This window comes from Podarcis melisellensis (assembly GCF_964234715.1).
Source record: "Podarcis melisellensis genome assembly, chromosome: 5".
Taxonomy (NCBI): domain Eukaryota; kingdom Metazoa; phylum Chordata; class Lepidosauria; order Squamata; family Lacertidae; genus Podarcis; species Podarcis melisellensis.
In genome coordinates, this window is record NC_138537.1 from 90,746,052 (window position 1) to 91,034,409 (window position 288,358).

At 44.6% G+C, this 288,358-nt stretch overlaps 5 protein-coding genes across 14 annotated transcripts; 2 read left to right on the forward strand and 3 right to left on the reverse strand.

Moving 5' to 3' along the window:
* Window positions 1-10,997: 10,997 nt before the first annotated feature.
* On the reverse strand, window positions 10,998-27,031 carry NICOL1 (NELL2 interacting cell ontogeny regulator 1). 2 transcript variants are annotated; one of them, XM_081911913.1, is made up of 4 exons: window positions 26,925-27,031; window positions 24,637-24,783; window positions 18,577-18,665; window positions 10,998-12,074 (listed from the first exon to the last, which is right to left on the reverse strand). In XM_081911913.1, the coding sequence occupies exons 1-4, from the start codon at window positions 26,986-26,988 to the stop codon at window positions 12,003-12,005; spliced, it is 372 nt and encodes a 123-aa protein (XP_081768039.1). In that variant the 5' UTR covers window positions 26,989-27,031; the 3' UTR covers window positions 10,998-12,002. The 2 variants fall into 2 exon arrangements, with proteins under 2 accessions (XP_081768039.1, XP_081768040.1); XM_081911914.1 differs by having other exon boundaries at window positions 24,637-24,778; window positions 26,941-26,990.
* Window positions 27,032-30,826: 3,795 nt separating this feature from the next.
* On the forward strand, window positions 30,827-56,690 carry NELFA (negative elongation factor complex member A). Its single transcript, XM_081911925.1, has 11 exons — window positions 30,827-31,054; window positions 35,680-35,851; window positions 39,999-40,160; window positions 40,884-40,973; window positions 44,536-44,666; window positions 45,040-45,109; window positions 46,689-46,777; window positions 46,927-47,041; window positions 50,392-50,621; window positions 52,505-52,604; window positions 53,012-56,690. The coding sequence occupies exons 1-11, from the start codon at window positions 30,845-30,847 to the stop codon at window positions 53,194-53,196; spliced, it is 1,554 nt and encodes a 517-aa protein (XP_081768051.1). The 5' UTR covers window positions 30,827-30,844; the 3' UTR covers window positions 53,197-56,690.
* Window positions 56,691-59,896: 3,206 nt separating this feature from the next.
* Window positions 59,897-133,025, reverse strand: NSD2 (nuclear receptor binding SET domain protein 2). 4 transcript variants are annotated; one of them, XM_081911697.1, is made up of 24 exons: window positions 133,003-133,022; window positions 115,259-115,336; window positions 113,873-114,496; window positions 111,483-111,648; window positions 109,634-109,800; window positions 108,206-108,688; window positions 103,220-103,364; window positions 102,197-102,274; window positions 100,835-100,953; window positions 97,173-97,254; window positions 95,594-95,709; window positions 80,675-80,806; window positions 80,007-80,130; window positions 78,142-78,342; window positions 76,491-76,670; window positions 73,351-73,507; window positions 72,933-73,138; window positions 71,157-71,260; window positions 69,378-69,647; window positions 68,154-68,270; window positions 66,343-66,484; window positions 65,601-65,707; window positions 62,205-62,409; window positions 59,897-60,913 (listed from the first exon to the last, which is right to left on the reverse strand). In XM_081911697.1, exons 3-24 carry the CDS (start codon window positions 114,464-114,466, stop codon window positions 60,657-60,659), a joined length of 4,152 nt encoding a protein of 1,383 aa, XP_081767823.1. In that variant the 5' UTR covers window positions 114,467-114,496; window positions 115,259-115,336; window positions 133,003-133,022; the 3' UTR covers window positions 59,897-60,656. The 4 variants fall into 4 exon arrangements, 3 of the variants coding, with proteins under 3 accessions (XP_081767823.1, XP_081767822.1, XP_081767824.1); XM_081911696.1 differs by lacking the exon at window positions 133,003-133,022 and adding an exon at window positions 132,646-132,686; XM_081911698.1 differs by lacking the exon at window positions 115,259-115,336 and having other exon boundaries at window positions 133,003-133,025.
* Window positions 133,026-140,419: 7,394 nt separating this feature from the next.
* LETM1 (leucine zipper and EF-hand containing transmembrane protein 1) lies at window positions 140,420-169,779 on the forward strand. Of its 4 annotated transcripts, none has more exons than XM_081911734.1 (14): window positions 140,421-140,613; window positions 144,143-144,200; window positions 146,326-146,782; window positions 149,243-149,386; window positions 149,510-149,647; window positions 151,636-151,839; window positions 152,177-152,296; window positions 153,309-153,440; window positions 156,043-156,222; window positions 157,166-157,318; window positions 160,729-160,863; window positions 161,892-162,082; window positions 165,304-165,460; window positions 166,020-169,779. In XM_081911734.1, the coding sequence occupies exons 1-14, from the start codon at window positions 140,535-140,537 to the stop codon at window positions 166,167-166,169; spliced, it is 2,298 nt and encodes a 765-aa protein (XP_081767860.1). In that variant the 5' UTR covers window positions 140,421-140,534; the 3' UTR covers window positions 166,170-169,779. The 4 variants fall into 4 exon arrangements, with proteins under 4 accessions (XP_081767863.1, XP_081767860.1, XP_081767862.1 ...); XM_081911736.1 differs by having other exon boundaries at window positions 165,322-165,460; XM_081911735.1 differs by having other exon boundaries at window positions 157,169-157,318.
* A 20,408-nt stretch (window positions 169,780-190,187) lies between these two features.
* Window positions 190,188-251,341, reverse strand: FGFR3 (fibroblast growth factor receptor 3). Of its 3 annotated transcripts, none has more exons than XM_081911725.1 (18): window positions 251,223-251,341; window positions 250,636-250,900; window positions 224,159-224,422; window positions 220,107-220,169; window positions 218,565-218,734; window positions 216,818-216,941; window positions 214,283-214,473; window positions 209,250-209,394; window positions 206,349-206,536; window positions 204,886-205,034; window positions 204,651-204,772; window positions 201,395-201,505; window positions 200,374-200,564; window positions 198,385-198,507; window positions 196,645-196,715; window positions 196,104-196,241; window positions 194,959-195,064; window positions 190,188-192,961 (listed from the first exon to the last, which is right to left on the reverse strand). In XM_081911725.1, exons 2-18 carry the CDS (start codon window positions 250,823-250,825, stop codon window positions 192,800-192,802), a joined length of 2,508 nt encoding a protein of 835 aa, XP_081767851.1. In that variant the 5' UTR covers window positions 250,826-250,900; window positions 251,223-251,341; the 3' UTR covers window positions 190,188-192,799. The 3 variants fall into 3 exon arrangements, with proteins under 3 accessions (XP_081767851.1, XP_081767850.1, XP_081767849.1); XM_081911724.1 differs by lacking the exon at window positions 209,250-209,394 and adding an exon at window positions 210,401-210,551 and having other exon boundaries at window positions 204,886-205,031; XM_081911723.1 differs by lacking the exon at window positions 209,250-209,394 and adding an exon at window positions 210,401-210,551.
* Window positions 251,342-288,358: the final 37,017 nt, after the last annotated feature.

Genomic DNA, 288,358 nt, shown 5'->3' on the forward strand with positions numbered 1-288,358 from the left:
CTGTGCGAATCCGATCCAAGCCGCCAGGTCGCTGCCAACTGTGGAGGGGGTGGGTGCCAGGCATGCGGTGCGGAGAGAGAGCGAGGGACTATCTGGGGGAGGGACTGTGCAGCGGCCGCTGAGCGCGGGAGAGAACCACACCAGACCAGACCAGGCAGCAGCAAGAAGAAGCTGGCAGCGACGGCAGGTTAGGGGTTAGGGGGCGCAAATTACTTGCCTTGCCCCGGGTGCTGACAACCCACGCTACGCCACTGCTTTAGGGAGCCCATAGCAGACCCAGAGGAGTGTTAAGAGAGCAGTGCCTACAGAGAACACAAGCCTTGCAGACCTTGTTCTTCTGATTTGAGGCAAGAGTTTCTTTTGGAAGCAGGATAGAAGGAGGAGGAGGAGGAGTTTGGACTTGATATCCTGCCTTTCACTCTCCTTAGGGCAGGGGTCAGCAAACTTTTTCAGCAGGGGGCCGGTCTACTATTCCTCAGACCTTGTGGGGGGGCCCAGACTATTTTTTGGGGGGAGAGGGAATGAGCGAATTCCTATGCCCCACAAATAACCCAGAGATGCATTTTAAATAAAAGCACATGTTCTTCTCATGTAAAAACACCAGGCAGGCCCCACATGTAACCCAGAGATGCATTTTAAATAAAAGGACACATTCAACTCATGTAAAAACACGCTGATTCCCGGACCTTCTGCAGGCCAGATTTAGAAGGCGATTGGGCCAGATCCGGCCCCTGGGCCTTAGTTTGCCTACCCATGCCTTAGGGAGTTTCAAAGCGGCTAACAATCTCCTTTCCCTTCCTCCCCCACAACAAACACTCTGTGAGGTGAGTGAGGCTGAGAGACTTCAGAGAAGTGTGACTAGCCCAAGGAGGAGCTGGGAAGTGAACCCGGTTCACCAGATTACGAGTCCACAGCTCTTAACCACTACACCATGCTGGCTTCTGTTTTTGTTGGCTCTGGTTTTTGTTAATAAGGGATAGGAGTAAAGGCAATCCTTATATGTTAACAGGAGCTTTGTTTATTCCCACACTGTCCCCTACCCCACACTGTCATTTTCCCCAGAACTGTCATCTCCTGGAGACTCTCCAGCCTTCTCAAGTCACGTCCACTTTGACCTGAGTGTCCTATTCCCTACCCTTGTCCTTGTGTGTACTTTGAGTAATTCTGCACCATATTGGTGGCGCTGTGGGTTAAACCACAGAGCCTAGGACTTGCCAATCAGAAGGTTGGCGGTTTGAATCCCCACAATGGGGTGAGCTCCTGTTGCTTGGTCCCTGCTCCTGCCAACCTAGCAGTTTGAAAGCACATTAAAGTGCAAGTAGATAAATAGGTACCACTCCGGCGGGAAGGTAAACGGCGTTTCCGTGCACTGCTCCAGTTCGCCAGAAGCGGCTTAGTCATGCTGGCCACATGACCCGGAAGCTGTACGCCGGCTCCCTCGGCCAATAAAGCGAGATGAGCGCCGCAACCCCAGAGTCAGTCACGACTGGACCTAATGGTCAGGGGTCCCTTTACCTTTACCTTTAGGCAACCTAAGGCCTGGGGGCTGGATGTGGCCCAATCACCTTCTCAATCTGGCCCGCAAAGGGTCCAGGAATCAATGGGCTGGGGTGAGGGGAACCTGGGCTTCCCTCGCCAGCCTCGACAAGCTCACAGAGCAGCGGGAAGGCTGTGTGCAGCCTTTCTGCTGCTCCCCGGCCTGCTCTTTGGGGCTGGTGGTGGCTTTCCCCAAAGAGCAGGTCAGCATGCAGCCTTCCTGCTGCTCCCCGGGGCTGGCGGTGAGGGAAGTCCGGCTCCCCACCGCCAGCCCCACAAGCACAGGGAGCAACGAAAAGGGAAGCTCGGCTTTCCCCACCGCCAGCCCCACAAGCGAAAGGAACCCGAGGCTATCTGGAGAGCGAGAGGGGTCAGTGCGCACCGACCCCTCTCGCTCTCCAGATAGCCGCCTGAAGCCTCCGGAGTGCGGCAGGAGCTCCCGCCGCACTCCGGAGGCTTCAGGATGCCTTCTGCTGAAGCCTGGAGAGCGAGAGGGGTCTGTGCGCACCGACCTCTCTCGCTCTCCAGGCTTCAAAGATAGCCTCCTGAAGCTGTGCAGCGGGAGCTCCCACTGTGCTCCAGAGGCTTCGAATTCCTTTCGCTGAAGGGTAGGTGCCCCTTCAGCTAAGGCGCAGCGCCCCTTCAGCTAAGCGGGAGGAGAAATGGAAGGGGCTCCATTTCTCCTGCTGCTTCGCTGAAGGGGCGCTGTGCAGAGAGGGGGGGTTCTTGTTCTCCCCCTCTAAAACAAGGTGAGTCCTATGGTCAGGTGCGTCCTATAGAGCGAAAAATACAGTACATTTTGCCCTTCCCACACCCCATAAATATATTCTTCTTGCTTTCTGACACCATGTCTGCCTGACTTCCTCTGGTCTTTAGCTGTTTCATGGGCAAAAAGCTGAGGGTGGGTTTTTTTGGGGGGGGGTCAGCAGGGGAGGTGTCCATCCTTGGTTCAACTCTTACATATGCATTTACAGTATTTATCCCCTCTTTCCCTCAATTATTTTCTTTTCTCATTCTTTGGTCATTGCACTTCATCAAAATCTGTTCTTTGCACCCCGACCATCTATTCTCTCTCCTTAATCTGCTTCAAAGTTCTCTGACTTATACAATTCTTTGGTTTGTCTCATAAGATCTGTGCTGAACATTTATCTTTCTCTTCCCTCTGTTTCACAATTGCACTCTAGTCTCTAATTTTCTCTCTACTATCTCTTCTCTTATGTCACATCCTCTAACTGAATCTCAACAAAACATAATTCCGGCCTCTCAGTGATCTTACTCTTCACTCTCCTACGTATGCACGCAACTGGTGGTGTGATTTCGATATTTCCCTTCCCTAAAAGAGCCAAACTATGTTTTGTGGCAAAAGTGCAAAAGGCACAGGGCCATCTCAAGACATTTTGCTGCCTGAGGTGAACCAGAAAACGGTGTCCCCCCCCCCCCCGGGAATTGTAGTTTGTTAAGGGGGCTGGATAGGGAATATCAGGCTCAGGGACCAAATGCAGCCCTCCAGACCTCTCTGTTGTGGTTTAGACCATCCTGCTTCGCGCCCTCCTTGAGGTGGGTTGTTTTTTGGGTTTTTTATAATAATAATAATATTATAATAATTTATTATTTGTACCCCGCCCATCTGGCTGGGTTTCCCCAGCCACTCTGGGCGGCTTCCACAAAGACCAAAAATACACTAAGATGTCACACATTAAAAACTTCCCTGAACAGGGCTGCCTTAAGATGTCTTCTGAATGTCAGGTAGCTGTTTATCTCTTTGACATCTGATGGGAGGGTGTTCCACAGGGCGGGCGCCACTCCCGAGAAGGTTCCCTGTAGCTTTGCTTCTCACAGTGAGGGAACCGCCAGAAGGACCTCAGCGTCCGGGCAGAACAATGGGGGTGGAGACGCTCCTTCAGGTATACTGGGCCGAGGCCATTTAGGGCTTTAAAGGTCAGCACCAACACTTAGAATTGTGCTCGGAAACGTACTGGGAGCCAATGTAGGTCTTTCAAGACCGGTGTTATGTGGTCTCGGCGGCTGCCTCCAGTCACCAGTCTAACTGCCGCATTTTTACTGACTGTAATGTGTCTGTGGGTGGAGAGAGGGAACTGTGGTGGTGATAGGGTGCTCACCTCACCTCCCTTCCTTGCCCCCCCTTTCCATTCCACCAACTGACCTCTTTCTCGCCTTTGCACCATGGCGTCCCTGCTGGAGACGGGCGCTGCTCTCTTGCAAAGCTGTGAGCTTACCTGTCAGGGACAACTGCACATGCAGCACCACTCTTTAGCGGGACTCTGTGGGTTGGTGGTTTCATAGGGCTATGGAAAGGAAGATGCTGCGAAATGGGGAGGATAAATGCTGTGGGCAAACAAAGGGATGAACTTGGAAAGAAAATGGGGAGGGGGAAGAAAGGGAAAGCAGCAGAGGGACAGCGAGTGGTGGCGATGGGGGGGTACAATGGAGGAGAAGGAGGAGGCAACAGCCATCAAGCAGGGTGCCATAGCTGTCAACAGTCCCTTATTTGGCGGGAAAGTCCCTTATCCCAGCACTGTGTCCTGCTGCTGTCCCTTATTGATGATGTCCCTTAAATTTCCTGGGTTTCAAAGGAAGCAGCTCCTCTCCCTCCCTCCCTGCCGGCCAGGGAGGAGGAAGGCTCCAGCTGTGTTGCTTGGCTGCTTTGCTCACCCAATAAGGAGTCTAAGAACGACTGGGGGGTGCAGCTTGCATGCTTTGTGCCAATCAAATCGGCCGCGTTGCCTGGGGGCTCACCTTTGCTCAGCACTTCCCAGCGGAGAGGCGACGGTGGTTTTCCTTGCTGCATCCCCTTTGCCGGGTTGCTGCGCTGTGGGAACCACCGCTTGAGGCTTCGTTTGGCCGCTGGTTGACTACAGTCCCTTATTTTGTCTGCTGATCCCTTATTTTTGAGGCTGCTGGTCCCTTATTTTCAAATCTGTAAGTTGACAGCTATGCAGTGTGCCCTCCACACAGGTTGAATGTGCTGCCCCTCCCAGCTTTCTGAAGCAGACCACCTTGAGGCAACTGCCTCACCTTGCCTCACAGCCTGTAAGGGATCTTTGGGGTAGGAAACCAGCACATTCCCCAACTTCAGTCCCATTCTGTGCCCCACAATTTAAGAAGGATATTGACAAACTGGAATGTGTGCAGAGGAGGGCAACCAAGATTATCAAGGGTCTGGAAACGAAGCCTTATGAGGAATGGCTGAAGGAGCTGGGTATGTTTAGCCTTGAAAAGAGGAGATATGATAGCCATCTTCAAATATCTGAACGGCTGCCACATGGAAGATGGGTATGACTCCAACCAATGGCTTCAAGTTACAAGAAAGGAGATTCTGGCTAAATATCAGGAAGCGTTTTCTGACAGAGCTGTTTGACAGTGGAACGGACTCCCTTGGGGGGTTGTGGACTCCCCTTCCTTGGAGCTTTTTAAGCAGAGGTCATGGATGCTTGCATTCTAGGGGGTTGGACTAGCTTCCAACTCTACAACTCTGATTTTATGAAGCTGCTTTCCAGAGTTGCTTATCACCCAACTCTGTGCCTGGATAGCTCAGTTAGTTAGAGCATGGTGCTGATAATGCCAAGGTTGGAGGTTCGATCCCCTTATATATTCCTGCCTTGCAGGGGGTTGGACTAGATGATCCTCAGGGTCCCTTCTAACTCTATGATTCAGCCTTTCTTGCTTACAAATATTCACATTTTCCGTCACCATTCGTGATTACAGATGTTGTTTTTAGGGGGTGGGGTGGGAGGCGACAAAATGTCAATCACACCCCAGCCAGGGGCAAATTGTTCTTCACTCATTAACCCACTTCAGTTAAATGGACAACAGATCGCATAATTATAGGGACTTCGGACTCTCGCAGAAGCCAGGCTTATATTCCACTAGAATGTGGGTGTAGAACAGCGAGTGCATTGTTAGAAGTGTTGAAAAGCTTTGACGGGCCGCAAAGTTGTGGTGCTGGGCGATGCCGCGCTTTTCACCACGCCTTGGAATGCAAGAGCTACTTGATACCTTGTCGGGAAAGGGATATGCCTGCATTGGCTTTTTATTTAAGACAGAGATAGCTAGAAGAATGTCAACTGGCTTGAATGAAAAATGACATCTGCCATTCCATTTCTTTCCATTCAGCATTTGGGAGAAGGGTAACCTTTCACGGGCTGCCTGTGTCAGCATATGCAACGCTTTGGAGCATTGTCGTTGTTTTTTAACTCTCTGCCCGACTTCTTTTGAACTTTTGCTGAGCTATCTCATTCCCCAGACCCCAGGCTTTCGGACTGCGAGAGGATACTCCTAAGAGGCATATGGAATACCAACAGGGGGGCATTCATTTCCTAGGAGAAATAAGATCCAGAGACATGGAGGAGTCTTCCTTTCCAAAACCATGGTTTGGCGTTGCAGTCACTGCTGCCTTCCAAGGGAGAGAATGATAGCCTTGGATTAAGAAATGCCATGTGAGTGTTTGGAATGAAGTCTCAAGAAGGAAAAGCAGAAACTCCTGTGGCTCTGTGGTTTAGGGAGACGGGAAAAGGTGATTTTCAGACCCCACTGCATGAGCAAAACGGAGTCATCAGTTTATGCAACGATGACGCAAAGTAAAAACCGAAACAATACCAGTAAAAAGAAGAAATAGCAGACCATCACGCATCAATCACAGTGTTGCCGTCTGGCAATGTCACGTTTTCTAATGTTAATAATGTTTCAACTTATACATGTTATACGCCGCTCTCTGAGCAGTGAAATGTTTAAGGCAGGGGTAGGCAACCTATGGGATGCGGGTGGCACTGTGGGTTAAACCACAGAGCCTAGGACTTGCCGATCAGAAGGTTGGTGGTTCGAATCCCCACGACGGGGTGAGCTCCCGTTGCTCAGTCCCTGCTCCTGCCAACATAGCAGTTCGAAAGCATGTCAAAGTGCAAGTAGATAAATAGGTACCGCTCTGGCAAGAAGGTAAACGGCGTTTCCGTGCGCTGCTCTGGTTCACCAGAAGCGGCTTAGTCATGCTGGCCACATGACCTGGAAGCTGTACGTCGGCTTCCTCGGCCAATAAAGCAAGATGAGCGCCGCAACCCCAGAGTCAGTCACGACTGGACCTAATGGTCAGGGGTCCCTTTACCTTTAGGCAACCTAAGGCCTGGGGGCTGAATGTGGCACAATCACCTTCTCAATCTGGCCCACAGACGGTCCAGGAATCAACATGTTTTTACATGAGTAGAATGTTTCCTTTTATTTAAAATGCATCTCTGGGTTATTTGTGGGGCATAGGAATTCATACTTTCTTTTTAAAAAAATATAGTCCAGCCCACCACATGGTCTGAGTCATGGTGGACCATTGGTTTAAGGGATTCCTGCACATACCTTGAGTTTGGTTTCCTTTGAAGGTCACCAGAGAAAGCTCAGTATACCTGAAGGAGCGTCTCTCCACTTCCATCGATCAGCCTGGACACTGAGGTCCAGCTCCGAGCGCCTTCTGGCGATTCCCTCACTGCAAGAGGCCAAGTTACAGGGAACCAGGCAGAGGGCCTTTTCGGTGGTGGCACCTGCCCTGTGGAACACCCTCCTGCCAGATGTCAAGGAAATAAACATCTATCTGACTTTTAGAAGACATTTGAAGGCAGCCCTGTTTAGGGAAGTTTTTAATGTTTGACGTTTTATTGTGCTTTTAATATTCTGCTGAGAGCCACCCAGAGTGGCTGGGGAAACCTAGCCAAATGGGTGGGGTATTAATAAGAAATCATTATTATGATTATGATTTGCACGTACAGTGGTTTGAGCATAAGATGAAAACTTCACCGCATTAACCTCCAATAGATAAGGTAAATGTAAAGGGACCCCTGACCATTAGGTCCAGTCGTGGCCGACTCTGGGGTTGTGGCGCTCATCTCACTCTATTGGCCAAGGGAGCCGGCGTACAGCTTCTGGGTCATGTGGCCAGCATGACTAAGCCGCTTCTTGCGAACCAGAGCAGCACACGGAAACGCCGTTTACCTTCCCGCCAGAGTGGTACCTATTTATCTACTTGCACTTTGATGTGCTTTCGAACTGCTAGGTTGGCAGGAGCAGGGACCAAGCAACGGGAGCTCACCCCGTTGCAGGGATTCGAACCGCCAACCTTCTGATCGGCAAGCCCTAGGGTCTGTGGTTTAACCCACAGTGATAGGGCTGCCCTATTAGGTTTCCAGGGGCTACTAATGCCATGGTATTGGATTTTCACTGACCGCAAATCAGACCTCTCTACCTCTCAGACCCAGTTCCAAGACTGCTGGTCTACTGCACACGCGGCATTTTAATGACATCACCTCGAGCTTGGCAGGCGCTGGGAGAGAAGGAAAGCATTCAGCCTTCCAGAAGCATCTCCAGGTTTTTTTTTAGTTTCCGTGGCAGAACATCACCTGTACTTGACCCTCTCTTTAGTTATGCAACCAAAGAGAATCTGCCAGGCTATGGTTACCCTCCAATTCGACCTCATTAGATTGAACGGGGAGGAGGCAAGAGAAGGCTCAGATGCGGGAGGGAATAATAATGGGGGAAAGAAGAGAAGAACCTTTGTTTTACAAACGGGTTTGCAGGGCTGGAGGACCCCTAAACCCCCTGAAGTTCAACTCCAATCTCATTACAATTAATTGGTGAGCGACACTTCAGCACAAACAACAGAGGCTGCGATCGTTTGGGGTAGTTTTGTTCTGTTCTTGGTTACTTAGAGGAGCGTGGGCAAAAGGGGGGCGCGACCGTGCTGGCACCCATTAACGTGCAAGAAAAAAAGTAAGCATGTGGTCGTGGTTTTGTTCAATCTAGGGTTATCAATGCCTCTATCATTCACACAGTAGGAATGATCAAAAGGATGAACTTAAAATCATAACAGAGAAAGGTGAATAAGATTTAACAGGCATTACCGAAACCTAATGAAATAAGACTCATTATGTGAATGTAGCATTTGGAAGTTACAATTTATTGAAAGGGAACAGACCAAACAAGAAGGGAGTTGCATTATATACAACAGATGTGTTCACATGCAAGGAAATACATGAAATCGATGGACAGGCCAGTTGTCCCAAGTGCCCAACAGCCAAGCCTGGGGCTGGCAAAGCTGATTTTTGCAGGAGTCATGGAGAACTTTTGTCATGCAGCAGATCTGCCCTACCTGCCCCACTCCTGACGTCACGTATGACATCAGGTGTGGGGCAGGTGGTTCAGGAATACAGCCTCATGACTTAGGCAGCTGCATCAAAAGAACTTTCTGATGGAATTTAGATTTGAAAGGTCATACGTAGCAAAACCAAAGGAGGGGAAAACCATCAGAATAAGTACAAAACTTGTGGGGGAAGTGTCTGGAGTGTATTGACTATCCTAGTCTGACCATATGGGATAGGATAGGCAATAGAAGGCAAGACTCGGAAGAGAGCGCTGTATAACACTAACTCGCTGACCTGAAGGTTGAAGTTGAGCCCAGACCAGAATTTACAATTGCAGTATCTGCTGTATGACAGCGGCATGTCGGAGCGGATTGACATAAAGCAAGGCGATTTAAACGAACAAATTACCGTATTTTTCGCTCCATAAGACGCACCTGACCATAAGACGCACCTAGTTTTTAGAGGAGGAAAACAAGAAAAAAAATATTCTGAATGAAACAGTGGGTGTATGATTTTTGTGGTTCATGCTGTGGCCACACACATGTGATCTGATGGTGAATTTGGGGTGACCCAATGCAAAAATCCTGAGGATCCATGTGGACCCATGCTTTGTAACCACGTCTTTGCATCATTGCGGCCCCATGCAACAGTGGGTGCATGGTTTTTTTGGTGCAGGCTGTAGCCATGGACATGCTATGCGATCTGATGGTGAATTTGGGGTGACCCAATGTAAAAATACTGAGGATCCATGGGCTTTTACCTCCCCCCTCCCAGGCAGCCTCCACTAGTGTCCCTTATCTCTCTCCCGATCCCACGAATCAGCTGTTTCCTTTCAACACTCCCTTCCCTCTTGTTTGCCTTGGTGTCTTTTCCTTAGCTGGAGAAGTTTTTTGCTCCTCTTCTTCTAATTTCTCTCCTTATTACTTTAGTCTTCTTGTTTCCCCCCTTTGCAAGTTTGCTGTCTTTACCTCCCCCTTCCCAGGCAGCCTCCTTTATCTCTAGCGTCCCTTATCTCTCCCCCCGATTGGCAAACGATCAGCGGCTTTGTTTCAACACCCACTTCCCTCTTTCAAAAAAAAAGAGAGCATGATCTGCTTTTTGCCCCTGGGCAATTCGGCTACAGGGACCACACATTTGCGCCATAAGACGCACAGACATTTCCCCTTACTTTTTAGGAAGAAAAAAGTGCAACTTATGGAGCGAAAAATACGGTAATAATTTAAATCAGCTATAACACTCCAGGAGGTGCTCTCAGGGGCTAGTCTCTCATCCTAGGAGGTACCTGCCAACACATCCAGAGTTGAAGAGGTGGCACAGTCCCAACAAGCCAAGGTCAAGTACAGTGTATTGATCTAGGTCTAAACATAATCCAGAAACAGGATCAGGCAATGGCAAGGTCATTATCACGGGGAATGCAGGCATTTATACGTCACAGCAAGGTGCTGAGGACAGGGGGAACTATGAGCTAGAGACCTGGGTTGCTTCTAGCAAGACTCGAGAGGAAGACATTATATACTCCAGAAATTGTGTGAGTTTCTTGCAGAAACAAAAAATAATAACCAATGAACTGGATTTTAAGAAGTATTAGCTCTCCATTTCTGGAGGGCTGATGTTCTTTCATTTTGGAAACTCAAACTGGGAAGTAATGTTTGAAAATAAGCAATATGCAACTAGTGGTAGAATATGAGGTCAGTCAAACTCTTTAAGTCCACCTGTGTAAATCTGTGGAAGTTAGCCAACAAAGTGATTAGGAGACTATACGACACTAGGACGACAGAGTACACCATATATCCAGGTACACAGATATTAGCAACAACGTGGTTACAAGGAGACTTCCATACATCTGTGATGAGACGGTGGAGATGGTCTTCCCAAATTTGGGTCTCCACCTGTTGTTGGACTACAACTCCCATCATCCCTAGCTAGCAGGACCAGTGGTCAGGGATGATGGTAACTGTAGTCCAAAAACAGCTGGAGACCCAAGTTTGGGAAACTGCCTAGAAGACCATCCTCAATAACTTCTGAAAGGCTGTAGGCTGCTCAGTTCCTGAAGACCCACCAGTTGTTTTAACATTCACTTTCTTGTGATTCTTGAGGATGCTCAAAATACCCTCAAGCCAAGAACTACTGTCTTAGGATTTTAAAAATAGTTTCTACAGCTGTTCTTGCTAGCAAGTAGGGCCCTAAAGACTTTCAACAGAATATCAATGGTTACTGAAGTGGCAAATATTATTTTTTCATTGAGAAATCTGACTCCTCACTGTTGGGTTACATTTATTTATATTAGTGCAGTCGTAAAGGATCTGGGGTTTTGGGGTTTTCTCTCTCTTCTACGCCACTATGACAGTAACACCTTCCTTGGGAGGAGCAGCAGATGTTTGGTGCAATGTATTGACTAAGAGCGTCAATTCCTTATTTTATTATCATGATTATTATTTATTGAACTGATAAACCACCCTATACCCGGAGGTCCCAGGGTGGTTCACAGAACAAAAAAAGTTCAAACTTATTGGAATCAATTACCATATTTTTTGCTGTATAAGACTCACTTTTTCCCTCCTAAAAAGTAAGGGGAAATGTGTGTGCATCTTATGGAGCGAATGCAGGCTGCACAGCTATCCCAGAAGCCAGAACAGCAAGAGGGATTGCTGCTTTCGCTGCGCAGCAATCCCTCTTGCTGTTCTGGTTTCTGGGATTCAGAATATTTTTTTTTCTTGTTTTCCTCCTCCAAAAACTAGGTGCGTCTTGTGGTCTGGTGCGTCTTATAGAGCGAAAAATACAGTAATCATATGAGTTTTACTATTTTGATCAATTAATCTATCTAGAATTTGCTCATGGGTATAAACAATATTTTTGAAGCCACCATGTTAGACGACATAGACCCCATCTTGCATGTGAGGGGGGGGAAGACTTTCCTAAAACATTAGAGGGAAATGTGTGTTAGGGGAAGAAATCCCAGGAATAATGATGTGCTCTGTGTTTTGCTTTTCGTGTGTGGGGGAAATGTAAAGTTAAAAAACCCCAGGGCTTCCCCAAATAAGATTTTAATATTTTTGCAATAAATTAGAACCGCGCCCCTTCCAGCTTTTCCCTTTCTTTGGAAAATATCTTAGAGCTCATGATGACATCAACACAGGTGAAGACAAAGAATTACACAAGCATTCAGACAGGAGAGACACATCAATATCACACCCAAATCCCCCACCTAGTTGCGTAAGTGCCCTGAAGCTTACATGTTCGCAGTATTTTATTTCCTAAATCTGTCTGCATTAACAGCAGCATCTTAAAAGCTGTTGACGAACCAGCTGCTGCTAGGTGAGTCTCCAGTATTCAATTCAGTGCATTTGCAGTTAAACAGTCACACAGAGTCCTCTTCTCCACTTTAAAAAGCAAGGTCTCCGTCTGTAGGAATAGAAAGGGGGGGGGAAGAGAGGAATAAACGTTGGGGGGCAAACTTAGCATAAACCAGTTGCATCACAATCTCCTGCATTTTGTCACAAACAAGGAAGCTGGAGAAAAGGAACCAAACTTGTCATTCATGGATCCGAGTGGAAAGGTAAGGGTAAAGGGACCCATGACCATTTGGTCCTGTCGTGACCGACTCTGGGGTTGCGGCGCTCATCTCGCTTTATTGGCCGAGGGAGCCGGCGTACAGCTTCCAGGTCATGTGGCCAGCATGACTAAGCCGCTTCTGGCGAACCAGAGCAGCGCACGGAAACGCCGTTTACCTTCCCGCCGGAGTGGTACCTATTTATCTACTTGCACTTTGAGGTGCTTTCGAACTGCTAGGTTGGCAGGAGCAGGGACCGAGCAACGGGAGCTCACCCCGTCGCAGGGATTCGAACCGCCGACCTTCTGATCGGCAAGTCCTAGGCTCTGTGGTTTAATGAAATTGGGTGCACAGGAATGAGCTGCCCCATGCAATGCCTGAATCGGCAGTGCAAGCTTTGGCAGCTGCCAGTTTCCAACTGGGACAGGTGAAGAGTTGAATAATGGGTTAACTTTCTCCGATGGCTTCAGTTTCCTATCCAGTGAAAGCTCATCACCAAGGGGGTATGGGTGGTGATGTCCAGTGCCGGATTGACATATAAGCTAAACAAGCTATAGTGTGATGGCCTGGGAATCCGATTCAGAGGCTGAACTGAAGGAATCCCAGCCTGCACAGGAGTCCCCACCTCCAGGGCCGGCTGAACCGGGGTCAGGGCCTTGATTCTGAAGCGCCTGCACCTGTGCCGGATCCTCAGGAGCAGGCACCAGGTGAATCCACTCTGGCTCCGGAGGTGGTTGAGGACTCAGTGCCTACAGGTGAGTCTCCCCCTGGGCCCAGTAACCCTTCAGCCTCTCCTGAACTGCAGAGGCTCAGGGCAGAGAGGCGAAGGGAACTGGTTTCTCCCAGGAGGAGTGCTCGCCTTAAGGCCAGGAGAGGCGGGTCTCCTGGGGGCCAGGACCGCCCCTGGCCTCAGAGAAGATAAAGGCCAGTCAGCCCGGTCCCAGGTTGCGGGAGCAACATTGTTGATGAGCTGTTTTGGCCAGCATCCAGTCCTATTTCCCCCAGAGTTCCTGTCCTTGCCCGGCTTCCCGCTGTGGACCCCGCTTCGCCCGAGGAGGACTGTCTGCCGACCCTCAACTAAGGTCCTGGACCTCACTCCACAGTAACCTCCCCCCTGGACCAGCACATATAGCTTAGGGCCCCACTCTCTTGAGGGCTCCCCAAAAAATTAAAGGAAAAAAACCTGGATGTACATTTCCAAAATATAAGATAAAAAACCAACAAAATAAAACCTACATACAGCAACAGTGTTTTGTGCTGTGTAGGCTCCTATGATGTAAGTAATGGTTGTAATCCCGAAACAGCTGCAGACCCAAGTTTGGGAAGCAGTGCTTTAGTTGAAAAATATCCTGAGGCAGGGTGACCAGGAGAAACACTCATGAATTCCTACGGTAATTCACCCCAGTTGACGTTCCTGAAGAAACCAGGACACAAATATGAGGTACTTCGTGGGCTGCTTAGGACCAGTCTCCCAACCAGTTATGACTGCTGTTGAAGCTCAAACTTCTACTGGCACCTCCTCAGTGCACTCTTAATTCTTGACTCCTTCATTTCTGAAGTTGCATGGAGCTCAATGTGCACTGTGTACAACGCAACTGAGTTTATCAACACAACAGCAAGCAGAAGAGCTGAGCAGACAATGAGAGAAGTCAGCATTCAGCCTTACGAGCTTTGGCCAGCCACTCGCTTTGTGTGTGAGTAAATTGAGAAGATGAGGGAGATGCCTGCTACAGTTGTGGCAAATAGAAGGGGAAGAAATGGAGGCAATGAGAGATTTTACTTTCTTGGGCTCCATGATCACTGCAGATGGTGACAGCAACCACAAAATTAAAAGATGCCTGCTTCTTGGGAGAAAAGCAATGACAAACTTAGACAGCATCTTAAAAAGAAGAGACATCACCTTGCCAACAAAGGTCCGTATAGTAAAAGCTATGGTTTTCCCAGTAGTGATGTATGGAAGTGAGAGCTGGACCATAAAGAAGGCTGATTGCCGAAGAATTTATGCTTTTGAATTATGGTGCTGGAGTAGACTCTTGAGAGTCCCATGGACTGCAAGAAGATCAAACATCTCAATTCTGAAGGAAATCAGCCCTGAGTGCTCACTGGAAGGACAGATCCTGAAGCTGAGACTCCAATACTTTGGCCACCTCATGAGAAGAGAAGACTCCCTGGAAAAGACCCTGATGTTGGGAAAGATGCAGGGCACAAGGAGAAGGGGACGACAGAGGAAGAGATGGTTGGATACTGTTCTTGAAGCTACCAGCATGAGTCTGACCAAACTGCAGGAGGCAGTGGAAGACAGGAGTGCCTGGTGTACTCTGGTCCATGGGGTCACGAAGAGTCGGACACGACTAAACAACTAAACAACAACAACAACAGGGAGTTGCACACCGAATCACCCAATCTAGTCCAGACAGACTCTAACGAGAAGGAATCAGCTAGCAGCAAGTACCAAACCAGACAGGAGGACGGTCCTTGTGGATTTAGCGACCAAAATAATTCTGAACACAATTGTGGCATTTTCCCTACAGTCCAATCCTTTCGTTTCTGTAAACTCAAAAGATGACATTTTCGTTGAGCTTCCATCTTGGTTTCCTGGCCCTGTTTCAGTTTTCTGAATGAGAAATCTGCCCCTGCCCACAAACCCTGTTCAGCTTCAGTTGTGGGGAGGGGGTTATTTCAGGGTTTTTATACAGGGGAAGAAGATCAAGTTGATGGGTCTCCTGCTGGCCCCAGGTGCGGTTGCAGAGATTTCAGCCCTGAAAGCAACTGCATTGCAGCACAAACCTATTCAAATCTACTCAGAAATAATCCCCAAAATCTGTATAGGAATGCAGCTCTCCTCAAATGCGCTGTGATGCTAACAGTATGTGCCTGCTTCTAGTTCTCTCCCTGTCTTCTGAGCACTTGCCCAATTATTTAATCAAGATGAAGCTGAATTGAAGGGCACAGTAAGGTTACTGCAACGATGGAGCCTTGGCCTGACCAAGGGATAAGGCAGATCTCTCTCTTTCCCACTAAATGGGCTCCTTTGAAATGCAGGCAAGGTGAAGTCCTTAAGTTACCATCTCAGTGGCATAACAGAAGCAGCGAATCCTGACTCAGCATCCCTTCAGCTATCATGTAAATGAGCTCCAAGAATGTGTCAGCAATTTTGTTGCAGGAGTTAAAATTGAGTCAAACGCGCTTGTCTTGTTTGCCCATCTCTCAGACAGCCAACACAAAGCACATCTAGGGTGGTGCTCAGTGAAGTTTCACACAGAGTGGACTGGCTGAAACGAAGGGATGTGACTGCTAGGTCCACTAATATCAATCGCCTGAGTAAAACTTACTGGATTTTTCACTCTATAGGACGCACCGGACCATAGGACGCACTGGACCATAGGAGGGGGAGAACAGGGGGGAAAAAATATCCCCCTCTCTGCTCAGCACCCCTTCAGCAAAGTGGCAGGAGAAACGGAGCCCCTTCCATTTCTCCTCCCGCTTCGCTGAAGGGGTGTTGCGCAGAGAGGGAAAACTGTGCAGCATCTCTCCAGCGAAGCAAAGTGTGGAGAGCAAGAGGGACCGCTGCACTCCAGGGTCTTCAGGCGGCTTCAACGAAAGCAACGCAAAGCCTCCGGAGCGCAGGGGGAGTTCTCCCTCTGCGCTTCGGAGGCTTCACGTTACTATCGCTGAAGCCAAGGAGCCTGCATTCGCTCCATAAGATGCACACACATTTCCCCTTAATTTTTGAAGGGGGAAAAGTGCGTCTTATAGAGTGAAAAATACGGTAGTTGGATGCAACCAATAAAATAAATTAAAATGTCACCTTTGCTACCTTAAATAAGGTTCTGCTGTGAACTGAACTGAATTATGACAAGGGCACAAAGTTCATCTGTTAAGCTGTGCGTACAGTTTCTTTCTTTAAACATTTGTGTAATTTAAGGGGCAGATCTTTATTTTAGATGACTGCACTTTTATCCTCCTAATATTCAACGTATTGATAGAGATTGTGAAAAAGGAACCGTTTAAGAAGGCCCAGGAACATAGGAGCCAACTCCTAGGGGCTGAGATCCCTTTGGCCCTCTTAAATTTTTTTTTGAGAGGGCCAGACCGCTCCCAAAGTTGATGAGCATTGCCATTCAAATTGCGATCAGTTATGTGGGGGCAGGGCTTACGTGATACTTCCCCAATATTTTATTAAAGTTGGCACCCTTGACCAGGAAACAATGTCCATTTCCTTCATCTTTCCAGTAACCTGTTGTTATTTTCCAGGGAGAGCCACAACTCTGGTTAAAATTCAAATTCTACAAAATACTGCATATGCAAATGCTATGCAATTTTATGTCCCTGGGCTATGCAATTTTATGTCCCTTGTAGTGTCCCTGCAAGGAACAGCATTTACGCAGAAAGATCACTAGATTTAAGTGAAAGGAGAGGCCAGGAAAGGCGTTGGTTTTGAACTCTCGATAGCATCCCATGTTGCAGATGGGAACCTTCTCGGTTAGTGTGCAAAGGAAATGGGAATAGCTCTCTAGGAGAGAAAAAGGGAGGTGGTGAGTTGACTGAAGCTTCTTTCACTTACTGCAGGCATAGGCAAACTCGGCCCTCCGGATGTTTTGGGACTACAACTCCCATCATCCCTAGCTAACAGGACGAGTGGTCAGGGATGATGGGAATTGTAGTCCCAAACATCTGGAGGGCTGGAGTTTGCCTATGCCTGACTTCCTGGCTCTACACTAATGGCCAGGTTTTTCATGGCTAATTTTTTAAAAATGAAAATCCTCTCTTAGGACACTTTAGTTGGGACTGGGAAAAAGCACCAAAGTGGCTTGGAGCAGTGGTTGAAATGAGGAACTGATTTCCTCTTCCCTCACAAAATAAAGTTTATATCTGCCCTGGAATTCCTGTTCTTTAACTCTGGTGACCAAAAAGGTACTTTGCACATGCCTTGGCAATATTCTAAATGATTAGTGCACGTACTCCAGATCTCAGCTTAGCAGCACATTCTGGGTCTCATCCAGTCAACAAATTAAATTCCCAGGGCCCTTAGGGACGGAAAAGAGTGAAAATCCAGCTGAAAAGCTCTAATCAGCAGCATTTGTGGGAGCTGAAATGTGGGATCTGTGGTAATCCACTCAGCCAATGGAGGGTGTGTTTGCAGCCTCTGCTGTTGCCAGGCAAACTTTGAATCCAGTTAACAACTATAGTAACCATTGCTGTTCTGCTTAATTGAGTATATACTTGAAAGCAGCTTGGGAACCAATACTGAAATCAGAGAGTTAAAAGAAACCCCATTCTGTGAGAACTACTGTACTTATTGTTTTCAGAGCAATGTGTTGGTGCTATATGGACATTTTATACCCCAATTTTATATCTGTTTAATTCTTACGGCGTCTGGTTGTAGAAAGTTTGGGATTCTATTTTTGTTCAGAAGCCAAAGCTATCCAATAATAATTATCAGCATCCTCACCAAGCCATGCCCCCTAGGTTCTTTCAGGAAAGTCACGTCAGGTTAAATTATTTGGAAACTGGCTTCAAAACAGTCTGCATGCAGATTCTCGATGAGTTCATACTTTCTCCCTGCTCAGGTTTCACAAAGGGCTTCCTCAGCTTCTGCCTTCTCTGAATATTAAACAGTTGAACCGAAGCACATAGTTTAAGAAAAAGTCATGCTTGCCTGAAGGTGCAGAACATGAACACGCATAATAAATAAATAAACCAATAATCCCCCCAGCGCAGGTTTTCTTTTTGGCTGGGTAAGTAAGTGGTTCTTGAGGAACACACTGGAACTCACTAAGAATTTTTGCTTTTCTGATATTGTGAGCCTCTGCACTTCCACGTTAGATGACCCAATCTTTGGTCCACATTCAATTCCAAACACTTTAAATTCCAAACCAGTCTTTAAAACATTCTGTTTTTTTCTGGCGCTGGCGTTGTGTGCCCGTTTGCAAACTATTAAAACCTTTTGGATGGTTCACTGATTTCTGGGCATGGACAAGAGTTCACACACAATGGGGCAAGAGAGCAAGAAATGGGCACCAACAAGCAGTGGCGTAGCGTGGGGGGTGCAGGGGGGGGCCGGCCGCACCGGGCGCAACATCTGGGGGGGGGCGCTCACACTCGCAGCTCTATGCCCCCTGCTAAAATCCACAGGTTAGGGGGCGCAAATTACTTACCTTGCCCCGGGTGCTGACAACCCATGCTACGCCACTGCCAACAAGGGTAGAGGCAAACGATTAACGTGGGAACAGAGAGAGAAAGATAATGAGGACAGGGGAAAAGATCACACACACCCCACACAATTGCTCTCTTTTGGAAGAGTGTTAAAAGAAACAAAAATACGTTGTGCCCATATTAAGAAACAAGCCTTACCCGTGAGTCTAAGTTGTATGCCGTTTTCTTTAAATCTTGCAAAGCCCTCTGCATGAACTCAAACGCATGGCAGTCAACACATGGGCGACCTAAGGGTGGAGAAATGTTGGCAGACAAGCATGAAATATTAATGGAAATGAAAACAACGGGAGAAGAACCTGCTGGGCCAAACCAAATCTCCAGCATAATCCATCCTGTTCTTCTCCCAGGGACCAATGAGAAGTCCACATGCAGAACCACAGCACAACATCACTTGCCCTACTTGTGTTGCCTGGCAAACGGCTCTCTGAGACGCATCACTTCTGACAGCACAGGTAAAGGGACCCCTGACCATTAGGTCCAGTCGTGACCGACTCTGGGGTTGCGGCGCTCATCTCGCTTTATTGGCCAAGGGAGCTGGCGTACAGCTTCCGGGTCATGTGGCCAGCATGACTAAGCCGCTTCTGAAGAAGAAGAAGAGTTTGGATTTGATATCCCGCCTTTCACTCCCTTTAAGGAGTCTCAAAGCGGCTAACATTCTCCTTTCCCTTCCTCCCCCACAACAAACACTCTGTGAGGTGAGTGGGGCTGAGAGACTTCAAAGAAGTGTGACTGGCTCAAGGTCACCCAGCAGCTGCATGTGGAGGAGCGGAGACACGAACCCGGTTCCCCAGATTACGAGACTACCGCTCTTAACCACTACACCACACTGGCGAACCAGAGCAGCTCACGGAAACGCTGTTTACCTTCCCGCTGGAGCGGTACCTATTTATCTACTTGTACTTTGATGTACTTTCGAACTGCTAGGTTGGCAGGAGCTGGGACAGAGCAACGGGGGCTCACCCCATTGCTGGGATTCGAACTGCCAACCTTCTGATCAGCAAGTCCTAGGCTCTGTGGTTTAACCAACAGCGCCACCCGCGTCCCCAGTGCAGATAGAATATAGTAATTCTGGCTACCATACCCTCCAACATTTTTATGATAAAAATAGGGATGTCCTAGTCAACAGCAACAATAATAATAATACCCCTCATCTGATTGGGTTGCCCCAGCCGCTCTAGGTAGCTTCCAACAATAAAAACATAATAAAGCATTAAACGTTTTTAAAACTTCCCTATACAGGGCTGCCTTCAGATGTCTGGGGGATTGGCTAACTCCAAACCCTCCAACGAAAATAGGGACGTACTAAGGAAAAGAGGAGGACGCGAGTGGAACTGTGGTCTAAACCACTGAGCCGCTTGGGCTTGCCGATCAGAAGGTCGGCGGTTCAAATCCCAGCAACGGGGTGAGCTCCCATTGCTCGGTCCCTGCTCCTGCCAACCTAGCAGTTTGAAAGCACTTCAAAGTGCAAGTAGATAAATAGGTACCACTCCAGCGGGAAGGTAAATGGCGTTTCCGTGCGCTGCTCTGGTTTTGCCATAAGCGGCTTAGTCATGCTTGCCAGATGACATGGAAAAACAGTCTGCGGACAAATGCCGGCTCCCTTGGCCTGTAAAGCGAGATGAGCGCCGCAACTCCAGAGTTGCCTGCAACTGGACTTAACTGTCAGGGCTCCTTTACCTTTACCTTTTTAAGGAAAAGCGGGGCATTCTGAGATCAGATCAGAAACTGGGATGACTTCTGTAAAACCGGGACTGTCCCTGTAAAATAGGGTCTGGGCTAGTAGGCTTGGTAGCATTATTCTCAGTGAATTTGTCTAAACCTCCTTTTAAGCCATCCAAGTTTGTGTCTAATTTAAAGCCATCTAAAATTGGCAGCAGATTCCGTTGTTTTAATTATGCACTGAAGAAGTACCTCCTGAGTCTTCCAACATTCACAGGATGACTTCACAGAATGACTTCCTAGTATTTGGACAGATGGAGAAAAGCACTCTATATACCCAGTTTCTCTCTATTCATGACTTTACCGGTTTGACAAAAACAGCTTTCCCCAATTTGCTGCCTTACAGATGTTGTGAACTCCCTCTCCCATTTGCCCCAACCAGCAGAGCTGGCAGGGTCCAGGCTGGGGAACATCTGTTTTAGTCAAATAACCAAAGCGCACACAGAAATATGTAGTATATCAATATAGGGCAATCTGCCTAAGAACAGCATGAGTCCGATAGCTTTTCCATACTCACTACAATTTCAGCTTTTGTTTTTGAGTCCCTGTGACACAGCAGAAAATTGCACAATGCCCAAGAATGTCTGCAAAGAGCTCAGCATGAACTATCCTGACATAGCAATTTTGCCACTGGGTCATGACTTCGCACAAAATAACATCCAGGTTCCGCTCAGATTTGGGAAGGAGTCCCTGGCTCACAATCTGAGAAACAGCACGTGCCTCAAACGCCCGATTAAATTGCTACCTCTAGCTGAATTGAAAAATATATATAGTCTACCCAAATATCAAAACCAAACTTGAGCATGCAAACTAAATGAGTACCATGCAAAAATTAGATAAGTGGGAGTTTTTAGCAACTGAATTTGAGCGCTGCGGTCTGGAGAACGGCACCAGCACAGAGATGGGAAGAGAGAAATATGATCAAAGCCAGAAGCTGCAAAATTCTTATGTGCAGAGCAACAGGGCAAGTGTATACCTCTTTACAAAAAAACCTTTAATATTTAAATCAAATATTAACCGTAAAATATATTCAGAGCTATGCTTCACGGTTTTAAGATAAACTTCCAATAACAGTGCAAATGAAGTGTTTGGGGCAGTACTTTCACTCCATTTCCTTCCACAGTGATGATTTCCAACACCTCCCACACAGACTCCACCCTCATTTTTGCTACCACTAGGACGTTCTTTGTGATTTGCCGATGGGATACATGCACATCCAAAGAATGTTCTTGGGAATCTGTCCTGTGCCTGGGAGTTAAGTATGCATGCATGCAAAAATCTCGCCTTGAAACGAAAATTAGCTATATAAAAGTCACCGGGAAATACAAAAGCTGGTCAAACAGGCAAACAGTACCACATTCCCTTTCACCACCCTGAGTTCAGATAAGCTCCCCAAAGTAGTGCATGCAAGTTTCTGCCTTTGGGCAGCCCACGTGCAGGATTCAAGCACAGGCATATTATTCCCTCCTCTGGTCTCCAGCAACTCGTATTCTCCAGCTATGGAGGTATAGCTTAGCCATCATGGCTAAGTAGCCTTCAATAGCCCTCTCCTCCATGAATTTGTCTAATCCTTTTTAAAAGACATCTAGATTAGTGGTCATTGCTTCTGTGGGAGCAAGTTCCATCATTTAATTGCACTCTGCATGGAAAAAAACTTTGTTTTATCTGCCCTGAACCTTACAACGTAAAGCTTCGTTGATATCCCACTTTATCACTACCCGAAGGAGTCTCAAAGCGGCTAACATTCTCCTTTCCCTTCTTCCTCCCCCACAACAAACACTCTGTGAGGTGAGTGGGGCTGAGAGATTTCAGAGAAGTGGGACTAGCCCAAGGTCACCCAGCAGCTGCATGTGGAGGAGCCGGGAATCGAACCCGGTTCACCAGATTACGAGTCCACCGCTCTTAACCACTACACCATGCAGGCACGCTGGATGTCTAAGAGTTCTAGCGTTATGAGAGAGGAGGCGTTAAAAAGTTAAAAAGCAGAGGTCCAAACACCAGTCCTTGTGAGGGACTTCCCTTTATTCGTTATTCCATTTGGATAACTGTCCCTTTATTGCTACCCTTTGATTCCTGCAACTTAGCCAGTTCCTCATCTTCTCTTATTAGCTGGAACTAGGGGTCTGCCTATCTGAAATTCAGCAGTTTTCTTGGTATCAGTCCTCCCCTCCCTGTAGAAACTGCACAGATAAGAATTAACGAGCAGTTGATAGATTTATAGTCCTTTTATTACAGCACCATGTTGCAAGCACAAGCACACAGCTCTCTGCAAGGGAAGGAGGGCAGTTGGCTAGTTTAATCCTCCTTCCGGCTTCTGCAGCATTTTGGGTGCCAAACGGAAGTTCCTTGCTCCCTCTGACCCCTTTGCCCTTTGATACTGTAATGGTTATATGGGGTTGCTCGTGCGTAAGTTGCCGCCACTCCTGGCTAGGTTGCCTGGTTAAACCTTTTCCTGGCTGGACAGCCCTTCACTTCGTGGCTGTTTCAGTCGCTAGCAGAATCCATCAGTGGGCATTTCTTGAACTTCTTCCAGCAAAGAAGTTATTTGACGCCAAGTATACGCCTACTTTCCCTGCACGGAAGTCTTCTGCGCAGTGTGGGTGTGGGTAGCGGAGGACCCGTGCTCTCCCCGCTGGTCTCCGGCGAGGAGTCCTGGAGCCCCCTCTCCGATTCCCCCATCCGCCTCCCTTTATCCCTGGTGTTACGCTGATTTCCTTCCCCAGCCAATGAGTTCCCTCTCTCCCTGCTTGGCCCTTCTCCGGCATCGCTTGGGAGCATTGCCTCCACTTCTGGCTCCAATGTCAGTTCCCTGACAGATACATTCAGACTTCCAAATCCCTGGTGAGTGGGGGGGGGGGTTCCCCCACACTCTCAAGGGACGTTTCAACTAGCTGCCCCCTCCCTCCTGGTTCTGTTGTCATTATCTCATAACTGGATAACTCCCTCCTAAGCTGTTCATCTCCTCTCTCTCTCTCTCTCTGCTTCTGAACATGCTGTGGACAAGGGGGACAACTCTTCCTCCTCCAGCTCTCCACCGGACAGAAGCTGGTCTGCCATAGAATGCATTCCCCAGTCCTCATCTTCAGACCATTCCAACACTTGGGAAGGATAGCAGAAGGCCTCAACATTTCATGCCAATAGATGGGAAACAAAGAGAAGCAGGAGAACAGTGGGGTCTTGAACTGAAACACATGGAAAGCCTATAAGAATGTGTGGTGGGTTTGTAGCTTATGCAAATCGCTTTTCTGACAACACTCAGACTATGGATGATGTTATCACATCACATGGGAGTGTGGCACCATAGATATCCTTCTACTACAGAAGAATACGAATCAATTGAAATAGTTTGTATATAACTTGAGATATGCCTGCAGTGCTTTCTTTCCCTAAAAAATGTTTAAGGGGTACTCTCATTTTCCTACTCATATTGAAATACTGCCCCTCAATGAGGCCAAACTTAGAGTCACAAAATGTTTAGGGGTATGCGTACCCCTGCGTTCCCCCCAGAAAAAAGTGTAATATAATTTGCACTGACAGAAACAACCTCCAGTTCTGAGGACCTTCTGGCGGTTCCCAGAGGTTGCAGGGAACCAGGCAGAGGGTCTTCTCGGTAGTGGCGCCAGCCCTGTGGAACACCCACCCATCAGATGTCAAGGAAATAAACAACAATCTGACTTTTAGAAGACATCTGAAGGCAGCCCTGTTTAGGGAAACTTTTTAATGTGTAATGTTTTATTATGTTTTTATATGTTGGAAGCTGCCCAGAGTGGCTGCGGCAACCCAGTCAGATGGGCAGGGTAGAAACAAACAAACAAACAAACAATTATTATTATTATTGCTATTATTATAGCTTATTGGCTTATCCAGAGTTCACAAATTTGTTTGCATACTGATGCTTCTTCTGAAGGATTTGGGCAGTGTTGTATTGGCAGCAACAGAATAAATTAGGAGCTGCATGCAAACATGTGTACCATAGGTAAAGGTAAAGGGACCCCTGACCATTAGGTCCAGTCGTGGCCGACTCTGGGGTTGCGGCGCTCATCTCGCTTTATTGGCCGAGGGAGCCGGCGTACAGCTTCCGGGTCATGTGGCCAGCATGACGAAGCCACTTCTGGCGAACCAGAGCAGCACACGGAAATGCCATTACCTTCCCGCCGGAGTGGTACCTATTTATCTACTTGCGCTTTGACGTTCTTTTGAACTGCTAGGTTGGCAGGAGCAGGGACCGAGCAACGGGACCTCACCCCATCGCGGGGATTCGAACCACCGACCTTCTGATCAGCAAGTCCAAGGCTCTGTGGTTTAACCCACAGCGCCACCCGCGTCCCTTCTCATGTGTACCATAGACACACACATAAGGAACATACATATAGGAATCATAATTGAGTGGATATTCAAGCAGCCAGTGGCAAACTGTGATTTGTGTGACATGACCCTTGGGGTATTGGCATGAGAGACTAGATAGAACGCAGTACGTACTTTCAGCAGGGATTGTTGTTCCTGATTCTTCTTCGGCTGTAGCTGGCTTGGTAGGAAAAAGCCCAACTACAAGCATTAAAGGCACTAAAGCGATCACTTTGCTTATGCAGGGCTTCACCATTTCGCTAGTGGCGTCTTCCTCCTTCACTAGGGAAAACAGGAATTCAGAGACAAAGTAGCATTTTGAAGTAGTACATTATATGGAAGAACGATGGGAGAAGCATATATCCTGGTAAGCAAACCCAAGTTTTTATCTACCGAATAGCCAGAGCAGCACCAAGAACACATCAAAATCCCCAGCTAATTCCAAACATCGTAATTAGACCCCTCTCTAGTCACATCCATGAAACTGCAAACAAATTAATAACTGACACAGGGCCAAGCAAATATCATATGGTTTCTTAGCCGAAATACAATACTACAATTTTGTCTAGCCCTATACCATCTGCTACTTTGTCTACAGTTGCATGGATGTGCCTGAAGATGTGGGTCGATATAAATCTCTTAAGGGTTTGTTAGTAAAGGTAAAGGGACCCCTGACCATTAGGTCCAGTCGTGGACCACTCTGGGGTTGCGGCGCTTATCTCGCTTTATTGGCCGAGGGAGCCGGCGTACAGCTTCCGGGTCATGTGGACAGCATGACTAAGCCGCTTCTGGCGAACCAGAGCAGTGCACGGAAACGCCGTTTACCTTCCCGCCAGAGTGGTACCTATTTATCTACTTGCACTTTGACGTGCTTTCGAACTGCTAGGTTGGCAGGAGCAGGGACCGAGCAAAGGGAGCTCACCCCGTCGCGGGGATTCGAACCGCCGACCTTCTGATCAACAAGTCCTAGGGTCTGTGGTTTAACCCACAGCGCCACCCGTGTTCTGTAAGGGTTTGTTACAGGTGGCCAAATTATTACCTGAGAAGCTGTGAAACTTCAAGTCTTACGAACTTCACTGTGCAATTTTATTTATTTTTAATTGAACTGTTAGATTTCACAGGTACAAGTATCACACAGCTGAAAATGTGTTTCCGCATTGCACAAATGTTTCGTGACACCAAAACATCAGGTGGGCTTGAGGATAATAATCTCTGCTGCAAACTATCCTAACTTTTTTAAAAACATCCATGGAAATCTGCATGTTCAATATTTGCTTTTAACATTTTAGAAAGGAATTGTGACAGACACATGACGTAGCAGAATACCACTGTGGCAACTCACACAAACTCTAAACGTCTTGACACCTGAGATACTTGAGCAATTATTCATTTACAAACCCAGAATATCAACAGTGTGCTACTATTTAGTTATTTCTTAACACCCTATTAACCCCCCTTCCTCATAAAAAACTCAAGGTGACAAATGACAAAATCAAACCACAGTTTTAAAGTTACCAAAACATTATACATGAAGTTCTTGCGGTATGTGAAGTGACATTGTTTACTACAACAGCTAGTCATTTTAAAATGTCACAAACTTTCAAAGGTTATTAGAATGTTCTTCAGGCACAAATGTTCAAAGCAAAACAATGGAACGTGTTGCCATGGGAGGTGGGTCTCACAGTCAAAAGCCATGAAGAAGTGCTGTGAGGGAAAACAGCATCTATACATGATGATGTTATATAAGAATGCTCATTTGACATGCACAGAGGGCAACGCTGGAATTTCCCCCATTTTATATCGAGAGCCAGTTACAAAGATGCAGTTAAACAACAGCAAAGGCAGTTCTTCCAGTATGTGGCTTCTGAACCACAGCTGCTGCATGAAAACACACGACCGTCAGGGGTACCGCTACCTGCAAAAGCCCTAAGAATACCAATTTTGCAATTCCGAATAAAATTGCTTAACACAAACGTATTACTCCGCATAGTTTTCATTCTTTAAATAATATTGACTGAAAACCTGAGTGCATTTTAAAACCAGCCGTTTGCCAATATATTACATTTTAATCCTCACTATAATTCTCTGCTATAATTCTCCTACCCGTATATGTTAGGAATGATGAAGTGACTTGAGCTTCATGGAAGTCTTTGTTGTCTGGAATGATGAAAAAGCCTTCTCATTGCACCCGAAAAACAAACATTGTCTCAGCAGGCCGGCTTATCACAATAGCTCCGGCAAGGAAAGATGGCAAGAAGAAATCACCTGTTCCCTGCCAGTTACCTTGCCGTTTATTTTTTGCACAGCCAGCGATAGCTATTCAGGGACAAATTATAGCATGCGATGAGCCAGTGCACGACATCTTTTCAGTTTTATAAAACCGGGGGGAAACCCCTCTGCAGCAAATCATAAAATAGAAGTACCTGGTGTCTCACTTGCCTTTGTGATGGTCTCTTTGAATGGCTGCAGCAAACTGCTAGTGAGCATCTCTGAGCATGTGCGCTGGCTCTCTTTATCCTTCCCTGAAAGGGGAGAGAATCTACCATGGCAACGCGGCTGCACAGCGCTCTGCTCAAGGAGAGGCTTCAAGAACAATGGGCTGGGTATTGCTGCTTTATTATGAATGGTATCACTTTAAAGAGGGAAGCAACACCCCCGTGAAAAAGTCAACCAAGTCTTGCCTTCGTTTTAATCCCAAAGCCGCAGTACTGTAATATCTCTACCAGGACTCTCTAAAATATGGCAGAATCATGAACATTTTTTCCCCCAAGTTCTCCAGAACTCTTTACCAGACAAGATGCTGAACCTCCTCAGCCCTACCCAAGGATGGGAGAGAAAATAGGGGGAGGGATTTTATCCCTAAGTTTGCTGCTTTTGAGATGGAGCGTCCAAGAGGTAATGAATCACAACAGGAATGGAGGAATAAATTCAGTTTAGCTATCTTTTCTTGCCACCAGTCTCTTAACCAATCAAATCCAATATTCAGAATGCTTTTTTTATACACAATTACACCCCCAACCTCTGGATGTGATTGATGAAAGAATCAGCAATTCTTAAAAAAAGCATTACAAATTGTAAGAGAACCCTCTGGATTTCATGAAGTCTCCACATTGGCCATCTGATCAGGGCCCCAAAGCGTATATGTTGCTTCCCATACATGTACAGAGTCAGAACTATACTGTATTTTTCCATCTATAAGACACACCCATGTATAAGACGCCCCCTATTTTGGGGAACTCAGATTTAAGAAAACAGGGGGAGTTACAAGGGTAGAAAGTTTTATGCTAAGAAAGATAAAGGTAAAGGGACCCCTGACCATTAGGTCCAGTCGTGACCGACTCTGGGGTTGCGGCGCTCATCTCGCTTTATTGGCCGAGGGAGGCAGCATGCAGCCTCTGGGTCATGTGGCCAGCATGACTAAGCCGTTTCTGGTGAGCCAAAGCAGTGCACGGAAACGCCGTTTACCTTCCCGCCGGAGTGGTACCTATTTATCTACTTGCATTTTGACGTGCCTTAAGGAGTCTCAAAGCGGCTAACATTCTCCTTTCCCTTCCTCCCCCCCAACAAGCACTCTGTGAGGTGAGTGGGGCTGAGAGACTTCAAAGAAGTGTGACTGGCCCAAGGTCACCCAGCAGCTGCATGTGGAGGAGCGGAGACGCGAACCCGGTTCACCAGATTATGCGTCCACTGCTCTTAACCACTACACCACACTGGCTCCCAAGAGTGGCTTAGAGAGTGGAAAGCTCTCTTGAGGTAGGTAAATGGTGTATGTAGTGTGTGAAATTCATTAATCACCTGTTATTTGACTGAGGCATTGGAGAACCAGATAAGGTAGGCCAGAAGCATTTATGCCAGTCTCCTCTTTTCCAGGATAAACATACCCAGCTACCTCAACTGCTCTTAGAAGACTTGGTTTCCGGACCCTTGATCATCTTACTCATCCTCCTCTGAACATTTTCCAGCTTGTCAACATCCTTCTTAAATTGTGGCACCCAGATCTGGCCACAATATGGTCTGACCAAGGCAGAATAGAGCGGTACTATTACTTTCCTTGATCTGGACACTATGCTTGATGCAACCTAGAATAGCATTCACCTTTTTTGCTGCATCCCCCTGTTGACTCATAATAAGCTTGTGGTCCACCAAGACCCCTAGATCCTTTTCACATGCACAACTAGTACAGCCAGGTGTCCCCCATCCTATATTTGTGCATCTGGTTCTTCCTGCCTAAGTGCAAAACCTTACATTTGTCCCCGTTGAAATTCGTTTTGTTAGCTTGCGCCCAGTTCTCCAGTCTGTTAAGGTCATTCCATGCTCCAGGTCATGGATTTCTTCACAAGTGTACACATCTTTTGTGTATAATGCTCCTCCTTGCCAATTCCTGTTTAGTCTGTTCCTTTTGAACAGGTTATACCCCCCAATTCCTACATTCCAGTCATTAGTCATTCCACCAAATTTCAGTAATGCCTACAGGTCATATTTGCCATCCTGTACTAAAAGCTCCAGTTAATCTTGCTTGTTTCCCATACTTGACAATATGTTTTAGACTGTTATTATTTTCCAGAACTGACCTTTCCAGAAATGTTTTGACCTTGAATAAGTGTCAACCAAGAGACTGGCTACTGCAGATAGAATCCAGAAGGGACCTCAACTAATTAGAAATGCTAATTTCCCCCTTGGAATCCACTTTTGAGAACAGAGCATTTTAGAGCTAGTTATCAGACCAAACACTTAGCAGCTTCCTTAAGAAATGCCTTTATTAAGCTGTGTTTCCCAGTGACGCCCACTGAAGGCTTAGATGGCTGCTACAAGGTCCCATACACAGACAGACTTTGTATTTGTGGTCAACCTCAGGTGGAAGATACAACTAATTATCTGTTAGTCTGCTGCTTATATAGAGACCCAAGAGATTGTTGTTGTTTTTTACATTTCCCTGGCACAAAAGGTTCAGTTTCTTTTGAGTGACATTAATAGCTTTGTAACACACAGAGCAGCACTCTGTGAACTGCCTGGGAGGGAAAAGGAACAAAAAGGAGTTATATAAAATCCCTGTAAATTCTTGTGGCGATTCAGAGGTTTAATAACAAATCAAGCTGGATTTGAGTTTGTAGGTGTCTCTGCTTTCTCTCTCTGGATTTTAAAAGGGCAAAATATTACAATCGGAGCTGTCCGAGATGCACAAGGGAAACTGTGTTTTAATGCCCAGGAACTTGGCAAAGTCTTTTCTATATTATGAAATTTTATATTACGGATGAATTACGTTCTGTATTATTTTATTAATACTGCTGCTTAGTAAATAAATTTACTTCTTTTTTATTTTTACTAATACTGCTTTAAAAACAAGTTTGCCATGGCCTCTTAGGACATGAACTTTGCAACCTGGCTACCAACTTGGATGGCTTTAAAAAAGAATTAGCCCTCTCCTCCATGAAGTTCTCGTGGACGAATGAGCAAGGTCCCAACTAAACAAGAATGGCAACTTAAGTTGACAAAAGATGCACAACTCGCAAACTTAACATATACTCGGAGAACAAGAACACATGTTTAGAGAAGACTGGTTTACTGAATATATGGGAAATAATTAGGTACAGCCGAAAACACAGGCAGCATTAAGATAAATGCAAGTGTAAATACGTTTTGATGGATGCAATATGCCTGAATGGTATAGTTTCTGTAAAATATGCAGGGGTTTATGATATGTAAAATGAACCATGGAAATAGAAGAAAGTCATTGATATTTTAAGGATGTAAAATGAGTACTTTAAATTGTAAAACAGAACAATATTATACATATATATATATATATATATATATATATATATATATATAATTTTTATAAATTTGTTTTACAATTTAAAGTACTCATTTTTACATCCTTAAAATATCAATGACTTCCTTTCTTCTATTTTCATGCTTCATTTTACATATCATAAATATGTGTGTGTGTGATTATATACGGTATATAAAAAGAAACAGCCGCTCTTCGACTTCCGCACAAGCCCATCCTGGCTGGGAGGCGCCATCTTCCCGTACGGAAAAAGCTCCATTTTGCTGCCCGGAAGGAAGCTCTCTCTCTCTCTCTCTCTTTTGCCCTGACGCGGGCGCCGCCATTTTGCACGGCGACCTTGCGCCGCCCGGCTCTTAAGACCTCGTCAGCTCCCGGCGCGTGGGCGGCGCCATTTTGCGTTACGGACGGAGAGAGAGGCGGGAAAAGCTGGCCGAGGGGCCTTGCGGCCGTACTCCTTCCTTCCTTCCTTCCCTCCCGCCATTTTTATTTTTTTTTTAGGTGTCTTCATAAAATGCCCGCCGAGAGCCTCGTCTGCCCTCCCCTCCCCGCTCCAAGATGGCGTCGATGCGGGAGAGCGACACCGGCCTGTGGCTGCACAACAAGCTGGGCTCGGCGGACGAGCTGTGGGCGCCGCCCAGCATCGCCTCGCTGCTGACGGCCTCGGTGGTGGACAACATCCGCCTCTGCTTCCACGGCCTCTCGTCGCCCGTCAAGCTCAAGCTGCTGCTGGGCATGCTGCACCTGCCTCGCCGCGCGGTGGACGAGGTGAGGCGAAGGGAGAGAGACCCCCGAGGAGGCCGCCCACCCCCCAAACAGCCATGAGGGAAGCCTGGACCCCCCCCCAGTCGTCGCTTCGGGCCCCCCGGGGTGGGCGCCGCTTCCTCCTCCCCCCCCAGGCCCATTGGAGAGGGGGGGTCCCCTCCTCCGCCCCAGGGGAGGGGGACACAGGGGGCTCGGGGGGGGGGGAGGCACATCCCATCGCCGCGTAGGCAAAAGAGGACACTCCTGCATCGTCTCCCGCCGAGGCAGACGACAACACACACACATATAGATCTAGGCGCCAAGAAAGGGCTCGAAGCTATTCCTGAGGTCCGTTGCAGCCAGACCTGCAAGGTGGGCTTTCCTCCTTCACCCGGGTGGGCTGCACTTCCTAATTCAGTGATCTTCTATTTACACACAGAGAGAGACTTTTCCCGAGGTCCTTTGCGTACCCTAAGGTGCACTTTCGAAGGGGTGGGCTGCACTTCCTAATTCAGTGATCTTTTATTTATTTACGCGCGCACACACACAACCAAACACACAAATACTCGAAACTTTTCCCCCCCCGAGGTCCTTTGCGTACCCTAAGCCTAAGGTGCACTTTCAAAGGGGTGGGCTGCACTTCCTAACTCAGTGATCTTTTATTTATTTACACACACACATATTTATATATAGACACCCAAACACAAAAATTCTCAAACTTTTCCCAAGGTCCTTTGCATGGCAACACAGGCACCTTTAAAATTTCAAAGGCCCACTAGAAAACTCTTACTACTGTTTATAGGCATGGGCTCTGGCATTACATTTATTTAATACTGGCTTGGGAGTGTAATATCTATTAAAGTCTTTATGAGTGCTTTAGAGAGGAATTCCCATTTTTAGCTAGTATTGATTTGCTGGTCATAATTGGGAAGGAAGGTCTAGTGCTACAGGGTGTGACTTCCAAATGGCTTATGAGCCACATCCCAGGATTATGTTATCTTCCAAACCTAATGGTTTATTTCAGTGGGTTCCAGCATTCTAACTCTACATAGTATTATACTTTTAGGTTTATGCAAGATCATTTTGAAACATTGCTCTACTGGTATGGGCATGCATTACCGTTTGTGCTGTTAGGGCATTGGTGATTGTTTCCATGGGAAAAACAAACTATCAGATATATTGATAGGTCCAGAAAATAGATAGCTAACCATTCAGAGGAAAGCTGGAAGTAAATACTAATGGTGATGTGTCTCAGTCAACTGCAGTTACTGGTAGCCGTAGTAACTGATTTGAGCATCCCAGTTTTTGTGAGCTAGAGATCTTGCTAGCATCCTTTCCAGGTGCATGCTAAATGGTACTAAATAGTTGCTAGAGCAGTGAAAGCATACTGATTTGCAACTAAATACAGTGGTACCTTGGGTTACACACGCTTCAGGTTACATACGCTTCAGGTTACAGACTCCGCTAACCCAGAAATAGTGCTTCAGGTTAAGACCTTTGCTTCAGGATAAGAACAGAAATTGGGCTCCGGCGGCGGAGCAGCAAGAGGCCCCATTAGCTAAAGTGGTGCTTCAGGTTAAGAACAGTTTCAGGTTAAGAACGGACCTCCGGAACGAATTAAGTACTTAACCTGAGGTACCACTGTAGAGCTTTTCCACAATCTAGAAGCAGAATCCAAAACTTTTGGTTTTGCAGTTGCATTTGTTTTGCACTGCATTTACGTCTTAGAAGCAAAAAGGCAGATTTCTGTCTAAGCAGCATCACTTTTAAGGCTGCAGTTTCATGCACACTTACTTTCAAATACGTGTGCATGAACCACTGAAACAACTGGGCTTCTCTTTGGAGTAAATGCACATAGGAAACGGTATGTGAATCTGGTCTGGGACCATAATAAATTTCATTTCATTTCAATGCACTCAGGAACTTTCTGGATTCAGTAAAACTGGTCTCTGTCCTACAGCTTGACATGTGACAACTTGGCACCTGCACTTTGACATCTCCAGTAATGCTCCCAACATATGCCACATGTGTAATACCAAAATATGCAAGAAAGGTCCTAATTCTAATTCCCAACATTTTTTATTTCTGAATCTCAAAACAATCCCTCAAGCTGAAACTGTATTGCCACCTGCTGAGCTTTTCTGAGCAGGAACTTGAACCTAAGGATTCCCCATTCTTAGAAAATGTGTGCGTAGGAATCCAGTGGATCATCAGATCCAGTGCCTTAGTCTGGAACAGGTTGCCTGCTGCATAGTCTGTTAAGGTTAGTTGAGCAGGCATCTATCTGCAAGGAAGGTTCACAGGTATCCCTAGTCACCTTATAGTGATCTGACTAATTTATGCACTGTTCCTTGCCCTATCCTCAGAAGATAGGGAGTTTTGTGTTTTTTTCTGTAATGTTTTCATTATATATAGATCACCTAACTTCCTTAGCACTCCATTTTGCTTCAAAGTCTATTTTTCATTTTTGTAATGCTTCTGAACTTTTCCAATACTGGCCATACCTCTTTATGTCAAAAGCTGAATATAGTAATCTTAAGTATGGCATCACAGATCTTCTCTACAGCCATGTGACTCTCCTTGGACTTGGATAACAACACATTTGTTAATATTATCCACAGTTTAACAATATTTATGTAACTTTTCATTAACACACCTCCCAATTTTTCAGCTTACATTGTATGATTGCTTTAAATTGTTTGTCCTTAACAGGATTTTATCATATATTTCCTTTTTCTAATCAAGCCTCTTTTTGTTCTAAATTGGAGCTATGTTGTAATAATTGTGATTCTTCCTGCTCTGAGTTTTTAAAAGCATATCTGTAGCTTTAATTTTTTTTTTAATGTGTCTCTCAAATATCTGTCATTGCAGTACCCTATACAGTGGTACCTCAGGTTACATACGCTTCAGGTTACAGACTCCGCTAACCCAGAAATAGTACCTCGGGTTAAGAACTTTGCTTCAGGATGAGAACAGAAATCGTGCTGCAGCGGGAGGCCCCATTAGCTAAAGTGGTGCTTCAGGTTAAGAACAGTTTCAGGTTAAGAATGGACCTCCGGAATGAATTAAGTACTTAACCCGAGGTATCACTGTACAGTGGTACCTCTGGATGCGAACGGGATCCGTTCTGGAGCCCCGTTCACATCCTGAGCAGAATGCAACCCGTGCCTGCGCATGCGCGGGTCACGATTCACCGCTTCTGCGCATGCGCGTGATGTCATTTTGAGTGTCTGCACGTGCGCGAGCGGCAGAACCGGGAAGTAACCTGTTCCGTTACTTCTGAGTTGACCTGAAAACGGTCAACCTGAAGCTACTTTAACCCGAGGTATGACTGTATAATGGACCATTTTATAAAATGGACCGTGTTGGAGTAACGTTTCGTTAAAATGGTTTGTATTCTGTTTAAGTAGAGGAAAATAGTTCCTCGCTGTGCAATAAAGTATTGTTTAACCTCTGTTGTTCAGAAAAAAATAGAAGACGTCATTGCTATTTAAGTGATATCAGGGTGTGGTTGGTGCTGGCTCAAAACGTTTTGCTATCTGAGACCTCCCCCTGTGCACTCACGCCTGCTTCTGAGACCTGCTATAGAAAAAATTTGCCGCTGCATTTGGGGCAGCGGCGTGGGCATTCCTAGACCCTTTGAGACACTCTTACTTGTGAGGAAGGGTCCTTCTTCACCGGGAGAGAAATTGTGGGTGAGTTGACCTGAGAGCACCTGCGCCTTTGCCATTGGTGACAAATACCGTATTTTTCGCTCTATAACACGCACCCAACCGTAACACACACATAGTTTTTAGAGGAGGAAAACAAGAAAAAAATATTCTAACGGAAACAGCGGATGTGTGATTGTTGTGGTTCATGCTGTGGCCACACACATGTGATCTGACGGTGAGTTTGGGGTAGCCCAGTGCAAAAATCCTGAGGATCCATGTGGATCTGTGCTTTGTAACCACGTTTTAAGTGGGGAGGGAAGGAAAAGCACTCAAGGGACAAGGAACACGCGTTGGGTGGGTGGAGAAGGATGCTGTTAATAATGCAGAAGAGGGGTATATGAGGAGAAGGCTCCTCTCCTCTCCTGCTTTGCTCCTTTAAAGCAAGCAGGCTCTCTGTCCCTCTCGCCTCCCCACTCAGCGGTTCTTCTCCTGCTTTGCTGTTTCAAAGCGAGCCACGGAGGAGGGAAGGAAGGGGAACCATGGATCCTCTGCTCACGACTGCAGCAGATCCCCCTGCCATCCGTAGGCATTTGCTCCATAACACGCACAGACATTTCCCCTTACTTTCTAGGAGGAAAAAAGTGAGTGTTATGGTGCAAAAAATACGGTACCGTTTAAAGTTTCACAGTTGACTTGTACTAGACTTTAAACAGGCACATTTGGGGGGCAACCTTGCTCCCATTGCCTCACTGTAAGGAAGGGCATCTACCTTGGAGAGAGGGCTGTAGAAGTGCTGCTGCCCATTTTCCTTCAGTGGTCAGTGTACAGATGTAGGGATGGGCAAATTTGCCTCTCTATTCCCTACTCCTTATTCTACATCTTTTACCCCAGCGAATGTGAGCTACAGGTTTGGTCTATTCAGCAAAATTTTGAGAAAGCAGCTCTTAACATGCTTTGAACATTCCACTCTTGATTTGCCTTCTCCTATTTTGTTAGATGAAAAATGCACTGACAGAAATCATCCAGCTTGCGACCTTGGATCCAGACCCCTGGGTCTTAATGGTGGCCGATATCTTGAAATCATTTCCCGATATAGGTTCCCTGAACCTTGATCTGGAAGAGCAGAATCCCAACGTTCAGGATATTTTAGGAGAACTGCGAGAAAAAGGTAGGTCTCCTTTCATGTAACTTCCTGTGAAATCGTTGTATTGCGCTTGCTTTGTAAAACGTGGATTGGGCGGTGTTTAGATTAATAGATTAATCTTGTGTTTCTCAGGATGTAGGAGTAGAATTGCCAGGTGTTCTGGGTCTGAGGCTCAGAGGAAAGATTTTTGGAGGTGGAATCTAGGGGAGTTCAAAGGGAGCATTTGACAGAAAATGTCACCCACCCGAGGGGCAGAGCATGATTGTAGAGTAGGAAGGGACCATGAGTATCATCTAGTCCAGGAGTAGGCAACCTAAGGCCCATGGGCCAGAGGCAGCCCACGAGGGTTGTTTAACCGGCCCACAAGCCGCCCCTGAACTGAGTCACCTGCCTGGTGAGTCGCTGCGTGCTGCGCTAAACCGGCACGGTGCGGCATGGGGACTTTCTTCTGTGGCGCTGGAAATCGCGTCTGCGCAGACGCTGTAAATTGCATCTGCGCAGATGCAGACATTGGAAATTGTGGACGCGTATGCACACGCACGCGCAATCCGGCCACAGAAGGATCTCCGCTGGAGTGAACTGGCCCAGGCGAGGTAAACCTTGCCGACCCCTGATCTAGTCCAACCCCCTGCAATGCAGGAATATTTCACCCAACGTGGGGTTCGAACCCACAACCCTGAGATTAAGCGTCTCATGTTCTGCTGGCTCAGTTATGCCTCAGGATACGTCTGACGACTTGGTGGTAAAGCCCAAGCGACGTGAGATGGTCCTAATATTTAAGAGTCAGATTTAAGGTGCTGCTTTTGACCTTTAAAGCCCTTCACGGCCTAGGACCCTCGTACCTACGTACCTCTCCCAGTATGTCCCACGGAGAGCCTCAAGGTCCATAAATAGCAACACCCTGGTGGTCCCGGGCCCTAAGGAAGTTAGATTAGCTTCAACCAGAGCCAGGGCCTTTTCAACACTGGCTCACCCTGGTGGAACGCTCTGCCTCATGAGACCAGGGCCCTGCAGGATCTGATTTCTTTCCGAAGGGCCTGTAAGACAGAGTTGTTCCGCCTGGCCTTTGGCTTGGAGCCAATTTGATTCCCTTCCCCTCTTTCTTTTTTCTTTTTTCTTTTTCCTTTCTCCTCCTGTGATGAGGCTGCATTTTAACATTTTAATGTTGTATTTTAATCTTGTTTTTAAGTTGTATTCATTCAACTTGTTTTTATTATTGCTTGTTAGCTGCCCTGAGCCCAGCCTTGGCTGGGGAGGGCGGGGTATAAATAAAAATTATTATTATTATTTATTAATACAGTGGTGCCTCGCAGGACGAAAAGAATCCGTTCCGCGAGTCTCTTCGTCTTGCGGTTTTTTCGTCTTGCAAAGCAAGCCCATTAGCAGATTAGCGCTATTAGCGGCTTAGCGGGCTTAGCGGATCAGCTGATAAGCAGCTTAGTGGATCAGCTGATAAGCGGCTTAGCGGATCAGCTGATTAGTGGCTTGGGAAAAAGGGGGGGGAACCCGCAGGAACTCGCAAGACATTTTCGTCTTGCAAAGCAAGCCCATAGGAAATTCGTTTTGCGAAGCACCTCCAAAATGGAAAACCGTTTCGTCTAGCGGGTTTTCCGTCTTGTGAGGCATTCGTCTTGCGGGGCACCACTGTATAGCCTTGTGCTCTTGCCACTTTTCCTTGAGACTGAAAAGGAGGCTAAAACCCCATACCCTGTCAGCTTATCAGACCTGGCCCACTTATGAGGCCAGGTCTGCCGGTGGAAAAGGGGCGTTGGCAGCAGCACTGAAATCTCACGAGATTTCAGTGAGATCTCACTGGAAGCCAGTGCTTTGTTGGCGTTGCCACAACACAGGTGAGAGAAGCCCGTTGTCGGCAGGGGGGGAGCACATTTCTGTTTCACTCCTTGATAATAATAATAATAACAATAATAATAATAATAATAATAACAATAATAATAATAATAATAATAATAATTTTATTTATATCCCGCCCTCCCCAGCCGAAGCCGGGCTCAGGGCGGCTAACAACACTAAAACAGTACAACATTATAAAACATTATAAAAATGAATTAAAATCAAAATTGATGGCAACCATAAACTAAAGTTTTGTAAAGATTGCCAAAGGAGGGAGTCAGGCTGCACCCTGACCAAAGGCCAGGTGGAACAGCTCTGTCTTGCAGGCCCTGCGGAAAGATGTCAAGTCCTGGAGGGCCCTTGTCTCTTGTGACAGAGCGTTCCACCAGGTTGGAGCCGCAGCCAAAAAAGCCCTGGCTCTAGTTGAGGCCAGCCTAACCTCTCTGTGGCTTGGGACCTTCAAGGTGTTTTTATTTGAAGACCGTAAGTTCCTCTGTGGGGCATACCAGGAGAGGCAGTCCCGTAGGTACGATGTGCCTCTCCTGCAGCTTACACATTGGGAGAGGGCTGTTCCAAAATATAAATCTCTTTGCACAACAAGTTGCTTGAATTGATGGGTGTAAATCATAGCTGTCAACTTAGAGATTTGAAAATAAGGGATCAGCAGCCAAAATAAGGGATTTTAGTCAGCCAGCTGAAATACGAAGTTAAAAGGGACCAGATAATTTGGGAGAGCAGCGCCGGTTTTTAGCCCTTCATTTCCAGAGGTTGCTGCTCAAGACACCAGCCGATGAAACGCTGCAATTAAATAACTACAAGCAGCAACCACTTTTCACGCAAAACGAAGTCCAAGCTACGAAGATGCTGTTGCAGTTCTGTATCTTTTCTCTCGTGCTCCATCTGCAGCTCTCAGTTCCATCAAGCGGGGCGGGAGGAAGGGGGCAGGGAAATAGCGCCCGAAGTAAACCCGCAGATCAGACCATCTATGCTAGTCTACCACTACAAACCTATGGGAGAAGCGCTTGTGGTCTTTCCTCCGCTTTCCCCTTCTATGGTTAGCCCTTGGAACATCTGCCAGCGCCTCCTCCTCCTCTCTCTGAACTGCTTTCTCTATGGTTGCCCCTACTCTCCTCTCAAGGCTCCTCAGCAATTCATAGGCCGCGCCAGGCTGCCCATCTCATCTGGGTCCTTCGGCGGCACAGCCACAGTACGGCCTAGCGGGAGCGGCGGCGATGGGCAGTGGCCCCAGGCAGAGATGCTCAATTTGGCGGCCGCGAGGAGGATGGCAGCGGAAGGGCCTGAGGCTCCCGCCAGTCCCGGCGGGGAGGGGCTCCCGGGGGCCGAGGCTGGTGAGAGGAGGGCCGGGCTGGGCAGCCAAGCAACACAGTGGGAGCCTCCCTCCTCCTTGGCCGGCAGGGAGGGAGGGAGAGGAGCTGCTTCCTTTGAAACCCGGGAAATTTAAGGGACATCATCAATAAGGGACAGCAGCAGGACACGGCGCTGGGATAAGGGACTTGTCCGCCAAATAAGGGACGGTTGACGGCTATGGTGTAAATCAGGGTAGGGAGCCTCTGTCCCCTGGTCCAAAGTTCACCCAGCGCAAGTATCACAGGAAGCCGTTTTCCCCAAGCCATGCCCTCCTGTCCCCATATGTGGTGCAATACATGTAGAGACAAAGCCGGCTCAGCTGCACAGCTGAGTTACACGTGGGGAACTCAGCCGATCTCTGGAGAAAGCTGGGATGAAGTCATGGGCCATCAGTAGTCCAAGCCTGCTGGATTAGCTGTGCAAGTGAGCTCCCCATGGGGAACGTGCTGGACAAGATGAAGATAACTTGAGGAAATGGAGAAAACGTTTGGTCTTCCAAGTTGGAGGAAGGTGTAGTTGTCTGCCCAGAGGACAAACGCTTTTCTTAACGTTGGTTGTTACAAGAACTAATTTCCTATGTGTTTTCTGATTACATAAAACCATTAAAACCATGGAGAAACCTGGTCTGAACAAAGACATTGGATTCTTATCTCATTATACATGACAAAGCCATTTTTCACCTTCTCACCCCTTGCTTTTTCCTGTAAGACCTACTGCAGTCGTTAAGAGTCGTCAACAGGCTCATCACAGCTATCTGCCCATCACCCATTCCCACCACCCTTCTGAGTATACCCCTCCCCACCTTCTCACTATATAGAAGGGTCTGGTAACTTCTGTTTCAGTGTATCTGAAGAAGTGTGCATGCACACGAAAGCTCATACCAAGAACTAACTTAGTTGGTCTTTAAGGTGCTACTGGAAGGAATTTTTTTGTTTTTGTTTTGATTTCATAGTGAGTGAATGTGAATCGTCATCTATGCTGCCGCTGGAGTGCCAGTACTTAAATAAGAACGCCTTGACCACATTGGCTGGACCACTTACTCCTCCGGTGAAGCACTTCCAGCTGAAACGTAAACCAAAAAGCGCTACTCTCCGAGCAGAGCTGCTGCAGAAGTGTAAGTATCAAGACACCTGTTAAGAAAAACACCAGGGGAATAGCCTCAGTATTGTACAGCATTTGAAAAAGATGCAACATGCACAGTAGAATCTGAGATGCTGAAACCAGCCTTGGAGGAAGTCTTGATGCTTTGTAGTCTAGAACTTTGATCTTCAACTGGTGGGATGGGGCTCTATTTAATATATTTAAATATATTTAAATATATTTAAATAGAGCTAATATATTTAAATAGAGCCCCACCATTCTCCCCTTACCCAATCTCTCTCTCTTTAAAAAAGATAAATGTAGAACAGCGAATTTTGACAGCTTTACGTTTTTCTTCTTCCGCTTCTGATTTTCAGGCTGCACACCATAAAATTTCCCTTTGTTCTGCAGAGTTGTTTAAAGGGGCAAGAATCATATCATGTGTGTGAAGGGGAAAGGCAGGCAGGAGCAATACAAAAGGTCCTTTGGAATGGGTGGGTTGAGAACTGGTGGCATTGATTAATAGCAACATATTTTAGAATGAAAATTGTGCAGGTGCCCTAGGGCCAGGGGTTCTTCCTGTTCCAGGTATAGCACTAAGAAGGGGGAAGCTCTGTATGTAAATTCAGTCTGTGCATCGTTGAGCCGTATGATTTCTTTCCGTAGAGGGTCAGGTTTTAATTGTTCCATGAAGAATGTTTAAGAATGACTTGATATGCTTTCCTGGTGGAGTATTAATTAGAATTATTTTTTGTAGCTACTGAAACTGCACAGCAGCTCAAGAAGACAGCTGGAGTGCCATTCCATGCCAAAGGAAGAGGACTAGTCAAAAAGATCGATACAACAAGTAGGATTTTTATTTTCTCTTAGATCTAAGAGACACATATATATGCAAAGCATGAAACAGCTATTTTGAAGGACATATATATAGAGAGAGAGAGAGAGAATGAGTATTTAATCTTGCAGTCGCATCCCCCCCTTTCTTGAATAATACCTTTGTGTTATCTTAGAACATTGAAAATCCCACATTTTTATTTAATCAACGCTAGGTATTTCTTGTTCTTCTAAAATATTTTATTGACTTGTTTTTAAAAAGTGCAAAGATAACAAAAAGAAAGAAGATCAAGAATAAAAAAATGTGAAAACATAAAACATTGCAGCCTAGAAGGACAAAAGTGCAAAGATACAGCACAGGGATAATAAAGTATTAAGTCATTCAAAGATTCCCTTATAAAATAATAAAGATAGATAAAAAAATAAAAGTATTCTCCACATGTGAGTTAAATCATTATTGAGCATTAAGTTCTATAAAGTCTTAGATGAGCCAGAAGTTTGCATATATTGGTGGCACCAAGTGACCTTGTGCCTCAATGTTCATAGAAGAATTCTGATAGCAAAGAGATGCTTTTGGTGTATGAGATACCTTTTTCAAGAAGGGTAATTTGCCAGGCACTGTTTCTAGGGCTTGCAGGTAAGGCTGAAAATGGTGAACAAATTTCTCTCTGGCCCCCTGTGAAAAATGTTGCTGCCTCAGGTTTTTGATAGTGTCACCAAGTTGGGTTTTTCAGTAGCATTTTGTCATTCAGTGGTATATTATTAAAAGATAAATAGCCATGCGAGGTTTTGGAATACTGGAAAACCAAGTTCTGCGTTAGCGTACTACAAGTGTTCCACAGAATATTGAAATAAATCACATATGCTTCTTCTCAAGAATCATATCCTGTCTCCTAGAAGGTACTGTAGGCAAACATGCAGTTGGAGTTTTTAGAGTTTTTATCTCCAAAGGTATAAGAGCAATTAACTGTCCAGCTACTCAAATTAAATGCTGTCCTAAATGTAGATTTAAAATAAAAATTGGGTTGTCTAAAAGGATGGGAGGGGAGGATGAGGAATGTAGCTTGCTGAAAGCTTTTCATGCAAGTTAATGTTCAGGAATCCTACTTGTGCCTTTGTGGTTCTGGCAATAGTATTAAGTGTAATTGGCTATTGCCAGAAAAGGAATTCCTCTTTTCACATTTCCTTGCCTTCTGTTACCTTTTCTTTCTGAATTTTTCTGTTCTATATTTCATGGCAACATCTTTTCATGCAATCCAGGCATCAACTGTATTTACCTAGACAGGTGCTCTGTATCTCTGTAGCTTATTCCTTTCTCCCCATACTCAGTCCATGTATTTTCATTGCTGCGGTTCCTCTGTGATTCTTGCCCCCCCCAACTCTTCTTTTACAGCAGCAGAAATTACTATTGCTGCCGCTTCTCTCAGAGGAGAACAATTCCAGCCGTAAGCTGCAGTGTTACAACCTGGGAAGAATTTTTCCCCATAGACAAGATTAGCCAGCAACTCCAGTGGAGGTGAAATGGCATCTTTCCTTTATGGACCATTTCACTTGCTTAATTAAGCCAGCCATAATCGCTCAGCCTGTCTCTGGTTGCCTGGGATTTTGCTCACAGCTGCATGTTGTGGTTTCAGTAATAACAGTCTGAATACTGACTGTCTTGTCTCTACACTGGGGAGTGAACTTCCTGAGACCTTGGTATCTAGGGCACAGTCATACCCCCACCCCTTCACTGATGAACATATTTCACTCTTACGTATACAGAATAATGAGCAAGCATTGCCATTACAATGGTACCTTGGTTCTCAAACTGAATCCATTCCGCAAGTCCGTTCCAAAACCAAAGCGTTCCAAAACCAAGGGGCGCTTTTCCATAGAAAGTAATGCAAAATGGAGTCATCCGTTCCAGACTTCTAAAAACAACCCCTAAAGCAGCAATTTCACATGAATTTTCCTATCTAACAAGACCATTGGTCCATAAAATGAAAGCAAGAAACAATGTACTGCTGTCACACAATCAGTCCGTTGCTGAACTGGATTCCACACAGTCACACACCAAAAAAGAGCCACAAAAACACAAAATAAATAGTAAAAACAGACAGACCTCAGTGTAACACTCCAAATGAAAGTGTGGCACTCAAATCAGAGCTAGTTTGCCTTCCGAAAAAGTTTGCACACTTCCGGGTTTGCAGTGTTTGGGTTCCAAGCTGTTTGAGAACCAAGGTGTTTGAGAACCAAGGTACCACTGTACAACTGCAGGTAATCTGCTTCCAAGCATCCTGCCCTCCCCTTTGCCCAGCTACCCTGATCTCTGGGCACTGTTGATGCTTATAGGTGCCCTGCAGGGCGTTCAGGTGTACTGAAGGCTGCATCACAGAGAATCCTGCCACATCCTTTTTGAACGAAGTAGCCTATCCACATGCTGGAATATATTGTTGTATTGCCTCAGGGGTTGTAGGGTGCATTCTTCTCAGATCTCTTTATATTTGGGTTCTCCAAATGGAATAGGCACTGGCTGTGTTGATTCCAGGAAAAGCAAAGTTGCTTAGCCTTTGTCCATTCATTCATTCGTTCGTTCATTCATTCATTCATTCAGTCCATTTATACCCCAGCTTTCCTCCATGGAGCTCAAAGTAGTGTACATGGTTCTGCCTCTCCTCATTTAATCTCCACAACAGGGGTCAGCAAACTTTTTCAGCAGGGGGCCGGTCCACTGTCCCTCAGGCCTCGTGGGGGGCCGGACTATATTTTGAAAAAGAAATAAATGAACGAATTCCTATGCCCCACAAATAACCCAGAGATGCATTTTAAATAAAAGGACACATTCTACTCAACACGCTGATTCCCGGACCGTCCGCAGGCCGGATTGAGAAGGCGATTGGGCCGGATCTGGCCCCCGGGCCTTAGCTTGCCTACCCATGCTCTACAACAACCCTCTGAGGTAGGTTAGGTTGAGATGCAGTAACTGGCCCAAGGTCACCCAGTAAAATTCATGGTTGGGGATCTGAACCCTTGTCCCCTTAGGTCTGACACTCTAACCACTATAGCACCCCACCTGCTGCCTCCCATAAGAGATGGTAAAATTTGGTAATGTTGTGTACTCTGATACCTTCTGAGAGCTACTTCGTTTAGATGTTAACTTCTAATAGTGAGGAATCGCCCATTTCCAAACTTGGTGTCTTAAAACTGCCTTCCTTCCCCTGAGCATTCATGGGTTGCCAAAGTAATAGCCATATTTTCCCAATTTTTACAGAAGTGTGTTAACAGTATTTGAGAGTTTATGGAGTAGAATGAGTACTGTGTTGAGGAAGTCAGCTTATGGAAGTAAGCAAAGGGGAAAAGGACATTTAAAAAAGCAAAGGGGAAAAGGACATTTAAAAAAGCAAAGGGGAAAAGGACATTTAAAAAAGCACGCATCTTGTATGTGTTGCTTCACAACACTAATGTCCTCTGGATTACATTTGTGAATTCATCTATATGTATAATCAGTATTGCTTTGAAATGTTTTGGTCTTCAGTAGGAGTCTTACTGCTGTGTTCAGTTCGGTGATTTTTTCCCCTTTTGTTTTTGCATAGCTCCACTCAAAGGGATACCTAAACAAGCACCTTTCAGGAATCCCACTACCCCAAGTGTATTTAGCCCCGCTGGAAACAGAACTCCGATTCCACCCTCGAGAACTCCTCTGCGCAAAGAGAGAGGAGTAAAGGTATTTATGCAGCTTCAAGTGTGCTTTCCTTGACACTCTCCCTTGGCTTCTGAATATTCAGTCTTTTCAAAGTTAAAAAACAACAGCCCTGTGTATTTATCCAACTAGCTTGGGTGTTATTTCATTATTTCATTCCTGTTGTTTTAACACAGTTTTGTTTTTTAATTTAAAAAATCACACAGTACTCTTTGGTATGGTGAGGTACAGTACGGATACATATACTAAATTCGCTTCCCCCCTGTTAATATTGTATAAGGCAAGTAGCTCTAACACGATGCATGTATGTAAAGGGTAGACAGGGCAATCCATGCATCAGAAGCTAGTAAACTCTACAATAAATGTGAAAGTAAGTGTTCGTTTGGTGTATTTGTAGTTACTCGACATCTCGGAGCTGGATACGGTTGGTGCTGGCCGGGAAGCCAAAAGGAGAAGAAAGACCTTAGGTTAGTATATAGGGTTACAAACTGGTATATAGGGTTAAGTACTTAATCTGTCAAATTAAATTTAGAGCTAAAGGCTAATTGTTTGCTTTTCTGTTCATTTGCCACTTATTAAAGCTGCTGTTAAATTATAGGGAGTTGAGATTTGATAACATGGAATAATTGTCTGTGTTAACTTGTGATAGGCTTGAGAGAGTGAACAATTCACAATAGGGCACTGCTCTCCAGCGGAGAGGTTTGGAAAATAGTAACACACATAATTTGAAAAATATATGCAGGGAATCAAGAGGGAATATATAAATGATTATTGATTCATCTATCTAAATTTGTTTTCATTAATAAAGAAAAACTACTATATGAAGACTGCCGTGCGCTTCGACTTGCCTAGTGAGGCAAATTGAATTGTTCTGTTGTATTTGGCTGGATCTGAGAGTTAGCAAAACGAATAGAATAGAATAGCCATAGGCCACAGCGGAATGAAACAACATACAAAACATTAAAACTTCCATAAAGGTGCACAGATCATAGTTAAGATTAGTACACGAGAATGTTTTGAAAATGCTAATAAATATTCATTTAAAAAAAAGAGAGAATGAATACAGTACATGAAATAGGAAAGGCTAACCCTACACAAATCCAGAGTGAAGTCCCTAAGACAGTTGGATGGTGCCTAGTAGGTCTCCTTCCGGCCACTCCTGCAGCTGAGCTGGTGCCCAGCATTATTTATCTGCTTTCCTTTGGACCACGTCTATGAGGAGGGCTGCCGAGACCACATAACACCAGTCCTGAAAGACCTACATTGGCTCCCAGTACGTTTCCAGGCACAATTCAAAGTGTTGGTGCTGACCTTTAAAGCCCTAAATGGCCTTGGTCCAGTATACCTGAAGTAGCGTCTCCACCCCCATTATTCAGCCCGGACACTGAGGTCCAGTGCCAAGGGCCTTCTGCCGGTTCCCTCGCTGCAAGAAGCCAAGTTACAGGGAACCAGGCAGAGGGCCTTCTCGGTAGTGGCACTTGCCCTGTGGAACACCCTCCCACCAGAGAAAAACAACTACCAGACTTTTGGAAGACATCTGAAGGCAGCCCTGTTTAGGGAAGCTTTTAATGTTTCATGGTCTATTGTATTTTAATATTTTGTTGGAAGCCGCCTAGAGTGGCTGAGGAAACCCAGCCAGATGGGCGGGGTATAAATAATTTTATTATTGTTGTTGTTGTTGTCTGGGCAGCCCAGGACCTCCATACACACTCCCAAGCCTTGCACCCCAAGGAAGTTACTTTGCTTTCTTAATTTCTATTGTCACGAGACATAATGGATATTATTTCATACTGATGCTGTCATTTTGCACACGTTAATCATTTTGTTGGTTCTTGAGGATGTGAGAGCATTTATGTTTGTTCTGAGTTCCTGCAGCCCAAACTTTACTTCCAGCTGTTTCTTGTACCATTCCCCTGTGGAATCAGTGCTTGTATAGAGAATTCAAAATTCGGAAGTAGTTTTGGATTTTTAAAAATTCTTTATTTGGGTAACCAAAACAAGGCAGCAGTTATGGCTAACTAGCTTCTATGTTTGTTAACTGTGTAGATACAGAAGTGGTGGAAAAGCAAGCGAAAGAAGAGACAGTCGTCGAAAATGCTACTCCAGACTATGCTGCTGGACTCGTATCTACTCAGGTAGGATTTAGAACAGTATTGTATATTGGGCTGCTTTCTAAGCCTCATCCATGTAGGGCTCTGCTCTGCAATCACAGGCATAAACAATGTACCCTGAATTGTCAAAATTATTTTTGAAATAGTTTAAGGATGCATGTGCTGTTTTACAGAAAATTGCCTCTTTGAACAATGACCCTGCCCTAGCTTCTACAAGCTATCTGCCTGCAGCACCAAGTGTCGTTCCATCTTCCTCTTATGTTCCAAGTTCCGACACCACGCAGCCCGGTAAGTGACACAATTTTCCATTATTGCACTTCTGAATATGTTCGTTACTGATATGTCCCACATTGTAAAAATGACGACACTCAAAAAGGCTATGGCAAGTACAGTGGTGCCCCGCAAGACGAAAAACCCGATAGACGAAAGGGTTTTTCCGTTTTGGAGGCGCTTCGCTAGACGATTTTCCCTATGGGCTTGCTTCGCAAGACGAAAGCCCATAGGGAAATCTCCGGGGACCTCTTTTAAATGCTGGCGGTGGGGAGCAAAGCCTTTCCCCCCGTTCCGGCCTTCAGAAGAGGTCCAGGAAGGCCGGCGGGGGCCGAAAGGCTTTCCTCCCCACCGCCAGCATTTTAAAAGCAGTCCGGGATAGCAGGGAAGCGCTTCCCACTATCCCGGATGGCTTTTGAAGGCAGGCGGGGGGGAGCAAAGACTTTAAAAGCCCCCGGGAAGGCAGGCAGGCTGCCGCCCGCCAGCATTTTAAAAAACCTCGGGACAGCGGAGAAGTCCTCTGCTGTCCCGGGGTTTTTTTAAAATGCTGGCGGTGGGAAGAAAAGCCCTTGTCTGCCCCCCCAGCCTTCAGAAGAGGTCGGGGGACAGACTGTCCCCGGACCTGGTCTGAAGGCGGTTTCCATAGGAACGCATTGATTGATTTTCAATGCATTCCTATGGGAAACCGTGCTTCGCAAGACGAAAAACTCGCAAGACGAAAGAACTTGCGGAACGAATTAATTTCGTCTTGCGAGGCACCACTGTACTTTTATCAGAATAGGTTTATTTAATGTTTTAAAACAGTGCGCAGAGTGCAAGTCAAACGAGGACACATCACCTGCTGCAAGCTTTGAATCTGTTCTGTATTCAAACAGCCAAAAATACCTGAATTCAAGAAGGATGCACAAGGCTTCGGTTTCTATAATAAGCCCAAAGATAATAACAATATTGCCTAGAGCTGAGGTGGGAAACATTTTTGGCTCAGTAAGCTCAATCCTTATCTACACACACACACACACACACACACACACACACACACCCCGGCAGGTGGAAGGATCAACTCACCTGCCAATCATCCAACATCAGTTGATTGGCACCTGTCAGAGTCAGTTTGTTAGTGTTTCCCAACCAGCTGGTTGTCTGGTGCTTCAGAAGTCATTGCAAGCCGCTGGGAAGCCCTGTGCATAGGGTTGTAGGTGGTTCTCAGCCGTGCCTGCTAAACCACTTCGAGGGAGGCCCCACCACCCGACCCACATGTATGACATCAGGTGTAGGGCAGATGGGCATGGCTTGCCAGAAGCATCCTCCCCGGGCCAAATGGGGAGGCCTGGTGTGCCGGATTAGGCCTGCAAACTGGAGATTCCCTAGTAAAAGGTAAAGGGACCCCTGATCAATAGGTTCAGTCGTGGCCGACTCTGGGGTTGCGGCGCTCATCTCGCTTTACTGGCTGAGGGAGCCGGCGTACAGCTTCCGGGTCATGTGGCCAGCATGACTAAGCCGCTTCTGACGAACCAGAGCAGCACAAGGAAACGCCGTTTACCTTCCCGCCAGAGCAGTACCTATTTATCTACTTGCACTTTGACGTGCTTTCGAACTGCTAGGTTGGCAGGAACAGGGACCGAGCAACAGGAGCTCACCCTGTTGCAGGGATTCAAACCACCAACCTTCTGATTGGCAAGCCCTAGGCTCTGTGGTTTAACCCACAGCGCCACCTGTGTCCCCAAGAGATTCCCTAGTCTGTACTAAAGTTACAGTGTAAATGTATGAAGCAGTATCAAACTTGTGAATAATACTTACTGAGACCTTGAATCCTTTCTGGGCATGGCCTGTGTGCTATCATGTAGAGACCTTGCTTGGCCAGTGATGGATGGAGGAAGTTTCATCTTCCTTTAGGTTAGTTATGTCAGCTTCTGCCCGAATTGCCACATCCACTCATTTCTGTAAAAAGACAGGATCCTCTCAGCTAACATCCCAGGATGCAAAAATGAGGCTCCTCAAAGGTTCTTGAAAAAGCACTGAGGAAATTAGTGCAGCAACAAAGGACACTTGGTCACTTTGTGCTTCTTTCTTTATTACATTTCACAGCATTTATTAGGCTGCTTGATTGTAATAAAACCTCAAAGCAGGTTCATAAATTTTATAGGATCTTGCCTTTGTGTGGTGCTATTTTATATATCAGGGACGCGGGTGGCACTATGGGTTAAACCACAGAGCCTAGGACTTGCCGATCAGAAGGTCGGCGGTTCGAATCCCCGCAACGGGGTGAGCTCCCATTGCTCGGTCCCTCCTCCTGCCAACCTAGCAGTTCGAAAGCACGTCAAAGTGCAAGTAGATAAATAGGTACCACTCCGGTGGGAAGGTAAACGGGGTTTCCGTGCGCTGCTCTGGTTCGCCAGAAGTGGCTTTGTCATGCTGGCCACATGACCTGGAAGCTGTACGCCGGCTCCCTCGGCCAATAAAGTGAGATGAGTGCCGCAACTCGAGAGTCGGTCATCATTTTTGAAATTAGAGTCGTCAGCGTGTGTAGGGAGGGATGTGAGGAAAGGTTTCAGATCTGACAAACGAACATAAGCTTCAAGCAGCAATTGGCGATTTCAGATCTGACAGGAAGCAGATGTGCTGTTTCTCTTTCTGGGGAAAGGCTTCAGCTGAATAATCTCAGTTTGTACCCAAATGGTGTCTTTCAAGCCCCCGCAGCACTCAGGATTTTAATTTCACGTATGGCCTGAGGAATTCTGGGTTTCTGCACGCCCCTGTGTTCCCTGTGCTGTGGAGGCAAGCAAGGAAGACAGAAAAGCAGACAAGCAAAAGCAAGGCTTTAGGTAATGAAGGCAGGGCATCAGGAAGAAGGTGGAGAGACTGTCACTGCCTGTTGGAGGGAGACCTTTTTGCTAAGTTACATGTTATCCTTTAGTGACCCTTGGAAAAGAAAGTAAGGTAAAGGTAAAGGGACCCCTGACCATTAGGTCCAGTCATGACCGACTCTGGGATTGCGGCGCTCATCTCACTTTATTGGCCGAGGGAGCCAGCGTACAGCTTCCAGGTCATGTGGCCAGCATGACTAAGCCGCTTCTGGCAAACCAGAGCAGCGCACAGAAACGCCGTTTACCTTCCCGCCGGAGCGGTACCTATTTATCTACTTGCACTTCATGCTTTCGAACTGCAGGAGCAGGGACTGAGCAACGGGAGCTCTCCCTGTCGCGGGGATTCGACCTTCTGATCGGCAAGTCCTAGGCTCTGTGGTTTATCCCACAGCCCCACCCGCATCCCTTGGGAAAGAAAGTAGGGAAGCGTTAAAATTTGTAATGAGAGTAAACCGTACGAACACCATTTTGTTGTTGCTGATGACAATCTTTTGCTGCAAACAGCTGGCTCCGTCCGGGAGCCCTTGCAAGCGAAAGAGGAGCCTGCGACACCCCCTGGCACTGCTGTCCCGACTCAGTTTAAGCAAAGGACACCCATGTATAACAGCAACGCAAACACAGCTGCAGCGACGCCTACCTCTCCTGTGACTCCTCCCGCCGCCCCTCCGGCAGTGCAGGCGCCACCGGCAGCTCCTCCTCAGCAAGCGCCGCCCAAGAAGAACCTCTCTCTAACAGTAAGCCAAGAGAACTCTCTCACAGTGTATAGAGACGATTCGCTTGGATCCTTACCGTTGCTTCTACAGAAATAGCCAGGCGCTTGCAATCTTGTTTATGAATAGGAGGGTCCAGGTGGTACTAAACCATAAGACCGCTAACATTCCAGGGTATGGATGCTAATAACCTTGTTGCCACATTTCAAAAAGTAAAAACCAGGATGCCCCGAAAGTTGTTGATTTTTCAAGATCCAGAGCAAAGCACTGCCTTTCGGAAATCCACCCCCCCATGTCAATTCTGCCTTTGAAATCCTGGTAATGTCCGAATGTATGGCATCCCTACCTTGTAGCTCTTTAAGAACGCTTTCAGGATTTGCTTTGATTACAAATAGACCTCAATACTGATGAGAACTGATGGATGCCCTGCCTGTACAACTTCTGACCCACTAAGGAGGTTCAGGTGGCACCTTCATTATACACCTTTAGACGCCAGGCAACAACATTCTTCTTTAACAAGGTCTTTGAAATGTGTTGGTGGGGTTATTGGGTTGTTCCAGTTTTTATTTTTATTACGTACTTTGTGTTTTTATGTTGTGAAAAACCCATCTTCCACCCGTGCCCATGAGCCAATTTTGAGCAGTGGGTAAGACCACTCACTTGTCAGTTAAGGTAAAGGTAAAGGTACCCCTGCCCGTACGGGCCAGTCGTGTCCGACTCTAGGGTTGTGTGCCCATCTCGCTTAAGAGGCCCGGGGGCCAGCGCTGTCTGAAGACACTTCTGGGTCATGTGGCCAGCATGACGAAGCTGCTCTGGCGAGCCGGCACCAGCGCAACACACGGAAACGCCATTTACCTTCCCGCTATAAAGCGGTACCTATTTATCTACTTGCACTTAAGGGTGCTTTCGAACTGCTAGGTGGGCAGGAGCTGGGACCGAAAGACGGGAGCTCACTCCGCCGCGGGGATTCAAACCGCCGACCATGCGATCGGCAAGCCCTAGGTGCTGAGGTTTTACCCACAGCGCCACCCGCGTCCCTTCACCTGTCAGTTACCAGATGTCATAATGGCTTCAGGTGATTGATACCTGCCAAGGGCTTGAAGGAGAGGTTGCTGCAACAGCGCTTTAGCTGAATGGTGGTTGCAGCAAGCTCCTTTGAAGATGCGCCATCAAAGATGGTGCAACCCTGATCATGGAACTCCTTTGAAGTCTCTTTAGAGCGGGGGGCGGGGGGGCATGCTCTTAAAAAGCAGAGATTTTCCCTTCCACAGAAAGAGCTGTTTGGATTCAAGAGTCTTCCCCCAGAAAAATAATAACTACATTTTCAAGTGGGGCACTTTGTACTCTCCAGAGGAAGCAGCTTGGATTCATAGAGCACTGGGGGGAGAAGCTAGAATCCCGGTTGGCTCTTCCAGGCCCCCTTGGTTACACCAGGGAGTTCAGCTGATTTTCGGTGCTCTCGGTGAGCCCTGTTCTGCTCTTTAAACCCCAACAATTGGCTGATGGTTGGGGCTTCCGTGTATCTCCCAGAGGGCTTTGCATTCATTTACCTTTCTATTTGGGTACTTGGGTCAAAGACCCTCAGAAAGATACCCAAGTGATGGCCTACTCTGTACCTCTATCTTGGAATATAATGGTAGATTTAAGACACACACACAGAGAGAGAGAGAATATCAGCTGCAAGAATATGAAGAGCTCTGGCCAATGTACCGCTCTTGACTATATGAAAATTAGATTAGAATGAAAGCTCTGAGGTTCTGTCGAGGGGCACTGATGCTTTTTCTATTCCAGCACAAGATAAAGGATTTGTCAACTGAGAAACAACGAGGCTGGGTGCTTGAAGTTATTTTCTGTTCTCCCGATCATTTCCTCTCCTGAAATAAAATCTTTCTGACTCTTCTTTGCAGAAGGAACAAATGTATGCAGCGCAAGAAATGTTCAAGACCGCAAACAAAGTCACAAGGCCAGAGAAGGCTCTCATCCTTGGCTTCATGGCAGGATCCAGAGGCATGTATTCCGAACCGTATTTCTTTGCCTTGAATATCAAAGCCAGGTGCCTGGATCTTGTGGCTGGCAGGATCAGGGATAACTGGCAAGGTCCGATGAAGGCATCTTATGCAGAGACCCGGGAGGCAAAAGGCTGCTTAATGATCCCAGAGGCATTGCAGTGACCTTCCTCTTGGGGGCGGAGTGGGGGATCTGTGTGCACTGAGATACAAAGCTATCCTTGAATGCCGTAGGTGCAATTTTTTCAGAATAGCAGCACACACTTTTCACGGGAGGGAAAATAAGTATATGAGGGTGCTGGTGGTGTGTACCAGAGCAGATCTCGTTTTCTGCATTGCTCCTGGCCTGAACCGTTTTCCATTTGCTAAGCCCCCACCCGTGACGTGTGTCTCTTGTTGCCTCCACAGAAAACCCTTGTCAAGAACAGGGCGACATAATTCAGATCAAACTGAGCGAACACACGGAACTGCTGCCCAAGGCTGACGGCACAGGAAGCACCACGATGCTGGTGGACACGGTTTTTGAAATGAACTATGCCACTGGCCAGTGGACCAGACTGAAGAAATACAAACCAATAACTAACGTTTCTTAAAACAATTCAGTAATAAAGTGTAGACCAAACAGACCATAGAATAAGCCAGCATTGTACATAGTGTGTTGACTAGGCAGAACAACATTCCCGTTTAGGCCTCGTTGTAAACCACCCAGAATACTCGCGGCGATCAGTTCCGGAAGCAGGAAGAAAAAGAGCAAAACGGCAGTGCTTGTCTTTATTATTCTTGTCTAAGAGTGTGCGTGCGTGTGCAGCGATTGCAGCAGATTGAAGAAGAGCTGAAATGCTTCTACCTTTTGCAGAAAGATTTATGCTCAGATGTCTTGAGAGGAATCGCCTTCCAGTTGAGACCATTTTTTGCAGCAGCAATGCCTAGTTTGACTCCAGGTTCTGCGTTTAAAATGGGCAATGCTGCATTTCTTTTCTTTGGCTTAGGGCAAGTTGGGTGACACCCCCCCAATAGTGATTGTGAAAACATGAAGGGTAACGCTGTTTGTTTGTTGTGTAAAGCCCAACAACACAGTCGATTCATAGGACTGCATAATGGCAGATAACTTAACACGCATCTGTCCTGTAAACGGGCTACCTTTTTTTACATGTATACATTTTTAAAAATGTAAAGTAGAACTAAAGACCAAAAGGTTAAGGGGTTTGTTTTGGTCTGGATGGCACCTAATTTCTTCTGTGTGGAAATGCAGGACTCTTGATTTGTCCTCTTTAAAGGTTCAACTGTGTTTCAGGGTCACTTAACTAAGTTCTGAGAAATTGAAGCATGTTGCTTTTATGTTGGAACCAGTCCTTCTTCCCTCCTGCTTTTTTTTTTTTTTGCCCAGCTGGTACCTTTTGAATCTACCAAAGACTGGCCTTTGAAACAGTGTCTGTGAATGTCATGGCATGAAGTTACTTTGGAACAGCACCCCTGTGTCCATGTTGGAATGTGTTAAATACGAGTCATATTGGCAATTGGCTGGCTCGCCCCTGATTTTTCCAGGGTTAATTTAGCTACCGTTGCTGAAGATGGATTTATCAAGGAATGGCATCCTTCGGAATTTTTTCCCCCATCCACATGGACGTTACCTGCAGCTTCGCGAGATCGGAGAGCACCTTTTAGCAGCGGTCCTGTTGCAAAAAACTCTTCTCAGAGGGAGAAACGGAGGAGACTGCCTTCGGAGCAGCGTCCTAACTGCTGTGCTTTCGGAACTTGATCATTTCAACTGTTTATGCTTGGACGATAATAGAGAAGGAATCTTACAACTGGCATTTCCACAAGAAATGGTGGGTACAGTTTTTTTAAGAATTAATAAAGCCGATGTCGAAGAGAGGCACAGATCAGTCCCAATGTAAGATACAAGAGAGCTTTGTGTCGGCCCGGGCTTTAAATTGGAGCAAACTAGATGCTAACTTTTAAGCCAGGCTTATATTGGCATTTATCAAACTGCACCTGATCGGAGAATCCACTTAAGAGAATCTAAAGCTAGGGAAAGAGACAAGGTCTTATTTTACATTATATTCTGATGTAGCCAAGCTGTGTCTCAGTGGTCTTTGGTTTGATGTTACTTGCCGCGAACTTGGAGGTGGGAATGAGTATTGACAACAGAATAACCTTTGTTCTGGAAGAAAAAAAATTGCTCCTCAGCCAAACGATTATTAGGGATCAGTAGCAAATGTAAGCTTTCAGAAAGGTCAGATATTTATTTAATTTTGTAAACAGCTAAAGCTAGACTATGAAGTAATACGGATTAAAAACAGGATGGTGGGGTTTTATTTGGCCATTTGTTTTGGTTTCACAGAAAAAAACCCAAAACATAACTATCAGTTTGGATAGCCTTTAATTCAGAATCTTTTATAGATTTTATATTTTTGAAATTAGAAGCTACGAAAAGGTTAGTATGTTGAGCGTTTTAAAATGGCAGCTGGCAAGATGTAAGAGACCTGAGCTCTTTGCTAGATCCCTCACATCTGAATTTCAGCTATGATAGGAAGGCCAAGTGTTTAGGACATAAGATTTTTTAAAAAGGTTTAGCAGCTATCACAAAAACGATGTGATTGTTTTTAAAATGTTAATTATTTTGACATGTTTATCTTGTTCCTTTTTTTTGGTCAGTTTTGAGTATGGCATGAATGTTAATGGCAAATTATTCAGATGGAAATGTTTAAAACATAAGCTACAAGTTGCAGGTTTAATCTTGTAAAGATTAAAATGATATAAACCAATGGATCAAAAGTTCTGCATGCCACAATAATTAAACATTGAGAACGTGATCAGACAGTTCTAGAAGTGAGGATAAAGAAAGCATTTGAATGTCTGTGAATATTTTGGAAATAACAGTACAGATATTTGAAATACAGATGTGCTTGCCAGGGCAGACAATGAATAACAGCACACACTAGTTTCAACACAACAGCATATTGTATTAGCCACAATATGCCACACATCTTGGCAAATGGAAGTTTGCATTCCCTTTTCTGATGTTTAGTTCATTTAGTGGGTACAAAAGTGCTTACTGGGGGGGGGGGGTCTGGTGATATTTAAATTTGCTGGAAGGAAGCTAGAAGTGAAACTACATTAGCTAAACCACCACCAGTTGAGGTGCTTAAGAGGCAATATGCTCTGTAAAGAGATTTTTTTTCGTGAAACCTCCCATCTTTTGTAACCTGTTGACATACATAGCCAAAGCTGAACAGCTTGTTTCGTGGTAGGAGGAAGCCAATTCATGTTACAATTTGAAGGTAGGGGTGTCTCCAGAAGGTCTTGAGAACATGCTTTTTACATGTGATAACCATTCCCAATTCTTTTTTGTCACCCATCATTGACGTGGGAGGACTTCTTGCCGGTTTCAAAATAATATATGAACCCTCTCATTAGGGAGAGAAATTCCTAAGTCTCTTCAAAGGGGGAGATCTACAACAGGCGAATACAATCTAAAATGTGCGACCCAGTTGTGATGCAATGAAGATCACCGCTGCCAGACATAGCAAGACAAAGAGGCTACTCCTTTCATCGCTGGCAAGTTCCTTCCGCTCATCCATCCTGGATCTTCAGTCTGAGTGATGAAAGAAGCCAGATGCGAACGGCTGTCACAAAATTTCAGTTTCTTTTTGAACAGTTATCAAGAGCAATTGAAGCCCACTGGTTGACAAAGCTTTAATGCAGACCTTAACCCTAAAGGGCTAACTGCACTTTGAAAAATTCAGCTTTGGCTCTTGACTTTGGTAACCACACAACTCTTTTCCCCATGGATCATGTTGAAGTGACACTTGCCAAACTCATCGAAGGTACTTTGAAGGTACTTGGAATTGCATTTTCACAGCAAAATCTGAAATCGGCGAAATGTTTTAAGACCAGGCAAAAGTTTTAAGTCGGAGCCCTCTGGGAAACTGGTACCTTTATAACAAGCAATGTTTTGTAAAATGTTGCATGTTTTCTAATCTATTTTGTGTTTGTACAGATGTAAATTCAAAACCTCATGTCCTTGGGTACATATTTTCAGCATAATATAGTATGTATAATAAAGTTCAGATTTTTCTAATAATCTTTCCTTCTTGTAGCATGATAATGTCCAGCTATTCTCTCTAATTTGTTTCTATTGGGTTCTTTGTGTTGCACTGCTCCCTGTACCTGTTTGCTTTGCTGTCTCCACTTTCAATTCGTAGTCTTTTCCACGGTTTGTTTACCTTTGTTGAGACATTTTTGTCATAGACATCTTAGAATTGGGGGAAGGGGAGGGGGGAAATGGGGGTATTGTTCTTTTGTTCCATTGCCTATTCGTAGAGGTGGGTTGTCAGCATCACGGGGTGGGTCCTTTGTGTATTTTTTATTGATATTGTGAGAAGTTGGGGTTCCCGAGCTTGGTTGGTTGTGTTTAGTCGATTGCGCTGTGTCCTATTTGTGTGAAGGTTGTTGGGTCAGGTTAGCCATATTGATTTGTATGCTGTTGGGGGGGGGGTAGGTCACTGTCCTGCATATGTAATAAAGGGGAACTTCACTGGGGTGAGGGACGCGGATGGCGCTGTGGGTTAAACCACAGAGCCTAGGACTTGCCGATCAGAAGGTCGGCAGTTCGAATCCCGCGACGGGGTGAGCTCCCGTTGCTCAGTCCCTGCTCCTGCCAACCTAGCAGTTCGAAAGCACACCAGTGCAAGTAGATAAATAGGTGGGAAGGTAAACAGCATTTTCGTACGCTGCTCTGGTTCGCCAGAAGCGGCTTAGTCATGCTGGCCACATGACCCCGAAGCTGTATGCCGGCTCCCTCGGCCAATAAAGCGAGATGAGCGCTGCCACCCCAGAGTCTGCCACGACTGGAGGACCTAATGGTCAGGGGTCCCTTTACCTTTTACACTGGGGTGAAGGCATCCTCCGTAGCTTGTCCCCATGCTAGTTTGAGTTGGTTGGTTAACCTTTCTAGTACAGTGGTACCTTGGGTTACAGACGCTTCAGGTTACAGACTCCGCTAACCTCGGGTTAAGAACTTTGCTTCAGGATAAGAACAGAAATCGCGTGGTGGCGGCAGCAGGAGGCCCCATTAGCTAAAGTGGTGCTTCAGGTTAAGAACAGTTTCAGGTTAAGAACGGACCTCCAGAATGAAGTTCTTAACTCGAGGTACCACAGCAGTTTCTCATACGTTTTGGTACCAGTGGTCTATGGTTCACTCCCAAAAGGTCCTTCCAGTGTCTAGTTATGATATTTCTAGCTGCCAAGAGTGACTTATGAGTTCCTGGTACTGTACATGTGTGTTGTTGTTCTGCAAGATATTTAATAGGGCAAGTTCTGGAGGGGCTTCTATTGCCTGTTTTGTTATTTTGGAAATTTCCTGCAGCACCAATATCCAGGAGGATTGGATTTGGGGCCATTCCCACATGTGGAGGTATGTTATGTGCCTATTGCGGTTCAATCTCTCCAGTTATGAAGTTCCTGGGTTTATCTGTGCCAGCTTCCATGGTGTTAGGTATCATCTATATATAAGTTTTAGGGTGAGTTCTTTTGGCCAAGATGGATTTGAATGGTGATTTAGACCCTAGTCTCTTGACCATTGGGTATGATTTAAACCATGCCCTATGTCCTGCTCCCATTGGTTTTTAATTGTGGCCTGTAGTGTATTGGAGTAGTATTTTCTTAACATTCTTAACAGCAGTTATTCTTAACATTTAATTAGGTTTAACAGATGACATGTGCAAAGTATCTAATGGTTCTTTTTTCCAACTTGGTCTGTTTTGAGTGAATGGTACACAATATTGCTACTGCTTATATTCATGTTAGCGGCGGTTCCATCTTGTTTAATTGGCACTTATTTTACTCAGGCCTCTCTGTGCTTGTGTTGGTAGCTGCTGCTTAACTGGTTTTCTTTTCAGCTGGTGTAACTGCATCGGAAGGAAAGCCAGCCTTTTACATGAAGTAGTGACATCCACTTTGCATATTAGCCAGGCAAGCGGGACAAACCATTCCAGGTTCTCCTCCATTCCCTGCAGAAAATGGACCTTCACGGTAGGTCCAGTGTAACATTCTGTATTTCTCAAGATCTCGGTAAAAGAATACCAAGAGATTTATTGGTTCATGACAAGACAGCTGTGGTAGCCCCAAATTCCGATTCTGCCAATTTAGGGTTATGTCAAATTGTGGCAGCTTGAAACTGTGGAATACAGTGCTCTGAGACAGTCAAACTTCTTGTGTTAAAGTTGCCAGTAGATTCATATGGCTGACTGCTAGAAGAATCACAGAGTTTCATTAAAGAAATGGTTCCCAACGATGCTGATTTGGGAAAACTATGGCACTGTTTACAAATGGCATGAACCAAGATGGGCTGTCAACTTCGTTCCTTCCAAGGCTGCTCATTCCATGAACATGAAATGGCTGCACTTTTTATTTGATGTTTTAAACTTTAAAATGTCCAGTTTTTTAAAGATGGCAGACTAGATCTTTTTCTCACTTTAGAATTCAACATTCAAACTGGCAAAAAGTTAACAGGAAAGGAACCCAATTGTCTGCAATAACTGTTTGCATCTGCCGAAGGACTGTTGATAACAAAATTTAGAAACACTAATTGAGAAACAGAAAATAAATTCACTCATGTCACAGGGCAACTATATAACTGCAATGCCACACTCAAAAGAACCCAAAGAATAAAATCTAGGGTGGTATGTAAAGTTTTACGGGACACGGGTGGCGCTGTGGGTTAAAGCCTCAGCACCTAGGACTTGCCGATCGAAAGGTCACGGTTCGAATCCCTGCGGCGGGGTGCGCTACCATTGCTCGGTCCCAGCGCCTGCCAACCTAGCAGTTCAAAAGCACCCCCGGGTGCAAGTAGATAAATAGGGACCGCTTACTAGCGGGAAGGTAAACGGTGTTCCGTGTGCTGTGCTGGCTCGCCAGATGCAGCTTGTCACGCTGGCCACGTGACCTGGAAGTGTCTCCGGACAGTGCTGGCCCCTGGCCTCTTAAGTGAGATGGGCGCACAACCCTAGAGTCTGTCAAGACTGGCCCGTACGGGCAGGGGTATCTTTACCTTATGTAAGTTTTACTCAGCCATGTTCATTAATTTCAGTGAGTCTATTCTAAGTTAGGTCCATTAATTTCAATCGGCCTACTTGAGTAAAAAATTTTTGAATACCACCTGTATTATTTTAGAAGCTGCTGGTTAACGACTTCTTTTTCATTATCACTTCGATAAAAAAAAACACAACACCACTATTTAGCTGTTGAAGCCATTCATGGCTTTTAAAAAGAAGAGAAAATGAGCATTAGTTTGGTTTTTTTAAAGGCTTTTATTATGCAAATACAATCTAAAAAAAATGGGCATAGATTTTAATATCAATTTAAATGTGGACTTAGGTCACGGTATCATTTTCCTTCTTTGAAACTCAACAGGAGATAGTTCTTTCTTTCAAAGCTTCTGTTGTGGTATGCTGCCTGTTTCTATCATGTTCTTGTTCCTTGGCAGAATATTACAATAAAACAAAAATAAAATCCAAAGCAGACATCCTTCTGGACAAAGCTCAATGCATATGGTTATACTGAGCTCTGTGCCTCTAAACTGTACGACGTCCATATGCCTCACTTAATGCAGGTAATATAGGCAGCTCTACGCACAACGTTTTGCTTTAAAGGCTAATCATGTCTTTCTTAAGCACTATTTAAACACTTGCTGGGTGGTGACTACTATTTCAAAAAGCTATGCATATATGCCTTAATTGGTTGGAAATTAACACACCTCCAACTAGGAAATTCTGGAATGAATTGGTTTTTCACTCCTAACAGTTCAAGTGTTGTCATTATTGCTGAAGAGTAAACCTGGTTTGTCTTGAAAGTGGCTGAACTTTGCATGCCACAGTTCATGATCAGTGCAGAAGCAACAGAACACACTGCTGCAGTTGGCTCAGTGGATTAAAAATGATCTGCCCCAAACCCAATTCCTGCAGAATATATGTAAAAGACGTGTCCTTCCCTGACCCTATTCACAACTTATCTACAAGACAGCGTTCGCAGCAGGAACTGCAGTTCGTCATTATTTACATTCCTTCCTCTTCCATTTGTTTCTTTGTTTGCACTTCAGCGCGGCCAGTTTTCTAGGGGGTCTCTTCGCCTTCTTTTCAGCAAAATTCTCCCCAATGTGATCCGAGCAGAACAACTGTCCAGTTAAGTTAGAATCAAGCACTGTCTCGTCTTGATGGTTCTTGCAAAAAGAGTTTGGGCAGAAGTGGCAGAAGGAGACAGAAGGCTTGCCACAAACATCACAGTGGTGCCAAGGGCACTCCCATTTTCCTGCCAGCAGAAAAGGGTACAGAGTCAGTTCAGAAATGGCTGCATTAAGGGAACATTCTTGTTTCAAATCATCTCAGCAGTGCCTATTACAGTGGTACCTCGGGTTACGAACTTAATTCGTTCCGGAGGTCCGTTCTTAACCTGATGCTAATGGGGCCTCCCGCTGGCATGTGATTTCCATTCTCATCCTGGGGCAAAGTTCTCAACCCAAGGTACTACTTCTGGGTTAGCAGAGTTTGCAAACCAAAGTGTGTGTAACCCGAGGTACCACTGCAGATTTAAAAGTTATGGAACCAGGTTCTGAGTTTGTAAGGCAGTCGCTAAAGAACCCTCCCCCCTCTCATTCATATACGTGTGTTTCACCAAAGCATGGGCAGATAATATCTACTCAGACTTCCTAAAAGGCAATGGCAAAAGATGGTTGGGCTATGAGTTCTAGGAATTCACTTGATCCTGGACAAACCATTTCAGTGCCATGGTGGAACACTCCCTTGGGGGGGGGGGGGTAGGTATGCCAGGGGCCACAGCTCCATTTTCTCCCTCTTTCTGCCACCCCTTTTCTGTTTTTAATCTCCCTTACCACCCACATGAAAGACACATGTGGCGCTGTGGGTTAAACCACAGAGCCTGGGACTTGCTGATCACAAGGTCGGCGGTTCAAATCCCCGCGACGGGGTGAGCTCCCGTTGCTCGGTCCCTGCTCCTGCCAACCTAGCAGTTCGAAAGCGCATCAAAGCTCAAGTAGATAAATAGGTACCGCTCCGGCGGGAAGGTAAACGCCGTTTCCGTGCACTGCTCTGGTTCGCCAGAAGCGGCTTCGTCATGCTGGCCACATGACCTGGAAGCTGTACACCGGCTCCCTCGGCCAATAAAGCGAGATGAGCGCCGCAACCCCAGAGTGGTCCACGACTGGACCTAATGGTCAGGGGTCCCTTTACCCTATGCAAGCCATGTATGAGCAGGGCATGAGCCCTGGACTCCCCTGCTCCACCCCCCCCCCCCCATCTTCAGCACCACCCTGTCCCCCTTGAAGTCAGCTTGTCAGAGATCATGGCTGGCTTACAAACTCTGGCCAGCTTCCATACAAGCAACTCTAAACGACGTGTTATGAAGGTGTCTTGTTCAAACCAACCAGAGTTTGCGATAAAGTCCAGACTAGGGTGGGTAGTGGTTGAAGAAGCCAGTTTTTTCAAAAAGTGAAAGTAAAGGCTGCTTAAGCTTTCCCCTTGTCCTTTTGAAAAGGAAGACAAGGGGGAGCAGACCATAAAGTCATGCCTTCCCTTTTACTCACCAAAAGGGCGTTTCACCAAATCAAGGCACGAGAGATGATAAGCCTTGGTACAAGATTTTCGGTCGCATAATACAAGCTGGCCTCCATCACCGCAACGGAAGCAGTAATCCTCCGATTTTTTCCTTGCTTCGTTCTTCGTTTTGCGTCTCCTTGCTCTTCTTTTGGTTTTCTTTCCTTTCTCCTCCGAAGCATTAGAGGATGAATTCTTTTAAAAGAAGCAGCAGCAAACATTGCATTGTAGAGTTACAACTTCCCAAGAGAAATTGCAGAAATCAATACTCGCAAGCCTTGAACACCTGCCTGCAAAGATCTGGAGCAAAAAGGAAACCCCAGAAGGAGTAGGTTGCTGGACTCAAACCACAGCCGCTAAACACTGGGCTGCTGTAGCAGTTCAGCTGCTTTTCTCAAATATTTTATATTTCTGAGCAGCGTTTGACAAACTAGATGAGGAAGAAGTGACTTGGCTGGCAAAAGTTTATAAAATAATGCATGGAGGAAGTGGCCACAGTGAAGTTTTTCTCTTGTAACACTTGAACTCATGGACCTCTGGCAAAACTAAATATTGGAAGACTGGAATGTGCTCTTGTGGGAGCCAGTGACGGCCACCAACTTGGATGGCTTCAAAAGAGGATTAGACAAATTCATGGAGGCTACCAGCAGCTACCAGCCATGATGCTTCTGTTCCAGATCCACGTTGGTGGTAGTATGCTTTTTAATGGCAGCTGTTGGGCATCTCAGGTGGGCAGGGGGCTCCTGCCCAGCTTGCAGGTTTTCCAATAAGCATTTAGGTGGGCTACTGGTCCAGTCCAGCGGGCTCATATTATTTTCTTGAACTGGAGGCTAAATAACAATAGGGTCCTGCGAATGAGGTGGGCAAATGTGGCAATGTGATCAGCGCAGGGCATTCTGAAGTTTGCGGGAAATGTGGCAGCTTGCCTTTGGCCGCAGGTAGGCTGGAATGAATTTACAAGACCAGACCTTCAAGGTAACTGCTAAATCTGATGGCATATAAAATGCTCAGCCAAGGATGGGGACTCTCAGGCCCAGGGACCCAAATGCAGGTCACTCTGTGCTGAGTTTCATGCTCTCTTCAGCCCAGTCCCCCCTGAGCCCTGCTCTGCGACCTCAAGTGTCTTTGCCCAGACAGGCTACGTTCTTGAACTGTGGTAATACATTTTGCTTGCCTGCCCCCTTTTAATAATAATAATAATAATAATAATAATAATAATAATAATTTATTATTTATACCCCGCCCATCTGGCTGGGTTTCCCCTGCCACCCTGGGCAGCTTCCAACAAAGTATTAAAATTCAGTGGTCTGTTAAACATTAAAAACTTCCCTAAACAGGGCTGCCTTCAGATGTCTTCTAAAAGTCTGGTGGTAGTTCTTCTCTTTGACATCTGGTGGGAGGGTGTTCCACAGGGCGGGTGCCACTACCAAAAAGGCCCTGTGCCTGGTTCCCTGTAACTTGGCTTCTCGCAGCGAGGAAACCGCTGGAAGATACCTCGGCACTGGACCTTTGTGTCCAGGCAGAACGATGCGGGTGGAGACGCTCCTTTTGCCCTGCCCACCACTGACATGTGACAGGGTGTCCATGAGGGGGGCTGAAGATTTCCCACCTTCTCTAAGCAGCTTGGACTTAGAAAATGCTGGTTTCCATACTAGCCCTCCCAAGGACTGGTAGGGATCAGCCAGGCCAAATTGGCATCTAAGAACCACCAGGTAAGGTCACAGAAAGCAGAAACGGACTACCAGGGGAAAGACAGAAAAAGCACCCGGTGAACAACTGCCACCTATCATAAGCTCACTCATGGAAGGAGAGCAGAGTGGATAAAAATCAATGATTTTTTTTTTTAATGGAGTTTAATCGGGTTTTTAAAATGCTTTTGGAGGAAAAGTATTTCTAAAGATAAGTTTTCTATTTAAGTTACATTATAGTCCAGAGGCTATTCATCAGGAAATAAGGTTTTGTTTTAAGTTTTGCATGTGTGCTAAAACTCAGTCTTAAGTTTTTTGTTAAAAAAAAACCCCACAAAAAAAGTTTAACCACATCAGTTAACAAACATGGATACATATGCTACAACATTATTGCTTTAGTTAAATAAATTGTTTAAATTGCTATGAAGGAAATGATTATTTTTCTCCTTCCAATAAAGTACCGCAAAAAGTTGTCCAAATATAAACAGTTAACTTATTAAGCCTCACAATAGTTTCATAATTATCTGTCTATGTATTTCTAATAGTATAAACAAATCAGCAATTTTTGATATAAGTGTAAAAACTACTCTGAAAATTTATTCTTCCAAAAATGAAACCTTCCTCTGGTTGTAAATATTAAGATTATTCCAGCAAGAATGAGTCTTTCTGTAAAAAAATTAAAAATTTAAACCAAGTCTTATTAACTAGTGATTTAAATCAAATCCTCCCTGAGGGAGAGGCATGCAGGCTGCAGCTTCCAGGAGAAGCATTTGGGCGGAGTTCCTTCGACGGTGTATGGCTATGTTTGCCCAAACTATCTGCTGTCTAGTACGTACCGATCATGTCGACTGCTCTAAATGTCGCCTGTATGTAATGTCACCAGATGTAAATTCTGTCTGAAAAGGTCCAAGACTTGCCAATTCCAGATGCTTTGATTGACACATTATATAATTGGACCTCCCTGACCCACAGTAAACCGTCCTAATTTGGTGGCGTATCTTCAATTCCCCATTTTCGTGGGTGGGACTTCTTGCTGTTTCACACCAAGTGTAAACCTTTAACAGACAGAACAGCCTGTCTTGGGTTTCTCGTTGCCTTTAGAGAGGTTGAAGCTTTGTTGCGACAAATAAAAACGATAAAAGGCTTAACAGCCTGCTTTGCTTTGGGTTTTGCCCGGTTGGTCTCTCTTTTATTTTCACTGACCGAGGAACCTAGATTCTTAAGAAGAACTCGGGTAGGGAGTGTTGGCCGTAGCTGAGCACCAATTTCCACATATCATATATGTCACCCTAAGAACTTGGGCTGGGTGAAATAGAAACTAAGTGAAAACATGAATGCATTGTATTCTTTATTCACTCTGCATGTTGTAAACTGCCCTGTCATCTTCGTATGAAGGGCAGCGTATATACCGTATTTTTTGCTCTATAAGACTCACTTTTCCCCTCCTAAAAAGTAAGGGGAAATGTGTGTGCGTCTTATGGAGCGAATGCAGGCTGCGCAGCTATCCCAGAAGCCAGAACAGCAAGAGGGATTGCTGCTTTCACTGTGCAGCGATCCCTCTTGCTGTTCTGGCTTCCGAGATTCAGAATATTTTTTTTTCTTGTTTTCCTCCTCCAAAAACTAGGTGCGTCTTATGGTCTGGTGCATCTTATAGAGCGAAAAATACGGTATTTAACAACAACAACAAATAATACATACCTTTGGTCTGTCTCCAAGAAAGCCACTACAGTTTGGAGCACCGCATTTACACACTGTTTTTTCATTGCCCAGACAGTCAAGATTGTAATTAAAAGTCAATTCTGTCCCTGAGTAAGAAAAAAGAAAATAGATTTTTCACTGCAACTTCACACCTTTTCCACTGGAAACCCCCCTCCCATGACAATATAGAAGCCACTACAGTATAAGAGACGGAAAGGGGAACTAAAGATAAACAAAAGGCAAGAACAACCATGCAATGGTTATTAGGATTTTAACATTGTATTTCAACCTATTCTTTCTTCTCTTGCCTGTTTCTCCTGTTTGTGACCCAGTGCCATATCATATTGATGTTTACATTTTCAAGTTTCACATCCTTACATTTTAGGAAAGTTGTGAACGTACAGCTAAAAAGACCTTAGTTTTTTATCTCGGTTTCTGGGAAACAGTGACTGATTTCATAGGAAATATTATTTTGTATACTGTAAAAGTTCTATTCAGAGAGAGAGAGGTGAGATCAAAAGGCATGCAAGTGATTTACGTCGGTTCCAAAGCAAAGCTTGATCTGCTGTGGGAAACAGGATCCCCTGTGCACTTCTGGTGACCGAGGCAGGTCCACCACACATGCGGAACTGGTCCCGGCACTGGAGTAAATTAAGAAGCCTGTGAACACTACAGAGGACAGTTTTTACACAAGGCTCTGAGCTGCGGAAAACGATTCTGCCGTCCTAACGTTCGTATGTACCTGCCGGGATACTACACACAGCAAACAGTCCTACACGAGTGTCGCCGTGTACTGTCCATTTCAGAGTCTCACAATTTGGTTGGCAGCTGTGGTTCATAAACCGGGAATAATTTCCTTTGGGTCCGGCGTCAATTATGCGGTCCTAAAAGTCGGGAATAGAACCAGATGGGATTTGGTTTAACGGCAAAGCAAGTGTTGCTCCGGCAGAGCTAATCATACATGTCGAGTTGAACTTGTAACTCTTCACGCCAACACAGTTCTAAAATAGGCAGGCAAACTCCCAACGTATCCCTAGTTGTAACTGTACTACATTTACCGAATCTTCCCAGATTATAGAAAGAGACAGGAACAGCACCACTGGAAGCATCTTTCAAAAGAAGTCTTGATTTGTGTATCTTTCACGTAACTAAAATCAGCATAGCTTAACTGAATATTAAATTCTTAAAAGATAAATGTAAGAATGGTATACTAATAGTTTTTGAATCCTGTAAACTACAACGTTCAAAATTATACAGAGCAGGAGATGAAAATGCAGTCAATCTATTGCTTTGTTTGGGGGGTGGAGGGTCTGAGAATTTGGCAGGAAGAATTATAATGATGGCGTGTGTTAGTTCACATGTATTAAAGGAAACACTAGAATATCGGGGATATTAGGAGATCTACTCTGTAGACATTTAAAGTCTCTTTGCTAGGTGGCTCAGATCCTGCATTGCTGTAGTCCATGGGTAGGCAAACTAAGGCCCAGGGGCCGGATCTGGCCCAATCACCTTCTCAATACGGCCCACGGACGGTCCAGGAATCAGCGTGTTTTTACATGAGTAGAATGTGTGCTTTTATTTAAAATGCATCTCTGGGTTATTTGTGGGGCATAGGAATTCGTTCATCCCCCCCTCAATATAGTCCGGCCCCCCACAAGGTCTGAGGGACAGTGGACCAGCCCCCTTCCTGACCCCTGGTGTAGCTTAAGAGGCAGGCACCCCTGCAAAACAGCTTGACACCCTCAGGTAAGCTGCTACGTCAGCGGTCTCTGGACAAGGGTGCATGAAGCAACTGGCTGCAATAGATACACTCACTCATATCATTTGGGCTAGATGTCACATAATAGGAGGTTCTGCTCAGGTGAGGACCAAAGAGAAGTATTAGTAGTATTAGTACAGTGGTACCTCGGGTTACAAACACTTCAGGTTACTGACTCCGCTAACCTGGAAGTAGTACCTCAGGTTAAGAACTTGACCTCAGGATGAGAACAGATATTGTGTGGCAGCGGGAGACCCCATTAGTGGTACGTCAGGTTAAGAACAGTTTCAGGTTAAGAACGGACCTCCAGAACGAATTAAGTTCGTAACCAGAGGCACCACTGTAGTATACTGCATTACACCCATAGATCTCAGGGCAGTTAACAACATGAGTTCCCCAAACTTCAGAGCCTGGGAAAACACCCAAAAGACATGATTTGGCATTGATACTTGGCTTTTTAAAATTGTGTTATAATTTGGAATGTTTTAATGTGGTTTTTATTGGAGTGTTAAAATGGAAATTCAGTATTATTTTTTAAAAAACAACATAAAATTGCAATACTAAAAAAACACAAAATACATAAGAAAAATAAGGGGGGGGGGGAACCCTTGAGAATAGCTTGTGTACAAGAGCAGCACCAATTCCACAACAAACTCCTGTTTTAGAAGCACCCTGAGGCAGCTTTTGACAAATGGCCTTGCTGACACTGATCACAATGGTTTAGGGTAGTTGTGTTATTTCTTTTATCTAGGTCAACCATGAGATTCAAACCAAGACAGTTTAAAATACTGTACCTTATCGATAGTAAGCATATAAAAGTGGGTGATATCGTTTTCCTGAGCAAACTTGATTCTTGCCATGCATTCCTCTTCATCAATTAACTCACCAACGTACTCATTCACAAACTCACCCTGAGGATTAGATAATTTTATTTATTATTTATTAACAGCATGCCAGGGACGCAGGTGGCGCTGTGGGTTAAAGCCTCAGTGCCTAGGACTTGCCGATCGAAAGGTCGGCGGTTCGAATCCCTGCGACGGGGTGCGCTCCCGCTGCTCGGTCCCAGCGCCTGCCAACCTAGCACTTCGAAAGCACCTCCGGGTGCAAGTAGATAAATAGGGACCGCTTACCAGCGGGAAGGTAAACGGCGTTTCCGTGTGCGGCTCTGGCTCGCCAGAGCAGCGATGTCACACTGGCCACGTGACCCGGAAGTGTCTCCGGACAGCGCTGGCCCCTGGCCTCTTAAGTGAGATGGGCGCACAACCCCAGAGTCTGTCAAGACTGGCCCGTACGGGCAGGGGTACCTTTACCTTTTAACAGCATGCCATCCAATAATAATATATAATAACGTATCAAAATAAGAATCGTACAAAACCAAAATGTAAAGTGCAGCATAAAACTTAACAGAAAAGAACAAAATCATGTATGGTCTTTTTGAAAATAAATTAATCAAATGAGTCTTATCCATACCTCGTCTATTCCATCTCCTCATCTCCCTTTTTATGCCCCATTCTCTTTCCTTACCCCATCTTTGCTCCCATACATTTCATTGATTTGTAAAATAAAAATGCAAGATACAAACACAATACGTAAGAAAAAAACAAGAACAAACCAAACCAATTAACTCCCCTGCCCCAAACACATTAAAAACCAGTCAAAGGCTGGGTTGAAGAGGCATGTTTTCACCTGGCTCCTAAAGGTGTTTAATGGCACCAGATGAACATTCCATAAACAGGGAGTTACCACAGAAAAAGCCCATTTTGGGGCCTATGGCCAACCACTGATGCTCTTAGATAATCCTTTCTAGACCTCGTGTCCCCTAGATGTTCTGTATCACAACTCAGGTCAACCCATGGATGGAGTCCAAGATATCTGAGGGGCACTAGTTTGGGAAGGTGGCCCTAGAGGAAGCAAAATAGAGAACCCAATGCTACCTGTACTGGGAAGAATTCTTCTTGTTCCAAAGTGAAGCATCACAAGATGCTCCCATGAATGGACCCAACTCATTTAACGCATACCTTTTTAATGTCTCTCTTTGCAACCAAGCCCCATCCTTTGCCATCAGTCTTGATGATCTTCGTTTCAGGATACTGGCGCTTGGTAAAACACTGGTTTTGGCAGCGCTCTCCGGCCGGACAAACTTGGGGGTGGCATTCATACATTAGCATCCGATTTAGACACTCTGAATCTAAACCACAGGGGTTCTCATCAGAGGGTTTGCAATTGCATTTGGGAATCTCAGAAATGTCAGCAGTGTAAATCTGAACTTTTCCAAAAGGCTTATTTACCTGAATAAAATATTAAAAAACAACAACAATGAGGCAGTTATTGGCTATTATTTCTCAAAAAGGCAATCTATATTCCAACTCATTTAATCTCTAAAATTCACCCCCACCCCCCGCAACTAATCTTAGAAGCAGCAGTCAAATCCATTTCAGGCAATCGTCAATCAACATGGCGCTCTGAAATATGACTTTGCCTGATTTTTGGTGTGACAGGACTAAAGTGTTTAAATTTCAAACTTGGCATGAATGTTCCTCAGGTGGGAGAAGAACTTTTCATTTGTGTTGGGGTGCTGGCTACCAGTTCAAATTAGCCTGTAGGTCTGAAATGTGACTTTGCCCGATTCAAACGGTGCCAGTCTGGATGCCTCTGAAGATATCATAGCCCCCTTTTGGCATAATGAACCCAACCTGCACCAATTTGGCCAGCTATGAAGATACCGTCTCTCAGTTTGGCTTGATAGTTCCAACACACACCAATTCAGATGCCACTGAAAATATTGTCCCTTGGCTCAGCACAAGGATCCTGGAGGGAGAACCAGCAGTCTTTATGTTTGGTGCCATTTTGAATCAAGATGGCCGACTGAAACATGACTTTGGCGTGGCTTCGCTTTAAGTGTCCAAACTGTGCTGATTTATATGCCGCTGAAGATATTTCCACCCAGTTTGACATGACTTTGTCCAATTTGGTGTGACAGTTACAACCAGAACCAGCGTGGATGCTTTTGAAGTTAATGTCACCCAACTCAGGACAATGGTTCCTGAGGGACAGGCAGCAATCTTTGCCTACATTTAGATGCCAGATAGCATGTGGAATCAAGATGGACCAAATAAACCATAATTAAGAATTAGCATCCCTCTGACACAAACTCATTCAGGTCAAGGTGAGGCCCTGCCCCAGGTGAGGGACAGATTAGAGCCCTCAGTTGGGTGTGTGAACAACCCTAAAACTCACAGATTAACTAATCATATAAAAATCACATCTATTCCCCACCCCCAATTCCCAGGCAGTGCGGTAATAATTTTTTTATTTCACTATCCTAGACATATCTACTACTGACAACATCACTTTATTTATTCTTTTCCTTTTTAAATAGCAGGAGAGAAACCATTCCTCAAGAACAATATTGTTTTGGGTAAGGATTTGGTTTGTTCCACCTCCGTCCAAATGTGGATTTTAACTACCAACAGGTTTATATATTCTTCTCTAATATTCCAATGAGATTAAAACCCTCAATTTATCTATGAACTTGTTGTCTTCCCAGACTAGACAGATAAGGGAACCGAAGAACTGCCTTTTATTTATTCAACCTTATGACTGATGCAAGGCTCTTCAAAGTGCCGTATTCAGGTCAACTGTGAACAACAAGGGCTTGAAAAACGTTGCCCAGGGGAACATCCATTGGACCCAGTTCAAAAGGTCTTGGGACACAGCAATGGGCTGCATGTTAGGATCCTGTCCTAAAGAACAGGTGAACTAAGCTTCCAGGGTGGATCAAATGAACAGCACCTTACCTTGATGTGTTTGTAAGGGGGAGGTTTGCGCTCATTTTCCTGCGTTTCTTTGGCTTCCCGTTGGAACTTTATCTCTCGGAAGCGGGCTTCAGCTTCTTGCAAAGCTTTAAAAATAAACTATTTGCATGAATTGTAGGAACAAATATTTTATCCACATGAACATACCCTACCCTCCAACGTATAATGCGCAGGCAGATTATGAACATGCCCACTCACAGGATTTGAGGGAAGTGCTTGGATATTTGTACCTCAATTGTTTGATCCAGCAGCACTTCATATTATCTTTGGGGTTGACATCAATGTCACATCAAGGTTTCAAATTAAAGAAACTCCACTATGAGGACTTTTAGGAAGTGGAAAACCAATGCCCAAGACTCTTTTATGTAATATATTTATGTATTTGCCCATTATCGCACCACACCTTCTAGAGTTCCTACAGCAGTTAACAACGCAGCCTAAAAACATACAACGTAATAGTAAAATCTAATACTTGAAATGAGTAAACAGAACATACAAATGAACCACAGTGAGAGACTTCTCCGTACAGTGACCGTAAACACATCATTTAACTGCTTGAAAGACAAGATATTAGTCTGGCAGTAGGGACCTGCACCTTCAGACAATTTCTGGCATCCTTAGTGTTTACAGTGCTTTCAATTATTCAAATTGCATTACATACATTATCTCAGTAACCCTTACAAGCTTGTAAAGCAGGTGAGTAATCACTATATTACAGATACAGAGGCTTGAAAATAGAGTGGCTGGACTAAGGTCACCTAGCCACTGTGTGACACTAAAGACCCAGAGGTTTCTGGGGAATATAGCGTTTCAGAAGAAGAAGAAGAGTTTGGATTTGATATCCCGCCTTTCACTCCCTTTAAGGAGTCTCAAAGCGGCTAACATTCTCCTTTCCCTTCCTCCCCCACAACAAACACTCTGTGAGGTGAGTGGGGCTGAGAGACTTCAGAGAAGTGTGATTAGCCCAAGGTCACCCAGCAGCTGCATGTGGAGGAGCGGGGAATCGAACCCGGTTCCCCAGATTACGAGACTACAGCTCTTAACCACTACACTGGCTCTCTCAAAGCATCTTCCGATCATCTCTGCTCATTCTTGTTTCTCTGCTGCTGGATCTGGCTGAAGGCCACAGTTGCAGTTAAGTTCTTTTTTTAAAAAAAGATAACCCCTGTTAATACCATTTCTAAAATAAATATACCCATTTCCTTGGGTGAAAAGCAAGTTAACAAGCTTCTTCAAATGCAATGCAAGCAGAAACAAAGTGAGTTGAAAGCTGACCAATGCAGCCTCAATCCATTTATAGCATTGCAGTTCGTGGCTGAAGTGCAGTGGTGTTTTATTTTAAAAATGGTACTATCGCATTGTATTACAGTACTCTGCAGGAGTGCCAGCTTGGCTCTGCAATCATGGTGCAAGACCCTGGCACAGAAATTTGTGGGTACCTGGCCCCTTCATGGGGAATTTTGTGGGTGCTTGGGCACCCAGGTCCCCAGAACCTATGGTACTGTAGAACCTTGGTTCCTGAACACCTGTTGTCGTACGTTTCAGTTCTCGAATGCCAAAAAGCCAGGAAGTAAATGCCTCCGTTTTTGAACATTTTTCGGAACCCAAACATGTGACACGGCTTCCGCTGAGTGCAAGAAGCTCTTGCAACCAATGAGAAGCTGTACCTCGGTTTTCAAACATTTTGGAACCAGATTTCGTTTGAGAACCAAGGTACGACTGTACTCTGTTTTTAGCTAAATGATTAAATAGCCATACCATTTTTGAAGACTTTTCCAATTCCTTTAATTCCCTGGTACCGACTTCCCCTGTCTCCTTCCATATAGGGAAACACACGAGCCTGGTGCGTCCAGTAATAGTCTTTAGAGCCAAAGAAAAACACAGGAAACTCTCCAATCTCGTGCTTCATTTTCTGGATATTTGGAGGAACGTTTTTCGGATGGCAGACTTCTGCAGGCCACCACCTACCCCAAAAGAAGAAGGGAGAATTTGAGAACCTTGTTCTCTCTGAAGAAAACCAATAAAAGGTTATTGAATCTCAGCCCTGTCATGAATAATGGGCTCGTACAGGAATTCCCCCTGCCTTAAGCTGCTCAAGGAAAGGGTGGGATACAAGCGTGCATTAATAAAAATAAAGGCCACTTCAAATAGTCATTCTATTTTTAGAAGTCCAAACCTGTAGTTTCCCAGTTTGACCCAAATAATATCCTGAAAATGGATTTTCTTTCCTGCTTTGCAGTCGTTACAGTACCAGCTTCCATCCGGCATTTCAATGTTTAAACAATCTGGGTGAAACGCTGCAGGGCAAGATTCACAACACAAAAGGCTTCCCCCTGCAGGAAAAGAAACCCACATTTAAATAGCAATGTACTTGCTGAATGGTCGGCAGCACAAGTCACCTAACGGGAGGAGAAAGGGAGCCTGGGACAACATGCAGTAATCTGCCTGAACACCTGGCCTCCTGGATGTCTCCAAACGGTGAATGTGATCCTTCACAGGCAATGCAACTTTGTTCAGAACAGGTTCCACTTCTAATCCGGGTTGGGTGGGGGTGGAGCACCTTTTCTAGCCTGGGGGGCTACAGCTCTTCATGGGGAACATTCCAAGGGCCACATGGCAGTGGCAGGCAGGCAAGAGCTGCCAATAAAACTGGTCAGTCGCAGCAATGGTTCTATTTCTTACAAATGCATTTTTGTCTGTGGAAAGAGGCAGGTTCCATAAACCTTTATGTATTTGTCACCAATACGTGTTTTTAATGTTTGATCGCATTTATTATTATTATTATTACTACTCTGTTGGGAGCCACCCAGAGTGGCTGGGGAAACTCAGCCAGATGGGTGGGGTAATAATAATAATAATAATAATAATAATAATAATAATAATAATAACAATCCTCAAACCTTGTTGCTTGCATTTTTAACCATGCGTTTATTATGGTCAACCAACCAATTACAGGACGCGAAGGATTTCTGTACAAATTCACAACCTCGGTGAAAGAAATTACGTAAAAATGATAAGCTAAAACTAACGATTCTAAGACACCTGAGGGAGCCTTATATCTCAATGTAGCTTAGATGTGGTTCTAAGACAGTCACCCATACAGGCATAAACCAGGCCATATACCCTGGTGCACATGGTAAAATTAATGAATGTTAGAATGACGTTGGTTTAGAAATTATGTGGTTTCCAGCTGTAATGGTTAAGTAAAAGAAAAGAAAGGCTAAAAATTAAATGAAAAATAAGGGAGAGGATTTGCTGAATTAATAATTAGAAATTGGAATACAGAAAGGGGAGGTATGAGGAAGTCGGGGAAGTAAGTTACAAGAAAATAAGGGATTGAAATTATACTTGTTTTTGTTTGTGTTTGTTTGTATTGTTGTTTTGTTTTGTCTTTTATATAATTTTTGAAACTTTAATAAATATCTTTTAAAAATATATATATATACCCTGGTGCACATGACAATGGGCAGGTGTTTTCTTAACTGTCCAGTACTGAGGAGGGACTCTATAGAATCTATGGCAAAGACTGAGGACAAAACCACCTTCTAAGAGGATATATTATGCCCTTTCTAACCTCAATAAAACTGTAATAAAAGGACATGTGTCTGTGGGCCTTACTGCAAGTGCTCCACACACTGATACATTTAGACATAGAATTGTAGAGTTGGAAGGAACCCAAAGTTTCACCTTGTGCAGGCAAGTCCGGCTCCCAAAAGACTGCGATCTACTCTCAGTGTAAAAAAACTGGCAGTGATCTACACATTGTCATTGGAGGGAGGAGGAGCGTGGGTGGGGTGGGTGGATTGCCCAGAGTTGTTGAACCCAGAGTTGCTGAGCTTTTCCGGGGTAGGACCGCCCAGAGTTCTTCAGCTTTTATTTGTTAACTTTTGGTAAACTTTATTTAATCCCATGATCGATAAGGGTCCCGCCATCTACCAGGATGAGCCGGGGATCTACCGGTAGATGGCGATCTACCAGTTGGATGTGCCTGATCTAGGGTGACCAACCCCCTGCAATGCAAGAACATGCAAATTCCTGGGTTCTAAATGCGGTCTCCCCCCGCATGCGCCCTCACAACAACACACATTTTGGAATGGCAAAGGAAGCTGTTTAAATAGAATAAGCAAACTTTAAGGAAAGAAAACTTACTGCAGTAATAGATTTTATATACCGTACTTTTGGCACTATAGGACGCACCCGACCATAGGATGCACCTTGTTTTAGAGGGAGAGAACAAGAAAAAAAAAATTCCCTCTCTGCTCAGTGCCCCTTCAGCGAAGCGGTAGGAGAAACGGAGCCCCTTCCATTTCTCCCCCCGCTTCGCTGAAGGGGCGCTGCGCAGCTCTCCCTCTCTGCTGAAGAAAGGAGAGTCTTGCTCTCCCGGCTTCAGCAAAAGGAACCTGAAGCCTTCAGAGCGCAGTGCGAGTTCAGTGCTGCACTCTCCAGGCTTCAGCGAAAGCAACGCGAAGCCTCCAGAGCGTGGAGGGAGTGCTCCCTCTGCACTTTGGAGGCTTCGCATTGCTATCGCTGAAGCCAAGGAGCCTGCATTCGTTCCATAGGACGCACACACATTTCTCCTTAATTTTTGGAGGGGAAAATGCGTCCTATAGAGCGAAAAATACGGTATATACCGTACTTTTGGCACTATAGGACGCACCCGACCATAGGATGCACCTTGTTTTAGAGGGGGAGAACAAGAAGAAAAAAAGCTCCCCCTCTCTGCTCAGCGCCCCTTCAGCGAAGCGGGAGGAGAAACGGAGCCCCTTCCATTTCTCCTCCCGCTTGGCTGAAGGGGCGCTTCACAGCTCTCCCTCTCTCCTGAAGCCGGGAGTCTTGCTCTCCCGGCTTCAGCAAAAGGAACCTGAAGCCTTTGGAGCACAACAGGAAGTCGCGCTGTGCTCCAAAGGCTTCGGGTTCCTTTCGCTGAAGGCTTCAGCAAAAGGAACCCGAAGCCTGCGGAGCGCAGCAGGAACTTGTGCTGCGCTCCGAAGGCTTCAGGTGGCTATCCCTGAAGCCTGGAGAGGGGTTGGTGCGCACCGACCCCTCTCGCTCTGAAGGCTTCAGCGAAAGCAACGCGAAGCCTCCGGAGCGCGGAGGGAGCGCTCCCTCTGCGCTTTTGAGGCTTCGCGTTGCTATCGCTGAAGCCAAGGAGCCTGCATTTGCTCCATAGGACGCACACACATTTCCCCTTAATTTTTGAAGGGGAAAAGGTGCGTCCTATAGAGCGAAAAATGCGGTAATAATCTTTTCAAAACAGTGAAATTTAAATGCCCGTTACTTTTATAAGAAAAAAAATAAAGACACTCCTTTATTTACCTTTCGAGCATACAAAGCACCAGCTTACATTGACATGCGCGTGATGACTCTTCCCTTTAGTGGCAATGAAGTGATTGGTGCAAACTATGCTGCTGGAAGTGATCACGGAGCACCCTGCAGCAACGCAACCGTCTCCAGCATGGTAAGCCACAGGGCAGCGGACGCAACGCACCATTTTGCCTGGCGGAAACAAAAAATAATAATAATAATACACGTGCATCGCCCTTTAAGAAGATTGACGGAAAACGTTGGGGAATCAATGGGAAATTTCATTGCCAATGGCCACGGTTCGCATGGGAAATCTTACGATGCAGACCCACTGCACTCGGACAGCACTCAATCTTAATTTGCACTGATCTGCACTGAATGAGCAAAAGCAAGAACCTCCTTTGCCTTCCCTGCTCCCAAGTCTACCCCAACTAAAAGATGAGCAGCCTTTTGGCGAGTAAGGCTGCTCTGACACAGTGATTTCAAGGCCCCACTCTAAGACAACCGTATCAGCAAGCAAGCACTAAGGTCTGGGCTTTAGGGTACTGTAGCTGAAGTAGGATCTGGGTGCAGAGGTATTCCTCAGTGTCAGCAAACTGATGCAAAACAGAAGTGTGGCAAAACTTTATGTGGTGCGTATCAGGGTGAATGTGGAATGAATGTTATACGTTGTCTAGCGTTTCGTTTGCATCAACTCTCAGTGCTAACCTTGCAAATTTCTCTGTTAACAGAATTAATGCAAAATGTATGAGACTTGCCCTAAAAATTCAACAAGTTTAAGGAACTGGGCAATTTCTGCTCTAAAAGGTCTTATAGTGCATAAGGCAGTAAAGTAAAACGGGTATCTATATTGAGCATAACTATAAGAAATAAGAGTTTAAAATCCAAGTCTTATTGATTTTAATGAAGGAGTCATTCACATGGTGGAATCAATATGACAACTTCTGCATGTTTGCAAATCTAACACAGCTTCTAACCTTCCACCTCTGTTGAATACTTAATGATTTGTGGCCTCCCTTCAGAGATTTATCCTTGCCTCATTCCACGCTGACCATTAAAAGGCAAGGATAGCTTGGTTTTGTACTGCTTTGCAAAGTAGAAACCATAGGATGCACCTAGTTTTTGGAGGAGGAAAACAAGAAAGAAAATATTCTGAATCTCAGAAGCCAGCACAGCAAGAGGGGTCACTGCGCAGTGGAAGCAGCAATCCCTCTTGCTGTTCTGGCTTCTGGGATAGCTGTGCAGCCTGCATTCGCTCCATAAGATGCACACAAATTTCCACTTACTTTTTAGGAGGGAAAAAGTGAGTCTTATAGAGCAAAAAATATGGTACTTCTGCTATTTGCAAACGCACAGAAGCAGCTACCACCAAATGCGTCTGTGCACAGTGGCACTTATACCAGCAACCCAGATCGACTTATGGACGACCCTCTGGAACTGATTACATCCGTAAGTAGAGGTTCCACTGTATATGGAATTTTATCCTAGTACTAGTTATTTCTGAGAGCTTCTGCTGCTGGCATGGAAGCTCTTCATGCTTTTCGCTGAGTGTTCACATGACAAATGGCAGTAGCATCTAGGCTGTGGATAACATGGTGTGTGAATCACCTCTGCGACAGTACTCTAAATATGTAAGGTGGGGGAAGTAACTGAAAATAAATACCTTTGGATACTTTGGGATTTGAAGGGTTAGCAACGTGACAGTTCGCACAACTGTGGAGAGGGCATCGGAAACCCCTGTTCTCAAACACCGTGAGGCGGAACTTTTTCACACAAGCTTCATGGTAGAATTTTCCGCAGTGGGATACAATACAGCGTTTCACTACTGATTTTTTCTCTTTACAGACAAAACATGTGTGAACACCTAATAAAAATAATTAAAAACAAGTTGAATGTTTTTAAACTCTAAAGACTACAAAAACACCTTACTTCTACTGGTAATTAATTAAAACACCAAAAACTGAAGTTTCTAAATTAAAAATCCGCCACCACACTTAATAAACATTATGACTGATTAGTCTTCACATGTACTTCTTCACTAATGCATCTCCTATGAATATTTAAGACGAAGATCCTAAATGCCTCTATCAAGGAAGCCAGAGTTTCCACCTTTTATCAGCCACCATATTTTTCCAGCAGATGCACTATTTATACATCAGTAAACTACCTGTATCTTAAGTTTTCTTATATTTCATTGCCCTGCCATGATGTGCAAGCAGGGCTCAATTTCTTACAGATAAAAACATTCCCAATATTATATATAACATGTACATGCACTTTCTGACACCCCCCCCAAAAGGCAAATGTATCCAATCCCTATGAGAGCCATTATGAGAGAAGACTGGGTGGGCCGTAACCCTGATCAGGGCAAACATCTACCTTAAATTATAGCTTTCCAAAAGTACATTCAGATTCTAGAACATCTAAAATGTCTCAGGGGATTTAGGCAGGTTTTGTATCCCAAACTGAAAATGTGTTTAGCACTGTAATAAAGAAAGGAACACAACACCTGAAAAGAATGAGAGAGATGTGATATTCTAATAATGTAAAAAGAGGCCTGCTGGATTGACATGAAAAGCTGGTCTAGTCCAATGTCCTGTTCTCACAGTGGCCAACCAGAGGCCAAAGGGAAGTCCGCAAGCAGGAGATGACAGTGCACTTTCCACTTGTGATTCCCAGCAACAACAGAGACACACTGCCTCTGTATACAGTGGTACCTTGATTCTCAAACGCCTTGTTAATTGAACAACTTGGAACCCAAACTCTGCAAACCCAGAAGTGTTCCGGTTTGCAAACCTTTTTCGGAAGCCGAACGTGCTCCGTTTTGAGTGCCACGCTTCCGTTTTGAGTTACACTGAGGTCTGTCTGTTTTTGCTATTTATTTTGCGTTTTTATTTTTGCGGCTGTGTGTGTGTGTGTGACTGTGAGGAACCCAGTTCAACTACAGATTGATTGTGTGACTGCAGTACATTGTTTCTTGCTTTCATTTTATGGACCAATGGTCTTGTTAAGATAGTAAAATTCACGTGAAATTGCTGTTTTAGGGGTTGCTTTTAAAAGTCTGGAACGGATGAATCCATTTTGCATTAATTTCTATGGGAAAACGTGCCTTGTTTTTGGAACGCTTTGGTCTTGGAACGGACTTCTGGAATGGATTAAGTTTGAGAACCAAGGGACCACTGTACATTTCCACAGGCAGGTTCACACAATCCATCACAGAAGCACCACAAGCAGAAAAAAGTAACACCGCAAGGAATGTTTACTGAGCAACCTCTTCCTGATTACCCATGCAATTCAACCAAGTCCTAAACTTGCAAGAGAAGGCAAAGCTCCTTCAGATTATTAGCTGAAAAAACCAGAGGAAAGCCTTCCCAATCCCAAATAAGAAAGATTTTTTGCAGGAGGGGGAAAAAACAACTTAGAGTGAACTTGATAACGGAAATCTTATCCTCCAGGTAAGCATGGCATTAAACAATTTCTTCAAACGAAATATGCAAATATTGCTGGCATGCATGAGCGAAGACTTGCCTGAAGAGCATTCGCTGCAAATAAAGTGTTCCGAGGTCTTTCCAGAGAACCCGGTGCATCTTGCATGAAAAGCACCAAAACACCGTCCTTCACAGAGCAGCAAGTCTCCAGGCTTTTCACAGAGCTATGGGGAAAAAAAGTTAAGGAGTTGAAAAAGGGTACAGGATACTAATGAACTGTTTCTGTCCTTCTCAGCAACCTTTCTCAGTTTTATGACATATTTAAAAGCACATTTCTATTCCACAATTTCAATCCTGTATGCATGAGCAAAGGAACAGGAAAACACTCTTCTTTCCACTCATTTAACAACCTTTTTGATCCTTCAGTGAGAGCAATTAGAATCTTGCCCAATTCTATTTATGCCTACAGTGTAGTGCATGTTACTGAGATCACTTCAGAGTACAGTCGTACCTCGGAAGTCAAATGGAATCCATTTCGGAAGTCCATTTGGCTTCCAAAACGTTCAGAAACCAAAGCACGGCTTCTGATTGGCTGCAGGAAGCCGCGGAAGCCGCGTCGGACGTTTGGCTTCCAAAAATAGTTTGCAAACAGTCACTTCCAGGTTTGCGACGTTTGGGAGGCAAAACATTCAGGAACTAAGCTGTTTGACTTCCAAGGTACGACTGTACTGCAACTTGTCACCTACTCAAACAAAATGTCTCCCTTACCTGACAAACATATTCTTTCCTTGTTGCTCCTCCACGATCAGACTTTTTGTACGACAGAGAGGCTTCTGCAAGACCTTCGTCTGCACTTTCATAAGGAGACTCTGATCTCTCGTCTCCTTGACTGTCTGAAATCTAGAGGAGAATAAATAAAAGGAGGAATTCAATGTCACATTCTTCCAAACTGTTTGTGCAAGCGCTGTAGCTTGCCAGATGCAACAATCCCCTCTCCCCTCCCTGCCCCCCACGCTGTTTTAAGGGTTCCCCCAACTTTCCCAGATCCAGTCAGGGGGCATTAGAGAGGGGAAAGTGCAAGTCCCGGTACAGGGCTTCCTCTGATGGGGTGTGTTAGGTGAATCCTGCCCAAACTTTCTTACATTCTCATTCAACAAACTCCTTTTTTTTGTGACAGAAGACCACTGCAAGTATGAGTGTGCGTGGCCCACTGTTATCGAATAGGCTCTACTATAAGCAAAAGGGAAATGGTCCTACAAAGAAAAAGCATTTATGACATTTCAATGGAACACCTGTCAAATACTCAGTGAGTGAAATGTTTCCTATTCTGACATGGGTGCTTCCTAGTGGATAGGCTGTCTAAGGGTACTTAGAATGGAGCAGGAAAAACCTATTCTTGGATTCAATCCATCATTACTGTTAATAATAATAATAATAATAATAATAATAATAATAATAATAAAAAATTTTATTTATATCCCACCCTCCCCAGCCGAAGCCGGGTTCAGAGCGGCTAACATCAAATGTATAACACATTAACATAAAATCAGACAATCAATTAAAATACATCCTCAAATCAGATCAGGATCAGAATAAAATCCAATCAGATGGCAACCCGCAGATTAGGGTTGCGGACCTTAAATGCTCACCAGGCCCAACTGTTTGTGCTGAACTTATATGGACCTGTGAGAAAAATTGGGAGGCCACTTTCATGAAAGTTCTTATGAAAGGGAAGAGGAGTCAGACTGAACCCCGACCAAAGGCCTGGCAGAACAGCTCCGTCTTGCAGGCGCTGCAGAAAGATGTCAAGTCCCGCAGGGCCCTAGTCTCTTGTGACAGAGCATTCCACCAGATTGGAGCCACAGCCGAAAAAGCCCAGGCTCTAGTTGAGGCCAACCTAGCCTCTCTGTGGCCTGGGACCTTCAAGATGTTTTTATTTGAAGACCGTAAGTTCCTCTGTGGGACATACCAGGAGAGGCGGTCCCATAGGTACAAGGGTCCTAGGCCGTATAGGGCTTTAAAGGTTAGAAACTAGAAACTGGAAGACAGAAAAGTTCCAAGAGGAGCCTGTCTGTTGAAGGTGACAGCTCTGGGGTTCTGCAAAAAATCCCCTTGTAGATTTAGCAGGGTTTCAGAATCTCTGCCAACAGCACAGAACAATATCCAGTGAAATATCAGTGGACCACGATAGAATCTGGTTCTGAGCCAAGGTAACAAGGAAATGGGAAGTGAGAGGGGAAGCCAAAGAAGTATTAAGAGTCAGTTGATGGTGCTCGGGAGAAATAAATGCTACAACATAAATCCAGACAGTTAAATTTGAGATCATGAAATTTAGCTAAATGTGTTTAAAACTTACAACCTGGCTCCATATACAATGTGATTCCAACATGCAAGTGTAGAAACTGATAGAGAGTTCAGAATACGGCTTTCAGAGATTACAAAGAGCTTTCTCTCAGAGTGAGGACAGCACAGTAACTAAAGAGGCACTCTTTCCCCAGAAGAAAAATTGAATGTGCATTGTCTCAAAAAGTGAGCCAGATATGCTACCTGATATAGGATGCTCTCCTTCACTGAGTGTGATATCCTTCCAGTAGCACCTTAAAGACCAACTAAGTTAGTTCTTGGTATGAGCTTTCATGTGCATGCACACTTCTTCAGATACACTCAGTGTATCTGAAGAAGTGTGCATGCACACGAAAGCTCATACCAAGAACTAACTTAGTTGGTCTTTAAGGTGCTACTGGAAGGAATTTTTTTTTGTTTTGACTATGGCAGACCAACACGGCTACCTATCTGTAACTGGAACTATGGAAAGCACCACACTGAGCCGCATGAAATGGAAGTCCATCAACCTCACCAGTGTATCTGAAGAAGTGTGCATGCACACGAAAGCTCATACCAAGAACTAACTTAGCTGGTCTTTAAGGTGCTACTGGAAGGAATTTTTTTTTGTTTTGACTGTGATATCCTTAACATGCATACTTACAAACTTTGCAGAATTCAGATTTTCTTCGTGGTTATTTGACAAGTACAAAATCTACATAATCCTAAAAATTCTAGGAATTCTCTTGCACAATTTTGTGGACGTGAACCACCAAAATTATTTGCTAAATTTGCTGCATATTAGCTAACACACTAAAAATCACTTTCTCCAGTTCATTGTACATGGCAGATAATGTACAGTATTTGTGTTCGGTTTTAACTGCTGTTCCCCTCTTTCTTATTGTTTTTATGGTCTTTTCCATCAGGAGAGTAGGATATAAATGCTTAAATTAACATACATAAACACAAGCAGACAACAATATCAATAACTGGGTTAACAGCTAGTCTCAACCAAGAAGGTTGAGGGTTTTAATTCCTCCAAGCCAGCTCCAAAATTTTGTCCCACCAAAATGCTTATATTGTTCCAGTTTCCTATATTAGTTTGTATGCTTTGTCGTCACTATTTTAAATTGCACTACCTGGAGATATAAAGGTCTAGAATATAAATTACAAATAAATAAATAAAAAATAAACAAGTTAACTTTATTTATTTATTTACACAATTTATATACCACTTTTCCAGTAAAGTTTCCACATATAATGGAATGTGTTTTAGGCTTTTCATGGTTTTATCCCTCTGCAGAGTTCGGGGAGCCTTGTGAAATGGAGCCTACCTCCCAAAGACTGATAAATTCCGAAGGGCTCTGGAATATTTTTTGGCAGCTATGGTTGGAATAGCTGCTGAAACCCTAGTGGCCCTCAGGGATTACTTGGGTGGGTGGTTGCCATTGATTGCTCCCAAGTGCCCTCTTTTGCTGAGCAGAATCCACGCAACATCTTGGTACACACCGGAACTGAGGGCAATGAAGCAAGCAGGAATACAGCGGGGTCACAAGTGGGAAAAGGCTCACGACAGTCTGGCTGAAGAGAGAGACTATTATCAGTCCACTCTGAGTTAGTGATGGAAGTGTAGAAACCGTCCCCGCCCCATTGCACCCTTTCAGTGTTGTCCAGAGGAGCTTTCCAATGTGGTGTAGGACCTTTTGAAATATGGCCCAGGGAGGAGATAGCAGAACCAACGGTAGAAAGCTGTGCTGCGTTTGAAAGATGCTCCGAGGATAGTCACCTGTATCCATCAAGACTTGGGCTCCACAATTAAAGCAGTGTCAATCATGGAAGTGTCTGATCTGGTTTTGCGGAATGACTTTTGAGTTATTCCAGCTTGAAGGATGTGGACAAGGTGCCTGGGCGAGTCTGGTCAGCCACTTGTATACTTGACTCTTGCCATCCATTGCTTATTTTGTCTAGCAGGGAGTCGGTCCACGAGGGCTGTAAATGTCTGATGGAGGCAGCAGTCTCAGCTTCTTTAGCCATTATTATATTGACCCTGAAGAAATCTAGCCTATAAGTCAGTGGTGAACATTCCCTTCCTGGCCAAGGAGATCAAAAGATCAGTACACCAGTAATAAAAAGATTTGGATTACACTAATCTCACTTTGGGGATTTTTAGTTGGGTTTCAGGGCTAGTTTGGGGGCAGAAACTATGCTTGACATGACCTTTGTTGAGAAAGAGACGAGAGGGCTGCTTCCTTATTGATTCTCCTGGACCTCTCAGTGGCTTTGGAGACAATCAGCCTTCTGTTTATAGCTTTCTACATTATGTCTGGGAGACAGGAGGCACTGCTTGATGGTTCTGCTCCTTTTGGGATAGCCATTTCCAGAAGACAGTGCTGGGGGGTTATTGCTGGACCCCCTGGCAGTAGTGCTTTGATGTTCAGCAGGGTTCTGTTCTTTTACCCATGCTGTTTAGCATCTCCATGAAATACTAGGTCATCTGGAGTTCTGTTCTGAGGTGTCACCAGTATACAAATGACACTCAACTTTAATCTCTCTCTTTCATCAGATGCTAGAAATGCTGTGGTTGTCCTGAAGCAGAGCCTGGGCATGGGTTGGATGAACTGGCTAGAAAAGGGTGAATAAATCAAGTTCCAATCGAGATAAAAACAGTGTCTTGTTGGTTGGTGGCTCATTCATCCAACCATCCAACTGAATGATGTCCAGTTTGTTCTAGATGGAGGTGCCGTCTAGAACTGATGCACCAACTGTAACCTTGTCTGGATTGAGTTGGCTTGACCACAATTTCCCACAATCTAGTAACCTACCACTTACCATTGTATGTAGGGCTGCCTATAAAAGTAAGTCTCTAGAAACTGTGCTTTGTCAGCTGTGATGGCTTCCAGTCCATTTCTGGGCCCAAAGTGAAATACTGACTTTCATCTAAGTAGTTTGGGATGAGGTTTCCTGAAAGACCACCTTCTCCCATATTTAGCCACACAAACTTTAAGGTCCTCTTTGGAAACCCTGCTTGGGGCGCATCTTCCTCACCCCAAATGACTTAAGGCAGGTTAGCAGCAGGAAGAGGCTGGTTTTGGTAATGGCTATACGCTGTGGTCTAAACCACTTTTCCACCTTTGCACGAAGTGTACAAAGAAATGTATTAAGGGAAGGCATTATTTACACAACACTACCATGTAAATGGTATGTAGCGAGTGGAACTAGGGACGCGGGTGGCGCTGTGGTCTAAACCACTGAGACTAGGGCTTGCCAATCGGAAGGTCGTGGTTCGAATCCCCGCGATGGGCTGAGCTCCCGTTGCTCGGCCCCAGCTCTTGCTAACCTAGCAGTTCGAAAGCACGTCAAAGTGCAAGTAGATAAATAGGTACCACTCCAGCGGAGAGGTAAACGGCGTTTCCGTGTGCTGCTCTGATTTTCCAAGAAGCGGCTTAGTCATGCTGGCGACATGACCCAGAAAAACTGTCTGCGGACAAACACCAGCTCCCTCAGCCAGTAAAGCGAGATGAGTGCCGCAACCCCAGAGTTGTTCGCGACTGGACTTAACTGTCAGGGGTCCTTTACCTTTTTTTAAATACCAGTTATAGTACACAGCCTTTTAAGGGAAGCCAGCCTGGCACAGTCTGTGTGGCCATTCTGGCCCCAGGTGAACACCTGTCTGCTTACTCATGTCTTCCAAAAAAATTGTGTGCCCCAGGCCTCTCAGGTTTAATTAAATAATAATCTAGAGGGTGCTGTGTGCAAATGTTTTTGCTGTATTTGTTTCGCTTTGATTTTATGCTTTTTGTTTTATATTTACATTATTTCTATTGTAAGTTGCACAGACTTTTGTGTTATGCAACAGCATACAAAAGCTGGAGAGATGATAGATAGATATAGTAATAGTGGTGTACATAGAATAAAAATAAGAACGTGCACTTCATGGGCTTCCAGCTGTTTTCCTGACCCAATTCAAAGTGCTAGCATTAACCTATAAAATCTCAAAATTGTCTGGAGCCAGATAACTGAAAGAGACCACTTGTCCAGTGTATGAACCTGTTAAGATGCCTAAGTCATCGCCAAAGCCTTGCTCCCCCTACTCTCTGAAATTAAGACATCTTTTTTGTTGATAATATTCAGACTTTTTCCGCCTCAGGGAGGTTTGATGTAACCTCAACTCTCCCTTCTTTAAAAGTAGGTAAGAGCTTTCATTTTAAGAAGGCTTTTGTTGTTAGGGTTAGGTGTGATTTTTATATCGTTTTATTGTTGTACTGATGCAATCTGGATTTTCCACAGTATTTAAATTATGCTATATTGCAATGCTAAGCCTTATAGTTAGCCATCATGGTTTTCTGGCACGAAGCAAAGGGCAGCATATCAATGGTTTAAATAAACTGTTTATTGTGTAAACAATCCTCTATTTACTTTCAAGTGTCATCTCCGAAAGTCTATTGAATGTACTGCAAACGCCATATAAGATTTGGGCTAATGTAGGAGAACAGCGAGGAACGCGGGTGGCGCTGTGGGTTAAACCACAGAGCCTCGGACTTGCTGATCAGAAGGTCGGCGGTTCGAGTCCCCGCGACAGGGTGAGCTCCCGTTGCTCAGTCCCTGCTCCTGCCAACCTAGAGTTCGAAAGCACGTCAAAGTGCAAGTAGATCAAGTAGGTACCGCTCTAGCGGGAAGGTAAACGGCGTTTCCGTGCGCTGCTCTGGTTCGCCAGAAGCAGCTTAGTCATGCTGGCCACATGACCCGGAAGCTGTATGCCGGCTCCCTCAGCCAGTAAAGCGAGATGAGGGCCGCAACCCCAGAGTCGGCCACGACTGGACCTAATGGTCAGGGGTCCCTTTACCTTTACCTTTAGGAGAACAGTGAACATGACAAACAAGTACCGTTCAATTTTTGAAACCTTTTTAACACGCCTGGACAGACATAGCACCCAGCTCTAGTTGCACACGGCTAGTCATACTACTGGTTCCTGAAATGAAGATACACAACTTCATGCACATTAAGAGTTCACTGCCAACTGGACAAGCACTAAGAGGATACAAAGTGCTGTCCAAATGTATACGCATGAACCGAAGCCTGCACCCAAGCTATACCCATTTCAACGTCTGCTAGGGTAAAAGAAACAACAAAAATAAAATGCCAGAACTAAATAAAAAACAATAATAATGTTTAGTATGAATTTGAAATACAGCACCAGGAATTTATGGTACGCATTTGGAATACCTTAAACTCTAGGAATTGGGAAATTTCCAGTTTGAATCTCACCTCACTAGGTGGTTTTGGACAGAGAAATGGCCCTACATCCAGCCTTCATATTTAAATCTCCAAAAGCCTGCCAAATAATGAAATACATCAAGAAAATTTTTATAAGCTAGGCCTCTGCATTTGCCCAGCCTTATCCATCTCTGGAGCCAGCCAGGCTCTAAAGCAAATGTCAGAACTGTAGCGTCAACCACATAGACCATTTAAAATTTATGACAGCTTGATTTAGGATATATAATAGCTTTCGTTATTGTTAGTAATTCAGTATTTCATATGCAATACAACCTACAGTGAGAAGAGCATAATGGCAAAGTAATATTATAGAGATTTTAGAAATTAATAATCTCTAAAGCAGGAGCCAGAAAACATTTTAATCTGTAACTATAGGAACCTAGGAATCTCCATTATACCGAGTCAGACCATTGGGTCCATCTAGGGTTTCAAAGCAAAATTATCTCCCAGACCTACCTGGAGATGCCAGGGAGGTGATCTATACTGAGCTACAACCCTTCCTATAAAACCTATGTTTAAAACCACAGAACAACAGAGATAGTTATTCCAAACCACCTGTACTAACAAACTAGGCTCCTCACCTAACCTTACCGGCCAGTCACACTTCCGGTAAATATCAATACCATGATGCATTTAATGTCTTTCTTTGGCCAGCACATTTGGCCATTAGAAAAAGAGTACTACAGAGGTGAAACCACAAAGTTCACAAAGTGAACTGAAATCTGAGGAACTGAAAGCAGTGGCAAAGTGGAGGCATTTAGGGAAACATAAGGGGAGCAATGAAGAATCACATCAGCCTGCCTGGGCATTTGGCGAAAGGGGCTACAATTACTATAGAAAGAAGGCTACAAAAATGACACTTGGGACACTCATAGGAGCTTTGTTGGTTCTTATTCATATTTATTGCTGGATGATGTATGTGCAGGAAAGAAAAGTACAGCACGTGTTAGATAACAAACAAGTTTTAGCATGTTGCAGAAACACACATAACTGTGCATGCACGTAACACTCATTTGGAATTTCCTATTAATATAGGAAATGATGTGGTACAGACTACTTTTCTAAAGTAAGTTATCATACAAAACAATTTTCTAGCTGATCTGAGAGCAATTGGCTGATTTGACCATGAAGGTTTGCAGTCAAAACACAACTAAAATGTCATTTGCAATTTGGATGCAGCAAGATGGCATCCCCTCCTACGGGATATATTGAACCACAGAACTCGAAACTCTCATTTTCGGACACCAACAGTGCTGTTTAGCCAATGGAATTATCCAGCTTTAGCCCTTGACAACATTTGATGCCCCGTCCCCAGGAACCTAATCTTAATGTAAGTTAAGATCTACTCATATAACACAAAGACAACTGTTGAAGCCTAAGGGGTTTAATGGCTTATCTTGTTAAATTCCATGCGGTATACTTTGCTACGGACAATAAGTATGTTGGCTTGAAGAGGATAGGAATATCTGAATATACCTTAAAAAAAAAAAAGAACTGCCAAATATTTTTCTTTGCTTAAGATATTCAGGAAAGGAAATCTGAAAAAACCCACACCCTTCACTTTCAAGACAAAATTTAACAAGCCTTGCTGTTCACATAAAAATTGGTAGAATACACAAGATCACTATAAAAGCTGATAAAGCAAAGCAACCCAGGAGCAAGGCAAAGAAAAATATCTGTTTAGTCTGATAACCTCAAAAAGGTCATGGGAATCAAGAGGTCCACACTGCCTATTTGCCGTGCTTGTGAAACTTAACAATAGCACAGTGTATCACAACAACCAATGGAGTCGACACCTGCAAATCACCCATTTTGAATCCAGTGCCCAATACAACCCTAGGACCTTATGGTGAAGGGCAGGTGAGAAACCAAATTAACAACAGGAAGGAAGGTAGCAAGTAACTCCTGCTTTATTGATAGGAAATCTGTATTATCTGCCTAGGTTAACTATTACCTAACAGACCTAACAAGAATGAGGAAACAGATGCAAAAGTGCTCAACTGGCACAATATTCCCTTGTAATAGGGGGGTGGGGGAGGCAGGCAGCCTAGAATTGACAAGTAAGCTTCTGAAGCAGACATACTTTCCATCTTTGGAAGCCTAACCCAGAAACGTGTTGAAAATTATTTTCTTGTCCCCTAAAAATTAATTGCATTCTTGAGCATTCCTGCCGCTGGTGAACACTGTCTCCTGCCTGCTCTGATTTATTTCTAAGGGTTTTGAAGCAGGAATGGGAGAGCGAGGTGATCCAGGAGCTTACTCACTATGTACCACCATGGTAGCTAGCCAGAAGGAGGAGCTGCTGACCTGCTTTTCAGCTGTGCGGCAACCCCCACCGCAGGGAGAAATGGAGTCGCAGCAACTAACAGGGAAGGAGGAGGAGCTGAGACAAACGGCCTCCCCCTCCCCGGCTTCTCTGTCTGAGCAGCAACGTATCACTCGGGCACAAAACGACCAGCCCTTCAAGGAGCAGATCTTGGTTTTGCAAGGAAACAGTTCAAAGCTTGCAATGAACCATGTTGGCCAAGCTTTCCCTGCTCAGGAAGGATCATAGCTGTCATACCGACTGCAATTCTAGCCACAGAGGCCACCTCGGCCACCGGCGACAGAGCTGGATACAGAGGTACCCCCAGGCCATGAATCTGCTACTTCAGGGGGAGTGTAAGCCATCCAGGGCAGGCAACTGACTAATTTCTCAGACATGGAAACCACTCACCAACAGTGCCTCTGTCTTCTCAGGATTCAAAGCTCAGCTTGTTCTTCCTCATCCACTTCACCATTGCATCCAAGCATTAGTCCAAGGGCTGCCTGGCCTCTCCCGATTCAGATGTTATGAAGAAACGAAGAGCTGAGTGTCTTCAGCATACTGGTGGCACCTTGCCCCCAAACTCCTAATGACTCCTCCCAACAGCTTCGGATACATATTCAATGGCACTTAAAAGCCCCGTGGTGCCATAGCGTAGGCAATGGGGGACCAAAAGGAACTCTCTCCTACTGCTACTCTGCACTCAATTCTCATTCAAGAACATACAACGGACTACAGTATCAAAAGCCGACAAGAGATCGAGAACCAGGAGCAAAGTCGTGCTCCTCCCATCTTGCTCTGGCCAGCACTGAACCCACACTGGAATGGGTATTAATAGTCTGTGTCACCCAAGAATGCTTGCAGCTGCTCCCTCACAACCCTCTCCATCACCTTCACCCAAAAGGAGGTATTTGTAAGGGCGGACAATTGCAAACAATGTGTAATTTCCATTTTTGCAACAGTCAAAGAGATTAAATGCACTACTGGGGCAGGAGAAGTGTCCTGAGAATCCCTTCTCCTTCTCTCCTTCCCTTGCTGCGCTTTCGAGGAATTGAATAGCACTGGTTTTCCATTGCCGTTTGTTGCTGAAGATTACCGCTTGGGGGAGGGGTGAAGCAGCGAGGAGCAAAAATCATTTTAAAATCAATTTGCTGCATGGGTTCCATTGAAGTTTTGTTCAAAGCGAAAGGTTCTGCTGCTGCAAAATGTTTTGAGAACCACTAGCCTAAAATGTAACTGATGAAATGGAGCTCACTGAGAAAAGTTCTAACAGTCTAAGAAAGTTCTCTTCAGTAATTTTAGAGATGCCCTACAGCTTTCAATGAACACATGATAACCTAGTGACCAGGCACTAGGGGAAATAATTCAACCTTCTAAAGCCCAGAAAAGAATAAGACCATGAAATGGAGCAGAACCAAGAGAGGTTAGGCACAGATAATCCCTTTCTTCCCAAATGGACATAAATCCACAAGAACGGAATCCTCATTTTGCCACTCAAGAGGGATAGGGCGTCTAGCGCAGGTACATTTAAAAATAGCAAGGATTTCAAATATTCAGGTTGGGCATTTCCTTCACCAATTACCAAAAAGTAATACCCAACCCATGATTGTGAATTTATCTATAAAGACACCTCTTCCAAGTTACATGGTCCAGATTCTAGGCTGCCATCTTCAGAGAGAAGAGGCAGGAACTGCAGATCCTGCAAATTCGAAGTTGTTAGACCAAGAGTTCACGGCGTCATAGATACACGTTCCTCTCTTTCAAAAGACTAGCACTGAACATCTCTGGCTCATTAGTTCAGGGCGAAGGAGGGATACATTACTTCGATGGGAAGCTGTCAAGAACCACACTCCCATATACAAGTGCCAGATCTGAATACAAAGCGATGTTCCATGGTAAGATAGATGTATATTTAACTGCACTCCCAACTTTCCTCTTCCATTTTATCCATAGCTGTCTTTATGAAGGTTATTTTTAAAAGCTCTGAAACACACTTTATCTTTTCATGACTGCATAACAGGGGGAAACCAACCAACCAACCAAACTCAGAAATTTCAGAAGAATGCAAAAAATAAAAAATGCACCGTTGAATAGCAAGCCCTATCTCGCAGCTATTCAAAGCTCCAAACATCAAAATGCAGTTTGCATCCCAATAATTGCATATATGCAATTTGCAGACTGCATGTGTGCTTTTTGTGCATTTTCAAGAAACGCAAGTATACCTCTCTGCTGGGACGTTTCCTCTCTGCTTTTATCATCTTCCAGAGGAAGGCGCTGCAATTGCATAATTTATGCTCCCCACTTAACAGCTGATGGGTGGGAAGGGATCCTAAGGGCTTGCTAAAATCTAGCAGTTGGACTTCGGTCTGTGATCCAGGGATTGCCCACAGGACAGAATGCCTTACTGTGGTTTGTACATTAATTTTGACATTCTAGAAGGCACCCTGGTTTGCTTACTCACAAGTGCTGCCACCTCAGGACTCCCCTGTGCCCTGTGTGTACATCTTCACACATTAGGAAACTGACTGACGGGTTTATGCATTTCAAATGGTAATGTATTTCCTAACCAAAGATCCAGAAATGCCATGGGTACCTCTTTTGCCAAGGGCCATTTTAAAGAGATTTCTGTTAATTAAGTCTTTGCCCCGTCAAATCAGTTCTGTAGCTCCTACAATGCCCTTCTGTCTAGAAAAGGACTTGGATCATGTACTTTATCGCCAGTGTACAGAAGAGACTGCTACACGCATTCTAACATAATCCCAATTATATTGTACTACGCGGATTCTGATGGTAAACTACCCTGACAGCCATCCTTGGTTAAAAAGCAAAGTATAAAAATAAATCTCACTATGTTTAGCGTACGGCCACACTTTTGTAGTGAAGTAGGCCATGAGCAAGTATACTGTCCTTTGGTATAGGCAGAGCAGGGTGGAAATTCACATACACAAATGTAAAAATTTAACAGCTTGGATAGAGCTTTGGCTGGTGCCCACAGAACTATGATAGACAAGGACTATACAAGCTGTGGGAAGAATGAGGAACACTGTTCTCAGAAGCCGGTGCACATGAGAGTGCGAAGCTGGAGTAGATGTCAAGGGGCCTACAATGTTAGGCAAAGCTGAAGCCTGTCTGCAAAATGTGTTAAGACTGTCCTGCAGAAACTCCAGAACTTCCAAAACCCCTTCTATAAGAGATCTTACTAGACCCACCCAACCTGCTGATGAATCCTTTCTTGCAATCCCATGAACTATTGGTCACAGAACAAGCCAGAAATGTACCAAAAACATGTGTTTGGAGTAATCATGGGTTAGGGGGAGGTTCTTTTCAACCTCCAAGCAGTTAAGTGCTTTTACTTTTGATTCTAGTGCATGACAGAGCCACGAGGATGTAGGAACTCACAAAATCTGAGAACCATGGTCTCCTTGGCACCGTGCAGCAATAAGGAACATCCCTACCTGCTGCTCACAGAACTTTATGCTAGCCTAGGAGATATAAAGAAATGGAGGAAAGGTGTCTATGAAATCAACTGGCCAATCTGCCCTTAGTGGGTTGACTGTCTCTTACTACTTCTCCTAACGAATAAAAGTATCAGTGGATTGCTAAACAGAGAAGAAAAAGTCACATCACCACTTACCCAACCTTGGTCACTACTCTAAGGATATTCTCTGGAATTCAGAAACCAATGGATTAGTGTTTGTTCATTAAATATTTAGGGCCACTGCCTGCAGGACCCCAGAAGAGCAGAAGGCCTTCTTTAAGGAGAGATTGTGACAATGATCTTTGCTGTCTGTCCACATGATGCAACACAACGTCCCTCCATTTGCCTTGAGAAGCTGCCACCACAATCTCCCTCAGCTTCAGGAAATTGCCATTATAGCATCCCTGTGAGACCGAGCAGTTTCCTTCTCAAAACTACTTCCCCAGCTACTGAGCCAGGAATCCATGATCATCATCTAGGCTAGGTAATTCTCATCTCAAATAGGTGAGATATCCAGCACTGGAGTAATTGAACTGATCATGGAACTGATCAGATCTTCAGACATTTCACCTGTAGTGTTTCCTCCTAGGGCCACTGTGAGAGATGCTGTGTCTCCCAGAATAATTTGTACCCCTAGGAACTTCAGTATGCCTGAAGTGTAGGCTCTTTCAAATGCCCAAAGGGAAAAGGAGTCAGAGGAAGGGAAGGTGCAATCGAAAACCATGCCAGATGTAGTTCAGTCAACCAAGTCTATATGAGTATTTTTCAGACCTTCAGATTTGCTCCACTGAAAATGCTACCTGGCACTGTGACACTGAAGATTGTTTTCCTGTCCAAAAGGAGGGCCTGGACCAGGAGCTGAGTGGGGGATACGAAGCAACCAGAGCCAGCCCAGACTCCAGCTAAGAGAGGCTTAAAGTTGCACGGCCCAAACTGAATATTAGTTCAGTGCGTTTATAGAATTATCTAAAAATAATGACTTGGATCCAAACAGTCCAATTCTACACGTCTCCTGAGAAATAGGTTTCCGCCTGATCCAGCAACAACCTGAGCCATACCCCACCTTGTTCAAGAGCAACAATCCAAATCCAAAGAAATGTTTTGGGAAGCGCAGGGAATGAGGTGGGAAGATTCTGTTACTTCTCTCAGGAGCCATATTCATTATCCAGACATAGGATCAGAGTTGGAAGGGCCCCCCGAGGATAATCTAGTCAAACCCCCTGCAATGCAGGAATATGCAGCTATCCCTTATGAGATCAAAACGGCAACCTTGGTGTTATCAGCACCGGCTGCACCGGTGCTGATAACACCACCAGGCTGGTTACACCGTGCCTGTATTTACAGCAAATTGCAACCATACATGCAATCTGTGATTTACATTGTTGCAACAATAATTACACAGCTTTCTGTGTAGTTGAAATAAACTATAATCTTGGAACAGAGTGTTTAACTTTTTATAGAGATTATTCAATCTATGTACACTTACACTGTTGTATACATTGTGATACATACCTTAGTTATTCCAATTAGTTCCATAAAACATTGATATAAACACAAGATGGCATAAATATATGATACTATTTAATGTGAAATTATGTAACAATTTACCAGAATAAGATGCATTTGGAAGTAAAGCAGCTCCTTAGTTGGTTGGGTTTTTTTCCTTCTTCAGGTTAGGTTTGAGTATATCTTAATACGCCAACATACAAACGTATTCTAAAATGTTCAGAGAAGTTGCCAAACTTTGATTTTGCGATTTTTACACAGCATTTAAACTTGCGTTAGTCCTAGTACAGCTTGAATTGTATGTACATTCCAAGTATTATATACTGACTTGGAAGCTTGAAGTATGCTCTTCCAGGTGCTTTTCAATTCAGTCTTCTACCTTTAATAGTTTTAAAGCAATACAGAGTTCTACACAGAAGGGGCTGACCAAGGAAGAAAGTCACGATAATCATGGGTGGCACTGAGTTATCCAGAGTGCTATTTCAGGAGACACTGTGCATGTGATAGGAGCATCTCTTCCCGAGCATCTGGGTATGAGAAATGCTTTTGTTGGACCCATCTGAGATGAAGTTTCTTTCTGAGCCAGATATTCACCAGCCCTTCCTCCTCTCCCTGCCTTGCACAGCTCAGTCTACCAGTGTGTAGCAAGAAGAGAGGCGGTGAAGTGCAGGAGAGGTGTTCACAGAACAGAAATGCCTCGCTCTAAATTTCATTGCCTTGTTTTATGTGGATTTTGTGCATGGTTTTTAAAAAAGAAGTTATGGTGTTTTATCTGAATGCCACTATTCATTCATATTTTTACCTCGTTCTCAGTTAAGGAAGCTGAAGGAGATGATGTTTTGCTATAGGCAAGATCTGACGATTCTGCTGCTGAAGCCCGATTTCGCTTCTTCAGGGGTTTACATGCATCTGAAAGACCTGTCATTGCGGCAAAATAATTTGTTTACAAGGTGAACTTGGAATTCTAACGCATTTTCTTGAATTCTGTAGATAACATCCCCTCAAGTGTGTGGGAACCTTTTACACTGGACTTTTTAAACTACCGCAGTACTGAACTGTAGAGCACTTTCAAAAGGCACTAATAGTTAAGAAACACTTCAGTTAAACAAGTCTGCACATTTGTCACTTGTTAATTAATTTGTATTCTATGGAACGTGGAGCAGCATGTATTGGATTTTCCTCAATTTGTCAATTAAGTAGAAACTGGGGTTTAAAAAATACTAGCAAATTTGTTTTCAAGGATAAAATAGTTTCAAAAACAACTTCATGGTGGGAGTAGTTATGATGAAACATGCCACACTACAACACCCAGATTTCTTTTTTAAGCAACAATCCTATACATTCTTACCTTGAAGCATATTCCATGAGCACAATGGGGTTTACTTCTGAGCTCACATTTCTAGGATTGCACTGTCATGGAAGTGTATCTAGACCAATAGCGTTTAGAGACTGGTTCTCTACCTCCCAGGGATGCAGGTGGCGCTGTGGGTTAAACCACAGAGCCTAGGACTTGCCGATCTGAAGGTCGGCATTTCGAATCCCCGCTACGGGGTGAGCTCCCATTGCTCAGTCCCTGCCCCTGCCAACCTAGTAGTTTGAAAGCACATCAAAGTGCAAGTAGATAAATAGGTACCACTCCGGCGGGAAGGTAAATGGCGTTTCTGTGTGCTGTCTGGTTCGCCAGAAGCGGCTTAGTCATGCTGGCCACATGACCCAGAAGCTGTACGCCGGCTCCCTCGGCCAATAAAGCAAGCCGAGTGCCACAACCCCAGAGTAGGCCACGAGTGGACCTAATGGTCAGGGGTCCCTTTACCTTTACCTCTCTACCTCCCACTCCTCATCACTGCTCTGTCGAACTAAATCTACCAAAACGGCATGGAAAAACACAATGCTAATTGAATTTGAATTCTAAGAACTGCAAGCAGAACAGAGGTTTCCGGTCTCGTATAAGCTGTTTCAGAGGGCCAGGGGGTCTTCCAACATGATGTCTGGTGTGTTGTGGCACTGTAGATGCAAGGGGCCAAATGGGCAGTAAGATCCCACTTTGTGCAAACACAACTGGTATCTGTTCATTGCCAAGTGTGCCACCAGGTCCAAGCCAAAGAATCCTGTGGCATGTTAAAAACTAGCCCATAGAATGACTGAGGGGTGGGGTTCACTGCACTCTACTTTACTAGTTATGTCTAATGAATTGCATTCTTCACAATATTAGAAGAAGATATGGGCCAACAACAGCAATACAGGAAAACAACAACTCATGCCAGCATTTAAACAAGGCCACATTTTTTTCATCAAACTAGGGAGCTGGCACTCTTCAACAACTGGAATTTATAAGAATTTAATTGAAAATGTTACATCAAAGCTTGTTCTGACCACATTACCTGACTGGTTCTTTTGTGAAGAAGAGGTTTCTGTGACTTTAGCTGAGTTTGTTTTTGCTGTTTTGTCATTGCTTGTCTCCCTCTGTTACAAAATAAAAATAAAAATGAAATGAAATGAAAAAATAAAAAACCTAATCTGGATAAATGTGGACATTACCAGGCAAATGTCTTTGTAATACAAAACTACAGAAGATGCTACAAAGGTAAAAAACCCACATCCATCTCATTTATATGGAATCTCTTGAAGGTGAGAAACTATCAATCAAAACAATCATTTATTAGTATTATTAAAGGTTAAACACAAACCTGTTGCAGGCATGGTCTATCCAGAACTCAGTATTTTTGTAACCATAAATCTGACTGGTGCTTATATCAAGGGTTTCTATAATGAATTTTAGAAGGTGCTAAACTGTGTTTTGACTAAGTCAAGTTGATAAAAGTATAAAATGTTCCATTTATGCTTGAAATTACATTGTGTTCACTAAGTTAAGAGCACCCAATTCTATTCTCAATGAAGACTGTTTTTTTAAAAAACAATGTTATAACCACATGCTTTGATTTCATAAAAAAAGGGACAAAGCGAGTATTGTGCCAGAGACTGCATGGCAAAAAGTTGCTCACTTATTTCCAGTGTATGGTTGCCAGATTGTGAAGAGCAAAAAAGAGGATGCTATGATGACTCTCATTTTAAATACGCCTACTGGTCATGTTCTGCGGATGCCTGACTGTCGTCTTCCAGAGCAAATACTCTATTCTGAATTTTAAAATAGAAAGTGCAATGCTGGTGGTCAACAGAGGAGGTTTAAAGACTGTCTCAAGGCAAACATTTTGGGAAACATTTGCCTGCGAGCGCTCCAACTGGGGAACAAACAGCCTTTACCAAAGGTGTCATGGGCTTTGAAGACACTCGAACTCAGGATGTAAGGGAGAAACGTGCTAAGAGGAAGGCACACTTGGCAAATCCACACTGTGATTAACTCCTGCCCAGAAACCTATGTCCCCACTGTGGAAGGACGTATGGATCCAGGATTGGCCTCCACAGTCACTTACAGACTCATTGTTAAAACCGTGTTTATGGAAGACAATCTTACTTGGATACGAGTGATCGCCAAAGAAAGAAGAATAGAATCTGCAATATATTGCTGAGGGGGGCAGAAGAGAAGAAAGTATGAGAAGAGAAGAAAGCAAGTCTTCAACCAGCATTAAAAAAATTGCTTCCAGTAGCACCTTAGAGACCAACTAAGTTTGTTATTGGTATGAGCACACAAAAGCTCATACCAATAACAAACTTGGTTGGTCTCTAAGGTGCTACTGGAAGCATTTTTTTTATTTTGTTTCGACTACGGCAGACCAACACGGCTACCTACCTGTAACTTCAACCATCAGTTACGTCTATGTCTCATCCAGAAAGTATAGCCAGAGACATTTTGACAAATTGAAAAAAAAATCCACCCAGACATAAATTTTACCCCTGAGAAAGTGTCCTGGAAAAATAGGACACATGGAAACCCTAATCCAGTGTAAAGAACAGCACAAAACTGAAAGAATACACACCGACAGAAACACCAAGAAGTTGCAATGTTATCCATGATGCTGCACTACCAGGGACAGTATGTTCTTAATGTGGCCGATTACAGAGGCTGCTTCAGCCCATTCAAAGCCCTGGAGGGCTCCCTGCCTGCAGCCGCACCTTCTGTCAGCGAAGGCTCAACCTGTACTCTCCCTTGCCACCCCCAAGTATGGCAAGCTCACAGCAACAGCTCCTGAAGGGGTTAAGGCTGGAGTTATTCCCTGGAGGAGCAGGGAAAGACTGGTGGCTAAAAATAAATTTTAAAAATGGGTTAAGCAAGGGGGCAAAAGCCAGTTCGTTCTAGGCTTTACTTCCGGCTGGGATTCTTGTGGAATGGAGCCCTTCAGCATTCTGAAGAGGCAGAGGCAGCTGGCCTCTTGGAAGCCAAAATACTTATAAGCAAGGCTCTTAAGATTTGAGGGCTGTTTCCGCAGCATTATGCAACAAATATCTGCAAGATCTTTTATATTGCTATATTGGGCAAATCATAGACACTAGCTGCTGCTGGAGCAAAGTGACCAACAGCATTTTTTAAAAGAAAGACAGTTGCACTTGTTGGAAAGGACAGGCTGGTGTTGAAAAGCTCCATATTCAAGAAAATGAGGGCTATCCATCAGTTCCTAAACCTTCTTCTCCCCTCCCAGTTGTTCAGAACGCTGTTAAACAGGAACCCCCCCAAATTTGCACTCTAGAAAGATGTCTGAATCAAGCCTTAAATATACTAAGTTATAAATTTATAGTCTAAAGGATTATTCCATGAATGATTAATGCTGAAATTCTGAGTACACATTCAGGTAAGAGTCTCATTTGTTTAAGATTAAGCTTTACTTACGTAAAGTGTAACTTAACCAACAGCTCTGCAAATTCTGGGCTACCTTGAGTAAGAACAACAAAGCCCACCTCATGCATATTTTCAATTTATGTGCAAATACCTCCATCATGAACAAGAACTGAGAAATTGCTGCACTCATAGAATCTAAGAGCAGAAAGTCAATGCACTCTAATCCAAACCGAGAAAACACCAGCCCCACAATCAACAGGAGCCCACAGAAACCTACTTTATTGTATACTGATTTCTGATACTGAATTGCACAACACTGAAAGCAATTTTAAGCATGCATGTCTTACCCTCAAAATTTGATTTAAAAGGTTGTTATAAAATATATCCCATGATCTACATATTAAAGATAGCCAGTGGTGTTCACATGACTGTAGTGTACAATTACATTTTGCATAGCAAAATATTTCAGAAAGTTGCCCTATTGCTCTGCACTGCACAAACTGGGGTGCATTCAGAGAAGAGCAATGAAGATGGTCAGAGGTATGGAAAACAAAACATGAGACATGCTTAAAAGATCTGGGTATGCTTAGCCTGGAGAAGACATTATTAAAAAACTGAAAGGCCATCACACCGAAAAGGGCAAAGATGCGTTCTCTTCTGCCAAATGGCAGGACTAGATCTAATGAGCTTAAGTTCCAGGAGAGCTAATTTTGGTTGAACATTATTAGCAAGTGAGCGTTTAAACCAAATGTGGAAATGGTGTGTGGTCTAGCTATGCTCGTTCTTTCTCACTTATTTATGTCCATCTTAATTCTGGAATTGAGGCCTATTAAAATTCAGCGTTTCTGCCCCTTTGCTCGTGGTGAAGGGTAGTTAGATATGCAAATAGGTCTCAGGTGGAAAGAGGATTAGTGCTCCGGGAATGCTGCATTAAAAAAGCAGCGATGGCTCTCTAAAGCTATGATATTCCTATATAGTATTCCTGAGGAAAAGAGCCATGTGAGTTATTTGTTTTCCCAAATACAGTCCATTATTCCCCCCCCCCTTTTCCTGGCTTTCTGACAACACCTCTCCCACTTACTTGGCAAAAAGGTCCAGGAATAGTCACATTCAATGATGCATATGACACCCTAGAGGATGTATTCAAGTACACCCCAAACTTGTGTTCTAAAACTCATTCTGAGTAACCACTTCATAGTTAATGCATTTGTTTGCAGTGAAGCAGAACACTATAGAAACTCTGAAAAACTGAAAGATATAATCAAGTCTGGTGCTATTATTATGTACCAAACAAACCAACAATGTAGTTACCTTTAGGTAATTCTTCTTATCCATCCTGAGCCTTTTCCTAGGAAGTTCCTGAAGTTCAAAATCTTCTTTAGGTTTCCTTGTCCTCTTTATTGGTTTCCTTTTATTTCCATGTAAGTTACCTTGGAGCAGGGGGATGGGGGGGGGGGAAACTTACATGAAAAAGATCTAAAGCTCATTTAGAAAGTATCTTGAACTCATCTAGTTTTCATCAGTTTTAATATGCTTTATTAACCCTTAAAAGCCTGGGGCTTGGAAGTCCTTTTTTCTAAAACTAGTTTTACAGTACAAATCTTTCAGGGCTAAGCTTCTTATCAAAACACACCACATGGTTATTGCGCAAGTTAACAATCGTTTTCTTGTTTCAAGCAATTTACCAATGGACCCACACAATTTGAAGTCTTACTCTTGGTTTAAAATAATTTCTTCCAGCAATTAAGGTCTTATACAACAGAAGGCTTCAGTTACCCCTGTCTGTGAGATCACTAGTGCCATTTCTCCCCCAATTTGGCAGACGGATAGCAATATAGGTAGCATGTGAATTTATTTTGTACGAAGGCCAAGAAAACCCCGTCTTAAATGTTCTGTCTCAATCAAAGCCTAGAAGAACAGATGCCATCAACACCCTGAATGTTTACATATGAGGGGAGATGAAGTAGTCAAATTCCATGTTACAGAGAGGTAGCTCCAAGACAAAAGGATCAGCAGCCAATCTATGTTTCAACAGCTCTGCTCTGGTGTAAAGACTTACTTTTAAAAAAGGCAAACTTCTTAGCAGTCTGAATCTATATGGAAAAAGTAATAGTAATGAACTTCATCTCAACTGCTTTCCCCATCTCAGCAGAAGTGCCTTGAGGAGCAGCTGCTTCATGTAACAGTCCGAACTTCAACTTCAGAACAAAATATGATATCCTGTAACAAATGCTAATAAACTTTTTTTTTTACAGCTACAGATAACTGTCCAGACATAATTCATGTCAATTAGGAAGCTTAAAAATACCACAGCCAGCAGTTATTATATACGCCAGTGCTATCTGAACATAATATATTGGCATAATCTATACTGGCATACAATGGTGATCATTTGCAGACTGCTAAAAACATGCCCAAGCATGAAATACATATTGTATAGTTATGAAATAAGCTATATTCATTTTGATTATTTTGTAGGACGAAGCTATCAGGAAGTTGAACAAAATTCAGCACTACAGCACTCAAGTATTTAATTTGGGAGCCATAAAAATTCTGAAGCCAAAGGAACACAACATCTGAGAGAAAAACAATGATTTGTGAGCAATTACATAAAAGGCAGACTTAAGAATTACTCATAATGAATTAATAGTACACAGCACAGATTTCAATTACTTCTGGATCTTGATCTCCTTTTAGGGGATTCTTGAAACACTTTACGCTTGGCCTCGCCCATATTCTTCTGTGATGAACCTTTAGAGATACAGAATGTTGTGCAGTGTTGTTTGTTTGTGTTTGTTTGTTTTAAAATAGACATCCATTATTTTACACATTAAGACAAAGCTGTTAACTTTCCCACAAGATGTTATTTCATACACAGATAACAAAACTGACTGCACTTTTTATACATTTTTTTTCCAAAACTGACAAACCTGTCAAACACACCTTCATTCCACTCATTGCCCAAAGCAGCAACCTGATGGCTTAAAATTTCCATAATAATCGAATGAAGTTAATACGCTAAATATTTATTACTTTATTACTATAGCTACTACTTTTACTGAGAAAGATCACTAATATGATTCCCTCCCTTCCTCTTTCAGGTTTATTCATTATTCCAAAGAACTTTTAGAACTATATCGGGATATTGAGCGAAGTGTTAATATCAACCAACCAACCAAAATGCCTTGCAGGCTGTGATGCTATTCTAGAAGACCAGCACAGTGCTCAATTGGTCATTTATAATTTGGAAACATGCATTTCTGATGTTTATGCATGTCAACAGTTTCACTTATTACAAAGGGAAATAAAAGTACAAGTGGCACTGTAATTTTAAGAGGCTTGATTATGTTTAATGATAACATTTAAATGCTAAGATTATTTCTCCTCATTTCCATCATTCTCACTTTGCTAACAGTGAGGCAGCTGCTTATAGACAGGAAGGGAATGAGAAACCAGCAATATCTAAACAGTAGTTTTACACAGAAAAACTCCGCAGAACAATGACCAAGAAATGCAGACATTATTGACTTTTATTGTAAAGACTGCATTCACGGCTATCATCACGACACACCAAAATTAGAAGTGGAGAACAGCAAAGTCTGCCCCCCCCCTACAAGTCTCAAGCTGTGTGCTTAGGTTAACACCACCACATATATTAAACTTAGTTAGAGTATACTAGCACAGTTTTACGTTTACCAGTGTCTTCTTCAGATTTAGGAGAGGTCACTATGGCAAATTTTGTGTTATAGCGTGCTTTCTGTTTTTCACTAAGCATGTTCCACTGTGATTCCAGCAGCTCTTCAATTTCGTCACTTGAGGCATCTGGATGTTCAGCAATCACCTGAACAAACACAATACTTGTTCAAAGTAGGAATTAAAACATATACGTAGTTAAAACTAACACTCTGCATCTAAAAGTAATAAAGTAGAGATTAAGGTTCCTTTTCATACTGTGGGATCCAGAAGGCAAAATATTTATTTGTATGCGTTTATGTATGCTTATTAGCATAATTTAGTAATCTGAACAGGCTTTACATTAATTTGAACATTTTATTGTGCTTGATGTTATTTTTCCATTTGTGCACAAAGATTTTTGAGTTTATTTTATAAGGAAAAGTGGAGCATTTTTTTTTTCTAAACAAGTAAATATGATCTGTAATTATGAAGTGGAAAACTTCTGATCTGGCACAGCATCTGTGATCCTTCAGGTGCTGTTAGACCCAAGTCCCATCTGTCTCAGCCAAAACAGTCAATGGTCAAGGAGGATGGGAGTTGTAGTCCAGCAACATGTGGAAGGCCTCCATGGCCTGGGGTGAAGAAACTGAGTATGAGTCAGGAAGTTTGAGTCCTGTCTCTGCGATGAATTCTCTGCTCTCTCACCCTTTCTTCATCGTCTCACAGAAGAACAGAGCAAAAAGCCACCTTCAACTTAGCCTTTTCTGGGCAATGCTGCAGGCCTGCAGTTCATTCAGTCACTCAGGCAATTCCTCCTTGCTTGCCCTTGCTTACAGATGTTCACCCTGTGCTTTATTTAATGCTGGGGGAATCACACTGCTAGGCCACCCTGCTGAGAGCACTTCAGTCAACCCATGAGTATGGGAGGGAGGGGTCAGCCCAGCAACCACAAGATCTGTGATGTTGCAGCAGGAAATGCTAACCTAGCCCAAGAACTGCCAACAGCTACATGCTCTGGGGCACTGCAGCTGACAGCAGCTTGCTCAGCATCCACAGAGGGGGAGCTAGGAGAGCTGTTCTCTATCACCCTGAGACTGGTGATGTACTAGCTCCTTCAGAAAGAGGGTAACTCCATCTAGAGCAGGACACATCCCACTCATCCGGTCTAGGTAACCACCCACAAATAGTTCCTCGGTTTTGTCCAGATTAGGCTTAATTTAATTGGCTTTCATCCAGTCCATTACTAAGGCAAGACACTGATTCAGTGCTACACCTGCAGCCGTAAAGAACTAAAGCTGTGCAGCATCAGCATATTGCGGACAGCACACTCCAAAATGGCGGATGATCCCATTCAGTGGTTTCATATACATTTTAAACAGCATGGGGGATAAAATCAAACTCTGGCTTCTCAACACTGAAGGTTCCACAGGGTCGTACAAAACTCCCTAAGTGGTTGTCCAGTTAGCAAAGCAATGCCACCCACTCCCAACACCCTCACCACAAAAAAGCCACGGTCAATGGTATCAAAAGCCATCAAAAAAATCAACAGGGGCACACCAGAAAAAGGCAAGAGGACAACCAAGGCAGATAATTCTCCATTTTCTCCTAGAGCTTTGAACATGACACCAAGTGATTGACAAACCAGTAACCCCGCCCAGCAGTCAAAATGGCCCATGGAGGGTGAGCAAGTTCCCTCAGATAGATCCAGTTTCCCATCCCTGACATAAGCTTTGTGGACTATGATCCAGTTCATCAGAAGCCTGAAGTGTCATCCTAATTTGCAGGGACACACATTACTCCATATAGGTATAATAAACCACCACTATATAGTTATTTAAAAGCAGATTCCATAACATTCCATGAAGACATGGGATACATTTAAGGAAATATCAAACGTCCAGGGCTGTCACCTTTTGTTTCAATATATGTTATCAAGATGGTCTGCTGGGGAATTTCTTATGGAACATGCCAACTATTTTGTCAATTTAAGGGAGGATGAGGAACCTGCCTGCCTGTGGGGGGCGGGTGCCCAAATTTTACCTTTGAGGCAGTCCCCCCCTCCAACTACCTACCCATCAGCTGACATCACTGCCCTGTCTCCCACCATCAGATGAAACACTCCAAATCTCAACTCAGGAAATGCTGAAAGCTTTATTGATAAAATCAGCTCTAAGTATATGGTTCAATGATCCATAAGTAGGAGTTTTGGGATACACAGCTAGACATAAGCAAAGGCATCCCAGCAATGGACTCGCCCCTCCCGCTCTGGTCCCAAATGAAAAGACTGCTTGCAAGCGGGTGCTCCTGATGGGGAGGGGCATGTCTGCTGGGAGGGGCACTGGCGATGGGACCTGTGTTGAACTCTCCAGCTCTCACCACACCTCCAATTCAATCAGCTCCACTCATACTCCAGCTACCTATTGGGCTACCTGGGAATTTGGCTATGAAGAGATAGAGAAGGAGCTGGCCCAGTTCATGCTGCCTCCCCGAGATTGGGATCTGGCAATGGCAGCACAGGGCTCTCTTCTCTATCACTACCTGAACTTTCCCCCACTGTCAGCTGTGGGGTCCTCTTCCCCTTCCTGAGAAAGATCCTGCCATTCCCACCCCATCCCAGCTGAAACTACAGGACCCATGATGGCTGAGAGGACTGATGGGTGAGAGAAATGGAAAGGGACGTGTTTCTTCTTGGCACAACTTTTCACATGGCGTATCTGCATCTGCTGCCAAAAGGGGAATTTCCCTCACTGATTTGGGAGGGGGTTCTGTACAAATATACATTGAGTCATCTGCTAAAACAATAGAGGAATCAGGAAGGGGTGTGAATCAGAACTTCCTACTAAAATGATGCCCCCACCCCTATCATTTTAGCAGAGGATCCCATGCAAACCTACATGGGACCCTCTGTTAAAACAACTGTGGTAGGGAGAGAGAAAACCAGTGTTCGAACCCCCCCCCATTGTTCTAGGAGCATTTTGCAACAGGGAATTTCATTAGTGCAAGCAGTTTCTGAGCTCTGGGCGCAGTACTGCATCTACAATTTCAGATTAAAACTGCAGAGTAGAAGGAAAGGAGGACCTTTTTCTACCTCCCCACTTCCAGCCACTCTCTGAAGACTGGAGAAGAGACCCTCTTAAGAATATTAGGGGTGGGTGGGGAGGGAGTGTGAAAAATGAACATAATATTTTAGCTGCCGTTCATTCATTTTCAACTTTGTAGTCTTCTTATAAAAAAGCATGCCTAGACATTCCATTGTTGCACCCATAATCTAGGCTCCTAGCTTTCAGATCTCAGTTTCTAACACTGTCAGAAACTATTCAATTGTTCAAAACGTGAAAATAAAATGACAAAATTATAGATATTTAATCTAGTAAACAATTCTTGCAATAGACTGATTTTTGTTCTTTGATATATAAAAATCTACAGCACAAATGACAGTGATAATGGCCTGGTTTGTACTATGGTTGAAGACAGAGATGGTGAATCTCAGGCAAATGCAGCCCTTTAGTCTCCTCTATCCAGGCTTTGGGACTCTCTGGGCCACTACCCTTTGCCAGGCTATGCCCTTCACTGCCTTTACTTCACTCCCTCCTCAACTGCTGGAATGTGTATTTGAACTGTGATGCCTTTTGCTTGCGTGGAGACAGGAGGACGGAGAGGGGGTTGAAACATCTGGCTTTTGTGTGGCTGGAATGCAACCTATTGTGCAAAAGGTGAAAGCCTGCCTACTTTTGACTCTGGCCTCGCCCACTTTTGGCTCTGGCTGCATCCACTCATGAAGATTCCAAAACGTTACCCACAAAGAAATGTGGTCCTAACACTGGAAAAGTTTCCCCCACTGTGAACAAACCAGGCCAGTCTGGCTTGCCTAATCATCCAAACCTGGGCTTGTAGTTTTTCTCTCTAAACCAACCATAAATGGCGAGGTCTTTTTCAGACTTGCCGCACCTTGTCATGATATCCAAAAGCAGACAAAATGTTGTAACAAGCCAACTTCAAGCCACTGGCTTGCGCCAACTTTCCACGATTAAGATTAACCACAGTTCAGGGTTCGGGTGACACACTAAACTGTGATTAATCAAAAACAAAAGTGGAAGTTCTTTGCAACTGCGCCAAGCTCTCTTAACGGCTGTACTCATGTTGCCTCAGATATCTTTGGCCTTTGCCTGGAAAATTTTGGCGTTTCACTTACTAAAATACCACTAAAAGGTGCTCATTTTCAATTTATGATTATCTCTTCATCACCAGGAGTACTCTGCTACCAAGACCACTGTTTCTATATACACAAACATAAGATTCAAGCACATATTCCCCTTTCCCTCAAAGCATCTGCCAAGGTAATGATTGAGGCTGCAAAATACACACAGGGCTTAACCTTTCATCTATGCTGTTTTTCCAACCTAAATCTGCCCTCCAAACTGAGCTGCCCCACCAGAAAAAAGCCAGAACTATCAATGTATTTCAAATAGGTGGAGAGGGAGGGGGGGGGAGACAGGCAAACAGACACTGGGTCAGAGATGGACAACCCTTTAAGTCTGTATACAGAATAGTGGTTGCGGTGAGGATGAGATCTGAACTGGTTTACATTATCTACCTTGACCACAACACTGAAGAAATGTTCACAGTTCTACCCTCAATAACCAAGACTTCTGTTTTGATTAAAAAGCCCATTTATGCAGGCAAGCCAATGCATAATGCTGCTTTGGGGATTAAATGCTTCTAGGCCATCACAAGTCACTCTCTCAATTTAAACTATTTCACATATTTGATGGCAGGAGAAAATAAGTTAACCCCGTGCATTATGCTTGATCTCCTTTGAGGAAAGATGGGGTATATTAATAGGTTTCTGTATGCACACATGTGTGCCTGTGTGTATATTTATGAGAGAACAGATAGGGTTCATGTATTAAGAGTGCTTGTGGCACCTCTGGGGCACTATCGCAAGGAAAACAGATATGCATATGAATTAAGCTTCGTAATACAAGTTCTGAAGGCAAATGCACAAACCTCATCTCTGTGCTTCTGACAAAAAACCAAGAACTGAGAAACTGCATCTCCCTTTCTGTTTCGTGGGGTGTACGCAACAACTTTTTTCCTAGCAACAGGAGACCCTGTGCTCCTTTTGGCTTCTCTGCCTTCAAGGACCTTTTCAGGGGTGATATTCTTAACTGGTTCAATGCCTTCGTCCGATTCATTCAATGCAAGCAGTTTTGCTCTCCTCCTCCTCTTGGTAGGAATATCAGATTCTTTCTTTGATTTCAAAGTCTGAGAAATGTCTTCATCTGTGTAAATTTTATCCATTTCCTCCAGAGACTTTACAGCAAGACCTGCTTCTTTTGCCACTTGAGGATTGAGAAGAGGTCTTCCCCGAACGTAAATGAAGGTGTACTTGACTTTTCGTTCCTCTGCTGTCAGGGACAATGCATCTTTTGCTTGCTTAACACCCATTTCCCACTGGGGGCGTAGTTTTCCTGAAACAGGTTTTAGCATCTGCAGAGAAGCACACCAACAAAAGAGAATGAAACGAAACCCTTCCCTGTAGGGATCATGAAAAATGTCAGTCTCCTATTAATATATTCAAATGAAGCTTTTACTCCCAAAATGTAATATATATATATACATATGCTACTAAACAAGGGATGCTGAATTGTGCATGGAACAATGACTTGGAAAGAAATGTGCCATGGCTGAAGCAGCAATACACCCAATAACAACATGACATACGAAGTAACATGGCTGAGCTATGTCATTATGCTAAAACTGTAAATGTGACAATATGAGAACGGGCCTTTTCTGTGGTGGCATCTGTAGAATGCCCTCTCGAGAGAGGCTCACCTCGTGTCATCATTACATATCTTTAGGAGCCAGGCGAAAACAATCCTCTTTATTCTACGGCCTGTTATTATGATGTGTAAATTATGTTACTAATGTTGTATACCACCCTGGGATCTTTGGATAAAGGACGGTATATAAATAGAAATGAGGGACGCGGGTGGCGCTGTGGGTTAAACCACAGAGCCTAGGACTTGCCGATCAGAAGGTCGGCGGTTCAAATCCTCGTGATGGGGTGAACTCCTGTTGCTCAGTCCCTGCTCCTGCCAACCTAGCAGTTCGAAAGCAGATCAAAGTGCAAATAGATAAATAGGTGGGAAGGTAAACGGTGTTTCCGTGTGCTGCTCTGGTTCGCCAGAAGCAGCTTAGTCATGCTGGCCACATGACCTGGAAGCTGTCTGCGGACAAACGCCGGCTCCCTTGGCCAATAAAGCGAGATGAGCGCTGCAACCCCGGAGTTGGTCACAACTGGACCTAATGGTCAGGGGTCCCTTTACAAATAAATTTATAAATTGAAATAAATAAATACACATGCATGCAGTGGCACATGTGAACATTCAAGCAGATAACTGAACAAATATGTTAATTAACATTAATATTTACCTTTATCTTCTCTGCTTTGGTAAGGGAATGCTTTGCACTTTCCTGGCACAATTGCTCAAACTGCTCTTCTCCTTTGAACGGTACAAGACTCTTCTCAAACACCCAGGCTCGTTCTGGGGCATCTCCAAAGAATTGAACATGATATTGGCGAAAGCTCTTCTTTTGTCCTGAAAAAGGTAGCAGGCACACTTATATAATTATTTTGTCACCTAGAAATATTAATATAAACATACATAAATGTAAAAACACATTTAACGAAAAATGGAAAAAGGATTAACCTTTGTTTCTTTCAGGCTCTGATCTCTTTATATATATGTTTAGATTCTTTTTTTTAAAAAAATCATGAACTCCGTTATGTCACACACATGCAGAGAGGCAGAGAGAGAGAGAGAGAGAGAGAGAGAGAGAGAGAACGAGTACTTTGGAAATATAAATTAGTTTTAACTGGACAGTTTGAAGAAATAGGGCATTACTCAATGCAGTCCTTTGAAAAAAGCCTTGCAGAAGTCAATAATATTACTAATCTCAAACAGTTACAGTGGTGCCTCGCAAGACGAAAAGAATCCGTTCCGCGATTCTCTTCGTCTAGCGGTTTTTTTGTCTTGCGAAGCAAGTCCATTAGCGGCTTAGCGCTATTAGCGGCTTAGTGGATCAGCTGTTAAGCGGCTTAGCGGCTTAGGAAAAGGGAGGAAAAGCGGAAAAACCCCGCGGGGACTCGCAAGATTTTTTCGTCTTGCGAAGCAACCCCATAGGGAAATTCGTTTTGCGAAGCGCCTCCAAAACGGAAAACCCTTTCGTCTAGCGGGTTTTCCGTCTTGCGAGGCGTTCGTCTTCCGGGGCACCACTGTAATTTTTTTCAGAAGCATTCAGTAGTGAGGCGCTAAAGATTGAAAAATAGCAACTGTGGCACACATGAAGTTAACAGCTTGGCCAAGACAATCTCACAGTGCAAACAGCTACATAACTGGGTTCTGCTATACTATTGGGAGAACTTCCACCTATACTGGATCACAGGAAGGTGCAACGGCAAGGTTTATACCAGGCGTAGGTGAACTCGGCCCTCCAGATGTTTTGGGACTACAATTCCCACCACCCCTGACCACTGGTCCTGTTAGCTAGGGATGATGGGAGTTGCAGTCCCAAAACAGGTGGAGGGCCGAGTTTGCTGACGCCTGGTTTATAGGGTATGGTTGAAAGAAGGGGGCAGGTCAGAGACTATGCGAGTCTTTCCCAACCTGGTGCTCTCTCTGTTTATGCTACAACTGGCCACGATGGCTGGGGTTGATAGCTGTTGCAGTCCCAAACATATGGAGGACTCTTGGTTGAGCTATGGTATCATGCTAAATCTGAAAATTAGCAAAACAAATAAAAAACATTGTCCCTATATTTTGTCTGCAACAAGCTTATAAGTCTTGTTTTGTGATTTAACTGTGGAAATTGCATGAGCGGAAAAGAAAACCAATACAAATAGTCGCCTACAAGAGACTGACTTAGAAGAACTCAAATGGTTTTTCTTAGTAGACAAAAAGCATGACACCAACTGTTTAATTCTTATCTATAGAGTCAGTAAAGTATACAATAAATTAATGAGTAATAAATGATCAGTTCAATACACCACAATCAAAATATCTGTAATAATCTTATTCAAATTACAACACCATTCACATTTATTTTAGCTATTTTTCTAATACAAAGCTCAGGACAACTTGTAAAGCTTACATCTTCTTTGTGTATTTAAGCCAACAGAGACATATAAAATATCCCAGTTTACTGGTGGCTTTCCTTTTAGTTTTTGGGCCTAACATAGCAATAGCTGCAAATGCAAAACTACCGAAGACAGAGGACATACCATTTAGTTTTGTGAAGTTGTAAAGAAGAGGATCAGTTGAAATCATGCACGGCCACCAGGGATAGCCAGATACTTTGGACCATACCAAGTCTCCTACATTGTACTTCAATACATGAGTTTTGTCATCTTTTCCAAGTAGTAAAGAAGAATCTTCTTTAGCAGGAATCTTTTTAGAGAAAGAAAAAGGCAGACATTTACAAATTCTAGCAACTTGATCAAACAAAAATATTTTCATATTTGAGTGCGCAGGGAATGAAGAATGTTCCATAAATCGCGCTTAATTGGTAACAATACACTGTGTGTCTGGAGCATTGCAAATGAATGGTAACTTTAACTGGAATGTTCATGAAAATGTTTAGCCATATGAACTAAGTTTGGGCCACAGATCCACAGCTAAAGGGATACAACTATCAGGGCACCCATCGTATTTTTTCAGGGCTATGAACTTTCTGTTATTTGGTAACAGGGAAAATATATTACTTCAAAATGAAGAGTGAACAAGGGAGGAACAAGGGAGCCTCAGCTTCTCTGGAAGTAAAAGGAACAAGGGAGCCTCAGCTTCTCTGGAAGTAAAAGGAGTTGAAGCAACAGCTACAGAAAGCCACAACTGGTATCAATCGTTGCTTTAGGGCCCCTAGATATTACTGTTATTGGAATTTTCAGGAACACAAGTCTCAGTACCTCTTCACACATGTGCCAAAAAGCATATACTTGCCATTTCATGTGAAGTGGGGAGCAATGGCTGACTCCTGACTTTCTGACATATGCACCAATAAAATTCGTATCTGCTGTACAGACACATGACGTTTTTAGGTACATGCATAAAATAGGTTGAGGATATATTATCAGTGTTTATGCGATTCAACCGTGTATTCATTTTACAAAAATTAGTTTCTAGCTCCAAGGCTGTGATCACAGTGTGTGTTTGTGGACCATTCTAGAAAGGTCAAGTAACTTTCTTTCTGGTCAGTCTTCCAGAATAATTTCATACACCACATGCAAAGGCTGCAAGGACTCCCAAGAAACCTTTGTGATTCAAGATGTCAAGAGAATTAAATAGTAGCAAACAAACAATTTTTCCATATGCTGTATCAGAAAGCCAGTACTATTTAAGGCTAGTTTATATATCCAATAAAATTAACTCATAAAGCTCCTCTTGCATTGTACTACTTGAGGCTGCAGGTGCACACATGGAGAGGAGCATACATGAAAGGTAAAGCATGGGTACCTTAAATTGTACTCTGAATATAGTAGGTAGACGTAGGATTCTTCCAAAATTGTTATAACAAGGGCAGTCATGGATGTACCAGTCAAAATGCTGGATGCTGTGTTATTCACTTACTGGACGTTCTGAGTCATCTTTAAGGTATGTCCCACTTATAACACATTACAGTAATCCAACTAGGAGACTCCCAGAGTGTGAATCATCATGACTATCCATGTCCAGGAATGGCTGCAGTCACTGCTAAAAGACCCTCTGAACCACATAGGACACTGACTATTTTAGATCAAGAAATACACGCAAACTTTATACCTGCCATTTCAGGGAGAGTACAACTTCACAGAAACCTGTTTAGAGTCTGATGGGCAGGTGGGTATAGGTTTTGGGTGGGAAATGTCGTAGCTGGCCAAAAGTGGCCCACGAATTAGAAGTTATCTGTAGTAAGGACATGGAGGTCCTTATTGATCAGAGGTAAATGGACCCCTCTGCTACTTTACCAACATCTTGCAGGACTGCATATTGAAAAGACAACTTAGCTTCTAGCTGGCTTCCAATTATTACACCTACTTAAGGCAAAATAGGGACGCGGGTGGCGCTGTGGGTTAAACCACAGAGCCTAGGATTTGCTGATCAGAAGTTTGGTGGTTCGAATCGCCGAGATGGGGTGAGCTCCCGTTGCTTGGTCCCTGCTCCTGCCAACCTAGCAGTTCGAAAGCACGTCAAAGTGCAAGTAAATAAATAGGGACCGCTCCGGCGGGAAGGTAAACTGGAAATAGCCCGTCAACTGGAATTGTTTCATCATCATCAAAACAAAGATGAAAAATTTGTTTTCATAGTATGATTCAAAACTGGACCTTAATGGTCCATTATCATTAAATACATTATTAAAACTTCCCCTATTATTAGATTGTCTGTCTCAAGTTCACTTTGGGGAGCGCCAGAGAAGGGGAAGGATGAAATGGACTCAAATGAGTGAAGCATGGGGGTGCATGTCTATCCTCTCCAACTTCATTTGCTAGACTTATTAATAGACTCTGAAACTCATAGAACCTTGTAGGAGCCATCAGCTGCTACCTGACTGATCAGTTAGGAAAAAACAGGTCAAACATTGGTAACTTTAGCTGACACGAGTTACCCAAAGAGCAGAAATAACAAATAAATCCTGTACCTTCTCATCAGAGGAACTAGATGTGTTTGATGCTAATGCCGCTTCAACAAAACCCTGTTCAAGTAAGGAATCATATTTGATGCTTCTTTTTCTATTTCTCCTTTCCTTATTTGCTGGCTTTTGCTCATTTTCCTCTGCCTGAGACACATCTATTCCATTGTCACCACAAATTGAAGATTCAAATAGAGGCTTTCCATTCATGTAGGTTTTAGTGATTTTCAGTTTAATCTCTGGAGAACCATTCTTGACAGGTGTAGTGTTAGGTGGAGTTGCCGGTTCTTTTATATCCTCAGACTCAAAGCGCAGCTTGGTGTCTTGTGTTGCTGATTCTCCATTAAACACACGAGAAGTGAGATCTTTCAGTTTGTCCGCAGGAATAAATGGGAGAGCATCGTGGCCATTATATTTCGGCATAACGTCCTCCTGTAGTGTAGCAGAAAGGTGTGTTTTGCCCAGGTAAACAGAACACTCACGATTCACTTCGCAGTTCTGTGTTTTCCCTGTAGGATTTCCAAGGATCTCTGGTACTTGCTTCATTTTGATGTGGTTGACCCTTTTTTTGGCTAGAAGCAGAGAGCTACTTTTGAAATCCATTCAGTCAAAAGGATTTCCAGTTTTGTACCGCTGCATTAAAACAGAAGAAAAAGAAAGGAAGAACCATTAGTATTGGAATAGTTATTTATTTTGAATGCTGCTTTGGTGTATATTACTTAATATAATTTAGAGCACACGGTCAGAAACTTACCCAGGCAACATCCCCACTCAAGCAAGTTGGCATTCTGTTTACCAGAGGCTCTTTTTACTATATTTATACCAGGTTTATATCATTTTGACGGCAAACTAGTTTAGGGCATTAACACTTCCAATTTTAAAACTATTTGATCACTAATGCCATTACTGTTCATTAGATTATCCTTAGGAAGTCATTATCTGGATCTTGAAATCTGGCAAGCACTGGTTCTCATGTGTCAATAAAGGTGAGCAGGGTTCAGAAGAATTCATCAACGGCTGAACAAGAGACACCATTCATTTCAAAACTGCAAATCTGAGGGCTCTGTCAAACCCCTCTCCCCCATTAGCTCCACCAAACAAGACAACTAAGTGATGTAAGAGAAATGCCAGACTCTAGAAAGGGGTTGTGATGCCTTGTGCCCCAACATGGCTTCATTTCCCTGCTTCTCACCCACCTCATTAATTTAGTCAGTCAGTCAGTCAGTCAGTCGACTGCAATGCAGATCATATGCTCCAAATCATTGTTCAAACAAACTGATCTCACAGGAAGAAATTTAAAATGTGCATCTAAACTTAAACCAGTCAAAGCACCAAGAACCAATGGTTTGGCTGGAGCTTTGTATTTAGAAATTCAGAATATTCTATTGCCTCTACCTGGAAAACTCTTTAATGAAGTTAAGGAAGGGGGACAGATTCCATCGTCCTGGAAACGAACCAGAATCATAGTGTCACCTAAACCAAACAAAGATAAAGAACAGGTTGACTCATAGACAGATAAAGCATGCAGGGGTTTGGTTCTGGTGGCACTGTGGGTTAAACTACAGAGCCTAAGACTTGCCATTCAGAAGGTCGGCGGTTTGAATCCCCGTGACGGGTTGAGCTCCGTTGCTTAGTCCCTGCTCCTGCCAACATAGCAGTTCGAAAGCACATCAAAGTGCATGTAGATAAATAGGTACCACTCCGGCGGGAAGGTAAACGACATTCCATGCGCTGCTCTGGTTCACCAGAAGCGGCTTAGTCATGCTGGCCACATGACCCAGAAGCTATACGCCGGCTCCCTCGGGCAATAAAGTGAGATGAGCGCCGCAACCCCAGAGTCAGTCACGACTGGACCTAATGGTAAGGGGTCCCTTTACCTTTACCTTATACGCAAAAACACATATACTCAAACCTTGGGAACTACCCCATCAGGCGGCTTCCAGAGCCGGGCATACAGAACCTTGCTGAAAAGTTATTTTTGCGCCTCAACCCCGGAGGCCCTGGGGTGTTCTAGTGAGATCTTGTGCCCATTTTCTAAACAAGGTTACTTCCCAAACAAGGCAGAAAGCTTCAAATCTCTTTTTGCACTGGGTTGGAATTGCACAAGTTAAATACGATTGTACTGTGTCTCCAATTAACACTGATGCTAAATTGTTCAAATGTTCGTATAGAACATCCTTCAAATTTAGCACCAAAATACATACAATTAGAGCAAACTGGTTTTATTAAAACATGATTAACTGCTAATTCCTTCAGCCACATACTAAATATACCGTATTTTTCGCACCATAGGACGCACTTTTTCCCCTCCAAAAATGAAGGGGAAATGTGTGTGCGTCCTATGGTGCGAATGCAGGCTTTCGCTGAAGCCTGGAGAGTGAGAGGGGTCAGTGCGCACCAACCCCTCATGCTCTCCAGGCTTCGCACACCTCTCCGCAAGCAGCAGGAGCCCAGCGCTGGGCTCCCGCTGCTTGCGGAGAGGTGCCTGCATGCCGAAGCCTGGGCGCGCTGAGCTCAGCGCGTCCAGGCTTCGCGGACCTCTCCGCAAGCAGCGGGAGCGTTCCCGCTGCTTGCGGAGAGGTGCCTGCATGCCGAAGCCTGGGCGCGCTGAGCTCAGCGTGTCCAGGCTTCGCGGACCTCTCCGCAAGCAGCGGGAGCGTTCCTGCTGCTTGCGGAGAGGTGCCTGCATGCCGAAGCCTGGGCGCGCTGAGCTCAGCGCGTCCAGGCTTCGCGGACCTCTCCGCAAGCAGCGGGAGCGCTCCCGCTGCTTGCGGAGAGCTGCCTGTTTGAGGGCTGGGGTCGGGGGAAGCTCTAGCTTCCCCCGCCCCAGCCCCGCACCTGGGGGGGAAATAATTTTTTCCCCTTTATTTCCCCCCCAAAAAAAACTGGGTGCGCCCTATGGTCCGGTGCGCCCTATGGTGCGAAAAATACGGTAATTCATCATACTCATCTTAAAGAGTCAAAGGCACTTTGTGTTGTTTGATGTGACAAAGGCCTTTGACAAATTGGAATGGGATTCTCTTTTAAGGTCTTAGACTTTAATATATAGATATTTACCGTATTTTTCGCACCATAGGGCACACCGAACCATAGGGCGCACCCAGTTTTTAGGGGGGGGGAAATCAAGAAAAAGAAATTCCCCAGCCCCAAAGAGCAGCGTACAGGCTGCGCGCAACCTCTCCCTGCTAGAGGGTTGCGCGCGGCTATGGCACAAGCCAAGGCAGCGAGCAGGATGGATCCCGCTCGCTGTTTTGGCTTCCCCTTTAGCCCCGTGCAGCCTCTCCTTGCCGGGAGACGCTGCACAGGGCTTTCCTGGCTTTACTGGGAGGTGGGGGGATTCCCTCACCTCTCCCAAAAGCCCGCAGACCCGCGCAACCCCTTTAAAGAGATCGTGGCTTCTCCTGGCTTTTCTGGGAGGTGGGAGAAGGGACTGATGCGGCCAGTCAGTCCCTTCTCCCTCCTGTGGAAAAGCCCGCAAGAGCGCATGGAGCTTGTGTGCAGCTCTTGGGGGCTTTTCCCGCCTGCCTCCACCCCTGCATTCGCTCCATAGGACGCGCACACATTTTCCCTTGCTTTTTAGGAGGGGAAAAGTGTGTCCTATGGTGCGAAAAATACGGTATATAAAAATAGCCAGACACGCATCAGAGCTAACAGATAGGACTCTGATGCTTTTCAAGCAAATAAAGGAACAAAACATGGCTGTCAATCGTCGCCAATGTTATTAGCCAAGGTTTCCATTGCCAAGGCAAACACATTACACAATAATCCTAACGCTACTGTTGGTGAAACACATTAGCTAATTTATTTGCAGATGACATTGTGTTAATGATCTTGAACCTAAATGAAGTTATGCAACACGTAATGAATGTAATTTAAGAATATGGATATATAACAGGTCTTTAACCGAAGGAAACGAATTGGCAAATATACATAAATTAATAAATACCTAGGTGCAGATATCCCCCAACACTGAAATTTAACATTTCTATTTCATTTACAACTGTTAATCCAGAAAATAAAATAACAGCTAAAAGAATGGGACAATTATTCACTTTCTTGGCTTGTAAGGATAGCAGCAATTAAAATGATTATATGCCCAGTCAGCATATCGTGCAAATGATGAATTATTCTATTTTTATTATAATTTCAAAAAATCACCAATACTTATTAATAGTACACATTGAGATAAAGGAAAAAATCATTCTTGCATCTATAAATTCAGACAAAAAGAGGGTATCAAAAACTATGCTGTACGATGCTGCACATTCTTATGAACGTGGGGCTACCTTTGAAGGTGACTCAGAATCTACAACTAATCCAAAATGCAGCAGCTAGACTGCTGAATTGGAGCAGCCACCAGGACCATATAACATCGGTCCTAAAGGATCTACATTGGCTCCCAGTCCGTTTCCGAGCACAATTCAAAGTGTTGGTGTTGACCTTTAAAGCCCTAAATGGCTTTGGCTCTGTATACCTGAAGGAGCGTCTCCACCCTGATTGTTAAGCACAGACAGAGATCCAGTTCTGAGGGCCTTCTGGTGATTCCCTCGCTATGAGAAGTGAAGTTATAGGGCAAGAGACTGCGATCTACTCACAGAGGGAAAAACTGGCAGTGATCTACCCCTTTTTGTGGGTCAGGTCAAGGCTGTTGAGCATTTTTATAGGGAGGAGAGAGGCCCTGTTTTTGGGGGGTGCAGGACAAAAATGATCACGATCTACCTGTTGGACGTACCTGTTATAGGGTACCAGAAAGAGGGCCTTCTAAGTAGTGGTACCTACCCTGTGGAACACCTTCCCATTACATATTAAAGAGATGACTTCTGGAGGACATCTAAAGACAGCCCTGCATACGGAAGTTTTAAATGTTTAATGCTTTATTGCATTTTTATATTTTGCTGGAAGCCGCCCAGAGAGGGTACCATATAAATATATTATTCTTATTCTTATTATTCTTATCAACATATTAAGTATACAAAAAACAGGAATACGCATTCCAGGATTACCATTATACCACAATGCACCTCACATAAAAATATATACCGTATTTTTCGCCCTATAGGACGCACCGTCCCATAAGGCGCACCTAGTTTTTTTTTGGGGGGGGGAATAAAGGGGAAAAAATTATTTCCCCCCCCCTAGGCGTGGGGCTGGGGAGGCCCGAGCTTCCCCCGACCCCTGCCCCAAACAGGCAGCTCTCTGCAAGCCGTGGGAGCCCAGCGCTGGCTCCCGCTGCTTGCGGAGAGGTCCGCGAAGCCTGGACACGCCGAGCTCAGCGCGCGCAGGCTTCAGCATGCAGACAACTCTCCGCAAGCAGCGGGAGCGCTCCCTCTGCTTGCGGAGAGGTTCGCGAAGCCTGAAGAGCGAGAGGGGTCAGTGTGCACCGACCTCTCTCGCTCTCCAGACTTCAGCGAAAGCCTGCATTCGCCCCATAGGACGCACACACATTTCCCCTTCATTTTTGGAGGGGAAAAAGTGCGTCCTATAGGGCGAAAAAATACTGTAATTTCAATACTAAAAAGTAATACATTTTTTTTTATATAACAATGGAAATGCCTGGAAAAGCAAGACAGAACTTAAGAGGGCCTCAGTATTTAATTCATCCATCTCAAAAAACTAAATCAGTTAAGACTCCCTTTTTAAAACAAGGCATGCTTCTTTGTGGGTGGGATTGTAAAAATATATCTCCAATGTCAAAGATTTTTATATTTGTAATAACCCCAAATCAGACGATCTACTACAATTAGAACTTAAACATACTTGGTTCGAAATCAATCAGGGAAAAATACCACTTCATACTTTAGAAATGTTCGTAATTTCAACAGGAAACAATAGCAAATAACCTCTGTCAGAAACTTATAAATTCTTAATTGAAGAATACATGGGATACATATACCAGTTCAGAAACAACCTGGGAACCTACAAGTGAATATTAAAGATGAACCATGGAATGCCATATAGAACAACATTCAAAGCAGTGACAGGTAGAATTAAAGCAAATTCCATTAAAATGATACTTTGCTGGTATCTTACTGAATAAATTCAAATATAACCTTGATGTGTTGCAGAAAATGCAGTAAAAGAGGAATATTTTACTTTATGTGGTGGTCCTGCAAAGTATTACAGTGGTACCTCGCAAGACGAATGCCTCGCAAGACGAAAAATGCGCAAGATGAAAGAGTTTTCCGTTTTTTGAGTCGTTCCGAAAGACGAATTTCCCTATGGGCTTGCTTCGCAAGACGAAATGCCTTGCGAGTTCTTGCGAGTTTGTCTCCTTTTTCTTAAAGCCGCTAAGCCGTTAATAGCCGCTAATAGCTGTGCTTCGCAAGACGAAAAAAACCTCAAGACGAAGAGACTCGCGGAACGGATTAATTTCTTGCGAGGCACCACTGTATTGAATTTTTGGTCAGAACGGGTGGGAGAGTGGGCTATTGGTTTGTTCTTGTTTTTATTACGGTATGTATTTTGTGTATTCTTGTAGTTTTATATTGTGAACTGTCCTGAGATCTACAGATTAATGGTGGTATACAAATTTTAATAAATAACCAAAATGTTCAACCTAACTCAGTTAGCCTTACTGATGATATTTAATAACTCAGTACAACATAAGGTTTTCAAAAATCCTATTATTTTATTGGTAACAGCAGCTAGATTGGGAATAGCAAAACAATGAAAAACCTCTCATAATAATTTATTTGAAATTTTGTGTCAACTTTGGCTGACTGCCCTCATGAAAAATTGATCCTATAAAATTAAAGCACAAAGAAAAAGTGCAGAAGCTGATGAATTTATTGAATATATGTCTATGTCAAAAAATATTTACTATCTCCCTTCAACTCAATGAATATTATGGATATCTGGAAACTGAATAATAATGAAATGGACTTGCATACTGAAATGTAATTATCAACTTTATAACTTTTCTGACTTGTTCTCTTCATGTTTTATAAAAAACTAACAAACATTTTTTATAAATTATTGAGTAAGCTTTACAATGTGTAACAATTCAAAGCTATATTAAAAAAATGTCCAGTAGCACCTTAAAGGTAAAGGGACCCCCGCATTCCTAAGTAACACCTTAGAGACCAACTAAGTCTCTATGGGATGCAGGTGGTGCTGTGGGTTAAACCACAGAGCTGAGGGCTTGCTGATCAGAAGGTCGGTGGTTCGAACCCCTGCGACCGGGTGAGCTCCCGTTGATTGGTCCCAGCTCCTGCCCACCTAGCAGTTCGAAAGCACATCAAGTGCAAGTAGATAAATAGGTACCGCTCTGGCGGGAAGGTAAACGGCGTTTCCATTCACTGCTCTGATTCGCCAGAAGCAGCTTAGTCATGCTGGCCACATGACCTGGAAGCTGTAAGCAGACAAACACCGGCTCCCTCGGCTAGTAAAGCGAGATGAGAGCCGCAACCCCAGAGTCGTTCGCAACTGGACTTAACAGTCAGGGGTCCCTTTACCTTTAAGTTTCTTCTTGGTATGAGCTTTTGTGTGCATGCACACTACTGGTGTATCTGAAGACGTGTGCATGCACACGAAAGCTCATACCAAGAACAAACTTAGTTGGTCTCTAAGGTGCTACTGGACAATATCTATCTCTCTACTGCGTCAGATCAACACGGCTACCTACCTGAATTCAAAGCTAACTCTTAAAGTAAGCTATTAACCATTATATGCTCTATGATGTGGCTTTCACAATGAGGTGTTAATTCAGGGACCACAGGGACCAAGGAGTCTGCAAAGGCTTTCTTTGGTGCCCCCGCAACCCTCAGATTCCCAACTTTCACTTTATTTAAAAAGTAACTTTATAGAAATTTTAGAGCATGAAATGAGGCAAAATGTACAGGTACAACGCTTCTTACTTTCCGTGAGAAATTAGCCTATTGCACCCTTCAGTCTTTTACTTTTTTAGCCCCCTCCTGGAAAATTTCCTGCATACATCCAAGTGTTTGTGGGAGAAATGTACATGCAGTCTCGTATGTATGTATGCACACAAGCAAGAGCGAGCAAGCGAATGTGCGAGAGAGACAGACAAACAGACAAACAGACAAACAAACAAACAAACAAAGATGCATGGAAGTATGGTGTGGGGCACATTCCCCCACCCCCCAGTACTGGGGAATGCTCTGTTACTAGATAGCAACAGCGTTGTGTGTGAAATCCATACTGTGTGATCTCTGCAATTACTACCAACACAACATACAGTATATACTTGAGTATAAGCCGACTCGAATATAAGCCAAGGCACCTAATTTTACCACAAAAAACTGGGAAAACTTATTGACTCGAGTATAAGCCTAGGGTGGGAAATGCAGCAGCTACTGCTAAATTAGGCAAGGATTATATAACAAGTTGTGCTAGTGAGAAGCTACACAGTCAAGTGAAAACAGGTTGAAAAACGGAAAAGCAAGGTCTGCAGCCTAAAACAACATCTGGTACAATTTCTACACAAAGAGAAGTTGCTGCCTTGTTTCTTCCGTGAATCCAGTCTCTTTTACTATTAAGAAAAAACGCAGAGCAGCTTACCTTGGATTCTGTCTCATTTGCAAACAGTTTCAGCAACATTAAGAAGCCTGGTGCAGGCAGTGAAAATGAGCTAATTATGAGGTGTTCCGAAGCCCACGTAGGAGCCAGTCCCTAGACAGCTACTGCATTTTGTTATCAATTAACTGCTGAGGGACCTGTTGCCTGATCCTTCCAAAATCAATTTTGCAATTTTAAGAGGCAGGGAATATGAAAAGTTTCCCTTCAAAGATCTGTGGAGGCTGTTCATGAGAAATCATCTGAAAGGACACAGCTGCCTCTGCCGCTCACAAGAGTAGGCATAGGAGCTGCGGTTGGGAGAGGCTCCTTTTCTCGCCGCTCGTCCCTCTGCCTCACTCAAGTATAAGCCATGGGGGGCTTTTTCAGCATAAAAAATGTGCTGAAAAGGTTGGCTTATACTCGATCTTCATGTGGGAGGTCAACTTTTCAGGGTTTGGTGGGTTAAGAAACAGTTATTGTGTCACGACACCTACAGCAGCCATATTGCATGATGCTAAACTTCAATGGCAGCCATTTTGTGACTGGTGCCCACAGCACTTTCTAAAAATTCAAAATATGCCTCCTGGTTCAACGAGGTCTGCGACTCCTGTATTGAATTTACAGAAAAGGCACATGGATCCTTAATTTTTCACGTTGCTAGCCGTTCCTTTCCCACCTCAAGTTAGAAATGAAGTAGTAGACAAAATGTAACAAGCCTGGTCTTTAGCACAGTGCCCTGATAATGTTCCTCATGTTGCAGTGCCTCCCTGATAACTCCCTACTCCATTATTTGTTGGGTCCCTCAGAAGTCCTTACCCCATGCAAAGATTATGTAAGCTACTTGACTCTGATGTCCACTGCCCAATTCAGAACCAACAGAGACACTTGGTGGCAGATGTATCTCAACAATCCCTCATCTTCTGCTGCTTCCACCCGGGCTTCTCACACATTCGCGGCCAATGATATAAAACCAAAGGACCAACAGTGAGATCGGAGTCTTTGTGGGTCTGAGGTTGAGCAACTACATTCAGGAGGGAATTAAGGCACAACTGGCTTGACTGTCTCAAGAGATGGCAAAGCACTGATTCTCCAGAATCTCTGCCCAACATAGTAACATAATTTCCCCTCAAGATTTTATGTTTTTAAGGTTACTTACTACAAGTGGGATAACCTATTTCAAAGAACTACACACCTTTTCTCTTCAACAGGAGAAATGTAACCCAGCAGACTTCCTTAACGGGATACAGAAACTCAGGTGGCAAGAAGTATAGGTCTTTAATCTGCTACCACATAGCAAATGCAAAACACACTGAGGTATCACGTCCAACGAAGACACCTGGTAGTTGTGCAACTGAAACAACTGCACTCTGTGACAAGGACACTGCAAGCTCCACTGCCCCAGAAATTGGTCAGTCAAGAACCTGAGGCTAACCTGCAGAACACAGTTCCTACAAAAAAAGAGCACAAGAGACAGCTGTGAGGACCAAGTAGAACCATGGGCACAGCCTCTACTCCCTCAGAAAAAACCAAGCAATGTCCTGGGAGTGCAGGAATGTAAAAAGACTATAGAAGCTCTACTGTGAGTTCCAGAAGCAGCCATCAATAAAACTGAATGACAATATCAACCTAGAGCTGCCAGAACATTGTTGTCCAGTTGGAGAACAGCCACCAGTCTACTGAACATTTCAACAACAACACTCCCCAAAAAGATCTCCTGAGCTTATTAGAAATTAGGAGCTGCCTGTATCACTGCAGATTCTCCCATCATTTCTGCTGTTGGGCCGTCTGTGAACGTAGTATCCCAGCTGCTGCCCAATCTGGGACACCAAGAGTCACTGAAGTAGGGTCCTTGGAAGCCACTGCATCAAGTAAGGGTATAACACATGGGTAGGCAAACGAAGGCCCCTGCAGGGGGCCTGATCCGGCCCAATCGCCTTCTAAATCTGGACGGTCCTGGAATCAGCGTGTTTTTACATGAGTAGAATGTGTCCTTTTATTTAAAATGCATCTCTGGGTTATTTGTGGGGCATGGGAATTCATCCATTCCCCCCTCCCAAATATATATATATAGTCCAGCTCCCCACAAGGTCTGAGGGACAGTGGACCGGCCCCGTGCTGAAAGTTTGCTGACCCCTGGTATAACACAAATGTTCTTGGTGAAGTGAATCCAACAGCTTTACAGGACGTCTGGGAGGAAAACCATTTGTGCACAAGGAAAAGGGGCAGTAGCAGTGCCTCACATCTGACTGAATCTCGCAGAATGAAGAGAGATCTGCTTCCCTGATCAACTACCACCATCCTACAGAACAGGGCCTGCCCAATACATTTCGGCACCTGAAGCAAACCACAAAATGGTGGTTCCCCACCAGGGAACAGTGTTAGAAACTCAGGTGTATGAGCTTGGCCCCAAATGGCTCCTTAAAACCCAAGGTTACAGTCGCCAAATCGGAATGTCTATCGTTTCCATTTTGAGGTTCAACCGCTCCAATGTCGTTTTCAAATGATGGACTAACTGTGACTGATTATCAGTTAAACATCTGGCTTAGTTCAGATGACAACTTTGAGCTAGGTTAAGAGCTTTGAGAATTTAAAGAAGTTATTTGACCGAGGGGCAGTCCAACCTCTTTCTCTTAATGGCGACTGCTCCGGCTCAGGATGCACAGAAAAAGGCAATTCGGTTCCTGAAATTCATTCTGACTGTGCAGATAAAATATAACTGATAGAATTCTACAGGATATGGTAGTGTGTGGAAACAGCCCAGATCCAATGATCCCCAATGGTGGACATGTCAGGCGCCTTCCTGACACCAAAGCATCTTCACTTGGTCACAAATGGCTAATAATCAGTTGCCAAATGCTAATTTGAACACTGCCAGGGAAGGAGGAGTGAAGATCTATACGTTAACACAAGGGGGAAGAAAGATCTACTTTGGGATCTGATGCCCCGAGGATCCTGCTCCCCTAGGCAGTCACCTCACCTTGCTTTATGGGTGGGCCAGGCCTGCTACAGAAACAGGACTAGAGCGAAAGAGAAACAGAAGGGAATATACAGGAGGGATTTATTATTTTTTTAAAAGGCGGCAATGTAAGAGAAAGATAGTGGAGGGAGTAAAGAGCAGAGAGAAGAAGTGAGAACTACAACAGAATGACAGGGAAAGGCTAACCCAGGAGTCAGTGAACTTTTTCAGCAGGGGGTTGGTCCACTGTCCCTCAGACCTTGTGGGGGGCCAAACTATATTTTGAAGGGGGGGGAGAACAAATTCCTATGCCCCACAAATAACCCAGAGGTGCATTTCAAACAAAAGGCCACATTCTACTCATGTAAAAACACGCTGATTCCAGGACCGTCTGCGGGCCAGATTTAGATGGCGATTGGGCTGGATCCGGCCCCTGGGCTTTAGTTTGCCTACCCATGGGCTAACCAGACACCCATGCCAAACAAAGCAAACACTACTGAAAATGCTTGCTAAATACTCACACAAGAAAGCCAAATGCTGCTAAAAATCCAAACACACACCACAGAACACAAAAAGGGGGAAAGGAGACACCAAATGCTACTCACTAATGAGAAATCAATGCAGAGGGAACAACAAACACTACTCACTAAAGCTTTCAAGCCAAAGAGAAGATAAAATAGAAAAATAAAGAACAAGCCTGAGAAGCCTTAGAGAGAGAAAAGCAGACAAATGATAGTTGAAGGCAGGCTTGAGCTTGCTTTGCAAAGGCAAAACAAACTTATTTTATTCCATAAATACACATGGGGAAAGAGTAAGTGTAATGAAATGAAATAAAAGATAAAAAGATTAGCAATGAAAAATTATTAGTAAAAAACGTAAGGGGGTGGAGATTGCCACACTTAACATTATAAAACATTAAAACATTGAAGTATAATTCAAAAAGTAAGCAAGAAGTGGATTACACTGGAACAAGAAATAGCACAAAGGAATTTTTGGACCCTGCCCTTTCGCCTTTTCAATTCACTGATGTTACAACCATTAAATAACCAATATAGTGTAGGCATGCTGAAGATCTAGAAAAAATGTCAGTACTGGCTATTCCTTATTTGCTCGTCTCTGATAACAAGTTACTATCAGCAGGTGATGGATATGAATTTGCATAACAGCATCCTATCATTGGGGTGGGGGAGATTCTTCGGCTGTAGAGCTTTTACAATAAGAGCCCAATTTCTCTGGAGCAAACACTGGAGACTCAGGTCTGAATTGGCTGCAGGCTCACTAATTTCAACATTTATTAGCTGATCAAGCCCTAAAGGCTCAAGGTAATAATAGAAGAAAAGTTATAGCTGATCCTAGGGCATAAGGGTAGGGGGTTAGTTTTTATTCTCTACACTAAACTGCTGAAAATCTCTACTGGGCCTTCATTGGAATTTAAGGGTAATTGAAAAAAAAAATTGCAGATAAATTTGGTAGCCGGCATCTTCACTGGACAAAAATGGAAAACATTAAAGGATTAAAATCTTGGCTCCAATAGTTTTTAAAATTTATATACGTCTTAATGTTAGACCTAAATTTCAATAAAAATGTATAAATACAAAAGCAAACAAACAAAAATCCCAAAAATTATACCACCTGATGTTTCCAGTCTGTTTTCAAGTAAGCACTCCCTACATAAGGAACATTAAAGGTAAAGGTAAAGGGACCCCTGACCATTAGGTCCAGTCGTGACCGACTCTGGGGTTGCGGCGCTCATCTCGCTTTATTGGCCGAGGGAGCCAGCGTACAGCTTCTGGGTCATGTGGCCAGCATGACCAAGCCGCTTCTGGCGAACCAGAGCAGCGCAAGGAAACGCCGTTTACCTTCCCGCCAGAGCGGTACCTATTTATCTACTTGCACTTTGACGTGCTTTCGAACTGCTAGGTTGGCAGGAGCTGGGACAGAGCAACAGGAGCTCACCCTGTCACGGGGATTCGAACCACCAACCTTCTGATCAGCAAGTCCTAGGCTCTGTGGTTTAACCCACAGCGCCACCCGCGTCCCATAAGGAACATTACAACAGTTTAATCTGGATATATCCAGTAGATGTGTGGCCACAGCCAGCTGTGCTTTCTCCAGATAGTTGGTTTGCCAATTGCAGTCCTAAGAGGCTAAAGGCACCCCTAGCCACTTGAGGTCACCTGATTCAGAAATAGCCCTAAATTGCATACCTGACAACTCTGTACAAAACAAGCTGCAACTCTCCATCCACATCAGTGGTCTTCCCAAACAATATTTTATCTTATCTGGATAAAACTGACACCAGTTTTAACTTTTTGCCTGCCTCCCAGGGATCAAAATTAGATAATCCATGTGATTAGTGATCTGCAAACCTTTGGATGACCTCTCTTGGAAGTTTCATGTAGGAATTTAAAAGTATGGGAGACTGGTTGGAATCCTGAGGCACCACAAAGGCCAATGGCCTTTGGGTGTTAAAAGTAGTCGATTAACACTATCTTCTAAACATGGCATAGTCAACCTCAGCCCTCCAGATGTTTTTGGCCTACAGCTCCCATGATCCCTAGCTAACAGGACCAGTGGTGAGGGATGATGGGAATTGTAGTCCCAAAAACCTCTGGAGGGCCAAGGTTGCCTATGCCTGTTCTAAACCTCCCCCCTGCCAAAAATGGAGGCTCTATGCTGTAACACAGCCTCTCTCAACACTGGATCCCCAGATGTTGTTGGACTATAACTCCCAGCATGGCTAGCGGTCAGGGATGGGGCAAGATGTCCAAGAACATCTGATTGAGAAAGGCTGCTGTACTCTATGTTGACTGGCAAGAAGGAAATTTATTTTTAGCATTCATTAGGCAAAACCTTGTTAATACCCCCATTGAGAAAACACTGGTGCCCTGCATAGGATACTATTCACATCTTAAAACTATGGACACCTGTATTCAAAACAGACATGGAGGGATGTGCAAAACACATCAGCTAAAGCAAGCTAGGAATGGTTTTTCCCATGAGCAATGATGAAAATAGCTCCTATTGCTCACTTTATAAGATGCATTCCTGTGTATGCCTGCTTGAGAGTATAGGCAACTCCCAATTTACGCAGGACTTATGTTGGAAGGCTCTGCACATTTATGTGAAACGCTATTGGAAAACCTGCAAACACCCTCTAAACCCTTGAAAAAACCAGCAGCACTTACCAGATGCCAAACTTTGCCACAATTGCTCCCTCCAAACCTTTTTGCTCAAACTCTCCACAGGCCTCAACGGTCAATGCAAGGGCTCCTGGGGTTGCAATTGCAAAGGCTTGTGGGATTGCTAGGCACTGTTTTTGCAACTTTTTCACGCTTCCTAGGCTCTTTTAGGGCCATTTTTAAAGTCACTTCAGGGTTCTGCCCAGTTGTGCGTCAATCTGACACATGTAATTTGGTTGTTGCCTATAACCTCAATTAAAATGAATGAGATATACATCTGGATAAACAAGCATATATGATTGCTGTGAGAAAAGCATTTGTGAGGGCCAACTGTAGCACAGTATAATGGTGGGTAGATATAGTGAAGTTGATAACACAGAAGCAGGTAGGTAATATCGCAAATGCAGAATTCATAAAAATAGAAAAGGTAAGTTACTTAGGTGAAAAGTGGTTGGGTGTAGAACCAAATTTGTAGACTATACATTAAAATCCTTGCACTGAAAATCAGAAGGCTTTAGCTTTTATACACAGGCCCACCAAGAGCCTACTTCAGGGGTACTGATATAGCGGGTTGCAAATGAGAAGGCTCTGGAGTGCAGACATTCATTAAGAACTCTTTGAATACATGCCTACTTTTTGTTTAATGGGACTTACTCCTAGAAGTAGGTGCAGGATTGCAGTCTTGGCTTTGCTAGGAAGGGGCACAAGAATGAAAATATCAGTATCAAGGCAAAACAGAACATAAAGTTATTTTATAAAAGAGGTGTATATTAAATCAAATAAAATTTCTAACAGAACTTTTTTTTTAACGAGCCATTAGGAAGAATACTGCCTTTCCAAAATGAAAGCAGATCACTGCATTCCTCACTTCCCCAATAACTCATTTTAGGAATAAATGCCCACAACAAACTGAGAATAAGCTCAGGTGAATACAAGTGGACCTAACCATCCTGCTAAACATACAATAATCAGGCCAGATTAATATAAGTTAGCCTTGAAGCGGAACTGTGCTAATATGAGGAGAGATGGGAAGAAAAACATGACCCTTCATAGTACAAAGATGCCTCACTCTGGATACGGGAGCGAAATTTTGATGCCAATGATACAAATACTATAGGCCCCCTTTTGCAGCCATTTTATACCTCCTATATTTTCACAGCAGACATCTGGTGTAGCTTAGATTGAGCTAGCAACTTGCAGGAAGTGAGCAAAAACAGTGAGTTAAATGAGTTCAAAATGTGAACCTGCACGTGCTCAGAGTATTTCGTTGATGTAGCAATCAAAGCATGGAGGGTGGAGTGATACATGCTTAATTGGCTTTGTGCATTTTTTTTTATTACTAATGGCTCATCACTTTTTTGCCTATGAATGTTATATTACATTTCTGAACAATCAAATGTCTATTTTTTTTACTATTTTTAAATTTAAAAACACTATCAAGTTGCCTAAATGTTTCATTGTTTTTATTCTTGAGTTTGAGTTCCTTGTAAGATTCAGGCTTGGCATTACAGTGCCTTGAACAGCTGTGTGGCAGGCAGAAATTAAACTGGGTAAGCCTTTGATATGGGAATGCAATTATTGGAAAAACTTTACCTATTGATAGGTAAAGGTAAAAGACCCCTGGACGGTTAAGTCCAGTCAAAGGCGACTATAGGGTTGCTGCGCTCATCTCGCTTTCAGGCCAAGGTAGTCGGCGTTTGTCCGCAGACATGTGGCTAGCACGACTAAAACGCGTCTGGCGCACTGGAACACCATGATGGAAACCAGAGTGCACGGAAACGGCGTTTACCTTCCCACTGCTTGCACTTTGACGTGCTTCTGAACTGCTAGGTTGGCAGGAGCTGGGACTGAACAATGGAAGCTCATCCCGTTGCGGGGATTCGAACCACCCACCTTCTGATCAGCAAGCCCAAGAGACTCAGTGATTTAGACCCCAGTGCCACCTGCGTCCTACCTGTTGATATTGTGCATCTCAGATATCTTATTACCTGTGCAGAGTAACCCGTGTATTTTAGAGGGGCTCACCTGCAAAAGGGGGCACAAGTTTTCATGAAACACAAAATGCAAGCAAATGTGTCTCTTTTGCAAGTGCAGCAGAGGACTGAATCAACATACAGCATACTGTTGGCATCGCTGATGGGTGGGATAGCTCAGTTGGCAAGGCGTGAGACTCTTAATCTCAGGGTTTGAACCCCACATTGAACAAAAAGATTGCAGGGGTCCAACTAGATGACTCTCATGGTCCCTTCCAACTCTAGTATTCTATGATTAGAAATGGAATTGTAAAATCTTATTGGATGAGAGCAAAAAAAATAATACTGTATTTTTTGCCCTATAGGACGCACTGTCCCCCCGACCCCAGCCCAGGCAACTCTCCGCAAGCCACGGGAGCCCGGCGCTGGGCTCCCGCACCTTGCGGAGAGCTGCGTGAAGCCTGGGCGCGCTGAGCTGGAGTTTTGCTCAGATTACTGGGATCTTCAGGGTGGCTCAGGAAAAGAGTTCCACCTTATTTAAGAGGCCCTCATATTTCATAATACATGGTGATTGGCACAAGGTCACTCAGGGAGCTTCATGGCGAGAATGTTAGCAAGTCTCAACACCAAAGTCCTGGTTGCCATCGGTTCTTAACTCAGTTGGGCTTACTTCTTTTTACACATACATAGTATTGTACTATGTACCAATGACTGCTGCTCTGTGGCAGCACCAGGCTATTTTTAAGCAAATTTTTTTGCTATTTAAACATGGATTGATTTTTGTATAAAATCATGGGGATAGTGATAAATGATACCCATTATAAATCAGTTTATACAGCTAAAACAAGAAGAGACCAATCAAACAAAATCAATTGCCAAGTACCACTGAAGGAATCAAATCCAAGCCTTTGTAAGGAAAACAACACCTGACTTCTAATATTTCACATTTTTGTTAAACAGACCCGTTTAATATGCTCTACAAAAGAACTGTATAAAGAATGTCACACTTTTAAAGCAGACAGATGTTAGCTATACGCTCTAGTTTTAAAAGTCCTTTTGATTTCCATTCCCATCACATTTTAGCAATTACACACCCCTCCTTTGTCATGTTTTCATTGTGAACTCATGGGAGCACGATGCACTTTATGGGCAATCCTCAGGTCAACTCCTAAGTTTACTGTTTACCATCTAACAGCTGCACAGTAAATGTTGTATTTCAAGAGGCTGAAGAACCAATCTATTAATGTACTGTACATTAAAGCAATTTAGTATTACAAAGATTCAGCAAGTGTGCACCTCTGGTGCCTTCAATGGAGTCTATTTCCCCACTTCCATGCCTTTTAATTAGGTGACCCAAAAGCCCTAGGTTTCAAAACCCTAGGAAGTCGGTCTCTCTGATCAATTGCCCCAGACTGGCTTGCGCATCCCTAGGAATGCAGAAACCCATGCACGTGGCAACGCGAAATAAAAGAGCGGTCTATTATTGCCTTTTAATTCCCTAGCAAAAAAAAAAAATAAATCTGAAACGTTTCAGTCCTAGGAGATGCAAGACCGTGTGGCCCCTTCCCCTCTGGGGGGAAAAAAACCCAGCAGCTGCTGCGTTGTGAAGCAGCTCCAGAGGCGTCCTTTGCAATCCCATTTCCCCAGTGGAGCTGCGAGCGAGGCTTTTCCTTCTTGCCAGAAGGACATCGGGCCAAGCTGGCGATGTGCGGGCGGGCGGGCGGGGTTTGGTTGGTGGGTGGTCAGGAGAAAAGGTCTTCCCAGGCCAATCGCCCCCCTTCACAGCCAGGCTTAAGCCGAGGAGGGAGCGCGCCCTAGGAGGGCTTATTGCATCCCTTTCCCATACGCCGAGCAGCAGCAGCAGCAGGGCTGGCGCACCGCATCCCCAACCGCACAGCGCTCCCTTGGTGGGGAATGAATCAAACATGGCTTCCTTCCCTGCCCATACGTTCCCGGAGTTGCATCCTCGCCCCCTCCCTCCCGCAGCCCAGGCAAGAAGCAGCGGCGGCGGCGGCGGCAGCTGCTGCCTCAGGCCAAGGGAAGCCCTCGAGCGGGCGACCCCACAACCGGGTCCCGAGGCCGAGAAAAGCCTCCCAGCCCCCGTTCCCCCCCCCCGAGACCCTCCCAACTCCGGGCCCCGGTTCCACTTCTGACCCTTTCTTCCCGAGTTCCGTCTCCCGCAGAGGCGGAGCAGGAAGGCGCCCCGACCCCGGTGCGGTCGCGGGGAAGCGCCTGCAGGGGCGGCCGGCCTCGGGGGGCGTCTTTTTGGGGGGGTGGGGGGCGCCGGAACCCCCCGAGGCCGGGAAGCAGAGGAGGCGCCTGAGGGGGGGGGGAAGCGGCTCCGTGCCTCGGGTGAGGGAAGCCCGCCTCGGAAGGAGGCAGGCGGGACCCGGAGGACCCCCCCCCGCCCGCCCCGGGAGACGGGCGCGCGGGAAAGAACGGCAGGCGCGCGCCCCCGCCCCGCAACCCCTGAGGGGAGGCCGGCCGGCCGCCCTCCCTCCCGCCACTGACCTGCTGCTGCTGAGGCGGGGGCCTCGCTCTTTCTCTCTTCCCTTCCCGGGCGGTGGGCTCCTTCTTCCCCGGCCGCCCCCTCCTCCTCCTCCTCCTCCCCCGGGCAAGCGAAGAGAGCGAACGGGCCGCCGACAGACCGACCGAGCGTCCCCTTTGGTCTCCGCCTCCTGCGCCTCACCGCCGCCGCCCCCCCCCCCCCGCAGCCCAAAACCAGCGCGAAAAATGCGCCGCTCTGATTGGCCGGCGCCGCCTTCGCGCCGCAACTCCCGAAGCGGTTCATTCAAACCAGCCGCGCAAGCCGGAGGGGAGGGGCGCGCACGCGGCGCCCTCGGGTGGGAGGGGGGCTGGACCCGATTCGGAGGCAGGACGCGAGCGAGCGAAGGAGGGAGGGAGGGAGGAGAATCGCGCGCTGTCATCCTATGTTCAGATAATAGAGTTAAGATAAGTGAATGAGGGTAAGGATTTGCTGATTTGATTATGTAAATGGGATACAAAAAAGGGGAGGTGAGAGGAGGTCAAGGAAATAAGTAAATGAGTTTAAAGTTATAAAAAACGGATTTGTTTTTAATTTTTTCTTATTTTCTTTTTGTCTTTTGTATGTTGTATTTTTATTTTTGCATGTATTTTTGTACTTAGGTCTCTGTAAAACTTTAATAAACATTTCTTTTAAAAAGAGAGAGAGAGAATCGCGCGCTGACCTGCCCACAGCTCGCGATCCGGAACCCTTCAATACTGTACTTGCCTGGCTTTATATATCCGTACACACCCACAAGGCTCTTAGTTCAGAAAACCGTAGCAAAATCCCTTTTAAATCATAACGTTATAGATATAAATAGGCAGATAGGTACTGTAACATAAGAAACCATAACAAAATCCGTTTTATGTGGAGCCCTTTCATAAGATTCCAGAGTCTTTCGCAGCATCAAAACGGTATTAACAAGAAAATAAAAACTGGTGGGAGGTTTTTAATGTATTTCTTATCCCCCATGGTTTTAATGCATCTATGTGGGGTGGATTCGTTGGTTGGTTGCAAGTTGCTTTGGGTTGCCTTAGGCAAAAGAAAGTGCCTAAGAAATTTAAATAACACCAACAGCATCCTTATAAAAAATGGTATTAAGATAAGCAGCAGTAAAGCAGTTGCTTGATTGATGGTGCAAGCCTAGAGTTGGAAGGGACCCTGAGGGTCATCTAGTCCAACCCTCTGCACTGCAGGAGTCTCAGCTAAAGCTTCCATGACAGATGGCCATCCAATCTCTGCTTAAAAACTTCCAAGGAAGGAGAGTCCAGTTCATCAGCTCCAGAGGGAGTCAGTTCCACTGTTCAACAGCTCTTACTGACCGAAATTCTTCCTGATATTTAGGAGGAAATTCCTTGAATCCATTGAAAGGAGAAAACAAGCTTGCTCCATCTTCTGTAATGGATGCTGAGGAATGGTGCAAGGAACGCCTTGGGAAGAAGGCTCAGAGCCCGAGGCAAAACTAGGTTTTATTTCACCTGGTCAAAGACCCAGTTTGCCACCCCTACGCGCATTTGCGCACACAGGCTGGGAGCCTCAATGGTGCCCCTTTGCAGGCTTCACCTGAGGCAAAAATCCCACAAAGCCTCCTGTTATGTACTGAGTTGAATAGCATCCAAAATGCAGCAGTCTGATTGGTCCTAGAACAATAGGATCCAAAATGCAGCAGTCTGATTGGTCCTAGAACAATAGGATCCAAAATGCAGCAGTCTGATTGGTCCTAGAACAATGCAGCAGTATGATTGGTTCGCAGGAACCACCCAATCCAGCTCCAGATGGAAGTGAATCCACAAATTGATTGGCCTACAGGAGAATCCCGGAATTAGCCAGTCATGTGCAGCCCATTGTGTAAATAATGTATATAAAGCAGATATTGTGGGAGAACTTACATTCCTCCTCACCACTGTGAGCTGAATAAAGAGCATGAAATCCACTCTCCACTCCGAGTATATTTCAGCTCCCCACCCCAATAGCTGGAGCGGTGGTGGGACAAAAATGAGTAGTCAGAAGGAAAAGAGGGAGAAGACTTGGAAGAGGTGTTGAAAGCTGCAGAGGTAACAGGGCTTGGTGAGCCAGGAAAGTCAAGAGAGAAGGGAGGCTGAAGCAGGTGAGTGGCAGGAGGGAGGTCAAGAGGCAGAGGTGAGTCTGGCTGGTGAACAGTCAGGGGTGTCTCCACCTCCCGCTGCAACAAGCTTCCCTCCCCCTGACTCCCAGAACCAGGAGAGTCATGAAATGGGCAGAGCAAAGACAAGCTGCACACAGACACAGTCTCTGATTGCTTGGGAAAAGCCCTGGAGAGGAGACATATACAGCTACTAGGAAGTGGGGCCTTTAATCTGGGCAACTGGTTTCATGGAGTACAGTGGTACCTCGGGTTACATATGCTTCAAGTTACATACGCTTCAGGTTACAGACTCCGCTAACCCAGAAATAGTGCTTCAGGTTAAGAACGTTGCTTCAGGATGAGAACAGAAGTTGCGCGGCAGCAGCAGGAGGCCCCCATTAGCTAAAGTGGTGCTTCAGGTTAAGAACAGTTTCAGGTTAAGAACGGACCTCCGGAACGAATTAGTACTTAACCCGAGGTACCACTGTACATGCAGCCTACATGGAATAAGCTGCTGTGCTCATTTAGGCCTGAAACTCAGCCAAGCCTGTGAAGATTGTGTTTTTGCTATTAAACAGTTAACGTCAACGTTGAACTTTTATGATTAACCTACACGCTCTGTTACATCTTCCAGCACTTTAGATATTTGAAGATGGCTATTGTCCTCTTTTCCAGGCTAAGCATACCCATTTTATTAATGAAAACAGGGACACCTTTGTGAATTCCAACACCCTTTTCTTCACACCAAGAATTACTGCCAGAGTCATCACCCATTGTACAATGCTGAAGGCTCTGCTTTGCTCTGTAATTTACTCTGTAATAGCCTTTCCTGCACTGACGTCCAAAGGAGGATTCATTCTGCTCCATGTAGATATTTTTTATCCTGGCTGGCCCTGCCCACAACACATCCAGCCTCCATTTGTTGCATGGCCTCATATAACCAACATGCTTAAGTTTAATTAATGCATGAAGGACTTAATGCCTTGGGGAAACTGTACTACCAGACTTAGGTAGGTCACTCCCCTGCAACTTGAGAAAAAGATAATGAAGGCCATTTTTCACTGTAGTCTACTAGAAAAGCTTAATATGTGAAGACAGTCTGAGCTGGTTGCTGCAGCTCAGATCTGATGGCTCTTTCAAGCCATTATTGTCTTCCTATACCAGTAATTTAGGAACTTTCACTGCTGTAACTAAGTCGTATTTTATTGCCTGTGCAACTTTTTTTGAATACTGTGAGGAAAAGCACATGAATATGACCTTTGAAGAGTTAGTAAGTACAGTGGTACCTCGGGTTAAGTACTTGATTCGTTCCAGAGGTCTGTTCTTAACCTGAAACTGTTCTTAACCTGAAGCACCACTTTAGCCACGCCGCCGGAGCCCGGTTTCTGTTCTCATCCTGAAGCAAAGTTCTTAACCTGAAGCACTATTTCTGGGTTAGCAAAGTCTGTAACCTAAAGCGTATGTAACCCAAGGTACCACTGTACAGTAAATTAAAGACTAACAAGTGTGTAGTCTTTTTCTATACCAGGGGAAGAAGGGAATTCTTGAAGAAATTCATAAGGGCATACATTAAAGGTCTAACAGCCTATGTTTCTGTGCTCTACTTTGCTGGATATTTTGTGATTTTAAATCTCTGCTGGGGTTCTCACCAAAGAGTACTTGCACCAAACTTGGATCTTGACATCCAGGAATTAATTCTGAGTATGCCTATTTGTTCCCTGCCAGCCAACAGCATGTCTGCAAAATGGAGACACACTACGTCCAAGGTCCATCTATATCTTGATTCCAGTAAGCCTCTGGACAAAGTCCCCCATGATATTCTCACAGAGAAGCTGGTCAAATGTGGGCCAGACAAAATAACTGTTAGGTGGATTTGTAGCTGGTTGACTGACACCAAACTGGGAGGGGTAGTTAATGCCACAGAAGACAGCACTGGGATTCAATATCAATTTAACAGATTGGAGAACTGGGCCAAAACGATCAAAATGTATTTCAGTGAGACTGAATGTAAGCTTCTAGCTGAGCATGAGCCAACAAGTGTGATGCAGCAGCAAAAAACGAAAAAGAAAAGAAGCTAATGCTATTCTAGACTGCATCAACTGTAATGTCCAGATCCTGGTAAATCATAGGTCTACTCTATTCTGTCTTGGTCAAACCACACTTGGAGTACTGTTCTGGAAGCCACAATAAGAAAGGTGTTGACAAGCTGAAATGTGTGCAAATGAGGGCAACCAGGATGATCAGGGTCCTGGAAAGGTTGAGGGAGTAGGGTATGTTTAGCCTGAAAAATAAGGGTGAAAGAGGAGAGCACAAAATATGGTCTGAAGCTCAACATCAAAAAAACGAAGATCATGGCGACTGGTCCCATCACCTCCTGGCAAATAGAAGGGGAAGAAATGGAGGCAGTGAGAGATTTTACTTTCTTGGGCTCCATGATGACTGCAGATGGTGACAGCAGTCACGAAATTAAAAGACGCCTGCTCCTTGGGAGAAAGGCGATGGCAAACCTAGACAGCATCTTAAAAAGCAGAGACATCACCTTGCCAACAAAGGTCCGTATAGTTAAAGCCATGGTTTAATACTTTGGCCACCTCATGAGAAGAGAAGACTCCCTGGAAAAGACCCTGATGTTGGGAAAGATGGAGGGCACAAGGAGAAGGGGACAACAGAGGACAAGATGGTTGGACAGTGTTCTCGAAGCTACCAGCATGAGTTTGACCAAACTGTGGGGGCAGTGGAAGACAGGAGTGCCTGGCGTGCTCTGGTCCAGGGGGTCACGAAGAGTCGGACACGACTAAACGACTAAACAACAAGAAGCCTGGAAAAGAGGAGGTTGGGAGAAATGACAGCCATTAAAATTTTTTAAAGATAAAAGCTTGTTTTCCCCTGCTCGAGGGTAGGACTCAAATCAATGGCTTCAAGCTACAAGAAATGAGATTCCAACTAAACATCAGGAATAACTGACAGCAAGAGCTGTTTGACAGTGGAACAAACTCCCATGGGAGGTGGAGGACTCCCTTGGGAGGTTTTTAAGCAGAGATTGGTTGGCCCTTTGTCATGGATGCTTTAGCTGAGATTTCTGCTTGGGGGTTGGGCTAGTTGTCTCTCTGGGTCCCTTCCAACTCTACAGTTCTATGGTTTGCCCAGCCTGATTAATTTACTTTAAGTAGATGCTCTGAACTGGATGAGGTTAACTGCTAGGTGGATTTGTAGCGGGCTAACTAACGAAACCCCAGGATTGCTTACTTATGGTTCCTTGTCATCCTGGGGGGGGGGGGCGGGCGGGAAGTGGCGAGTACCACGTTTTTCCCCCCCTAGGCCAGTTGTAGTTCAATGCAGGGCTTTTTCCCCCCAGCCAGAACTAACTGAAACTCAGCTTTGGCACCTCTCAGGTGGGCGCCTGAGAGTGGATTTCATTCTCTTTATTCAGCTCCTAGTGGTGAGGAGGGAATGGAAGTTTCTCCAAAGTACCTGCTTTATATACATTATTTACACAATGGGCTGCACGTGATTGGTTAATTCCGGAATTCTCCTGTAGGCCAATCAGGTTGTGGATTCACTTCCATCTGGAGCTGGATTGGGTGGTTCCTGCAGACCAATCAGACTGCTGCATTTTGGATCCTATTCAACTCAGTACATAACAGCGCCATTCCCATTATAAGAGGCACCTCTTTTTTCTAGAAAAATAGCACTGGGTGTAGAGGTCAAAGTGCTGGAATCGGACCTGGGAGAGCCCTGGGTTCAAATGTTCCCTTGAAGCTCGCTGGGTGTGATATCCATTGCCTCTCTTGGCCTAGCCTGTATCACAGGGTCATTGTTGTGAAGCTAAACATGGGCTACATGAGGAGATTTCACCCTCCCATACCCAAGAATCTCCTGATCATCTCCTGAGGTCTCTGCTGACTCTACAGAGAGGAGGAGCAATGTACTGCTCTCTACTTAATTAGTCAAGTGAGTGAGTCTCTGTGTGTGAGAGGGAGAGTCAGTCAGTTTGTCGGAGAGTGAGTGCAAGAGATAGTATTTGGAGATAAGATTGCTGCTAAGAGCAGCTGCAGGCACTCAGAGTAGCATTGATGTATGCTCAGAACATTTAGCTCTGTATATAGTTTGTATTATAGCTGTAGTTATAGAATAAAAGAAGATACTTTACAGAGCTGCTCTCCGAGTGGTTTATACTCTGCAAGACTCTGCAAAACGCTGCTGCGCAACGACTGCATTATTGAGACAGTGAATCCGGTGCTCTCAGCTCCAAGCTGTGAGTCCACAGCACTGTGACCTGTTCCTGTGAGAAAGGTGGTCTCTGGCAGTGCTACCCAGCTCACCTAGCCCAGTCGGGGCTGTAGTGCATGAGTCCAGTTGGTACACTGGCTCAAGGGCGATGCTGACACTACACCCAAGAATTGCCAACAATAGAAGAATGGCAGATGAAGTTGATGGATTTTTCGGAGCTAGCCAACCTAACCGGAAGAGTCCACCACCAGAAGGAGGAGGAGTATCAGGAAGAGTGGATTAAATTTAATGATTACTTAATTAAATATGTTAAATTAACTGAAAACAGCTTGCAGATACTTAATTGGCTTAGGATTTTATTTATGTTAAGGGATGAATGAATATTTTTAATTTCACAATGGGAAGATCTAAGGATGTTAATGTTTAAGTTAAGTTTTATAAGAAGTGTGATTTGGAAAACCGTTAAAAGGATATGCAATGAAATTCAACCAAGGTGAAGCGAGGAAGTCACTTAACAATGTTAATAAGTGTAATTTTCAATATGGCTGTGTTTGTCCTATGTGTATGTTCGTTTATAATGTTGTGAAAACCAATAATTTTTTTTTGGAAAAAAACACGCGTGGGCTACACGGAGGAAAAGGAGGCTACAAATGTAATAATAATAATAATAATAATAATAATAATAATAATAATAATAATACAGTAATCCTAACATAACGCAGTAACAAACAAAACAATGACACCCCCCAGGAGTGTGCTGCCGCCCTAAAGTTTAGGCGGGGAGAGGCACCCCATTGCAGCCGCCTCTCTAAATTTTCCCGCTCCCCGTGAGGAAGCCGCCGCTTCCCCTCAAGGGATGAGGTAAAAAAACAAAAATGGCGCCCGGAGCCGCCCCGGAGGCTCCAGGCGCGGCCTCGGGTTCAGCCTATCAGGAGCCGGCGACTCCCATTGGCCACTCGGCCGTCCAACGGGATTCCGCGGGAATCGCTTCGAGCCGCCGGGCTCGGCTTCCCGGCGTGCGCCGCTTCTCCCCTCCCTCGGAAGACTCCCTCTCCCAGCATGCACCTGGCTCCGTCTCCACCCCGCGCGGGCGGCTTCTGAGGAGAAAAGTGGCCCGGCGAGGCGAGCGAGCGGACGCGGCTCTCTAGGCCGGACCGGCAGCCTCGTCCTGCGGGTGGAGAGATGGCGTTCGTGCTGCTGGCGCGCTGCGGCCGGGGCGCCTGCTCCGTCCCCAGGCGCCTGCGCTGGGAGCCCGAGGCCGGTGAGGGCGGCGTCGGACCGGGGAGCGGGAGAAGGAAAGCGGTGGGGACAGCCGGGCCTGGCGCCGGTGGGGCGGGCCTGGGGTATTAGGGGGCTCCGTTAGGGTTAGCGGCTGCAACAAGTCAGCCTTAGAGCCCCCTCAGCGTGGCTTCGAGAAGGCCCTGAGCCTCCGGCGCCGGTAACCGTTCCGGGTGTTGAGGAACTACAACTCCCATCGTCCCCCACCGCTGGCCGTGGTAGCTAGGAATCATGGGAGTCGTAGTCCAACAACCACCAGGGACCCATAGTTTGGAAAGGCTGCTGTCACAGCGTGTTTGTTTATTTGTTTACTTACTTACTTCTTGGATTTATATCCCACCGTTTTCTCCGAGGAGCTTGCTCCCTCTTACTCATTTAATCCCGGCTACAAGAACAACCCTGTGAGGTAGAGTTGAGTTGACAGTCAGTGACAGGCTGCCAAGGTCACCCCAGCGAGCTTTCATCCCTGAGCGTGATTTGAACTCTGGTCTCTTGTGCCTGAGTCTCCAGAGAGCTGCTGCCAGAGTGTGGCTGATTGCCTTGCACTGCATTTATATCCCACCCTTTTCTCCAAAGAGCTGGAGGGGGAGTTGGCTGTCTCACAAGAGTGGTGCATGCTCTAGTTATCTCCCGCTTGGACTACTGCAATGCACTCTATATAGGGCTACCTTTGAAGGTGACCCGGAAACTACAACTAATCCAGAATGCGGCAGATAGACTGGGGACTGGGGGCAGCCGCCGCGACCACATAACACCGGTCCTTAAAGACCTGCATTGGCTCCCAGTACCTTTCCAAGCACAATTCAAAGTGTTGGTGCTGACTTTTAAATCCCTAAACGGCCTCAGATCTGTATATCTGAAGGAGCGTCTCCACCTCCATTGTTCAGCTCGGACACTGAGGTCCAGCTCCAAGGGCCTTCTGGCGGTTCCCTCAACTGCAAGAAGTGAGGTTACAGGAAACCAGGCAGAGGGCCTTCACGGTAGTGGCACCTGCCCTGTGGAATGCTCTCCCATCAGATGTCAAGGAAATAAACAACTATCTGACTTTTAGAAGACATCTGAAGGCAGCCCAGTTTAGGGAAGTTTTTAATGTTTGAAGTTTTAATCTGTTTTTAGTCCTCTGTTGGAAGCCACCCGGAGTGGTTGGGGAAACCGAGCCAGATGGGCGGAGTATAAATATAATAATAATAATAATAATAATAATAATAATAATAATAATAATAATAATAATTAATAATATAATTCACCTCCCTCCTTCCTCACCACCACCCTGTGAGGTAGAGTTAGGTTGAGAGGCAGCAACTGACCCCCAAGTTTACCTAGAGAGCTTCATGGCTGAGGGGGTGGGATTTGAGCCGTGGTTTCTTGCAGGTCCTAGTCTGCCACTAATCACTCTGCCACCACTGGCTCTCCAGGGTACCTGTAACTGGGCAATAGAGGTTTATGAGCTGACTCCGCATTAAGATGGCTTTAGGTGCAATGCATTATTGTGCAATATTGCAATATTAATATCTCTTGATGTGATTGGTGGAGTGTGTTGCCATCTTCAGCTTAGGTTATTGGTATAGTGCATATTATACAGGTCTTTGCCTGTGGGATAGTTTGCTTTCTGTTGTGCCTTTATGCAGGTGAGAAGGAATGGTGATGCACCCTGGAGTTAATATTGAGTCTGGTGTTCTAGTACAATTCAGGTTGCTGTGATGTCCGGAAATAGCTATGTAGGGATCAAATAAGTAAAATAATACATGAAGCAAAGCCTTGGAATGCTTCTAGGCTTAACGTTATGAAGGTTATTGACACTCTGAATTTGAGCACCAGTCAGTTGCAGTTTCACTGTTTCATTCCCAATCCCCATGCTAGCAGCTGCTAGTCTAGATAAGTCGCGAGTCTCATAGGAGGCATGTTCTCTTTAAGGAGCTACACACCTTGGGCTGCAGTCATTATTCAGAACTTGAAGACTAATTTTATTATGAAGCCATCGGAATAGAGGGCCCCAGCCTAATGATTGCATCTGGAGGGTGCAAGGTGTTCTAAATGCAGCCGCTTTATGAAACCTTTGAAAATATGATTCAGTGACTCCTTCAGGTGAACAGTGAACTTTGATCTGGGGACCATTAAACTGATGGGTGTATAAAATATATCTCAAAGATTACTGGGAACAGACTTCTGAATGTGCATACTTTGTGGTGTAATTAATGTCTGAGACCTATAGAGCTAGTCTTTGTGATGTGACTTAGTGTCTGGTGATAATTAGGTGGAAAAGTGTCTAGGCTATGCATTTAGTCATTCATGATACAGAAACGTTATCACTTCAGCACGATATCCTTTCAAAGACTTTAAAGATACAGTATCTGCAACATTGAAGGCTACAAACGTATTCATTTTTAAACAGTAGAAAACTTCAGACACTCTCTGCCTTTCTGTTTACTCTAGGCTTTCTGTGAGGTGCCAAATCTCAGGTGAAACATGGCACAAATGCAGTTGCAGAGTATTCCTAGTGTGACTAATCCCCAGATCTAATTTAGAAGCATTTCTGTCTCCTCTGCCTTTTCCTTATTACTAACAATTGTATGCCATACACTGGCTTTGTTTGATTACATTTTGTTGTGGTCTGCATATTTTTCTTATTAGTTTTATTGTGTGTTTTTTCAGCTTTAATAAGATAATCACTTGTTTTCTTTCTAAAATCCCCTTAGAATCTCATTGCTAATCTTATCTGGTATGTGCTTCTTAAGTAGCCTTAAGCGCTTCTAAGAATGGTCTGTTATCCACTAATGACTACGCCTTAAGTATTGCAAGGTGTAACTGTAGACTGACATTAAAAAACAAATTGCAAAATAAATAATAATTAAAAATCCATTTTTAAATACAAATAAAGCAGAGCACATCTCAGTACAAGTGTGTATCATTCATATATTAAAACTACATATAAAGACAATACATACAGTTGCCTAACCACAGGTATTTAAATAATTATCCACATATATAATTTTACAATTAATATTTGAACAACATAAAGTATAGCTTCTAGAAACATAAAATGTATAATGTTTTGGAGAGTGAGAGGCACTACAGTGCAGCTTATTTAACATTTTGCAATTGATGGGGTGATTTTGTTCTGTTTGTTGATTCTAGTTTATAATCTTGCATGTGAAATGAATTCTTGAATTTTGACAACTTGTTTTTAGTTCTATTGAAAATGGTTATAGGAAAGAGAGTGTACAAGTTAAAAATTAAATGAAAGCAAACTGAATCATTTGCTGTTATTGTTGGGCTTTGAGACTTACGATATAGTTTTATTTGAATAATCTGCTTTCTTTACTCATCACCCAGTCTCCTGAAGGCTTCTTCTAACCTGTCCTGAGCATACAACATATTAGTGTTTCTGTTTGCAGTGGTATAGTAGTATTGAACAAAGCTATTTTGATGTTGGTGCCGCTACAAATGGTCAGTGTATTGTATTGCAATCTACTGGTTTACAGACTCTTTTTTATTTTATTTTTTACTTTTAGGTCATTTGGAAAACCGTGCTTGTTTTAGCTGCGCATCCCTGCGGCTAATAAATCATACGTAAGTAAACATATTCAGAAGATCACTTTCCCTCAATGGGATGCTGATCATAAATAATCCAAAGTAACTGAGTTTCCCCAATAGTTCAAAGAGTTAGAGATTAGTTTAATTTCCTCATAACGTATGGGGAAACAAATTAATCATACAGACATCCACAATAGAAATGATTACAGGCGTCCCCCTACTTACACGTGGGTTATGTTCCCAGACTCCACTTGTATACATGGAATCGCTTAAAGTGGTGAGAGAGGCTGGGAAGCGGCTCTCTCTGCAGATTCCACCCACCTTCCCTGGGCAGCAATGTGCTGTTCTACTCATGTGCCCTGCCTGCCTCTGGTGACTGGAAAGTTGATTCGGGGGTAGCTGGCTCCTGTGGCCCAGCTCCACTGCGAGGCCTTTCGGCGTTCTCCCTGTTAGTCTTGGAAGCATAGCTGTCAACCGTCCCTTATTTGGCGGGAAAGTCCCTTATCCCGGCGCTGTGTCCCGCTGTTGTCCCTTATTGATGATGTCCCTTAAATTTCCTGGGTTTCAAAGGAAGCAGCTCCTCTCTCTCCCTCCCTGTTGCTAGGGTGGAGGAAGGCGCCACCCAATAAGGAGTCTAAGAACGACTGGGGGGTGGAGCTTGCATGCCTTGTGCCAATCAAATCGGCCACGTTGCCTGGGGACTTGCCTTTGCTCAGTGCTTCCCAGCGGAGAGGTGATGGTGGTTTTCCTTGCTGCATCTCCTTTGTCGGGTTGTTGCGCTGTGGGAACCACAGCTTGAGGCTTCGTTTGGCTGCTGGCTGGGCTTTCTGCCTTTGGCTCAGAGGGGCTCAGAAGTTGAACACACCTGTGCCCGGAAAATCCCTTATTTTGGCTGCTGATCCCTTATTTTCAAGGCTGCTGGTCCCTTATTTTCAAATCTGTAAGTTGACAGCTATGCCTGGAAGTTGCTGGACATGGTTTCTTCTCTTGTTTCTCCCCCACCCCCAAGAAATAATGTTGTTGCCTGCTTGTGGGGTGGCAGAGGAGAGGGCAATGGAGGGCGGAGGGACTCTCAGATCCTGAGTGAGTGAGGGTGGCAAGACTCTTGGAGCGGCCATGCAAGCTGTTTTCCCCTGCTCTCCATTTCTTCTACTCTTTTTGTACCATTTTGGCAGCATATCCTGGTTCAAATCAGTTATTTTGTGGCAGCATGCATAAATGCAGTTGCACGTGAGTGGAATGCACATGAAAGGGGGGTGTGCCTGTATATAAAATAAGTGCTTAAACTGAACTGGATACAGTGGTACCTCGGGTTAAGTACTTAATTTGTTCCGGAGGTCTGTACTTAAACTGAAACTATTCTTAACCTGAAGACCACTTTAGCTAATGGGTCCTCCTGCTACTGCCGCGCCGCCAGAGCCCGATTTCTGTTCTTATCCTGAAGCAAAGTTCTTAACTTGAAGCACTATTTCGAGGTTAGTGGAGTGTGTAACCTGAAGCGTATGTAACCTGAAGCATATGTAACCCAAGGTACCACTGTATATTGAATTGGTCTTCAAACTTTCTGGCCTTTGTAAACAAGCCTATTAATGTGTGGTCACCAGTACCTCCCTCTTCATAGGGTAGGAATTTCCCTGGGCTTTCCTTTTAAGTTGCCAAGACCAGTGATACCAGCTGATTACAGGTCGGGTACAGTTTGGGGAAAGTGGCCTCATGTGCCCCATTGAGCCCCTTGGTAGGCCAAGAATGGGGCAGAGGTTCCCCTTCCCAGCTGTAAGTAATAGTCCGGAGAGAGTGAATTCTAGCTGCTAAATTCTAAGAAAAAGGCATTTCAGCTTGCTTCAAACTTTTCTGTAGGTTTGGAGTAAATCCTAATATAACACACTTTGCTAAACGAAGCTGTAAACTTGTCAAGCATGAAACAAGAACTTGATAGTTGTGATCTGGTGTGCAAGTCTTTTAGCAGAATAGATTTTGTCAGAGGGCCTTTAAGGTGTAGTGGAAAGAGTGTTGGGTTTATATCTCCACTCATACAAATCTTTTTGGACGGTCCTTCATGTCACTATCTTAGTCTTGTATACTCATAGGGTAGAGGTAAATGCAAAGAATTGTGAAGTAGTATGTGCCATGTAAATACAAACACTCACTTCTTTTTTTACAGGACTGCTCATTTTAAATATTGCACTAGTGCCTCTCCTGTTTACGTTTGCTTTGCAAAAGGGGATTACAATCGGACTGAAGGATCAGGACAAAGGCACCTTACAGCTTTGAGATCGTTTGACCTGTGGTCACCAACTGCTAACGGAGGTGTTTTGGGGCCATGTTATCTTCCAGTACGACAGTGGCATTCTTCACAACCCCGTTATGATGACTCCGTGGTAGAAAAGTCGCTTAAGTCTCTCAAGGATAAAAATAAGAAACTGGAAGAAGGGGGCCCAATTTATAGCCCAACAGTAGAAGAAAGCATAGTTAAAAAATCTATAGGACAGAGAATTGTTGATGAACTGAAGCACTACTATCATGGCTTTCGATTGTTGTGGATTGATACAAAAATTGCTGCAAGGATGCTCTGGAGAATTCTTCATGGCAGCACTTTATCCCGCCGAGAACGGAGACAGGTACTGAATCCATTGTATTGTTTCGGTGGTTCAATTTTAGATGTCTTAAAAGCTGAGTTAACAGCTTTATTGCTTATACAGAGTGACATTAAAGGTAAAGGTACCCCTGCACGTATGGGCCAGTCTTGACAGACTCTAGGGTTGTGCGCTCATCTCACTCTAGAGGCTGGGAGCCAGCGCTGTCCGCAGACACTTCCGGGTCACGTGGCCAGCGTGACGAAGCTGCTCTGGCGAGCCAGCACCAGCGCAGCACACGGAAACGCCGTTTACCTTCCCGCTATAAAGCGGTACCTATTTATCTACTTGCACTTAAGGGTGCTTTCAAACTGCTAGGTGGGCAGGAGCTGGGACCGAATGACGGGAGCTCACCCCGCCGCGGGGATTCGAACCGCCGACCATGCGATCGGCAAGTCCTAGGCACTGAGGTTTTACCCAAAGCGCCACCCGCGTCCCTACAGAGTGACATTAGCAATATATTATTGAAACATTTTTACCACATCATCTTGAATATCACTGGTTGGAATAATTAATAATAATAATAATATTTATTAATATTTATTAATATTTATACCCTGCCCATCTGGCTGGGTTTCCCCAGCCACTCTGGGTGGCTTCCAACAAAATATTAAAATACAGTGGTACCTCTGGATGTGAACGCAACCTGTGTCTGCGTGGGTCGCGATTCACCGCTTCCGCGCATGTGTGTGACGTCATTTTGAGCGTCTGCGCATGTGCGAGGGGTGAAACCCAGAAGTAACGCGTTCCGTTATTTCCGGGTCGCCACGGAGTGCAACCCGAAAATGCTGAACCTGAAGCTACTTCAACCGCCAGAAGGCTCTCGGTGCTGGACCTCATGTCCAGGCAGCACGATGGGGGTGGAGATGCTCCTTCAGGTATACTGGTCTGAGGCTGCTTATGCATGTCCCCCCTTAAATGGCTGTACAAAACATCATGAACATTTGTTGAAGCGTTTGGTTTTTCTGTGTACCTGTACAAAGCAGCTTCTATATGCATTTAAATGGAGCAGAACATCGCTTGCATATTGTTACCCAGAAAAGTGTGCACAATTTTTCTACCCCATGGTAGAAAAATATTGAGTGACCAGTGTCCTTATGCTGCTTGCACTCAGTGATATACAGGCAACTCACAGCTCTTACGTGAGGGTTCAGTTCTAGGGGTCCATATGTAAACACAAAATCACTTAAAGACAGGAACTCCCAAACTGCCCCTCCACAAGGCAGAAGGCTGTTTACTGGGTTCAGGGACGGGAGCACCCTGGGAAGCTTCTACACAAGTGAAATCAGTGTAAACTGCAAGTTATCTGTATATTCTTTAGCTATGCTACTCCACATAATGCTTTTCAGAAGTGAGCCCTGTTCAGTTCAATGGGGCTTCCTACCAGGTAAGTGGGTATAGGATTGCTGCTTAAACTGGTGTACATTTTTACATATTGAAAAACAAAAATCGAGTCTATTGCAATAATTGTTCACTAGATTAAATATCTATAATTTTGTAGTTTTCTTTTCATGTTCTGAACAATTGAATAGTTTCAGACAGTGTTAGAAACTGAGAAATGAAAGCTAGGAGTTAAGTGGTACTTTAAACGTAGGTTATGGACGTAACAATGAATGTCTGGGCATGCTTTTTTATAAGTCTATAAAATAACTAGGGCTGGACGACACCAGCTTTTCAATTTTGCAATGTATCACCAGGTAAACATCACAATATAGTGATATATCGTGATGTTGAAAAGGAAGGAGCATTGAATCTGAAACCACCAGAGCTCTCTCTGCCCCCAGTACATGGAAGCAACGAGCATTGGCCCCCGGCCCTGTGAGGCACTGGGGTGAAACTGCTGCAGCTCCCTCTGCTGCCAGCGCCCAGAGCAGGGAGGAAGGAGGCAGCCAGAGAAGGCACTATTGCCCTCAGACTGGTCCAGGGCTAATATTTACTAGTGTTAAGTAATGTCAAACTGAAAGATTTACTATATAGAGCTCAGTGCTTAAAAGTTCAGTGTGTTTATTAGTTGCCTCCTTTCTCTAATGTTTACAATTGTAAATTTCTTCATTTTACTTACTCAAAGCCATAGATACAATGGTTGTACTCAGTAATAACTACCACACCACTGCTTCAACTATTGTAGTTGAAATATATATACGAGACCTTACAGCATAAACAAAAAGCAAACATTTCAATTTGTAAATTAAGGAGAAAGGAGTCTGGTTTAAAATGAAAACTGATTTGAATGTAACAGTGTTAAAGCAAGGAGTGCAAAAATATTACCTTGCAATTCAGTTTATTATCTTCTAACAAATTGATGTTAAGATGGTTTTTCTATATACCAAAAGTTGTTGGCATATGATGCAGAATACAAATAAATATCATACTATGGATGACATGCTATGTCATAGTGACTTGTTTTTAGGGTTACTAATCTCCTTACTTATTTGTTGCTTGCAGTTCCTTCGGATATGTGCTGATCTCTTTCGGTTGGTCCCTTTCCTAGTCTTTCTTGTTGTTCCTTTCATGGAATTCCTGCTTCCCGTAGCTTTAAAGCTGTTCCCCAATATGCTCCCTTCAACATTTGAGACAAAGTCTAAGAAGGTAACTAAAATATGAATCAGCAGTTTAATACTTTGTGGCAAAACAGATGTTCTGATTGATTAAATTCCAGTTGTGTCCCACTTTTCTTCTGTCATGGAAACCAATTTGTTATTTACTTCTTAGGAAGAGAGATTGAAGAAAGAGCTTAGAGTGAAGCTTGAACTGGCTAAATTTCTTCAAGATACCATTGAAGAGATCGCCTTAAAAAATAAAGCAGCCAAAGGGAATGTTACTAAAGACTTTTCCACCTTCTTTCAAAAGGTAAAATATTCCTTTTTTTACTGATGGTGTATTAGTGAAATGGGACTTCACCACCTTCTTTCTCCCTGCAGCCGCTTCAAAATTTACTCCAGGGGGTTTCCACAACATTAGATTTCACTCATACTTTGCCTTTCTGCATTAAGCAACCAAGGTGCGTAATGCAGTATAGAAGTTAATGTCAAAAAGCCACATACAACCACAATTAAAAACACTAATTGAAAGCAAGTGCAGGTGTGTAAGAAGAGCAGCCAATAAAAAATCAGAAGCAGAAAAACAAATCACTCTGGCGGTCTAAAGACTTGCCCAGACAAGGCCTCCATTTGCTGGTGAGAGTTTAATGCGGGTGAAAGGCACTAAACATGCCTCCTTGGGAGAGAGTTTCAAATCCTAGGCATGACTACTGAAAAGGTACAGTGGTACCTCGGGTTACATATGCTTCAGGTTACAGACTCCGCTAACCCAGAAATACTGCTTCAGGTTAAGAACTTTGCTTTAGGATAAGAACAGAAATCGGGGTCCAGTGGCACAGCAGCAGCAGGAGGCTCCATTAGCTAAAGTGGTGCTTCAGGTTAAGAACGGACCTCCGGAACGAATTAAGTACTTAACCCGAGGTACCACTGTACTTTCTTGTATCCTTGCCAAACGTATTTTATGCCATTAGAGATGGTAGTCAGGCTTGAAGCCATGCACTGTTGAATGGCACCAAATTATTTCTTTAAATTTTTCCGATGGGAGATTTTGGTGATTGGTGGGTTGACTTGCTCCTCATCCAATAGTTTTAGCTTCAGACTTTGACAGCCTTTTGCCTTCCTCCTTAGAGCTTTCTATGCTGAATCCCTCTTCATTTCCAGTGGATTCAGCTATCAGACCTCCAAGGCAGTTGGTTCTGGTTTCTGGTCACCAGAAGTGATTTACTCTGTGGGGAAGATTAATGACACTGGCTTCCTGGCAGCCAGGGGTGCTGCTGTTTACTGAGAGAAAGGGAGGCTGGGAGCTCAGCATGGTGAAGGAGCTGCATTGACCTCCCTGCTATTTTCCCCCTTTCCCTCCTGGTAAGTGGCAGTGCAGCACTTGCCAGGAATCTAGCTTTGAGCCTCTGTTCCACTGGACAGGTCACATCTGATTATCACGGCAAGAAGAGTCTGAGATCCACGCCATACCACATTTCCGCTGTGCATGTCTTTCAAATGAAAGTGGTAGACATTTAAAAGAGAATTGCAGGATAGGGGATCCAAATACTTCGAGCTGCTACAGGTTACTTTAAAAATAGATAGCTTCAGATTTTTAAAAATGTAAAGAGTTCTTCCATGCATAAGCCCCCATTTTCAAAACTGTTGAAATACAGCTTGTCCAGTCTGCTTAACAACCAATTTAAGATGACAACACTGCTTCATTCAGTACAGCCGTCTTCCTATGCGGAGCAGTGCATGGAAAGCAAACTTATGGCCTGCCCCACTCAAATGTGTGCTTGCCTTTGTCCAACTACAGAACGTTCAGACTGGAGTTGGGGTTGTCAGTGATTGCCACCTGCATTGCACCTCCTATTCTCGGTGTATCAAAATTCTAGCAGCAGTAGCGAAGAACCCTTTTCCTTTTGGGCGGAGGCTTTTAAGCAGAGGTTGGATAACAACCTACCATGGATGTTGTAGCTGTGAACTTCTTGCTTTGGCATGAATTGGTCAACGAGGGTGGGAAACCTAAGACCTGTGTTTTCTGGGCCTGCTCTGCATCCTCCTCAAGTGTCTGGCTGGGATGCGTACTTGAATGGTGGCAATTCTTCTTGCATGTCTGATAGAGAGAGTTATATGTAGGTGTTATGGCCGTTGCTTCAAAGGAAAACTGATGGTGTCAGGGTTTATCACTTGATTCCAAATTACATAAATGTGGAGTCATGAGACTGAGGCTTATCCCATATATTATTAAAGAACTGCACATTTCTTAAATAAAAGTTGAGCGAATGTGTTATAAAATGTGTTTTCTACTTTCAGATCCGTGAAACTGGTGAAAGACCAAGCAACGAAGAAATTTTACGATTCTCTAAACTATTTGAAGATGAGCTAACCCTTGATAATCTCACAAGACCTCAGTTGGTTGCTCTCTGTAAACTGTTAGAACTTCAGTCAATCGGGACAAATAATTTTCTTCGTTTTCAGCTAATAATGAGGTTGAGATCTATAAAAGCAGATGATAAAGTAAGAGAATTCCCTTTTGCTACAAATTTTCCAGTTGCTTCTGTTGTTTCTAATTGCTTTTAAAATTACTTTAAGCAACTGCATTGTGGAATGCAGAATTTCATTCATCTGGGAATGTTGGGTCTTTTTCACAATTAGACTTGCTATGGGGCAGCTATAGTCTTACCACGAAACATAGAACAGTTGCTTAGAACGTACTTGGCAGCCCTTGTTTGGCACTAAACTGAATTCCATCCTGTAATGATATCCTGCTTTCTTGTAATGATTGTATTATTAAGTGACAAAGATAATTTCTTCACAGTGATTAGTATAGTTATTGATATTTGTGTCTGTCTAGCTGATCGCTGAAGAAAATGTGGATAGCCTGACGGTTAAAGAGCTACAAGCAGCATGTCGTGCAAGAGGCATGAGAGCACTTGGCGTAACAGAAGACCGTTTGAGGGATCAGCTTAAGCAGGTACTGATGAAGAAAGAAGGGACATGAGCTTTTAATCATCACCCAAAAGCAGCTTGTGCTGTGTGTGTTTTGGCATTGCATCTTGGTCCTTCATTTACCAGAAGTAATGCATTTAGCATTAAACCTGGAAATGTATACTCTATATTCTGACCAAACTAAGCTTCCTAGAGCAAAGGCCTTCTAATACTTCCAGAGTTGACGCCTGAGCCACGTAGCCACAAGAGGGCCGTGAAAATTAGTGTCCCAAGTTTTTTAGGCTCGTTTAACCATTGGTTATGGGACGTGGGTGGCGTTGTGGGTTAAACCACAGAGCCTAGGACTTGCTGATCAGAAGGCCACGGTTCGAATCCCCGCGACGGGCTGAGCTCCCGTTGCTCGGTCCCAGCTCCTGCCAACCTAGCAGTTTGAAAGCACGTCAGAGTGTAAGTAGATAAATAGGTACCACTCCAGCGGGAAGGTAAACGGCGTTTCCGTGCGCTGCTCTGGTTCGCCAGAAGTGGCTTAGTCATGCTGGCCACATGACCCGGAAGCTGTACGCCGGCTCCCTCGTCCAATAAAGCGAGATGAGCGCTGCAGCCCCAGAGTCGGTCACGACTGGACCTAATGGTCAGGGGTCCCTTTACCTTTACCCATTGGTTGCCAGATGTGAACTATGTTGTCATTTTTTCTGCTCTCCTATCCTGCTGTCATACCTTTCCAACCCTCCTAGTCCTGTGATGTCCACAATCTTTGCATTGAGCAGGTATGTTGCTATGAGGCAAATATACTTGCCGCAAACACATATCAGTGTCCCACACCGAGAGTTGTTTACCTAGGAAATACTATCTGTTATCAGATATCTGTTTAACATGATATTCTCCTGCCCCAAATCCTTGATGAGCAGCACTTTTATTCAGAAGTTCACTAGCAGTTGAAAAATAAATGGATTAAGGTTGATTTACCCAGTTCATAAGTGTTTTGGAGTGCAGAATGATGTACTGTACTGTTCTAATACTTTATCTTTTAATTGCAGTGGTTAGACTTGCATCTAAACCAGGAAATCCCAACTTCACTGCTGATTTTATCCAGAGCTATGTACCTTCCAGATACTCTTTCACCAGCTGACCAGCTTAAAACAACCCTGCAAACACTACCTGAAAGTGTGGTATGTCTTATTTAAATTGCAACTACATTCTGTTAGCACCATTGAATCGAAAACCTTTGTTCCTTAGGGGGCTTTCTTTGCTACAGCCAGTATATTCACTGTAGTATAATTCTAGTGCTGGGGATGTTCCACATTCTGAAGACTTTTCATCTCTCATCTAGAACAATGTTGATTGTTGATTCACTGCAAATATGCACTGTCTCATTTCTCATTCATGCTTTAGCATTTGAATACAGATATCTAGTTGATACTGCAATTTATTTAATGCACAAATTTAACAACTGAAGTTTTTTTCCACGCCTTATCTCTGTGGTGAAGAGAAGCTGCACTGGGTTAATTTTTATAAGTCAAGCTAGAGGTCAGAGTGCAGGAGCAGGGCAAGTAAGTGCATATTGACCAGTGCTTTTTTCTGGGGGGATGCAGCAGTACACATACCCCTAAGCATTTTGTGAATCTTTGTACTTTTGTCCATTTACTGTATTTATTTTTTCCAATTTGAACTATAAAATGGTGATTTTCTTGAGTCAAAAGGAGAGTACAGTGGACGCTCGGGTTGTGAACGTGATCCGTGTGGGAGGCACACTTGCAACCCACAGCGCCAATGTCTGCGCACGCATGGGTTGCGATTCGGTGCTTCTGCGCAAAGCGCAATTTAGCGCTTATGCGCGAGCGCCAAAACCCAGAAGTAACCTGTTCTGGTACTTCCGGGTTTTGGTGTGTCCGTACCCCGAAAACGCGCAACCTGAAGCGTCTGTAACCCAAGGTATGACTGTACCCCTAAACATTTTATTTTTAGGAAAAAAGGCACTGAGTAAGACCTACTTTAGTCACCTAGCTGAGGTTGAAACTACTGTATTTTTCGCTCTATAGGACGCACCGGACCATAGGAGGGGGAGAATAGGGGGAAAAAAATTCTTGTTCTCCCCCTCAAAAACAGCTTGTGGGGCTGGCGGTGGGGGGAAGAGTTGCCCAAAGCCCGGAGTGCACAGCGCCGCGCTTCCCGGGCTTCGGGCTGCAGGCAGCTGTCTGCAAGCCTGCGGAGCCAAGCAGGAGTTCCCGCCGGGCTCCGCAGGCTTGCGGATAGCTTCCTGAAGCCTGGAACGCGAGAGGGGTCGGTGCGCACCGACCCCTCTCGCTCTCCAGGCTTCAGCGAAGCCTGCATTCGCTCCATAGGTCGCACACACTTTCCCCCTTCATTTTTGGAGGGGAAAAAGTGCGTCCTATAGAGCAAAAAATACGGTATGTACTGCTTTTGTGCTGTAGACTGTGTTTATGGTGATTTACAAAACCAACTGTTCTTGTATCATCCTTTACAGTTCTATGGATGGTGGATTGATCCCTGATGTTCAAAGCAAATAAAAGAAAAAGCAGAGATTAGAGAGGATTAATTAGTTTTGTGATAAACAGTATAGCACGCAAGACATAATTCATCCCTTACCATTAGTGTAAAAAACAGAATAAGAAAAAACCTTTTGGTCCATCCTTTGTTTACATTGCTCAGGGAAGCTTGGAACAGTTAAAACAATCAAAACAAACTAATAATAATACTATGAAAGCAAAGGCAGGCTTGTTTGATAATATCATTTTTAAAATGCAGGTTCATCACTCATGATGAACTCAAGAGCCTTGCCTGCTGAAATTTAAAAGATTTTTGAGTAGGTGTTGCAAAACAGCAAATTCCATAATCTAAATCAGGCATAGGCAAACTCTGCCCTCCAGATGTTTTGGAACTACAATTCCCATCATCCCTGGCCACTGGTCCTGTTAGCTCGTGTAATGGTTATAGGGGTTGCTCGTGCGTAAGTTGCCGCCACTCCTGGCTAGGTTGCCTGGTTAAACCTTTTCTGTCTGGACAGCCCTTCACTTCGTGGCTGTTTCAGTCGCTAGCAGAATCCGTCAGTGGGCGTTTCTTGAACCTCTTCCAGCAAAGAAGTTCTTTGACGCCAAGTCTCCGCCTACTCTCCCTGCGCGGAAGTCTTCTGCGCAGGGTGGGTGTGGGCAGCGGAGGACCCGTGCTTTCCCCGCTGGTCTCCGGCGAGGAGTCCTGGAGCCCCCTCGCCAATTCCCCCATCTGCCCCCCTTTATCCCTGGTGTTACGCTGATTTCCTTCCCCAGCCGATGAGCTGCCTCTCTCCCTGCTGGGCCCTTCTCCAGCATCACTTTGGAGCCTTGCCTCCGCCTCTAGCTCCGATGGCAGTTCCCTGACAGCTAGGGATGATGGGAGTTGTAGTCCCAAAACATCTGGAGGGCCGAGTTTGCCTATGCCCAATCTAAATCGCATATGTAATAAAAGTTTGCTATTGTCATTTATCTGCATCAGTTTTCCTGTGTGATGTGGAGTAGTGCTAAGGGTGTTAAATAACTGACTGGGATATCCTTGGTTCAAATCACTGGTTGGCCCATTTTGCACTTTTAAGTATTACTCTTCTTGCACCCTGTGTGAGTGAGCAGCATAGCTTTGGTTGGAGCTTTCTTACATTGTAGAATGCAGAAGTAAACAGCTAGACCAGACTGCTAGTACTAAGTTTACTCTTCTGTTAAAATTCCTATAGAACAGTGTAAAATCTGGAAAGTTGATTGGTTTTTATTATTTTTGTTTTAGGCCAAAGAAGCTCAAGTTAAAGCGGCAGAAGTGGAAGGAGAAAAAGTGGACAACAAAGCCAGACTGGAGGCAACCCTTCAGGAGGAAGAAGCTATTAGGAAAGAAAACCAAGAAAAAGAATTGGAAAGGCTGTCAGAAGCTGCTGAGAAGGCCAAAGAGACTCTTCAGGTCGCTGAAAGGGTAGGCTCTTTAAAAAGGCACCAGTGTTGGTTGTAAACGCTTTACTCCACCCTTATTTAAAATTGCCTTTTTCCCCCAGTCTCCCTTAACTGTCTGTGAAGTTGATTTTGCACTTCTTCCAAATGGGCAACTTCCAAAAATGTAATAAATACATATAATAAATACATATGATGGTCACGATGCAAAGGGGCACTTGGATGCATACATTTTTTTCTGCAACTGTTTCAGAAGCTTAATCGCACAGATCAGGGGTTTGATATGTAAAAGTAGGGGGAAGTTGTAAGCTTGCACTGGTTACAGGATAGTTTTAAGCACTTCTTATGCCAAACTCCCAACTGTTTTTCAATTTTTTAAAAATGGTTCACTGTAAGGGCTCTAATTTTTAGTATCACAATTCTGCACAAACCTGTGACCTTCTGTAATCCTTTGTGAAAGAGGAAAATGTATGGTCCTCCCCTCAAAAAAAAAAAAAAAAAGATTGAAAGGAATTTAGTGTTACAGGAGCTGCTGCCTGTAGAGCAGGGGTGTCAAACTCAAATTCATCGGGGGCCGCATCAGCAGTTTGGTCACCCTCAAAGGGCCAGTTGCGCTCAATATAAAAACAAGTGGAGGTTTCCTGAATGCATGTAAAGTGGAGGTTTCCTGTGTAGAACGGCCGGCGCCGCTAGAGGGCAGACGTTCTCTGGCTTGTAGGCTGCGCTGAAGAGGCGGCTTTCTTGTGTAAAAAAAAAAAAAGCGAAAATAAAAGGTGAAGGTGAAATGAAATTAGTCCCACTCACCAGCCAGAGACAACAACTGATATAATTCCTTCTCTCCCCATCAAGAACGTGCGTTGGAACTGTCAAATGCCATGCATAGAGCTTCAAAGGTGGAACTTGGGGTCGTGTTCAAAATGTGTTTTTAAATTCCGGGTTTCATACGATGTTGTCACTTTGTGTTTTAGAAGGAGGTGGATGCAGTAGATCTTGATACTTCAGCTGTGCATATAAAGGAGAGCAAGATAGCTGTGGATACCGAACAAGAACTGGCAAAGGTGGACTTGACCCTGCATTCAGAGACTTTGAAAGATACAGCACCCGTATTGGAGGGCATCAAGGTGAATAGTGGGCAAGGCTGAGAGCGAATATACTGCAACGCACCACAATACTTTCCATGTTGGGCTGTTGCAAGATTAACTCTCATCCAAGAAAATCAATAGATTTTGTGGAAGAGCTGCTGTTGGGGTTTTTTTTTTTTTTTAATTACAGGTGTTTATCATTTGCAGAACATAGTAAGTGGCTGAAATCTGGGGACATAGTTGTGCAGGTGACAATAAATCAGGACAACGTTTTGGGTCTCCTGTGTAAATTCTGCAATGAACAGTGACTCTGGGGTGGTTGTTAATTCTGTCTAAATTAGCTAATGAATCCAGTTATGAAAGATGCAGATTCACACTAAGCTGCACTGCACTTGAAACAAGTTTAAACTTCTCCAAATTGTCCATTAAGAAAAATTATAGGTACAGGCTCTCTACTGTCTATGTTAGGGATGGGAACCTGTAGTCCTTTATGTGTTCCTGGACTATTATCTCCCATCATTTCTGCTCATTGGGAGTCCAACAAGGCCCACACATTCTAAGCTATAGATTTTGGGAAGCCTCTTAGCTCAAGAACTGGTTAAAATAATTAAAATAAGGCTGGTTAGGCTACAGTGGTACCTCGGGTTAAGTACTTAATTCGTTCCGGAGGTCTGTTCTTAAGCTGAAACTGTTATTAACCTGAAGCACCACTTTAGCTAATGGGGCCTCCTGCTGCCGCTGCGCTGCCGGAGCACGATTTCTGTTCTCATCCTAAAGCAAAGTTCTTAACCTGAAGCACTATTTCTGGGTTAGCGGAGTCTGTAACCTGAAGCGTATGTAACCTGAGGTACCACTGTACTTCCCAACCTGAGTGGTTAGGAGACTCTCTCTATTCCTTCCACTAGTCTTAATATTCCCCAGTGAAGAGTATATTGACTCGAAAGTGATCTTCATTTGGTATTTTTCATTTAGATTCTTCAGCACCCACTTAAAAAACAACAACAGTTGTGGTTTTATGGGTTAATCCTGCCAGCTTATCTCTGTTTCAGCAATAGCAAGAATTCACACTTCTTTGAAATGTACTATCTGGGTTCGTAGATATAGAGGATTTGACATGGAGGTTTCTGTATCATATTCTTAACTAGATTGATTAGCTTTTTCTAATATTTATAAATTAATCACAGTGCATAATATATATTTGCTCTTGTTGTGTAGTAATATTGTATAATATAGTTTAGCATTCTGTATAGCGTACTTCATGGGTAGCCAACTTGGGCCCGGAGGCTGTGGGAGATTGTGGTTCTCCTGAAGGTCATGTGAACCTAGTTATGGCATAAAAAGTGACCCTATCAACTAGTTTGCAATTAACTTGTGGTACATTTTCCAAAAAGAGTTGGCCGCCACTGGTGTACTTCATAGCTTTATAATTTAGTAATTGTGTACCTCTTGCATAGAAGTAGTCGTAAGAACATGGATGTCTACTTATTAGTTCTTGTTATTTTCATGCTGCAAAGTTTGAAGCATGGCTGTGGTGGCTATGTGTTAAGGTTAGGAATGCTTTTTTATTTCTGGAACATTGAAAACTTGAACTTTAAAAGCACCTACTAGAAGTAGTAAAATGGCTTATGAGCAATATCATTTCTGTTAAATTCTAAACTCTGATGTGCCCAATAGTTGTCTTAGACACAAGTCTGTGTTTCTCAAAGTTGGGCCTCTAGCTGATGTCAGACTACAACTCCCATCATCCCTAGCTAGCAGGGCCAGTGGTCAGGGATGATGTGAGTTGTAGTCCAACAACAGCTGGAGACCCAACTTTGAGAAACACTGGTCTAAGTGATCCTCCTGTGATGTCACTTGGCCTGTGGTAATTCTAGGATTCCCCCCCCCCCTTATTTTAGGCTTTAGTATTTTGATGAAATTTCTTACTGGAAAACTTAATGTGCCTCTTTCCCCACAAGCACTATCCTTTACTTTTTCTAGCAAATTTCCATCTTCTCCTCTTTCTCAGCCCCCAAGAAGCAGGCTTAGTTATTCTAGGCAGTGCGGAGAAAAATAAGTACCGACAAGAAAAAGGCACAACACAATTGCTGCCTTTTCTCTCTTGCAAGTATTAAAAAAATCTTGTAGAAGATTGTTTCATGGAATCAGAAACGATATACAGATCTTCAGACTTTTGCCCAGAGAGGACTTGGCCAGTGATTGTGCATTCTCTGGTTTTCATCTCAACCAATAGCAATTGCTTTTGAAACCCTCTGGGAGTGTAAAGGAAACTTGTATGTTGGACTTTATGCATGAGCCATATATGAAACTGTTAGCCCAGAAAACCTGCAAGGTATCTCCAGAAGATTTTGTAACGATGGCTTCCATCTTCCTTAACTTACAGCTACATCATACATGAACAACTTTTGCAGTCCAGATAAGAGAGCAGGTACACAAGTGGTTCATGCAGGTGATAGATGCAACTTATGTCGCACATATAAAACAATATCTAGACATACATACCTTTCTGAATCCTGTTCAGCATGGAGATAAAGCATGCTGGCATGTAAAGTGGGTGTTGTCTGATAGACATGGAAAAACTGTCACGGTGGTGCTTTTTCAACAGAGCCAGCCACCTAAGTACAGTGGTGCCCCGCAAGACGAAATTAATTCGTTCCGCAATTTTTGTCGTCTAGCGAATTTTTCGTCTTGCGAAGCACGAAATCCCATAGGAATGCATTGAAAATCAATTAATGCGTTCCTATGGTCAAAAAAGGTCTAAACAAAGCCAAATTTGGTACAACAACAGTTTATTAACTGCTCTTTAAAGTCACACATACTGTAAAGAGCAGTTCAAAAACTGAAGGGAAAATAAATAAACTTTATAAACAAAACATGTCTTTGTTTTTAGACGTCGCGAGACGTTTTCGTCTTGCGAAGCAAGCCCATAGGGGAAATTCGTCTTGCGAGGCAAATCGAAAACGGAAAAACCTTTCGTCTAGCGAGTTTTTTGTCTTGCGAGGCATTCGTCTTGCGAGGTACCACTGTACATCACTTCTCTCTGTTTTGGTTGGACAAGATGGTTGCACATCTCACAGCTTGCACTGTGTCTGTTGCATTTGTGCCGGGTAGACGTTTGGGAGACTGGGTTGATTTTTTTCACTCAGCCTGTATATACTGCATTAAGCAATCCTATTAATTAGGGGTCTAGTTATTTTAAGATCATTTAACAGCTCTAATATAGGACAGGTAATTATAATCCTGTGCTATTAGTATCATCGTTTATCTATACACATCTTGATGATCAGAAAGTTCTGCATTTCCCATGGAATTACACTTAATTTTTTATTTTATTAAAAAGGTAAAATAAAGATGTTGAAAACAAAAGAGTTGATCCAACCGTTTTCTGGAAGGGACACTCTCTTTATAACAATTATTTCATTTCTCTCCCTCCCCCAATTTTTTTTTAGGGTGAAGAAATAACCAAAGAAGAGATTGACTTGTTAAGTGATGCTTGTAGTAAACTGAAGGAACAAAAGAAATCGCTAACAAAGGAAAAGGAGGAGCTTGAGGAGCTCAGAGATGATGTGCAGGAATATAGTGAGGTATGAATTTTGAGAGTGTCCTTGGCCGTGTCATAACAGGGCTGCCGTGGTGGGTATGGCCGCTCAGTAAACCCCTCTCTCACAGAATGCAGACTAGTGAGGCTGAAAGACAAATAACTTTTCCAAGCACCTGAGTACAAGCCAGAAGTGAGGTCTGAACCCCCATAGCTTTTTGAAACCACATAATAGGAAGATTGTCACAAATCAATCTCTTTGAGGCCACACCAGACCCCCTTCCTTGAATCCACCAGCTGCTGTGATAGTGAAAAGGATACCCATGGTGGTGGCCAGCTGCTTCTTGTTGCTCCATGTTGACCATAGCTGTCAACTTACAGATTTGAAAATAAGGGACCAGCAGCCTCAAAAATAAGGTATCAGCAGCCAAAAGAAGCCTCAAACGGTGGTTCCCACAGCGCAGCAACCCGGCAAAGGGGATGCAGCAAGGAAAACCACCGTCACCTCTCCGCTGGGAAGCGCTGAGCAAAGGCAAGTCCCCAGGCAATGCGGCCGATTTGATCGGCACAAGGCATGCAAGCTCCACCCCGCAGTCGTTCTTAGACTCCTCATTGGGTGAGCAATGCAGGCAAGCAACACAGTTGGAGTCTCCCTCCTCCCTGGCCGGCAGGGAGGGAGGGAAAGGAGCTGCTTCCTTTGAAACCCGGGAAATTTAAGGGACATCATCAAAAAGGGACAGCAGCGCTGGGATAAGGGAGTTTCCCACCAAATAAGGGACGGTTGACAGCTATGTGCTGCTCCTGAAACCCAGAGGTTCAAAGAGCAGTGCAGGGCTGTACTGCATGTTGTGTTCCCAACAGATAGGGCTGGAAAGAATATCACCTGGTGTGATTGACAAGCGAGGTGAGCTTGCCAGGGTTGAGAAAAACGTTTCTCACTCCTGCTGTAGGGGATGCTTAAGTGGAGAACTACATAGCCATTCAACAAGATGCTTTAAAAAGATGCACCAGATACCTCTGATTTTTGCTAAATACTATGGTTTTATGAACTATGTTTGTTTGTTTGATCCTCAGGATTTGCAAGAGATCAAGGAGTTGTCTAAGGAGGGAGAAGAAGAAATAGTTGAAGAGTCTAAAGCAAGCAAGAGATTGACTAAAAGAGTGAACCGAATGATTGGACAGATTGACAAAATTATCACGGAGTTGGAGACAGAACAAAAAGTGGTGGATGGACAGCTGGACAGTAGTGCTAGCCCCCCCATTGGGTAAGTGTCACGTGATACAAGTAGGGGATTGTTCTTGTGAATATGGGTTGATTCCTTTGCAGAAGGAAGTGCCTCTCAGACTTTTTCAACCCGAACTCTTGCGTATCAGTTCCAAAATATTTACATGGATAATTTATTCTAATCATAACCTAAATAGTGAATGAGACCAAGCACATGCTTATTACAAAACATATACAAAATCATATACTACCAAATTTTATTTCCACTTTAATTTATTGATCTGATTATTCCACTTAAAGCATTGACTCCTATGATTTTGTCTAATCTTTCAAAGCCACCTGAGTTGAATCTGTCCACGTTCAGTTCCATTAGATGAGCCCAGGTTATGTGAGAGGGACTCCAGTATCACCAGAGAGGGAGAAAAACAAATTCTATCCACTCTTCCATGCATAATTTTCTACACTTGTGTAATTTTGCCTCTTCCTGACCTTTTCTCTAAACTAAAAATCCCAAATGCTTTAACTTTTCCTCTTTGGGGAGCTGCTCCATCCCCTTAATAATTTTGGTTGCCTTTGGAACCTTGTGCTGCTCCACAACATGGAATTGCCCACGGTACTCAAACGGCAGTTGCCCCATAGATTTTTTTTAATAGCATGATGAGGTTGGAGGATGGATGGCGGCTAACAGATTGAGATTGAACCCTGACAAGACAGAAGTACTGTTTTGGGGGGACAGAAGACCATATAACACTGTCTTGAAAGACCTATGTTGGCTCCCAGTACATTTCCGAGCACAATTCAAAGTGTTGGTGCTGACCTTTAAAGCCCTAAACGGTCTCGGTCCAATATATCTGAAGGAGAGTGTCCACCCCCGTCGTTCTACCCGGACACTGAGGTCCAGCTCCGAGGGCCTTCTGGCGGTTCCCTCACTGCGAGAAGTGAGGTTACAGGGAACCAGGCAGAGGGCCTTCTTGGTAGTGACGCCCTCCCTGTGGAACGCCCTCCCACCAGATGTCAAAGAGAACAACAACTACCAGACTTTTAGAAGACATCTGAAGGCAGCCCTGTTTAGGGAAGCTTTTAATGCTTGATGTATTACAGTATTTTAATATTTTTTTGGAAGCCACCCAGAGTGGTTGGGGAAGCCCAGCCAGATGGGCGGGGTATAAATAATACATTATTATTATTATTATTATTATTATTATTATTATTATTATTATCAGCAGCAGCAGCAGCAGCAGCAGCAGCAGCAGCAGCAAATATTTTCTACCTGCTTTATCTAGATTTGCCCTTTCTGGGAGAAATCTGATGTGTGTGTTTTTTTAATAAAAAAACTTGCCAATGACCTAGCCGTAATAAGTCAACACCTGTTTACAATATTATGCCCTTGTCTGGAATCAACTCATGTTGAAATATTAGGAAGCATTAGTTTTGGTTCTGGTTCCCTGTAATTCATATAGTAATAGCTCCCACTAAATAAGTAAAAGTAATTTATGATGCTTTTCTTGAGCTAAATTTTAATAAACCCAATCAAAATTACTACAAGACAAATGTAAGGGATGATATGCCATCAAACAAGTAATTAAAAAATATGTTGCTTCTAAATAGTAGAAAATAATGAAATGTAAATTATCACTGGTTCTCAAGCATCTCAGAAATCACTGGCGTTCCTTGAGGTTTAGCAAGATTTCTCTTAAGACTGGTCCTTAGCAGGACTTAGACCTTAACATTTCTTGAAATATAGTAGTGGCCAAGCTGTTTTCTCCTCCAAAGGGGATTTGTTGGGTATATGTTTCTAAAGTCCTGAAGCAGAATACAGTGGTGCCCCGCAAGACGAACGCCTCGCAAGATGAAAAACCCGCTAGACGAAAGGGTTTTCTGTTTTGGAGGCGCTTCGCAAAACGAATTTCCCTATGGGCTTGCTTCGCTTGCTCTTTTAAATGCTGGCGGTGGGGAGCAAAGCCTTTCCCCCCCCCCCCCTCCGGCCTTCAGAAGAGGTCCAGGAAGGCCGGCGGGGGCCGAAAGGCTTTGCTCCCCACCGCCAGCATTTTAAAAGCGGTCCGGGATAGCAGGGAAGCGCTTCCCGCTATCCCGGATGGCTTTTGAAGGCAGGCGGGGGGGGGGAGCAAAGACTTTTGCCCCATGCCCGCCTTCAGAAGAGGTCCTGGACCTCTTCTGAAGGCCGGCGGGGGGCAAAAGTCTTTGCTCCCCCCTGCCTGCCTTCCCGGGAGAGCAGAGAAACGCAGCGCGTTTCTCCACTGTCCCGGACGGCTTTTGAAGGCAGGCGGGGGGACGGCTTTTGAAGGCAGTCTTTGCTCCCCCCTGCCTGCCTTCCCGGGGGCTTTAAAATCGCCCCGGGACAGCGGAGTCCTCCGCTGTCCCGGGGCAATTTTAAAATGCTGGCGGGCGGCAGCGAAGCCCGGGACAGCAGAGGACTTCTCCGCTGTCCGGGGCGATCTTAAAATGCTGGCGGGCAGCAGCGAAGCCTTCGCTGCCGCCCGCCAGCATTTTAAGATCACCCCGGACAGCCTCCGCTGTCCCGGGGGTTTTTAAAATGCTGGCGGGCGGCAGCAAAGGCTTCGCTGCCGCCCGCCAGCATTTTAAAATCGCCCCGGGACAGCGGAGGACTCCGCTGTCCTGGGGCGATTTTAAAGCCCCCGGGAAGGCAGGCGGGGGGGGGGAGCAAAGACTTTCGCCTCCCGCCAGCCTTCCGAAGAGGTCCAGGACCTCTTCTGAAGGCCGGCGGGGGACGAAAGTCTTTGCTCCCCCCCCCGCCTGCCTTCAAAAGCCGTCCTCTGCTGTCCCAGGGTTTTTTAAAATGCTGGGGGTGGGAAGAAAAGCCCTTGTCCCCCCCCAGCCTTCAGAAGAGGTCGGGGGACAGACTGTCCCCGGACCTGGTCTGAAGGTGGTTTCCATAGGAACTCATTGATTGATTTTCAATGCATTCCTATGGGAAACTGTGCTTTGCAAGACGAAAAACTCGCAAGACGAAAAAACTTGCGGAACGAATTAATTTCGTCTTGCGAGGCACCACTGTACTTGTTAGGGTTATAAGAAAAAGAGGTAGGCTGTACTGCCTTTTTCTGAAAAAGCAGGTTACCTCCTAGGTTCTGTAGTAGCATGTCTTGGTTTATTTCAGTTTTTTAAATCAAGTTGAATATAAATGTGCCGTCCCTGGTTTTCAGTATGGAATATGGCTGGTGCCATATAGTTTGTTTGTTTTTTTGAAAACCCCTTGTAGTAACTACTTGCTGTATACAGGTTGTGTTTCCCATTTAGGGAGAATATCATCAGTATCAATGAGCTTATCAATGTGATGAAACAGATTCAGAAGATACCAGAAAGCAAACTAAACAGGCTTGCCCAAGCACTAGATGAAAATAAAGATGGAAAGATTGACATAGACGATGTTTCCAAGGTGAGTCTGCTGAAGAATGTAACCTGTTTTGTTTAATGTTTGTTATTTGTGTTGTTTAAACAATTTGTTTTATCAAATTTAAGACTTAGAAGAAGAAGAAAAACCTCCCTTAAATTAATTGACCTTAGAATGAAAGTAGTTTGGCTTAATTTGTGGCAGTATGGTGCATTCTATGGTTTGGTTAAATTGTAAAAATGCGATATAGATTCAGAGCTTATAAACAAAAGTCTAATTGATGTTGAATAATATACATGTTTATAAAATCAGAGCAGTATCAAAACAATTTTCAGTCTTCTCTTCTCCAGGCTAAACGTACCCAGCCCCCTTGTATTGTAATTTATACAGACTCATGTCAACAACAATCTTACTTCTTTGGAAAATACCACACTGTCCTTTTGGATTCAACACACAATTTTGAAATTGGGTTGTGGTTGATATTACAAATCATTTTTGGCATATATGCTTCACTTATTTTCCTCCTTAATTGTAGAATTTCATAAAAATTGTGAATAAAGCACAATGTAACTTGTGCATTTAACATATGTTTATATTTGCATAGGTGGTAGAGCTCATCGACAAAGAAGATATTGATATTTCTACTAACCAAGTCGCAGAGATCATGTCACTGTTGCAGAAAGAGGAAAAACTAGAAGAAAAAGAGAAAATAAAAGAAAAGACTGAGAAGGAAGCTCTAGAAGTCAAGAATTAATGAATTAGTCTTCAATTTGATTTCAAGGCTGAATGAAGTGGAACATCTTATGTTACCTTGTCCAGCACCTCCTATCTGTGAGATGATGAACATTATTGATCTATAGGTTAATCAGGAAATAATAAGAAGTTGGGTAGGCAGAATGAAACTTTTCCCTGATCAAACATGGGCAATTTATCATTCCAGGGAGATGAGAGCAGTCTTGGTCTTTAAATAATGTATTCCTCCTTGTGGAATTTTGTGTACTCTTTAGTATTCTGTAGTGATTCAGTACATTTTATTGTCCCCAGATCATGATACAAGTTAGGAATTTCCTTGCATTGTGCAAGGAATTTGCATTTTTTTGTTAAATAATATTACGTATACTTGGCATGCAGTTTGTCTTCTGTACTTGGCAAAGAGGTGAAATTCTGTGCAGCAAAATTAGCAGTATATAAACCATCCGAAAATATCTTAAATTCCCATTATTATTTTTTAATGAAGCTTCAAAAGGGCTTATATAGCAAACACATTAGTTCTGAAAGTGCTGTCGTTGTGTTGGCCTAGCGCACCCTCCAGACAGTTACACTTTTAGAACTTTAGAAATTTTTAACATGCTCAGATGCTTAAAAAACCAAACAAACACCACCCCACACTTTGCCAGCTTCTCAACACTAAATAATGTACATGCAGAAAATTAAATATAAGGGGGATTGCAGCAATATCCCACTCAGTTCCTTGCTCTGCTTTAGTTTTTCCCATACTTCTGCTACGCTCTCTCTGGTCTCCCTCCCATTACAATAGGAAATCCTATCAGACTTCTGTCATTTTTAAAAGCCACAGGGCAACCAGCAATCTCAGCAGCTGCATTTCTCCAGATTCCCTACACACCCTCTTCCCTGTGGATCTGAAGGCTACATAAGGGACACATAGGTAGAGAGAGGGGAGGGCCCTGAAAGCTTTTATGCCTTGACTGAAGGCAGTCACCCAAGCCACTCACTTCCGTAAAGATGCCTTTAACCCTAGCAGTTAAAAGACTTCTTGATGAAGTAAACTGCATTTTTTCTGAATTAAAGCGAGGAGGAAACCAGACTTTTAAACATTTTGAAAGTGCAGCTTTGTATGTGTGTCTTATTTATGTGTAAAGGAAGTGTCCATTTGTGTTGATTATTTTTGTTCATTGGAAATTGTGAAAGTCACAGCACAGATCTGAAATGACTGACCCAGTTAATTAGGAACACGGTACAAAAATAACCTTTTCACTGCATACTTCAGCTTTTCATTTGACCTTTTTTTGTTATCACCTCGAGTCATTTAGTGGTAGCAGTTAATTGAGCAGGATATGAACACTGTTTTGGTAACTCGAGCTTTAAAATATTCATATTGGCTTTTCTTTGTTTTCCAATGGGGCTAAGGATGCTCTCAAGCCAGTTTCCCAGAAAGCAATTCTTTCTGAAATCAATGACATTTAGTTTGAGTAGCTGGCTTTTTGAGATGTAGTGCAAAGGGCTGCATGTAAAGGATGCCTTTCTGGAGAGGAACCTGGATGCAACTCAAAGGATTGCTAAGCTGCGGGTTCCTTGTTGTATTGGATTAAACATTCTTTTTTTGTAACCAGTAGTCCAAGGGGAAAAAAATATTTGTCACCTTTCATAAATTGCAGTTGTGGTATTTATGGGTGGTATCTATTTTTGACTGTCTGCTGATGGAAGAAGGTTATCCATAGAAAGGTGGGGAGGCAACTCCTGCAAATCTGACCCATTTCTCTGGAGGGAATTTTCAGGGAAGGAGGGAGGGAGGGAGGTAGAATTGCCCTGAACTACTTGGCTTCCCTGTCTAGCCAACTAATTTCCTTCCACCAGTGAATCAACAACATTGGCTATCACCCTGTGGTTCCAGAACTTGAGAAATAAGTTGCATGAAAAAAGTGTTCAGATTGGGAATTTTTTTTCTGTTTAGATGTCAAGATATTCAATAATTTCAGCTCATCATCTGACAGCCTACCTATGTCCAAATTTATTGCCAACGTCCTGTTTCGATCTGTGTCCTTTCAATTCCCATTGATTACAGTTGACTTTATACAGGTACCAAAGATCTTCTGCAAGTGGTTGCTTTCACTTTTGGCAACTTCTCTGTTACAATTCCTTTCAATTTAAAGTGCAGGTAGTTTTCTGCCAGGACTGCTGAAGTAATACTTTGCTGCCGTAAAAATCTCGTTTTTTTGTGAATGTCAAGCACAGTGCGGGGAAAAAAGCATGTGGTGGAATTTGGATTTGAAATGATACACTTCTGTAGAAAGTTAAAATTCTCACGTTCTGCATGACGGACCATGATGTTTACTAAATTGCTTTTAGCGGCAATGTTCTTGGGGCAGATTGGCAAAAGGGATCAAAGGAGTGTGGTATACATGTGCAATTTGGATTAAAAGATGAATCATGCAGTGGGTAGCATAGTAGATGGCTGAATATTTATTAAAACAATTGCACTTTATGACCCATGAATTTGTTGTGCCAGCAAAATTTGTTAATAGGGCACTTGTATATTTGTATCTCTGCATTATTGCAGAAGATGTCGGAATCGAATGTCAGGCTGTAGATTTATAATTTAGAATGTGAGTGAGATGTTAAAGCAGCCACACAAAATTTGTTGTCTGCATGCATAATATCAGTAACTTCAGATTGGGAAGGTGTCCACGGTGGACTTCCATATCCTGTTAGTAGAAGACAACAACAATACCCAAGAGTGACAGTTTGACTCCCCTGGTCTTGATTTTGAATGAGCTTCCATCAGACTAGCTAATTTGGGCTTGATTGGGCTCGAATGCGAACTTAATTTGTTTACATTCAGTTCTGTTCTGAGTGAAGACGCTGTTGTACTCCTTGTGATACCAACCACTTGAAGGCCCTCCCCAATTTGCTCAAAACCAGGCAACAATGGAAACAAAATGAAGTTGGTAGGATCCACTTGAGGCATCAGTTAGACTGTTGGTGTGGCTGCAAGAACAGCCTAGATACAAGCATTTATGGGAGAGAGGACCTGTATCACACCTAAATCGTTGCACTCAAGGTACTGGCACCACAGTGCCAAACATCTATTGGGAGTCTTGGACTGAGTCACAACCTTCCCTCTTGCAATTATGGGGAAGGGGGTAGCTGCATCTGGAAGGGATTGCAGCTGAGACTGTGCATTGCGAAGTCCATCTGAAGCTCAGAGGGTGTTCAGACTCCTCTTAGGAAAGGCGTGAGTGTTTGCCCACTGGGAAATTTACTTTCACCCCACTTTTAAGGTTCTGTGCCATCCATAATGCCCAGTAATTTCCTCTCTTTAAACGGGACTGGAGGAAAATGAGCTGGCTTTAAGGCATTGTGTACTAGTGGTGGACTGCTGCGCTAAATTTCTGAGAATTCTTAAGAGTTGCAAGTTTTATTTAGAGCTGTACTTTTGAACAACAGGGGGGGAACCATAGCCAGTACTTTGAGATATTCCTGGGGTGTTCTTTGCCAGTTGTTCTACCATATTTAGACTTAGGATACCAGAAAGGGCATTTGTAGTGCAAGGTGGTTTTGTACCTGTGATTTGATATAGTAGTGTTTGTTTCTTATGAGGTCTGAAAGGTAAAAGGCGCAAGCTATTTATAAAAATAAATAAATGCAAACCCCTTTCTCATGGAAAATTGTAACCCAGGATTCTAATTCAGGGCTGACAAGTGGGAACTTTCAGGTTTCTGTATGAGATTGCTGTTCATTGCACAGCATCTATGGGTTGCATCCAACTCTGTTTTGCTCAGAATAGACCCACTGAAATGAATCTACTTAAGTCAGTCCTATGGGTTTCAGTGGGTCTTCTCTGAGCGTGACTAATGTTGGGTACAATCCCATATCTCGAATAATCATGTGAACATTTTTAGGTTCCAAATATATCTTTCTACAGAAATGAATTTGCCGTGTGCTGCTCTTGGATACAGTCATACGTAGTGATTGGTCCCAGTTGTTTGTATTGCACCAATTGTTTGAGGGGAGAGACGAGTCTCAGGTTCACAAAATTGATGAAATTTGTTCCCTCTGATGGTCTTGATTGATCATCATGTTAGGAGTTGGCAAATAATTATCTTCTTCCCCTCTCCCACTCAAATTAATTTAGTGATTAGATGGAGTAGCTTAGTTTTCTTGAATAGCCAGGAGTCCGTTTCCCCCCGTAGTACACATTGTGGTATGAAATGCCTAAGCTGACTCATGAGTGTATGGTCCTGCTTTATAGTAAAGGATGAGACAAGACCAGAGATGGTCAACTGGCAATGCTTGGGCAAGATTAAGCCCCCCAAACCAATTTGTCTGGTACCTAGCATTTTAATCAAGAGGATGTAAATATTTTGTCCACAATTTGCCCTTTAAGGAATAAAAAGTTTATTCAAAGTGGTGTTGGGTGGGAGAGAGAGAGGGAGAGTAGATTACCGTATTTTTCGCTCTATAGGACGCACTTTTCCCCTCCAAAAACGAAGGGGAAATGTGTGTGCGTCCTATGGAGCGAATGCAGGCTCCCACCGTGCTCCTGAGGCTTCGGGTTGCCTTCACTGAAGCCTGGAGTGCGAGAGGGGTCATTGCGCACCGACTCCTCTCGCTCTCCAGGCTTCCAAGGTAGCTGCCTGAAGCCTCCAGAGCGGAGGCTTCGGGTGAATGCACAAAACACACCTTGTTTTAGAGGGGGAGATTTTTCCCCCCTTGTTCTCCCCCTCTAAAACAAGGTGCGTCCTATGGTCGGGTGCGTCCTATGGAGCGAAAAATACGGTACATTTTAATGTTGCTTCTTGGGTGTCACATAGTTCGTGCCATTTAGAAAAATGTAAGCTCTGCCCTGGGAATGCTTATTGGAAAGCAGTTTATGCTGCTTCATTATAATCGTATATAATACAAATTCATAAAGCTACCTTATACCATTGGTTCACCTAGGTTAGTATTGCCTACACCAGGGCTAGCCAATGTAGTTCCTTCCATTTGTTTTTAGTCTTCATCTTGGCTACCCCAGATCTACTGGGCACTGTCCTATCCTGAAAAATGCACTTCGCACATAGGACTGCCATACTTTATCTTCTTAAAGCCAGAGTTGTTTGCTAAAATAAGTCATATTTGAGGGAATACTATAACACCCTTTCTTCGTGGAAGGTAGTTCTATGAGCCAATTCCTATTTTACATTTACCTAGCTTGGTAGAGATTTTATGTCAAGTCACACGAACGTGTGCTTGTTCCTCTGACGTGCTTGAAAGCAGCAACCGGGAAAGGATCGGACTTGCATTTTCAAATATTATAAAGATATGTGCGCTTAATTTTGCACACACCTCTGTCTCTTAAGATTTCATGGGAAGTGTACACATCTGAGAACTTGTAATCTGGTACAGATATCTAAATGCAGACACTGAATTGACCCAAAGCAAATACCAGTGATCAGCTGTAGTCATCCTTCACACTATAGAATGGTGATCAACGTTTCTGCCTTATGGGAACACTTTCCCTAAACCACCAACATTGATCTTTATATTGAGGGATCTGTGACAAGTTTCAGAGAATTCCTAGAGTTCCCTGGGACATGGTTTGAAAATGCCATGAGATGGAACTGAACGAAGGAACAGACGCCACAGAAACAGCCTATGTGTCTCTTTCCCCTTGTGCTTTTAAAATTCCAGGGTTAGGAGTAAGAGAAGAGAAACATCTTGCCACTTGATTCAGGGAACATGCACACACAAAATTTGGCTTCAGAGGTCTTGAGGAGCTGATTTCTCCTAGTTTTTCTAAATTGTTTACTGTTAAACTGAGAACGAGGGTGGCAGAGCAAACCGTCAGTCTTGCATTTCATATCAGGATGGCTTAGGCAATGCCTATGTAGGTGCTGGCTTGTATATCATCTTTGAGGGACCGTTTGATGGATGTTCCAGTTAGGGGTCGTACGGTTCCAGCTCTTATTACTTCCGTTATATCTTGGTGTATGTCTTGGGATTGCATAATATATATTTTCTTAAAACCATAGCTGTTGACAAGGGATGCAAGTTTCAGCTGCGGTGACGTGTACATAGAGGTCCTTGTGTGGTTAAAAAGGAAATACTGGCCTTGCTTTGGGAAGTATACTGCACTCCATTGTGTGTGATACTGAGACAGACACACACAACTTGCAAAAATCCCCCAAAGACTTTATTCTGATGCATGCAAATCCATAAGTAGATGCCTGGAAAAGCATAGTTTTCTCTAAATAGTAGATGCTCATGTCCTGTAGAGAGTATTCTGGAAAGCAAAGCAGCGTGGCAAAACAGGCTAGCACCACTAGAGATTGGAAGTCCTGGAAAAACCCCGGAAAAATTGGGGGGAAAGTCCAGGTTTTCCAACGGCTTTGAAAAACACACCTTTTTTCCAGTTTTTTTCCAAGCCTTGCCATTTCTAGGTACCACACTAGCATATAAGGATTTCACATTAATCATGAGAATTGCCCTGTTGTTTTTTCTAGAATGCAGATACTGTCTCTGGAAAAGAGACTTATGCCACCATGATTCAAGATACATGTGTAATTAAATCTAAATGTGCTATGCTAGTGATGTTTTTGTGCTTTGATGTGTATAAAAGAACTTTTCTACCTTTTTACGGTTAAATTATTACACGAAGCCCAGACATTATTAAATAAAAGTATACTTATTCCACCTTTAAATGTTGGATTATTTATTAACAAAAGAACAAATCTGTCAATACTTGTCGATCACTGCAAACAGAATACATTGCTTGCTTCTTAATGTGCAGCAAAATAAAACTGGTTAAAGTTTTTGATGTACGCATTTTGCTTTTTTTTAAAAAAAATAATGTTAATTTTATTTCATGCCATCTTCCCTAAATGATCTGGACAATTTTGCTGATGACGTGGAATGCTTCAGGGTGGTAAAAATGAAAGATTGTGAGGAGCTGCAAAAGGAATTCCAAAAACTAGATGAATGAGCATAAAAATGGCAAATACCTCAGTTTACTAACTTAATCTGTTCCGGAAGTCTGTTCTTAAACCGAAGTCGTTCTTAAACCAAGGTGCACTTTCCCTAAGAAGGCCTCCCACTGCCCTTCCAGCATTCGGATTCCATTCTTAGACCAAGGTAAAGTTCTCAAACCAAGACACTTAGTGGTTTTGCAGAGTTTGTAAACCAAATTGTTCTTAAACTGGACTGTTCTTAAACCGAGGTACCACTGTATGGTTCTTTGTAACCAAGTGTAAAGTATTGCACATGTTGGGGAATACAGTCGTACCTTGGATCCAAAATGCCTTGCGAGTTGAACGTTTTGACTCCCAAACACTGCAAACCCAGAAGTGAGTGTTCTGGTTTGCAAACGTTCTTTGGAACCCAAACGTCCAGCGCAACTTCTGCGGCTTCCAATTGGCTGCAGAAGCTCCCAGTAGCCAATTGGAAGCCACGCCTTGATTTCAGAACGTTTTGGAAGTCAAATGGACTCCCGGAACGGATTCCATTTGACTTCCGAGGCACGAATGTAACTTCATATGTTTGTATATAGGCTCTAAACTTGGAATGACTGACCAATAATAATAATAATAATAATAATAACAATAATAAATTGATTTATACCCCACCCTCACCGGCCAGAGCTGGGCCCAGGGTGGCTAACACCAGTAAAATTACAATAAAAACATAATAGGATTTTTTTTTTCAAAGTACAGGTTAAAATACAGTTTAAAATGCAGCCTCATTTTAAAAGTAGCCCATAGACCAAAACCATAAGGGGAGGGAAGACATAAGAGTCAGACTGAGTCCAAACCAAAGGCCAGGCAGAACAGCTCTGTCTTGCAGGCCCTGCAGAAAGATGTCAAGTCCCGCAGGCCCCTAGTCTCTTGTGACAGAGCGACTGAAGGGGGGCGCACGCTAGGATGCCAGGGGTGGAAAGGGCCAGGAATGGCTGGAGCCCTGAACGTCACTCTGACCTTGATGCACTAGGCTACATTCCAATCACGCAAAAGGAGAGAGGTTTCTACACCTCCACGTGTTTCCATCTCTCCATGCAGATGCATCTTAGCCAGCCAAATGCATTGGAAGAGGGGGCAAGGTCTCTCTCTGGCCTTTAAGGGCCATATTTGGCCCCCGGGCTAAAGGTTCTGTCCCCCTACTCTAGAAAAAGTTGCTAGTGGCAGTTTCAGGTGCAATACTAAATCTGTATGGTAAAGGGCCCCTGACCGTTAAGTCCAGTCGCGAACGACTCTGGGGTTGCGGCGCTCATCTTGCTTTACTGGCCGAGGGAGCCGGCGTTTGTCCGCAGGCAGTTTTTCCGGGTCATGTGACCTGCGTGACTAAGCCACTTCTGGTGAAACCGGAGCAGCGCACGGAAACACCGTTTACCTTCCCGCCGGAGTGGTACCTATTTATCTACTTGCACTTTGACATGCTTTCGAACTGCTAGGTTGGCAGGAGCTTGGGACCGAGCAACAGGAGCTCACCTCGTCGCAGGGATTTGAACTGCCGACCTTCCCATCAGCAAGCCCTAGCCTCTGTGTTTTAGACCATAGCACTACCCGCTGTAAAGGGGGAAATCAAACGTACCATGTGGCAAGAACTTCCTGTATAAAATTCAAAATTATTGATTTATGGATCAGTCCAAGACTCCAAACTGTCCCTACCCTAGCGCTCTGATGCAGGCACCAAAACATTTTGATTTTCTTTTGATTCCCCCACCTCCTTATTTGTTTTTTAGGACTGACATTCTGTCGTCTAGTTCTTTTGTACAGGTTAGATTTGCTTGAAGCTGATACCTTCACTAGATGGCACTGCAGTGCTTTAGGAGTCGAATGAACAGACGTTGCATTTATAGTGTATGACACACAAAACAAATGTAATGGAAGCAACATTTACCACTCTCTTGAGCTGCTTGCCAAGAGATTTACACAAATAGGCTGCTCAAACGCTGATACAGGCAACCTTCAGAGCAGCGGTGTCCTTGTTCTTTGACGCCATTTTTTGCACAGGAACCAACTTTGTCAGAAACAGCTGTTAAGAAATTGTGGGACGCTGGTGAGACACCCTTGATGAAACTCGCTTTCTTTATTGTGTCACCCTGTTCTGGGGTGGCTTGAGATGAAGGGTGGGTTAAAACTATTTTAAATTTTAAAAATGGAAATAAACCTCTTGCCAACTTGGGACTCCTGAAGGACTGGGCCTCTGTTGGTTAAATAATAATAATAATAATAATAATAATAATTTATACCCCACCCATCTGGCTGGGCTTCCCCAGCCACTCTGGGCGGCTTCCAAAAAATACTAAAACACTGCAATACATCAAACATTAAAAGCTTCCCTAAAGAGGGCTGCCTTCAGGTGTCTTCTAAAAGTCTGGTAGTTGTTGTTCTCTTTGACATCTGGTAGGCGGGCGTTCCACAGGGCGGGTGCCACTACCGAGAAGGCCCTCTGCCTGGTTCCCTGTAACTTAGCTTCTTGCAGTGAGGGAACCGCCAAAGGCCCTCGGTGCTGGACCGCAGTGCTGTACTGGTTTCTGGATTTTCCAGGAAAAGTCAAGATGGAGTCTCAGCAACTAACCATTTCAATTCCTGGGCACATCCACTTTTATTTCACTGTGTGGTAGATGTAAATCTCATTTGAGTGTCAGAGCTACAACGTCTCTTTAAAAGCCACAATGAGTTGTACCAGCAGCAAGAGCCCGGAAACACCAGAGTTAATCTTGAATTTTCTGTTTAAATTATCTTCCCCCTCCCCTTTTGTAAAAATGCATACCAAACATAACCACATTTCTTAATTAGGATGTAGGCTGCTTTTGTGTCAGATGAACTCAGAGTAGGTTGCAATCCAGAATGCAAAATAAACTCTTCAATTACCCAATCTAATAATCAATCAACTTCAGCAGCCCCAAAGCAAGTGTACCAATTGCCCCCTGCCCCCACTGCTTGAGTGAATTGTGTGTGGCTGGATTTTGCTACAAGATTTTCAGGTATCCAGGTTGCAGCTTTTAATTTTTATATTGTTTTAAGATCCACAGACCATACGGCCAATGTTCTCTGCCATTTTTCTTTTTTTTAAGACGATTCTACTTAATATGCTTGTCAAATTTAGTGATGCAGCCTTCCACTCGGTGATGCTTGCTGCTTCAATCAAAGCTATTTATAGATTAAAATGAGCATGTCTGATTCAAAGCTGACTCATCTCATAGAAATTGCCTACCCATTTTGTTTTATAACTTTCCTTCCAGGAGGCCTAGAATATTTTAAAAACAAACAAGCCATAAACGAAAGCCCTGAGTTTGGGCTCCCTTGCAGGCTGGGCTTGGTTGCAATTGCATCATTATAATCCAGTCGCTCATCCATCCAGACTGTTTGCACTTTTAAAGGTTCCAACATTAAAAAAGAAAGGGAAGACAATCTCATATGAAATAATATGCTAAGTAGAGCAGGTGCTCCTGTCTTGAATATAAACTTAGGTTTTTACAACCCTCTCGGGCTCAGGTAAGACATGCACACTAGAGATACGTCATATTGTGGAGCCCCACCTGACTGTACAAATAGCAATATCTCTTTTCTTGATATTGATCATGGGTAGGCAAACTAAGGCCCGGAGGCTGGATCCGGTCCAACTGCCTTCTAAATCCGGCCCGCGGATGGTCCGGGAATCAGCGTGTTCTTAGCTGTCAACTTACAGATTTGAAAATAAGGGACCAGCAGCCAAAATAAGGGATTTTCCAAGCACAGGTATGTTTGACTTCTGAGCCCCTCCGAGCCAAAGGCAGAAAGCCCAGCCAGCAGCCAAACGAAGCCTCAAGCGGTGGTTCCCACAACGCAGCAACCCGGCAAAGGGGATGCAGCAAGGAAAACCACCGTCACCTCTCCGCTGGGAAGCGCTGAGCAAACACGAGTCCCCAGGCAATGCGCCGATTTGATAGGCACAAGGCATGCAAGCTCCACCCCCAGTCGTTCTCAGACTCCTTATAGGGTGAGCAACGCAGCCAAGCAACACAGTTGGAGCCTCCCTCCTCCCTGGCCGGCAGGGAGGGAGGGAGAGGAGCTGCTTCCTTTGAAACCCGGGAAATTTAAGGGACATCATCAATAAGGGACAGCAGCGGGACACGGCACTGGGATAAGGGAGTTTCCCGCCAAATAAGGGACGGTTGACAGCTATGGCTCTTACATGAGTAGAATGTGTCCTTTTATTTAAAATGCATCTCTGGGTTATTTGTGGGGCATAGAAATTTGTTTTTTCTTTTCTTTTTTTAAATTATAGTCTGGCACCCCACAAGGTCTGAGGGACAGTGAACTGGCCCCCTGCTGAAAAAGTTTGCAGACTCCTGATATAGATATTGATACGGCCAAAATAGTCCATTCACAAGAGGGAGACTCGAGGGCCGCGAGGTGTGCAGTACAAAAATATTTTTTGGGGGGATGGGACCAATGGGGAATAAATTCCAGAACCGCCTGATGAAATTTGAACAAGCCCAGTGGGCATGGAGTGCCAACTGATATTTGGAGGGGGGAAAGGGGGCAGAAAACCGGGGAGGGGGGGCAATTGAATGGCGAATCCTTGGAGACGTAGTGTGCTGTGGATATTACGGCAGGCTTTTTTAATCACCAACTCCACCTGTATTTCTATTTGGATTCAATCCACAGTGGAAGTTTGGTTTAAATTTTAATGTACTTGAGGTTCCAGATGGCTTTTAATAATGCCAACGTCGTGTAAGTATGCTGGGGGTAAAAACCTGGAAGGTATTTCTTCTCTTGCCTGATTTCTCTTTTAATCATCTCTACAGCTCGATGAATCTGCCTTATCCCACCTTCAGGTATAAACAGGTCCCTCAAGAAGCACTTAAACTGACAGAACTGAATATTCAACAGAAGCTGGACTGCCCCACTCTGTTTCTGATGCTCCGAATAATGTTTTTAAGCATCTTGGTCGGTCACTGCTGATTCCGCGATAGCTCATTCATGGGCCAAGAAAAGTAGCTTTCTGAAGACACCCCATGAGGGCAGACTATTGAAAAAACGCAATGGCATTTTGTCATTCCTGAACATCTTGGTCATATTACGGTCAGAACAAAAATCTTCAAGGTGGTAATTGCTTTGCCATATTCCTTTTAATTATGTAATGAGCTTTTTGCTCACTTCACAAACAATATTATCATTATCATTATTGATTGATTGATTGATTGATTGAATTTATATACTGCCCTATACCTGGAGGTCTCAGGGCGGTAAACATAAAAAGATCACAGTATATATAATAAAAATAAAAACAATACTCAATAATGCCCTCCCCCAAAAGAGCCACATTTTAAAAGGGTATGGGATGTTGATCAGGTCAGCCAGTACCAGTATATGCTATGCTATGCTATATTATTATATTATATTATATTATATTATATTATATTATATTATTAATTTTAATTATTTCCCATTCCATCAGTTTGCTCCAGCTCTCTGAACAGTTTTGTCGTCATCATCATCATTATTTATTACTTTCATCAGTCACTTTTTCTTGCCAAAGGCAACTCAGGGTGAACTACAACCTATTTTGACAATTTATGTCTGAAGAAGAAGTATACAAGCTTAAGGACCATGCTTGGTTTGAGTACCCAGTCTACTAGTTTTTATATCTGATACCATGTTTTATTTTGCAAATTGCTTTGAAACTTCGGTGCCAAATCAATTGTGAATCTAATATTTATCTGAAACAGTTATTCTGTCAAGAACTGGATAAACAAAGTTCTCCCATAGGAAAGAGGCCCAGCTACTTGCGGGATAAATGTTTGAATGGGGATCTTCAGTGAGATGTTCTGCAAACAGCACAGACCCTCTTTTTCTTATACCTGCAATTGCTTCTTTCACAAGCTAAACAACCGAAAAAAGTGCTTCTCCACCTCGCTTTAAACACGAGGCGCAAGTGAATGCTGCAATGAAAACAGGACAGGACCTGTTAAACCTCTGTTAACGGAAAAATCTGAGGGCTCCCTTGGACAAAAACAAAGACACCAACCAGGATAACTTGGAGCAAAACAGCAGCCTGTAGGATTGGTCTTTATTGATCTGTTGCAACAGGGTGCTCCCCTCACCTGCAGGAGAGAGGAGGAACCCAGAAAAATGGCGTGCAAGGCCTTATAAAGACTTTTGAAATTGCCACCCTGTAGATCAAGAGCACCCCCAGAAACAGCATACATACATCACAGAAGGGGTGTAACCTAAGACCACCCCTCAGATACATCACACCTACATCACAGAAAAGGCGGTCTAAAACAGAAATTTGAATGTTGTTTTTCTCCTGTTGTTGTTTATCTCCTGTCTGGCAGGTTACTTGATTGGATTGCCTGGGGAGCCTGGCCAGTCTTTTGTAGTGATAAATACTTAGTTCCTGGGCCATGCCACAGGCTCACACCCTATTCAAACACAGACATACCCTTAAGACAGGATTTGTGAAGGAAAAGACAATGGGGAGGCTTTACCAGTTTGACCTTGCAGAGAAAACATTTGCTCAGTTTAGGAATCAAAATGGTTCCAGGTTGGCCTTCCTGTGCTGATCTATGTATGTGCTTGGTTGGTACACTTATGAACATTACCATAGATCTAAGACCATAAAATTCCTATCACACCTCAGAGTATGCGACCATGTGAAGTTTCTACATACGTGTTTGTGTTGTGTGGTGGCTAAAAGAGAGAAAAAGTTTGTTAAGCATTACTCACCCTGCTCTTGGGTGAAGGTGCCCCAGGTCAAACATCAGAATGTAAACCTGAAGTCAATGTTTGCTGATGGTTTTTTAAGAACCAGCTATCAAGCTGGGAGGAACACAGGTTTCTGCTTGTTGCCATCTAACTCTTCAGGTCTTATGTGTACATGTGCGGCAGGCCCTATTTTTAACTATTCTGAACCCCGGGGCGGTTTGATCCTGTCATTAGGCAAAGGTTCAAAGGGCGGGATCTTTTTTTCATGTGTTCTGGTTCTGCCTCCCCAAATATTTGATCCCTCAAAATAACTGGGTGCGGACTCTGATATTTCTGCAGTGCATGTGTGGCAAGAAACAACAGGCCTTTAACATTTTAATGGTGGCGTTGCTTTTCATCAGAATTTCAGAAAGTTGCTGACATGCACACACCCTGTATGTGTTATGTTCATACATGTCCTAATTAAAACAAAACAAAACAAAGGTTTCCTCAGCAGGAGGGTCCTTTTAAGGCAGTATTTATCATAGAGAATCCTGATGCAAGTTAAAATATCATCGACTGCAATGGAGTCTTTAGCATTGTTACTGGAAAAATCCGAGGGCTCCCTTGGACAAAAAGTAAAGACACCAACCAGAGTAAATTGAAGCAAATCAGCAGCCTGTAGGCTTGGTCTTTATTGAAGAAAGACTGTCGCGACAGGGTGCTCCCCTCACTTGCAGGTGAGAGGAAAGACACAGAAAAATGGTGTGCAAGACCTTATAAAAACTTTTGAAATTCCCATCCTGTAGGTCAAGCCCACCCCCAGAAACATCATGCATACATTACAGAAAGGAGGGGTTGAGGGAGGAGTTGTGGTGGTAACCTGAGTGTCCTGTCACCTGGCTGATTCCCTTCTCCCCCCTCCTCATGAGTCATTTTCAGAAGACAAAGGTAGTCGCAGTTTCCTGCCCCCTGCGGGAAGATCTGATCATTGTCCTTTGTTTCAGTCCATGCTGAATCCACTCCCATATGCAAGTTCTTTGTGATCTTGATTGTCTTCTGTCTAGGACCATCAGGGTTGGCATAGCAACTGGGCAGGGCTCCTGTGGATGTGCTGGGATGGTGAAGGGATTATGGCTGGCCTGTATCAAGCCTTCCCCATTTTGTAGTCCTTCCTTCATGGAGGCATAGCATAGCATAGCAACTGGGCAGGGCTCCTGTGGATGTGCTGGGATGGTGAAGGGATTATGGCTGGCCTGTATCAAACCTTCCCCATTTTGTAGTCCTTCCTTCATGGAGTAAAATAAAAGTGGAACAGTGCAAATCCGATGTATGGTTGATTTTCTGTGAATTTATAACAGAAGCGTAGCCTATGTAGTGTGTGAGTGTGAGTGTGTGTGAAGTTTGTACAAACTGAATGATGGGGGGGGGGTTTCCTGCTACAGCATACCTTTCAAAGTATTTCCTATATAATAAAGATGGCCTGGATGAGTTAGCAGTGAACAACTTGTGGGTTTTCAAGGGTATGTTTGGCAAATTGCCTGTGTACCCAAGCCATTCTCTTTATTTGGATATTTGCAAGCTCTTTTCAGAGGTTCTTTTGGCAGGGTGGTCTAAATGAGTCCAGCTCCGTCTTCAATTTCATTTTTTTTTTATTTATTGAAGATTTTCTTGTTTTACAGAAGTATGTGTAATGTCTCTCGTATTTTTTCCATGTAACATTTTTACAAATCCGTTTCATTTGTTGAGACATTGGGGGGGAGAAGGGGGGGAGGGAGGGAAGATGGGGGGTGGAGTCGGGTGGCGATGTTTCTATTTTGCTTAATGTATGTAGGGTTTGGTGTCAGCGTTGCTCGTGCTGTTCACTTGTGTTCCTTTGGTGGTGAGAGAGGTTGGGGTTGACCTAGGGTGTGGTTGTTTGTTTGTGATTGGCTGTGGTGATCTTTGTTTTCTTGTGTGAGTGGGGTGGGTGGGTGTTTTGGATCAGGTTAGCCATATTGATTTGTATGCTGTTGGTGGATTATCGCCATTGTCTTGTTGGGCTGTGTATGTGATAAAGGGGAGCCATACCGGGGTAAAGGCGTCTTCTTCTGTTTGTCCCCGTGTCAGTTTCAGTTTATTGGTTAATTTTTCTAGTAGGGCTGTTTCCCATACTATTTGGTACCATTGGTCCATGCTTACTCCTGACAGGTCTCTCCAGTGTCTGGTTATGGTGTTTCTGGCTGCTGAAAGTAGGTGGGTTATGAGTTCTTTGTGAGGTAAATGGGCATTGTTGTCTTGGAAGATGTTTAGTAGAGCCAGTCTAGCTCCGTCTTGCACTGCCCACAAGTTGCTTATCCCAGCAAATTCGTGGCACATCTCAGTAATGGACAGGATGATAGCCAACAAACTGAAAGTCGATCTAGATAAGACTGAGATACTGTTTGTGGGTGGTTCCTCTGTTACACGTGTGTTCTGGACAGGAGCATGTGCACAGCTTGTGGGTGGGGACGAAATGAGGTGCTGTGTCCCCATGCCCAACTAGGCCTTGTTTACTAGGGTCACACGGTGGTGGCTCCTGGTGAGATTTCATGAGATCTCATGGAACTCTTGGAAGATCTCACAAGATCTCGCTGGAAGCACCCACTTCTCATTGTCCTTGCTTCTCTGACGGTGGTGCTCTTGGATTCAACATGTTCTCATGTATATTCTCACATATATAGGTACTCTTGGATTCAACATGTTTTCCCGTATATTCCAGGGTGTCTGAAACCAAGACAAGCATTTTGGTTTGGTATTAACAGCCTGAACCCTTTGGCTAAAGTACAATTTTGAAAATTGCTTTAAACACTGGTTTTTATTGAGGTGTGAAATTATCTTTAGCAGACCTCTGTTTGGGCTAATGTGCTATTGGAAGCCAAAATACTTTCGTCTAAAATGTTTAATGCTCCACGAGCCATGCTTATAGGAGTCCAGAAGAGTTCTTTCCTGCTAATCCCTTGGAATTTCACCCTAAACCAACTACAAGCTGATGAGCAGAATGGTCTTTCCCTCTTTGTTCTTGAAAGGCCGGGGGGGAAATATTGCTGAGCTCACCGCATATTCTGTTGGTCTGAGCTGAATCGACTTGTTATTTCTATTTCCACTTGAGCTGTCTTCCCACACTGTCAAACTTGCAAGATGGTCAAATAGCCTAAAGCTATTTCAAAGGACTTTACCCTAGAAAAGGTATTTGTCACACTCATTCACATCCCCCAAAGACTAGGCTGGAGCTACCCAAATGTTTTCGGCCACAGCAGAGTCTGACACTGCGTACTCACGCATAGTTAGGACAATGTTTTCAGAAGGCTGCATGTTTGATCAACACAGGCCCAGTTTGCATTTTGTAGCAACGGTGGCTACTCTTCACTGGAAGTGGCTTCCAACATAGGTCAGCTGAGTTTTTTCTGCAGGGCCAGCTTGCCAATGAATCAAAGTAAGGCAGTATCCACATGGTGGCAGCCTCTGGACAACTGGGAAGGGAGCTGTGGCCCCTCACAGCTGCCAGAAGGGCTGTGGAGGAGAAAGTGGGTTTTGCCCAGGGTGGCAAGACATCCTTGTTCCTGTGCCTTCATTCTCTTTAAAGCCCTAAATGAACTCGGCCCAGTATACCTGAAGGAGTGTCTTCACCCCCATCGTTCAGCCTGGACACTGAGGTCCAGCGCCAAGGGCCTTCTGGCGGTTCCCTCACTGCAAGAAGCAAAATTACAGGGAACCAGGCAGAGGGCCTTCTCGGTGGTGGCACCCGCCCTGTGGAACACCCTCCCACCAGATGTCAAGGAAATACAGTGGTACCTTGGGTTAAGTACTTAATTTGTTCCAGTGGTCTTTACTTAACCTGAAACTGTTCTTAACCTGAAGCACCACTTTAGCTAATGGGGCCTCCTGCTGCTGCTGTGCCGCCGGAGCCCAATTTCTGTTCCTATCCTGAAGCAAAGTTCTTAACCTGAAGCACTATTTCTGGCTTAGTGGAGTGTGTAACCGGAAGCGTATGTAACCTGAAGCATATGTAACCCGAGGTACCACAGTAAACAATTACCTGACTTTTAGAAGACATCTGAAGGCAGCCCTCTTTAGGGAAGTTTTCAGTGTCTGATGTTTTATTGTATTTTTAATATCTTGTTGGAAATTGCCCAGAGTGGCTGGGGAAACCCAGCCAGCTGGGCGGGGTATAAATAATAAATTATTATTATTATTATTATTATTATTATTATTATTATTATTATTATTATTATCATCATCATACCCTCCAAAGCTCCTAGCAATGTATATTATCCTGTGCCCCGTTAAAAAGAAAAACAACAACACTCAATTTCTCCACAATTTCCGCACGCACACCATTTTTGTTAACTTAGCCATGCAGGCAGTATCCCATATTGTACCAATCTTCCAAAGTCGGGGAAATATGTGTTAAGCACCGTTGCAAAATGAGCTTTGTGTGAGGCTCGCTCTAACTTTTCAGGTGTGCTGCCGGGGGCCGTGCACGGGCATCGGTACGAGAGGTTTTGAAAGAAGATGAGCAAAGCAAAAGAGTCTAAGAAGCGGGCAAGAGTCCCTTCTTACCAGAAAGGTGAGTGCAGGTGGGATGAGGAGACGAAATTGCGCTGTGGAGGGAATGGCCCAGAGGGCATCTTGTTCAGGGTCTCTCAAAGCTGGTAAGGGGCTGTGGCAAGCATCGTGAAGACCTGATTCCTCTTCTAGTGCAGAAGTCCTAAGGAAGGCTACAGAGTCTCTTAAGTTGTGGGTGAACATATCAGACGACACAGTGATTCTTCAAACAGCTCTTTTTTATTCACAGGCCAGAACAGAACTGAACTGAAGGGTTCAGCCAGCCTGCTTATATAGAGCTCCACTAGAACGCAACAGTAACCATTTTCTGTAACTATCCAATCACTGAACGTCACTTTCAATCCCTTATTTACATATGTGGACCTGAGTGAAAGCTATCTACAGTATCCCCCTGCTGGCCCAGGGTGAGAACTTTAGTACATAACAGTGTCAGCAACGGTGGAGTGGTTTGTGGGTTTTCAGCTTCAGCAGTCACCCTCTTTGCAATCAAATCCTGACAGGTCCTCTTGGGTCCGGCCAGCACATGTCACAAGCCTCCTCTCCTGCGATTTCTGCAGGAACCGTCCGCTGTACCAATGCAGCTTACAGGCTTGTCAGAATTTTCCCAGAAGTGTTACCTTGCTGCAATTGCAGTTTGCCTCCAGCAACCTTCAATCTGCATACTAAACAGATTATTTGCTGAAAGCATCAATACGGAGCTCTGGCGTTGCCACATTATGAAGCCAGCAGGATCCAATGTCGAAAGGTTCACTGATGCAAGAATGTAAGTTTAGGATGCATGCAGAGATGGGAAAACGTATTATCTTGTTGCATGGAAAGGGAACTTCCAGTTTCGCTGTGAATGCTGTTTTCAGGATGGAAGCGACAGCTGTCAATGGAGAACTCCAGGATTTTAGCATAGATACGAATGGGCAACAGTGTCTTTCCACCCCAGCCAAAACAAAAGCAGCCAATAAAGGGTTTTGAGCTTTTTATAATTGAGGTGCAGATTTTCTTTTCTTTTTTAGTTTAAATGTTTTTAAATGGTCTATCAGTTTCAGTCTATCTGTATATTGCAGCACTGTGCAACCTATTCCAACAAGTCCTTATGGACTTTCTTGAATACAAAATAAATGTCAGCTCGAACATTTAATTAGATTAATTGGCACAAGCATAGAACTATATACCGTATATATATGAATTAAGTGTAAACTGAGGCCCCTCTTAAGCCAATGTTCTGAAGTTCAGAAAAGAGAATTGCCAACAATTGCCAATCAGTAATATCTTTAAAATGAACACATGCATTTGACCCAAAATGCAGTTATTTTAGGTGGAGGAGGAAGAAGAGGGCTTGTTCACAGATTTGAAAGCTGTCAAAGGACCAACTGAAGGGCTGGGTGGTCCAAGTTGAAAGATAAAGAACTCTAGGAAGGAAAAGCATCAGTAGGCCTGAAGTTGCCCATCCACATTTCAAGCTGCACATAGGCACTGGTCAGTTTTCAGCACTACGGGGAAGATGGACTGTATTTCTGTTTAAATTATGCTGTTTCTAAATTAGCATATACAAATACTCTGCAAGTCGATGTCCTCTGCTTTTGGCAATGTAGTAAACTCACAGAATGATGGTAAAACAACCAAGTAGAATGTAAATGTTAAAATATCTCTAATTAGAGTATTTATGGAGCAGCTGAAGTCTCTGCAAAGATTGCAAGGGACAGATTTTCACAAAGCCGGAAAATGAGGAAGACCATGTTTTATGAATAAAACCATGCAATTCAGTAACTTCCAACATCCCTGAGAGGAATAGGGGCCACTCTTGTTGGGCTGGGATATCAGCCCTGTAGCCTGTGGTTTGTCCACAACATCTGGTTGACCATTGTGATAAAAAGATGCCGGACCAGATGGACCTCTGGCCTAATCCAACATCTTGTGCTTTTACAATCTTTCCCATGTGAAGATGAAAAGATTCCCTCTTTTATAATATGATGATGGATTGCTTTATTCCCCATTTCCACACCTTCAACACTACTAATGGGCATAGTTTTAAAACATCCCTTGTTCAAAATATTCTAATTTTGATGCATCTGGTGGTACCTCTGGGTGCAAACGGGATCCGTTCCGGAGGGCTGTTTGCAACATGAAAAGAGTGCAACCCGCAGCGGCGCGTCTGCGCACGCATGGATTGCGATTTGACACTTCTGCACGTGTACGGGACGTCATTTTGGACTTCTGCACATGCGCGAGTGGAGAAACCTGGAAGTAACCCTTTCTGGTACTTCCGGGTCATCACGGGATGTGACCTGAAAGAACGTAACATGAAGCAAACGTAACATGAGGTACAGTGGTACCTCGGGTTAAATACTTAATTCATTCCGGAGGTCCATTCTTAACCTGAAACTGTTCTTAACTTGAAGCACCACTTTAGCTAATGGGGCCTCCTGCTGCCGCCGTGCCACTGGAGCACGATTTCTGTTCTCATCTTAAAGCAAAGTTCTTAACCTGAGGTAATATTTCTGGGTTAGCAGAGTCTGTAACCTGAAGCGTATGTAACCTGAAATGTCTGTAACCCAAGGTACCACTGTATGACTGTACATGCAAAGGCGTAGTAAGGGGGGTGCAGAGGGCGCGGTGTACCCTGGGTGTCACCCTGATGGGGGGGGGGTGACAAAATGGCGGGCAGCACTCGTCACCACGAGGCCTGCAGTGTGCATGAGCCACGTGTCTTCGGGCCTGCAGGCTCCACTGTCTACCCGCTGCCTCTCCCCCAGCTGTAGGGTGTCTGAGGCCCCGCTGCACGCCCCATCTCCTCCCTATGGGCGCCATGCGCCCCGTGGCACCCATAGGGACAGCACAGGATGACACAGCACGGGGTGCACAGCGTCCATAGGGACGGGGTGCGCCGTGGCGCCCATGGGGACAGCATGGGATGCCGAGTGCCTCGTTCCGTCCCTATGGACACAGTGCCCCACCCCTATGGGTTGTTCATCCCACCCCTGGGGCTTCCTCTGCCACTGCTGCAGTCTTATATTGTGCTGCCCTACAACTTTTATGTCAGATCCATACCATATATTTAAAACACATCCAAAGCACGTTTAAAGCACATTGGTGCTGGAGGAGACTCTTGAGAGTCCCACGGACTGCAAGAAGATCAAACCTCTCCATTCTGAAGGAAATCAGTCCTGAGTGCTCACTGGAAGGACAGATCCTGAAGCTGAGGCTCCAATACTTTGGCCACTTCGTGAGAAGAGAAGACTCCCTGGAAAAGACCCTGATGCTGGGAAAGATGGAGGGCACAAGGAGAAGGGGACGACAGAGGACGAGATGGTTGGACAGTGTTCTCAAGGCTATAAACATGAGTCTGACCAAACTGCGGGGGCAGTGGAATACAGGAGTGCCTGGCGTGCTCTGGTCCATGGGGTCACGAAGAGTCGGACACGACTAAACGACTCAACAACAACAACACTTCCCCCGAAGTTTCCCCCTCACAGATTGCTAGCATTCTTAACAAACTACAATTCCCAGGACTCGGGGTGTGTGTGTGTGTGTGTGTGTGTGTGTGTACGCGCGCCATGTTTTATGTGTATGGTGTGGACCTGCCTCCATTTAGCCTCACTGTCTTCTCATCCTTGCAGGGCTAGGGAGCAGAGTAGGTAAGTCAAACCAGAGCAGGGGTCAGCAACCTTTTTCAGCTGTGGGCTGGTCCACTGTCCCTCAGACCTTGTGGGGGGCCGGACTATATTCTGAAAAAATATATATGAACAAATTCTTATGCCCCACAAATAACCCAGAGGTGCATTTTAAATAAAAGGACACATTCTACTCATGTAAAAACACACTGATTCCTGGACCGTCCGCGGGCTGGATTTAGAAGGCGATTGGGCCGGATCCAACCCTCGGACCTTAGTTTGCCTACCCATGTATTGGAAGGTATATGCTTGAGGGTTTCCTATAGGCCACTGTGAGAAAGGATTCTAGCTGGCCACTGTGAGAACAGGATTCTGTTCTAGATGGGATTTAGCAGGGCTCTTCTCAGTGGCGTAGCTCGGGTGCTGGGTGCGGAATGTGTGCCCTGCAGCCGGGGTTGGGGCGAGCCACCCATGGCGGCGGGGCACGCTGCGTGGAGCCTCTCCGCCACCTCCCCTCAGCTGTAGGATGGCGGAGGGCAGGCGCAAGTCCCACGCTGCCATTTCAGGCAGCACGGAGCATGCAGGCCCCCAAGCCACCACGTCACTCCCAGGAGAGACACGTGGCTCGGGCACGCTGCAGGCCCCGCGGTAAGTGTCGGCCCCTGCAGTGTGGCGCCCAGTGCATAGCTGTCAACCGTCCCTTATTTGGCGGGAAACTCCCTTATCCCAGCGCCGTGTCCCACTGCTGTCCCTTATTGATGATGTCCCTTAAATTTCCTGGGTTTCATGCTCGCCCGGCTTGGGAGGGAAGCAGCGGCTTGGGGTTGTCCGCCTCGAGAGAGAGAGTGCACAAGCTGCCGCATCTCCATCTCTCCCTTTCCCCCCTCAGGGGTGCATCGTGAGGAGACGGGTGGCGGCGGGCAGGCAGGCAGCCTCTCTCTTGCGAGACTTCTGCCGCGCTGCCAGGGGAAGCCGGAGGCGGCTGAGGAGGCGGCCTGAGGGAGGAGGAAGAGGAAGGGATGGGGAGGGACGCAGAAGGGCGGCACTTCAGCGGCCACGGCAGTGCCACAACCGCTTCATGCCGGGCTCGCGGGCGGCGTGGGCGAGAGTCTCTCTCCCTCTCTCTTGGGCGGAGAAGGCCAATGGAACTCCTCGCGCCAGGACGACGGCAGCCCCGACGTGTTGCTTAGCATCCCCTCCAACCAGTGCAGCATCTTAATGTAGTGATTTCCCCCTCTGCATCCCTTTCATAACTCCATTTTTATAAATCATTTGTCCATCCATAGTTCAATTTTTTACTACAAGTTTTCTGTCAATCCTACCAATGTATGTAACTCTTTACAATAGCTTTTCAACTAAATTATAAACTTTCCCCATTCTTTATTAAGGAGGTCCTCTTCCTGGTTTCTAATTCTGCCTGTAAGCTTTGCCATCTGGACGTCGTTCATCAGTTCTGTCTGCCCCTCTTTGGTGGGAGTTGTAGACCCTTAGTCCAACCCCCTGCAAAACACAGTCAGTCGCAGCCAAAGCAGCATGGCTCCATCAGTGCGGGATTTCTGTATAAGCGAAGCAAAATCCCTTATTTTGGCTGTTGATCCCTTATTTTCAAATCTGTAAGTTGACAGCTATGGCCCAGTGCCAGCCGCATTTTGTAACGTTTGTTGACTGAACTCCAAAGTTTTGTGAGCCCATTTTAAAAAAACACAACCCTCATATTTTTGTCATTTTGTTACCCCCCCTCAATGATGACACTCGGGGCGGCCCACCCCCCTTCCTCCGCCACTGGCTCCTCTTGTATTCTAGGTCAGCTCTTTTAAGAGTGGGGGCATATCCACACTGGTGTTTGTTTTTTGCAGTTGTACTCACACAGCACCTCAGCTGCCTGTAGCTCACATCAGCAGTAGGCTGCAAAATGGTGAAATTAAGTAAAAAAAAATCATCCACAAGAAATTCCCATCGTGAAAAAAAAGATTTTAAGTGCTTATGCTCACAATGTTAAGTAAATAAACCTTGCAATTGTAAGTATCTTATTTTTCCTTCTTTTAACAATTTCAATGTGGGGGGTGACAAGAAATTTCCTCCACCGGGTACCACCTGACCTTTCCACGCCACTGGATACATGAAAAACTATGCGAAAGCGAAGGTTTGCTCTTGAAAAGACTCTTTAGAGAAATAAAATGAGAGGCGAAATTACATTCAACTTTCCTTTTTTATTTTGAGGCCAGGCAAAGCGGTGTTGGTTTGTTTCACATCTTTTAACAGCCGCAGCTGCCAAGCAAACGTAATAATACAGAAACTAGAAGATAAAGAAGCTTTTCCTCAAAATATCAAATCATGTAAACGTATAGCTTGTGAAATCAGCAGGAATAATAGCAATCATAAAAAAGATTTAAAGAAAAGTTTAAGCTTTTAAAATCCTGGCTATAAAATTGCATAAGAGCTGAATGTTAAAAGACTGGGCAAGTTTACAACAATACATCTTTGTAAAAACTCAATAAATTATATATATTTATATATAACGCTTATATATTTATCATATCTAAATGAACTCAGGCACACATTTGTACATTGTTCTGGATTGAACAGCAACTTTTCAGATTCTTGGAATGTACAAAACTAGCATACACTGTAGGAAAATACAATAATTCTTTATTGCAAAAAGTAGTTATCTATATAAATCTATATATATATATATTTTAAAAAAACCTCTTTGAAACTTCACTATAAATTAGCTATTTTGATAAAATCCTTACTATAGAATTAGTACCAAACTGGAATGGGGACTATCTTGTTACTTCAGTGAAATTTACGATCTGGAGATGGAAGAGAGAAACCTCTCAGGATCACTATAGACATCTTTCTCTGTGGTGGGAAGAGTTAAAAGGTCCTAGCATTTACAATTCTATTGGTCTTATTCCATTTTGTATGTCTCCTGGTTATCGAAAGTGCTTTGACAGAGTCGTCTAGCACACATAGTTTTTCAATGTACAAAACTGGGCGCTATTGCCATTTTCCCCCTTCCAAACAAAATGTTAGGCTCAAAGACTACAATCAAACTTTCCCTACTTATAATTTAAATATTATTTTATCCCCATTTCTCCAGCAGGAAAATATAAATGGGACTGGTAAGAGGGGGGGAAAACCCTGAAACACACACATCATTTGCAGTCAACTTTCAGCTTTGCTGCATACCTGTCATCAAGCCCACCACAAAGAACACCTTCATTCAAAAATATAAAAAATGCACTCACTCCCACCCCCTCCCTTAATGCACAGTGGTAAAAGCGATGAAAGATTTCTTGGTTCTTACACAGAAGTAAAAATAATCTCTGCTGCCATCTGTTTGGATTTAACACTAATGTATTACAGAATGCATATATACTTACTGCAACCTAGGGAAAACTTGTTTGTTTTATTTGAAAAGAAAAATCTAGTATTAACAGTGATTTGTTATACGACTGTACAACTATACATTCTTTTAATATATCCCACAAACTCAGAAGAAAAATATTGATTAATTTATCTTCCCATACTTTCAATAAGTTAAAACCTCAGATTTTGTGAAAAAATTAATGTATACATTAACACTAAACAATTTAAACTGAGGAACAGAATATGTTAATATCTATAAATAATTTTACAAATATACATGATGTTAAAATATATATTTTTTAAAACACAAGAAAGCAGACGAGATAAAAAAACAAAACACCACCCTCTTAAATCAGTATGTTCTAGATAGAAAGGTTTTTTTCCGTCTGGCTAGCGGTTGCATTAATGGTTTCAACACACACACATAAAAACAACGCTAGCGAATAGGAACTTTTTGTGATACGTTAAAAGGAGCTTTGTTTACAGGTACCCGTAATTACGTTTTCCAAGTATCTGCTGGTAGAGGAAAAGAACCTTTGGGGGGAAAGGTTGTGGGAATTCGTTGTGAGAAATTTTACGCCCCACTGTAGAATTTCTAAACACACTGGAAAGTCGGAAAATAAATAGAGCACGTAGCAAGATTTGGGTCCAACACTGCTTACAGTATATAAGCAACCCGCTGGGAAAATATAGAACAAGTTAACCACAATGCACACATACACAAAAAGTGACACCCCCCCTTTTTCAAAATTACACCTTGCAACACCTCCAGTCAAGTTCTTTCCTGCCTGCAATATATTATTTTAATCTGTTCCTGACGTTAGTGCAAGAGACAGCTAATTCTTCACCGTGGCCAATCCAAGGCAACTTTTTAAGTGGACAAATACTTTTTAAGAGCGACGAACTCTTCAGAATGGCTTTCAAATTCCTCCAAAGCGGATGGTGAATATATATCTATATATTCCAAAAGATATTTACATAAATGCATGAATCCCTGCAGGCAATGGGGCTTTTGAGCTCCACCCAAAAGATTAATGTGATGATTGCATTCTGAAAAGACATTCCTACATTCTTTACATGCTTTTCTCTTTAAAAGATGGGGGGGAAAACCCCACTTCCCACCCTGGTACTGTAGGCACAGAAAAATCACAGTGGAAATCTGATTGGAGGCTGCGGGTTCGGCACCCTCTAGGTAAGGCATTGTCTGCCTGGATGCTGCTAACCTGCCCAAAATTCGTTCCTTCAGACCAAACAGTGCTGGCGCTGGTTCCTTTTTTCAAATACCAAAACGGGGGGAATTTGTACGGCTTCGCGGCAAGACAAATCTTCTGCGCCACGGAGCAGAGCAATGAAATCCTCCCTCAGGTTTTTCTCCCGGGCCTTCCCCCAAAACGTACATTCACGAGTCTCTTCCTTGCGGCTGTCTGCCATCATGTCCTGACGATGCCGTTTCCTTGCTGTTTGGGAAGACAGGGCTCATCGGAGAGAAGGTCGTGTGCAAATACAGAGTCGTCTCCTGAAGAGCAGGCACTCTGGGTATCCTGGTCGGCAGGCGAGTATTGCTCAAAAGGCACCGACAGGTCAATGTACTCCTGCAAGAAGAACAATGGCACGGATAATAAGAGAGGGAGAAATTGGTCACTCTTTTGTAGCGATACCTCATGCCTTAGGTTAGGTTAAGATGGCGGCTAACAGATTGAGGTTGAATCCTGACAAGACAGAAGTACTGTTTTGGGGGGACAGGAGGTGGGTAGGTGTGGAGGATTCCCTGGTCCAGAATGGGGTAACTGTGCCTCTGAAGGACCAGGTGCGCAGCCTGGGAGTCGTTTTGGACTCACAGCTGTCCATGGAGGCACAGGTCAAATCTGTGTCCAGGGCAGCTGTTTACCAGCTCCATCTGGTACGCAGGCTGAGACCCTACCTGCCCGCGGACTGTCTCGCTAGAGTGGTGCATGCTCTGGTTACCTCTTGCTTGGACTACTGCAATGCGCTCTACGTGGGGCTACCTTTGAAGGTGACCCGGAAACTACAACTAATTCAGAATGCGGCAGCTAGACTGGTGACTGGGAGTGGCTGCTGAGACCACATAACACCAGTCTTGAAAGATGTATATTGGCTCCCAGTACATTTCCAAGCACAATTTAAACTGTTGGTGATGACCTTTCAAACCCTAAACAGCCTCGGTCCAGTAGACCTGAAGGAGCGTCTCCACCCCCATCGTTCTACCTGGACACTGAGGTCCAGAACCGAGGGCCTTCTGGAGGTTCCCTCACTGCGAGAAGCCAAGTTACAGGGAACCAGGCAGAGGGTCTTCTCGATAGTGGCACCCGCCCTGTGGAACGCCCTCCCACCAGATGTCAAAGAGAACAACAACTACCAGACTTTTAGAAGACATCTGGAGGCAGCCCTGTTTAGGGAAGCTTTTAATGTTTGATGTATTACAGTTTTTTAATATTTTGTTGGAAGCCGCCCAGAGTGGCTGGGGAAGCCCAGCCAGATGGGCGGGGTATAAATAACAAATTATTATTATTATTATTATTGTTATTATTATTATTATTATTTTAGAACTGGGAGTTCCACATCTTGGTTGCAAAATACCCTGGTCTCTGCCCATGAAGATCTGTGGTGAGGGCTACTGGGAGCCAGTGTGGTGTAGTGGTTAAGAGCGGTAGTCTTGTAATCTGGGGAACCGGGTTCGCGTCTCCGCTCCTCCACATGCAGCTGCTGGGTGACCTTGGGCCAGTCACACTTCTCTGAAGTCTCTCAGCCCCACTCACCTCACAGAGTGTTTGTTGTGGGGGAGGAAGGGAAAGGAGAATGTTAGCCGCTTTGAGACTCCTGAAGGGGAGTGAAAGGCGGGATATCAAATCCAAACCCTCCTCCTCCTCCTTCTTTTTCTTCTTCTTCTTCTTCTTCTTCTTCTTCTTCTTCTTCTTCTTCTTCTTCTTCTTCTTCTTCTTCTATGATCCCAAGCACTGGTAGTGGTTGCATTGCTGACCTCATTTCCCACAGTGCCACATGCCATTGCAGTTTACTGAGATGGGGCAGGGGCAAAGCAGAAGGGAGCAGTGTTTGCTGCCGGCAGGGCCAGATTTAGGATTGATGAGGCCCTAAGCTACTGAAGGTAATGGGGCCCTTTATAGGTCCAGCTGTCCTTTGTCAACAACAAATTGTCTCTTTTTGTGTGCTGAATATATGCTATATGGTAACATATGGACCTAATAGGTATCTAAAGCCATTTGCACATGTTGCCAAGCAACCAGTCTATGCAGAATAGGCACCCAATATATAGAAATGAGCAAACCAGTGATATTTTAGGGAGCAGGCTAGCAGGCGGGACCCATGACTTACATAATAGGAGCCTACACTACCCAAAACACTGTTGCTGTATGTAGGTTTTATTTTATTTTTTATTTATTTTATTTTATTTTATTTTATTTTATTTTATTTTATTTTTTATCTTATATTTTGGAAATGTACATCCAGGTTTTATTTCTTTAAGACTCGTGTATGTTTGAATAAAGCATCTAAACTTTGAGAGGCAGGTGCAAATTAGCCCCAGCGTGCCAGAAAGTAAGGCAATACTCACATCAGTTGAGGTCACGATCAGGACTCTATCCAGGTCTTCAACTAGCTGCTTAAAGGTTGGTCGCTGGGAAGGTACAGCATGCCAGCACTCCCTCATAATCATGTACCTGGGGAAAGGGAGAATATAGGGCAAATGTTTAGGCAGGACATGGGCTTTCGCCAGTGGCTGGGGTTGCGCTTGCTTCAGATGGGATTCCAAAATCTTACACTCAAAAAGAAATGGAAGGCCGTGAAACCGAAGCTGGAGCCTAACACTATCCTACGAAACAGCAGCGAGAGATATAAAACGGACAAAAGGACTGGAACGGTTCCTTGTTTTTATGGATGAATGTGCACACACATGGCCAGACTTTCTAATGATTCACCAAAGAGTGGTCGGCTTAAAATGAAAGGAAATAAAAGAGTTTCAATCACTCATTGCTACTCATCACTGTGAAGCTGAAGGGAGGCACACCGTGGCCAGAGTCCAAGAGCCCCTGAGAGAGCCTTTCCCCCGGGAAGATCGTCCTGTCAAGAAGGAGACCAGCCTGGTCCCTTCCACTGATTGGAGAAGGAGTAGCTGCACCAATGTTTTCTTTCCTCCTCCCTCCCCACTTTTTTCATTTCTATTGTGTGCTTTGGTTTGTTCTCACGGCTCACAATCATTCCATGCGCAAAGCAGCATTCAAAATCCAACTAAGCCTGGTGGAAAATAGGTTTGTGTTGCTCACTATGCCATGACTGAGAGTTGGGCTGGACTCAAAATGGAGTCAAGACAACCAGCCAACTATAGAAACTGCAGTTGCGAGTAAGTCTGCCTTATAGTATTTTATTGAAGGCATCAGCTGCAGTTTCTATGGTTGGTTGGTTGACTTCACCCTACTTTTGAGTCTAGCCCAACTCTCAATCATGGCATAGCAATAGCCTTACGTGGCTATCAAAACATCAAGAAACCTTTACTGTGTGTGTGTGTGCACATGAAAGCAGGAGGAAGGCCCTTCATAGCAGGGATTGATGAACAGCGTTTGGTAGAGATGGCACCAAGAGACACACACACAAAGAGAGAGAATGTGGGACTGAAGCAGTTGAATTAAAGACACCCCCTTCTCCTCAGACTCAGAAACACGTCTTACAAAAATGGAAGTTGTTTCCAGACTGACAACTTACAACTCGTGGGTGCAGTTTGCTGGCTTATCCATGCGATGGCCTTCCTTCAGGAGTTTGAAGAGTTCCTCAACTGGAATTCCTGGGTACGGGGACCCACCCAAAGTGAAGATCTCCCATAGCAGCACTCCGAAGGACCATCTGGGAACCAAAGGTTTTAGAATTCAATGAGACTTTTGGGAAAGGAGATGAAGGCGGGGGCTTCTCTTTTGTTTCTGGGCAGCCATGAACAGCTAACAAGTCATCAATAGAATGACTAATTGCCTGAGCCATTATTTTTTTTTACTAGGCACTTGCAGATCTCTGTTGAGGCAGCTCAATAGAAATCCCAGACACCTAGTCTGAAATTAAGATGAGCATTTAATCAGGTAGCTGACAGCCTGTCTATTACTCTTTGTTAAGTTTTCCACTACATCGGTGAATTCAAAATTATTCATGCACATATTGACAAGATCCCGTCTCAGCTTGGCGTTACAATTGTTCCCATGACTTTTGTGTTTCGCTTTTTCTGCTTTCGCTGTTTAAAATCGCGGGCAATGCTTACACATCACTCTGGTGCGTATACACACGGTCAAACAATGCTTCTGGAGCCATCCATTTCACAGGCAGTCGACCCTGTAATTTAGGGAGATGAAAAGGAAAGATCCATCAGCAATTTCACCCAGCCATTCTGGCACCAACTGAACATTCAACTATAATCCAGTCTGAAACATTTTCCTTAGTGACCAGGCCAAACAAATAATGAACATGGGTGAACTGATCAAGCTATTTGACCCCCCCCCCCCACAGTCCACAATTACTTTCTCTTCATACTAATTGTATCCTTCAGTGCAAGGTGTTTAGTGCCCTGAAGTCATACGACATCCCTCACCTCAAGGGGTCATGGGAGAAGGCTTTAGCCACTACGCTGTCTCTGCCGCCCTTCTCTCTAACCCTCCGACCACACTCTTTCCCTCCTCCCTGCCACAGGCAGTGTAGAGGCAAAAGCTTCGCAGCCACAAACACAACACAGTATGAGATGGTGCAATGGTACCTTGGTTTTCAAACAGAATGCGTTCCGGGAGTCCGTTTGACTCCCAGAACCCTTTGAAAACCAAAACGCGGCTTCTGCACCGGACATTCAGCTTCCGAAAATCATTCAAAAACTGGAACACTCTTCCGGGTTTCGATCGTTTGGGAGCCGATTTGTTCAGGAACCAAGGTGTTTGGCTTCCAAGATATGACTGTATTTGAGTACAGTGCAGTGTTAGGAACGCAGATATATAAGCTAGGCACCAAATGCCTCCTAAAACCAAGATTACAGTCTCGAAAACAGAATGCCTAGTTGCCATTTTAAGGTAAGACGACTCTAAAGTCTTATTTTTCAAATGATGGGCTGACTGTGATTGATTCTCAATTAAATGTCCGGCCATTTCAGATTACTACCTTGAGCTACGTTAAGAACTTCGAGAACTTGAAGAAAAGTCACTTGGTCCAGGGACAGTCCACATATATATTGACCTATTCCTACCTCTTTTTCTTAATGGTGACACAGACCATTCATAGTGTAGGAATATTCTTCACAACTGTGAGCAGGGTGGGGTAAGTGAAGACAAGCTACAAAAATCAACTATAATCTCATCCACTGCTCCTGCTCAGGCTGCACTGAAAAAAGCATTTTGGTTCCTGAAATTCATTCCAATTGTGCCACACTTTTAACATTTGAAAACAAGGTACCAGTACTGTGCAACCTTGAGTACGCCCAGAAAAAAGGACTGCGTATTTGCCCAGTACAGCTATACATATTGCCAGATGCAGCCGAGACTGCAAATATTTCTCAGTTAAAATGAATAAATCACATGGCTGAAGAAGTTTGACTTTTGAATAATTCCTTTGTTAGATCCCTTTTCTGTTTGTAGTATATATATATATGAATTCTCAGCTTTTGTCAGAAATGTTTTTCTGAAAGTTGGGATAGTTTTTAATGTTAGTTTAAGAATAAATGTGTTATTTCTAGCCTATCCTGTTCAAAACACTGAACAAAATTAGATTGGGTTTTGTATGTGGACTTGAAACTGAAAGGTGTCCAGAATGTGTGTAACAAGTTGTATTAATTTCTCTCTCAGAAACCAACTGAGTTATTGACTTACAAAACAGAAAACAGTGAACATTCAAGTAAAACCCAGGGCCTCACTTTCACCTGAATTGCTAAAAGAGAATGCAAAGCAAAGCTATTTAATGCCCACAAGATGTCCAGCTCTTTAAGTAGCCAGAATAGCTTCATGTCTGAGAGCTTTTCACTCACATTGGTTGTCTTCTTGTAATAATCAATGTTGTGAACATCTCTGGCAAGGCCAAAGTCAGCTATCTTCATCACATTGTCTTCTGTGACCAAAACATTTCTAGCTGCCAAGTCCCTATGGATACACTGAAAAAGAATGGGGGGGGGGGACCCAAGAAACGTGCATTAATGAAGATGTGAGGTCACAATAACACCACATTACTGACATGTGGATTTTCCTTAGCTGTCAACTTACAGATTTGAAAATAAGGGACCAGCAACCTCGAAAATAAGGGATCAGCAGCTAAAATAAGGGAGTTTCCAAGCACAGGTAGGTTCAACTTCTGAGCCCCTCCGAGCCAAAGGCAGAAAGCCCAGCCAGCAGCCAAACAAAGCCTCAAGCGGTGGTTCCCACAGCGCAGCAACCCGGCAAAGGGGATGCAGCAAGGAAAACCACTGTCACCACTCTGCTGGGAAGCGCTGAGCAAAGGCGAGACTCCAGGCAACGCGGCCGATTTGATTGGCACAAGGCCTGCAAGCTCCACCCCCCAGTCGTTCTTAGATTCCTTATTGGGTGAGCAACGCAGCCAAGCAACACAGTTGGAGCCTCCCTCCTCCCTGGCTGGCAGGGAGGGAGGGAGAGGAGCTGTTTCCTTTGAAACCCGGGAAATTTAAGGGACATCATCAAAAAGGGACAGCAGCGGGAAACGCCGCTGGGATAAGGGACTTTCCCGCCAAATAAGGGACGGTTGACTGCTATGGGATTGCCCCACCCACCCACCTGTTAATGTTGACCTATGAGGAGAGAGTCAAAAGGGTTCCTGGGCCGTGTTCAGAAAGTGGTGGTGGGGGTATGAGTGTTCAGACCCCATGGCTCTCACTTTTGGGTGCCTCAGGGTTCTGCCCTCTCCCCCATGCTTTTCAACATCTACATGCAGCCGCTGGGAGAGATCATCAGGGGGTTTGGGCTGGGTGTCCATCAGTATGTGGATGATACCCAGCTCTACCTCTCTTTCAAATCAGAACAAGTGAAGGCGGTGAAGGTCCTGTGTGAGTGTCCGGAGGTGGTTGGAGGATGGATGGCAGCTAACAGATTGAGGTTGAATCCTGACAAGACAGAAGTACTGTTTTGGGGGGACAGGAGGCGGGCAGGAGTGGAGGACACCGTGGTCCTGAATGGGGTAACTGTGCCCCTTGCAGCTGTCCATGGAGGTGCAGGTCAATTCTGTGTCCAGGGCAGCTGTTTATCAGCTCCATCTGGTACGCAGGCTGAGACCCTACCTGCCCGTGGACTGTCTCGCCAGAGTGGTGCATGCTCTAGTTATCTCTCGCTTGGACTACTGCAATGTGCTCTATGTGGGGCTACCTTTGAAGGTGACCAGGAAACTACAACTAATCCAGAATGCGGCAGCTAGGCTGGTGACTGGCAGCAGTCGCCGAGACCACATAACACTGGTCTTGAAAGATGTACATTGGCTCCCAGTACATTTCCAAGCACAATTCAAAGTGTTGGTGGTGACCTTTAAAGCCCTAGACGACTTTGGTCCTGTATACCTGAAGGAGCGTCTCCACCCCCATCATTCTGCCCGGACACTGAGGTCCAGTGCCGAGGGCCTTCTGGCGGTTCCCTTGCTGCGAGAAGCCAAGATACAGGGAACCAGGCAGAGGGCCTTCTCAGTAGTGGGGCACCCGCCCTGTGGAACGCCCTCCCACCAGATGTCAAAGAGAAAAACAACTACCAGTCTTTTAGAAGACATCTGAAGGCAGCCCTGTTCAGGGAGGCTTTTAACGTTTGATGGACAATTGTATTTTAATATTTTGTTGGAAGCCGCCCAGAGTGGCTGGGGAATAAATAATAAATTATTATTATTATTATTATTATTCCTTGCACCTGGTCCAAGGGATTCGTGTTGGGATTTTTTGCTCCACAAGGTCTAGGGAGATGGAGAGCTGGGTGGAGTTGGCAAACAAGGGGACAACCCCTAGTTTCTTATAAAGCTGCATGCTACTTACTTTCTGAGATGCCAGGTACTCCATCCCTCGTGCCACCTGGTAGGCGCTGGAGACTAAGTCTTTAAACGTTAACTGTTCCTCAGGCAGCTTGCAGGTATCGAAAGAGTAATCCATGCCAGGTGGCCGGCGGGCTCTAAGGTATTCTCGCAAGTTCCCCTTTGATGCATATTCCACCAGGACATAGAGAGGACCTGGAGTAAAAACAATATATTTTTATCCAAAATGAACTCTTTCCTACTGACAAGCTACCGTTCTGATGAGTGGCAAGAAGATATTTCTGTATGTTTCCAGGCTTGTTCCTCGCCCTCTGAGTCTAGAAGGCAGGCATGTCTTCAGAAGAAGAGTGCTCCACCACCAGCAGATGAGACAAACACACACAAAACCCAGCAACAACGGTGCCAAAGTAGAGGGTGACAGTGTGGAGGTGGTCGGAAACTCTGGGGCCTTTCAAATATGCCAGAAGCTCTGTATAGTTTGATAGGTCCTGCCCACCTACCAAATTTGGTCCACCAAGGGATGGGAACCTGGCAGCCAGAAAAAAACCCCTGCTCCTTGTCTACAGCAGAGGACTCAAAGCATCCATGAAACTCATTTAAACAGAAGCCCGTTTAGACTGTGGTAATCTGGCACGTCTCTTCCAGAACGGAAGACTTTAAGGTAAAGGTAAAGGGACCCCTGACCATTAGGTCCAGTCGTGGCCGACTCTGGGGTTGTGGTGCTCATCTCGCTTTATTGGCCGAGGGAGCCTGCGTACAGCTGGTCATGTGGCCAGCATGACAAAACACCTTCTGGCGAACCACAGCAGCGCACGGAAACGCTGTTTACCTTCCCGCCGGAGTGGTACCTATTTATCTACTTGCACTTGGACGTGCTTTTGAACTGCTAGGTTGGCAGGAGCAGGGACCGAGCAACGGGAGCTCACCCCATCACAGGGATTCGAACCTTCTGATCGGCAAGTCCTAGGTATGTATAATATGACTACCTTCATCAACCGCCACAACCATGAGCCCTGGGAACATACCATCCTGTGTGCAGGCGCCCAAGAGATTAATGATGTTCTTGTGCTTCCCAATCATCTTCATCATTTCCATTTCTGAGACTAAGTCAGAAAGATCTTTGTCCGTGGCATCATCTATACAGGAAAGGGAAAAGAAAGAATCAGGAAAAACAGTGTTTTATTATGTGCCATGGATGGAATTCACTCAGTGCCATACAGCCCATGTCTACTCATACTTTGGCGCATATACCGTATTTTTCGCTCCATAGGACGCACCTTTTTCCTCCTATAAAGTAAGGGGAAATATGAGTGCATCTTATGGAGTGAATGGCGCTGCGCAGAGAGGTAGAGCTGCGCAACGCCCGTTCAGCGAATCGGGAGGAGGATCGGAGCCCCTTCTTTCCTCCTCCTGCTTCGCTGAAGGGGCGCTGCGCAGTTCTCCCTCTTTGCACAGCGCCTCTCCTTGACAGGAGAGGCACTGCACAGAGAGGGAGAACTGCGCAGCGCCCCTTCAGCCATGCGCCTGCCGTGGCTTCTGCCTCTTTGGGCAGGGGGAGCCTTCATCCCGCTGCCCTGAAGAGGCTTGGTGCGGTTATCCCAGAAGCCAGAACAGCCACACGGTATCCCAGAAGCCAGATCCCTGTTGCTGTTCTGGCTTCTGGGATTCAAAATATTTTTTCTTGTTTTCCTCCCCCCAAAACTAGGTGTGTCTTATCATCTGGTGCATCCTAGAGAGCAAAAAATACAGTACTTCAAGAACACCCCAAGTTCTTCGTTTGCTGCTTTGCACCGGAACTGGCTGCACATATGATCAGTAACCTCTGTCCCCATGAGGTGCCTCTCATCCAAGCCAGGGAACACCAACTTGGTACAATAAAGGATGCTTCCAGATCTGGTCCTGCCAGCTAGGGATGATGGGGATTGTAGTTCAAAAACAGATGGAGTCCCAAGTTTGGGGAACTCTGGATTACACCATACAGTGGGCTCAGGTGCCTGGTAAGGCCTTCCAATAATTAAATAAAATTATTTTGATTATGCCAAATGTATACGATTTTATATAAAACGTATATCCCTTCATTTACAAAGATGGGAGTGGTGAGGGAACCTCACTTTTCAGTGACGTGCTTAAGCAGGATTAGGAGCGGGATGAACACAGCCACGTAGAGCTGCTCTTCTGCTTAAACACTGACAACGTTTCAAAACTGTCACAACAGAAATAATATTAATAATGTTAATATAAGACTTCTGGTTGAAGGATGAGGAGAGCCACCAATATGAATTAAATTATTCCTGCACCCCATACACTCATAGCTGTCAACCGTCCCTTATTTGGCGGGAAACTCCCTAATCCTAGCACCGTGTCCTGCTGCTGTCCCCTATTGATGATGTCCCTTAAATTTCCCAGGTTTCATGCTCGCCTGGCTCCGGAGGGAAGCAGCGAATCGGGGTCCTCCACTGCGAGAGAGAGAGCGTGCACGAGCTGCCGCGTCTCCATCTCCCTTTTCCCCCTCGGGCGCGTCGTGAGGAGACGGGTGGCAGCGGGCGGGGGGGGGCAGGCGGCCCCTCTCTTGCGAGACTTCCACCACGACGTGCTGCTTAGCATACCCTCCAACCAGAGCAGCATCTTAATGTAGTGATTTTCCCCTCTGCATCCCTTTCCTAACTCCATTTTTATAAATCATTTGTCCATCCATAGTTTTCTGTCAATCCTACCAATGTATGTAACTCTTTACAATAGCTTTCCAAATAAATTATAAACTTTCTCCATTCTTTATTAAAGAGGTTCTCTGCCTGGTTTCTAATTCTGCCTGTAAGCTTTGCCATCTGGACGTCGTTCATCAGTTTTGTCTGCCAATCTTCTTTGGTCGGAGTTGTAGACCCTGAGGATCATGTAGTCCAGTGTTTCCCAACCTTGGGTCTCCAGCTGTTTTTCGACTACAACTCCCATCATCCCTTGCTAGCAAGACCAATGGTCAGGGATGATGGGAATTGTAGTCCAACAGCAGCTGGAGACCCAAGGTTGGGAAACACTGATGTAGTCCAACCCCCTGCAAAACACAGTCAGTGGCAGCCAAAGCAGCATGGCTCCATGAGTGCCGGATTTATGTATAATAATAATAAATTATTATTTATACCCCGCCCATCTGGCTGAGTTTCCCCAGCCAATCTGGGCGGTTCCCAATCAAGTGTTAAAAACAACACAGCATTAAATATTAAAAACTTCCCTAAACAGGGCTGCCTTCAGATGTGTTTTAAAAAGAAGATAGCTGCTTATCTTAAATAAACACTTATCCCTTATTTTGGCTGCTGATCCCTTATTTTCGAGGCTGCTGGTCCCTTATTTTCAAATCTGTAAATTGACAGCTATGCATACACTGCTTACTATCTCCTCTCTATCTTGTTTCCTTCCTTTCAGCAGCTTGAAGATAAATACAGACATAAACAAACGGGGCAAGAAGCAGCCATAAAGGCTTCTTTTCTTTTAAGACCACTTGTGAGGTGAAACTAGAGGAAGCGTTGCAGAAGGTGTAGCCTGACATAAGGTTATAAAGAGCTAGGACAGCTTGGCAAGGGGGTGGACAAGCTAAGCAGGGCCCCGGAAGTCTGAGAGCTGGCACAACAGGCGGGAAACATAGCTGTCAACTTACAGATTTGAAAATAAGGGAACAGCAGCCTCGAAAATAAAGGATCAGCAGCCAAAATAAGGGATTTTCTGGGCACAGGTATGTTCAACTTCTGAGCCCCTCCGAGCCAAAGGCAGAAAGCCCAGCCAGCAGCCAAATGAAGCTTCAAGTGGTGGTTCCCAAAGCGCAGCAACCCGGCAAAGGGGATGCAGCAAGGAAAACCACCATCACCTCTCCGCTGGGAAGCGCTGAGCAAAGGCGAGTCCTCAGGCAACGCGGGCGATTTGATCGGCACAAGGCATGCAAGCTACACCCCCCAGACATTCTTAGACTCCTTATTGGGTGAGCAACGCAGCCAAGCAACACAGTTGGAGCCTCCCTCCTCCCTGGCCGGCAGGGAGGGAGGGAGGGAGGGAGAGGAGCTGCTTCCTTTGAAACCCGGGAAATTTAAGGGACATCATCAATAAGGGACAGCAGCGGGACACGGTGCTGGGATAAGGGAGTTTCCTGCCAAATAAGGGACAGTTGACAGCTATGGGCGGGAAACCTGGGAGAAACCAATGCGGAGGAACCCAGGGGAGGGCTGAAAATCAGGAAAAATATGGAGAGCAGGGGCACGTGGGCATCTAGTTCTTGCCATTCTCTGTTCTCAGTACCTTTCAGCATCTTGACAGCGACAGTGATAGGCTTGTTCGGTTTCTCTTTATCGATCCCCATTGCTTCTGCCATTACTACTTGACCAAAGCAGCCTTCGCCCAATGGCTTTCCTAGAGTCAGGCTGAAGCAAAACACACAAGCATGTAACTTGAGATGCTGCATGAAAGGTGGTATATTAAAGACCTAAATAAGAGCAGCAAAGAGTCAACCAGCTCAAAACTACATTTTCCTCACCGAGATCTTGCCAGTTCCCACTTCGGGTCAGCAGGCAGCTCAAGCTCTGAGACGTTTGCCAGCATTGGTCCATCACTGGAGGAAAGGCGGGTGATCCTGACTAGAGGAGTATTAGAATTCATGGAGGAGTTGGACTCCAAAGATACCTGCTTGAATACAGCAAATGAGGTGTTATTGCCAACAGCTTCTATTAGCAAGCATATAAGGTCATAGAAAGAGAATAGCAAAAGGGCATTAGCTGAAGAGTCTTTGCTTCATTCAATAATCTGCAATATGGACACACGGTTCTTCCTCTCTTAATATGCAAATGTCAAGCTCATAAAAAGGTAAAGGTAAAGGGACCCCTGACCATTAGGTCCGGTCGTGACCGACTCTGGGGTTGCGGCGCTCATCTCGCTTTACTGGCCGAGGGAGCCGGCGTACAGCTGGCCAGCATGACTAAGCCCCTTCTGGCGAACCAGAGCAGCACACGGAAACGCCGTTTACCTCTCTGCCGGAGTGGTACCTATTTATCTACTTGCACTTTGACGTGCTTTCGAACTGCTAGGTTGGCAGGAGCAGGGACTGAGGAACGGGAGCTCACCCCGTCGTGGGGATTCGAACTGCCAACCTTCTGATCGGCAAGTCCTAGGCTCTGTGGTTTAACCCACAGCGCCACCCGCGTCCCTCATACTTTGTTTTAAATCAGCACAGCTCCCAAATTCCGCAACGGTGTTAGCTATCTGACAGGGGAAATAGCTGCAACATGCAGACACGCAACATAATTTGTCTCATCTAACTGGAGTGAATCTGCTAACTCTTGGACATTATCAGCCTGCCAGAACCTCGGTCTGCTCCTCAAGCCATCTACCTCTGCTAGATGCTTCCCATCAAAGATCTCCCCACCTGAGAAAACATTTCCAGTGTATAAGAAAAACACATAGCCCAAGAGTGAGACTCCACACTTCCGCTTCCCCAAGACTTCATTGTTAGAGAAGTCACCACTTTTGACTCAGCTAATGCAGCAATGACTGAAACAAAGGAGAAATCTTCCCTACCAGGTGAGTCCTGCACCACTGGTACTTGACCTTCCCTGTGCCTCCAGTTTCTCTTGCTAGCACAGAACTATGCCAACATGAAAGGTCTACGCCTTTTTCTCGGCCAGCAGGTCTGTTTAACACACTATATAAATGTCAGACCTTAGCAGAACCAGATAAAGAAAACCAGGATCTATAAACCAGAACATTTTAAATCACCACCAGATTTTCAGGCCATATTTTATACACTTGTTTTGTTTTTAAATCATGAAAACAAAGATAAAATAGGTGGATGAAACCATTTTCTGCTAACAGCGTTCAAAGATCTCACTTACAGCTTCCAGAGACATAAATCACCCAGGGCAATTTCTGATCTAGACAGAAGATTGCAAAGGGGAAGGAAAGATATAAGGAAGGAATAGGAACCTTGTATCTACTTTCTGTTACCTGTCTCTTGAGTGGGAACTTTGAGACTTTCTGAACAGTAGTGGTGCTAATCGGTTTTTTGGAGGGCCTTTTAATTCTATAGATAACCACCACCACGGCCACCAAGATGAAAAGAACAAAGCCAGTCCCATAGCTGAGGATGCCTGCATACAGGGAACTGGAATCGTCCACGGCAACTCGCTTTTCCGCTGCAGAGTAATAGAGATATGTTAGGAATCTGAATGGGAGACAGGCAATTCAATTCAGACAATACCTAGCAAATCTGGACCACACACCCCAAACACCCAGCAAAGTGTATGTTCTCCAGCACAATGCCTTGTGTTGTACAGTAGGTATCTTAGGGGCCATGTGCAAACACCTAATATTCTACAGAATGCCTGTGACATCGCAAAAGATAAAGAGTTGTCCTTCAAGCCCTATACAGCCTAGGAACCTCGTACCTACAGGACCGCCTCTCCTGGTATGTCCCACAGAGGAACTTACGGTCTTCAAACAAAAACATCTTGAAGGTCCCAGGCTACAGAGAGGTTAGGCTGGCCTCAACCAGAGCCAGGGCTTTTTTGGCTGTGGCTCCAATCTGGTGGAACGCTCTGTCACAAGAGACTAGGGCATTGCAGGACTTGACATCTTTCTGCAGGGCTTGCAAGACAGAGCTGTTCCACCAGGCCTTTTGCCAGGGCACAGCCTGACTCCCTCCTTGGGTAATCCTCACAGAACTTCTAGCCCAATGGTTGCCATTAGTTTGATTGGAATTAATTTTATAATGAAATGATTTTAGAATGTTTTATCATTTTATTGTTGTTAGCCGCTCTGAGCCCAGCTTCGGCTGGGGAGGGTGGGATATAAATAATTTATTATTATTATTATTATTATTATTATTATTATTATTATTATTATTCCAATCAGTTGTCACAAAACAATTGAGCGGAACTAGATAAGTGTGGCAAAATCAAATATGTTTTTGTGCTTAAAGGAATGTTCTGAATCTAAGTGCCACAAAGGTTTGTCACGTTGTTAAGAGGGGTGAACAGATCAACCAATTTAATTTCTGTGTCAGTTTTGCAGCAATTTGTTCTATCCCCCCCACACAGATTTTTTTAAAAAAATCATGGGGGAAAATATGTTTTACATGCATTATTTCCCTGAAATATGTATTTTTAGTTAGCCATATTGTATGCCTGAAGAATCTTGAATAGATAGTTTGGGTTTCCTAAAGGCACTGTAAGTCGTGCATTAGTATTTGGTTCAGTTGCAATAATACATAAGTAAAACAGAAGGGCTTAAAGTTGGCTGGTTGGCTGTTTTTTTTCAAACAAACTCCGGTTTCTTCAGTCTTGCTTGGAAATCTATAGAGTTTCTAGGTCTTAAACACCAAGCATAGGCTGATCGTGTAAGACAATTTTCATTTAGCCTTGTTCTTTGTTTCACACCGTTTGTTAATGAAAGTTTACCCCATGGAATACCTGGTTTTTGTACGTGGCCCGTAAGATATGTAACTCAGCCTGTTATATGCAGAGTGCACATTGAAATGCATCTACCTTCTCCACAACTCCCTCCCTATTAACACACAAACAAAACTTCTATTACTGATACACTTAAAACTCCCATACGCTCTGGATCATTGGACTATCCAAGTCTGTTTAAGCAAAAATAAAGGATTGTGTCCTGGGACATTGAAAAGCACTCTACTGCTCGTGGGACTGAGTTAATGTGTGGCTGTGCTGCCAGGGGCTGATGGGAACTGTAGTCCCAAACATCTGGAGGAAACCAGGTTGGGGGAATGCTGTCATGGATCCTGTTTCATTACTCAGTAATAAAATGGGTTGAATACTGAGCCCGATTCTGAGGTAATCATCATCACCAGAATTTAATAAAATTGTCTATAAAAAGTTTCTGATAGGTTTTTGTAGAAAATGCTTTTCAAGGTAAGAGACATAAAGCATTATTTACTAATAAAAGTATTCATACAACGCCAATTCGTACAATACAATACGGCGGTGTACAGCAATATAACTTAAAACACCATGAAAATAGTAAAAAATAATAATTGAAATGACTGGTTGATTAAAAATAATAATGTAGAGTTACACAGGCCTATCTACACAGAAAGGTCTTCAACAGATTTGTTTGTGCCGGCCGAATCTCTACTGGAGAAATCGTATACTGCTCCTGGGGTGAAATGGTACCCAATAAACTCTATGGAGCTAGCACAGATAAAGGTATTTAATGAAAATTAATTTACAGAGCACATGTTCTCAATTGTTGTCATGATGTGGCATTAATTCGTAACAGAGCTTCAACATTCCCACCCAACAGAAGCTTACAGGTATTAGAAAGACTGGTGATTGTGCAGTGGAAGCATGAGAGATTTTGTTCAGCAATAGTTAGCCTCCACCAAGAACATTATGGGAAATTAGCTGTCAATGCTATAGGCCGTACTGTGTAGGATTTATGACATAGGAGGCCTTGGCGTTCTCCAAAACTAAATATGGACCCAATCTAGCCAAAGAAGCACTTTTAATTAGATTCAATGATATTAAAAGCCACCCGATTCATAAAGTCAAGATACAGAAATGTCAAATGCTTGAGCGGCACATAGTCTGAAACAAACTGGTGGTACTATGGAGGTAAAATTGTGCATCACATCTCAGTAGATGACGGCCATTTTGAGACTGAGCCATGAGCATTGCACCTGCCCACTTAGATGCAACTTCATTCTGGAGTGAGAAATTTACTGCCAACTTGGTTAACAAGTTACATATCGCAGAAAAGGTGACGTGTGCTTCAACGCAAGCTGGCTATGAGAGTAACACTCATCTACCGCTCAAGAATTTGGTATTTCGGAAGTGGGTGCCGAGGCCCTTAAGAAAGGAAAGGGAAAAAGTGACAGAGCCGAAGTACCTGGTAAAACCGTCAGCCAAGCAGTATGGTGTGTAAACCCAATAGAATTCCCAGCAAGACAAGTATATGCCCCAGCGTCCTCAAAAGTAACATTGCGTAAGTACAGAATTTCTAGCTCCTTATCTGTTTTGTTAACACCTGCTGTCTATGGAGGGAGAAAAAAAATACACAAGATAAAGAAGGAAGGGGGGAAGGGGAAACCCACAGGATTCCAAAGCCAAATTTCCAGAGAAGGCAACATGGATGCTCAGGCAAATTTCAAAAGCAGATTTACAATATCTGAGAGGCCAGTAGCTTGTCCTCATGCCCTACCACAACCAGTTGTTTAAAAAGCAAGGAGTTCCCTTCACCAGGCTCTTACTCTGTCCCACTAATAATGCATGCAAGCAAAAGCGTAAGAATGAAAAAATTTCCTCCACATATATATGACTGTCTTTTGGTTAGTATGGCTGGGCAGGGAGACAGGGAAAGAGAGTAAGTAAGGGCAAGGAGCAAGGATAAAATGCAGTTAATGTGAGTAATGAGTTAAGCATGGGGGTAAAGAGAGCTTAACTTTTAAAAATGTAAAATTGATCAGGATTTCCCCCCAGCCCACCCAAACATCAAATTTGAAACCAGCGACTTGTAACTCGTTCCCCACTTCTGGTGATTTTCATCACACTTACATGCCAAATTACTGAAAGATTCCTGATGTAAGCTGCAGAAGGAATTGTCTCCCTCTTTCTCAGTTTCCGTCAGAGATCTTTCAGTTACTGGCCTGTACATTGTTTTAACTGCAGGGAAGTTTTCTCTTCCTCCCTGATACCTGAATTTGATGTGCAGGAGATTTTTAGAGTTCAACGAACAATGAAATCGGTAAAGCCTATCTATAAATTATAATAAGGTTATGAGAGTTCAGGTCGTTAACATGCAACTCAAAGCGATAAAGATGTAATGAGCAAAGCCAGACAGTCATCAATGTGGGAATTTTTCCTTTGCAACTGATTTGTTTTTTTTTAAAAAGCATTTTATTATCTTAATATATAAGTAGTGACATCATGACATACACAGGAAAGACTACAAAATATTAATTTTTAAAACGACTAGCATCTTCAAGCACTACAGCTCATTCTTGCAGTTGCTAAGCCTTTGGGACAGAGTCGAGGGTTTACCTGGTTTTGATTTGTCAATGTGGAGCCAAAATGATTTTTCGGCTCTGCCTACGAAATTGTTGGCTCTACATAGATATTCGCCTTCATCTTGTTCTGTCACTTTAGACAAATTTAGGTAAGCATCGGCTTCAGCGTTTGCACTGATCAGAGACTGCAGAATAGACAGAAACCTCAACTTCAGTAAACCAAACAATATCTCTGCATCACACATTAGACAGACAGGACTGAATTTCTGCTTCTTGGCTCTTTTTTAAACATGTACACATTACTTGACCAAAAGGGACTCTCTGATTTTGCTAGGGAGACAAATTCTGCGTCCTGTCCCCACCCCCCCAAACTGGAGTTTCTTTCTTTCATTTTTTAAGCAGCTTGTGAAGCTGATCATTTGAAAATTTTCTTCAGCTGAAGGTTCTCGTTTTTAAAAATGAGCTCCCTTCAATTTGCTGCAGTTTTCAGAGTTTACTTGCACCTGACAAGCCAGTAAGTGTTGCAGCTACTAACGGAGATTTCCTTTCACGTTCACCTGGGGGACCAGGGTTAGAGTGGTTAAAACAGGGATAGCCAATACAGTGGTACCTCGGGTTACGTACTTAATTCGTTCCGGAGGTCTGTTCTTAACCTGAAACTGTTCTTAACCTGAAGCACCACTTTAGCTAATGGGGCCTCCTGCTGCTGCCGCCCGATTTCTGTTCTCATCCTGAAGCAAAGTTCTTAACCTGAAGCACTATTTCTGGGCTAGCGGAGTCTGTAACCTGAAGCGTATGTAACCTGAAGCATATGTAACCTGAGGTACCACTGTACTGATGAGTCTCCAGCTCCCATTACTGAATGTTGGCTACCCCTCCCTGAAGGGTCATCTTCATGCTGATTTGCTTGTTATTTGCAAATATCCTTAGCTGGCCAAATCTAGTCAAGACACGGGTTGTGTCAGACAGACTAAAGCGAAGAATGAAAAGGAATCCATCTTGGTCAGACTTCACGAACCTGGAGGTCCTCAAGATGGACTCCGAACGGACTTAATTCAGCTCTGTGATGGCTGGGGCTTATGGGAGTTGTAGCCCAAAATATTTAGAGAGGTTGCCAGGTTGGTTAAGGCTGTGCTAGAAGCCCGTGGCCGTGATCGTGGTTTAGGCAGCGGGGAAAACTCAGCAAGTGTCTGGGATTCACTGTGGGCCTGGGGAATGGTTCAATTTGCCTGCTTCACTTGCACCCAGGCTGCTGAGTGATCTGCCAAGGTCCTGATGTTCGGCTTGCGTAAAGATCATGAGATCTTCATGATCTTCCAAGAGAACAGTACTTGCTTGGATGCCTCAAAGGTATGTCAGAAATGTAGTTTTGCTGGAGCTGGACACGAAGAGCTGAGAAAGCCAAATGCAAGCTCACAAACACAAGCAGATGGAGCTATGGCCAGCTATAAAAACTGCATCCAGTCCTCATGCATACCGTATTTTTCGCTCTATAGGACGCACTTTTTCCCCTTCAAAAATGAAGGGGAAATGTGTGTGCGTTCTATGGAGCGAAGACGCCATAGCCCCCAACCCTCTCCCGGCTGGAGAGGTGACGTGCGGCTATGGCAGGAGCCTCTCCGCTGCGCCTTTCCGCTGCTCCAGGACCTGCTCTTTGGGGCTGGTGGTGGGCTTCCCCCTGCCAGCCCCAAAGAGCAGGTCAAAAGGAACCTGAAGCCTGGAGAGCGAGAGGGGCCGCCTGAATGCACCTTAAAGGGCACCTTGTTTTAGAGCGGGAGAACAAGAGGGGGGAAATTCTCCCCCTTTCTGCGCAGCGCCTCCTGCCGCTTCACTGAAGGGGTGCTGGGCAGAGAGGGGGAGAATTTTTTCCCCTTGTTCTCCACCCTCTAAAACAAGGTGCGTCCTATTGTCCAGTGCGTCCTATGGTGCGAAAAATACGGTATTTTTGGGAGCAGAGTTTCCCTGTCATTTTTAAAGAGGGATCTCAGGATCAGTTGGCAGACTGCTGCCCCACCCCGTGGATCCTTGCCTATGGGGTGTTTTAAGGATCCATATTATCTCGCCTTTTATCATTTATCTGCTGAAGTATTACCGTATTTTTCTCCCCATAAGACGCACCTGACCATAAGATGCACCTAGTCTTTAGAGGGGGAATGCAAGAAAAAAAATATTCTTTAAAGGGAGTGCTGAGCAGAGCCTGTATGCATCCCAGGCTCTGCTCAGCGCTCCCTTTAAAGAGCAGCGTGGAGCATGTGTGTGACGCCTGCAGGCTTTTCCCACGAGGATGGAGAAGGGCAGCCTGTCACTGATGGACTGCCTTTCTCCCTCCTTGGGGAAAAGCCCCCAAGAGCCACACACACGCTCCACGTGGCTCTTTAAAGGAAGCGCGGCTCTTGGGGGCTTTTCCGGGAGGTGGGGGAAGGGACAGAGTGTGGCTAAGCCAGAAGCTAGAACAGCGAGAGGGAGCGCTTACATTCCATCACTCTCCATACAAACATAAAGGTAAAGGTACAGGGACCCCTGACCATTAGGTCCAGTCGTGACAGACTCTGGGGTTGCGGTGCTCATCTTGCTTTATTGGCTGAGGGAGCCAGCGTACAGCTTCCGGGTCAAGTGGCCAGCATGACTAAGCCGCTTCTGGTGAACCAGAGCAGCAAACGGAAACGCCGTTTACCTTCCCGCCGGAGTGGTACCTATTTATCTACTTGCACTTCGAACTGCTAGGTTGGCAGGAGCAGGGACCGAGCGACGCGGGGATTCGAACCGCTGACCTTCTGATCGGCAAGTCCTAGACTCTGTGGTTTAACCCACAGCGCCACCCGCGTCCCTTCATACAAACATACCACATCCCTAATATGACAAGCACCGTAATGCACTTTTCCTGTATATTATTTGGCAAAGGAGTTAATCATGTAGGAGAGGAAATAGGGTGTGCCTCTTGTTTGCTGAATCAGATGCTAAATCTGAAATCCTGTTACCTAATAATGATCCTTTAAAGTAAGAATAATTATCCCTCTTTTTCATTTGGACCGTGTTTTCAAATGATTCCTACCATTGTAGGGGTTTGGACTAGATGACCGCTGGTGTCCCTCCCAAACATACAATTCTATGGGTCTATGATTCAAGCTTTCAACGTGTGTTATCCAGCTGCAATACTTACAATGACTCTGTAAGGCAAGTTAGTATAAACTTCTCTGTTGCATGACAGGGAATGCTGGGATTTGAGGCTAAGAAGGGGTGGCTTGCCTAAGACCAGCTAACGAGATCGTGGCAGGAGCGAGGCTCAACCAGAGATTTCCTGACTGATGCAATCCTAACCATATCTTCTCAGAAAGTTCTATTAAAGTCGTTGCAGCCTACTTCTAGGTAAATGAAGAAGAAGAGGAGTTTGGATTTGATATCCCGCCTTTCACTCCCTTTAAGGAGGCTCAAAGCGGCTAACATTCTCCTTTCCCTTCCTCCCCCACAACAAACACTCTGTGAGGTGAGTGGGGCTGAGAGACTTCAAAGAAGTGTGACTGGCCCAAGGTCACCCAGCAGCTGCATGTGGAGGAGCGGGGAAGCGAACCCGGTTCCCCAGATTACGAGACTACCGCTCTTAACCACTACACCACACTGGCTCTCAAATGGGATTAGGATTCCAGCTGCAGTCTCTTAACCATTATGCTATACAAGCTTGTCACAAGTCTGGTAGTAGCCCTACCATATTTTGGATTTTGCAGAAGATTCCCCCCCAAATGTACCTGCAAATTTGGGTGGAAATGAGAGTGATAGATGGCTTTCTGCCTGCTTTTAAGGTATGTGCCATTAGCGTCAACAATGCCCAAATCAAGATGTTCCAGAGGTATTCACTGCCTCAAGAGGTCAAACTCTAGCATGCAATGGCCAGAGAGGGGATGTGTTGTTGTGTACAAACCTTTAGGACGGTGACATATGGAGTCCCATCTGGTCCATATTTGCTTCCATTGACCTCCACGTGTTTCAGCCACTGGATGTGAGGCTGGGCATCGCTGTACACTTTGCACAGGAATTTAACATCACTCCCAATCACCACAGTCTGGTTAGCAGGCAAGCCTGCCTGGAGAATAGGACGGTGGGGTGATCTTTCTGCAGAAGAAAAGAAAGGAGGAATGAGCTGGCTCTTTTCCAGTCGTTCATCGAGAACCTGATTTCTGGAAAGCCTTTGAATGCTGCTGTGTGAATTCAATCAGAGGAAAGATTCGCTGTAAACAATTGCAGTGCAACTGATTTATGGCAAGATGATATTGGTGCTTTGACTTGTTATTCTATAAAGTGAAGAATCTCAGATTAAGCATCCATGGTGGGGCTGTGGGTTAAATCACAGAGCCTAGGGCTTGCCGATCAGAAGGTCGGCGGTTTGAATCCCCGCGACGGGGTGAGCTCCCGTTGCTCAGTCCCTGCTCCTGCCAACCTAGCAGTTCAAAAGCACGTCAAAGTGCAAGTAGATAAATAGGTACCGCTCCAGCGGGAAGGTAAACGGTGTTTCCGTGCACTGCTCTGGTTCACCAGAAGCGGCTTAGTCATGCTGGCCACATGACCCAGAAGGTGTACGCCGGCTCCCTCAGCCAATAAAGCGAGATGAGTGCCACAACCCCAGAGTCGGTCACGACTGGACCTAATGGTCAGGGGTCCCTTTACCTTTAAATAAATAGCTAAATATTTATTAATAAATATAAATAAATAAATATTATTCTTTATTAATAAATGAATAGCTAAATATTTATTAATAGATAAATAGATACCACTCCGGCAGGATGGTAAACGGCATTTCCGTGCGCTGCTCTGGTTTCACCAGAAGCGGCTTAGTCATGCTGGCCACATGACCCAGAAAAACTGTCTGCGGACAATTGCCAGCTCCCTTGGCCTGTAAAGCGAGATGAACGCCGCAAACCCAGAGTCGTTCATGACTGGACTTAACTTTCAGGGGTCCTTTACCTTTTTACATCAGCATGGCAGCAATACAGTCTCGGTCTAAGCTCAGACCATAAGACAGACAGGTATATGCTCAGCAGAATCACACAAGGAAGGTAAATTAAAATAATACTGGGCAGTGGAGGCTTTTCTCAAAGCAAAATAATTATCTCCAGGGCCAGCATCCTTGGGAGCCAGAGACAGGTGATGGCACTGAGCCCAACATTTGACAGAAAAGCACTGAGAAAAGGGACTGCAGTCACTTGGTTTTACACTTCTCTGATGAATTCTGGGCCAAAAGAAAAAAGTTAAGAAGGGGGTGGTGGCTTAACCACCAAAGGTTCCTCTGAGCACCCCGGGCCCTAACATTTGCTGCATGTTGACTCCAGACCCAGTTCTCTTGGCCACATATAGCTATGACCTAACAGCCAGAAAGAGAGAGATAACAAAAGACAGGGCTCTGCAGAGGCAGCATCAACAAATATCCATTCAGCCCCAAGGGAATCCAAATTCTGCAGTCAGAGTACGTTGCATAAGCCATATGCAAGCCCCAGTCCCTTTGGACGACTGTAATGCACTGTATGGAATTAAAGAACCTCTTAAGGAATTAAAGAACCTCTTAATGAGGGTGAAAGAGGAGAGCGCAAAATATGGTCTGAAGCTCAACATCAAAAAAACTAAGATCATGGCTACTGGTCATATCATCTCCTGGCAAATAGAAGGGGAAGAAATGGAGGCAGTGAGAGATTTTACTTTCTTGGGCTCCATGATCACTGCAGATGGTGACAGCAGCCACGAAATTAAAAGATGCCTGCTTTTTGGGAGAAAAGCAATGACAAACCTAGACAGCATCTTAAAAAGCAGAGACATCACCTTGCCAACAAAGGTCCGTATAGTCAAAGCTATGGTTTTCCCAGTAGGGATGTATGGAAGTGAGAGCTGGACCATAAAGAAGGCTGGTCGCCAAATATTGATGCTTTTGAATTCTGGTGCTGGAGGAGACTCTTGAGAGTCCCATGGACTGCAAGAAGATCAAACCTATCCATTCTGAAGGAAATCAGCCCTGAGTGCTCACTGGAAGGACAGATCCTGAAGCTGAGATTCCAATACTTTGGCCACCTCATGGGAAGAGAAGACTCCCTGGGAAAGACCCTGATGTTGGGAAAGATGGAGGGCACAAGGAGAAGGGGACGAGAGAGGACAAGATGGTTGGACAGTGTTCTCGAAGCTACCAGCATGAGTTTGACCAAACTGTGGGAGGCAGTGGAGGACAGGAGTGCCTGGCGTGCTCTGGTCCAGGAGGTCACGAAGAGTCGGACACGACTAAACAACAACAACAACAATTCACTGTATGTGAGGCTGCCCTTGAATTCCGGAGGCTGCAGTTGTGCAGGCTCGTGACTACTAGGCCAGTAAGTGGAAAGCCCAGCGGGAAGGAACTAAATCACATCCACCCTCAGCTCCAAGCCACCTGAGTAACACTGTCCACCTGTTGCAAACAGGCAGTAAGAACACTTACCAAGAACATCAAGCTGGTAGGTATGCCAAATGATGCCATATTTATTCCGCACCACACAGGTGTAGTTGCCTCGATCTGATGGAACCACACTTTCCATGACGAGGCTCCATTGCTGATGTCGCAACTGCAGAGGGGGAAATGAAGAATAACCACAAATCAGCCTCCTTTGCAGGATCTATCTCAGAAGAGAGTGAAGTGAAATACGGCAAAAGGAAATCAGATTGGGAACCTGGTTGTTAAAAGTACTAAAGCAACAAGGAAGCCGAGTCAATCTCAGCTCTGATCCCATTTTAAAGACTTTCTATCAAAAGTTTAATATCCTGATGGAAACCTATTCCTATGTTGTTAAATACCGTATTTTTCGCTCTATAAGACTCACTTTTTCCCTCCTAAAAAGTAAGGGGAAATGTGTGTGCGTCTTATGGGATGAATGCAGGCTGCGCAGCTATCCCAGAAGCCAGAACAGCAAGAGGGATTATTGCTTTCACTGCGCAGCGATCCCTCTTGCTGTTCTGGCTTCTGAGATTCAGAATATTTTTTTTCTTGTTTTCCTCCTCCAAAAACTAGGTGCGTCTTGTGGTCTGTTGCATCTTATAGAGCGAAAAATATGGTATGTAGTCTGCAGCCAGTTAATGTGAGAATTAATCTCAAACAAAACTTCAGTAATTTCCTACATCAGAATGGTCAGGAAGAAGTATTTGATCACAACCAAAACAACTCTTGAACCCCCTCCCCCCAAAAAAACCCCACTCTCCTTTTATAGGGCCCAATAAATGGGATTGTGGATTATTCACATGAACCAAGCAAACTTTTGAGGAATGAGCATTCATTTAATTCCGCAGGATGTTAATCACAGCAAATGGTTTAAAGCTAAAAGTATTACTTTGATTTGTCGAAGTGGCAGACATGCTTCCTGGTATTTTTTGTACATACACTAGATTCAGCAACATAGGAAAATTCTCACGAAATTTGTAAATGGGCTGCAACTAGGGGTTGGGGAACATAATAATAATAATAATAATAATAATAATAATAATAATAAATAAATAATAATAATAATAATAATAATAATAATAATAATAATAATAATAATTTATTTATACCCTGCCCATCTGGCTGGGTTTCCCCAGCCACTTTGAGCAGCTCCAACAGAATATTAAAAGCACAATAAAACATCAAACATTAAAAACTCCTCTAAACAGGGCTGCCTTCAGATGTCTTCTAAAAGTCAGATAGTTGTTTATTTCCTTGACATCTGATGGGAGGGTGTCACTACCGAGAAGGCCCTCTGCCTGGTTCTCTGTAACCTCACTTCTCGCAGTGAGGGAACCGCCAGAAGGCCCTCGGAGCTGGACCTCAGTGTCCTGGCTGAATGATTCAAGAACAACCTGAATCTAATAATTCATCCAAATACATTGGGGTGTGTGTGTGTGGGGGGGGGATACCTACAACGTTGTGCATGTGCTTCAACTGTCTCACCAATATATTCAATTTATGACAGTATCCCCATCACATTTTGCATTCTAAAAATTATACCCAAGGAGAGAATCTTCAAACCAGTTTGGCTATCAAGAAGCACAGACTGGAAAGGGAATAATCTATGGTGTGAAAGTGGTGGATCCCATATCCAATTGCCCTTTCAAAATTGTTCAGTGAGCAAAACTTCAGGTGCAACAATTCCAGGAGGTTTTCAGAGATGGAGTTTAAGGAATGGACGAAATCGATATTTAGACCGCTGACGTCTTACTTTGATGCCCCCAATACGGTGCTCTCCTTTGAATTCTTTGCCATTTTTCAGCCAGTGTATAGAAGGAGAGGGATTCCCAGCAGCCGGGCAACGAAAGCGAACAGTGTTTGCAGCAGGAACAGCCAGAAGCTTTCGATCCATTATCTCAAGACGGGTCCAGTAAGGAGCAACTGTAGACACAAAGCAGAGCAACTGAAGAAACACACCATGTCCGTTGGCGATCCTGTGATGTGATCTATTATGTGGAACAGCGGCCAAACTGCTACAGCTAGATTTAGTTTCAGCAAAATCATTGTTGTGATTCGAGGACCCGATCCCCGCTTGGGGAATAAAGACACGAGGACACAGTATGTAAGGTTAATGGGTAAGGAAAAGGCCACAACTTTATTGATTACAGCATGTGAGAATGTATTGGCTTAGGCATTGGACCAAGGAACTTTAGACTCCACCCACTCGTAGTGGGGTGAGCCCAAGGGGGGTTTATTCACCAGAAGGTGGAGTCTGTTGATGCTAATCCAACTATAGGCTCTCTCCTGATCTCACCGAGGGTCGTGCCATGGCCCCCCGCCACACAGGCATCGGACAGGATCCACGAACACCGGATTCCTTTAGCGGAATACCCAAAATTATTGGGGTAGGCGATGGCCACACCTTGCCCCCCGAAACACCAACAACACATTCCAATGCCTAACCGCCAAATACCACGAAAGTTGTGACGGTTGCTACGAGGTAGGCGAAAAAAACCAAGAGGCTGGGCCAATTTAGCCAATTGGAAAAAACTCCTACCAGGCCCCCTGGTTAAACAGGGCGACCAACCAGAGGTCCATAGCAAAGTCTCAGGAAAGCTAACTCTAAAAGGGAGTGGAGGGTGGGTGACTCGAAGAAAATGTGTGTGCATTGGAGGGGATGGCTGGCGCGGCCGCATTTGAGTGGCAAGCCACCCCCCCCGCCAAGCTTCCCTACTGGATGCCCAACCGGGGAGGGGCATGGCGCGCCAGCCCTGGAGTTGAGTTGAAGCAGGGGGCAAATGCCCCCTGCAGGACGCGGGAATCGTCTCCCGCTCACAACCCCTCCCCTCCTGGAGGAGGAGAGGCTTTTTCATAGGTTGGGAAAGAGCAAGGTAGTTGTTATGTGAGCCTTGGAGAAGCTTGCTGATGAGACCCGATTCTTGAAAGAACTGAAACGGCTCCAAAGTGACCTCAGTGAATTGAAAAACAAACGCTATGCCAACTTAGCATCAGATTAAGGTCCTAGTGAAGAATGGATTGCTGCCCTTAGAAAACAATTGAGGAAATTGAGGTCTTTGGTGGAGTAGCATAACCACTCAAAAAGATAACAGTAAAAACATTGAAACACTGAAAAGTTTTGATTCAGTGCTAGATATTGTAAAACAAAGGTTGAAATCACTGGAGCCTATGTGCCAATCTCCCCCCCCCCCCCATCTGCACCAATGATTCCAACAGTTCCAAGCCCAATTGATGCCAATAGTTTAGCTAGTATAAGCATTCTTGAGAATTACTGTCCCAAAGCCCAGATATTTACCTCCATCTTCAGAGTCATCTTCATCTTCATCTTCTTCTTCATCATCACCTGACGATGGACAATCTTGAAAGAGACGCAAGGGAGGGGTGGAAATTACATTTTGTGGAGGCAACATTTTCAATTCCTTCCTGCAATGATTTTTCATTATCAAAACATATTAATTGGCACATCCCAATGTTATCCCAATAAAGCTGTGATCTTCTGAACTCAACTTTTACTTCTGAACTTACTAACACAAAAATCCACTCATCCACAAACACAGGGATACGGTACGGCTAAGCCCAGAATAACAATAATGATCTTCAGAACAAAGGGGATTAAAAACCGCAGGTGGTTCAGTTCTATCAATGTCCTACTTAAAGCAGGGCATTCTGAACTAGAGGCAGTACAGTGGTACCTCGGTTTAAGAACTGTTTACGAATTATTCGGTTTACAAACTCCGCAAAACCAGAAGTAGCGTCCCGGTTTGTGAACTTTACCTCAGTCTAAGAATGGAATCCGAATGGTGGAAGGGGATTGGCAGCGGGAGGCCTCATAAGGGAAAGCACTCCTTGGTTTAAGAACAGCTTTGGTTTAAGAACGGAATTCCAGAATGGATTAAGTTAATAAACCAAGGTACCACTGTACTCAAAATACAGCAAGACCAGTAAAGGACAGTGGAATTATTATTTCTTGCTATCTGGACACAACTTCTGTTTATGCAGCTTAAGACTGCAATAGCTTTTTTATAATAATAATAATAATAATAATAATAATAATAATAATAATTTATTATTTGTACCCCACCCATCTGGCTGGGTTTCCCCAGCCACTCGGGGCGGCTTCCAACAAAGATGAAAAATACACTAAAATGTCACATATTAAAAACTTCCCTGAACAGGGCTGCCTTCAGATGTCTTCTGAATGTCAGGTAGTTGTTTATCGCTTTGACATCTGATGGGAGGGCGTTCCACAGGGCGGGCGCCGCTACCGAGAAGGCCCTCTGCCTGGTTCCCTGTAACTTGGCCTCTCGCAATGAGGGAACCGCCAGAAGGCCCTCGGCGCTGGACCTCAGTGTCTGGGCAGAACGATGGGGGAGGAGACGCTCCTTCAGATATACTGGACCGAGGCCGTTTAGGGCTTTAAAGGTCAGCACCAACACTTTGAATTGTGCTCGGAAACGTACTGGGAGCCAATGTAGGTCTTTCAAGACTGATGTTTTTAGGTGTCAAATCAACTGTTGGCTCACATTTAGTCTGCGATCAGCTAAGACAGACCTCTTCACCTGACCAGTAAGAAATAGTGATGCAATTGCTGGGAAGTTGGGATGGTTGTTCCACTCTACTTAGCCACTTCTGTTAAAAGGCGCAAATGAAAACCAACCAAAATCTCAATTCCACCATAAAAAGAACAATGTCCCCGTTTGTTTGCACTTTTCTACAAAATGAGGATGGTCAGAAAACCTTTATATATAAACAGTTTGAGCAAAGATGTGCCCAAAGAAATTGTCCCGGAAGAAATCTGGTGAAATGACAAGCACCCACATGAGTAAAAGAATGGAAAAACTGAAAGGAAGGCGTTTCATCCAGATCGCTTGGGTGGCTGCTACACATAATATAACTACAAGGCAACCTATTGACTGAGGTTTTTGTAGTCTGCTTTTAAAAACTCAAATAAAAAGAATGAAAATGTATCGTCTTTGATATTTATAAAAAAATCTATTTCATGTCAACTCTCATCCAAAATAAACAGGGGCAACGCACAGGTCCCCTTTCATAAGAACTCTCTCGTTTAGTGTGGAAGCACCTACAACTTTGGAACCCCCTGCCTATTGAGATCACGCAGCTGCCTTTACTGTACTCTTTTCAGTACCTGTTTAAGACATACCATATTTTTCGCTCTATAAGACGCACCAGACCACAAGACGCACCTAGTTTTTGGAGGAGGAAAGCAAGAAAAATAATATTCTGAATCTCAGAAGCCAGAACAGCAAGAGGGATCGCTGTGCAGTGGAAGCAGCAATCCCTCTTGCTGTTCTGGCTTCTGGGATAGCTGTGCAGCCTGCATTCGCTCCATAAGAGGCACACACATTTCCCCTTACATTTTAGGAGGGAAAAAGTGACTCTTATAAAGCAAAAAATACAGTACTTGTATACACAAGCCTACCCATATGCTTAGAAAGTTGAGGTAATTTTAATCTGTTTTAGTATTTTAACTTTTAATTTTTGTACGCCTTAAAGTGGGGTTGTGAATTTTTCTTGATTTTACCATCTATATTTTGTAAACCAATTGGAGGTTGTTGGGTTTTTGTTTTTGTTTAACAATAAGTTCAATTGGCACATTCTAATCATTTCCGTTTTCACAGTTTTGAAAGGCTCCCAAGCTGGTTTTAAGTTGGCGGCTTGTCGATGACCAATATAAAAGTGGTTTTGCTGAGGAAATCAGCTTGGCAAAAAAATGTTCGTATTAGAATTCCCCATTGCCAAGAGCCCAGCACTGCTAATGAAAAAAAAAACAAGCAAGATCATGTTTATTGCCCCCGTGCAGCTACATGGACTCTATATTTACAGTCTGTTGTCGTAACATGAAAATATCTCTAGGTCCTTTTTGCTCTTCCACGTTTGCTGTGAATGTTCTCTTCTGCTCTTTGGAAGTTCTTGAAATTCAAAATTTCTTTGGAAACCACAACCTGAATGTAACATTCCAGCTGAGGGTGTGGCAATAAAGATATATAACATGCAGCAATATATTGTTTTTTTCAGTACTCTTTCATTTACATTGCATAATGTAAAACTGCCCCTGTACCAAGAGAATATGCTTCCACTGTTGTTGTTTAGTCGTGTCTGACTCTTCGTGACCCCATGGACCAGAGCACGCCAGGCACTTCTGTCTTCCACTGCCTCCCGCAGTTTAGTTGGCACCATCCAACAGTCTTAGGGACACCACTCCTTACTGGTGTAGGGTTCACTCCTTAGCCTTCTCCTCCTCCCAAAGATATTCCACAAGGCAGTGGAGGTTTGGACCAGAGCCTTCCTTCTCCTAGATGGGCTACCTTTGGTTGACGAGCCTCATCTGCCCCTCTACAGCAGGTGTAGAAACTGGCCTCGTCTGCTCAATCCGCCAGAACCTGTCTTCACATGCAGGGGAAATCCAAGGGTTTGAGACCCATGGGCTACCCTTGCCCAGTTTAGCTGGCCATTCAAAGCCATTCCCAAGAAGTGGCTGCTGTTGCATCTTCAGCTTCTAGGGGCCACAGGTGAGACCAAAGGTAGACAAACTACAAGAGTGGAAAAATCATTCGCATCCATGTCCAAACACCTGGGGTCCTCCTGTTATTCCACAGAGAGCATTCCAGAACCTGAGTTAGTAGTCTGTAGCTTCTTTGTTAACCTAACACTTTTCAAGTCAGGAAGCTGCAACCTAGGCAGACTGAACAGTATCACAAACTTTGTTGGATAATGCGATGGAAACAACGTTGGTCAAAAATGGAAGCAAGGAGAATTACCGACGATTGAAGAATGGAGGATGAAGTTAATGGACTATGCAGAACTAGATAAACTAACAGGAAGGATTCGAAACCGGCGGGACCAGAAATTCACGGAAGACTGGAGTAAATTTAGGGACTATTTGAAAAGTATTTGTGAAGATCAGACGACGTTTGTAGGTTTGCAAGAAGTTTTGTGAGGAGTATTATTGGAAGTATTGCAAAAATGGAGAAGAGGAAGGATGATTTGTTAAGAGATGTAAAGGCAATATAAAGTTAAGAAATGAAGTGGTTAAAACGGTGGATCATCAGAGGTGCTGATGGAAGTCTAAAAAGATTGTATAAGTGATAAGTTTTGTGGTACATTTTATAATTTATATGTTAAAATCAATAAAAATTATATATATAAAAAAGGAAACAACATTGGTCAAACAACATTGGTCAAAGCAATTTGATTTTCAGATCAGATTAGAACCAGATGCAAAACTCTTTAAAATGCACTTTTCATTTGGAGATGTAAGCATGGAACCAGGTGATCGGCAGAAAAGCAGAGAGAAAGCGGGAGGTGAGGGGACTTCATTGAACTCACCTGTCACTCGTACTGTGAAGTTCCTGAGCATTTCAGTGGAGTGCCTTGGCTTACAGCTGTACAGTCCAGAGTCATCGTAAGATACATTGATAATCCTTAACAACTTCTGGACAAGATGAGTTCGGTTAGTAGGTGAAATCCCAATGCCATCTTTATACCAGAAGACAGACATAGAAGAGACCGGAGAGTTACACAGGAGTTCGATATTCTCGCCGCTGCCCACCACCAGTTCCTCAAGGAATGTTGTGTCGGTCCTTAAATAATCTGCAAGGAAAGAAAATGGAAAAGATGCCATACAATTCTAGTTCACTCAGAATATCTAAACATGATCATAACCATATTCTAGGTATAAAGGTAAAGGACCCCTGGACGGTTAAGTCCAGTCAAAGGAGACTATGGGGTTGTGGTGCTCATCTCGCTTTCAGACAAAGGGAGCTGGCGTTTGTCCACAGACCACTTTCTGGGTCATGTGGCCAGCAGGATTAAATTGCTTCTGGCGCAACGGAACACCGTGATGGAAACCAGAGAGCATGGAAACGCCATTTACCTTCCTGCTGCAGTGGTACCTATTTATCTACTTGCACTGGTGTGCTTTCGAACTGCTAGGTAGGCAGGAGCAGGGACAGAGCAACAGGAGCTTACCCCTTTGCAGGGATTCGAACCACGACCTTCTGATCAGCAAGCCCAAGAGGTTCAGTGGTTTAGCCCTGTAGGAGAGTCTCTCTCTTGTTTATTTGCCCTTGCTTTTCACAAGTCACAAGCTTCCTCTCCTCTGGTCCTGGGTCATCCATCTCTCCTCTCCTTCCCATGCCTTCATCTACTAACTCATCTGCCCTCTGGCTCATCTGCCCTTCATCTCCACCCTTTCACAGGCACCAGTGTTTCTTCTATGTGCTTCCTTCTGACAAGTAAAGTAAAGGTACCCCTGCCCGTACGGGCCAGTTGTGACCGACTCTGGGGTTGGGTGCCCATCTCGCTTAAGAGACCGGGAGCCAGCGCTGTCTGAAGACATTTCCGGGTCACGTGGCCAGCGTGACGAAGCTGCTCTGGCGAGCCAGCACCAGCGCAGCGCACGGAAACGCCGTTTACCTTCCTGCTATAAAGCGGTACCTATTTATCTACTTGCACTTAGGGGTGCTTTCGAACTGCTAGGTGGGCAGGAGCTGGGACCGAAAGACGGGAGCTCACCCCGCCGCGGGGATTCGAACTGCTGACCATACGATCGGCAAGTCCTAGGCACTGAGGTTTTACCCACAGCGCCACCCGTGTCCCTCTCCGACAAGTAGATTTCCTATTTTATCTGTATCTCTCACCCTTTCGTTTTCCTGCATATATTTCTTGCCTTCTCTGCCAAGAATCTTTTCCATTCCGGAGCTGATTTGTGGAATACATCAATTAAATATGTTGATGCCTCTAGGCATGCAGAGACTGCTTTTCCTCTCATTTTTAGGAAACTGGAGAACTGAAGAGCACTTTGTGATAGGTTGCCTAGCTCCCAAGCAAGCCTGAGACCTGGTACCACTTTGTTTATACACACGACAGTTGCTGAACCAAAGGCAATGAAAGACTGTTCCCTTTCTGCGTGGCTGTGAAATGAGCTTTCTTCAGGACTGCCATATGTCCGGATTAACCTGGACACAGCTGGGAAACAAGCTTTCAAATGGCATCCAGACAGATTTTCTCTGAATCAGTGAAAACCGCTTGTATGGCAAGTGGGGTATTTTTTTTAATTTAAAAATTCTTTTACAATTGTTGTAGTTCAATAACTTTGACAAGAAAGCATTTTTGCTAAAGATCTCTTTCAATAAAAAACCAGAGGCCTACCTCCTGGGAATAACAGATTTGGATATTCCACAAAAGAGGAAGGGTATCTTTTTATATGCGATGGCGGCAGCAAGAGTTTTGATCGCAGCAAAATGGAAGAGTAATGAAATCCCCTCTATACAAGATTGGATCCAAAAGCTGACAGAATATGCCGAATTAGATGGTTTATCAGAAAAAATAAAGAATAAATCAAAACAGAAATTTGTTTCTAAATGGGAGGTTTTCAAAGAATATCTGAAAAATAAATATAGTAGTTTAAATTCTGTTGCAGCATTCGAGGAACTTCAGTAATAGTTGCTAGGTAGATAGAAGAAATTAGATTTATTGAGAATAAGTTTAATTATGAAAAAAATGTGTATTGGCAATAAGTAATATGAATTTGAAATATGGAATAGACGGGAAGTTGGGTCTTTAGTGTTAAGACCAATAGATGTTTTATTGTTTGCCAAGAAAATTATGTGTCTATGGTTATTTTTGTAATTTGTGTGTAATTTGGTATTTGTGTTTTTTGTGTGGTTTTTTCTTGTTGTATAAATAAATAAATAAATAACAAAAAAATAACTTTGACAAGAAAGAAAGAAAGAAAGAAAGAAAGAAAGAAAGAAAGAAATGCTCAACAACTTTGTCCAGATGTTCACTTTTGGGAATATGGCAACTCTACTTTCTTCATGGGATGAGAAAACTCCCTGGAAAAGACCCTGACACTGGGAAAGATTGAGGGCACAAGGAGAAGGGGACAACAGAGAATGAGATGGTTGGACAATGTTCTCAAAGCTACGAACATGAGTTTGACCAAGCTGCGGGAGGCAGTGGAAGACAGGAGTGCCTGGTGTGCTCTGGTCCATGGGGTCACAAAGAGTAGGACACAACTAAACAACAACAACAACTTTATTCAAAACTTGCTTCTGATGAGACCTGCTCCAACTCCTGTTGGGAATTTAGGGAAGGAAGTAGCTAGAGAAAAGAAAGTTTCCTGGAAAGTTCAACTCCCACTCAACACACACACAATTGTGTAAATTATAACTGCTGGCTCTGGTAGTCACACAATCCGTGCCTGACCCACTTTCTGTCTCAGTCTACCGCTGCTGCGACAAGCATTTGGTTGTGGGCAAAAATCCCTCACTCCCCTTTCTTTTCTGGTGGCCAGGAAAGCTTCCAATATAGGGTTGGTGTTCTGGAATAGCTCGAGGAATCCTTTGAGGAAACTTATACAATGGTACCTTGGGTTACGTACGCTTCAGGTTACATACGCTTCAGGTTACAGACTCCGTGAACCCAGAAATAGTGCTTCAGGTTAAGAACTTTGCTTCAGGATAAGAACAGAAATTGTGCAGCGGCGGCGCAGTGGCAGCAGGAAGCCCCATTAGCGAAAGTGGTGCTTCAGGTTAAGAACAGTTTCAGGTTAAGTACGGACCTCCGGAACGAATTAAGTACTTAACCAGAGGTACCACTGTAGATTGCAAGAAACAGGCACCGCCTTGGACATGCTTTCTACAAGACAGAATCACAATGCCAGAATGAAGCTAGCTTTGGTTTTTCATTTGTTCCATTAAATTAGAGAACATGTCTCAGTGGTAGTGCATATGCACTCTGGGGCATCTCCAGCTGAAATGCTCTCAGGTTGCAGGGCTGGGAAAGACCAGAGACCTGGAGAACTGTTACCAGCCAGAGGAGACCATCTTAGGCTAGATGAAACCATGGTCTCAGTCAGAATAGCTACAGTTGTCCTCTTCTACCCCTCCTTCCCATGAGTAGACATGGTCAGGGTAGAGGACAATTCGCTGTCTGTGTCTGCACTAAGTGAGCTCTAGTTGGGATTGACTGATTTCAATCAAGTTTCCCATTCTGTAATCCATGTGTTTCCTGAACAAGATAATTTCCATAAAAGATAATTTATTTGAAGGGTAAGGCTCCAATCCAATACACAGCTACTTCCAAAAAATCCTATTGAACAACGCGGGACCCAAATCAGATTAAACATTCATAGGATCATGTTATAACAAGCATTCACAATTTCCTAGAAGCAAGGTATACTTTCTCTGTTCCTCTAGACTTCTCTGCCCCTTTTTAGATTAAATTTCTCTTAGATCAAATCTTCAGTTAAGGCAGACATCTGGCACCCAATAATACCTCAACAGCAAAATGCTGGACCCCGGATTGCCAAATCCCAGGCTGCTCTATAATGGGGGTGGGGAGGGGGAAGAGAGAACAGTTTCACGATAATTAACTGAAGGGACACAATGAACTAAATTTTGCCCAGCTGGCTAATTAAAAATGGAAGCCACCACACTCAACAGCCAATATAGGGCCAAATCACGAAAGAGGAGGGGAGAACCGGTAGAAAGAGCCAGAGTTCTTGTTCTATTCAGATACCGGCTTCCAGCAGGGATTTTGCCCACACGGCATTAATTGTCATTCCAGCTACAACCGTCCTACTTTCAGAGCGAAATTCGCTTTCCAACACAGCTAGTTAAAACCATCAGTTCCAATGCATGTATTGGCTGATTTCCCCCAACCACTAAAACTTCTTTTTTAATGTCGAAAATCTTAAAATCCAGGACCAATTTCTCCCTTCCTTAGAAAGGTGCAGAGCTTCATGCTAACGTGTGTCCATGAGATTAGCAAAGGCGCATTCTGTTAAAGAGAATTACAGGCCTGTTTTGCATGCAGTCATTTCGTTTCAAGGGAAAGTACACTTTCTCCCTTTCCTTCGCTGGCATAGTTGCAAGGCGGAGATCAGAAGCTCCACCTGTTTTAAATTAACTAGAGATTAGTATGACATCTGAACCCTAAACTGTGGCTAATTTTAACTATGGTTAGTGAAAGCAACCCAATTCCATACATTATGGTTTGAGGTTGGCTGGTTTCCCCAAACCATAGTTAAGACTGAGCAGGTCTAGATGACATGGCAAGCTGCAGCCAGTCTAAATATGGACGAGAATGTTTTTGAACTCCTCCCTGCAGCCATGCCGAATGAGGAAAGGGCAATGCATGAGCCCAAAGCTTTCTGTGATTCATCCTTGCAGCATGGAGAGGTAGAGGCTCTTACCTGACCCTCTGTCATTGGAAGAAGAAGAGAGAAGAGTTTAGATTTTGATATCCCGCTTTATCACTCCCCTTCAGGAGTCTCAAAGCGGCTAACAATCTCCTTTCCCTTCCTCCCCCACAACAAACACTCTGTGAGGTGAGTGGGGCTGAGAGACTTCAGAGACTTGTGACTGGCCCAAGGTCACCCAACAGCTGCATGTGGAGGAGCGGGGAATCGAACCCGGTTCCCCAGATTACGAATCTACCGCTCTTAACCACTACACCACACTGGCTCACAGGTAACTCCTGCAACTTACAGAGGCGGGGAGGGGGAATGTGATGGGGAAGTCAGTGTAGTGCAAATATACCAGCGGCACAAATCCAGTTCACCCTGCTGGTGTGTTCGCACTGTACCAAAATCCTAGTCACATCACCCAGTAAGTTGCAGAAACACCAGTGGCGGGAGGTCAGATAACCACCGCCGCATCTGCGCCAGCTGCTATTGTGCATAACATTAACTAAGCCATAATTTAGTGCAGCGGTCAGCAAACCTTTTCAGCAGGGGGCGAGTCCACTGTCCCTCAGACCTTGTGGGGAGCCGGACTATATTTTGAAAAAAATAATAATAATGAATGAATTCCTATGCCCCACAAATAACCCAGAGATGCATTTTAAATAAAAACACACATCCTGCTGGGAGAGGCTGCGCGCAGCTATGGCAGAAGCCAAGACAGAGAGCGGGATGGATCGCGCTCGCTGTCTTGGCTTCTTTAGCCTTGCGCTGCCTCTCCTGGCTGGAGAGGTTGCGCGGGGCTAAAGAGGAAGCCAAGACTGCGAGCGGGATCCATCCCGCTCTCTGTCTTGGCTTCTTTGCTCTTTGGGGTGGGTGGGGGGAACCCGGCAGCCCCGAGAAGCTCTCTGGGGTGGGGGTGGGGAAATTATATCTATCTATCTATCTATCTATCTATCTATCTATCTATCTATCTATCTATAGATATATATATATCCCCCTCCAAAAACTAGGTGCGCCTTATGGTCCGGTGCGCCTTATGGAGTGAAAAATACGGTAGTACATCTAGAGCAGGCACCAAACTCAGCCCTCTAGATGTTTTGGGACTACAACTCCCATCATCCCTAGCTAACAGGACCAGTGGTCAGGGATGATGGGAGTTGCAGTCCCAAAACATCTAGAGGGCCGAGTTTGGGGATGCCTGATAGTTGTGCTGTTGGCCAACATTTGTAATACTGAGTGAAAACATTTGCTTTCCAATGTCAAGCGAGGCACTGGTTATTTTTGTATAAACAAAGAGAGAAAACTTTATTCTTAACAAAGCAATCAGAGTTCCACGCTCTAATCTTTTGGTGAAGACGAGCATGCGTTATAAGAGTGTGCTGGAAGTTATTGGAACACAAAGACCCGGAACATAACCCTTGAATTATCAACGTAAAGTCTATTCACATGCTAAAAGAGAGAGTGGTGCAGAAGAAATCCATCTAAATATGACAGTTTTTGTTTTGTTTCCAGTAAACCGATAATATCAAGTTGAGTTCAGTTCATGTCTGGATCACAGTTGCCTTTCTGCTGCCTAATCTCAGAAAAACTTGCAATTTAGTAGATTTTAGGACTGGGAAGTGCTGTAGCTATTCATAGTTTCTTATGTTGGGATTTTTAAAAATATAATAATAATAATACTGCTAGAATTCTGTTTTCAACCGGTTTATTACTGTTCAATACTGAGCAGTTTCCCATGATGGCTGAAATTCATCAGCAAATATTATAATATGTTAATATAATGTTCACCTTTCTTGTCTGTTTTTAACCCTGTTCGGTTACTGAGTGCCTTCCTTACTGAATTCACGGTGAAACCAGAATAACTGAACTGAGCAAATGTGTGTGGTCAAGCAGGCCTGGCTCAAAACATCTTGGCCCCTGAGGCAAACCACAAAATGGCGCCACCTTCTTCTGCCAGGGAAGGAAGGGTGAGTGAAGTGGGAAAGAAAGATCCGAATCAGGATTTGCTCCTTCTGTGGATCCTCATCGGCTGCCTCATCTTGCCTCTGGGGTGGGCCTGAATAAAGATCTGCATCAATATCTTCTGCTTCCGTGGATTCTGCCACCTGAGGCAGTCACCTCCCATCGCCTCATGGGTGGGCCGGCCCCATAGCCAAGAGACGGCAGAATCCAACTCTTGTTAACTACCAGTCATTACTAATTCAGGGTAATAGCCTGCTACCCCTAATCCAACACACCTTTAATCACGACTTTTTTCACACATCACTTCGTCTCATCCTCAAAAACCCTGTCCTTTTGGATTGGCAGACAATACTTCACAAATTGTATTTGTTGTGACGTGGGGTTTGTGATTTCAGCTCTCTTGACATAATATGCTGGAGACAGTTCTCTAGTAACACTTCTTTATTAAAGCAAACAAGACTGAGACCTGAGGAGGGGAGAGCTACATTTATAGGGACAGGGAACTAGCTAGAAAGGATACATTTTGGAGGGAACAATATCAGGCAATCACAGTCCGGCCTTTTGGAGGAAACCAATAAGACAGAGGATCCAAATACAGCAGCTTAAATGAACCAATAGTAGCTGTACCCTCTGGAACCAAAAGGCAGTTACTTTACCCTAATGCAAATACAGACAATAATAATACAGATATAAAATCCTTTGACTCAATACACAACAGTATTATTCAATAAAGTTTGACCATTTCCCATGCCATTGAAATATAGTTCACTTGTGAAATAACATCTCTGTAACAAGATGTAAGGTTTAACAGCAAAACAAGCTAAAACCTAAAAAAAAATTGTTCAATGGAAGAGTCCAACACTATGGTCCCTGTTTCTGCCAATGCTCTCCATAAAGACAGGTACATATTTAACTTTAGCAACATTGCTTTTTCTAACAATGCTAAGATACTGCCTTGGCTGCTCCCTCCGCAAATGCAACCAATGAACAACTTGGCTGTAGCCACCATATGCTGAGCCCCCTTTATCTCAACCCACACTCTGCTGTATCACCAGAAAGGGACTAATATCAAAAGCCTTTTTATTGAGATTTTCCCACTTGGGCATTCGTAGGGCATCTCTGTGCAAAATGACTATTTCTACCGGGCAACTCTACAGCCTCCTCCCCACCATTCGAACGCTTCATTTTAATTGTGCTATCTGTTCAGTGTACTGGAAGGGACACGATTCTCCAGTCCTCCTTTCCCTTTTCCTCATTGCTTTCCCTTTCAATGCAACTAAACCCCATCAGGAAATCAGCCCTGAGTGCTCACTGGAAGGACAGATCCTGAAGCTGAGGCTCCATTACTTTGGCCACCTCATGAGAAGAGAAGACTCCCTGGAAAAGATGTTGGGAAAGATGGAGGGCACAAGGAGAAGGGGACGACAGAGGATGAGATGGTTGGACAGTGTTCTCGAAGCTACCAGCATGAGTTTGACCAAACTGCGGGAGGCAGTGGAAGACAGGAGGGCCTGGCGTGCTCTGGTCCATGGGGTCACGAAGAGTCGGACACAACTAAACGACTCAACAACAACAACAAACCCCATCCACCCGGCACACCAAGATGCACGAGGCTGTGATCTAGGAGCGCACTAACTATTACAGGGTCTGTGGGAGAACAGCAAAGCTCCATTCTAATTCTCTTGAGATTCAAGTACGCAAACTAGCTACAGGGTCTTCCCAGTTGTTTGTTTCCCTCTCAACTCCCTTGCACTTTGCAAGATTAAAGTGCAAATCTGCCAACGGCAGCAATGCCACGCTAGTAATCACTTGCCAGAAATATTGAAAACATTTAAATCAGTGTTTTTTCAAGACATATGAGGCTCAGAAATAAAACGCACAGTTGGACAGTCTGCTTAAAAACAAACTTTGCTTGAGGCAAAGACGAAAGGCGGGGGAGGGGAGGACTCACAACAACTTTTACCTCCATCCTAATAGCTCTGCTTGCTTCCTGCAGAAGTTTTCTTGTCTGAAAGTACAGCGTGTACCAAGACATCTGCTTTGTATGTTAGCTGAGGCACAGAGTGCTAACTACATTCATCAGATTGTCACAACCTTTTATTACTATGCAAATTGAGACAGTATTTTCAAACTCCAAGTTATGGCAGTACTGTCTTCTTTCCTTCAAGAATGGAGATCGCCAATGAAGAGACTCAGCCTAGACCTGCTGAAGTGGAATAGCAACACTATCACCATTGTATTGTTCCGTCTGCAAGCTGCAGTACTAAATACTAATCCTGTGCAACATTGGCAGAACAAAATGCCTAACATGAAGAAATGGCTAATAAGACAGTGGACAACACACTGGGCAGAACCCCTTTGGAGTTGGTTTTTTTGTTTTTTAGGGGGGCAAAGCTGTTGAGCTTTTTTGTTTTGGCCCAAAGTTTTTGAGCTTTTTTGGGTACAAAATTGTAAAGAAATTTGACATTTTAAAGCTATTTCTGAGGGAAATCGGCAAAAACAACAATGCCGGCAATTTCCCCAGACATTTTGCCAGTCTCCACCTGGACATTGCTTGCGGCTGCAGTACGGCAACTCTATCATGTGTCATCTACACTTAAATTAAGAGTAAGATAAGAGCAAATGACCAAACTTCTCCTCCCCCCAATATTTTATGAGGAAATCCACTATGAAAATTTAAAATGAAAGGACAAAGTTTGTCTTAGTGGTTTAACACACTTGGGGCTGTGGATTTTTCCAAAGGGTAACCAGTTACAGTACTTGCTACTGCCAGCTATTGCCGCCTCCAAAGAAACCCATGGTTTCTGATGCCAACTGGAAATTGCGTTCTGAGCACAGCAGGACTAGGAGCCGTCGGTGAGCAAAGCTTTGAAAAGGAGGCAAATGGTATGTTTGAGAGGCTTCACATTTTCAACACTACTTGGTATTCAAAAGGAGATCGAACAGAAATCTGTTTATGGAGAGCCAGCCCGTGGCACGCTTCCTAGGAACTTGTTGATCTTAGGAAGGGTACCCAGGGGCATTGTACTCATTTCTGCAGGTTTCCTCCAGTGGTCTAAACGGTTCAGAGAACATGGCTCAAAGCGGAACTCCAGGCACTCTGTCGGGGACTTATACTAACATTTGTCAGTTGCCCCCTGTTGCCCCCTTCCTTACTTCAGAAAATAACTAACCACCAAGCTTAGAATGTCTTGCCCTGGAAGTTAAACCGAGACCACCTGGACTGCATGAATATAAGCCCAAATATCTGGGTGAGGAGGAGGGGGCAGACCTCTCCTTCTATGGAAAAAAACAACCCTGTTTTCTCTGCTTTGTAATTCTCTCCCCCAGCGCTTTCCGCAAGCTAAAACAGTCCCACACTACCACCTATTACCTGATTCTCCAGGAAAGAAGTATAGGATCAGATCACTATTTGTACTTTCTATAAATTCGCTGATCTTATGCTGCAACAGCCTCCGCCCCCCAACTTTTTAGAACATTTATTTCAGGCATTCACTGAAGCTGGAGGCAGAATACTGTTGCTTTCAATATAACGAGACTGGAAGCTTTTCATCAGTGTCAAAATGGGATTATTATTTTTAATTGGCTATCTTTTTTCTAGTTTTGTTTCTCTGTTTTGCAGAATGTTTAGATGTGCAGTGATATGGCTAAGTGATATGGCTGGTGTGCATCATTCATACAGCTGCCCATTTCTAGTAAATAACCCTAAAACCATGCTGTTGTTGTTGTTGTTTCAATTTATATACTGCCCTTTATCAAAAGATCTCAGGGCGATGTACATTAGAAACACATTCCAAAAAATCAATGATGAAAACATAGTAAAAAGCATAGTGACAGGCAGCCTGATAGTAAAATAATCATAATAATAACAGTCTTCTCCAACCAGCAAACATCTCCAACCAGATGCTGTCCAGATGTTTCAGACCACAACTCCCATCAGCCCCAGTCCCAACTTAATCCAGTATCCAAATTCTGCAGGTTCTCTGGTCTCCTTTCACCCAGAGGGGATGGGGAATGAAATTTAAACCCTTATCACGCACTGCCTCTGATGTTCTCAGGTGTTGTGTGGAGCAAGATTGGTGGTGTTCTTCATGAAGACCTTGGGGCCCAGCCAAATGCCCAACCTTGTCACCCACTGGAGACAACCACCAGTTCATCTTTTAAAGGCGGGGGGGGGGGGGGGAGAGGAGAGCCAGTCCTCTCTTTCTATAGGAAAGCATCTTATTGAAGATCCAATAATGTGGGAGTTCATACAACGGGGATCTTTCTTTACCTAGAAGATTATCACATATCCTCCTGGAATGTTCTTCTGCTGCTGCTACTCTCCAGAGATATGTTTGCAAAGAGGGGAATATTCACTGCTCCCACTCATGCTGCCCTGTTCAGGGAAGTTTTTAATGTGTGACATCTTAGTGTATTTTTGGTCTTTGTGGAAGCAGCCCAGAGCGGCTAGGGCAGGGGTCTGCAACCTTTAAGACAAAAAGAGCCACTTGGACCCGTTTCCGAAGAAAGAAAAAACTGGGAGCCACAAAACCCGTCATTATAAAAATAACTTTTTGTCACTTTTTATTATTTCTTTGTTTGACCCCTCAGAATTACTCCTCCTCATAGAAATAAACGTTAAATTAACAAGTTACCTTTTTCTGTGTGTGTGTTCTTCACTCCCCTTCAAAGCAGTGACCAGCGTACATGCCCCCTTTCAATGCAGTGACCAGCGTACATGCCCCTTACAATGTGGCGGGCGGGTGGGAAGGTGACGTCGGGACAGTGCGTGACTAACGCACGCACCGCCCCCATGCGACGTCACAGCCAGTACAGCGCCCGCCACAGTGGGGAGTGTCGGGGCGCACATTGCACCTCCTCCCCTCGCTAGTATCCGTCCCGGAGCCGCAGCAAAGGTATAAAAGAGCCACATGCGGCTCCGGAGCCGCGGGTTGCCAACCCCTGGGCTAGGGAAACCCAGCCAGATGGGCGGGGTATAAATAAATAAATAAATAAAATAATCATGTACTGTATTACAAAACTTCAGTTGGTTGCAGACTGGCTGGATCAGTTTCAAATCACAAGTTTGAGCTACTGGTTTTCAGATCTACTCGTGAGACCTGGTTCTGAGTACTTATGTCTAAGATCTATGTAAGGAGGTTGAGTAACAGCAACTTAGTTCCTGATCGTTGTTCTATAGCCATGTCTTCACCTGCCCCACACTTGGAATGCAGGAAGTGAAAAGGTAACAGGGTGGAGTTTGGGGGAGAAAGCCTTGTGGGTCAAATCCGGAATCCTGCCAGGCCTAATGGGACCTGCTGGCCAGAGGCTGTCCACTGCTGGGCTAGAACGTTTCCCAAGTAGTTTATACACCTCAGCAAAGCATTGGTGATTTTAAAGAAAGATTTCTAAAGTACAATCGTACCTTGGTTTTCTTAGTTCTCGAACGTTTTGGCTCCCAAATGCCGCAAACCCAGAAATGACCGTTCCGGTTTGTGAACTAATTTGGGGGGCTTCCATGGCTTCCGATTGGCTGCAGGAGCTTCCTGCAGCCAATCAGAGATCACGCTTTGGTTTCCGAACGTTTTGGAAGCCGAACGGACTTCCGAAACGGATTCTGCTCAACTTCCAAGGTATGACTGTACTGTGAACGTAAAACTGGTGGAACTGAGGGAGCAGGGAGGGAAAGACTAGAGAAACTGAGAAGAACTTTGCAGAGGAAGCCAGACGTGTGACAAGAAGAACAGGGGTAGAGTTCTCAAGCACCCGCTTTTTTGCAGGCCACCAAATGGCATCATAGGGACGCGGGTGGCGCTGTGGGTTAAACCACAGAACCTAGGACTAGCCGATCAGAAGGTCGGCGGTTCAAATCCCCGCGACGGGGTGAGCTCCCGTTGCTCGGTCCCTGCTCCTGCCAACCTAGCAGTTCAAAAGCACAAAGTGCAAGTAGATAAATAGGAAACGGTCAAGCGAGAAGGTAAACGGTGTTTCCGTGTGCTGCTCTGGTTCGCCAGAAGTGGCTTAGTCATGCTGGCCACATGACCCGGAAGCTGTACGCCGGCTCCCTCGGCCAATAAAGCGAGATGAGCGCCGCAACCCCAGAGTCGGCCATGACTGGACCTAATGGTCAGGGGTCCCTTTACCTTAAATGGCATCACAGAGATGGATTGGAGATATTCCTACCTGTGGACCTACTCATGAGCAATCTTCATATGAGAGCCCTCCTCAGCTAGCCAATCTGCAGCTCCAGATCAGCCGGCTCCTGAGCACTTACCCAGCAGATCCACTGTTCCTGAGATGCCAGCTCAAACAGTGTGGAAACATTCCTCCCTTCCCAACCCCAAACCCAGAAGTGGAGCACTAGCGGCTTCATTTGGAATTGGATGAGAATGGCACCAGACTTCCTAGGAATATATATCCCAGTAAAATATGCACGCCCTTATTTTTCATATCGATGCAAATGATGTTCTTCCAAGCACCAGCACAGTTTCAAGACAAGAAGGCAGAACTAAACAGGCTTTTACTCTTGATTCTGGAGGGGGCACATTACACAACACAGCAAGATACGGTGTGTTCCCTACCCGCCCCCAAAGAAGAACGACAGGGTAAGTTTAATCAGATTACTTTTCACATTTAACTACCAAGTTTACCTAAGGCTTTGCTCTTCTCGTATCTCAGGCTCCTTGTTTGCTTTTGATATCGCAAAGCCTTCCTGCTAACTAAAGACAAAGGTTATGAGGGTAATGAATATCAAATTCGCTGTATAAAGGTTCCCTTGTCTCACCCACCTGACAGTCTCCATAGCATCACAAACAGGAGGGTGTGTCATACACAAAGCGGGGAAATAAAGCACAACTCAAACAACATTATATTTTTAAAAGCGCTAGGTGTATACAGTCACAGATGGGTACAATAGCGGTACGGCTGTTAAAAGAGACGCAACATGCCAAAGGTCTTGACCTGCTACTCTTCCTCAAAGAGAAATCTCACAAGCAGACGACGCAGGTATTCTTTAAAGGTAAAGGTAAAGGGACCCCTGACCATTAGGTCCAGTCGTGACCGACTCTGGGGTTGCAGCGCTCACCTCGCTTTATTGGCCAAGGGAGCCGGCGTACAGCTTCCGGGTCATGTGGCCAGCATGACTAAGCCACCTCTGGCGAACCAGAGCAGCGCACAGAAACGTCGTTTACCTTCCCGCCGGAGTGGTACCTATTTGCCCTTTGACGTGCTTTCGAACTGCTAGGTTGGCAGGAGCAGGGACCGAGCAACGGGAGCTCACCCCGTCGCGGGGATTTGAACCGCTGACCTTCTGATCGACAAGTCCTAGGCTCTGTGGTTTAGCCCACAGCGCCACCCGCGTCCCACAGCGCCACCCGCGTTCTTTAGCCACTAGCTGTATTCAAGGCTTGGCCACAACGAGGTCCATGTTTATACTGATCAAAGTTACGTGACCACGCAAAACTCTTCGCCCCAAAATTGCACATTCCTCTTGATTTGCATAATTTATGCTGCTGTCGTTACTCATGGGAAGGGGGCAAAGACTTTGCAGGAAAGGAAACATCACCCGGCCCACCCCTCTGGTTCCTCAGATACTATTGCGCCATTGTTTCAGATATAGCCTCTCAGCGATGAGGACTAGATCCTTAGTGGTTTTTAAAAATGAAAGTCAGGAAATTGAACTATGCATGCCTGTTCTACATATTTCCACCCACTGCATTTAGATTTGAAAAACAGCAAAAATGTAATAATAGCAAACACTAAGTAGCCTTGTCTATAACAAATATGGTTAGTTTTTCCATAAAATAAAACTCGTTCTTTTCTGTTTGAACATTTGTACTTCCCAGACAAATCAAAGCTCATATCTCTGAGGAGGCAGGTTTGCCTGTGGTCAGTGCGGTAGACATTTCTAGCTGTGATCTGAACTTTTTTCTGAAGGGTGATGGGGGGGGGACATATTTTCTCTAACACCATGGTGGGCAGGAAAAAAGAGAGTCAAAAGCCACAGTCCAGTTTGGGGGGATGGGGCTGGCTCTGGGACCAGTTTCACTCTTTCTCTTTCTATCTCTCCCCCTCTTTTTAATTGTTGTCAGTAGATTTCAGAAGAGCTTTCACCCTGTTTTTCGTTTGGTTGGCTACCTCGTTTTTGATTATTATTATTATTATTATTGAATACAACCAGTATTTTATTTGTTATTAAGGAATTTCTATCTTGTAAATCAGATAAAACTTCTCAGAACAGGTAGCTTAACAAAATCTGCAGTAAATGACAACACACACACACACACCGACACACCGACTGTATTTTTCCATGTATAAAACTAGTTTTTTTAAAACCCAAAAATTAGGTTTAAAATTGGGGCTCGTCTTATACACAGGTAGTGCTAAGGAGTATTTTCTTAATTTGGAGTCCCCCAAAATAGGGGCCGTCTTATACATGGGGGCGTCTTATAGGCGGAAAAATACGGGATATATTATCTCATTGTAACCCACTGTGAACTACGGAAAGGGATCCAGCATGTATTTATTAGCAATATTTATATGGCACCAAATAAGAGAGATCTCTAGGCGGCTTACAATAATATAAATGTTTTAAAGGAAGCAAATAAAATAAGAGCAGCCTGGCTGAATAACCCATTGAGCATCCCCTTTCCAGCCATGGCCACCAGATGCTCCCAGGAAACCTCCTGGGAGAGAATGAGGAAAGCAACCCTCCCTTTTCTTGATTGCCCCCAGCCCCACCCTACACAATTGACACATAGCTGTCAACCGTCCTTATTTGGCGGGAAACTCCCTTATCTCAGTGCCGTGTCCCGCTGCTGTCCCTTATTGATGATGTCCCTTAAATTTCCCAGGTTTCAAAGGGAGCGGCTCCTCTCCCTCCCTCCCTGCCGGCCAGGGAGGAGGGAGGCTCCAACTGTGTTGCTTGGCTGCGTTGCTCACCCAATAAGGACTCTAAGAACGACTGGGGGATGGAGCTTGCAGGCCTTGTGCCAATCAAATCAGCTGCGTTGCCTGGGGACTCGCCTTTGCTCAGCGCTTCCCAGCGGAGAGGCGACGGTGGTTTTCCTTGCTGCATCCCCTTTGCCGGGTTGCTGCGCTGTGGGAACCACCGCTTGAGGCTTCGTTTGGCTGCTGGCTGGGCTTTCTGCCTTTGGCTCGGAGGGGCTCAGAAGTTGAACCTACCTGTGCCTGGAAAATCCCTTATTTTGGCTGCTGATCCCTTATTTTCGAGGCTGCTGGTCCCTTATTTTCAAATCTGTGACAGTTATGAATGGACACACAGAGGGTCCATTTAATTATTGTGTCTAATTCCTTTCCATAGGTCTATCTTCTATGAACTGAAGGCAAGAGAGCAGAAGCAAAACGAGATGGGCCCTTTTTTATTCATTCTTACCACAAAGAGACAATATGCAGAGGGCAGGCGGCAGCCATGCATTCAACCAGAAATACACTTAGGATTCCTCCAAACAATCAGGAATCCCAGCCATGCAGGAATTCTCCCGATCACCTTTGCTGAACATGCAAGCACTTGCAATCCTGCTCCCCGCTTTGCATGTGGCAAAGAGAAGAAGGAAACAGATATCTGGAATATCATCTAAAAGGAGAGTGGCCTTCGGTAGCTTACAATAGCAACCAACAACCTCCTGCCTTGTTCACAACATTCAGAAAACACCTCTTGTTTAGGATGGCTTTGCCAACACAGGCAGGCTGAAAAATATAGCACCATCACCGCTGCAAGACTAAATTTATTTATTTATATTTATTTAAGGCATGGTTGTTGTTGTTTTTCACAGAAATTGTGTCCTCCTTAAAAGAGGGAATGTGTTGCGGTGAGACCTGGAGACTGACTTCCTGTTTGTAGGTGGGTCCACTGGATAGCCACAACGCCCGATTGGTAGGTCCCTTGCTGATGGGTGTACTCTGGCCAATGGGGTGCAGTCTAAACGATTCGAGGGACCTATTTAACCCCTTGCATTTGACCCAGAGATTCTCTTTTGGCTCGTGCAAACAGTACACCCGCCCACCTCTCCCTATATTTAGGATATTTTGCGACTGACCTTGCTATGCCATTGTGTGTCGTCTGTCCTTGAGACAGGGGCACAGCAGGGATTTTCCCCACTTGGCTTATTGGCTGTTGCCATTTGGGTTTCGCCTGCTGTGTAGCAAATCGTCACAACTTGTAAGGCTGCGGATAGGCTCTGGTTCAGGTGATAGGGATGGGAGAACGCTCTCACCATCCCTATGTGAAGGGTATTCCGTTAAAGGAATCCAGGGACTCATTGGTTTGGTCAACCCCTTAGAGCGGGTGTGCCTGTGCCTGAGTTCAGGGGAGCATCTGGGGGAATGAACAGAGTCTAGGGACTCGATGGTTTGGTCAACCCCTGAGAGGGGGTTGTGCCCATGCCTGAGTCCGGGGAGCATCTGGGGGAGTGAACAGAGTCTGTTCCCGGGCTTTTCCCCTACCTCAGGTGTTCATCTTTGTCTGACCTATGGCAGCTAAAAAAGCCAATGCAATTCTGGGCTGCATCAATAGGAGTATAGCATCTAGATCAAGGGAAGTAATAGTGCCACTGTATTCTGCTCTGGTCAGACCTCACCTGGAGTACTGTGTCCAGTTCTGGGCACCACAGTTCAAGAAGGACACTGACAAACTGGAACGTGTCCAGAGGAGGGCAACCAAAATGGTCAAAGGCCTGGAAACGATGCCTTATGAGGAACGGCTAAGGGAGCTGGGCATGTTTAGCCTGGAGAAGAGGAGGTTAAGGGGTGATATGATAGCCATGTTCAAATATATAAAAGGATGTCACATAGAGGAGGGAGAAAGGTTGTTTTCTGCTGCTCCAGAGAAGCGGACACGGAGCAATGGACAGTAAGAGCTGTTCGACAGTGGAATTTGCTGCCAAGGAGTGTGGTGGAGTCTCCTTCTTTGGAGGTCTTTAAGCAGAGGCTTGACAACCATATGTCAGGAGTGCTCTGATGGTGTTTCCTGCTTGGCAGGGGGTTGGACTCGATGGCCCTTGTGGTCTCTATGATTCTATGAGAGCTCTGGGTCAGCGCTACCTGCAGGTGTGTAGAGAGCTAGTTGAACCAGAGCCCGTGCAACCACTCACTTTTTCTGTAATCAATAAAGTTGTGGCCTAAATTCTGCCAAAAACCAAAACTAAAATTTGAGTCAGGTGTGTATTTATTTAGGGGGGGGGTCTCTGGGTCTGAACACACAAAAGGTTCCAAGAGTAGTTTTCCCAAGATCAATAAAAGCAAGATGGTATCTGCCTGTGGGTGGGTTGGAATCTCAAAGACACAACACAGAAAGGAAAAAGCGGGATGAGGAAGAAAGAGGAAAATAAGCAAACTCAGGCACCAATTCTAAAAGTTAGAATCACTTGTAGTCATAATGACTTCACTGCAATGTATCTTACAAGTTTCCCCTAGTTTTGATGGTGGAGGCAACCGGGGGGGGGGGGGGCGGAGTCCACCAAAATAAGGATGAGGCCAATACATTCACACAGAAGAAGCTAAAAATTAAAGTAAAAATTAAGGCTTTGCCCATCCTCTAGCTTAAAAAAACAACACAATTTAATCAACACCGAGTTTTAAGTTTCAATCCGATAATACAGGAAGCTTACAATCAAAGAGCTGGTTTGTTCAAATGTGTATGTGAAATCCAGTGCCTAGCATAATCTCACTACCTCTTAACCACAGATGTGCTGATGAAATAATAATAATAATAATAATAATAATAATAATAATAATAATAATAATTTATTATTTGTACCCCGCCCATCTGGGAGGCTTCCACAGAGACAAAAAAAAATACACTAAAATGTCACATATTAAAAAATGAACAGGGCTGCCTTAAGATATCTTCTGAATGTCAGGTAGTTGTTTATCTCTTTGACATCTGATGGGAGGACGTTCCACAGGGTGGGTGCCACTACCGAGAAGGCCCTCTGCCTGGTTCCCTGTAGCTTTGCTTCTCGCAATGAGGGAACCGCCAGAAGGCCCTCGGCGCTGGACCTCAGCGTCCGGGCAGAATGATGGGGGTGGAGACGCTCCTTCAGGTATACAGGACCGAGGCCGTTTAGGGCTTTAAAGGTCAACACCAACGCTTTGAATTGTGCTCGGAAATGCACTGGGAGCCAATGCCAGACAATAATGCCAGAGTCAGCCTTCTGTGCAACCCTCTCAGGGTCTAGACTTGGCAACCCTGCACAGCCTTTATGTGCCCTGGCCCTCAGTCCCCAAGTCTTCTCAGTCTCCAGCTTATGATGCTTCTATCTGCACTTGGGTCACACACCTTGATCTAACTCTGCTACTTGCTGTGACCCTTTCCACCTAGCCTCTGGGCTCTCTGATACCTGCTGAATTCTCTTTCTCCCCACCATTCCAGTCCCTCACCTGCCCTGGCCAGATCTTCTTTTTTTTTAAAAAAAATATTTATTAACAGTTTAAAGATTACAAAAAAAGAATTAAACAAAACAATATGATACAATACAAAAACAAAAACACTACATAACACTAACCTTAAAACATTGAATTAACAAAACAAAACAAGAACAATTAAGAGCACATCCAATAATTTCAATATCTTATCTTTCATTCACTTGTTTCAGCGACCTCCTCATGCCTCCCTTTTTGTATTCCACTTCAATTAACTGTTTCAGCAATTCCTTTCCATCTTCCTCTGTTTTCTGTCCTGTAATTTATCTTAACATATTCTAGCCTTATTTTTCCCTTTAATGCATTAACAATCTATTTGTACTTAGTTCCTTATAACATTTCTGCTAAAGCCATATAACTTCATTCCAACATTTTTCTAACATTCATTGATTTTACAGTATTTCTGTAAATAATCTTTAATTTTTTTCCAGTCTTCTTCCACTGACTCTTTGCCCTGGCCCGATCTTCTGTCTACATGCCTGTATCATTTAATAGAACCATAGACTCATAGAATTGTAGAGTTGGAAGGGACCTATTTCATTAAGCTACATTTCCCAAGGCATGTGCTTCCCAGCCGGAAAACCAATCAAGGCCAAGACCTGCTTAGGCTCAGCAAGGCTGTTGCCTTGTATGTCTTTGACAGTTAAGTCCAGTCGCAAACGACTCTGGGGCTGTGGCGCTCATCTCGCTTTACTGGCCAAGGGAGCTGGCGTTTGTCCGCAGACAGTTTTTCTGGGTCATGTGGCCAGCATGACTAAGCCGCTTCTGGCAAAACCAGAGCAGCGCACGGAAACGCCGTTTACCTTCCCGCCGGAGTGGTACCTATTTATCTACTTGCACTTTGATGTGCTTTCAAACTGCTAGCTGGGAGCAGGGACCGAGCAACGGGAGCTCACCCCGTTGAAGGGATTCGAACCGCCGACCTTCTGATCGGTAAGTCCTGGCTCAGTGGTTTAACCCACAGCGCCACCTGCATCCCCTGTATGCCTTTACACCACACCATATAAGGGATGCCTATCCCCCAAAGGCTAAAACCTATCCTTTCTAACAGAAGCCAGGCTGTGAAACCTTTGTTGCTAAAACCTTGTTCCTCAAGTAGGAATGTTCCATGCCATCACAGCAGCTCAGCCAATCAGTGTCAAGAAACTACGCTGCTACAAGCAGAATACAATATAGTCCAGTCTTCCTCAAACTCGGCCCTGCAGATGTTTTGAGACTACAGCTCCCATCATCCCTGACCACTGGTGCTGCTAGCTAGGAATCATGGGAGTTGTAGGCCAAAAACATCTGGAGGGCTGAGTTTGAGGAAGCCTGATAGAGACTGTCAGCAGATAAAAATATAATTAGATATGATTGTTGTTTTTTTTTTAAGAAAACAAAAACGGCTCCAAAAATAATAATAATAATTAAACGCAGCAAGATTACAAATCTTGTTCACGCCATACAGCAGCTTGTTACGAAAGTGTCAGGTTCCAATTACGATGTCAACGATGTGATTTTGCTTGTGATTTATAGCAACTTAAAGCAAGTCCTTCTTATTGGAATCTGCGAAAACCGAACTCCGCTACAGAAATCCACGTTTTAACCTCTTTCTTTACAGAAAATCCACATAAAAACAGCAACAGACAATGTAAACTTGGCCACTGAACACAGTAGGACCAAACAGGAGCTCAGGATTCAGCCCCTGCTCAAGCTTTGCTGCATGACGGCCACGCATCACAGGTTGGCATGCCCATCCCACTTGCACAATATCCATTTGAAAGGAATAAAAGATACCCAGCAGCCCTTTTTTTGGATGACTGCATCTGCACTTGGCAGCCTGATATGCTTCTGTTTCCAGCTGTACAACTTAATCAAAGTATATTTCCTACAGGAACAGAGCGAAAGAAAAAAGGAAATTCTCCCAAGAAAGAAACATCTTAGTTGCTTTAGCTGCTGCACTTTTCTTTCCCAGCAGAAAAGGTATAGGAGTCTTTCTTTCTCGGAAGAATCAGTGGGCGAGTTCAGGCATCACAATAAACCGTGGTTTACCACAATGGGAACAAGCTTCAGCTAACCTCGGGCTTTGGAGCTTCTGCCTCCTGGTGTAGCCACAAGTTTCAGTTTCCATTAGCGTTCTGCCTGAACCCATAACTGTGGTTCATTGTAACTACGGTTTGTTGAAACAGGACCATTTCACAATCCATGGTTTCACGCCGGCTTGTTTTAAGCAAGCTACTGCTCATAATAATCACACTGTGTTGGGTTCAGACAAAATAGCGAGCTGTGTTGAATCTAAATTGAAAATGAATGCTTCTGATCTCCTGGCTTACTGTCCAAACTAGCTCAGTGACTATGTTGGGAACATTGTACCGTCCCAACGTGTTAACCAAGAGGCATCAACTTCTCCTTGACTAATTCAGCCATTCCTATAAGGAAAATTAGCAATGTCTCTGTACTGAGCAGGAATTCTGATGTGCTCAAAGGTGACCCAAGGGGTTCCTAGGTCTTCCTAGCCACAAACTACACTTCTTCACTTCGCATGTATCAAGACCAAACCCCAGATACCTGCACTCTGCTAAACGGCCTCGGTCCAGTATACCTGAAGGAGCGTCTCCATCTCCATCGTTCTGCCCGGACACGGAGGTCCAGCGCCAAGGGCCTTCTGGCAGTTCCCTCACTGCGAGAAGCCAAGTCACAGGGAACCAGGCAGAGGGCCTTCTCGGTAGTGGCGCCTGCCCTGTGGAACGGCCTCCCACCAGATGTCAAAGAGAAAAATAACTACCAAACTTTTAGAAGACATCTGAAGGCACCCCTGTTTAGGGAAGCTTTTAATGTTTAATAGGTTATTGTATTTTAGTGTTTTGTTGGAAGCCGCCCAGTGTGGCTGGAGAAACCCAGCCAGATGGGCGGGGCATAAAAATAAATTATTTATTATTATTATTATTATTATTATTATTATTATTATTATTATTATTATCTCCCTCACTTGTTTTAATGTCAAAATCTGCTCCAGTTTATTCCTAACAGACGGGTTATTTTGCTTTTAAGTTTGCACTTTTAATGCTGGTATGACCCTGGTGTTTTGTTTTGTTTTGTTTTGTTTTAAAAAGAAGCTTTTCTGGGGTGCTCTTCTGGTTTTTTAAATAAAGAAGTTGTAATTGTCAGTGGGTTGCTTTTTCAAACTACTGTAAGCTGCTCAGAGAACCCATGGGCTGAAAACCAGTGTATAGCTATTTCAATAAAATAACTGTATGGCTCAAATAGTTTTCTCCCCAGAAGTATGGGATTGTTGTTCTGTTTGTTACTTTGTTATGTATTTTATACTGTGAACCACCCTCTGATTCTCAGATGAAGGGTGGTCTGAATGTTTAATAACAATAAAATAATAAGTATTTGTTGCTCTTTGAATATTACAGATACTTTTATCTGCCAGCTAATAAACATTCTGTCTCAAGAATATCATTAGATCCAGAACACTTAATGGGTAAGATAAGGGGAGGGGGAGTTTCGTTTGTAATGGGATTTTTTTTCTGTGGAAAAGAATTAAAATGGGTGTTGTGGAAACCACAGTACAATTGGGACAGAGCACCTCACAAACTCCTTAAAATGTGCCGCTTTTATTTTTATCTGTCTGCTGTCCAACAACACAGTAAGCACTACTTGACATTCACTGATCGTACCCAGTAATATCTTTATCTGAATAAGAATGCAAATTGCAGGAGCGCTTTTTTTTTTTATTCCAACGCCTATTCTGTGGCGGCTGAATAGAGTGACCACATGTTCAAGGCTGCAAACAAGTTCACTGACCTCCCTAATCATCTCTGCCATTGCGAGTGAATGACATACACGGTCAATTCTGCCTTGCCTCTCCACTTTCATTCATAAAAAAAATAAATGACATTGTTCTTGCAGCAGTCCTGAGAAAAAGGAGACGAGAGAAATGCAGCCCAAATGAGGCCCCCAGTATTTTCAGTTCGGATTCTATTCAGCAGCAGACCCACCATCTGCCTTCTTCCTGCTAACAGCAGAACACCTCCCTGTAGAGATGTCAGAATTTGCACCACCTCCACTAATAGCTAGTATTCATATTAGCAAACATACACATACCTCCAGAATGCCTCCTTTCAATGTGTGTTTTATGTAGCTGAGCAGAAGCACAAGGCAGTAGCTGTTACAACTTTCACAGCCCCGTGTGGAGAATTAGATCACTGGGGAAAAATGCTTCCAAGCCCCTTTATGGAAAATAAGGTCTTGAGCTGTGTTAAAGGCTAAAGCGGCCGAACAACAAGCCTCAGTAATGAATCAGTACCCCCACGGCCCATTTGACCAGGAGAAAGTGTTTGCTTGTGACTGTGCAATTTGCAGATTCAAAAGTAAACATCTGTGTTTTGCTTGGCTGTGAATTTCTGTCTTCTATATACAAGTGATTCAACAGAACCTTTTCTTATGGACCATTTTATATTGATAGTTCATTCAAAAACAGGGATTTATCAATCAAGCATCTCTCTCTCTCTCTATATATATACACACATATAATGCAATATATAGTGCAATATATAATGCAATATATAGTGCAACTTTGTTTGTGCTGCTAAACATTGGGAACCATTGGGACCAACGTGCATTTTATTTAACAATCTGAAACCATTTGCTGCTGTTTATTCCATTAGGATTATACCAACGTCTGCGCTCAGCAAACTGCACTCTTAGATCCCTAGTCCGAGATACAGTTCTTGGAAATAAAATGCAGTCGCACTCAGGTAATGCCATTCTTGGTAGTGTATATCTGACAACAATCCCAAGCCGATCCTGCTATATTTGTACAATACATGTTCGTTGCATTTATATTTTTAAGTGCATGCTTTCAGAATGAAAATCACACACACATACAACATAATGTATGAAAAGGCCCTTAAGACTGCCTAAAGACTAAGACTGCCATCAGAGTCTATACAGCTGGGCAGTTCTACCTCTTTGAAAATGGAAAGAAGTGAAAATACTATTGCCAGAAAGCAATTTTGTAGACCCAATCTAGGGATTTCATCATTCTAAGACACCTCTGCTGGGCCCTTCCATCTTAACATTCTAAAAATATGTACACCATTCAAGTACTTATTCCTTCAGAATGGTAGCGTAGCTACGTTATCAGCAGTCATAACAGCAGTACAGCACAATATTGTACAGTGAAGGAACTCAGTCCTAAACTTGTTTGTTCAGAGGTCCCATTCTGAACCTTACAAAACGTGGTTACATACTCCAAAGGAATTGGGTTTAAAAGCTCAAAACAAGGGCAGTCCACTATGAAAGAAGGAGCAAACACTGGATCAACAAATTGACTGTATACCTAGCGAGTTTCTGGACTGTTCTACAAGCCATGCAGCTTGTTCCATATACAGTACAAAACTTATCTACTTGGATCAAACTGAAGAGACGTCGCTCCATTATTCAACCAATTTAGTTGTGGGGAAATGAGCCAGGCAATCTACATGGAGACCCCAGCTTTTTAGTCAAACTTTTTTGAAAATAAAACCATGACCCTGGGTCAGGGCTCCCCCCGCCCCGCCGGAACTCAATTTCGGCACCTCTCGGGTGGGCACCATTGGCATTCTAAGAGTAAGAGGGAGGTGTTCATGGAGAGTTCCGGCACCTCTCTTCTTTGAAAAATAGCACTGCCCTGAGTGATCTATAGCTGTACCAGGAAAACAGAAGGGAAAGAATGTCCCGGTGTGAATAGCTGCCATGAAGCACATTTATTCCACCCTCATTTGTTTGCCAAGCATGTTTCATCTCTTTCCCAAACAATGGAAACCTGACACAGATAGAACTTTCTGTGCATGGTGTATACAGATGTATACCCTGACTTTTACTGTCTGCCAACAAAGGGGGAAACGATTAACTCTCTCTCCAAATGTTTAGTTTAAGCGATATTGTACAATGAGTTTCCCGCTTAAAATAAACGGAGCCAGTTAGATATTTAAAATTGAGTCATTTGGATATTTAAAAGGTTCAGCACAAATTTTCATGTCTCTCTTACTTCAATTTCTAGTTTCCCAAAGACCCCCAAACAACCCTGTTTCTCCATTCCCTTAAACGCAGCATTTGGCTGGGAGATGTAACACTACAATGCACAGAACATTTCACTGAACGTGAGACTGGAAAAAAGGATTTGAAAGAAGGACTTGTTTCTTTCCAGTCCAGATTTTCAAATTTCAAAAGTACAAAGATATTTTGTGTGGGCCGAACACCCACTATTTCCAGCATGGAAATCAAGTTACGCTTTTCTGTGAAGCCACCGGCATCTAAGTGCATACACCCTAGCATTTGTCATTTGGCTAATGCTACAATAACCATTTGAGGTGCTTCCGCTTATTGGAGACTTGTAACAGTTTGGTGTTGTAATACTTCTGGTGGATCCAGCAGCAGTTTGCAAGTATGCAGGGAAAGTATCGCAAATGTGCAGAGCGGACCGTTCTGGAGGCAACAGAAACAATTCTATCCTTGCGTACTTCTCAAGAGAGCAAACTTAAGAGGCAGAGCTGTGCTTCTCTCTTGCAACAAACTACAAAGTCCTATGTAAAACTGCGCACAGGAGGGATGGCATTGGAAAGGAAAAGTTGCCAAGCTGAAGCCAAGTCTTCTGGGATCAAACACTGGGACACTATCAGGCAAGTAGACATCCAAAGCGTGTTCCCATTTTAAAAGGCTTATAACCTTTTTAGTCTATATACCACGGAATACAAAAAACCAACCAAAAAACCCCAACCTTGTCAACTATATTCACGCTTTGCAGAAGAAGCTGTCCTGTGGTTCCAAAAAAGACGATTAAGCTGTTTATGTATGTAATGACAGCAGCTAGGATTCCTTATGCGCAAAAAAAGGGAGGAAGGAGAAATTCCCACTGAAAAGGAATGGGTAAGTAAAATGATGGACTCTGAGGAATCAGCAAACCTAATGATGATTGTTTTGTGGAAGAATGGAAGCCTTTTGGGGGACTGTTTAAAGAAATAGCTTGATGGAATCGTGAGCAGGATTTGAACTATGAGCAACAGAGGGACTGAGAGATCATTGTAATTATGGTTATGTTATAAGAGAGAGGAGATAGGGGTGCAGAAATAAGAAGCTACAGAAAACGGGATGGGAAGTGGATAAAAGAAAAGAAAAAAAATTCTTACGTTTTGGAATGCATCCGTGAAATGCTTAAAAATGCAATAAAGTATAACTGGGGAAAGCCCTCCTGCTTCCTTACCTAATGGTGCTCTTGTCGGCGTTTCTTCGGGGTCTGGAATAGGAATCCTGGCGGCAGGGAGGCTGTGCACAGTGGCGACCAGGAAAAAGCAAGACCAGGCTCCCCACGCAGCAATCATTCCTCTCCTCTCGCTTCGGGGCAGCCCGCCGTGGGTCGTGGTGGCAGCGCTTCCTCGGCCCGCCTCAGCCATCCTCCAGATGCATGCTGCTCCGTGGGCTGGCCGGGGGTCTCCTTCTCTGGGTCCCCGAAGTGGCGGCCCCGTGCCCTGCAAGGAGTCGGGAGGAGAGGGACACTCGCGGAGGCTCCTCAGCGGAGAGGGCAGCTCCTCTTCCCCGCCAGCCCTGCCCCAGCACCGCCCGCCACCTCGGAAGGCGCGTCGAGCGCGCCTCGGAAGAACCATTTTTGCGCACCGTTTCCCCCTTCCCGGCCGGGTTTGCCCCGACAGCAGCCCGGAGCAGCCGCTTCGCCTCCCCTCGGGGCTTCCCTTCCCGCAACCCGACGCCGCTTCTAGGGTCCCGAGAGGGGCGCCGCCCTCCGATTAAGCCGGCAGTACCCGCCGGGGATGGCGCGGAGGAGCGGCCGCTTACCTGCTCCTTGGCGCCGCTGGAGCGCTTCTGGGCAGAGGCGCGGGCGGCTCTGCTCCGCTCCGCTCGCTCCCTCGCTCGCTCGCCAGCCTTGCCAGAAAGCCGGTCCGCCAGCCTGCCTGCCTGCCTGCCCCGCCTCACTGAGAGGGCTGGGCTGGGCGGCTGGGCTGGGCTGGCCGGCGGCCCCCAGCGGCGGAGAAGGGGCGGCGCGTCTTTGCGCCCAGGGCGCACGAAGCCCTCGAGAGGCGGCCCTTCGGCTGGACAGCGAGGAGGAGCGTGCGGCAGCCTACCTGAAGAACAGGGCGGGAAAGGCAGCCGGCGGGAAGCGCCCCCCCCTTGGGCTTTCCCCTCTTTCGTGGCCGGGGGTGTGGGCGCCCGTCTGCCTCAAGAGACGGCGTGGCGTGTGCGGGTTTTTGGCGCTGCTGGGCGACGAACCAGGGCAGCTGCTCCCTGAGCTTTCCCACCGAGACTAAACTCTTTCCCTTCCGCAGTGACCACAGGTAAATGTAAAGGGACCCCTGACCACTAGGTCCAGTCGTGACCGACTCTGGGGTTGGGCGCTCATCTTGCTTTACTGGCCGAGGGAGCGGACGTTTGTCCACAGACAGTTTTTCTGCTTCGTGTGGCCAGCATGACTAAGCCGCTTCTGGCGAACCAGAGCAGCGCACGGAAACGCCGTTTACCTTCCCGCCAGAGTGGTACCTATTTATCTACTTGCACTTTGATGTGCTTTCAAACTGCTAGGTTGGCAGGAGCAGGGACCGAGCAACGGGAGCTCACCCCGTCGCGGGGATTCGAACCGCCAACCTTCTGATCAGCAAGTCCTAGGCACTGTGGTTTAGAGACCACAGCGCCACCCGCGTCCCTCAGTGACCACAGGTAGATATTAGCAAATTCCTTATCAAGTCCGCCTGTGTGCCTGCAATCAGGGCTTACCAGATTCACTGGACCATATTGTTTTGGACTGCCCTTTGCACAGCAGACTCCGCAAACCGATGCTGAGCAAGATATTGGACCTGCGACCCACGGCTCTGAGAGAAAGCCAAATGAGGTTCCTCCTAGCAGATAGGGACAAGGACTTTACTGCCCCAGTGGCAGGGCCGTCTTACCCATAGGCGGTAGGGGTGCGGGGCACTCGGGCGCCGGGCTCTCAGGGGCACCAGGCCGAGAGTCCAGGGCCCGAGAATTGAGTCCGGGGAAGAGCCCATCCATGGCTCAGAGCGCCATGGCGGGCCCTTCTGCTGCGGGCAGCTCTGGCCGCAAGTTTGGGGGTGACCGAGCCAGCAAGATGCTGAGGCGGCCAGCCAGCTCCGCCCTCCTGTGCGCCTGGGACTGGGCAACCTGGGGGGGGGGGTGCCGGGCGGATCTTTGCGCCCTGGTGCCGCATATGCTTAAGACAGCCCTGCCCAGTGGCTTCCTTTTTAACCTCCATCTTACCTGAAAGGGTTCTTAATGAATCATCCCTTCAACTTCCAAGAGACTGCGATCTACTCGCACTATAAAAATAACTGGCAGTGATCTACCCATTGGATTGACCAAGGTTGTTGAACTTTTTTTAGGGAGCCAAAGGTGACGTCGTCATCAATCTGTTTGACATATAGGTAATAGACAGGGTACCTTGTGATCCTTGAAAGCCTCACTCCTGTCCCTTTTAAATTTATCCTAGTGTTTTGAAATGTTTTAACTCGGCATGCCAATACGGTGGTACCTACGCTTCAGGTTACATACGCTTCAGGTTACATACACTTCAGGTTGCAGACTCCGCTAACCCAGAAATAGTGCTTCAGGTTAAGAACTTTGCTTCAGGATAAGAACAGAAATCGGGCTCTGGCGGCGCGGCAGCAGCAGGAGGCCTCATTAGCTAAAGTGGTGCTTCAGGTTAAGAACAGTTTCAGGTTAAGAATGGACCTCCAGAACAAATTAAGTACTTAACCCGAGGTACCACTGTAAAGGTATTTGTATTTGTTCCCACCAAGACCGTTTTCTCTCGGGGCGCCAGTCGAGCGGTGGACCCTCCTGCTCTGTGGCTGCGCCCCAACTCCCTGCCTGGTCTCTGCCCCACATGGGCTGCACCCATCAGGGGCACCAACTGAGCTGTCTGGTGCGGTGTGGCTGGTCTCTAAGAACTTTGCCTCCCTCAGAGCTGGCCCAACCATGAAGCAAGGTGAGGCCACTGCCTCTGGTGGCTGGAACTGCAAGGGCAGTGGACCCCGAAGTCGCTCTTCATGCCCCTCAGCTTGTTCCTAATGTAGATCTTCCCTCACGCCTTCCTCCCTGGTGGGGAACCATGTTGCGGTTCGCCCAGGGGTGCCAACTTGAATAAAATATTGTGCAGGTAAGGCCCACCCTGTGCCATCAGTCACATGACGCAACATGGCAATGCCCACCAACTTTTTTGACCCCCTAAAATATTTTAGGGAGGGGGAGCAAAGGGACGTCAGCCCCTAGGAGTTGGTTCCCATGGGTTTGCCTCAGGTTCCAAAATGTCTCGGGCCAGCCCTATCTTCCTCTCTCCCCATCAAAGACTTCTCCAAACGGATTTCCGATGTTCCAGATCCTAAACTAGCTGTCAATGGGCAACATGCCCAAATGTCTACATGTCTGATATTGTTGTGTGCCCTCCCAAGTGGGTGAGATTCCAGGGGTCCTGGGTGTGGTTTCCTGGGGACAACAGAGACTGCAGAACAGTGGTACCTTGGGTTAAGTACTTAATTCGTTCTAGGGGTCTGTTCTTAACCTGAAACTGTTCTTAACCTGAAGCACCACTTTAGCTAATGGGGCCTCCCGCTGCCGCCGGAGCACGATTTCTGTTCTCATCCTGAAGCAAAGTTCTTAATCTGAGGTACTATTTCTGGGTTAGCGGAGTTTGCAACCTGAAGCGTATGTTAACCCGAGGTACCACTGTATGTTTAAGATATGTGAGTTATTTACACATATATACCGCCTGAGCCCACGATGGAGGGGCTCGCAGCATTCACGCCCCAAGAGGGTCTTGCTTCTCCCATAGTCGCAGCCTTGGATCCCAGCAGAAATCCAGCATGGCTCTCCCTGTCTGCCTGCAGCCTGTTTCCAGCCCAGCTCTCTCTCTCACAACCCTGGCTGTTGTGCTTCTTGCTACCAGCCAGAAGAGGGAGGGGACCCACCCGTTTGCCCTCTGGCACAGAGTCACTTCCTTTGTCATCCTTACGTGGTAACTAGGACCAGGGCCGTCTTAATAATAATAATAATACAGTAATAATAATAATAATAATAATAACAATAATAATAATAATAATAATAATATTTTTTATTTATACCCCGCCCTCCCCAGCCAAGCCCGGGCTCAGGGTGGCTAACAAGCAATAATAAAAACAAGTTGAATGAATACAACTTAAAAACAAAATTAAAATGCAACATTAAAATATTGAAACATTCAAATATTAAAATGTAGCCTCATCGCAGGAGGAGAAAGGAAAAGAAAAAAGAAAGAGGGGAGGGAATCAAATTGGCTCCAAGCCAAAGGCCAGGCGGAACAACTCTGTCTTACAGGCCTTGCGGAAAGAGATCAGATTCTGCAGGGCCCTGGTCTCATGAGGCAGAGCGTTCCACCAGGACGGAGCCAGTGTTGAAAAGGCCCTGGCATTGCTTGAAGCTAATCTAACTTCCTTAGGGCCCGGGACCACTTAGGGTGTTGCTAGTTATGGACCTTGAGGCTCTCCGTGGGGCATACTGGGAGAGGCGGTCCCGTAGGTACGAGGGTCCTAGGCCGTGAAGGGCTTTAAAGGTCAAAACCAGCACCTTAAATCTGACCCTGTACTCCACTGGGAGCCAGTGCCGCTGGAAAAGCACTGGGTGAATATGCTCCCATGGCAGACACCCCGTGAGGAGCCTTGCTGCAGCATTCTGCACCCGCTGGAGTTTCTGGGACAGCTTCAAGGGCAGCCCCGCGTAGAGCGAATTACAGTAGTCAAGCCTGGAGGTGACCGTCGCATGGATCACTGTGGCCAGATCGTAAGCATATCTGGCGCTGTGGTGCAAAGATCCCTCCGGCGCTCCCTCCCCTTTCCCAGAGTTGTCAGCCTTTTTTTATGGCTGGAGGAGGCGGGCAGCGGTTGGAGGATGGCTCTTCCTCCGGGAAAGAAGCGGAGGCTGGATGTGGCACCTCCCGGCTCAGCTGGGTGGTTCGTGCTGCGGTGGCCATGGCAGGCAATAAGAGGGCCTGCGCCGAGCAAGCAGAATTTGGCGCCTGCAGACTAAAAGGGAAAAAACAGAGCCAATGCTCGGCGGGAGCGGCGCACGCACCCTTGCTCACTCAGCGCACTTGTTCGCAGTTCCCTGGACTCTCGCCTGGCACCTTCCAGAACTTGGTGCCCTGGCACCCCGCGCCACCAGCCTCTATTGGTAAGACGGACCTGACTAGGATCTTGCCTAGCTAATTTAGCAATGGAATCAGCTGTTAGATTTTAACCCTTGCGGGACCCCCAGAATTAGAATGGATTCGGGCATGGTACAGACTGACACATGCACGCCACAACTCACAACACTTTTTAAATTTAGAATAAGGAAAACATCAGAACCGCACTTTTCAGGCTTCAGCAGGAGGTCTGCTAAAAATAAATGTCTGCTCTTTGGAAACAGGGGTGTGTTGTCAGAGAATCCCACTTCAGTGACAAGCTAGCTATGCAAAAGCCAATTTCTCTCAGGAATGATTATATAACTGGGGCAACCTTTATTTTATTTGGGAATGAAATTAATTAGGGAAAAAAATGAGTCGTAGATGACTCAGATTATCCCACAGGGGCAAAAAGCCTCAAAAAGTGAATGATTCAGAACGGCACCTTGAATGCAGAATTGCACACGTTAACAGTGTTTTTGTGCAGAGACTCGAGTCTGTCTGTAATGCTGTGAATTGCTGAACGTGCTGCATGAAATCAGTGGGTTATACCTCTTTGTAGAAACTTTGCTACTGAATGATGATTTCAGCAAATGCTTTCTTTCAACTTCATTATACAGTGGTACCTTGGGTTACATACCCTTCAGGTTACATACGCTTCAGGTTACACACTCCGCTAACTCAGAAATAGTGCTTCAGGTTAAGAACTTTGCTTCAGGATAAGAACAGGAATCGGGCTCTGGCGGCGCGGCAGCAGCGGGAGGCCCCATTAGCTAAAGTGGTGTTTCAGGTTAAGAACAGTTTCAGGTTAAGAACGGACCTCCGGAACGAATTAAGTACTTAACCCAAGGTACCACTGTATGTGATCTGAAATGTTACAAAGAAGCTGAGATGGAGAATCTGTCATTGTGGGCATGCTTACCTTTATGCTATATTAGACTTACGCATCATTTAAAAAGCAAATACAATTATTATTCACTACAAAATTATATTCTGCCCAGGGCTGGATTTAGATTTGATGAAGCCCTAAGCTACTGAAGGCAATAGGGCCCTTTATATGTCCAGCTGTCCATTGTCAACAAAAAATTGTCCCTTTTTTTTGTGTTGAATATATGCTGTATGGTACCCTATATATAGAAATGAGCAAACCAGTGATATTTTAGGGAGCAGGCTAGCAGGCAGGGCCCATTAGTTATTAGTTAGTTATTAGTTACATCATAGGAGCCTACACAACACAAAACACTGTTGCTGTGTGTAGGTTTTATTTTATTTGTTTTTTATCTTATATTTTGGAAATGTACATCCAGTTTTTTCTTTTAATTTTTTTGGGGGGACCCAAGGGAGTGGGGCCCTAAGCTATAGGTTGTTTAGCTTATACATAAATCTGGCACTGATTCTTCCCCAAGGATGAGTGACTCACAATTCAAGGACAGTGTAATTCTGTGCGTCTTCACTCAAAAGTGAATTCAATTATTTAAGGTTCCATTGTCCAGACTAAATCAATGAAGGATGACAACTAGAAGAATGGGCCTCACTGAGATTTGGAAATTGTTCCAAATTCCTAGGTTACAGTGTCAACACCTCATGGGCAATACATTCCTTTTGGCAGCCCAGCCCCACTGCAGCCCAGCTGCTACCTCACACCTTTCTGATGGTGTTAAAAAGGTAAAGGTAAAGGGACCCCTGACCATTAGGTCCAGTCGTGACCGACTCTAGGGTTGCAGCGCTCATCTCGCTTTATTGGCTGAGGGAGCCGGCATACAGCTTCTGGGTCATGTGGCCAGCATGACTAAGCCGCTTCTGGCAAACCAGAGCAGCGCACGGAAACGCCGTTTACCTTCCCGCCGGAGTGGTACCTATTTATCTACTTGCACTTTGAGGTTCTTTCGAACTGCTAGGTTGGCAGGAGCTGGGACCGAGCAATGGGAGCTCACCCTGTCGCGGGGATTCGAACCGTCGACCTTCTGATCGGCAAGTCCTAGGCTCTGTGGTTTAACCCACAGCGCCACCCACGTCCCTTCTCTGATGGTGTTACCTGTACTCAATTCTTTCCCCAAATCATCACTGCCAACTTCCTTGTGGCAAGTGTGCAAGTTGTCTCTCCCCCTTCCCCAGACTTAGAAAAATTTGGAGCAGCAGAAAAATACTTTCTGCTTGGTTTCCCAGAACCAACCAAGCAAAAATCACTAGGTAAGATCAGGATTTTTTTAAAAAAGGTAAAGGACCCCTGACAGTTAAATCCAGTTGTGAACGACTCTGGGGTTGTGGTGCTCATCTCGCTTTACTGGCTGAGGGAGCCGGCGTTTGTCCGCAGTTTTTTCGGGTCATGCATTGTACGTAGCGATGCCGCACATGCGCCCTACGCAGTGACGCCTGCCCCGGGGGTTACGATGCGTTCCTTCGCCCCTGCTCTCAGCAGCCAGAAACATCATAAGGAAGAAGAAGAAGAGTTTGGATTTGGATTTGATATCCCGCCTTTCACTCCCTTTAAGGAGTCTCAAAGCGGCTAACATTCTCCTTTCCCTTCCTCCCCCACAACAAACACTCTGTGAGCTGAGTGGGGCTGAGAGACTTCAAGAAGTGTGACTGGCCCAAGGTCACCCAGCAGCTGCATGTGGAGGAGCGGGGAATCGAACCCGGTTCCCCAGATTACGAGTCCACCGCTCTTAACCACTACACCACACTGACTCTTATCCTGCTTTATCACTACCCGAAGGCGTCTCAAAGCGGCTAACATTCTCCTTTCAAAGGAGACTTTGGGAAGACTGGTCAGGAGTGAATATAGAGCACTTGGTACCGGACTGTATGGGAAACAGCCCCATTAGAAAAGTTAACCAACAAATTTAAACTAGCAAAGGAGAACGCCTTTACGCAGGTGTGGTTCTCCTTTATCACATACACAGCACAAGAAGAAAATGACGTATCCCTCCATCGACACACCGCATACGAATTAATATGACTAATCTGACTCAACAAGCTCCGCTCCACACACACGTACAAACAAACCACACTGCAACCAAGCAAGCTCTGGACCGTCCAAGCTCTTGCAATGCCAACAAAATTGAACTAATTACCTACCCACATGTGATGCTGAGACAAAAACCCTGCACAAACACTACGCAGTAGAAAGATCGATACCCGCCCCCTCTTTCCTTTCCCCCCAACCTCATAATGCAAATGGCAACAGGGACTCATAAACACTGTAAACAAATTGTGGAAAAGACTCTGTGAGCGGAAAGTGGAGACGCTATATGTACTTTCCTTTGTTTGCTTGTTAGCTTGCTTGTTACACAAGAAAATATTGAATAAAAATAGGAAGACGCTTGCAATATGATGAATAATGTACGGAATTGGAAATTATTGTGAATTGAAGTTATTATGGACATGAATGAACAAATGTAAAACAAAAGAACCAAGAAGGGGAGTGGAGGGAAGTCAAGGGATTTTTGGAAATGCCATGTATGGGATGGGAGCTGTTATGTGATTATTATTTTTTTGTTATTGTAAAAATTAATAAAATAGTATTAAAAATATTAAATAAATACAAAATGTAATAATAATAATAATAATAAACCTTCTGTGCAGGAACTAGCGTGCAGCCAGGAGGTAGCTGATTGCAAAGGCATGTGTCCGTTCGGCATACACTGCTCAACTCTTAAAAATATGTGAGCTTTTTGCAAGTTTATTAATCGTTTTCTATTTTTACTCCCCTCACAAATTTACTACCCCCCCCAGGTTTCTTCAGGGAACATTCTGGTAGTTCATCCTGTCTGAAACCTACTTAAGCTTGTGTGCAGATTATAGCTGCCATGTATAGACGTTGTTCTCGAAGCCATTTGTGGGTTAAAAAGTACATCCCGAGAGGATAAATCATTATCTAAAGAGAGATAATATAAAGTTAATTGGCACATGCTGTAAAACTGCGTGACTCACTTAAATTCCTACCTAGTTCCATAACCACAAAAAACTCTTTGTTCTCAAATTATCTGATGATAACTATCTTTAATGAATCCAGAAATAACAAGTTCTAGGTTGGAACTGGGGTGGGTGGGTGAATAGGTCTCAGTTAAGGAAATCTAAATAGTGCCTCTGAATAGGAGCATGGAAACTCAAAGGTTCCTTTGTCAAATGAAAGAAGCATTTTAGTAATAAATGCTTTGAGACCTTCTCTAATTATTTATAGGATATTGGGGGGGGGGGTTAAATACAAACCGAGTCTGAATTCTTTATTTACAGAGGTAACATCCTACACTGATGCAAGACAAATATTTTTTTTTAGTGCTAGGCAGAGGTGAATTGGGCCTTGTAGGTGTTTTCAGAAGATAAAGCATGCCAGTCCAAAGTGATTGTGGATTAAAACAGTCTCTGTAGAACTTTTCAAAGGTGCAGCTCTGAAGTTTCCCTGAGGTAATTGCAAACGGTTTGACTGTGACTGAAGGTTTCTGTGCCATGCCAGCCAACATTCCATCAATTCTTCAAAGTATTTTTGGTGCTTACCGAGTATCCAAGGGGTTAACTTACGTCCTAATTATTCTTACAGTGTGCCAGAGTGAAATGTACACAGTATTAAGAATACATTTTACTGTATCATCCTTCCCTTATCTTTTAACAACTTTGCAGTGTGTGTGCGGGCGTGGAAAAGAAAAAGGCAATGAGTCAACTGTACTTTAAACATTTAGTCTGGTTCAGATGTTATTATCTCAGTCCTATACAGTGGTGCCCCGCAAGACGAATGCCTCGCAAAACGAAAAACGCGCAAGACGAATGGGTTTTTCGGTTTTTGTGTTGCTTCGCTAGGCGAATTTCCCTATGGGCTTTCTTCGCAAGACGAAACGTCTTGCGAGTTCTTGCGAGTTTTTTTCCTTTTTCTTAAAGCCACTAAGCCGTTAATAGCCGCTAAGCCGCTAATAGCCGTGCTTCGCAAGACGAAAAAACCGCAAGACGAAGAGACTCGCAGAACGGATTAATTTCGTCTTGCGAGGCACCACTGTAAAACATAGTCTATGGCCTCTCTCCTTTAGCCCCAGGATAAATTATATCCCGGATTGGAGGGAAACCTTAATCCATAGTTTCCCAGTTAGGCTGTCACATGAAACTGTAGCATGTAAGAAACCAACATGGCCTCAGTGACACCAGACACCACAAGGAGACAGAAGGGGACTTGTAGATTTTATTAAGGGCTCTCCTACATTTCCCCCATAATTTGAGCACTGCGCTGCTTCCTGCTAGAGGCTCTGGAGTTGCCTGGGCAGTTCCATCAGCAGAAACCTTGCTGTTTTCCCCCTCACCTCAGATGTAACACAGCACCATGATGGGAACCTCACTAGTTGCGGGAGCTGTATGAAACCCTACAAATTCACATTGCACGGAATAGATTAGCGGCCAAAAGTTTCAGGGTTCCATTTGGGGACACATGACTATATCGCTTTTCATGCAGTCATAGCACCCCCCTTTGTTCCTACCTCTGTGCCTTGTTTCTTAAAAGGTAAAGGGACCCCTGACCATTAGGTCCAGTCGTGACCGACTCTGGGGTTGCGGCGCTCATCTGCTTTATTGGCCGAGGGAGCTGGCGTACAGCTTCCGGGTCATGTGGCCAGCAAGGCTAAGACACTTCTGGGGAACCAGAGCAGCGCACAGAAACGCCGTTTACCTTCCCGCTGGAGTGGTACCTATTGATCTACTTGCAGTTTGACGTGCTTTCGAACTGCTAGGTGGGCAGCAGCTGGGACCGAGCAACGGGAGTGCTGCTGGACAATTTTTTAAAAAAATTATTTTGACTGTGTCAGACCAACACGGCTACCTACCTGAATCTGCCGTCAGCGGCTGTAGAATTGGGTGGTGGTATTAAACGCAACAAACCTTTCACGTACAGAGAGCAGATCTATTAACAGGTGATCTCTTTTCTTCTTCTTCAGTGGACACAATTCACCCAGTCGTAACTACTCTTTCAAAGCACAGGTCAAAAGTTGAAGGCTTGAACAAATGAAGGAGGGTGGTGGGGAATTGTACTTATCCTTTTGGAGACATGCATGTGTTCCAGACAACATTTTCGAATGAAAGGGGGCGTTTAATAATACGTTATATTGGGAACAAAAGTTGAAAAAGCAAATAATAACTCACTGGAGCATGTTTATGCAAGCAAGCATTCAAGCAAACTTTCAACAGTGAGTTGCATTATGAGGCTATTAGGGAAGAGTAAAGTTGTAAACAACTTGCCCCAGCATTACTTCCATCGAAGCCAGTAAACAAGTTTTCCTTTGGCATATAAGCCATGCCGTTGTGAGTTTATTTGCCTACAGGAGACACACAACTCAGAGTACAACTGGAGTTAAGTGACCCTCTAGAGCTGCCGTCACAGTTTTTACTGGCAGCTGTTCTCATGTATTTAGCATTGTTTCTAGTACAGTGGTACCTCGGGTTACAAATGCTTCGGGTTACAAACGCTTCAAGTTACAGACTCCACTAATCCGGAAGTAGTACCTCGGGTTAAGAACTTTACCTCAGGATGAGAACAGAAATCGTGTGGTGGCAACAGGAGGCCCCATTAGCTAAGGTGGTACCTCAGGTTAAGAACGGTTTCAGGTTAAGAACGGACCTCTGGAACAAATTAAGTCCTTAACCAGAGGTACCACTGTATGTAGCAAAATGACAGGTCACCATATTTAGATAAGATCCTTTTTGGCACTTTTAACTATGGGCAAAACACAGAACTCGCATCTGAAGGCATTCTGCCACTTCTCTTGGCAGCAACCAAGCAAACGATAGGACATAACTTGAAATCAAATGAGGGAGGATCAACACAAGAATGGGCATTTACAGTTGGGCATGTTGCTTTAATAGAAAAACTGACGATGCAAATTGAAGCCATAAGGCAAGAAAACACTACAGGTGACTTGTACGGTCATTGGTATGGATTCACTCAATGGACAAAAGATAACCCTAGTAAACTGGGAAGACTTGGACTGGATCTTGTTGTTGTTTAGTCTTTTAGTCATGTCCGACTCTTCATGACCCCCTGGACCAGAGCACGCCAGGCACTCCTGTCTTCCACTGCCTCCCGCAGTTTGGTCAGACTCATGTTTGTAGCTTTGAGAACACTGTCCAGCCATCTCGTCCTCTGTCGTCCCCTTCTCCTTGTGCCCTCCATCTTTCCCAACATCAGGGTCTTTTCCAGGGATTCTTCTCTTCTCATGAGGTGGCCAAAGTCTTGGAGCCTCAGCTTCACGATCTGTCCTTCCAATGAGCACTCAGGGCTGATTTCCTTCAGAATGGATAGGTTTGATCTTCTTGCAGCCCATGGGACTCTCAAGACTCTCCTCCAGCACCAGAATTCAAAAGCATCAAAAAAGCGTTTCAGGGAAATGCGTTGTAAACCTCAAAGTGGGAAATCATGTTGGCGAAAGGCAGACCTCCACAGCGCCATCTGGTGTCACAGATAAGCAAAACATCTGTACATCGCAGCTCCTTGTTGTTATTCCATGTTTTCTTATGGAACAAAATTTAAAATAAACACGTGTATGAAAAAGGGAGTGGTTTCATGTTTGAGCTCAGATGCACACTTGTTCCTTTGACTTGCACTCAGTTGGTGGGTTGGGATGGATCTCTTTGTTTGCATGTGGTCCAGCGCTCTGCTTTCAATAATGACCAGCCAAATTTCTCCGGGAGTCTAACAGGAGGGCAGCACTCCTCTGTTTGTTTCATCATTTGGTATAGAGAGGCATGGAGATGTTTCTGCCTGCAGTTCTAGCCAGCAAATACATAACAAAACAAAGCGTGTTCTCCTTCATGGAGAGCATGTGTTGCGGTGGAGGCCGCCAGGGCACTCCAAAGTTGTGGGGCAGGCTATTGACCATTGGCCACTGATGCGATTGGGGCTTCCCTTGTCGTTGGGAAGAAGTTAATGTTGCCATTTGTTGATTGACAGCCAGAAATGCTAAAACTCCTTGCACGAGGCTAGGGCTTCCTCTTTTCGCTCGTGCATCGGATTGCCCATCCCCCCTCCCTAGAATTAGGGTTGTTCGCTTGACCTTGCTATGCCTGTCATGGGGTCGTCTGCTCTTGAGGCAGGGGCCTGGTAGGAAATTTGTCCATCTGGCAGATTGGCTGGGCCAGTTGGCTTTTTGCCTACTGTGTAGCAAATCGTCACAACTTGTAAGGTTGCGGTTAGGCATTGGTTTATGGTTTGGTTGGTTGAGGGGCATGGATTGGCTGTGCCTGCCCCTCTAATGCTGCTGCTGCGAGGGATTCCGTTAAAGGAATTGGGGGCTAACTATTGCTTGTCCACTCTGTCAAGGGGGCTCGGGCCATAGCAATGAGCTCCTGGCTGCATTTGGGGAGGGCTGAGGGCAGGTTCCCTGCTCCATCGCTACCCCCAAGTGTATTCCCCTTTTCTGACTTTCGCAGGCGTGCGGAATGTCAGACTGTCCCCCACGGTGGGGGCAGATAGTCACAACCAATGTCTAAGCAACCACTCACATGTTTGTATTTTAATAAAGTTGTGGCCAAAATTATGCCCAAAAACCTTAAACAAAAATATTGGTGTGAAGTGTGAGTTATTGGGGTGGCCCTGGGGACCTCGACACGCAAGTGGTACCTTAAGGCAGGGACCCTCTTAAACTGGGGAGGGTAGAGCTTAAACTGGGGAGGGTAGAGGGGTTGCTGGAATGCAGCCTTTGAGAACATAGCTGAAACAACAGAAGAAAAAACAAGCTTCCCATGAGATAATTTTATTTTAACAAAATGTGTTCTTCTAAGGGCAAGACTTCTCTCTGAATGAAGAGATTGTGAGAGCCAAAACAGACCAAAAGGATATTTTCAAACCCGCCACCTCCTGCATAAACACCGAGGGAACAGAAATAAATGCAGCTCCTCGATTGCAAATGAGTAATTTCGAGTGTATTAAAGAGCAAGGCGCTTCGGCAAACAGCTCAAATCACATCTTAATTAAGGCTGGGGGTTGGGGTTGGGTGGGAAGGTCTGGTCAAGACTCCTTTTGGAGCATCTGAAATTAAAACTCCAACAGCAGAGGCTACAACACGTGCTTTGATGAGCATCCAGGGGCCTGAATTCAATTGTGCTGGGGTGATCCCACTTTACAGAGGTGACAGCAGAGCCAATCACGGACCTCATTAGCATGCTTGGCAAATGGGAGTTCTCTTTTCTCAGGATTTCGACAGATGGTCTCAACCACTCAAACCACTCCTCACTCCTAATCCCCCGCCTCCTGTTTGCTCCAATGAGTGCAGATATTTGCATTTACTCCACAATGACCTATTGAAGCCAACCAGTTTGTTTCCATCCGAGGAAAGGCGGGCCAGCTGCTGCGCAGTGTGACTCTCAGCATGAAGGAGCTATCACTTATTCATAGGAAAATAACTAAACACACACACAGGTGCCCCAATATTTTTAAGTAAGTGGGTAATTAATTGCGTATGCCGGCTTACAAAGCGCTGGAAGTATTATCTTCTTATTAGCGCCAGTGGCGAAAAAGATGGGAGTTCTACCTTTCTTTTAAACAGGCTTTCGGACCAGATTTGATTTTGAGAGCCAGAATATTGTATGCTCCCTTCCAAACAACTGGAAAGTGTGTACAATGAAAGTGTGTTCATACCCAGAGCTATTCCGCCTGGCCTTCAATTTGAATTAGCCTGATCGTCTAGTCCCTTTTCCCTTTCCTCTTCTAGAAGTGTCAGGTGTCAAAGCGATAAACAACTACCTGACATTCAGAAGACATCTTAAGGCAGCCCTGTTCAGGGAAGTTTTTAACGTGTGATATTTTACTGTATTTTTGGTTTTTATGGAAGCCGCCCAGAGTGGCTGGGGAGGCCCAGCCAGATGGGCGGGGTATAAATAAATTATTATTATTATTATTATTATTATTATTATTATTATTATTATTATTATTATTATTATAGAAAGAAACCCTTTCTGGGATCCCACATTTAAATTCTTCCCTGGTCTCCTTGCTGGCCCTAGTGGGACCAACTTGGCCAGTTAGCCCTGGTGATCATTCGATGTCTACTGACTTGAGTCCCCCCCCCAAAAAAAATGACCCCTGAATTTTTGAATTTTATTGATATTGATGCTGCATTTTATGTTGTATTCTATGCTGTTTTATGCTGTTTTTAAGTTGCATTTTAATCAATGTTTTATATTTGTTGTTAGCCGCCCTGAGCCCGGTTTTTAAACCGGGAAGGGCCGGGTATTATTATTAATAATAATAATAATAATAATAATTACAAATAATCAAAAGTATGAAAATGGGGTTGGGTGGGCACTTCATAAAGACCACTCATCCCAGAGGTTTGTATATGAGGAATATTCCACCAGGCTGGCTATATTAGCACTGGGAGCCCATCTTGTGTAGGGAAAAAGGCATCAACTTAGGGCTTGTCCAGTCTACTCCTTGACCCGCCAAGAAAACCCATTGTTTACCGCTGAATCGGAACAAATGCCAATTGGTTTTTCTGTGGATTGATAGATGCTTGTTCTGATTCAGTTGGGACAGGTGGGAATCCTCTCAGACCTGTTTTCTAGGCATGGGACAAGCTCTTCGAAATATAATCTTGTGTTCATACCCGTGATGGCCTGTTTAATAGTCCTGGCACTTGTGAATCAGTATTCCGCCCCAGCTCAGAAATGTTTTGTGTCATCATGAGCACCAGGTACCAGCTGTTCCTCAGCAGAGGGGGCCAGAAGTGAGGTTACAGGGAACCAGACAGAGGGCCTTTTTGGTAGTGGTGCCCACCCTGTAGAACGCCCTCTCATCAGATGTGAAGGAAATAAGCAGCTATCTTATCTTTAAAAGGCAGCCCTGTTTAGGGAAGTTTTTAATATTTAATGCTGTATTGTTTTTAACAGTCGATTGGGAGCCGCCCAGAGTGGCTGGGGAAACTCAGCCAGATGGGCAGGGTATAAATAATAAATTATTATTATTATTATTATTATTATTATTATTATTATGAAAGATGGGGAACATGGCAGCAGTCAGTGACAGCTTTATAACCCACAGTACAATGGCTGGAGGGAGACGATCCTAACGTAGGCTGCTCCAACACCCGCCTGCCCTCGCCCGTCCCTCCAGCGCAGCAGCTTTGCAGAATGAGCCGGCAGATCTGTCACAAAGGTCCTAGCCGAGAGGCCCAGATGGACATGTGCCATTGTGCTGTGCGCTACTTAGCAAAACAAAAAGGCATTTTATAATCAACTTATTGTACCTCACCAGGGACCGAAGGCGGATTCTGTTGCCTAATGGGAAGGCGACCCCTGTGTCCTCTGGGGTTTCCATGGGGCGTAATAGAGATATTTTGTGGTTCATGTCCTAGCATGACAAGACGCACGAAGCCTTTTCTCAAGGGCAGCCTGACATCTTCATTGTCTTCGCTGGCGGTTGATGCACTCCCCAAAGCAAATTATTTCTTCTAGGATTAAAAACGAAACGAAACGTTCCAAATGCCCATTTTACTATGAACAAACACAGGTCTGTTTTGAAAGAGTGAAAGTTGGAGAAAAGAAATTCGCATGGCTGTCTATTTAAAGTGGTCTTGGTGCATTTTCAAAATGCATAGATGTCATCAAAGGGGATTTGTACAAAAGAACTTTAAGTTGTTTTAGAAAACGTGCTGCTCTACCCTAGCTCTAAAGTGCTCAGTGTTTGCATAGCATTGATATATCACAGACTTTAGATCCTACGGTAGACTTCAGCTGATAAACCAAACCCAGCCTTTGATGCCAGAATCCATTTGAACATTCCTCGTTGACTATTTCTGCACCACAGTCTATAAAAAGAGGGTTTTCCCTTTTGTTGTGTTTTTAAGACAGTGTGTCTGCTCCTTCTGCCTTGTAAAGAGCCAGTGTGTGGGAAAGAAAAATCTTTTTGATGAAAAACAAAATAATTATCAAAATGACCCTTTAAAGTTACTGATATTGGGTTGGATCCACTTGGGCAGAGTAATCCTAAGCCCAGCCAGGGAGCAATGGGGTGAAGCAAAGCAGTGGATTGTCTGCTGCATCCCAGAAATGTAGTATAAACAGCAACAATTGGGAAACACTGGCCTGCGAGAACTCCAATTGGAGAACAGCCTTTACCAAAGGTGTCATGGGCATTGAAGACACTCGAACTCAGGGCGGAAGGGAGAAACGTGCTAAGAGGAAGGCACGCATGGCAAATCCACACAGTGATCAACTCCCGCCCGGAAACCTATGTCCCCACTGTGGAAGGACCTGTGGATTCAGAATTGGCCTCCACCGTCTCTTATGGACTCACTTTAAAAACCGTGTTTATGAAAGACAATCTTACTCGGCTGTTAGTGATCGCCAAAGAAGAAGAAGAAGAAGAAGAAGAAGAAGAAGAAGAAGAAGAAGAAGAAGAAGAAGAAGAAGACGACATCTCCCCGACATGGGAGCCAGAACATCCTGCTCTTGAAAAATATCATACACACCGTATCACAGCTGTAGTAAAACTATATTATACTTTCTATTTATGATAGCATATCAAAAGAAAAAGAGATGCCAATGTCTAGACTGGAATTCTGAAATATAAGTTCACCTTTTAAAAAGGTAAAGGGACCCTGACCATTAGGTCCAGTCATGACCGACTCTGGGATTGTTGCGCTCATCTTGCTTTACTGGCCAAGGGAGCCGGCATACAGCTTCCGGGTCATGTGGCCAGCATGACTAAGCCGCTTCTGGCGAACCAGAGCAGCGCACGGAAACGCCGTTTACCTTCCCACCAAAGCGGTACCTATTTATCTACTTGCATCAAGGGCACCAAGTTCTGGAGGGCACCAGGGAAGAGGCGGAGGCTGGATGCGGCGCCTCCTTGCATCAGCTCACTGCCCTCACCTGCCTCGCTGAAGCAGCACCGCACCAGGAGCCTCTGCCTCTTCCCCGCCGGAGGAGCTGCCCTCCAGCTGCTGCCTGCCTCCTCCAGCCCCTCAGCGCTGTAAAAAGGTTGGCAGTTCTGGGAAACGGGGGTGGGGGGTGGGCAGGCGCCAGAGGGATCTTTGCACCACGGCGCTGGATATACTTAGGACAGCCCTGGAGAAAACACTCCACAAGGGAGAGTGTTCAAAAAAGGGTGGGAGGCTGCCAATTGTGCAGGCAAGGGGTGACATAATTGGGCTCCTGGGTCCCACAGGGGTGCCAGAGAAAGAAGATAGTTGGTCTTGAGCTCTTCTACTCTGATTCTCCACCGCCTTGTGTCTTGACCCCTTTCTCTTCATTTCCTTTGCTCCATTCCTGTGTCAATAGGCTCCCTGGCTCCATCTTCCTTCCTCCTCTCAGCCTCACTCTCCTCCTCCCTCTGTCTCCAAAATTCTTTACTTGGGTGAGGATAGAAAGCAGAGACATCACCTTGCCAACAAAGGTCCGTACAGTAAAATCACACGTTAAAAACCTCCCTGAACAGGGCTGCCTTAAGATGTCTTCTGAATGTCAGGTAGTTGTTTATCGCTTTGACATCTGCTGGAAGGGCGTTCCACAGGGCGGGTGCCACTACCGAGAAGGCCCTCTGCCTGGTTCCCTGTAGCTTTGCTTCTCGCAATGAGGGAACCGCCAGAAGGCCCTCGGCGCTGGACCTTGAAGCTACCAGCATGTGTTTGACCAAACTGCGGGAGACAGTGGAGGACAGGAGTGCCTGGCGTGCTCTGGTCCATGGGGTCACAAAGAGTCGGACATGACTAAACGAGTAAACAACAACAACAGACAGATACAGCAGGGAGAGTCCTGCAAACGTCAAAACTAAAACTAAAGCAAGGTCTGTATAGTTAAAGCTATGGTTTTCCCAGTAGTGATGTATGGAAGTGAGAGCTGGACCATAAAGAAGGCTATTCACCGAAGAATTGATGCTTTTGAATTATGGTGCTGGAGGAGACTCTTGAGAGTCCCGTGGGCTGCAAGAAGATCCAACCTCTCCATTCTGAAGGAAATCAGCCCTGAGCGCTCATTGGAAGGATAGATCGTGAAGCTGAGGCTCCAATACTTTGGCCACCTCGTGAGAAGAGAAGACTCCCTGGAAAAGACCCTGATGTTGGGAAAGATGGAGGGCACAAGGAGAAGGGGACCACAGAGGACAAGATGGTTGGACAGTGTTCTCGAAGCTACCAACATGAGTTTGACCAAACTGCGGGAGGCAGTGGAAGACAGGAGTGCCTGGCGTGCTCTGGTCCGGGGGGTCATGAAGAGTCGGACGCGACTAAACGACTAAACAACAACAACAGAAAGAGACAGCAGGGAGAGTCCTGCAAGCATCACAGCAAGGGGCTGCACTGGGGAATGGTGACTTACAGCTGCACCAGGCAAGATGTTAGCCAAAGTTAAGGTCTCAAAATGAATTTGAATTTGCCACCTGGAGCCCATGTAATAGGTCAGGATGTAAATATAACAAACGAGTTTGTTTCTCTTGTATTGGTTGATTAGGAGATGTTCTCATGCAATCCGGGATGTCACTTCAGTGATGCAACCCAGATGAAAAATAGGTCTTTGACAGGGATTTTAGAATAGGCGTGTTGTGGTAAAAGCGAAACATTTCTGTGATGTTATATGGTCAACCTTCATTTGATCTTGGAGTATTGCTTTTAGTCCAGCGAAACTTTTCATGAGTCTGTTAAACCCTCTGGCATGTTCAAGAATTAAGCAGGGGAAATGGGCGTTCTCTCTCTCTCTTTTAAATTAAAATGGTTATACGTACTGAAGAATCTGAGGCTGATTTAACTTAATCTCGCAGCTGCATGTATTTAGAACTTTAATCCAACAACAGGAAATGCGTGGAGGAAAGCTGAGGAAAGTGAAAGGAGATTCAAATTATACACATTCAGCGCCATTTTTACTGAGTCATCATAGGCGGTGTTACGTTACAGCACTTCCCTCGAGATAATGTTTTTATCTTGGTCTTCTGGTTTTTCAGGTATACGTTCAACTATGTTTATAGTCAAGAACATCGCAGTTGCTCTGTATATTTAATACTGAAGAACAGAACAGCTACTAGTTAAACAATGGAGGAGCCTTTAAGTGCCACCCCCTGTCAAATATTGCACGCCCTGTGCCTCTAATTCACATCACTGAATTCTTCCAAACAGTTGTGGTGTGGAAAGATGATCATATACGAAGAGCTTAGCATGAGTCCTTGCTCCCTGTGGCTATGGACCTAGAGATGCACAGTTGTAGGAGAGCAGAGTTGGCTTGCAGGGAGCTCCTAGACTGGTTCCATGAAGCTGTATATTTTCACTTAGAATGCCTCCTAGGACATCCTTGCTATATATCTGTGGTCTGAACCACTGAGCCTCTCGGGCTTGCCGATCGGAAGGTCGGCAGTTCGAATCTCCGTGAAGGGGTGAGCTCCCATTGCTCTGTCCCAGCTCCTGCCAACCTAGCAGTTCGAAAGCACACTAGTGCGAGTAGATAAATAGGTACCACTGTGGCGGGAAGGTAAATGGCATTTCCATGGGCTCTGGTTTCTGGCATGGTTGTGGCAGAAGCGGTTTAGTCATGCTGGCCACATGACCCGGAAAGCTGTCTGTGAACAAACACCGGCTCCCTTGGCCTGAAAGCGAGATCAGCGCCGCAACCCCATAGTCAGCTTTGACTGGACTTTACCGGTCTTTTACCTTTTACCTCTACCTATATATCTGTAGCCAGATAATCTGACTTTCTGTACTCAAGAGTTTATTCCACATGGACACATGGTTTATATACATTATATAAAAAAAGGTCAAAAGACCCATGAGCATATTGGCCAAAAGATGGTTTGGATGCAAACTGATTTTTAAAGTACTGTATGTATTTAAAGAATAGATTATCACTTGGTACATGTTTGGCTCTCCAGGTCTCTCTTCTCCCCCCCCCCCCTTTGGCATACAGATGAAACAGTTAATATTACCAGCTGAGCGGTGTGTGCGTGTGTCCAGTTATAAACATGAATTTAGCTAGGCTCTGTTGACAAACCCTGTGATAAGAAATATGAATTTAGCTGGTTTCAAAATATGTAATATAGTGGTACCTTGGATTAAGAACTTAATTCGTTCTGGAGGTCCGTTCTTAACCTGAAACTGTTCTTAACCTGAGATACCACTTTAGCTAATGGGGCTTCCACTGCCGCCGCGCGATTTCTGTTCTCATCTTGAAGCAAAGTTCTTACCCCGAGGTACTATTTCTGAGTTAGCAGAGTCTGTAACCTGAAGGGTCTGTAACCCGAGGTACCACTCGTGTTTGTGTGTGTGTGTGTATTCATACATGATTTGTTGTTTTAAAATCAAAGTTTAAGTCTTTGAATTTTATCCAGTTTTATCTGACTTCTGGAGCAGATTGCTTCAACTGTGAAAGTGCGGTTCAAATACCTCCAAGATACCTAATCATCATTTTAAATTCCAAATAAACAGAAAGTAGATGACTGGCAGAATCCGTGAGACGGTGGAAGAAGATTGGAAGAAATTCAAAGTATATCTTAAAAACTGTTGTAAAATTGATGAATGCTAAAATGTCAAGGGAAAGAAAAATATAGAATTACAGCTGTAATCGATTAAGTATGAGAAGAAGCTCAAAAAGAAAATAAGTAATTAATTAATTGGTGTGAAGGGTTGCTGAAGAAATTTTAAAACAGGGATGCAGAAAAGGGGAGGTAAGGGGAAGTCCGAGAAGCAAGGTTTATGAAAAAGAGGTTTTGAAATTATACGTGTTTATATGTTTTTGTTTGTTTATGCGTGTGTGTTGTTTTGTCTTTAATTTGTGTTGGAAAATTAATAAAAAATTATTAAAACAACAACAACAAATAAACAGAAAGTAGAATTGTTCCAACAATATTTTTTCCTCTGCATTATTTCTTCTGCATTCTGTCAAGGATTATAGGGGCAGAATCAAAGTATTCCCAGAACATCCTAATGATTTAGAGGCACTCTCCGTGTGCCTCAAAATTTCATGGCAGCGAAATGTTATTCAGACGTGAATATCAGTTTGGGGCTGGAGTTCGATGGCATCAGATGATTTAACAGCCACGGCCAACCTCTCCTCAGATTGTTACCATTCATTTAACTACAAAAGGCAAACCTGATGAGAAAATGAGATGCGAAAGGCATCTTGTGTTGGCTATAAATGACCCTTTCTTTCAACCATAAATTTTGTGTGAGTAATCCCTCCCCCCATTTCTCTTTCCCCCACTGCTAGCTTGAGGACAAAGGATTGCTCCGTGAAGGATGCCTTTCTGGGGGATTAAACAGCTTTTGTTGACAAAATACAAATTACAACTCCTTTACTGGGTGTCCCGCCTTCTCAGCTGGGGCCTGGCCTCTCAGGGACAAGTGCTATTATCTCTGCCTGGGTGAAGAGTCCAGGATGGGCAGATGTAATTATTAAAACCATTCCATGGGGGGTGGGGATGTCCTTCTGAGCTATCAATTAAGCACCTCACTATTTTCTTTGTGCTAAATACTTCCTCCATTTAATCTTTGACAATGCACTTTTTATTTGAAGGACAGGGGACACGGCAGGCCAGTTCCTAGGAACCGGCCAGCAATCAAAGAAGTTTTTCCTCGTTGTAGGATTGGGGAACCTTTCATAATGGATTTGACTCAACCTCGGCTACAAGCCAGTCATATAGGAGTCAGAGGCTTTTATGCACATCTTGGCAGGCAAAAGGCATATCATAGCTCAAGGACATAGTCCAGTCATGGATGGTGCGATGCAAGCAATAAAATAGTGCTGTGAGATTGTGGGCCTGGGCTGGACTGGAGCCACACGGGCTGCTTGAAGCATCTTTAACAGTCAGTGGCAGAGCAAACCGGGCACATTTTCCCTTAGGAACATCCACTAAGGATCTTCCTCACAAGATTTGATCCAAAGTGGTTTCCGACAGATCACGTAAGAAGGTAAAGGGACCCCTGAACATTGGGTCCAGTTGTGGCCGACTCTGGGGTTGCGGCGCTCATCTTGCTTTATTGGACAAGGGAGCCGGCGTACAGCTTCTGGGTCATGTGGCCAGCATGACTAAGCCGCTTCTGGCGAACCAGAGCAGCGCATGGAAAGCCGTTTACCTTCCCGCCGGAGCGGTACCTATTTATCTACTTGCACTTTGATGTGCTTTCGAACTGCTAGGTTGGCAGGAGCAGGGCCAAGCAACGGGAGCTGACCCCGTCGTGGGGATTCGAATTGCCGACTTTCTGATCAGCGAGTCCTAGGCTCTGTGGTTTAACCCACAGTGCCACCCATGTCCCTAGCAGATCACGTAAACAGCAATAAATCTAAAAATTCAAAAACCACAACAGGGATCAATTATAAATAACCAGTGTCAATTAACCAAAGCATAGTACAGATATCACAGAATCCCAGAATTCTAGAGTTGGAAGGGACCATGGCAAAAGGTAAGGTAAAGGATCCCTGGACCAGTAAAGTCCAGTCAAAGGTGACTATGGGGTTGTGGCGCTCATCTCACTTTCAGGCTGATGGAGCTGGTGTTTGTCCACAGACAGCTTTCCGGGTCATGTGGCCAGCAGGACTAAACCACTTCTGGAGCAATGGAACATCATGATGGAAATCAGAGCACACAGAAACGCCATTTACCTTCCCGCCTATTTATCTACTTGCACTGGCGTGCTTTCAAACTGCAAGGTTGGCAGAAGCTGGGACAGAGCAACGGGAGCTCACCCCGTCACGGGGATTCAAACCACCGACCTTCCGATCAGCAAGCCCAAGAGCTCTGTGGTCTAAACCACTGTGCCAGCCATATCCCTAGGAAGGGACCATGAGTATAATCTACTCCAACCCCCTGCAAGGCAAGAATCTTTCATCCAAATTGGGGTTCACAAGCCTGAGATTGAGAAACTCATGCTCTTACCAACTGAGCTATCCCAAATAAATAAATAAAAACCCAACGATTTAAAATTAAGTTGGGGAGGACCCTTTCACGTTGATGTCTCATTGAAAAACAGACAGACAGGCAATTCCAGAGTCAACACCTAGTGTGGAAACACCCCTTGATTTTCAGCAGTGCTTGTGGAGAAGCAGAGAAACAGCAGTGACAGCCTGCCCTTTTATTCTGCTCCTAACAGCCTGGAAACGATGCCTTATGAGGAACGGCTAAGGGAGCTGGGCATGTTTAGCCTGGAGAAGAGGAGGTTAAGGGGTGATATGATAGCCATGTTCAAATCTATAAAAGGAGGTCACATAGAGGAGGGAGAAAGGTTGTTTTCTGCTGCTCCAGAGAAGCGGACACGGAGCAATGGATCCAAACTACAAGAAAGAAGATTCCACCTCAACATTAGGAAGAACTTCCTGACAGTAAGAGCTGTTCGACAGTGGAATTTGCTGCCAAGGAGTGTGGTGGAGTCTCCTTCTTTGGAGGTCTTTAAGCAGCGGCTTGACAACCATATGTCAGGAGTGCTCTGATGGTGTTTCCTGCTTGGCAGGGGGTTGGACTCGATGGCCCTTGTGGTCTCTTCCAACTCTATGATTCTATGATTCTATGATAATTCAATCCTGGCTTTCTTGAGATGTAATGAAGGGAAGAGTTAAAACTTGACCATTTCCTTTTCCTGCATTTTGTTCTCTCATTGCCTTCTTCTTGTGGCTACTGTCCCTTTAAAATTCGCCCAGTGTGAAAGATTCAAAGTGATCTTGTTTGACTTGAATAACCCGTTATGACATACACTAGTTAAACTTTAAACAACGTTGTTTTTTTCTGTGGTATGTCGGCCTGATGTTATCATTTCATATTTTACTCTGACTAAAATATTCGTATGTTCAGTCTTGCCCAGCCGGGCTATGCACAGGTTGAACATTTTTGCAGAATTTCATTTCTGATGTGTGCTCAGAGCATTTACGTAATATTTCAGACTGCGGCTCTGACTTTAGGTGTTGTGGTGTCTCAGTCTCATCACTATTTAGCACAGAGCTGCCTGCTGGGTGGCCAGAGTTAGGCAATGTCACAGAAACCTCTTTCTGTCATTCTGTTTAATTCTTATTTCAACAAACCAACCTGAATTCTGTGGCAGGAAGAATAACACTCTAAACATGAGAGGCCTGTGTTACAGATCTGTCTGAACAATGAGCTACAATCTTTGCATACTACTTCCATGATGAAATCACTGTTGAAATCAGCGGCAGACACAAACTTCACATAGATAACCTTTTCCTATATAGGCTGCTTATTTTTCTGATATAATTAGGGATGTGCAAATTGCACTGGACGGCTGTAATCATGAAACAGTGGCTATCAAAGACTGCTTTGCCACTGCACTTTCTTCAGACTGGTTTGGACAATTCAGTTGTATGAACGGAGCCAAAGTGCTAGCCTCGCTATAAATAAGTCATAAATTAAATTGTTATAACAAAAGGGGGGGAAAAACCCAGGTAAAACTGCATAGAAAATTTTGTGCTCTACAGCGCCATCTGGTGTTGTAAGCTTATAACACATTTAAAACACTGGTTTTTTTTGACTAATATACCTGAGTCCCATGTCTTTGACATGATCATACCTCTTAAGCCAACCCTGTCTCTCATATCATACATGAATGTGCTGCTAGTGGGATTCAACTGCATAACCCAGGCATGGCTGGCTAGATCAAAACTTTAAACTAGTATGCAAAGCACAGTTAAAACTTTGATAATATCACTGCTGAATTACAAGGGAGCCAGGATTGGCATGTTCATAAATAATGCTATTTATTCATCACATTTGCCCCATCCTTCAAAGAGCTCAGACTGGTCCATGTGGGACTAGCTCGTTTTATCTTCGAAACAGCTCTACACAGGGGTGGGGGTTAAACTCTGTGACTGGCCCAAGGCAATCTAGTGTTTTTCATGGCTGACTCTCAATCTGAATTTGGGCTTCTCTCGTCTAAATTCAGCACTCTAAACCTCTTCTCAGTGCTTTTTTTTCTGGAAAAAAAATGGTGGGGAACTCACCACAAAGTTTGTTTGTTGCAGGCCCAGTCATAGTGACACACCCTGCCCCCAGGCAGTGGGCTAAATGTAAAATGTGATTAATAAACTCAAGCAGACAATGATCTGGATTAGAAATGACCACAACTTGTAGGTCACAACATTATGATGGAAGATTGGGTTACATTATGGAAAACTGACTTAAAATTTACAGATCGTTCCCTATTGAAGGCGAATTACATGAAGATGATGTACAGATGGTACACAACACCAGTGCAGTTAGGGAAAATGTACAAAACTAGTTCAAATATATGTTGGAAGTGTAAGGAAAAGGAGGGGACATTTTATCATATGTGGTGGGATTGTAAGGTAATTTAAAAAATTTGGAATATGATATACAATGAATTGAAGAAAATGTTCCATTTAACATTTGTTAAAAAACCCCGAGGCATTTTTGTGGGGGTTTGTAGGGAAAGACCTGCCAAAAAAGTTGAAAAACATCTTCATGTATGCCACAACAACCGTGAGAGTTCTGGTAGCACAAGGATGGAAGACTGAAGAAACCCCAACTAAAGAATCATGGCAAGGAAAATTGATGGACTATGCAGAACTGGCAAAACTGACATATAAACTACGGGACAAGGATAACTGTGACTTTAAGGATGAATGGGAACCCTTTACAAAGTATCTGAAGACACAACAAAGCGAACTGGACTCCTTGGCAGGTTTTGAATAAACATTCGCAAACTTTTTATTGATAATAATCAGCTAAATAGTTTGAGGATCTACACAACTTTGTAACATGCAGAAAACAGCATTCTTAGAGAAACCAAAGACTGGAACTGAGGAAAGTTGGGGGGTGGGGGTGGGTGGGTTTTGTGTGGGAGGGGGAGGGAGGAAAAATGGGGGGGGGGACAAGGATGATATATTTGTGGATAATATGTCTTGTTATAATTTTGAATAAAAGAAAAAAGAAAAAGAAATGACCACAACTTTATTGATTACAGATACAGGTGGGGTTTTGTCTCAGGCATTGGGTGTGTATTTTTTCCAACAGCAACAAAATTATTAATTTTTCAAAAGGTAAGGAAACTCAGTTCCCCTGAGTTCCTGCTCAAACCCCCCCCCCCCGTGCCTTTTCTTCAAAACAAAACAAAACAACAAGACACATAAAGTGTATATCGTGGATATTTGCAAAAACAGCAGAAAGGACAACTATGAAAGCAAGATTAAGATTTCATAAACAGGGTACTGAGTTTCACACAACCTAGAAAACGTTCCTTTGTAAAGTGTAGTTCAATATGGGGCAAGGTTCAGCTCAGAAGAGTGGCTGAAAGTCCCCCCCTTCTTTTGCCTCCTAGGCTCAGTGTAACAGCTCAAAGATTGGTGCCTCCAAGAGTTAAGGTCAGAAGAATTAAAAAATTATTTTCGAACATTCCAAGCGATGACAAATTGATTTAAGAAAGAGCATGTCTTGACAGTGGCTCTCCGCACAAGCTGTACGTGGCTGCCTGTCTCGAAAGTCCATTTAATCTCCCAACTTGACTGCAAATTGAAACATCACTTGGGGGGTGGGGAGTGGGTGGGGACGGCCGTTTTCTTATTACAGGAATGTGCACTCTTTGGATTGCAGAGGTGAAATGCCCAACATCTGTCATCAGTAGGAAGGACAGTTCCCAAGGCAGTTTTGCCCACGAAGAATGCTGAATAGAGACGGCAGCATTGAAAAACAGAGCTAGAGAACTTCAAGCAGAACAGGACGCACATTTTGCCAGGTGACAACTCTCCGGCCCTAAAGGGACACAGGTGGCGCTGTGGGTTAAAGCCTCAGCGCCTAGGACTTGCCGATCGAAAGGTCGGCGGTTCGAATCCCTGCGGCGGGGTGCGCTCCCGCTGCTCGGTCCCAGCGCCTGCCAACCTAGCACTTCGAAAGACCTCCGGGTGCAAGTAGATAAATAGGGGCCGCTTACCAGCGGGAAGGTAAATGGCGTTTCCGTGTGCAGCTCTGGCTCGCCAGAGCAGCGATGTCACGCTGGCCATGTGACCCGGAAGTGTCTCCGGACAGCGCTGGCCCCTGGCCTCTTAAGTGAGATGGGCGCACAACCCCAGAGTCTGTCAAGACTGGCCCGTACGGGCAAGGGTACCTTTACCTTTTTAACTCTCCGGCCCTACATGCTCAGAGGCATAACTGAATACCTCTTTAAAGAACCCAAACAGAAATGTATAATAGTTGGCACTGTTTTTCACCTCCGCCAAGCTAATCAGTTGGCTCCTTACCTCTCTCGCCCTGACCTAGCCACTGTGATCCACACAATGGTCACCACCCGCTCTACGTGGGGCTGCCCTTGAGACTGACCCAGAAACTCCAGCGGGTGCAGAATGCCACGGCGAGACTCCTTACGGGGTCTTCGCTGCGAGATCACATTCATCCGGTGCTATACCAGCTGCACTGGCTCCCGGTGGAGTACAGAATCAGATTTAAGGTACTGGTTTTAACCTTTAAAGCCCTATACGGCCTAGGACCCTCGTACATACGGGACCGCCTCTCCTGGTATGTCCCATGGAGGACCTTACGGTCTTCAAGCAAAAACATCTTGGAGATCCCGGGCCACAGGGAGGTCAGGCTGGCCTCAACCAGAGCCAGGGCTTTTTCAGCTGTGGCCCCGATCTGGTAGAATGCTCTGTCACAAGAGACTAGGGCCCTGAGGGACTTGACATCTTTCCGCAGGGCCTGCAAGACAGAGCTGTCCCACCAGGCCTTTGGCCAGGGCACAGCCTGACTCCCTCCTCTGGCAATCCTCACAGAACTCTAGCCCAATGGTTGCCATCAATTTGATTTGAATAATTTTAGAATGAAATGATTTTAGAATGTTGTATTATTTTATTGTTGTTAGCCGCTCTGAGCCCGGCTTCGGCTGGGGAGGGCGGGATATAAATAAAATTTATTATTTATTTATTGTTTATTATTAATGGAGGAATTCGAGGGCTCCCTTGGGCAAAAACCAAAGACACCAACCAGGACAATTTGGAGGAAAACGGCAGTCTGTAGGCTTGGCCTTTATTGGAAACTGTCGCGATGGGACTCCCACCCACAACAAGATGAAGCAATATGGAAGCCCCGAACAGAAGAAGACCCCAACCTTTATTAGCTACTAATCCCCCAAGCTACACCCTTAGAACTACATCACAACTACATCATTGACACATCACAAAAAGGAGGGGTTGTGGAAGTAACCTGAGTATCTTGTCACCTGGCTGGTTCCTCCTTTCCCCCTCCCCATGAGTCATTTCCAGAGGACAAAGGGGAGTTGGCAGTTTCCTGCCCCCAGAGGGAAGATCTGATCCTTGTCCTTTGTTCCAGTCCATGTTGAATCCACTCCCATATGAAAGTCCCTTGTGTCCTCGATGGTCTTCTGTCTGGGACCATCAAGGTTGCCATGCCAACTGGGCAGGGCTCCTGAGTACGTCTTGGTCCTGTTAAAGGATTATGGCCCTCCTGTATCAAACCATCCCCCTTTGATAGTCCTTCCTTCATGGAGCAAAATAAAAGTGGACCGGTGTAAATCCGATGTACGGTTGATTTACTATGGATTTATAACAGAAACGCCACGTATGTCGCGTGTGAGTGTGTCGTGTTTGTACAAGCTGAATGATGGGGGGCGGGGTTCCTGCAACAGCTCACAGCATACTGGACACTCACAGTGCCTCTGAAATGTCTGGTCCATTTTTAAATACACAAAGAGAGCACAGCAATAAGGGATGAAGATCAGATTCAAAAACCAGATTAAGTTGGTTGGGGGCCCTGGGGCAATTCTCCAAATAGGGTTGCCCTCCCGCTCAAAAGGAAGGCATGAAATTAGATGCCAGGAAAAAAAGGACCAACACGTTTATAGTGGCAAAAAGTCTTGTGGACCAGAACCGCACTCTACCCCTGAGCACAAAGCTTCAAAACTCTTGGCAAGCTGCAAACTCTTTTTTTTTTTTGCAAGTAGATAAATAGGTACCGCTCTGGCGGGAAGGTAAACAGCGTTTCCGTGCGCTGCTCTGGTTCTCCAGAAGTGGCTTAGTCCTTCGGGCCACATGACCCGGAAGCTGTACGCCGGCTCCCTTGGCCAGTAAAGCGAGATGAGTGCCGCAACCCCAGAGTCGGCCATGACTGGACCTAACGGTCAGGGGTCCCTTTACCTTTAATCTTGATTTTTAAAAAGGAAAATATTCTGAGCACATGCACTTACAATTCCTTTTGCTCACTTCCTGCCTTGGCCAGCCACCCACCCTCAGTCTCACTTCGCATATTTGTTGTTGTTTAGTCGTTTAGTCGTGTCCGACTCTTCGTGACCCCCTGGAACAGAGCACGCCAAGCACTCCTGTCTTCCACTGCCTCTCGCAGTTTGGTCAAACTCATGCTGGTAGCTTCAAGAACACTATCCAACCATCTCGTCCTCTGTCGTCCCCTTCTCCTTGTGCCCTCCATCTTTCCCAACATCAGGGTCTTTTCCAGGGAGTCTTCTCTTCTCATGAGGTGGCCAAAGTATTGGAGCCTCAGCTTCAGGATCTGTCCTTCCAGTGAGCACTCAGGGCTGATTTCCTTCAGAATGGAGAGGTTTGATCTTCTTGCAGTCCATGGGACTCTCAAGAGTCTCCTCCAGCACCATAATTCAAAAGCATCAATTCTTCGGCGATCAGCCTTCTTTATGGCCCAGCTTTCACTTCCATACAACACTACTGGGAAAACCATAACTTTAACTATACGGACCTTTGTTGGTAAGGCGATGTCTCTGCTTTTTAAGATGCTGTCTAGGTTTGTCATTGCTTTTCTCCCAAGAAGCAGGCGCCTTTTAATTTCACTTCGCATATAGGAGGTATAAAATGCTTGGACAGGGGGCATGGGTAGATCTAATTTTGTGTCTAACCAAAGGAGTGCAACTGCTCTATAAAGGGACACGTTTGCTTTCGGTCTGCCCTACCAGCAATGTAGACATCCGAGGCTTCAACCAACCTTAATATGGTGAGCAGATTGGTAAACATAAGGGACCTTCTCGCCATGAACCCCTCCCATTAAACGCAAAGATACTTTTCTTACTAGACATGTATACCATTTGCATTTTCCTTTTTCTTTTTAACTGGTTGGGGGAGGATTATTTAACACCCACTCAAGAAACACTGTGTAGTAGAATCTGCAGGAAATAATTTATAAGGTATACCTGATCTCATACAGAGATTGCAAGGAAACAGAAGCCAGAAGGTTAAATGGTGTGTGTGTGTGTGTGTGTGTGTGTGTGTGTGTGAGAGAGAGAGAGAGAGAGAGAGAGAGAGAAGCTTTTTAGGACCCCAGGCATTCCTGGTGTCCTAATTCTCACTTGCCAATCTAACTCTCCTCATTGGCTAAAAGCACTAAAAGGCAGGAGCAGCCAATCTGGTTTATCCCACGAAATCTCTTAAAACATTAAGCCTTGTCTGCATGTTTTGCTTAATGTATAACTAAGAGGTTGACTTAAGTTTTTTAAAAATGAAACTTAAGGATCTTTGGCCCCTGCTGGTTTAGTGCCTGGCACATGAAAACCCCCTGGACCCCCTGGAAGTGCCTCTTGCCACAGAAATAAAATCTCCATCCTCAGGAGAGAGAATTCAGTGCTGTAGCTCCTGCACCATGGAACACACTTCCTAGTGGAGATGAAGCAGACACTTAAACTGTATAGATTTTGGGGTTTAATGAAGACATTATTTTAGCAATATTTTAGGAATGATAATTTTGACCTGGCTGCAGGCTGTCAACTTACAGATTTGAAAATAATGGATCAGCAGCCTCGAAAATAAGGGATCAGCAACCAAAATAAGGGATTTTCCGGGCACAGGTAGGTTCAACTTCTAAGCCCCTCCGAGCCAAAGGCAGAAAGCCCAGCCAGCAGCCAAACAAAGCCTCAAGCGGTGGTTCCCACAGCGTAGCAACCCGGCAAAGGGGATGCAGCAAGGAAAACCACCGTCACCTCTCCGCTGGGAAGCGCTGAGCAAAGGCGAGTCCCCAGGCAACGTGGCCGATTTGATCAGCACAAGGCATGCATTCTCCACCTCCCAGTCGTTCTTAGACACCTTATTGGGTGAGCAACGCAGCCAAGCAACACAGTTGGAGTCTCCCTCCTCCCTGGCCGGCAGAGAGGGAGGGAGAAGAGCTGCTTACTTTGAAACCCGGGACTTCCGGAGGCGGCGGGACTTCCGGAGGCGGCGCAAAACGGCAATGGCGGTCCTCTTTACTCAGTGAAGAGGGGCTCCGCGAAAAAGGGTCGTCCGCTACGGCGAAGCGGAGACCCATTCAGACAAACCGCAGGCAGAGCGAGCCTGTGGCCGTGGGACTCGGCGGGTGCCAGAAGCCCCCCCAGAAGCGAGGAAGGGACCTCGTAAGAGGCTCCGGATCGTGAACGGGGGAGCGGCGCTGTGAGTTCATCGCTCTTTTCGCGGAAGTGAAGCCGCGCTGCTGTTGCTGATGAGCGCCGACCTTTCTTCTTGAAAAACATCGAAATTGGCTGCAATCTACCCGTGAGTAAGGGGTACCAAAGAACTGATTAAGGATTAATTTAAATTGGTCTATTTCGGCTGAAAACGGGAGGCGAGTAACAGGAAGTCCGCCTTCCGGTCCTGCTAATCAGAGCAAAGCAAAAGAACCCGATGCGGGCTGAAGCGCTAAAAAGAGATTTTGAAAGAAGTAAGAAGGGGCATTAATAGACTGTGTGTTTCTAGAAATTGAAAAGAGTGAAGAAGTAAATTTTTTGGTTCATTGTGTTAGAGAATCCTCCTCCTACTGTGAAGAGATGTGGAATTGAAGGGGATAACCGAGTTATTGGACTGCCAGTGTTGTAAAGGAGTACTGTCAGGCTGCTGAAACTTTTTTCTTAACATAAACTGTTGCATTGATGGATACACTATCGCTTTAATACTGTCATTGAAACCTCTCCGTTACCTTGTGGCACTAATTTGAAACAGAACTTTCTGAAAGCCTCCTTTCTGAACTTGGGGACTTCAGTTGAAATAGGAGCTTTGATGGTGGAAAAGAAACTTTCTTTCCTATGAAAACCCCCCCTAGTGGATTTGCGGAGGCATTGAGGTCTGGGAACTGTATCCTATTGGGATTTTTTGTGGTTTAATTGTTTATACTCTGGGCTTGCCTTTCTCATGGATTGAAAGACTATTTGACCTTGAACAGCAGCTGGGGAATGAGTGGCCCAGCGAAAACAAGAGCAGCTAAAGCTAAGGAAGCTTTAGCTGAGGAAGCTAAAGAAAAGAAAAAAGATAAGAGAGCTGGGCAGCTTGTCCAAACAACCTTGATTCATCATCGTAGATCCTCGGTGCCAACTGTGCTGACGGCGCAGGAGGAAGAAGTTGAAACGCTTGCTACAGAAGAAATGGCAGCTGGAGGAACTGATCCAGTCTTGAAACAAATTTTGGAACAACTGGCACTTCTGAATAAGAAGGTGGACGATCAGTCATCTAAAATTGATAGAGCTACATCTACTATCAGCAAGTTAACAGATCAGGTTTCGCAGCACACTCAGGCTATTGAGAAACTGCAAGGAGCTACGGCGGAGAACTACAAACTAGCTGCGGAAGCCAATCAAAAAGCTGAGCAAGCGTGCAAGAAGGTGGAAGAGATCAAAGGGGAAGTAAGACCTTTGAAAAGACAGGTAGGAGAACAGCAAGCCTACCTGTCAATGGTGGAACTGAAAAGTAAGGAATGTAATCTTAGGCTGAGGGCTGTCCCAGAGTTGGAACAGGGCAACCTAGAGAAATTCTTGACGGAGTTGTTTTCTAAATTTTGGGGGGTTGAAGAAGATAAAGATTTCAGGATTGTGACGGCCTTCAGACTGGGAAGATCGGTTAAGAAAGATAAGTCCAGAGACTGTTTGGTTTGTTTGAGAACAAGAGAGGAAAGAGACAAGATATTAGGCCAACATTTTAAAAAATCCCTGGAAGTTGAAGGCAAAAGGGCAGAAATTTATAGAGACATTCCTAAATATTTGTTGGACCTTAGAGCCACATACACAGACTTGGCCAAATTGTTAAGATACAACGCAATCCCTTATAGGTGGGAATTTCCTCAAGGTCTGTCATTCACCTATAGAGGAAAGAAGGTAAGAATTAAAACACCAGAAGACCACCAGAAGTTCCTACACGACAACGAGGAGGACCTCCAAAAGAGAGCTGCAGATTCCTGGCCTCCACCACCGGGATTGCCACCAGGATCCATACCATCTGGAGGCGGCCCGGCACCACAGCTTCCGGAAAAGGACGACAAATTAGATACCCAACTGTGATACCCAAGAAGTAGGCCGGGATGTCTCTACAGCTTCTTAGTTGGAATATAAATGGCGGGAATTCTCCAGAAAAACGCAGAAAAGTATTTCATATTTTGAAAAAAGAACAATTGGACATTATTTGCCTGCAAGAAACGCATGTGACAAGACTCCACAGAAAAGTGTTAATCAATAAAAGGTTAGGCCAAGAATTTATTTCATCGGATAAAGTTAAGAAAAGAGGAGTGGTGATTTATGCAAAGGAGAACTTGTCCCCAAAATTTGTATTTAAAGATGAACAGGGCAGAATTTTGGCAATTGAAATCCAGACACAAGGAGAAAAGTTTTTAATTCTAGGAATCTACGCCCCAAATGATGGAAAATCGGAATTTTTTAAGAAGCTGCACGAGATTATGCTGGACTATTTGGACTACAACAACATTATCATGTTGGGAGACATGAACGGTGTCGCCTCAGTGAATATGGATAAGTCACAAAGTGCTAATATAACGAAAGATGGCAGACTACCAAAAACCTTTTTTGAAATGACTGACAATTTGGATTTGATTGACATATGGAGGATCAAGAACCCTCTAGGGAAAGAAGGAACTTTTTTTTCTGAGGCCCATATGACATGGACGCGAATCGACCAAATATGGATAACTAGAGGGCTGGCACCTAAGACCAGAAAAGTGGAAATCTGCCCAAAAACCTGCTCCGACCACAACGCCTTGAGAATGGAACTGAGACTAAATACAACCGGATCGTTCAGATGGAGAATGAATGACGCTTTGTTAAGAGATCAGAAGATTGTTAAGAAGGCCCAAAAAGTTTTAAAGGACTATTTTGAAATAAACTTAAAGACAAATGTGGAAAAAAGAATAATCTGGGACGCAAGCAAAGCAGTTATAAGAGGGTTTCTAATACAACAGAACACGATTAAAAAAAGACTCTGGAATGAAAAGAAGGAGAAGATCTTGGAGAAAATAAGAGAAGGAGAGAGAAAACTGAGATCCAGGCCTAAATCAAAGGAAGTATTGAGAGAAGTGAAGTTTTTCCAGGCACAATATTCGAAACTGATAAATCAAGAGGTGGAATGGAAAATTAAACAAATGAAACAAAGATCCTTTGAATCTGCTAACAAATGTGGAAAATTGTTGGCTTGGCAGTTGAAAAAGAGACAAAAACTTAACACAGTTACAAATCTAGAGATTGAAGGGAGAATGGTTCAGAAACCCGACGAAATTAGAAAGTCCTTCCAGAGATATTTCAAAGAACTTTATTCTCAAAGGCCACAAAAAAGCTCAGAGGTGGACCAATTTGTTATAACTAATGGATTACAAAAAATACCCCAGGAAATGAGAGCAATCCTGAACTGTAATATTACAACTCAAGAAATTGAATGCGCCATTCAGAACCTTCAACTGGGCAAATCTCCGGGACCTGACGGGCTCACTTCCAAATATTATAAGGTATTGAAGGATTCATTGATACAACCATTGCTGGAAGTTTGCAACCAGATTATGGAGGGGAGGAAGGCACCGGAAACGTGGAAAGAAGCTTTCATCACGTTGATCCCAAAACTAGAATCTGAAAAAACTCAACTTAAAAACTACCGTCCTATCTCACTCCTAAATGTGGATTACAAAATTTTTGCAGACATTTTGGCAAGTAGGTTTAAGAAAGTCTTAAATGAAGTGATTCATAAGGACCAAGCAGGCTTTCTCCCTGGTAGGCATTTATTTGACAACACAAGAAACATCATCGACATTTTGGAGTTTTTACAGATTAATTCAAACACAAGAGCGGTGTTGATTTTTATTGATGCGGAGAAGGCCTTTGACAACATTTCTTGGCTGTTTATGAAGAAAAATTTGGAAAGGATGGGAGTAGGGCGGGGGTTTGAAAATGGAATAGAAGCAATTTATTCAGAACAAAAAGCTAAATTGATAGTAAACAACGTGGTGACAGAGGAGTTCAAAATTGAAAAAGGGACACGACAGGGGTGCCCTCTATCTCCTCTGTTGTTTATTTCAGTCCTGGAGGTGCTATTGAACATGATCAGAAATGACCGGTTGGCACAGGGAATTGTGGTCGGAGAGAAACAATATAAACTGAAAGCATTTGCAGATGACTTGGTATTAACACTACAGGAGCCAGCCTCTAGTACTAAAAGAGCGTTAGAATTAATTTCTGACTTTGGTCGGGTGGCGGGATTTAAGCTGAACAAACAAAAAACTAAAGTCCTAGCAAAAAATTTGACAACTACTGAAATAGAGGAGTTCAGAAAAGAAACGGAATTAAATGTGGTTAAAAAAGTAAAGTACTTAGGGGTGCACTTGACCTCCAAAAATTTGAATTTGTTTAAGGACAATTATGAGAAATGTTGGTCAGAGATCAAAAGAGACTTGGAAACATGGTCAAGACTGAAACTTTCCTTGTTGGGTAGAATAGCTGCTATAAAGATGAATGTATTGCCGAAAATGTTATTTCTGTTTCAGGCCCTCCAGATCGTGGACAAGGTGGAATGTTTTGGAAGATGGCAGAGGGATTTATCTAAATTTGTCTGGCAGGGCAAAAAGCCCCGAATAAAGTTTAAAATACTAACAGATGCGAAAGAAAGAGGGGGGTTTGCCCTGCCGGACTTGAGGTTATATTATGAAGCAGCAGCCCTCTGCTGGTTGAAGGATTGGATTTTATTGGAGAACACCGATGTCCTTGACCTGGAGGGATTTGATAATGCTTTTGGGTGGCATGCATATTTGTGGTATGACAAGGTTAAAGTTCATAAATTGTTCAAAAACCATATTGTCAGAAGGGCAATTTTCATGGTCTGGTCAAAATATAAAGACTTATTGGAGAGTAAAACTCCGAGGTGGCTCTCACCGATGGAGGCCAAAGCACGTAAAAGACTCAATATGGAGGCCCACTGGCCTAAATATTGGGAAATAATTGAGAAAATTGGAGATAAACGGAGGATACAGAGTATGGAAAAGTTAAAAAACAAGGTGCGAGATTGGTTGCATTATGCTCAAATCCAGGAAGTTTTTAAAGCAGACAAAAAAGTGGGTTTTCAGGAGGAAAAATCGAAACTAGAAACAGAGTTGCTTGAGCCAAAATCTAAGCTAATTTCGAGAATGTATAACTTGCTGCTTAAATGGAACACACAGGATGAGATGGTCAAATCCTCTATGATAAAGTGGGCACAGGACTTGGGGCATAACATTATGTTTGAAGACTGGGAAAGGTTATGGAACACCGGAATGAAATTCACGGCATGTACTGCCTTGAAGGAAAACATTATGAAAATGATATACCGGTGGTACATGACCCCAGTCAAGCTTGCAAAGATATATCACCTGTCCGATAATAAATGTTGGAAATGTAAGGAAGAGGAAGGGACATTTTTACACCTCTGGTGGACCTGCCCGAAAGTGAAGGCCTTCTGGGAAATGATACATAATGAACTAAAAAAGGTGCTGAGATTCACCTTACCTAAGAAACCGGAGGCCTTCCTTCTGGGCATGGTAGACCAGAGGATGGTCAAGAAAGATAGAACTTTCTTTATGTACGCTACTACAGCAGCGAGGATTTTGTTGGCAAAGCACTGGAAG

Bases quoted from the DNA above. Each gene is read 5' to 3' on its own strand.
- NELFA (XM_081911925.1), top strand. From the start codon at position 30,845: ATGGCGTCGATGCGGGAGAGCGACACCGGCCTGTGGCTGCACAACAAG. The intron at 35,852-39,998 runs GTAGGTCTCCTT...TTGATTTCATAG, and splicing joins AGGAGAACTGCGAGAAAAAG to TGAGTGAATGTGAATCGTCA. The intron at 50,622-52,504 runs GTAAGCCAAGAG...TCTTCTTTGCAG, and splicing joins AGAAGAACCTCTCTCTAACA to AAGGAACAAATGTATGCAGC.
- NICOL1 (XM_081911913.1), bottom strand. From the start codon at position 26,988: ATGCTCACTAGCAGTTTGCTGCAGCCATTCAAAGAGACCATCACAAAG. The intron at 18,666-24,636 runs GTACGTACTGCG...CTCCACCCTTAG, and splicing joins AACAACAATCCCTGCTGAAA to GTCGCCCATGTGTTGACTGC. The intron at 12,075-18,576 runs GTAAGGCTTGTT...CTATTCCTACAG, and splicing joins CATACAACTTAGACTCACGG to ACGGAGACCTTGCTTTTTAA.
- NSD2 (XM_081911698.1), bottom strand. From the start codon at position 114,466: ATGGATTTCAAAAGTAGCTCTCTGCTTCTAGCCAAAAAAAGGGTCAAC. The intron at 76,671-78,141 runs GTATTTATTTTC...TGTTTCCGCCAG, and splicing joins AAATCCCAAAGTATCCAAAG to GCAAAATGGTGCGTTGCGTC. The intron at 62,410-65,600 runs GTATGTATTATT...TTCTTTTAAAAG, and splicing joins TTCTTGGAGACAGACCAAAG to AATTCATCCTCTAATGCTTC.
- FGFR3 (XM_081911723.1), bottom strand. From the start codon at position 250,825: ATGGCTGAGGCGGGCCGAGGAAGCGCTGCCACCACGACCCACGGCGGG. The intron at 200,565-201,394 runs GTATGTTCCCAG...TTTTTACTCCAG, and splicing joins GGGCGCCTGCACACAGGATG to GTCCTCTCTATGTCCTGGTG. The intron at 195,065-196,103 runs GTAAGTTGTCAG...CCCTTTCCCCAG, and splicing joins GCAAACTGCACCCACGAGTT to GTACATGATTATGAGGGAGT.
- LETM1 (XM_081911734.1), top strand. From the start codon at position 140,535: ATGGCGTTCGTGCTGCTGGCGCGCTGCGGCCGGGGCGCCTGCTCCGTC. The intron at 144,201-146,325 runs GTAAGTAAACAT...CTTTTTTTACAG, and splicing joins CTGCGGCTAATAAATCATAC to GACTGCTCATTTTAAATATT. The intron at 149,387-149,509 runs GTAACTAAAATA...TTTACTTCTTAG, and splicing joins TTGAGACAAAGTCTAAGAAG to GAAGAGAGATTGAAGAAAGA.